This window comes from Stenella coeruleoalba, assembly GCF_951394435.1.
Source record: "Stenella coeruleoalba genome assembly, chromosome: 13".
NCBI lineage: Eukaryota > Metazoa > Chordata > Mammalia > Artiodactyla > Delphinidae > Stenella > Stenella coeruleoalba.
The window spans coordinates 88,632,290-88,869,358 of record NC_137159.1 but is presented as its reverse complement, the minus strand read 5'-3'; the positions used below and the strand labels follow the sequence as shown (position 1 = coordinate 88,869,358).

The window sequence follows — 237,069 nt, the reverse complement described above, 5'->3', positions numbered from 1 at the left end:
CTCCCTCCCTCTCTCTCTCTCTCTCTCTCTCTCTCTCTCTCTCTCTCTCTCTCTCTCTCTCTCTCTCTCGCCCACCCCCCCCCCCCCCCCCCCCCGTCTCTCTCTCTCTGACTTGTACAAACACCCGCTGTAGCAGGATCGGAGCCAGGGGTCTGAGCCCGTGAGGCCCGTTAAGCACCCATGTCTTGGGCACTGCTGCCGCCAGGCCACTGTTGGGAGCGCAGAAGAAGTTTGCGTAGAGGCCTGGGCGCAGGGCTTGGCCAGGTGGACACTCAGTGTCCTTTAGTTTCCTCTTTTGTGGCCACACCCGGAAGAACCCCACCGGGCCTCCCCCAAGGGGGCCTTGCCTAGGGCCACCAGAAGACGCAGGGGTCGGTGGGAAGGAGGGGAGGCAGTCCCACGTTCTTCTGTCTGTCTGCAGCCCCATTCTGACACTTCACTCTCCAGGATCCAGGCTCTGCGTGTTACAGTTGAGGAAGTCCAGGCTGTCCTGTGTCCAAAGACACATGATCACAAAGTCCCAGCGTCAGAGAGAAGCCTGGGTCTGTCCTGACCTCCACACTGTCGTGTGACCAGTGGGGCGTTCTACCTCAGGTATGCTGCCGCAGGACTGGGGTGACAGGGCGCTTTCCTGCTGCTGTGTCAGTAAACTCCTGTACCTACACGGTGCCCCGCGTCTGCATCTGCGGGCAGCTGAGCTGGGGTCTGGCTCAGGCCCCTCCAGCGTCACGGACGCTGTCATCCCTGTTACCATAGGGAGAAGCCTTCCCAGTCCTCCAGCGACCCGGACCACGCCAGCCAGGGGTCCCGTGCTAACCAGTGACAAATCCCCCCAGGCCTCCACACTCCGTTACGAGTGCTGCCTGCTCGCCCCACAAGAATTTCAAACTTAAATGCACAAACCCAAAACCTTACTTTCCCTGAGAGATGTCAGGTTTCTTCTGGATCGCTGATGTGATCCTCCAAACTGCTTTCTCAGACCCTCCAGCCCAGAAGCGGCCTGTTTGGTGCTCACCCACATGTAGGGAGTTGAGAAACCCTGTGGATTCCAGTTGTTCCTTGGGGCTCAGTCGATTTCTGTTCCTCCATTTTCCCTCTTATAACTGCAGACGGTTCTGGCCCTGCCCATCGCCCTGGAACACCGCCAAGACGCCACCCCACACCGGTCTACCAGGTCCATGCTCCCTGCAGCAGGCAGAGAAGGTGCCACTGCTTTGACCCTGCCCACCCCCCATCCGAATGTCTCTGGACCTCTCCTGTATAAGTGGGTAAATATCAAATTTCACCCACCACCTCGACCTCCGCCACCCCAGGTGCAGGCGTCCTGAGCAGCACACAGTCTTAGCCTCTCTTTTCAGTTCAGCACCAGCTGCGGCTAATTTGATGTGTCCAGTCTGCTGGGCTGTCACACCTTGTGATTTTCAACCACTAATCCAGGTGTTGTGCTGAAGGTATTTTGTAGATGAGATTGACATTGGTGAACTTGGACAAAGAGGAGTTCCCTCGTGAACCTCATCCCCTCAGTTGAAGTTCTTTAGAGTAGAAACTGAGGCTTCCTGGAGAAGAAGTTCTATTGCAAGATCTCAGCATCCACTCCTGCCTGAGTTTCTCATCTCCTGACCTGCCTGTAAAATGTAGGACCTGCCAGTGCCCACAAGTGCGTGAGCCACTTCCTTAAAATCTGTCTATCCCGCCCTCCTCCCACCTTTCCTCCTTCCATCCTTCCCACCTTCCCTCCCTCCCTCCCTCCCTTCCTTCCTTCCATCTTTCCTTCCATCCCTCCATCCCTCCATCCCTCTATCCACCCATCCATCCACCCACCACCCTTCCATCCATCCCTCCATCCATCCGTGGTGCTGTCTCCCTGAACACGTGTGTCGGGTGCACAGCCCTCTGCAGAACTCCGGATGGAGGTGTGGCGGCAGCGGCCAGCGCAATGACTGATGCTCAGGCCTGAAGGAATTCATGTTTCAGGAACGAAGCTCTTACGTGGAGCTGAGTGTGCTTCCCGCACCCTTTGTGCAGCATCTCCTGCATCTGCCCTCTAGAGGCCCACGGAGGCCTCACACCTCCGGGAACGCAACCTTCCTGGGGAATCACGTGCAGACGTCAAAGCCACTCGAGTTTTCTGTTGCCCAGGGCCCTGATGACTCTTCCCATTTCTCTCCGATGACCACCCTCCATACCTCATTGTCTGCCCACAATCCTGTTATCTGTCCTACAGCAAACAGCCCTTTCAGGTGTGATTGTGCTGGTTGACAAGCTCTAGTTGTTCAGATGTGCAGACAAAGGAGCCAAGATTACCGTGATCCTCTGTTTTCTGTGAACAGTATCGCTGCGCTCTCCAGTGGATCAGGCAGACGTGGGGACATGAGATCCATCCTCCCGGTGTCTGAACACAGGCTCCGAGGCAGGGCCTGCTCACACCAAGGTGCACAGACACCTGAGCCTCGAGACGTTCCTGAGGAGGTGTTACTATCCTCATTTTGCAAATGAAAGCACCGATGCTCAGCAGAGAGAGTAACATGTCCCAGGACCTGTCACTCATCCAGGGAGGGAGGGAGGGAGGGGAGGGGACAGGAAGCTGACTGACCTGCGAGCCTCACCTGCTGCACTGGACGGGGCTGGGGACCCCCCCCAGATGTCACTGGGCCCCTGCATGCCCCCCACCCCCCAGTGGCTGCCGACCTTCTCCGGAGACCTGCTAGGGCTGCGAGGGCTACGGGGCCGCGCTCCTGGAGATGCCGGGCACTCCGCCCCTCCTGAAGCCGCCTGCAGCTGCAGACACAAGTCAGCCCTCAGACTGCAGGGCTTCCTGGGCCTCAGGCGATCGATGGCCAGTGTCTCCCCTGCTCGGTAGCTGTCCTCACCCCGAGAGCCCCTTGTGCATCAGGCTCTGCTGAGAGGACACCTGCGTCTCCTCCGTAGTGCCACGGGGTCCCCCAAGGACAGGACGGTCGGCATTTTCTGCCGCTTCTTCTAGAGTGACGTTGCTCCTGTCTACCGGTCTGTCTCCCCATCTGCCTCTTCGAGGATTTATGAGGAAAAGAACGTGGGGTTTGGAACAAGGCAAGCTGGGAGGCAGCCTCCCCAGCTCTGTGACTCCTGGCGACTTTCTCGCCCTCTCTGGGCCTCGGTTTCCCGTCTGTAACAGGAGAAGACCAGTTCCTACTCGAAACGTAGGCTGTCGTGAGGACTGAGTGAGGGCTGTCGGATGTGCCTGCCTGGGAGCCGTCAGCCGCGCCAGGGTGAGCGTTCTCCTTGCTGGGAAGGCTTTCCGGGTCTGGGTGGCCCCCAGTCTGGAGGCCTAGGGGCCATTCCCAGACGGTGAGTCACCCCTGAGAACCTGGCTGTGCCTGAGGCAGCCCCCCTCCCCCCAGTCCCAAGGGCCTCTTCCTGCATCTCCCTGCCCTACGCCCGCCCTCTCGCTGGCAGCCCAGGGGAGCAGGGCCCCCGGCTGACCTGGGTGTAACTCCAAGAGCCCGTTTTGGGGCTGCTGCCACAAAGCATCACACTCGGGGGCCGTTGACCCGCAGAAACCTGTCCTCCCACAGTTCCAGAGGCCAAGGTTCCTTCTGGAGGCTCAGAGGGAACATCCGTCCCAGCCTCTCTCCGGCTTTGCCAGGAGGGCTGCAGACTGCCAGCCCGGCCCCGGTCCCATCGCCACAAGACCTTCCCCCAAGCTTGTCCTCAGCCGGTGTTTCCCTCTCCTTATGAGGACGTGCTGGCTCAGGGCCACCTTAGTAATGCCGTCCTCCTGACTCTGGCTACGTCTGCAGCAGCCGCATTTCCAGAGACGTTCACATCCCGAGCTCGGGGCGGGACTTGGGTTCAGGGGGACAGAGACAGCAGGCAGCGGTGGTGATGAGCCCTGACCCTGTGGCCTGGGGTCCTGCTCACCTAGGCTGCTCCTGGCTGGCGGAAGGGAAGGGCCCGGACCTCTATTCAGCCAGATAAACTTGAAACTCTAGAATGCAGAGCTGGCTGTAAGGACCACAGGCAGACGCAGTGGCCCTCACACTCGTGCTCCGAGCCCTACCTCCAGATAAGCACGTCGGTGATGCTGGGTCCCCCTTCCTCCTTTCGCGACTGTCTGAAACCTCCATCCCAGGGATGAAAGCACAGCCGTGAGGACATGGTTTCATTTTATTGTCATGAACTCGGAGACAACTGCTCAGCCAAATGGGTCTGAGATCAGCTTTTCCCAAGTTAAAGCCGTTCCTGTTGACAAACGCCCCGTGTTTACTTGTAACCCCACATGCACCCTTTCCTGCCCCCACTTTATCTGCAGCTTCGATCAGCGGTTATACTGCTTCCCGTTAGATCAGCTAGAGCCTCTTTTTTTACATCTAAATTTTGAAAAGAAGGCAGATGACTAAATACACCCACTTAGAGCTGTTTTAGCCTGAAATCAACACAGCCGCGAGTGAGCTCAGCCCTGGTTCTCTGACCAGCCCTTTGGGTGCTGAAGTGGATGGAGGTACCATCCGGTAGGGCTGGGGCTCAGCCCTGAGCAGGCCACAGGGTGGCCTCTGTGGGTCCCGGCGCCACGAGGCCCCGCCCACCGCAGCCCAGCCGGCCCCAGGCCCAGGTGAGCACCTGCCTGGCGGCGCATCCCCACTGCCCAGGGCTGAGCCAGGGCTGCTCAGAAGTGGGCCGAGGTCGGCTGCAGGTGAGCCTGCTGGGTCCTGGCTGCCTCCAGCCCAAAATAACCCACATGCCAAGGCGGCGCATTTTGGGGTGTCACGGTCTGCCCCCCTTCACTTGCTTAGGCAGGTCCTCCGACAGGAGCCACAGTATCCTGGGTCCCCTCCCCAAGGGTTTCAACGCCCAGGATGGCTCCTGTCACAGGACTGGAGACGGGGCAGTGACCCCACACACAGACGAACAGTCACAAGCCATCACCCCCCATCCCACCTCCTAAGATCATCTTTTCTTAAAGCTCTGCCCTCGGAGGCCTGCATCCTCTCCCCTCCTCAACGAAGACGTGCATAAACTCTCACGTCTCATTCGTGCTTATCCTGTGATGCCCCGTTCACGTTATATTAAAAGTTAACCGACGTCTGTGCCTCTCCTCCTGCTATAACCCGCCTGCGGTCCGTTCACTTCACAGACTGGCCATCAAAGCCAGAAGGGCAGAGGGCCTGGCTTTACTCCCTCCCCGGCTTTGAGCCAGGAAGCGATGGCATCACAGGCAACCTGCTCAGAGGCCCCAAAGCCGGGGAAACCTCAGCTCTGTGTGGCTGGCTGCGTACAACCCACTGCAGTCTGGAGTCTGGAGACCATAGGCCCATCTCCTCCCAAGGGTCTGGACAGCAGGCCTGGGCCCAGAGGCTCACAGTCAGAGAGACGCTCTCAGGACCTGGGGGAGCTGCCAGGGGGGCAGAGGCTTACTTTAGCCATTAGGAAGATGTACACACATCTGAAAAGGCCCGAGAAAGATTTCCGAAAGAAAAGGGAAGCGGGAAGTCGCTGTCTTCCACAAGGAGAATTTAGCCTCTGGTTCTGCCTCGGGTCCCCCTGACCCTGGAGCTATCACAGCACAGACTCCAGAGGGCTCAGCCCAGCGTCACTGGCACATCCAGGGGGGCAAGTGCAGCCTCCACCCCCTCGCCTACACTGAGTGGAAGCCCGATCTCTGGGTGGAAAGCATCATACTCCACCCTGCTGGTCACCTGAGGAATGTTCCAGAAGGAATGCCAGTGTGGCTGCACGGGGAAGGGTGGACGGAGAGCTCCCGCTGGAGAGCTGGTGGCAAGGGGACCAGGCCCAGGCCCGCGCAGAGCCCTGAGTGGGGCTGGAAGCCAGCCTGTCAGTCGGCCTTCGGGTCCTTCTGAGAAAACTCTGAACAGGGCTCAGCAGGGTCATCACCTGCTGCGAGGAGCCAGGGCTGGAGCAGAATTCCTCCGGCTTCGCCTTAGGTATCGCTTTCCCAGGCTCCCCTTCAGACTGCTGTTGACCCTGACTATTTCAAGGTCCCAAGCCACGGCTGTTCTTAGGACAATTCTCCCTCTGCCCTTCCGTTGCAGGTTCGCGTGCCTGACACACAGTGAGGCCAAACAAACTGAAATGTCGGAGTTCGGAGCCGAGAAAAAGGTTTCTGGCAGGACCACGCGAGGGGAACGGGTGGCTTGTGCTCGAAAACCCCAGACTCCCCAGTGGTTTTCGGGAAAGCGTTTTTATAGGCAGAATTCGGGGTGAGGACTGCAGGCTGTGTGACTTTCTTCTGACTCGCTGGTGGTGAGGTAGCAGGTGGGCCTCCAGGAATCTTGCGCTCAGCCTGAAGTTACCCTCCTCCACCTGGGTGGAGGCCTTAGTTCCTGCAGAAGAACTCAGAGGTACTGTTATGTATATTCCTTGCGGAGGGACCAGGACACTGCCCCAAGGCTGCACTATTGTTTGTTGACTGCCTTTCCGGTGTTTCTGCATCCCCTCCCTTCCTGGATTAGTAACTGTTGGAATCTACACTTTGGAACAAAGGGAAGGTCTGGGAGGCTGAAACCTTTTTCCTATTGTTACCGAGTCCAGGCTCGCTCTGCTGGCCACACAACAGGCCAATAAATCAGGGGATGAGGTGTTGAGGCAAGGAATAGTGACTTTATTCAGAACGCTGGGCGTTGGAGAAGATGACAGATTAATGTCTTAGAGTACCATCTTATGGGGGGGGGCTGGATGCCAGTTTCTTTGATAGAACAGAGAGGGGGAGGAGGTGAGAATGTAAAGTAAAAAGGCCTAAGTCTTGTAAAATATCTCCTGGCTTGGCCAGCCTCAGGGAGGGGATGTGTTAATTTCTTCTTTTCTGCAGCCATTCACAGGTGGGCAGGGTCAGGGTGTTTCCCTGTGAGCTGAACAAAGGCACTTTAGTTTAACATTCAGGCAGAGCGTCAGGGTTCTCCAAGGGAGGTCATTATGTGTGATTATAATAACAAAAGCAACGAGAAGCAAAGGTTAAAGTCAAAGAAACAGATCCAACATGGAGTCAGATTTTGTTCTTCCCTGTTACACTACAAAGAACTGGGGCACGCGGAAAGGCTTTTGTACCCGGCGGGGCCCCACAGGGTCCTGCTTGGTTTTACTCCTGTGTTCTTGGCTGGGGGCCTAGTAATAAAAGACTAATGAACAAGAGAAAAAAAAATCAAAAGTTTATCCAAGGGTGTGCCTACTGTACTCAGGGGCGACACCCAGGGAAGTGAGCATCTCCAAGAGGTGGTTTAGAACTCAGGTTTAATCACCATCTTCAGCTACATCTGAGGAAGAAGCCCGTGGAGGCCAGTTACGGGAAGGGGACCCAGAGCGGCAAACAGATAAGGCGGTCATGCAGATTTCAGTCAGGACTTCCCGGTGGATGAGGGTCTCTGGGGATATGGGGTCATCCTTCTCCCCAAGCTCAGAGAGGAGACCCCCTTACAAATGGAGACTTCCCTTGTCAGTGAAAAACGTCACGCCATATTAGTGAACAAAGGATGCTACAGCCATCCAGCCGCTAAAGCTACCCCTGTGCCCTTACGGTGGACCTTGCGGGAACTCAGGATGGAGACAAACGGACTAGGGATTATGGTGTATTGGGTGGACTTGCTGAGGACTTAAGCCCAGGACGCAGCCTCTCAGAGAGCGCTGAGGGACCGCTCACAAGAGGTCGGGGGGAGCCAGGATCTACAGGGGTTTTTGCCACAAAGTCCAGGCAGTCGGAACATCAAAGATGACTGTTCATTAAAGAAAACCAGACATCGCAAGTTAAGGAACTTAGCACTTTTCTATGTATGGGAAGATGCAAGAGTCCAGGCTCATTGAAATCGTCCCTTCGATCTGCACGTCCGCTACCTGGGGCCAGTGTCCTGTGCTTTCCCAACCTGAGGCCCCGCAGGGGCACCGCAAGGGTGGCTGCAGCCCGTTTTGCCTCCATCCTGAGTCCTCTCAGGTCTCACCTTCAGGGCAGCCTGAGTGGCAGGATGGCTGCAGCGTCCTTTATTTACTGATACGGCAGCAACGTTTTTCATTCACAGCGCCACGAACATAGTTTTGTACCGGGGAGGTGAGATGCTGAGAACAAGAGCTGTGCTTCTGGAGCTGCTCCAGACCATTGCTCAAAGCCCGTCAACCCCCACCTTTAGATGGGGTGAACGTAAATCTTTAAGTTAAAGGGTCCAGAGACAAGAAAGGAAGCTACAAACAATTGAGAGAGAGAGAGAAAAAAAGCAGATGGAACTGTTGCAGAAAAGAGTGGGGTGTGAGAGGATGGTCATGTTCCAGGTCACGTCCTGGGTCTCCCGGGCACGGCCGCCAGGTGAGGGTCCTTGGCTCTGCGCAGGAAAGAATTCAAGAGCAGCCATGGTAAAGGGAAAGCAGGCTTCCTTAGAGAGACACACATTCCATGATAGAATGCAGCCCATCTCAGAAAGCCAGAGGCCCCCAAATATGGGGTGGCTAGTTTTTATGGGCTGGGTCATTTCATAGGCTAATGAGGAAGGAATATTCCAGCTATTTTGGAGAAGGGGCGGGGATTTCCAGGAACTGGGCCACCGCCCACTTTTTGGCCTTTTATGGTCAGTCTCAGAACTGTCATGGCACGTGGGGGGTGTCATTTAGCTGATATGCTGCAGTGAGCCTGTACTGAGGCTCGAGGTCCACGTCTTGGACTTGGTCGTTTCTAATCAGTTCATGTCGTGTCCTCAGTGGCTGTCATTCTTTTAAAGGTTGTGCCCTGCCCCCTTCCTGTCTCAGAACAAGGGCCCAGATGGCGAGGAGTCTGACCTCCAACAGAGCCCCGTCTCCTTATACACTGATTTTACTACATTCGCATATAAATGACACACCTACAGGGTGGGACATGATCAGACAGAAAGGACCAGAAAAGGATAAAAAAGGGATGACGCCCCGCTCCCTTGTGTGTGGGGGAAGCCCCACCTCTTCCCCCGGTAGACTAATGCATGCACCTCCCCATCACCAGCCTCACTCCGCTTCCCTTTGTCTTTATTGGTTAAAGTGAATTCTCTGGCCAGGTGGGTGAGAAGCTTATCTGTGAATTTAGTTCCTCTTCTCCATATAGAGCTTGTGCTGTGTTGATCTCAACTTTGGTTTTGCCTCTCCATCCTGAAGGGAAAGAGAACCCTGTCCTGCTAAGGCAGGGAGCCCGGCTGTGGCCTGAGCAGGGTCCATGCAGATCAATTTGGTAACACATGGAGGACAGCTGCCAGAGGAAGGACCAGAGATTGGAGGAGAGGCAGCTTCCGGTGGGGCTAAGACACCAAACCCTTTCACGTATCAGAGAATGAGACAGATAAGATTCAAATCGAGACATCCAGAAAAGCTTTCTCATTCTGGAAAGCGAAAGGGATCCTCCCCTTATTCTGCAGGAATAAAAGAACTTTAAAAATGTGACCATGAGCTAATCTTTCATGCTTTGCATCAGATAAGCCTAAAGTATTTAGGAACATTTTCGAGTCAACACTTCATTGGGTTCCGGGAAAAATTTTTGGCAATACAGCAAATGATAAGATGTTAATTCACAAAGCAAGTGAACTGCAGAGAATTCCAGCTCTCCTAACACTCAAGATGGGAACGAGGAAGCCGGAGGTCTGGCTGCTTCTAGTGTAATCAACCAATCCGGTCACAGCAACGGGGAACCGGATGGAAAGCAGAGAGAGTCCAAAAGGGAGCTTTCAGGGAGGTGCTCTGGGGGTCAGTACCGGCAGATACAGCTCCAAGGGAGCAGTAACACCTGCGGATATTAATGTGGAATAAAATTCGTATTTTATGGCAAGACAAGAAAAATTTAAACCTAACAAATGTTCTCTGCCTTTTGGCCTCCTCTCTCCCCTGCCTGTGCACTGTGTATCTGCATTAGGCGTTGACCAGACCTCCCCATCGGGAGCAGTTCCTGCTCAGCCATAAAGAGCAGTGCTCTCCCAGCGTCACCTAGAGAATTCCTTAAAGATGGCATTTTTTCTTGATTTTATAAAGGGTCACATGACCCTCCTCGATGATGATGCTTAGATCTGATTATGTCGATCACACCTCAAGAAAACTGGGGAAAACAGAACCCTATAGAGAAGGAAATGAGCAAGGCTGGTAATCTGATCACATGGAGAGAATCTGTGTGATGGTTTTGGTGAATAAACTTCTGGATCTGGTGTAAATGCAAAAGAAAAAAGACAATGAATAAAGTTCGTTTTTCTTGATGTATATTTTAAATTGCTTAAGGCCCAAGGCTCTCCTGCTTCGCTCTGCATTGCTGAGGAGTCCACAGGGACTGGAGCTCAGGCTGTTGAAGGAGAGCTCTACTCATGGGAGCCCTGAGTGCAGCCAGGTCTCCCGCAGCAGAAATGGCCCCGGATTAACGGTGCAGGGACTTAGGACTTCGGGGAGCTGAGATGCTCTGGCCGTCAGTAAGGGCTTCTCCTGTTCCTGGAGAGGCGACCTCCCGAGGAAGAGGGGCATCACTTTCCTTCCTGGAGACGGGGCTTCCCGGAGGAGACCGAGGACGGAACTGGACAGATCCCCCTTCCACAGGCTTGGGGGATGGCTGGACAGCGAGAATCGTGGGTCTCTCAGTCACTAACACAGGTGGACCTGGCCCAACCTTGCTGCCACTCAGCTGCTCCTTAGCGTGTTTTCTGTGCTGTTCACTGGCTTTATCACAAGCATCTTATCACTGAGTCTTCATAACCAGCATTTCTAGGAACACCATAGTGTTCCGTAAGGTCCATTTGTCATCAGCTGCTCAAACCTTCCTCGGAAATAGAACTTTATTTCAATGCATTTACAGTTGCTTTGGTGTTTTTAGGGGGACTTCTGGAATTACTGGGTCAAAAATATGAATTTTATAAGATCTTTGATACTACTGTTCAGCTGCTTTCCAAGATGTTTATCCCAATTCTCAGGCAAGGGCAAAACGGCTTTCGACAATCGAGTTGAAAGATTTCAGTCACTGCCAGCAGCTCCTTGACGCACCACCACCTGCTTTAACTGCGTTTGATCCTGAAGGCGGGGCTTTTCACAGAGGTGCACCCCAAGGTATGGAGAGACAGTTGGCAGGGTCCTAAAAGCATCCCTCCACCCTCCCCCTCCGTCAGCTCTGATGCAGCTGACCAAGCTGTTAGGTATAAAATAACAACAATGCTCGCTGGGAAGAGGGGCTCAGATGGCCTTGAATCAGCAGGAGACGTCACTGGGACTCTGTTTTGGATTTAACAAAGAGTATGGCGGGTCTCTTCCTCAAATTTTATATTTTGCAGGACCGTGTCTAGTACAGGTGAGTGTTTTTGGAGTTTTAGAGGGTTACTTTTACTAACGAAGGTGACTTTTACTAACGAAGGTGTGTAACTCATCGTTGTTAAATCATATTTGGAGGCTAATTTAAGGGTTGTGGGGGATCCTTGCTCATGGTGTGGAAGGAACAATGGTGACGATGCTCCCAGGGGACCAATCACAGGGCGAGTGGCCCCCGGAACCCCAGATGGGAGGTGCTGAGAAAGACACAGCGTCTTCCTTGGAACTGAACCATCAGACAAAGCTGACCACCTGGACACGTCTCAAACTTCTGTGTCCTGCAGACCCGGGAGAGCAGGGGAGTGAAGGGACCAGGGGTGGGAACGTGGTAACCGGAAGCAGCCTGTGAGCCCTCGTGACGCCAGATCTGGAAAAACCCGTAAAGGACGTTCTTGGCTCAAGTGGGAACTTGGGGACGCGGACGCGTGTTACGTAATGACGATGTCATATCTAGAGGGATAACTGTGGCAGTGAGGATGTCCCTGTTCTGGGGAGACGCCTGCGTGTGACGTGACCTTGGGGGAGAGAGTGGGGTGACGGCAGATGTGGCAGAGTGGCTTCCAGACAAGCTCCACGCAGGCACCTCCTGAGCTGCTCACATCTGCTCTCAGGGGCCTCGGAGTAGAGAACGAAACCTCCGGAAACGTTACAGTGAAAGCATCCGGCGTTGGGGAGAAACGTTCCCGGGGGTCCCGCTGGGGGCCCCAGACAGCAAGCACTTCCGGACTCCGGTGAAGATGCATACCCGGTTAGAGACCCATCGTGCTACAAATGTGGTAACACCTTTTTTATTTAGAGTAAGATGTGTTAACATCCAGCATGACAAAATTTGTACAAAGTTCACAATTTAAAAATGAATATCACTGCAACTTGTGATTCCACACATTTACAGCAAAATTAAAGTGTCAACAAACCCATGCCGTGTAGTACAAAAATAAATCAAACTTCAGTTCCACAGAGAGCACGATAAATATTTATACAAAATTCTGTCTTAATAAATGATTACTTAAATTAACTTAGAAATGAATATGAACAATAAGTTATAATAAATAAACTCTGATGACTCACAATAGTTCCATGTGAAAGGTCAGCATTCTAATATGTGACACTGTTGTGGTCCTTATATAATAGTCACGGGTAACTTTTGATCTGATAATTATGTACCAACGTTAGATGAGCAGCAGACTTGTGCTTAAAACCCCTTTCCATTGTACATAGGTGAGAACAATTAGAATCCCAAACTGATACTACCTATTACTCTACCAAAAGCATCACTATATTGGCCAAGAAGCTGCAGACACGACGGGGCGGGGAGATGCATGTGCCGATATGAACAACGGGGGCCCCCCCGCAAGGAGGCCGGGGCCCTGGATGGGACATATGGCCGCAGGTGACGCAGAGCACCTGGCTTCAGTTCTCAAAAAGGCAATTCTGAGCAGGGCAGCTACAACTAATCACACAACAGAAAAAGGGCTCTCCAGAGAAGGGGCTGCAGAGCCCAAGTCATGACGTAATCTTTTCCCAGCTAATTATTAAAGTCCTCCTGGAAAACTGTAAGCTTTTGTACAGTGAGCAGTCTAAAGTGCCGCTGGGATGTACATATATTTATACACATATATATATACCGAGGTTGAGTATTGTATCAGAGTATTTGCTGTGAGGTCCCTGTAATCTCCCTTAGCATCATCGGGTCAGCCGGGAGGCCTCCTCAGATTCCTCCAGGGTCAGTGTCACGAGGCTACTGACACGGGAATTGCACACCTCCGTACGGATATATAGGACAAGGTAAGTGCAAATAGTCGACTGGCACGTGTGGGGGCAATGACCCTGTAAGTCCTGTTCTGCTAAAAATATTTTTTTTTATTTTTACAAAACCCATCTTTTTTTTTTCATAACAAAATTTTAAGTACTTTTGTACTTCCTGCATAACATCAAGACATGGAAGGAAGAATGCTATTACATGTAAATCAAGTCAACGGCAATCGGAAAACACGACACACGTCGTCCCAGGGACGAGCGAGCAGGGGAGAGCGCAGCCGTGGAAAGTGGTCTTATGCATCACGCAGTGCAGTCGTCGGGTAAAACAATCAATCTCCAGGGTGCAAATGAGTCTAAGATGATCTAGTGTAAAGCAAAAAAGTGCTGAAGTATATTTAGTTACTCTCAACATCTGATTGCATTCATTCTTAGAGAAGGTCATGACAGATCAAACAAGGCTACGCAAACGTTCTATGGTCAACTGGTCTCCAGCGGACGGGACGGGACAGTGGAGCACACTCGTCCTGACTCTGAATAGGACCCGGGCTTATTCAAAGTCAGCGTGGGGTGAGGACACTTCTCGGAGCTGCTGGCCCGCGCAGGCCAGCAGACAGATCAGCCCAGTCGCTCGAGGACTCACAAATCATGGGCCTTCAACCCCGTACGTGACATCATAACAGCAACAACAACTGCAAGAATAATTCTGTTTAAGGTGGAGGGGGAAGTAAATAGTCTTAAGTGATCTTTTGAGCGTAAATGAAAACACACAGATTCTGTTAGACAGTTCAGAGGGGCACGGAACTCTCGGGGAGGTAAAAGAAGTTTGTTCCAAAGGGTACTGAGAATGGAAGAGGAAGTCTTCGGGTCATCCACCTCTAATAGGCCCCTGTCTTAACTGAAGGTCCCAGAGTCACACCATGTAATTAATGCTCAGGAGTTAGTTTAAAAAGTGCTGTTTAAGCTGCTTTGAATCTTCTGCCAAGTTTCCATGGCTTGGTGCTGTCTTACAATAAATTACTTATCTCATTTCTTACAGTTAATCCATATGCCATTTCCTTGGAATGCAAAAAACCTCATTTATTGCCCCACCATACACCATCCTCCTAAAACAAACAAACAAAAAAATCACATAATATTTCCAAGCATTGTTCAAAAATAAAGCATTTGTTTTTCACAACCAATTCTTGCTATGAAACAATATGCACACGAAATGTTTTTCTTAAATTCCGTAAGATCCTCCGACGTGAGGCGAAATGCTAACACCTAAAGAGTGGCGGCAGGACCACCAAATGTCATTCAAAGCTGTTGTTGTTTTTTGTCCATTTCGGTTCAAAATACTAAAACATTTAATCACTAAAGCATTAGAAAGAATTTACACTCTATTTATTTTGATCGGCTTACCTCTTCAGAAATATATATACCCTCCAATGTGCATACATGAGCAGCTATAAACATTACATGGCATATCACACTATGTCAGCTTATATGAAAACGTACAAAAATGTGAATGTATTCCAAAACTATTCTGTAGGTACTATCTTTAAAGCAAGACATGAAATCGTTATGAAGTCTTGTAAGCATAACACTGTTTCAAACAGAAATAAATATATAACACTTTCTGGTAAATTACAGCAGCAAAAAACAAGAGGCATCCTTTTTTTAAGCAAGATTCCATCACTACAGCAGCTGTTCAGACCTGAATTCCTCTCACAGCCTGCTTTATATTTTCCAGTAGAGCTTTATTTTCTGGGCTCTGATAACGATCTTGATTTGTATACATGTCCGTCAAAGTAGTCACGTATGCATCAAAATTTTGTTCATTGATTGGATCCTACGAGATATTAAATAGTAGTTCATATGCAACTTTTAGTTTCTTAATAGGATATTCACATCAGCATAAAATAGTATCATAGCATAACGCCACTGTCCTTATCATAGTTAAAAGGCCTTTTCAGAGAGACTTAATCTTAGGGGATCTACTGGTTCAGCCCCACCAGAGTCTCTAGCAATTAACGTTATGGTTTGGGGGAGGTAACCGCCAATATCCGAAGTTCGAAGAACGGTGAAAATAGAAAAGAAAAGCCATCTACTCTAGGATGCGCACCGCACGCGGCCTCCGGGGGCTGCTCCGCGCGGTCAGTCACTTACCATGTGCGGGAGCTGGATGTTGGCGAGACTGTGGATCAGGGACTGGCTCAGGTTGGCGAGTTCGTGGAGGAGGGACTCGTTCTGCTGCTCGATCACTTTGTTCTCCTCCTCGATGGTCTTCAGGCTGCTCTCCATGGTGGTGATCTGAAACGCACAGATGCGTGGGACATGTAACACGAGCCGGCCTGGGGAGCACGCGCCCGCTCCCACAGGGAGAGGCCTTAGCTCCCGAGGCAGAGGAAGAACCTCTCTGCTTAAATCAAGAGGCTTCCACGTGAAGCACAGGTCATTTTCAGGGTCATGGTCTTGTGTGCGTTGAGTCATCACACTTGAGCACGTGGCAACTGGACTCTAAGGGCTTGTCTTTCTGAAAAGGGATTCATGCCTTAGGGTGGGCTAGGCTCCTGGGCTGTGTCGACTTTCACTCAAGTTTTTAAAAAGTTCTGCTTGTCCTTGTGCATAGAGGATCACAGGAGGACTGTGTCCTTGTCCCGCCCTGGCCTTTCCGCTGGTGTGACGGGATTCTTTATCTGGATTACTATCTCATGCACTGTGGCGACTAATACGTCTTCCTTTTAGCCCGAGCTTAATTCTGCACAGATAAGTCTTGAAATATTGGTTTATCTGTGAGGCACGTCACTGCCTCTCCTTAGGGTCGAGGCAGGTGTCTCTACCGGCATGTATGACATCTCTGCCTCCCTCCATTGGATAAAGGTCTACCGTGGCTTCCTGGGCAGCTCCTCCTTCCTCTAATATTCCAGAGAGAATTTAACAGTTGCCGTGGCACCTTCTGGCCTCCACCTGCCACCAGACAACCAGCACTTACTACACGGCCAGGCAGGAGAGCTGCCCCCATCTGCGTGGGCTGCAGGGACACAGTCGTGGAAGCGAATAGGCAGCTTGGATGCTGTAGTCAAGGCTGGTTACACGGGTACGGGGGCTCCTGGCAGCCACAGAGCGTGTGCCAGGCTCTGTGGGTCCCCCGCACCTGTGTAGCTTGGCAGCCGCAGGCCAGCATCACAGGGGATGCGTAGAAACAAGACAGAGTTGCCGGACGTGCACCGAGCTCACAGCCTTAGCGCCTTCACGCTGTAACCCCGGCTGCCCCCAGTCACCTGAATCTCTGCTTCATAAGCTCTAAACTCCGGTGTCTCAGGTAGGGTTTCCCCGCTCACAGCCAGGGGGAGGGTGGGGCACGCGGCTGGTTCTGTGCCCCCGGCCCTGGCTCAGCGTCCTCCGCCTGGGGATGGGGACCTTCCTCCCCTCCCTGCCACTGGCAGCGTGTCCTCCGACTACGTGTCTGAGGGACATCTCGTTTCCTGCAGTGCAGGGAGGAGGCCGCTAGGATGGTGTGTGCGTGTTTATAGGAAAGCTAGACCTGGCTCAGGATAAAGGTAAGATTTATAAGAGACAAACATGGAGCTTAGCAACCACTGATTTGATGATATGAAAAAACTATATAATCCTTCATACGGTTCTGAGCGTTTTGTTTTATTTTTTTATTGTTTTGGCCATGCTGTGCGCCTTGTGGGATCTTAGCTCCCCAATCAGGTATCGAACCCCTGCCCCCTGCCATGGAAGCGCAGAGTTCTAACTACTGGACCACCAGCGAAGGGCCCAGTTCTGAGCATTTTCAATGGAGAGACCGTGAACTCTGTCCAGGCTCTGGACCTGGGACCCTGCGAGGACCCTGGTCTCCCTCAGTTTCTGCAGTTGTAAAATGAGAGAGGTGCGGGTCAGACTGACCATTCAGTGCCTTTGAAGCAGCAGAATCAGAAGCTATTCTCACACTGAAGGCTCACTGGAGCCCTCAGGTAACACAGGTAAGAGTGGGGCTCTGACAGCTGGGGCTTGGGCTCCGGGGCTATCAGGCGCGGTGACCGTCGCTCCCTAACTATCCCAGCGGCCGTGCCACGGGGCTTCTGGGGGCCGTGCGTGTGCCCTGTGTGGCCAGGGTGTGCGGCCTGGAGAGCTCTGTCTTCACCTCCAGTCGCTGGACAAAACGCAGCAGCACGGTCCTCTCCCTCCCGGTGTCACTGACCCGGCTGGAGGTGAGGGGTACCAGAAAGCCCAGCGGCACGGCCTCCACCCCTCCCGCTTTGGTTTTGGATTAAAGGTAAGGAAAACCCTTGCCTGTCTCAGGCACGCCTTGGGCTGCAGCACAGCCGGAGGTGAGGCCATGGTCAGCAGGTGGGCTGGTGTCCGAACAAGTGGACACAACGGCCAGGCAGAGAACCTCAGCCTCACATCCGCCCGAGGGCACGAAAGGGTAGCCCTGGAGTCCCTGTTGTGACCCTGGTGGGGGCATAGCTGGAGGGCTCCCCTCCCTGGAGAGGCTGTGCCCGTGGGGACGGGGACCAGCAGGGACCTGTCCTTGCCCCCTAAGCCCGTGGGCAAGAATCCCAGTAAGGCTGTGATGCCCCGAGGGGATGGCTGGGGAGGGGCAGGTCCAGGCCACAGAGGGCGTGGGTTCGAACAGGACAGGAATCCCTGGCCTCGCCTGTGAGTGGCTGCAGTGCTTCCCCATTCCCAGAGCCGCGGCGGGGAAGGCCTGTGGAGAGGCAAACTGGGCGCGCTGGGCCCACGGCTCTGCGGCCCTGGCTGAGCAGTCAGGGGCAGCGGGAGTTGTGGACACTCACCATGTGGACCGCTGTGGGCACCTGGGCTATAGGACCAAAGCCCCTGGGATGGGGCATCTAGTAGGTGCTCAATAAAGGCTCCACCCCTCCCCTCCCAGCAGGCTCGTGAGGCCACGGATAGCAGCGGCCCCGGGGAACCCAAGCAACAAGCTCCCTGTTCCTGTTTACCGCGTGATGACCTTAGGGCCTTTGCATCCCGGGGCGGGGGGGGGGGGGGGGGGTGGGGGGGGAAGAGCTCACCCGCTGCAGGAGCCGCGCTCCTCGGGACCGTCTACTCATAACCACGTGTCGTTAAAAATACCAACACAAGAGGGAAAACTAGCCGGCCGGCGGCCCCTCTGTCACAGCAAGTTTTGCCACTGAAATGATCTCAGCAGGACACTGAGAAGAAAGGTGAATAAGTAAAGGGAAAACCGGGCAAGGAAACAGGCAATGGCGGCAGCCCTCGGCTCCGCGGCGTCAGCGCAGGCGGCGGCTCGATTGAGGCGTCAGAAACTGTTACCTGAGTCCGGAGCTTGATCATGTCGGCTTCCATCTGGGAGTTGGATTCGTTCAGCTCCTTGATTTCCTCATCCAGCTGCTTGATCTCCTCATCGTTCTCTACGCCTGAAAGGGCGGAGGGGAGGGGCTTAGAGACGCTGCGCCTGGGAACACTACAGGTAGAACCTGGCGGCGTCGCTCTTTCTAGATTTGGAACCGAACTTGCTGGGGGAGGGTACTCTTCAATTAAAAACTATAGTCACAGTTTGTGTGTCTTCTATCCCCACTGCCACCCTCCTTACAATTAAGGCACCTAAAAACAGAAAAAAATCAGCTGGGGGGACACAGGCCCCCCAAACTGAAAGGCTCCGTCTCCCTGGGACGATTAACCAGAGCCTCAGGGTGTGACCCCCCCGACTCCAGCCGAAACCATCTCGTCCTGGACGTGGATTTACGCGGTGCAGCCCCTGAATTGTCTCCTCTGTTTATTCCCTGTCTCTGTCTGCATCTCTGTCTCGCTCCCTCTTTCTCCCCATCACTCTGGGAAGGAGCCTGCTGACATATCTGAAAATGAGGCCAACAGGGTCCCTGCCCTCCACAAGCCTAGGTTTTGGGTAGGAAAACTGATAACAGACCGGGAACCAAAAACCCGACTCGGTGGGTGCTGAGGTAGCTGTCCCCCGTGGGAGGATGAGGCAGCAGTGACAGCCTTCAGGCGGGTGGTCACAGAGGCTCTCTGAATATTGACAGCTAACCAATAAACACGTCCCCCCATCTGAATGGCCAGGGCGTGAAGCTTGGCTGGGCCGCGTCCTGGGGGAGCGGGGCTGTGCAGCCGCCAGCGGGGCCCTGGCTGGGCTGCAGGGGCAATTGTCAGGGTTTACAAGGGGCGTTTTCGAGGCCAGCTCGCCTGGCTGGCTGCTGGCCACCGGGCCTCGCCAGTGTCAGAAAGATCCCGATACTTCTGGCGTTTGATGCTGGTGTCACACGGCTGAGCGTCCCTAGGGGACGAGCAGGAACCCGGCAAGTGAAGCTACGGGACGACCACATCTGTCCCTCGCATGTCACCTGGGGGAGCTTGGGGGGGCGCTGTCCAGCTCTGTAGAGAGAGGGGTCCAGTTCGCCTGGGACGGAAGGCCCCAGACCACCTGGAATGCTGCAGACCTCCACGGAGGGTTCCTCGCCTCCCAGGGGTCGAGAAGGCAAAGCAAAGGGAGACTGGGGGTCTGAGTCTCAGCTGCTGTTTTTAGCGAAATGAAAAAAAAAAAAAAAGATCGGCAAGAGTAAAGCATCTTCCTGCGAAGAACCACATTTCTCCCACGGCGTTATGTTTCCTCATAAAAGCAGTCAGGACGAACGCGTCATCGTGTTCAATTTAATTTCCCCTTTAATAATCCCTCCTTCTGAATCGTTTCTCCCCATGGACCTGTCTTAGGTGTGAAGTGAGGCTCACGGACGAGCTGGTCTTGAGCACCTGCCCAAGTCTTCCCTCTTCCCCCTGCTGTGCTCCCACCATCACCCAGGGGGACGGGGGGTGACCTTAACCAGAGTGATGGCTCTCTCGTCCACGACCCCTGATCAGCGTCTTAGGTCCTCAAGGTGCTTCTCTGCCAGCGTCTTACAAGGTCCAGAACATCAACAACAAAGTCTTCCTTTTTATCAAATGCACCCGGAAAGCATGTCCTAAAGGATATAATAACAAATACTGCCAGGAATGAAACGAGGTTCACCCTTTCTCAGGTGGAGGCCGCTATTCCCCCACGTTTTATATGTGACCAAGTCTTTATGGCAATCTCTCAAAATTAGGGCTTAGGATTGACTGAGTTAGGGTATATAAAAACCTGGCACACAGGAGGTCTCCGCCAAGGCTGTGGCCAACGTAATTATTCTTCCGTAGTTGAAGTTCAGGTATAGCTCAAGATAAGAATGCATAAAAATAATCACGATAAATGCATAAAAATCCTGACTTGTAAAACAACTAAATCATGAGGCAGTTCATCATTTAACGAGGATTCGCCACACATTCCTCTAAATTGCTGGTCTTCCAACCGCACGGAGAACATCTCTCGTGAAAACTGAATCCTCGGGCTGTGATGGTCGTCAGATTTTCCAAGTGAATTTCTGTTATGATTTCTGGACAAGCTCTTCATGTCATATTTCTTCAGCTTTTCAGATTTGAACAGTTTAAAACCTTCTCTTTTCCCGGGTGTGTTTTGCAGTTGGTGTTGAGGACCAGCCGTGTGAAGAGAGGGTTATCGCATTTTCCTAAGAGGCCCAGAGGATGTCCCTCTGCTCTCGGACCCTGAGGTGCAGCTGCCTTTTAAGATTTCCCGAGCATTGCTTGCATTCAGGCTCTTTCTGAAGCCACTGTTACCGGTTCTAAAGTTCTGCCCCGCGAGCACTTGCTGAGACAGGGGGCGCGTCTCCACAAGGCCCCTCAGGCAATGGCTCTGAGCCTCTCTGTAGTGTGAGAATACATTGTGCAAAGGAAACGCGTCGGTTAATACAGGAGCAGTCTTCTCTCACATATTAAATAAAATGTCTCATTTTTACTCGCATATGACACTGAAAGTGTCAGAGAGCAGACATGACCGCGTGTCATGAAGGTACCTCCTGCCAGAGTCTGTATGTGAGGCTGGGGCAGCTCTTCCTGGGGAGCTACCCCCTGTGCACCCCAGAGCTATTTGATCGAGAGATTTGATTCTGGATAATCGTGATAGGAAGCGTGAAAGATGTGCTACGCAGCTGCCTGTTTCCAACACCGAGATTTCATGTTTCCCTTGAGAAGTGAGTGGAGCTGTAAGCAAAGCAATACATGTCAGGGCTGGCGGTTTGCAGATCGCTCCCCTATTATAAAGCCCAGAGAACGGTGGGAGAGAATAGCACGCCTCGAATTTCCTATTAAACCCCCTTAATTCGCTTGTCAGGAGCACCCCATCAGCGGTACCTAATATACAGCGAAGTATATAAAATACACCATCATGTCAGCATCTTTGTCTTGAGGCTAGATTCCAGCAAACTTAGAAGAATTTTGATAAAATTATGAGACAAGAATGTGGTCTTTCTGGAATATAGGTGAAATCTTGGGAGCCCATTTCACTGGTTTGAATTTTCATGAAAGAGTTTCCAACAATTATTATGTTCTGTTTAATTTTTGTGGAAAACCAACGTCTAAGCAGGGGACAGAGATCACGGTGCTGGGAGATTTCCTGAAGTCTGGTGGCATTGCTTTCGTTTCCTTTCTTTTCTTTTTTTTGTTTTAACATCTTTACTGGATTATAATTGCTTTACAATGTTGTGTTAGTTTCTGCTGTACAACAAAGCGAATCAGCTATACGTATACATATATCCCCATATCTCCTCCCTCTTGCGTCTCCCTCCCACCCTCCCTATCCCACCCCTCTAGGTGGTCACAAAGCACCGAGCTGGAAGCATTTCTGAACTGCCTTGATGAGGGGTTTTAGAGGTCTGGGGTTTAGAGCCGGGTTTTGAAACATGACAGACCTGGAATCTGAATCCATATCTTGCTACTTAAGAATCCTGTGGTGAGTACTTTCCTTAATCCCTAGACACCTCAAATCCCTCCATTTAAAAAGTCCCTATCTGTCACAGTGGCTGTAAGAAATAAGCTCACTATATAAGATACCTGAGCTATAGCGAGACTCGCCAAACAGGGGCCAAAGGAAAATGTTAAATGCTGTGTTGTCTGAGCAGCCCCACAGCACCAGGGTGTCTGCAGGCTCGTCTCTGCTCTGACCAGAAAGTAGCACAGATTGGTTTTGTCCTGCTGACCCCGTCGATGTGACTGACAAACAGTTAAAAGAAAAGAAAAAATACCGTATGTGGTCTAGTGCAGCGGGCTTCGATACTTGCTGAATTAAAGAATTTAAAGAGACACACCTCTCCCTCACAAGTCCTAAAACTGCCAGCTGATGGTTTTTCCTGTGACTTTAGTTGCCAAAAATGTATATATTTCTAGAACATTGTATGTTGCAGAGTGCTTTCAGTATATTTTCATCAAAGCCTTGGACTGAGTGTTTAATTTATTAAAAAAAAATCTACTGTGTAAACTAAGTGGCAAATCAGGCTTCATTATCAAAACAATCTGCAGATCAGATCAACCGTCCAACAGAGGTCACCGTAAATCCAATAAAGCACTAGCCAGGGCCCCCACGGTGACCTTTCCGTCTCTAAATTTTATTCTAGGAGATGGACGGATGGACGGATGGATGGAGGGATGAAGATGTGATGAACTAAGGAGCACCGGCTGCAGCACTGTTTCCTCCTGAAGCTCTTGGACCTGCCCTCCTGCCCGCTGGGGGGCGCCCTCAGGAGCCCAGCATTCGTGAGTGGTTCCTCGTTCAGTGTCTGCACGTGTGTGAGCCCAGGACTCGGGAGCAGCCTTTCTTCCGTGACGGTGGGGAAGCTGGGGAAGACCCGGCAGGTGACAGATGGATTCTCAGACTGTCGGATTCTAGTGAGTCACGTGGAATTCGAGGGCCTGGAATTAAAGCCATCCATGTGGACGTGCCCCCAGGTCACCCTCGAGAGCCCCAGGGCACAAGTGCCTGGCTGTGAAGCCCGCTTCTGGAGAGGGGAGCACGCCAGGTGGGCTCACTGGCCCGTCGGCGGCACTGGGGCAAGGCGGGCAGGTAGGCTCACTGGCCCGTCGGCGGCACTGGGGCACGGCGGCGCCCTGGCTGCGGGTGTGCCCTCACAGGTCTCCTGGTACCGCTTTCACCTCTTCACCGCTTTGAGTTTCCTCTTCCTTCTTGGTAAAGGGGAGCGTCAGTACCCACGCTTGGGGCTGCTGGGAATATAAATGAATAAGTGCATGAAATCCCCGGACAGAGCTGCAGGCAGGGGAGGGGGCCTTCCCTCAGCTCACCATCCCAGACAGTAGATGAGAAGGGCAGAAAAACGTTATTTCTTTTCCTTCTCTCCTGAAGGCTTGGCCAAAAACTAAAACCAAAAAAGCAAAACCCCAAAGCCGCCTGCAGCCCAACTCCGGAGAGATGCTCACAGGCCCGGAGTGACCTGTGCAGAGGGTCCCGGAGGAGACCCCTGGTAACTCCGCAGAGCCCCAGCTGCTCGGAGAGCTGACCGACGACGTGGGAGAGACACAGAGCAGTGAGAGTCTTTGCGGGGAAGAGATGGGAACAGACTCTTCTCTAAGCTTCAGAAAGAAAAAGAAAGAGCCTTGGATTTTAGAGCCGGAAGGAAACCTCAGAGACTTTTAGATGCACTCCTCCCTCTTCAGATAGACACTCGGGAGAAAAAGCCGGAACCCAGGACGGGAGTGGCCCGGCCCGAGTCAGCCCTAGGGCTCGAGGTGGTCCCTTGGCCGCGGTGCTCAGTCACCGCTTAGAGGACACATTGCACGTGGAGGGTGAGTGACCTCGGGTAAGGTCTGCACTCAGCATGTTCAAGAGATGAGAGGGCGAGAGATGGGCTCTCCCTCACACGGAGTGAGGGCCACGCCTTTGACCGTGAAGGTCGGGCACAGCTGCAGGGTCAGTGACCGCTGAGCTCCCGTCCCCCAAAGAGCAGAAGTGAACTTCCCACAGTCCTGCCCTTTGGTCAGACACACACAGGGATGAGGCCATTTATCCACGGGATGACGTGTGCTCTGGGTTTACTAGGAAGTGCCCTGTTCTTGGCAGAAAAGGTGCCCCGACAGGTGAGAAGCGAGGGGACCGCCAGCCCTGGGCTCCAGCATGGACTGGGCTTGGGAAGACCTGGGTTTGCCCCTCTTCTGCTGCTTCATCTCCAGGTGACCTGGGCTTCCCCGGGTCCTCGTCTGTGGAGAAGCAAGTGACCGAACCTACAGCAGGAAGAAACATTCCGAAGACTAAAATCAGGAAGCTGAGCTCAGGTGCAGAGAGGTGGGTGGATGGCGACCCCGCGGGCGACCCCACTGACCAGGGTGGAGCCGGGGGCCGGGTGCCCAGCCTGGATGAAGGCTGGGGTTGGTTCCTCTCCCAGATGCCATGAGTCCTTTCTGGTTAACAGCTGTGACTAGCAGTCACAGAAGGAGGACTCTGAGTGTCGGATGCCCCCATGAGAGGTGCCGGCCCGGGGGACTCCCCGCTCTCCCCGGCCGTCCCGCCCGCTGGGAAGCCTCCTCCTCTGGGTGTGCAGACCTGCCCTCTCCACCTCTCTCCCCGCTGGGTCTGCACTGCGCTCGGTCTATCCGGAGGCATGAGCTGGCGCAGACTCACATCGGTTTGCAGAAGGAGTTTTGCTTTAGCCCCGGGGATGTTGTGCGGGTGAAATGTCGGCTAAATATTTTGCAAAGAGCTCAGTGGATGTTGTTTTCTCTCTGGCAACGCGCCCTGCCCTCGATGGCTGAGTGAGAAGGGACATTGGTGACCCTGGCGTCTCGGGATGGGCTCCTCACGCTGGCAGGTGAGTCTGAGAACTTCCGTCTAACTGGTGCCCGTCCCCCATCTCCAGCCCCCGAGCCGCCTTGAGCAGAGGTGGGGCTCACGGGGCTTGAACCTTCAGGTGGAAGCGTCGTGGCCCTGACTGTCTTCCTGGTAAGTGACGGGGAGCAGGATGAGGCATGTTTCCTGCTGAACCCCTCGTGCTGTCCTCAGGACCGAGAATAGTGCCTGGTGAGCCATGGAGGCCTCAGGACCGCGGCCGGGCCCCAGGCGTCTCCAGGCTAGGAGCGCATCAAGGCTGGTCCTTGTCTGCGTGGATCCTGGGTGCGGGGCAGCCCGGGAAGCGGAGGGGGAGGGTCGGCCCCTCCGCCACCCAGTCCTGGGGCCCGAGCTACCTGCGGCGGGTCCAGGCGTCCAGCACGGGGGTGACCCGCGTTCCTCGGCACTTGATTCCTTTGGGGAGCACGGAGCTCAGGAGGCGCCTTGCCAGGCTTCAGCACGTTCACCGTAGGCCCCGCTCCGCCCGAGCCCCGTCCCTCACAAAGTCCCCTGAGGGGCTGGGAGGGGGAGCTTCTCGCAGGCCACTCTGCTGAGGGATTACAATTGCACTGGTCTCCCGGTCGCTGCAAACACTGCACTAGTGACCGCTGGACCTCAGCTCCCAGGGACACACGCGGTCACGCCCCCGCGAGCCTCTGGTGGCAGTACAGGCATTAGCGCATCAGCGTGTGTGTTTCTGTGAAAGACACGTCCTCATGTAATGTGTGCACTGATTCACTGACACTGGAGTCTCGGCCAGCAGCCCGTCTGACGCGGGTTTCCTCCCTAAGGCGTGTCACGGCCTCCTTACGCCCAGGACACCAGACGGCACCCCTGTCCTGCTCTGGGGGCCTTTTCAACAGTGGCGTCTCCAACGGGAAAACACAAAAATTCAGCAAACGCAGCGCCCCACAGACTGTGAAGAGGACCCTTATTTATGGCTGAGCCACGAGGAGAAGGCGGAAAGGACGGGCCTCGCGGGAAAGTGGCCGAGATTCAGGCTCTCCGCCCCTCCCCGTGGCCCTGAAAGCACTGCGAGCGCTGCTCTGGGGTCACAAATTGACGGTAGCGTGGACCCGGGGCCCCGAGGCCGGGCTGGGACGGGCTCCGAGGCCCGAGCCCCCCGCGTGCGCTCCGCCCGCATCTTTGCGCGCCTCCTGCGGCGGGCCAGGGAGCGTCTGGAAGGAGGGCTGCGCAGACAGACAGACGCCAGCTCCTGCCCCAGAGTGAGGGTGAGAAAGACAGCCGTGGGCTGCGTGTGGCCCGAGGGCCCCTGACTCAGCGCCCGGCGCAGAAGGCCGTGGGGAGGCCGCCTCCCCCCGCGTGGACCGGCTTTGTCCGGGCGGGAGTGACCGCTGCCCCCTCCCGAAGGGACGAGGCTATGCTGGGGCTCCGCTGGGGCCGCGAGGACGGCCGGGCTGTGGCCGTGGCCCCGACGCGCTGGGCGCACGCGGTTACCGTTGCTGGCCCGCTGCCGGATGGTCAGCATCTGCTCTCCCGACAGCTTCGCCTTCTTCATGGCCGACGTGGCCCGCGGGCATCCCGACAAGCTGGGGATGAGACGGGAGGTGGAGTTAGTCGCAGGTTCCGGGTGTGGGGGGGGGACGGCCCGGGCTTGCAGGGAAAACTGCCTCGAGCTGCAGGTCCCCACATCGCCCGACTGGGCTGGTTGCCGGCAAAGGGCCACCTGCACATGGGGAACCAGAGCGGAAGGTGGGCAGGGCCGGCTGTGCCCACAGGCTGGTGTCTGTGGATGGCGGACTTCGGGGCGGACACGCAGCACAGGGCCACAGTGTGGCCTGGGGCGAGGTCTGACCGCTGGGGCTCGGGCGGGAGGGAGATGAGCCCTCTGAGGGCCCCTGGGACTTTTAGGAAGCGCCCATCTCACTTTAACAAACTTCCTTATTGGGACTGCCCTGGCGGTCCAGTGGATAGGGCTCCTCCGTTCCACTGCAGGGGGCTCAGGTGCGATCCCTGGTCGGGGAACTAAGATCCCACACGCCGCGCTGCGCGGCCAAAAGTAAATAAAAATATAAAAAACTTCCTTATTGTGGAAAGTCTCAAACTCACAGAAGGGTTGGATTCAAAACTTAACGTCAAACGTGCCAAAGTAGAAGGGGCAGAGTGATGGGCTACCACCCGGTCTCCATCCTGGCTCGCCAGGGCCCCTTCCCCACAGTTACTTGGGAGAAACCCCCAAACACAGCCTCAGCATCAGTGTCTCACCTGAGGGTCTGAAACGTGTGCCAACACCCTCACCTGTCGGGGTCCACACGCCCCCATCTGCCTCCTAACCTCGTGAACGGCCGTCCGCCCGGGTCCGCGTGTGCTCTGCGCCCTGAGCTGGGACCTGGTCTGGGCGGCGTCTCTGCAGGACGCCTCCCTCCCTCTTACTTTCTTTCTGGGTCTGTGTTGAGGACAGCGATCTGAGCACCTTCTGCGGGGGCCAAGCCTGGGCCTCCGCACCCCTCGCCCCTCGCCTGGCTACACCTCCAGGGGCCGCACAGGAGGACCCACTGCACCGCTGTCAGGGCCCCTCTAGGCACTTCATACGCAGGTGGAATGTGAGCCAGTGTATATTATAGTATTTTACATATATGCAAACCACGTGTATCATTTTGTATTTCGTCTGCATTTTCAGGGCTAGATGGACCCTGTCCTCAGAGAGTGACACTTACACGGTCACTAGGCAACATCCGTGGGACATCTGCGTTTATACAGGGAGGCCTTCAGAATGTCTCGTCAGACACATTTCCTAATACTTTTTCTGATGGGGATTTTAGCAGGTGTTTTGGGGGAGGACACCTTCGTACAACAAATGTTCTTACGAGGAAGCTCTGAGGTGCTGGTTCGAGGAGACGTTCGCGTCTGACAACTGTGCAGGACTCTCCCCGAGAGGCCGAGTGACCGCCGTGCCCACTGCTCTTCCCAGAACCTCACCGGGCCGTGCGCTCGCTCACGGAGCTTCTAGATTTACAGGGGAAGGGGCAGTGGGACGTCACCCCAGAGGGTGACACAGCGTCCTGTTAGTGGTCGTTGGGGCCATCATCCCTGGGGCCTGTTGCTCGGAGGCAGCACGTCGCCAGGCGTGCCCGGGGCTCCCGGTTGCTTGTGGATTGGAAGCCGTGCACAGCGGGTGGCTGCCCACCCCGATTCTCCTACCTGAACAGAAGTGGGAGCGGGGGCTACAGGACAGAGTGAGGGCGGAAAGTAACGAGAAGGAAGCCCAGCGCGCGGAAGCCAGCGGAGTGAGGGACTCGGGTGTCTCCACGCGTCCATCCCCAGCTGGCGGGGCCCAAACCCAGATGTGCAGCGGCCGGATGGCCTGGAAACGGTTTCACACACAGACTCCTGGACCCACGTTGAGGGTCGGAACCAGATTTCAGTCTCCAGTTGCTTCTCCTAGCTTCCAGTTAGCTGAACTGCCAGCCGGGAACGACAAATAACGGTGTCCTTCAGCCAGAGCTGGGAACTAAATTAGGAGACACAGACAGGCCCGCAGAAGGATGTGTTCTGTGCAAACACGCCTGCACCGTGTTCCTCCCATTCCGATCCAGTGACTGCATCCCAGCCTGGGTCAAATTTGGAAGTGTCCGGAGCAGGCCGGGCGCCGGTGCCGGGTGGCGGGTGCCAGGCGAGGGCGCAGTGCCATCTAGTGGCGGCCCGAGCCAACTGCACCGGGTGCCCTGGGTCTGCGCTGGGCCAGGATCTCAGGGCAAAGGCCCCTGCCCGAGTCCTGCCAGGGAGCGACCCCGGGGGGATCTCGGTGTGGTGAGAGGAGAGTCCTGAAGCGGAGACCCAGCGGCCTTTATGGAGACGCTTCTAATTAAAACCAGGCTCCAGGCTCCAGGCAGCAAAGAGTTAACGCGTGTCTGCACCAGCACCCACCTCTGGGGCCCCAGACGTCTGGCCCAGGCTCCACCAGGAATTCCTGGGAGGCTCCGGGCAGACACTGCCCAGGGCTTCAGAAAGGGACAGGGAGACGGAGGCCCAGCGTTTTATGAGGGCATCCCCCCGAGTGGAACTTCCTTCAGGAGAACGTCACCCCTGAAAACAGCTCAATAAGTAGAACTTTCTGGGAGGGGGGTGGTTAGAAGGACTCGGGAGTCCACGGGAGGAAAGTAAGAAATTCGAGAGCGCGTGGGGTGTGTTGCTCACGGCCCAGAGTGGCTCGGGAACCGAGAATACGGGACCCCGACGTGAAAGGCCCCTGTGACTCAGGCTGTCCCCCACGACGTGCAGGTGGGCTGTTATGTACCTTGTTTTTTCACTGTTTACGATTTCACCATTGATGTTAAAATCCTCTAGTAAGGACGTGATACCTCCCTGTACAGCACAGATTCCCATGCTAATGCCACCCTCTGTATCGTAGCACTGTGGACGTGTCTCCAGCTGATTCCTGGTGACGGGCACTGCACTACTGTTACCCTCTGCGTCGTAACATTGGGGACTCTCGGGGGCGGGCCGTGCAGGCAGGCGCGGAGCGAGGGAACCGGCGCTAACCCCGAGGGCGCACGTCGCGCTCACCGGAGCTGCCACTTTTGAATGTGCTTCCTGAGACCACAGGGGATGTGTTGGGGGCACAGGGTGTCCTCTGACTCCCATGGAATCTCTGCCCCAGATTACTTGTCTGAACTGCTCCCATCTCAGCGTGAAGGGGTGTCCTTGTGGTTCCTTCTCAGCCCAAGATGTGGATTTGGAGTTTACCCCCAGCAACGTTCTGAGTTTCTCCGAAAACGTATTTGGTGTCGAGAGCATGCCCTGAGCCGTGGAGGGAGGCAAGCGTTAGGGCAGGAGCCTCTGCGCCCACCTGGGCCTTAGGACAGACGGGGTCTCCCAGTCGCAGGCGTTCATTTGCAGGGGCTGTGGGTCAGACGGGAGAGTAGCAGGCTTTGCAATCGCTTTAGTTCTCCTGCTCGATCCCCCTCCACCCATGCATTTTGATGGCATCACGGGGGAATTAGGCTTTTGCGAGCACCCGGGTCCCAGCTGGCAGGTATCACAGGATCGCTGGGGTCTCCCCGCCGAGGCTGGGGGGCTGAGTGGCTCCTACTCTTCTGACTCCCTTTCTTGCCTGGAATTACTGCTGAGCCCGAGGGCGCTCAGCACCATTGGGGGCAGGTGAAAGCAGGTGTGGAGTCGGACGACCTAGAGGGACGGCCCTTAGGAGGCTCTTTCCTCAGGTGTTCTTTTCCTGACAGTGTTGCGACCGACACTGCTGGATCGAGGGGGCTCCAAAGTTCATCTCTGGGGCGAGTGTCCCCCTGGTGTGGCTGAGAAGGACGTTTGTTTATACAGCAAGGCTGGTACTTCGGGCGGGGAGGCCTGGGTGCGGGGGAGGGGTGGTCCTGCACTGCCCAGGGAGCCCCCAGGCTTCTCCTGTGGCCGTTCCTCTGGGGGCAGCTCGGCCGATGGGGCGCCTTCCCTTCACTGCACTGGTTACTCGCGAGGTCTTTCTCAAAACTCAAAAACCCAAGATCTTCTCAAAACTCAAAACTCTCAAGCTCTCAAAAACTCAAGACTCTGGGTCCTGGACGTTTTTCTGGTTTCCTTCTTTGATCGTTTTCTTTCTTCCATTTTCTCTCGTCTCTCTACTTTTTCAGAAACTCCTATAGCTGTCGGTTATTAAATCACATGAATTGTTTCTCTATTTTTAAAATACTGTCTTCTTTTCTCACCTCTTTATCATTTAAGGGAGCGTTCCTCAGCTTTGTATTCTAACTTTCTATGTGGAGTTTTAAGTCTTACTCGCCTTTTTTATTTTAGAAGATCTTTCTTGTTCTCTGAATGTTTTTTGAGTTATGAATATCATAACTTATAATATCCTTTCTATCCTTTTCTGTCTGATGACAAATTACAGTTGTTTTTGTTTTAAAGTCTTCTTCTTCCAGAAATGTCTGTTTTCTCTGAGCTTTTTTTCCTTTTCTGTCTTCTTCCAAGTGTGTTTATTTTGTTTTCTGTCCTGTTACCTGGCGCATCCCTTAAATAGCTGGAAACCCTAGGCTGCTCATTCCCGTTCTCCAGACATCACACATTTCTCTGGGACCCACTGGTTTCGGGGGTGGAACACCGTCCCGTCTGGATGGGCTCGAGTGGCCCCAGCGGCTCTGAGACAAGCTGGGGGGTGGCGGGGCCTCCACATTTCACTTAATGTTCCTGAGTCCAGCACAAGGGCCACCCCTGTGTCCAGCCGCTCCTGGGGTCCCAGGCCAGAGCTTCCCACTCCACTGGGGTGACGGGGGCTGGGCTGGACATCTAGGGGTCAGGCTGCTTCTTATGGAGACTTTGAACTAGTCCTCTGTTTTCAAGCCTTCTCTGAACCCCCCACAAGGGGCCCACTGGTCTGTGGGTTCTGCGGGATCTGCAGCCCCCTGAGCTCCCCCTTCACCCATGTCCCCCGCCACCCCTTCCTCTCCCGGAGATGCAGGTCTGAGTCATTTGTCCGTCAGCTTTGCAGCTCCCAGGACTTGGTGGATGAGATAGAATTCACTTCTCTTTTAACAATATTTTACCGTTTAAAAGCTTTCTGGGTTTATAACCTGAGAGTAGGTCACTTCAGTGGAGGTTTGAGACTGAGCGGAGATGACTGTGTTCTCAGCCTGTGGCGTCTGACAGGACTTTCTGTAGAGATGCCCACCGAGGTCTGGGGTCCATGGGCACTTGGCTGTAATGTGCGTGCTCTTTCCGCCCCTCTCCTGGGGGCCAGTGTGGCGGTCTCTCTCTCCTGGAGTGACGGTGGTCCTGGTGGCCAGATCCTAGGCACACCTGGTCCAGGGGACGGAAGCTTAAGTGTTGCCATGACACCCAGGGGAGCATCCTCAAAGACAGACCCGTCCTCCATCCAGCGACAGAAACAGCCTAGAGACGAAGCTTCCAGGGTGGGCGGGGTGGGGGTGGGGGTCAGAGGGCAGAGCCACGGGGGATGGAGCCGGCAGCCGGGTCGGCCCTGCTGGCCCGGGCCTAGTGACGCGGGATCACACCTAGCGACCTAGTGTCCCCACCGCCCTGAGCCCCACTCGTTCTCCTGCCGCATCCTAGCAGACGGCGGGGAACCTGCTTCTCTCTGTGTTTCTCCTTTTGCTTGTCTCTAGGAAGCCCGGGGCTCACATTCCTGTAAATCATTGCTGGGGGCTGATCGTGTCCCCAAAGGAATGCTGACACCTTAACATCCAGAACCTGTGACAGGACCTCATGGGAAATGGGGCCTTTGCAGAGTCAAGATGAAGTCGTGCTGGGGTGGAGGCCTTGTCCCGTGACTGGGTCCTTGCGAGAGAGACACAGAGGAAGGCCGGGGACGACGGCGCACAGACTTCGGGTGACACCCAGGATTGCCGTCCCCTCACACCCCTGCCCGTGTCGTGACCTCTGTCTTCCGACGTCAAGAGGATAAATTCTGTTGTTTTAAGCCGCCAGTTTGTGGTGTGTGTCAGGCAGCCTAGGAAACTGATCCCATCAGACTTGTTAATTAACTTTGAACTCCTAATCCAGGTGTTTCCCCATCTCCTATGATATTTCTATCAGTTTTTGGATATGCGGACATAACTGTTCTGTAAATATGAGTTTTTGCCATGAGCTCAGGCGGCATTGACGCGTTGGGGGGTGACAGATGATAACAGAGGAGACACCCCCGGCATTAAGAGCTCAGGGTAAAGGCGCCGCAGGAGGGGGGACGCAGGGCCCGGTCCCCTGGCCAGCGGTGAGAAGTGTGGCCGGGCGTGTCCCCACCCAGCTGGGCCCCTGGCTGCACAGGGGGACTGCTCGGGGCACGTTCTGGGAGGGGGGACCCAGTGTGAAGACGGCAGAGGGGGACCCCAAGGGACACGGAGCCATGGAGCTTTGGGAGGGGAACCGGGTGCAGTGGGTCTGGACCTTGCAGGGCATCCAGGGTGGGAGCACCCAGCCCGTGTGGGTCACATTTCAGCTTGTATTAACTGAAATCAAACAACGTTAAGTGTCATGGGGACTGGACGTCAGCCGTGGGCCCGGCAGCCTCGCACGTCTGGTGATGACAGAGCCGCTGGCGGGACACGGCGGCCGGTCACGCGTTCTGTGCCCGGGGCGGCATCGACCTTCAGAGGGGCTGGCGGGAGAGCCCGGAGTGTGTCATCGGTCCTTCAGCGGAAGAGAGCCTCCTCTGGGGGCTCAGGCAGATTTTTGGAGACAGAGTCTTCTTGCAAAGGGAATTTGAGGAGAAGCGGGTGACCGTGGGCAGACGTGTTAAACTCACCTTACGTCTAAGACTCTGTAGCTCGTGCAGCAAGGACTGGAGTGGCCCCGCTGACTCTCTCAGGCATGTGAGGTCACGGGGGCATTTTCTCCCCATTTCTCTAGAGTCACGGAGGCTCATGACCTGCCAGCGACACCACCCGCGGGGCCAGTGCCCAGGGCTCTGGCCTCTTGTGCTATTTGGTTCCCAGGACGTTTCTTCCAACTCCACGCTGCTCAGGGGGACGAACAGAGGACCAAAGGTGTGGGGTCCACGCAGGCCTGGACAGAGCGCCTGGGCGGCCGGGGCAGCTCGCAGGGAGGATGCTGCCTTTAGAGGGAGGAAGACGTGATGGGCTCGGGGCCAGCGCTGCCTCCCAGCAAACCTCGGCAGGAACACACCAGCGAAGACGGTCTTAGTGTGAGCGTTTCTCAAACCGTCGTGAGGACCAGAGCACGGGGGTCACAAGATGCGTCCAGGGGAACGGGGCCAGGAAGGAGGTGGGGAGCTCGGGGGGGTCCGGCCCAGCTGCCTGGCCCTCCTGCCATCAGGACGTGGAGGGGACGCTCCCTCTGCCGGGTGTGGGCCTGGTGACTCATCCCAGCCTCATCTTTGTGCCCTCATGGCCCTGTGGCCCTAGTGTCTGGACCTCAGGGGTGCGGGGAGGCCCCCGAACGCTACCCTGCTGACCGGGTGGGGCTGCACGGCACCCACAGGCTGGGGGCTGGGGTCAGTGCGGGGAGCCGTAGGTGGGAACCAGCGTTCCTTAGCTGATGCGTTTTTTCGTTCTTCCTCTTTATTTCACCACCGGCTTTGCTAGAAGGAGAAGCATGTGCTGCCTTAGAGCTGGAAGCAGAGAAAGGGCTTGTGAATTTCAAAGTCTCAGTGTTTTGGAGATGCCGGATCCCAGAGTCAGAAAGAAGTCAGCACACAGGCTGTGGTTCTGGAAGAATTCATCCTGGCGAGATAAAGATTCCTAGAGAAGGGGAAGGAGAAGAGATGGAGGTGCGAAGAGAGCTGAGATGCTGCTGGTCCGGAGAGGAGACCCACGCCCGGCAAGAGACGGGGCTGCAGCAGAGACCCGGCTGCCGGCGACAGACTCCCCGCCCCCTCCCCCGAGAGCAGCCTGGCTGGGAGAGCCCCCAGAGGCCCCACCGCCTCTGCCCTTCAGAGGCCTGGGAGGCAGATGCTGGGGGGAGGCTGGCTGGAGAGGCCTGGCGGTGCCAGGAACACCGAGGGCCAGCCACGGGGGCTGACGGCCAGACGAGACGACCTGGGAGGCCCCAGGCTGCCCACTGATCGGGAGGGACACCCTTGGTGGATGCAGGGGGCACAGGTGCTGGAGGCCCCAGGCTAGGCTCTCGTCCCACAGTGAGGACAGGATGGAGAAAGTCACAGAAAATGGGTGGACATGTGGACTTCGGATTTCTTACAACACGATCACAGTTTAGAAGCTGCTGAGTTCCTGAAAACCTACTTCAGGTTCGCTTAAGAGTTGAGGGCGATGTTGTCCTGATCGGAAATGATCGGAAGAGTCAAACGTCCCACGTGTGTGTGTGTGTAACTGAGATTGAATCACATTCTGGACCTGAAAGCTTTGAAGACTTCAGTTTCTCCATCTGTTTGTTGGAGAGAAAAATGACCTTGTGTGTTCATGTTGTTAATTTTTTGTTTGTACATTGCTTTTCCCTATAAAATTGTGACAGGCCAAGCTTCTTGGGGCAGGACTGTATTAAGAGATTTATTTCTCCACAGACCCCTGCACTGTGGCCAAAGCAACAAGCCTATGGGAGGCCGAGTTCTAAACCAGTCCTTGGGTCCCTGCGAGGTGCCCAGGCCAGGTTAGCCCCATCCTGGAGACAGAGGTGCTGGCGGTGGGGCGGCCCCTCCTATGATCAGGTGATGGGGCGGCCCCTCCCGTGGCCCGGCGATGGTGCATACATAGCCCTGGGCGGCTGGAGGGGCCTGTGCCCCTGCCGTATTGAGGGCCACGTGGCCAGCACCCGAGGGAGCCTGCGGCACTGACAGCCACCCTGGTCAGGAGCCAGCAGGAGGATGGGGCCTCGGTCCTGGAGCCTCGAGGAGCTGAATTCTGCCAAGACCCGGATGAGCTCTGGGGTGGGCCCTGGGCTGTGGGCTGGGTGGGGACGCACCTGCAGGCACTTTGGTTCCAGCTGGTGAGGCCCGAGCCGGGGCCCACGGAGGCCAGGCTGGACTCCACCCTGCAGAATCCGACGGAGCGGCCGCAGGGTGTGGCTTTGAGCCCCTGCGTTTGTGGTTCTCTAGAGAACTGGTGAGAAAACGTCCAGAAATCTGTGGGGGAAGCAGCCTGGGCGCATGTGCCACGGCGAGCCCAGATCCAGGTGAGGTGGATGCTTGCGTGTGTTCGTCCAGTCTTTGTTGGATGCGTCCCAGGCCCGGGAGAGACAGGCGAGTGGACGTGGATGCACTCTGGGAGGAGGAGTCTGAGAACATCGAACGAGGTGGTGCTTCCCCAGCAAAGTCCCTGCCCCAGGGCCGCCTGTGGTCTCGGGCCCAGGACGCTGGCAGCTGTGACCCCGGCTCCTAACTTTCATGGGCCCTTTGGGATTCACGGTTTGGAACAGATGTTGGACCTGAGCTCTCCCCTCCTTGGTGCTTTCCGTCAAATATTGGAATGCGGAGATTATGCAGTCGGGACGCCTGAGCTGCTTTCGGGGCCAGTGGTCGGCGCAGGGTGGTGCCCAGGGGACGGGCTGAGCTGCCTGATGTGGGGCCTTTCCCAGGGGGGCACCTGGACCAGGGACCCGGCGGGAAGCTGGGCTTTTAAGGGCAGTGGATTCAAATCCCCCGAAGACTTTCCCATGCAGTTGTGGGACCAGTAAGGCCAGTGGTCCAAGGAGCAGCTCCAAGGAAGCGGGTGAAACGGGGGCAGTGAGGCACGTGGCCGTGACGACCGTGGTTTCTTGCTGCCGGCGGCTCATCATCGTGGCGCCCGTGAACCCTGCGTCCCTCCTCTGGGGGCGCTGGCTCCGTCAGGGCAGGAGGCCCGCAGCCCCGGGAGCCTCCCCACGGAAAGCACTAGTCCCTCTGCGGGGCCTCACTGCACCCCTCCGCTTGGGGGCCCCACCCCCGCGCAGAGCAGAGGGCAGCCCGCCGCGGGGTGCAGGTTGCCACGTGCCCGGCCTCTTCCCGCATCCGAAGCAAAGCAGAGAACAGTGCTGCCCAGCATCCCTCTGTCCTCCTGATGGGCAGCCTGGTCGGACGACTCAGGCTTGCGGAGTGAAATGGGGGCCCAGCTGGCTGAGTCCTGCAAACGCGCCAGAGCAGCACGAGGTCTGCTCTGCATGCAAACGTTCTCCACCTCCGACAGCATCTACTCCTCGGGAGGGGCCACCTCGACCCTCCACCCTCCTCACCTACTGCAGCTCACAGAGAAATCCAAAATGGAGACGTTTCCTCTCGTCACAGAGTGAAGTATGATGTTTCCAATATGCTTTTGTCAAACAGAAGACCACCCGCGGTTCCGGGGGGCCCTGGCCATGCCTCCTGTCCCCCCGGCTCCGGCCAGGAGTCAGTAGGAGCAGGAGGTTGGGGTTCAGAGAGGGCGGGAAAGGGTGCATGACAGCCCCGGGGGCTGGACGAGAGCCCAGGAGGCAGCAGGGGCAGGGCTGGTCTGCAGCCGGATCGCAGCTCCTGGGCTGCGACGCTGTGGAATCTGGATTTACCATCAGCGGGTCTTGAGTGAGGAACTCTGGGGCTGCTTCAGTGTCCTCCATCCCCACGTGTGTCTTGGGCGAGCATGGCCCTGGTCTCAGCCTGAGAGGGAACAGAAGGCCCACCTCCGTGCTCCTGGGCAGACAGGGACCCGTCCTCAGAGGCCAAAGGCAGTGGGCTTTCCTCCTGGCGGGATGGCTGGGCGGAACGGAGAGGTCAGCCCTCTTCACTCCCTCTCCCTGGGCTCCAGCCCACGAGACCTGGTTTCTTCAGTACCTGCCCTGCGGCAGCCCTGTGTTTGGTCTTGCAGATGCACAGACAGACAGACAGACAGGGATACAGATGGTCCACGGATGAAGCCCCCAGACAGTCCTTGGCTGGGTCCAGCTTTCTCCTTCCTGGCAGTAGTGTTCTCATGTCTAAAATGGGAACTATGCAGACCTCAGGGCGCTGCGGTTGCCTGCTTACGTAGGTTTTGGTAAAAGCTATGGCTTCTCCGCATTACAGAGAGGCAGGTGCCTAAAGGCTCGCTCTTCTCCTTGGGCTCACAAGGACTACGTTCCCCAGCATCCCATGCAGCCTACATTTCCCAGCATCCCAGGTAGACTACATTTCCCAGCATCCCTTGCACTAGGTGATTCTATGGACCTGGTTCCACCTGTGGGATGTAAAGGAAGTGATCCGTGCTCCCACATCTCCCGGGCGGATCCTGCATGTTCTTTCCCTCTCTGGCTGTGGAATGAAGACCACCCTTGGAGAATGTGCTGAAGGTGGCTGAGCCCTTTTCTCCTGTTCCCTCATCCAGTTCTGTCATGTGGGCAAGAGGTAAACTTCCACTCTTTGGAGCCAGTTTGGGTGTATCTGTTAAGGCAGGTAGCCTATCCCGCTCATACTTACATTAAACAGGATGGTTGGTTGCAAAAAACCCTCACAGTAAGTACACAATATGGTGACTCGTTTTTATCACAATTCTCTTGGAAAGTGTCAAGCACAATAAACATCCTAAAGAAGCCTATCTACTCATTTATAAGAACCGTAGAGGAACTGAAAATGAACAAACCACGTCATGTGGTTCAGGTGGAAGAGGTTTAAGGGGGTCTGGGAGGGAATTAAAAAAAATAATTTGGTCAAGCTCAGTGAGAGATGACTTGCTTCTAAGATTATTTATTTGTTTGTTAGGGTTAGAATTGTGGCTTTAATTTTGGAGAATCTTCCGAATCTACACAAAGTGGTAAGATTGGGGTGATAGCACGGTATGAGCAGCACACCCGCACACAGAGAGGCGGGTCCACAGGTAGACCCCCTGCCCCCGCCCTCCCTCCTGCCCAGCCCCTCCCTCCAGCCTGCCTCCCTCCTGCATCACCGGCCCCATAGTGCACACAGTCCTGACACCCGCACCCAGGCTTGGGGGGTCTTCCCGGCCAGCTGAGCCATTGCCCCCCAAGCCAGCTGAGACCCTGGAAGAGCATCCTCTCTCCTGCCCTTGCTCCTGACAGCTCTAACCCTGACCCTGGAATCCCGAGGTACCCTTTCAGGCCCCTCATCGTGCCTCTGATGAGATCCCAGTGCCTCCGTCTGCCTCTCAAGATCTGGCCCCGTCAAGTCCCCATGACTGCTCTGTGCCTTTAATTCTTTTCACCCGTTGGTTTCATTCCTTCAGGTAAATCTCGTATCCAGATTCACCCCTCCTAGAAAACCCTCCCTTGCTCCCGAGCCCCTACGAGCTACTCCCAGGTGTTGTCTCCCATCCCACCCGCCGTTTTTGATGCAGCCAATCCTAACCATACAGTAAGCCAATCCTTAGTCCTTTAGAGCAGCTCTGCCCGGGAAACAGGGACCGGGAGGAGGTCCTCCCACCCATCCTTACACGGAAGAAATGAGTGGAAATGATTTTGCAGCCAACAGGGACTGTGGGAGCTCAGGGCACGTGTCACCTGTCAATGTCCTTTCCCCAGAATATCCATGTGGTCACCTCCCAAAGAGGAAAGCGGGGCGAGTGGGCTTCCTGGGACCCGGAAGCCAGGGCGGGTGCTCCCCCTTCATCCACGCACCTTAGGAAGTGATCCTTTATCATCTTGCTGGGTGGTCACAACTTGGAGGGAAAAGAGCAATAAAACAGGAATTTCTGTTTCTTTCTACTCTTTTTCTGATTCTAAAAGCTGCTTTGCTTTCATGGCACATGGGTTGTACAAGGAACCCTGCATCTCAGGGTACCACCCATGTCTTTCTGGGAGGCCCCTCCTCACTGAGGCCTTAAAGGTCTGGGGAACCAGACAGCCGACGGGCCCCGGGCCTCTGGGGGAAGAGGCGTATGGAAACCCTACCAAGCCTGTGTTTGTGCCCAAGCCATGTTTCTGCCCAGGATTTCGGTTCTTACACCTCCAGGGAACAACGTTTCATCTAAAATAAATGAAAACTTGTTCAACAGTTGAAAACTGCAGGCTGACGTGCGACAGGACACGATTCAGCCTTAAAAGCCGGGTGATTCTGACACAGGCCACAATGTGCAGGGACCCCAGGACGCTATGCTGTGCGAGATAAGCGATCACGGGTCAGACACCATGTGATTCCACTTAGGTGAGGACCAGAGAGTCAGATCCGCTGGAGAGTGGGTGCCAGGGGCCGGGGCGGGGGCTGGGAGTGCGTGTCTAGCGGGGGCAGGGTTTTCCTGGGAAGGTGAAGGGCTCCAGAGGCGACAGTGGCAGTGGCTGCGCAGCAGTGAGACTGTGCTTACAGCCCCTGAACTGGACACTTAAAAATGGGTGAGACGGTAAATTTTGTGTTATGTGCTTCACAGCACAATTTGCAAAATGCGGGTCAGCTCTCGCAGGGTCCTGATCGTCTCTCTAACCACTCCACCCCACGCCCGCGCCCTGCCAGACAGATTCACACCCGGAGGGAGGGCGCCCGCCTATCACCCGACACCCCTGGGTTCCCAACCCTTTCCACGCAGCATCTACATAACCTTCGTCCTCAGAGGTGACAGGTAGCAGGTCGGACTGTTCTGATTAAGCTTCACAGTGAAATAAAGTATCAAAGTCTCTGCGCGGCTCTGCCCACCACAAGCAGGGCCCCACGGAGCTGCTTCTGAGATGCTCTGAGGGTCCACCCTCCAGCTCCATCTCACGGTGGAGCCGCGGTGCCCTGGACCAGAGGCTCGGCTCCCAGCGTAGGCTGGGCAGACCAGGCTGGTTGCTTGTTCCCTGGATTCGGGGAGCTCCTCCCGGGACCCTCCTTGGGGCTCTGGGTGAGCTGTCTGCAGACCCCAGGGCGCGTCACGGGGAATTCTAGGTGAGAGACATTCTGCCCAAGTCACAGGAGTCACCGGCTGTGCCCGTCTTCACTAGACCTGTCCAGAGATTCCCTCCATCTGCTCAAGGCAAAGGCACCTTTGAATCAACACCCCCCTCCTGGCCAGAGGCCCTGGGGAGATGTGTCTCTTGGCGGAAAAGAAACAGGGAAGGCCAGGAACCAGGAGAGCCTGGGCATCTTTACGAGGTCACCTCCGTCCTGGCACCTGGGTGTGAATCTGGAGGGTGATCAGGTGTGTGGGGTGAGCCCAGCAGCATGTGGGGAGGGGTGAGCCCCGAGGGTCCTGCCTGGTGGTAGCGACTCGGGGTCTGGGGCCCTCGAGTCGTTCTCCCTGCGAGCCCTGAGGACGCGCTGAGTAACCAGCCTGCGAAGGCGAGTAGGATCTGCTGGGTGGCTCTGAACAAAGGGTTATTCTTCCGACTCTAAGGCAACTATCCTACCAAAGGTTTGGAAACGAGCAAACGCCACACAGGTAGCAGTTACGCCTACGCCCCCCTCTTCTGCTGTAGTTTCTGGAAACTGAGTGCTTACATTTAATCAGAGAAGTGGAGCTTGTCGTCATTTGTGTCAGATTAGCCGACCACGTATACCCTCATTCACAGGTCATGTGGGCAGGATTCTTAAATTTTTAAAATTTATTGATTGCCCAGAACTTAAGGAAGTAGAGGCAGTTTTTGGAGGGCATTTCGGCACTTCCTATCAACATGTAAAAACCAGCATTTTTGCTTCTAGGACGGTACCCTGAAGACACTCTGGCACAGGGATGTACAGAAGTCAGCAGAAGGGAGTTCCCTGCCGGGTAACATCCCGTCTAGAGTGGAGACTGGGGCCCGCAGGCCGAGCCCTCCCTCTGGAAAGGAGGGGGCCGCTCTGAGCAGGAGTGAGATGTTCGCCGGCCAAGGACACGCCTGCTACCAGCTGGGCCCGGGGGCTGTTCTGGTGAAAGGCCAGCCCTCGTTCCATGCAGACGCCCAGGAAACACTGTGATCTATTTCTATCAAAAAGAAGAAGGCGGTGTGCCATGGGGGTCAGGGGTCTCTGTGCCCCTGGGCACGTTAAGCCGGGCTGCGTGCCTCTTTGCTCAAGGGTGCTTTCTGAAGGGGGACGCGGGGACTTCCCACCTTGGGGAGAGTCAGGGAAAGACACTCGTGTCTCTCTTTAGGCCCCTTCGTCCCGTCTGAGTCTCTACCTGAGCAGGAATTTCTTTTACAATAAAATCACTTCCTAAAACCGTTCAGGCGCATCGTCACGCATCACTCCATTTGGCTCATTGCGTGTTCCATGCAGTGCTGCAGATGGAGGCAAGGCGCACGGGGCTTGTGGTCGGAGAGGCCGGGGGAGCCCCGTGGCTTTATGTCGTATGTGTGATGCCGTGTCCCCCCACCTGGATCCTGGGAAGCTGGGGCACGCCTGGGATTTGCCCACGTCAGTCATTCCTCCTGACTTCTACAGGGAGCCACTTGCTTCAACAGAGCAAGCCTCTTCTTCTAAGGCAACGTAATCGCATATATAGATATTTCACCATTAAGCAAATAACAATCAATGGTGATGATCGGCCCTTCTGTAGGTTTCCTGATGTATCTGATGAGGCCTTTGTAACCAGGTGCCACCCACTTTCCTCGAGTGGGACCTGCCTGCAATATTCAGCCAAAACGAATAAGTAAATCCACGGATACTCCTGTGAGTGTGCGCGCGCGTGTAAAATGACAGCCTATTTCTTTCTGTGGATACTGATCGAAGACATCTGGAAACCTCTACGTACATGCGGACGCGGTAGGACGAGTCTGTGCTTTTCAAAACAAATTTGTTTGTTTCTTCCTCTCCCGAGCCTCAGAATGTCATGAGTTGGTAGCATAGTGTTCGGGGTCTCCTCTCAGCCTGAGGGGTGGGCGTGGCACCATCGCGGGCCAAGCGGCGCCCCCGGCCTCCCCGCTGCCCGCGGCACAGAGCCTGGGCGGGTGCACTCACCTGCGGTGCGTGAGGAAGCTGCCACTGACGTGCCCGGAGCCGTCACAGCCCGGCGTGGGGCAGGACATGCCCTCCGTCTTCACGGACTTCCAGGAGAACTGGGAGCCATTGAGGTACCCGTCCTTCTGCCTCTTGGCCGCCAAGGGGCACCCGGACGCACTTCGGTGGGAGGCGTACTTGCCGGTGATGTGGCCCTGGCCATCGCACCCGGGCACGGGGCACCTGGGGGACAGAGGGGCAAGCTTGGCTGTCTCGCCACCCTACGCCTGGTGGCCCCCCAGCAAGGTCAAGTTAACCTGACGCGAGAGACAAACCAGCATCCTCTACTGCAGCAGAAGGAAAGAAAAAGGAAAGTCACGAAAAGACACCACCTAGCGGAGCCGTGAAGTAGTTCACCCTCCTGGAAACTGGTCCAGGCCAGGTGGGAAGAAGGTTTACCTGGAACAACAGAAAGTCCAGGCTTAGTGAGGGATGCAGATGCCGTGGGTGAAAAGGAAGAACAAGTTTGTTGGAGCAAGTGAGATGCGGGCATCTGTTCGAGAGGCGAGTCACAGCTTTTATGGTGGAGATGTGCAAAGTCAATGGGAAACTGCAGGATAATTTTTAAGATTGTCGTATAAACCTGTGTTCTTCTCAGGAGCTAGAGAATATTCATTTGTTTGGCTATGTTTTCTGAGATCACAGGATGCCCTTCCAGCTAGATAGGTTTTGAGCAGCAGAGGTGGTATTTAGTTAAGTTTCCTGGCATAGCTTTGGCACGAGGTACCCAGGAGCACTTTTTTTTTTTTTAATAAACAGGAAAATCATTGGTTGGAGCTAAGGTTCAGCAACAGGGTAATTAAATCGTGCTTCTGAAACTTCTCTATTGCAGGTTATGGCAAAGGGCTGAGGACTCACAGCCAAACCGCAAACACATTTTAATTTTAATCAAAACTTTTCTCTAAAGACACTGAATGAATGAGATTAAAATTTCAGGGAGATGGCAACAGGTTTATCTCACAGACTTTTGAGACCCAGGCTCACCGGGCAGCAGTTCGGGGCAAATGCCTGTGGGGAGGGGTAGGGGGCTAGCCTTCTACCCACCGTGCTCTCCATCCCGCCTTAGTGAGAAGCAGAGTACAGACAGCTAAGCGACCTTCCTAAGCTGGAAGTCAGCCAAATGTTCTCTTTGGCTGCTGTAGTTAATAACCTCCTGTACTCTCATGGACCTGCCTTTCCCAGTAAATTACACTGCTTTTCCCATCCAAGGTAGAGGGGCTTTCTTATGCTTAGGTTACTCAGAGCGTCGGATGGGTGGGTGTTTGGTTATCACCTCACCTGTCATTTAGAGGATGTTTTTGGTCAGTTAGCAGGTGTGCATGGTCTGGTTTCAATGCTGTGACCTCACACTTGACCGACCTCTCCAAGCCTGGCCTCCCCGCCAGCCCCCAGCTTCCACTGACCTGCCCCCCGGCCCCCAGCTCCCCCCACCCCGCCCCACGGCCCCCAGCTCCCCCTGACCCCGCCCCACGGCCCCCAGCTTCCCCTGACCCCGCCCCACGGCCCCCTGACCCCACCCCCCAGCCCCCTGACCGGCTCCCCGGCCCACACACCTGATGGGCTCCTGGTCTTCCTTGTCCTCTTTGCTCTGTGCTATCCTGATGCCGCTCTTCTTGGCTCTCGGGCAACCTGAAAGGCTAAGGAAGAAGCGAGACTTCAGGAAGCGCCTAAGCTGTTCACCCCGCAAGCCCCTTTCACTGTCGATGGGGCTTTGACGCAGTTTCCTCCAGCAGTTGGTGCTTCTTGGCACGAAAACGATATCCTGGGGGCAGCTCCTCTGTGCTCCCCCTAGGCCTTCAGACACTGTCAGGCCCCCGCGAGGGCGCCCAGAGCCTGGGTGGGAGAAGCTGGTGTCAGGAGTCGCCAGGAGAGGCCGGACTGACTTGCCAGAGGGGGACGAGCCTTCTGCACAGAAGAGGCCACAGGGAAGAAGAAACACACGCCTCCCCATTCCTTTCTGGTGGCGTCCCTGTGGCCGGATTCCAGAGCCCTTCGTCTTGGGAGGGGGCGTGTCCTGGGCATCCGTCCCCATTTACCTGATTAGGCTGGCTTCCCATGGCATCTGCAGAAGATGCAGTGCAAGTTGACCAAGCTTATTCTATTTAATGTTGGAATTTTGGAAATAGCGGCTCACGTTGTCTAAAGGAACTAAAGGAATGTCTATATATGGGTTTTTTTCTGTTCACCGACAGCTAACTGTAGGCTATTAGGCTATTAGATGTGAGATTATATAGAGAACTGGAGAAGCAGGCACTGGGCCGTTTCTGGAGCCCCGGGGGAGTGTGGAGGCAGAGGCCCCAGGGCTGAGCCAGGGCGGGATGTGCCGTGCACTGGATCGTCCTGACCTCAGTACATGCTTTTCTGCCGGCTCTGGCTTCTGTCTGAGCACGCTGGCCCTCAGGCAAGGGCCCGGCTGTCTTGGGGGGCACCCCCATCACCCCGTCACCCCATCACGGCCGTCTCCTTGGTTCTGTTCCACGTTTATGCAGGCGCCTGGCTCCTCTCTGTAAAGTTGCAGCTCCGGAGCCCCCCGCCCCTCGCGTCCCCATTTTCAAGCGCTCCAACTCCCCTGGCACGCGGCCTCCCTCCCTCCGTCGTTTCACCTGTCACCCTCTACAGGACAGCAAAAGAGACAGGGTGCGTGCGCCTTGATTCACTCTCTCTCGCTCCCTCCATCTCTCTCCTCCTTTTTTGGATAAAAATTTAGAAAGTGGGGGCTGTGTTTTCACGCCTCTGGCCCCCCCCGGGGTCTTCTGTGAGAACTGCTCTTATCCTGGTGGGTCACGGTGGCCTGCGGGAACCGGGACGCCGCCTTCGCACTGCAGGACCGGCTGCAGCTCCTGCCGCCCTGCTGGGGCCCGCGTCCGGCCTCGGCTCTGCGGCTCCGCGATCTGCAAACTCCGTGGTCCGCTTGGCTTGCTCTGCCTGTGCTGAGCCGGTCCCCCCGCCAGGCCCTCCTCTGTCCTCATGCTGCCACGGCTCCTTGGTCTCCAGGTACCAGGCGGCGATGACTCCCAGCTGCCCCTCTGCAAACCGTGCTGCCCGCGGGGACTGGGACACCTTCGCTGCTGCTGCTGCCGGAAAACTCACCGTCCTCCCTGGCCGAGCCCACACCACTCCCGTCTGCTCCTGTCAGGGGCCAGAGGCCGGGTCACCCGTGGCCATTCCCGGGTTTTCTCTCCCACAAGTCCTGTGGCTCTTCCGTCCTGAATGCCTTCCGAGTCGATGTCACTCCTGCCTGTAGGATGGGGTGTCAGAGCCGCAGGGCTCAGCTGCACGCGTGTGTGGTCTGCTTAGCCTCTGCCCGCTTCCGACTCACCTCAGGATGGACCCACACCCCTGCACGCAGCACCCAAGGCTCCTGGTTTGGGCGCCGCCAGCCCTGCTGTCCCTGCCCCACGCGGTCCTCTTGGAGGCTTCCGGCACGTCCTGGTCCCGGACAAGCCATCCTCGGGCCTCACATCCCTCCCCATCTGCTTGGCCTCAGCCTGGACGGTCTTCCTCCAGGCAGTCTTCTCTGCCCACCTGCCATCCTGACAGCAGCCCTGGGGCTCTCACGGCCCTCGGTCCCGGTGGTGTTTCTCACTCCATCCTGGTGACTGTCCATTCGCTCGTCCACACGAGTGTCAGTTCCCTGTGTGTTTATTCTCCCTTCTTCCTCTGATTCCCAGGCCAATGCCTTGCACAGAGTAGGTCATAGTTAGATGTTTGTCGTGAGTTAATCAGTGAATGACGAGGAGGGGTGGGTGGGACTCGCGGATCCTGCCTGGGAGCCCGTCTTTCCTGCCTGTCTCCACACGGGGACCTTAGTGGTGAAGGGAAGCCACAGGCCAGGACGCTGGCCAGGGAGCCTGGCTCTGTCCGGCCCCCGCCTCCTTCACTCTGAACTTGGGAGAGAGGTGAGGCTCTGCGTCCTCGCCGACACGGGGCTGGGAGTGAAAATAAACTGGAACAGAACCAAAACAGAACAAATAGCGCAGCAGGGAACTTAGTCTGGACCCGACCCTGACTCCGAGGAAACCCTGGCTCTGACACGGGCTGGCCTGGAATCCCGGCATCCTTGTCTAGGTGAGGGAGTCCACAGCCAGCTCTTGCAGGCCGGTCTGGGGTCACTGTCACCTCTGAGCGTGGGTCCCGTGCGCTGGCCCCTCACACGCCCTTAGGAGAAGAGCCACGCTCGGAGAGTGAGATGATACACGCACGTGTTCTTGGCACGTAGCGAGTGCTCAGTACAGCTCGTCTTTCGCTGTCAGAGAACATTCTGGAGCCCGAGGGGTGCCACTGCTCTACGAGAGGGGGAGGGGTCCCGGGGGAGTCAGATTCGTGCCGCATCACCGCTTGTGAAAAACCTGGGCGCCACCTCTGCCTCGGAGCACCTGCTCCAGGCCGTGGGACCTGCTGCTACTTGCAGGTGGGAGGATGGCGTCGGAGGAGGCCTGGGGAGGCCACGGGGAGGATCTGGCCAAGAGGTTGCTGTGCCAGCCTGTCTGGAAGCTGCAGAAACAAGCCAGCCTGGAGAAGGGTCAGGAGAAGGGAAAGAGGCCTGGGAATAGGACCTTTGAGGGAGAGAGCTGAAGCAATGGATTTTTCTATCGTGGTCTGAAGACAAAAAGACCGAGACACAGCCTGAGCCCCACCGTGTGCGATGCTGAGCGAGGTTTCTCCGCTCAGGACAGACAAAGCTTCTGATGATGGGGATTTTTTGATAGAACATCAGAGATAGTCAACAATATTGATTAAAATGGACTTTAAAAAGCTTCAGAGGAGGGCTTCCCTGGTGGCGCAGTGGTTGAGAGTCCGCCTGCCGATGCAGGGGACACGGGTTCGTGCCCCGGTCCAGGAAGATCCCACATGCCGCGGAGCGGCTGGGCCCGTGAGCCATGGCCGCTGAGCCTGCACGTCTGGAGCCTGTGCTCCGCAGCGGGAGAGGCCGCGACGGTGAGAGGCCCGCGTACCGCAAAAAAAAAAAAAAAAAAAAAAAAAGCTTCAGAGGTGACGTTGAGACAGAAAACACATCACCGTTACAACCCAAACAAGAGCAAGACAAAGCAGACCCCACCTGGGGTCGGGGGTGACCCTCCTTTCCCTGTGTGAACTTCGCAGGCTGTCCCAGGTGCAGAGGCCCATCCTCGACCAGATGTGTGACACTGGCGGTGGCCACTAGGCTGAGTTCTGTCTCCGACACATAATCGCTCAGAGCCTGTTTCCTCCAGTGCAGAGAGAAATGAAATCACCTGCTGCTCAGGGTGGCTCTGAGGCTGGCGGGGCCGAGTAGACTTTCCTAGTTCCCGGGACAGTGCCTGGGACACACAGTCCTTCGTGGCAGCTACAGCAGGGAGAAGCGACCTCCTGTAACGTAGACAGCGTCTGCATGTGTGCATTCGGCCCGGGGGCCGGGGGCGGGGGAGTCCCAGCCACAGCGGCTCAGGGGCACCTGAGGGTCCTCGTGCTGTGACTGCTCTTCCCCCTGGAGCCCGAGGACGGGCGTGCACACCCCTTTTCGTTGCGCTTCGCAGACCTTGCATTTTTCACCAGCTGAGGGTTGTGGCCACTCCGAGTCAAGCAAGTTCTTTTGGCTCCGTTTTTCCAACAGCACTTGCTCACTTTGTGTCTCTGTGTCACATTTCACTGGTTCTCGCACTTTTCAAGCTTTTCTGTTATTGTTATATCTGTTATGGTGACCTGTGATCAATGATCTTTGATGTTACTATTACAAAAAGACTACAGCTTGCTGAAGGCTCAGATGATAGCTAGCATTTTTTTAGCAGTACAGCATTTTAAAAACTAAGGTAATTACGTCATTTTAGACATAATGCTATTGTGCACTTAATAGACTACAGTGTAGTGTAAACATAACTTTTATATGTGGTGGGAAACCAAAGACGTGTGTGACCCGCTTTGTCGTGGCCTTCGCTGTATTGCCGCGAGCGGCCCGGAACCGAGCCTGCGGTGCCTCTGAGGTGTCTGTGGCTGCCTGGTAGCCTGGCACAACTTAGCGGAAGGCTGAGGAATCGGTCCCTGAGCGGAGTTTCCCTGTGGTTTGCATGTAGGTAACATCGCCTCATGTTCCTGGGAATGGATCAAGTAAGAGTAACCCCAAAAGGCGTGTATCTATGTGTACTTACGACCTTCAAGGGTCGTCGGGCCTGGGGGGCTGCTTCTGTCTTTCCGCAGCATCCAGTGTGCACAGGACTGTTACCCTGGCCCCACGTCTGCTCCGCCAGCAGCTCAGGCCCACTCTAACTTCTACGCCTGGAAGGTGTCCTCGGATAAACGATACTGAGGAATGTGCTCTGCTTTTAATCGGCCCCCCCTGTAGGGCTGGATGTAGCCCTGAAATGTGCTGGAAGCCACATCAAATTGACTTTCCAGATGTACAGAGCAAGCCTGGTGCTACTTAGTCCAGGCACAGAGGGGAGCTTAAATCCAAGCTTGAATTACGTTTCATTCACGAGTTTACGCTCTACGGACATACCCACCATTCTAAAGTATACGTTAAATGCATGCGCGTGTTCAAATTATGAATAAATTTACATGATGTCAAACCAAAAAAAGTAGTAAAATAGACGCTTGGATATGAAATGACCAGTAAATGTTCACTTTTAGTTTGCAGGCATTATTCAGTGCTGGGAATTCTGGCCTTGTGAGGACTGAGGTAAATTCTAAGATAAATTAACATAAAGAGTAGCATAGAGTTTGCTTGACTTAGAAACTTAACTAGAGCTTTATTTTATTTTATTTCATTTTCTCTAAACCGGTGATCCTACGCTGGGGATCCCTTTTGGAATGTATTCACCCTTGTTCTACATTCACAATACAGCAGCTGGCTCTGGGCCGCCAGGTAAAACCAGCAAGACAACCTGGCAAGGCTCCTCTCGACCCTGTGGCGCATGGCAGTGGCCCTGGGAGCATTCGGACATGTCTGCAGACACCTAGTTGTCACGAATGGGGATGACGGTGCCACCGGCATCTAGTGGGTGGAGCCAGGGATGCTCCCAACATCCTCCAATGCATGGGACGGCCCCCAGAGCAAAGAACAATCTCACCCCGAGTGCCCACACTGCCCAGGTGGACAGCCCTGGTCTAGAGAATGAGGTGTTCTTATCAAGTCAGTGTGAAGAGTCCACCCATAAATTGAGGAATTCAGTTCTCCTTGTTGGTCATCATAATTCCTACTTTTCCCAGACCTGAGCCATAGAAACGATGCTCCCAAACGGCTGGAAAGTGAACACAGAAGCCTGTGGCCTTAAGGAGGAAACAGCCCACCCTGCCAGCTCCATCTCTAAGCCACGCTGAGCCAGCCAGCCCGGGAGCGCCCCCTGCTCTGAACGCCGGGATCTGGTCACTCGGGCGGCCACACGGTGTGGACCCCCGTGACCCACACAGTCCGCTCTGCTTGTGGACGGTGCACGGGCTGTGGGGTGACCCACACCAACTGTCCTGACTCCCTCCCTCCCTCTCTCCTCCCCCCTCCTTTCTCTTTTCTCTTCATTTTTGTTGCTGTTTTTGTCGGGGAAGCATTTAAAGCTGAAGGGCTCGTCCACATTCCGACTGCCCGCTTTATGATCTGATTTTAGAGGGTGGCAAGGCGGCGGCTACGTCGTAACATGGTTTGTTTATCTGTCAGACGCAGCTCCCCTTCCTGCATTGGAGACTTCGGGTTACGAGGGTCTCCGTTCAGAAAGGCTCTTGTCCTGACCTTGGCTTGTCGATCCTGACTGAACACGACAAGGAATTCTTGCTCCTGCCCACGGGGTCTAGACCCACCTTTGTGCAGGTGTTGTACCAACAGGCTCTTTCAATCCACTTCTAACATAGGGCCTGGTGTAAGACAGAGGTTTGTAAACTATTCAGCGACCGTGGGCCTCTTGCTGCCTCATACGACTGACTCTTCACGCTGTACTTAGATGCTCCCTGCTCTCTGGGACCGGCGGGGCCTGGGATTTGTAAGGTCAAGCCTTTCTGTGTGTTCAGCTCTGCTGATCCCTGCTTATAATAACCGCACAGCTTCGGGGCTCAAATCTCAATATTTAAGAGATCCGCTCTCAGGGGAATTAGCATGCTTGTCTCTCAATGGCTGTTCTCTGGCATCTTATAACCTCCTGGCTCTTTTTCTCGTCCCTTTTCGATTTAGAAAGACGCTCCTGGGTGACTTGAGAAACGTTTCTTGCGGATGGAGCCAGCGGCACCATGAGGGGGACGTCAGAGGGGGGCCGTGGTCCCGAGAGCTGGTGTTCTAAGTGAGGCCCCTGGGGGCAGCCCCGTTTTGTGGGCGAGGGTCTCTAGACCCTTAATTCACCAGTGGAGGCAACCCGAGCCCCCGTTAGGGGTCCCGCGCATGGAGGGGGTGTTTGTGGGAGCGAGCCGTGCATACCTCCGATGGGAAGCGTAGTTGCCGGTGATGTGCCCGGAGCCGTCGCAGCCAGGGGTGGGGCACCTGCAATTACAAAGGCACACGGAAAGGCATCAAACCCCTGAGCAAGTCACCTTCTTACTTATACTGTTCCAAAGTCTCTTTAATGCTGAGCCTCCCTGGGTGAGGAGGTGAGACCCCGCCGGGCTCGTGGGGCGTCCCCATCCTCGTCCACCACCAGGTGCGGCTCGGACCCCTTCTTCCCTCCGCGCACAGCGGTGCCGTCCAGGGACCAGCGATCTCGGGGCGGCAGCTGCCCCTCCTCCACAGCCGCGCGGCACCTTGGTCCCCAGGCGTTCGCCCCGTGTTCCCACCCCTTCCATCATTACTTCGAGTCCAGTGGACCCAGTCACAGCAGGACCTGTTGCTGCACCATCCGAACACGATGCGTGACTGTTCACCAAAAGGCACACACGGCGGCCCAAGACCGCTCCGCGTCTAAACTCGAAACGGCGGCGTTGCAACAGGCCCGTCACAGCGGCCCCTCCCAGCCCTGCCCCTGGTTGGCCCCAGAGGCTGGTGCGGGCAGCCTCCTGTGCCAGCCCTGGGAGTTAGACTAGCTGTCCTTCAGACCGTCATCGGGCACTCAGGTAGCTTTGATTTACCTTAAAACACTTCTTACTTTTAACTGACGTGAGTAGGGAGCAGGGCACAGATCTGTCTCGGTCAGCAAGCCAAGTCAGCTGAGACGCTGAGATTAGTTTGGGCACCTATGCTGCCTGTGTTTAAACATTTCCGGGAAACTCCGTGCAGTCTCTTAACTACCACATTGCCACTGTGCTAATGGGAGGGGATGTTTTTAAAGAGAGTTCTACGGTCATTGCCCTCCGTGGAACTTCTCAGATACGCCATCTCAGGAATAAGCAGTCCTACAAAGACACTTTCACTTCAGCCTACATCAGCTGCATTTGCGCCCACCAGGAATGTAAGAATTAAGGACAAAAATTAAGAAAAAAATGTTTTTCTTTTCACTAAATTTTAACTCTCAAGAGACAAGGATGAGATGATTTAGTAACAATATTACCACCCAGTAGTAACCCTCAGATCATGCCCTGTGCTCCCCCCACCCCCCTACTCAATGAGCATCTGAATTCCTGGCAGGGACAAAAATCACAAATTAAAAATGGTTCATAAAGGTAAATGCTTCTAAGAGATTTCAATTTGCTTTCCACTCAGAAAGCCACCCTGGATGTTGGATGTTGGGTTAAGGCCAGCAGATTACTTGCTTACAGACAGACTTTCTCAAAATCAGTGAGAGTGTCAGGGAGTGTGGTGGGCCTTCATGCAGCTGGGCTGAGTTCAAGGGTGTGAATGTCCCAGTTTACAGCTAGATGCACAATCAATTGTTGGTATTTAGAATCTGCCAGTTCCCCTTTAGTCCTGAGAAAAGGAACGTGATTACAGATCTCAGGTGTACAGCTGATACCTGGCATAGCCTATAAAGGGTTAAAGTTTAGAGACTGCTGTGGGAGAAGAAAAAGGCACTGAGGGAAAAGGGGTCGAGAAATTGTCGGTGTGTGTAAGTGGAATCAGGGTTTAAAAATAGGAGTTTGGGGCAGAAGGAGTTTAACGCTGTCCTTCCACCAAAACAATACCCTGAATCAGATTGTTGGCCTGACTGTCATTAAAGTAACAGCTGTTCATGAACTGAACGTTTGATCTCAAGACTATTCCGTCAATAATGACCTGAATGACTGAATCTAACTGATTTCCCAACTGGCAGCTCATGTGGAGACACCCCCAACCCCAGAGGGAGGAGATTCTCAAAGCAATAAAAATCATTCGAAGAGAAGCTAATCTGCTGCACATTTCGTTTCGAAAATGTATCAAGAAACAGTAATGTTTCCTACCAGCCAATAATAGACATGTGGCCTTGCTTTTTGGTCAAAAGAAAAAAATCCTTAAAGTCTTCCTAATTCAAGCGCCTAGTGCAAATTTATTTAAAATTTTTTCATTTAAACATGAGTAGAAATTTTTTAATGTCTCTTTTTTGATAGAGGCAGGAGGAGGTTGACATTCTGTTCAAATTTAAGTAGGCATTTTAATCAAAATCATGCAAATGAAAACGAGAATTTACTAATTATAAAAAAAAAAAGAGAAAAGGATTTTGGAGTAGTTTTTGTGTGTTTAAGCCATTTACAAATGCATCATCTGATAAAAAAGAGGCATGTAAACTGTCCTTTGTCACCATGAAAGCAAAGAAAATGTTACTGGCTCATTTTCAGACCTTTCACAGTGTCAAGAAAGAATAAACATTCCCAGAAAGAGGCCTGGCTTTCTTGAAAGGTTTGTTATTATTTTCAGGGTTTCAAGTTCGGCCGCTGGAGTCCAATCCCTGGCCTTCCACTTGCTGGCTGTGAGAATGTGGGGAAATTAAACCTCCAAGGTCACGCCCCTCAACGGGGGAAGAGGACGGAGGAGGGGGCTTGTCTATGCGTGTTGGGAGCCTGCCGTCCCCTGGAGCTGCAGGACCACAGGGCTCCATGCAGGCTGTGAACGCACGCTCACAGCACCCACCCATGAAAGAGCCAGCTCTGGTTTCTCGAGGGTGCTAAGTCGGCCTTGTCCTCTTTAGGTGGTGCTCCTGGAGCACACGAGGCAGCCCTGGATGGGCCCTCAAATATTCTTTCTTCTGCCAGCTCTATGGCACTCATTTTCATGTTCCTGTTCAAGACTTTAAGGCTTTTGGAAACTCTGAGATGTACATACAAATTTTCTCGTTTTAATAAATCTCATCATTCAAAAACACACAGCTTTCTGAAGGCGGTGGATGTGACAATTCATGCATCAAAAGGGGTCTTTGCTCCAGGACGCTTGGTAACAGGTGCTGTAGAATCGATGTGCAGAAATTCGATTCGCATCTCCTCAGCTAAGAGCATCTCCCCATCTAAGAGCATCTCCCCATCTAAGGGGACCTCCCCATCTAAGAGCACCTCCTCATCTAAGAGCACCTCCTCATCTAAGAGCACCTCCCCATCTAAGAGCACCTCCCCATCTAAGGGCACCTCCTCATCTAAGGGCACCTCCCCATCTAAGAGCACCTCCCCATCCAAGAGCACCTCCCCATCCAAGAGCATCTCCCCATCTAAGGGCACCTCCTCATCTAAGAGCACCTCCTCATCTAAGAGCACCTCCCCATCTAAGAGCACCTCCCCATCTAAGAGCACCTCCCCATCTAAGGGCATCTCCCCATCTAAGAACATCTCCTCATCTAAGAGCACCTCCTCATCTAAGGGCACCTCCTCATCTAAGAGCACCTCCTCATCTAAGAGCATCTCCCCATCTAAGAGCACCTCCCCATCTAAGAGCACCTCCCCATCCAAGAGCACGTCTTTTCCACGAAAGGAGGCCCCTGTGGCATCATGCAGATCCCCCGTGGATAAAATCAGAGAGCAGCATGTGCTGCACAGCTTGGGTTTAGAAATGGCAGCAGAGATTGACTGGGTTTCCATGGAAACTCCCGACAAGGCAGGCGCTGTGCTTGGCGCTCGGCGCCTGGCGCCTCGGGGAGGCCACCCAAGCCGATGGTCCACCCTGCTCCCTGCCAGTTGTCACCGATACTCGCACTGGGTCTATTTTAAGTTCCTATGGTTAGAGATGTAAAGTTGTGATAAATAAAACCCTTGCTTCTTCATTTTTTCCTCTCCACTCCAAAGGTAGTATTGGTAAAAACACTCTGAGACAGGGAATGATGAATACATAGTCTTAGAATCTCTGTAAATTCCGGACAAAAATACTGGTGATCCTTTGCCTTGTCTGTGATCTTGCATTTGCCTTGGAATTTAAGCAATATCGAGAGAAAGTAATTTGGGCGTAGTTCATGTTACTATCTGGCTGAAAAAAATGGTCTTGTATAGACGTTTAAGAATATCGATGGAAAAATCATAATAAAATGCTTTAAGCCATTTTTGCAGAATCCAGGCAAAAATCTACAAAAAAGAAATCAGGACCACTCACAAACTTCTGGATTTCTGATTTCCTGGAACTAGCCCTTCTCAGTAGGAACGGACTAGATTTCTGTGGCTTTTGTAGGTCTAGGACGTCAGAAACATCTCTGAGCCCGAACATCCTGGAGGCCCTTTGTGCTCATGACTTACTTAACCACCTACCCCCAAGAGAATCATTGCGGCTCACACCTCCACGGGGTCTGAGACACATCATCAAAGGAGAACTGACTATCTGTGCATTACAGCACGTATCGTGGAAATCCTCTGATTTGCACAGGTGCACGTCACAAAATGTGGCCACAGACCAGCTTCTCCCCTGTGCCTCTGATTCGTCCTCCTGCAAGACAGATAACCCCTTCTTGTGATTTTTTCTCCCGTTTACAAAACCACGACCCTGACACAGGGTAGCAGAAATGGAAACAGTTCAATCTACTGACTGAAGTCGTGTGATCACCTAATTATCATGTTCCATCATCCTCTCTCTCTTTTGAAATGAAATGAGGATTTGATAAGTAGTTGTATTAAGGCATTTAAAGTGCAGCTTTTTCTTTGCAAGAGGAGGGCCTCTCCTTAAACGATGCACACACTGTGCCCTTGCCGCTGCCTGTCCTGGGCTGAGACAGGTGGGCTGTCACATCGGCCTGTCGACAGGGAGGCAGCGGACTCCCCAGGAAGGCGTCCAGGGCAGCCTCAGATGCACGTCCGTTTGTTCTCAGCAATCAGGGCTGCCGGACATGACGTGGGCAAGGACCCAGAGCCGGGCAGTCTCTCTCCATCCACCTGGAGGCCAGCGTCGCCGGCCACGCAGCAGGACCCCTGAGGGTGTTCGGGCCTGGGAATGGTTGTGGTCCGGTGTAGTCCCGTCTGCCCCGGCGCCTGCTACACCGGCAGGACGGGGCAAGGGCGGCCGGTCTCCCCCAGAGCCGGTTTGCAGGGAAAAATGTTTTGAGGAGACTCATCGTCTTTCATCTTGATAAAGTCAATTGCATATTTTTAAAAATCTTACAAATAAAGGCTGAAAGCACTGCCGCAGGTTTGAACTCTCCCTGGGGCTCACCTCGCACGTTTGAACCCACCCTACGAGGTCGGCCTGCAAACGTGCCCCGATTCTGAGTGTAGTAGCTGAAACAGACAGAACAATGCTCACTGAACATGTGGGATAATAATTTAAAAGGTGAGACTGAGATTCTGGGAGTTCTTTGAAGAATTTCATGGTGTGCTGCTTTAATAGCCTTTTTTGTCCCTTTCTTTCATGACCACTCTCACAGGAGAACTCGTTAAATAAAACACAAAATACTCTCAATTTTAAAAGAAACCATGAAAATGTAAGATTAGGCCTCGTCTAGAGCAGGAAAATATATTTGTAATATGATTCAGGTCACCTACGTAAAAGACTTGCCCCGTTTATATAAAAAGTTCAATTCAAAAACATTGTTTTGGCTTAAAGAGATGTGGTTCTAAAAATTTATATCTTTATTTTGAATTTTTTGTCATATAAACGGGAAACAGTAAAGAAATGCAGAGGATTGCAAAATAAAGTATTTTAAAATAGAAAACTGATATATACTGATTCTAACGCTGCCCCTCTGCAATTTCCTCTCCAAGCAGAAGGGAACCGGGTCACTTAAAAGCAATATACATCACTTCCGTCCAATCTCCTAGGTATATTACCAGAAACTCTGAGGAAAGCCAAGATCTCCTAATCCCTTTTCACTTTGTGCAACATGCAGTTAGCGTCTCTTTTTTTGGAATCCGGTATTGAATATGCAAATTGTGGCCTTTCTCCCCCTCTGACCCCTGCCAAGCACATCTCACCGGGAGCCTCCCGCTGTCCCCACCCCCCCAGGACCCATGTTTCACCCGGTCCCTTTTCCCACCTCCCGTTAAAAGTAGCAGGTGACACAGGAGCACCGAAGACACGCACTGAGGGCGTGGGCGCAAACCCACGACGCCACTGCGGGTTTCTGGGATGGGGGCTTGGAGGGGGCAGGGGTCCTGGCCACTGTTACGCCACCTGCACGGCCACCGCTCGCCTGCAGAGGGGGCTGGCGGGCGCCCCTCCCTCCCCGGCCCTTGGGAGAGGTCTGGGGGAGGCTTCTGCAGACTGGCCTCCCACCTTCCTCCCCAAGACGCACCCCAAAGTTTCTCCTGTTCCCAAGAGTCACGTGAGGGCCTTTACCCGGGATGCTTGCCACCTCCCAGGATTTTGAATTTCTACACATTTCAAGCAAGTTCTGACATTCGTAGACTTTGGGTGAAAGCCTTGATTTCAATAGGACATGTAAACCAAAACCACCTTTTTCTTTTGGTTCCAAGCACTTTTCTTTTTAAGCAACACTCAAATACAAACAAATAAATGAAAAGGAATTATAAAAGTACCCTTGATAATTTGTTTTTAAATTTCATTTTGGTGACTCAGATTCCATTTGGGATGGGTTGGGCCTCAGGTTACTAAGGGAACGGAGCGTCCTCCTGCAGATAAAGTTCAAAGTTGTGGTTATAGGAGACCCAGGGCTGCTAGAATGCCCACGGAGCCGTGGGGTGGGCATGGGTGGTGGCTTGGTGGGTGCAGGGGTTTCACCAGAGCCACGATGCCCGCTGCCTGCACCCACCGGAGCACAGGCTCCGTTCTGCAAAGACCGTTTGGGTGATACGCTTACCATACAAGCCGCTGATAAACGGTGTTTACTAGTAGGTTTAAGTTCTGACTTAGAGGCTCACACGCCTGCCATCAGCCTTGGGTCACCTCTAACGAGAGCCGTGAGTGCCCTCTTCTGCCCATCCCCCCACTCAGGCCCCCAGGATGCCCTTGGAGGTGGATGCCGCCCAGGCCCTGGCTGTCAAAGCTGGACCGTAAGGGCTCTGGGGTGCTGGCCCCGGCCAGAGCGGGGGCTGGGCCTGGCCCTCTCCTGGGTCCATTCCCGGGGGACACTCGAGGTGCAGGTTTGCCTGTTTGGGCAGCAGGCGGGGAGCTGCGACGCCGGTTCTGTTGTCCATGCTGCATGCAGGTCTGCACTTTCCGTTCATGCACCAGTGTGGCTCATGCCTCCGTGTCGGGGCGGGAGCTAACTCGGACCCGGGGGCACCACACTGAACCACTCGCTGCCCGCTGCCCGGCGTCCCAGGTACATCCAGGGACAGGCTCCTGTCCAGGGCGGCCAACGTACCTAGCAGTCCTGACGTCCCTCTCAATAACGGGATGCGTCCATGGGGCACTGCTGCCGGAGCACATGCACGCCCAGCAGCAGGGGAGCGGCTAGACCGGAGCTGGGCAGCCGCGGTCAGAATTGGAATTGGACGCGGAGGACCCATGCAAAAAAGAACATACAAAAGGTGACTGTTGGAGAAACCGCCGCTCCACCCCGCCAGCCGTCCACGCACCTCGGGGCCGCCGCGCTCGCCGTGACTGTGCCGCGGCTGGGGCTTCGCGTCGGGCATGCAGGGGCCTGGGGGGCCGGGCGCGGGCTGGGCCGCCAGGGGTTACTCACCTTCCTCGGTTACACTGAGCGCTAGGGCAGTCACACCGTTTACATGGGGTGGAAACCGGGCGTTTAGAGACTCGTGTGCCCTCGGGACAGGGGCTCCTTCTGGCCCCAGAGCGGCATGGGGATGTGTGAGGGTCCCCTCCGCTGCCCTCACAGCGTCCTCACCCACGTCCCCCACCTCTCGGGCGAGAAAGTCTGTGACCATATCCAACTGGTCTTTAGTGGTAAGAAGTCGACCCTGGACTGGTGAGCGGCCGGTGGTGAAGCCCACCGACCAGGATGGGGTCAGGGGGAGCTGCTGGCTCATCCAGGATAATCTTCTCAGCACCACGGACCAATGGGATGGCACCTGAGACGGAGACGGACGGCCACTGCACCCGGGGAGGCTCCAGGCTTCATGCACGGGCCACGCCCCACTGCCCGAGGCCACGGGGACAGGGGGGGCGGCTCAGGACGCCAAGGCCACGTGTGGGGCCCAGCGTCGCTGGCCAGGTGGACACGGACTTCAGTGGGAGCATGCCACAGGGCCACGTGGCTGTTACTTCCGGACGGTCAGAGCCACGGTGACTCTGTGGCCTCCGTCAGCTCACTTCCCTGTCCACAGACGGTTTAGAACTCCTCTCAAGGTATTGGAGGAAGCAGGCTGATGTAATTTAAAAGCAGGCCCGTTTCCTAAGCTGTTGGTGGCAGCAAGCATTTGGGAGGCAGGTCGTGCGGGGCAGAAGAAAGGACAGATTCCGGGGCCACGGAGCCACGTGGCCCGGCCACGTGGTCCCTTGAAACTGCAATCTTGTGCCTACTTTCTGTGTTCTCACTTTTTTATGTTTGTCATGGTTATAGATCTTTTGCTTTTTGAAGCCTCTATCTCATCTCATAGAGGAAGTGTTTTTATTCTAAGCAGGAGAGATTTAAAAAGATTCCATGCTCCATCTGCTACCTGAGTAATCCTGGGATTCTCCGTAATTTCTCACGTTTTATGTTTTCTCTTTTCCTGTCTGTGAGCCTCGCCTCCTGACCTGTCCTCTTGCTTACAGCTATCTGGTTTTAAACCCTTTTCAGTTTATTTTCTCCTCTCTTGGTCTCTCTGGCATGTCCTCCCTTCCTCTGTGGAATCTGCCTTTTCTCCTGTCTCACATCTTATTTTTGGTCAAATTTTAAATGATTTAATAGACGCTTAGTTTCGCATAAGTTTTTAGAAATAGATTCATCAGACATCCTTGCTCTAAAGGTAAGAAGACAAATCCAAACAGGTGAATTATATGTTTAAGGTCACGCGAAGAGGGACACAGCTGAGATTAGAACAGAAATCTCTCCTCATATGGTGCTTTGTACTCAAATAGACTCTTTTTAAATGTCCTGTTTGTATCAATAATTCCCAGCCTACAACTGTAGCGTATGGTATAGTGCTTATTTGGGGGGAAGTTCATTTGACTGTAAAGACACAGGAGTTCACTTGTTCCCCTGTCTGCAGTTCACTGACCCACATGGACCTCTCAGTGTCTCATAAACGGGGCAGAGTGGAGAGTGGAAGCACATTTCTATGATTTCCGTATCAAGGGCACAGTCACAAGTGGGATCTAAAAGTCACCGATTGTCCTGATTTCCCTCCGATTACGAGGAGGGACAAGAGAGCAGAAGGGGCCTCAGAACACCGACAACCCGTGTGGTCCCGACGTGGTGACCCCGTGTGCAGGTCTGGAATCGGAAAGGTTTGTCCCTCTGAGGAAGAGCCCAGAATAAGTCAGAATGTTCCTGGGAAAGTCCAGAAGGAGAGGCCTGACACGGTGGGGATGGGCAGACAGAGGAAGAGAGAGGAGGGCGGAGGTGGGGAGGAGATGCTATGCAGGGTACGAACGGCCCGGGATCCCGGACACGCCTGTGTCCAGCCCAGGGCTGCCGTGGGTGGTCAGGTAGGGGGCCCGGGGGGCCAGGCGGACACTGTCCTCTCTCTGACCTCCGCACGTCTGGGCGCGGCGCACTGTTCGCGGGGGGGAGCACGGAAGGGAGCCTCTGCTTCCTTAGGGCCACTGAGCCCATGAGCAGGTGTCCGCACCGGGCACCTGCTAGAAAAGGTGTCTGAAGGGCAAGTAGGGAGAAGCGGCCGGAGTGAAGGGAGAGAGAGATGCCGAGAAGGACTGAGCGAGAAGCGGACTGAGGTGAGCCGATGGCGTGAGTGAGACGCGGCCGCCCCGTGACCCGCCACGCTGATGGGCCGCCTCCCCTGAGGCCAGGCTGTGGGCCCAGCCATGGACCCCTGCGTCCCGAAGACGCTGGCACTGCACAGCCTCCTGGAGGGAAGGTCCTCCAAGTGTTCTGAGGGCGACGAGGTCATGAGGCCTCGAGCCTGGTCACCTGGGAAAAAGGACGAGCACTCGGAAACATCTAGCTTGGAGAAGACTCTAGGAAAACAGTCCTGCACTAGAAAACCCAAGAGGCTTTCTTGAGAAGCATGGACCTCTGGCTCCGAACTTGCAAGAAGAGCTTTCTCAGGGGGCTGCTGTAAGCACAGGCGCTCCTGGGGGCCGGAGTGGCCACGGGGAGCAGAGGGACCCCCTGGGCGGGCTAGGCTGGGCCTGCCCGCGACCGTCCTGAAGGCCCCAGGGCCGAGGTCCCAGGCTTCCTCCACGGCCTGGGACGGCCCAGGGGGGCTGCGAGTGTCCACCCCGCAGGGAGGCCAGGGCCCCTCTGCAGGGGTTTCCGGGGGGCCAGCCTCTCTCCAGGTGATTGCACACTCAGGGGAGCTCTTCTCCAAGCCCCTGGCAGGAGGACACAGGTCTGGGTCTCCTGGAACCCCTGCCCCGGGCTGCCCGTCTCCACCCACTCCTCTACACCATCTCCTCTGTCTGCCTGAGCCACGGTCTCGCCCCCGTGGGAGCCTGCGCTCCCTAGCACACCCCCCAGGTGCGGACCCTTCAGTCCTCCCGGGCGTCACGGGGTCTTCCCGGGGTCTGCCAGGGGTCTTCCCGGCCACCCCTCCCGAGAGCTGCCCCCTCCTCTGCCCCCGGGTGCCCTCAGCACGCGGAAGCAGGGCGCTGTCCTCTGTGCTCCTGTCTCTTGCCGGTCTAAGGGCCCAGCAGCCGGTGCCCGCCCTCTTGGGCTCCGCGTGCGTGGCTCAGGTGGACGTGGCGAGGGGGCCCTCGGCGGCCGGTCCGTGCGGCGCTGCTGTCCTGCTCGAGTTTCTGATTAGCAGACCAGGTGCTGGGCGTCCCGGCGCTGGTGTGGATGCTTCGGGGTGCGGGCGTGTGGGCTCGCGGGGCCTGTCCCAAAGGCCCTTCCTGGTCTCAGCGGGTCTCAGTAGCCAGGGGGCCATTCAGCCGTGGCTCAGGAAGCGAGCCCGTCCTCCGCCTAAGCGCCGGCTTTCCTTCCAGCCAGAGCTGGCGAGCTGCCTGATCCTGTCCTCGGCCTGGGGCCCTGGCACTGCCCACCCGGCTACTCTCGTGGGGGAGGAGGGCTGAGGATGCTTTCTGGGGGGCGTCAGCCTGCTGACCAGTGAGGCTGTGGCACCGACCAGGTCACAGGTCGTGAGCATCTTTGTGTGCGGTGCTGGGTGGGGGACTCTGTGCCGAGGAGAGGTGAGCCCAGCACCCGGCACCCGGTCCCTCCCTGACCCCGGCCCTGAGGTCCAGCTCTGAGGCAGAGGAGGGACAGATGGACGGTGCCCAGCAGCACTCAGGACCCTCGTCAGGAGGAAAGAACCGAAGTAGCACAACTTAGCTGGTGTTTTTAAAGGTGGGCTGGGCCACAGAGACCCTGCGTCTCTGGGGGGCTGCTGGCCTTTTGCCCTGGCGCGGAGGGCAGGCCCGGAAGCCACTTAAGCTTCAGTGCAGTGTGGTTGGTAAGAATGGCCACTCTCGCTGACCCCCATAGTCCCAGGCCATTGCAGGGCGAGTGCCAGCGGCCACTGAGGCCTGCATGGAGCAGCGGATGGTCCAGCTGCTCGCCTAGGCGCCCCAGCAGCCCTGGGTGCTGGGTTCTGCTACCTGCACCCAGTCTCACAGACGACGCAGGCACAGGGTGCCAGGATCGGCCCCAGGCTGGGCTTGGGTGCCAGCTGCTGGCTCGAGGGCCAGGGGGTTTAACCTGCAGCTGGGCTGATGGGATGGGCTTATGGGACCGTGGCAGCAGGCGCCGACGGAAAGGTAAGAAAGGACACACTTGAGGGATGCTTGGAGTGAGCCTGGGAGGGCAGCCTGGGGTCATGTGGGGATGAGCACCCATGGGGCCACAGGAGGGGGAGGGGAAGCAGGGAGGGTTGGGACCTGGTGGGCGACGGGGAGGGACCCCTCACAGCAGGCACAGTCATGTCCCCTGGACCAGGCACTGGGTGAGAGAAACGGAGGTGCAGGTACAAGCCCCGCCCCCCAGGCCTGGGCAGGCTCATGGGAGGTGTGGGCAGCAGCCCCGGAGAGTCCACACGCACGGCCACCAGTGCGAGCTCGGTCCGGACGCCCCTCTGCTCGGCTTACAATCTCTGGGCCTGTTTCCTCCTATCACAGGGTCTGGTTCAGACGCGTCGGGTCCTCCTGAGCGCTGATCACAGCGGGGACAGGGGTCCTTGTCCTGGGGTGTGGCATTCTGCCCGGGGCGCGTCCCAGGTGGCGCCTGGCTGTCCTGGCAGCGGGCCGCAGGCTGCAGGGGGCTCCGTGGACAGTTCCGCTCTCACACCCAGGACGCCGCACGGAGCTGTGGGCAGGGAGCTGAGCTCAGAGGCACAGGTGCTCGTGAGGGAGATGAACAGACCCCAGATCCGGGTCACTGTGGACGCATCGCCACTGCAGATTCTCCATTATTACGTGCACGGAAAACTCTTCCAAATGAAACCATGTTGTGCCGTCTGCCGATTGTGGAAAAAGTAAATGTCAACAATATCGATGTGTGTGTAACGGAAGGCAACCTGGATCTGATTTTTAAGAAAATCATTTAAAAATATGGATGTTCCAGAGCATATTTTAATGGAAACGTCACTTGCCCAAAACCAAAAATGTGTTTCATAGGAAATGAATCACATTTAAAAATGATTTTTGTTATGTAAGCTGTAAAGAAAGAATCAGAATTATTTTTTGGAAAAAGGAAGGAAGGAAAAAGAGAAAGAAGGAAAGGAGAGGACATTTTTAACTGGGAACATTTAGAGGACCAGAGGACTGCAGTAATTTTTAATTTTCCCATTTCATCAGCAATTGCGTGGGGAGATCTCTCGGGGGCGGGGGGGGGGGCATCCTTCAGCACAGAAGTCAGGGCGAGTGTCACCAAGCTGGGAAGAAGGCTCTCTGGAGGACATTCCGTCCCCCCTGCAGCACTGCCCTTCCCCACGCCGCGGCACTACAGGGCTGCCCGACACTGGGAGGGACCACAGGATGAGGGAGGGAGTTGCTATGGCAACTCCCTCCCTCAGCCATCCGCATGGTGCCACAGGTTCTCTGTGTGCAGGAGAATTGGGAAAACCTGGTTCTGAGCAGAGAGAGCCGAGGGGGGGCTGCCCCAGTGGCTGGGGAGAGGTGGGGATGCCGGGGAGGCAGGGAAGGCCTTTCACTGGGTAGGGCTCAGCTCAGCCAGCCTCTCGCCCGGATGCCCACATGACCAGAGCCAGGACTGCTGGGACCCACACACTGGCCTTCAGAGCTTCAGGACCCAGGGCTCTGAGGGCCTGGAGGGCCGGGGGCCTCCCTGCAGCCGGCACCCCTCGGGGCCACCTGAGTGACAGTGACTCAGAGCTCGGTTAGCGCTTCTGTGTCCCAGGACATAGATCAGAGTCCTGTGCTGCTACCATCCCTTCCCTTCAGGCTACGAAGGACGACACATTGGGCTGGGTGCGCACGAGTGTGTGCGCCACACCCACAGGCTCATGGAGGACCAGCTCGCGTGGGGCTGAGGGGAAGCGTCTTCTCCGCAGATGGGAGGACCACGGCGTCCCCGGGCTCTGCGGCCTCTGTGCTCCACAGCGGGGACCTGCGCCTACCAGGCTCTGACAGGTCCCTCCTCTTGTCAGCCCTCCCCAGACTTACCCCATGGCTGCTGTCTACCCGGGTCTAGAGATAAAAGATCTAGGGTCAAAAAAAGCCACGTGACTAGTCCAGGATGCCCGGCTAGTAAGTGGCCAAAGAGGGCTGTGACTCTAATTTCCATGGACCCGGAGCCTGTGTTTGCCTCGTTATGTGGCAAGGACACTCATTTCTTATACCAGGAAAAGAGCTCTCGACCTAATAAGCTGTTTAAATTTAAAGGACATGAAAAATAAACGAACGTCATCCTTTGCTTGTCGAAGTAAAAATAAACGAGCTTCATCCTTTGCTTGTGGAAGAGGCCGTGGGGGGCCTGGCACATTCTCGCCTCACATGCTTCCAGGCCGAGGTGTCAAGCACGGGGGTTGTTTCCTCCACCTGCAGGACGCCAGTTCTTACAGAGGCTCCCGGACATACTGAAGCCCAGTCATAAGACTTTGTTCATTGAGGTGATTCACTGAAATTATTTCCTGGCCCAGAGAAGGCTGGCTCCCTTGCCAGAAAAGCGCCGTGAATTCCAGGAAGTCCTCTCCCTCTGTCACCATTGGCTGCCTGGGGACTGGCCTTTCTCGGGCTGTTCTCAGCTCCACTCCCCTCTGTTGGACGAGGGACATGGAGAGGTCATGGCCTTTCCACCTCCTGGGGGTCCCCAGAGAGAAGCAGCCTCCCAGCTCCACGGGGCCCCTCCCGGGCTGCGCCAGGAGCCTGCTGTCCGCTTGGCGGTGGGGGTGGGGGGGGGGAGGGCTCTACCTCCGCAGAGGGTTGCCGAAGCATCCCAGCCCTCACCTCTGCCGCCCGCAGCGCTCCAGCTGTCTTTGGACCAGACCAGCCACGGGTAGGAGACAATGAAAGCAGTTTTCTTCTCCTGGACCTGGGCGCCAGCCTTGCCTCGGACGCAAGTCCACCGTCAACTCTGAATCACCTGCTCTGGTGGGATTCTGACAGGGGCACTTTCCATGACTTTTATCTTTCATCTGTGCAATTTGTCAGCGCCTACCACACACCAGAGACGCCAGTCACGTCGTTTTCTCCTCTAGTTTATGGGCGATTGGGCTGAAATCCTGTGTGTGCCCAGAGCGGCTTGGACATTTCAGCTGAAGCGCGATGCTCCAAGTCGCGCAGTCTTGGAACTGTTTCCTGTTGGTGGAATAGTTTCCAGCGTGTGGAAACCCATTCCCCCAAGCTATCCCTGGGTTTCAGATGGTCGTTTCTCCTCCTCTGGTCTTACCATTTTATTCACCGTGCCCTCTGCTAGAGCTGTTTGTTGGTGAAATGGATACATTTGGCATTTTGAGTCTGCACTGAAGGGCAAGGAAAGGGCAGCAAATGGCTATTAGAGGAAACCAGCAGGTGAGGAGGTACCAGGTACAAGGTGGCCCCTCGTTAATCCTGCAGCCCTTCTGGTTTCTGGAGTCAGTGAACCTGCTTCCCAAAGAGTGTAATTTAGCCTCACCCAAACTCGTTATTTTGATGAACTGAAAACCACATGCCTTGGAGTCTCAATGGGACTCTCCTCTATTAGGCGACTTCCTTAACCCCGAAGGCCGACCCCTTAAAGCGATTTGGAAATCTGGACGTGCCCCGATGGAGGGGCTGCTGGGGGGCTGCTGGAGGGGACACCGGCTGGGCCGACGGGTCCTGGTCCGATAGCTGAGTCTCTTTGTGATGCTGGGAAGGTCGCTCAGCCTCCCTGCCCCCACGCCCTGCCCTGTAGGAGGGTCGTGAGCACCCCTCCTCTGCTGAGCTCAGCACCCCCCAGCCTTGCACCAGGCCCAGACGCAGCATGACCTCGGGGGGCCCACGCACACCTCCTGTGAGGTCGGCGGAAGACGTCACCCTCACTTTTTCTAGATAAGAGAACTGAATGTCAGAAGTCTAATCAACTCACTGAAGACCACGCAGCCAGACAGAATAAAGGATCTGAACCGACGTTCTGTGGCCCCAAGTCCTGCTCCCCCCGCCTCCATCTCACCTGGCCCAGACGCACCGCCGGCCTTGCACCCTGGAAGCAGCTGCCTTCCCTGTCTGTCTTCAGCTTCCCAGGGCCGCCATGGATGCCGAGATCATCGGTTGTGCAGATCAAACGACAGCAGAGCATTTGGAGAGAACTCAAGGGCCAGAAAGTATAAGACGCCATGAAGTATATGAGGACTTGAGATTTAAAGCAAGGCCATCACTTCTGATACCAGGAATTAACATCAAAGGCTCCCTGAAGATCACGCCCGAGACAGAAGTTCAGGAAGAGTCAAAATGGGTTTGCATGAGGCGAGGTATTTGTGGAAAAGCTACAGCACGGTCCGTGATACACTGGCTGATAACTAGTCCAGGGGACGTGGGTGCGGCCTCACCCCGGTGGCGCCGGCACGTAACTAGGAAAGTGGAAATGCTATCTGTTGTAGACTAGACTGCCTAGGACAGCGGGATCTAGTCTGCTTCAGATCTACGAAACGGGGAGAGAAAAAAGAGAGGGTTTCTCAATATCTCTGGCACTGTTCTGACCCACAACGATGCCCAGGGAATAACAATGCCTCTGTTTCCACCACGTGCTCATCTTAAAACACATGTCATCCAAAAAAGGCAAGGGAACTGCAGCAAGTATTCAAGGCACATTGGAAAGTAAAGAAATGACAGAGAAAAAGATGATCAAAATATGCCAGTTGGGAAAATGTTTTAGAATTCAGAAAGTGGGGAGAAGAGAGCGAAATTAGTAAGGGGGTGAGATCTGATGTGAGTTTGATGGGCTGATGGACATTTTTATTTGATGATTTTAAACCTGATTTGCAAGTCTGATATGAGCATTTTAAAATAACACCATATTAGACAAGAGAGAGAAAAAGACATATTAGGAAAATGCAATCCTTTTATCTTTGAAATATTTTGATCTTGGTTGTTGGAGTTTCAAACATAAGAGGCTGCGTTTCATTCATTTGTTGCTGGAATTGGGTCAGACCTTGGGGGTTGATTATCTTTGTCTTTCTTCCCCTGACCTCCCTCACCCCCAACCCAGCTGGTCTCACGTCTGCGGAGGCACCTTGGCCTGGCCCACCAGGCCCCCATGGGCCGCTCCTGCTTTCCTGTTTCCTCTCAGGCCTCAGTCCTTCATGAAGAAACTCTTCTCTGGGAGCCGGCGCTGTCCTGAGACCTCTGCAGACAGAAGCCCGTCTCGTCCTCACCGTGAACCATCAGGTGGCTGTCCGCATTGCCCGGCTCTGGACGTAGACGGGAGAGGGCGGCCGGGCTGGGCCCTGGAGCCAGGAGGCCGGCTGGGGGTCCTCATCACTAAGCCCTGGCCCTGCTCCTGAGTCCCCGGAAGGGTGCCCGGGACCACCCAGAGGTGGGAGGAGGTCACCTCTTGACGCTTACTGCCCTTCCTAGGTCGCACTTGTGCAAACCCGAAGGTGTGAGAATGTCTCCTGGTATCTGAGGGGCCTTTATCAGTGCAACTCGAATGTCCCGCCTGGACTTTTAAAAGGGTTTTTACAAAGAAAGCAGTTAATCGACAGACCTCAAATACTCACAATGAAGCAATAAACAGGATTTTAAATTACTTCCACTTAACTTAAAAACTGGCTCCATTTGATAGCCCCGAGGAACTTAAAGCCAGAGACAGGCAAGTACACGGCGTACACGGCGACCCCAAGTACACGGCGACAGCGTGACCGAGTCACTGCGGGATGATTCCGGCAGGAAGGTGTGGCTCAGACCTCCCTTTGGAAAGAGGCCAGAAGTAGCAACAATGATTGGAGTCCACTTCACTTCACCAGGAACGTGTCCAGTGCCGAGCGTGACGCAGGCCCCGGGCCAGGTGCTGCGCGTGCCCCCAGCCCAGCCCTTCTGAGCCCACCTGCCCGTGGCCCCCAGGGAGCCCTGACCCCATGCGGCGAGAGGGCTAATCTGAAAACACAGCCCATTCCACTTTAAAACAAACAAACCTAAACGGAAAGTCCAACGAATAGGTACACATCCCTTGGGAGTCAAAAACTTTGGAGAAGAGAGCACACGCAAAGTTAGATGGCCGAAAAACGTACGAGCTGAAAGTCTCGGAAAGGACACATCTCTTCAATCTAACACACGTCACAGGTGCTGGAGAGAGACTGCCAGGGACGGCCAGAGATGGCACAGGGGGTGGGGTCTATGGGGGGGCTTTGCAGGAAGAGAGAAGCTACAGTCAGGAGGGAGGGGGTGGGGGGGACCACGGGAGGCGCCCCGATTCCCCCGGCGAGAGGAGAAGCATCTCACTGCCTTCCACAAGCAGCCATGTCTTGAAAACAGGTAAAACTCACTTTCTTTTTTTAGACAAGTTTTAAACGTGGGGTGGGTAGACGTGGAACGATGCAAGCTGTCCCTTCCCATAAATCTTAGGTCCCCAGCTGTAAAGGGGTTGTCTGTGACCCTCCGCGCTGCAGACTAAGTGGCCTGGCGGTCGGGAGAGAGAAGTGCTTCTTCTTCCCCTTTTCAGAGTTGTGCTCAGGCCCTCCAGCTCCACTGACCTGTGGCAGTGCTGGCCGGGCCTGGCTTTCATCCTCCGCACCCACCCCTGCCCCCCGCCCAGCAAGGATGCTGCGAGTCTGCGCAGGGCTCAGGGCACAGCTGACGGGCAGCTTGGCCTCCCACTGGACGGTGATGCTGTTTCCTCCCCGGCTTCCCATCCAGCGACCAAGAAGGTATGTCTTTCCTCCATTACTCACTCGGAAGTCACCGTCCTGGTGCAGGAGACGCCGCGTGCGTCCGGCAGAACGCGTCCAGGGCCGCACCATGCATGCGCCACCAGGCTTTCACCTCCACACGGCCCTGTCACTGATGCCGCCCACGTGCAGCTCTGTCGTCTGTACAGAGGTGACGTCATAGAGTCACCACTCCTCTATGAGTCTCCTCATAGAGCTCGCCCGCCACCACTGCCTCCTTTGCACCCAGGGCAACAGTGTTTCCGAATTCACCGGAACCTTCCAGGTCATCTGGCCGAGTCCCCTCCCTCCACAGTGGAGGCCTGGGGCTCAGAGACGTGGCCGCATCTGCCCAAGGTCACCTGGCTGACCTGTCTGCAGACCCCACTGCTTTCCCTCCGCAGTTCTCCCTGCAGAATTCCTGGGCTCTTTACCAGGCTGTGTTGTACAAGTCATCTTGTTCTGATTCGTTGACTGATTTACTCAACGGCTTGGGGTCCCAGTGCAGTGCGAAGTGCTGTTGAGAAGGAGCTGGACGCTGAAGGCCCGAGGGGTGCCCTCAGGAACCTCTGCTCTGTGTCCGGTCCAGGTGACCACACAGCCACAGCGTAAGATGGGACATGATGTCTGCAGAAAGAAGCCAGGGCGCTGGCATCGTGGCTGTGGGATCTAAGCCCAGGTGAGGGGATTAGCCAGCTCAGCGAAGGGCTGACCTGGCTCCATGGCTGGGCTCCTGTAGACGGTGGATTTGGATCAAGAGGAGGGTCAAGGAAGGTCACCTCAAGGGGATGTGTCTGCTTTGCAAAGGGCCAAGAGGGGGAGGGCACCAGAAAGTTCTCGCACCATGAAGTATGCATACATTGTAGACAGTTACCTGAAGAATTAAGAAATATGCATCGCAGGATCTCTCAAGCCATCTTTAAGCCTCAAGGTGACACAGTCTCTGCAAATCTACGTTCAAGGTGAAACCAAAGCTAGTCTCCCATGAAAGTACATCCAGCTTCACCGTCCTCCCTCCCTGCCCGACGCAGAGCTGGGGGTCACCCGCCTTAAGTGTGGATGTGATCCTCACGGCCAGAGTGGAAGCAGCACCATTTGATAATCAGATCATTGCCGGAAACAGCTGCTCCGAAAGGCCCTCGTTTTCACACTTCCCCAACATTTTCCCAGTGCGTCCTTTCAGCCTCAGCCTGACTTATCCAAGGAGCCCGGCAAGAAGAGTGAGCGTCGGGGAAAGTGGGCAGGTGAGGCCCTACCCCGATGGATGGAGGTCCTGTCGCTCTGACAATGTGTTAAGGAAAAAACGCCTCACCACAGTCACATTTAAATGGTCCCCAGTGGTTACACTATCTTCACAAGTCAGATATTCTATTTCCTTTTTGAAACGTCGTCCCGTCCAAGCACAGCCCATGGTGCGATCTGTGGGCTGGCTGCCACGGTCAGTGAGCAGGAAATCCTAGGTGCTGCCCCATTCTGCTGGGAGGAAAGGGGCCTGCCAGACGTCGGAGGGAACGTATTTGTGACGGACTTGGAAGTTTTGTGATCATTTCCGTTTCCAGGAAGTGATCAGGTTACCCCGGGGCTCCTCCCACTGGAGACCCGGAGGCTGGGCTGTGGCCTCGGTCCCTGTCTTCTCCGCCAACACGCACTCCCAGGGATTCATTCTGCTAGTCGAGCAGCTTTCATCGCCGTGTGTATGTTGGCGACCTCCACATCCAGGGTGCCAGCCCCCGTCTCTCGCGAACTCTGCGGGTGCTCACACGACCCTCTCCTGACCGCCTAGGACATTCGACCCTCCACAGCCTGGCCCACTCCCCCCCCACCAACCCCCGACTCCCCCGCAGGCTCCTCCTGTTTTCGGAAACTGCAGGTGCTGGGGGCACCTTTGGGTGGCGCGGATGCTCTCACACTCACGCCACATCGCGTTCCTCGGGCAGAGCCCCCAGGTTCTGACCGCTCCTGCAGCTGCTGTGCTCCTGACCTCGCCTGTGGGATCATCTCCAACCCGGAGGGTCGCCATGGCCTCCCAATGGGCCTTCCTGACCTCCTCTTGGCAGGAACTGGAGCGATGAGTGGAAGACGTCAGGTGATGTCTCTGCTGTGCCGAAACCCAGCCCCCTCAGAGTGGAGATCAGAGTCCTGCCAGGTCCTGCAGGCCTGATGGGATCTGATCCCTGACGCTCTGCTTCACGTTCTGGAACCTTCCCCTGGCTGTCCCTCCTCGGACCCCCAGGCGTCCCTGCCAGCATGCGGGGGCCGTGTTCCTGCTGTTTCCCCACACACGGGGTTTTACACGCGGACCCCAGGAAGAACACACGCCCTTAGCCTGTGGTCCTTGTTTCAGGCTCAGCTGTGGGAGCTGTCGGGTCTGTAAAGTGAGCTGTATACGCGCAGAGCTCGTCACCTCACTTCACAGGGTACCGTCCCGTCCCGTCTGTGATCCACTTGAGATCCTAACGGGGCGGAGACGCCCTTGTCGGCTCACGGGGCCGAGGCCCCGGGGGACCGTGCATGCGCCAGCCGCCCGCGTTCCCGGGGCTTGGGTCTGTGTCTGCTTGTCATTCCAGGCCAAGAGGGAAGCTACAGAAACATCCCCTCCCACCCCAGGAATATTATGCAGCTATTAAAGATTCCATAACCTACACAGTACACAAAGAAGCAAGCTTCAAGATCCTCAAGGGATATGATTAATAATATAATTAATAATAATTAATTAATATTTATCAGAGAGATGAGATTATACATAATTTTTCTTCCCCCACTTTCTCAAGTTTTGGAGCATATAGTAGCTTTGTTTCCAAAAATGTCATTTAAAAATGCCCTGGTCTTGTTAAAATCACACTCTCCCCCTCTGCTCCAAGAGCCCCCTTACACGTGCCAGTGACGGGCGATTGCACATCACAGTGCAATTCACCTCAACAGAGGGCAGGCGCGTAGAAAGGCACCGTCACTACCTGACCACAGGAGGACAAGAGCGGAGGGGATGCGAAGCCGCCATCCACGCGCCCGTGGCGGGGGCGTGGAGCAGGGAGGTGCGTGGCCCTGTCCCGCCAAGGCCAAAACGGAGCTGCTCTCTGTGGCCCTGGGGTTGAAAGCGAGCTAAAAGAAGCCACCAATTTGAGCCCCGGACTGTGCGCCGTACGCTGTGGTGGCTTCGTCAGGATCCGGCCGCTAACGCTACCTGGGATGGGGAGGGCCTGAAGGTCACTTCCGTGGGGCGGCGTTCCCCACAGGTAGAGGATAATTAAGGGCAGAAGCCAGCCTGAAAGAGAAGTATTCCAGCTCCTAGTGGAGAGCAGGCTTCTAACAACCTCGTTGCCCCAAGTATTAATAACGCATATGCTAATTATAAGCCAGGATTACTTAGTCCCTAGGGGGCTAAGCAGCTCTCTTTGGTGACACCTGCTTAACTAGACTGGAATCTCTGTACAAGTTGGAAAGTAATAAAGTCAAACATATTTTTAAAATAACATAACAGAGGCTCTCCACTACCTTGTATTGAATACTGCCCGAATGGTCCGAAACAATGAGGTTTTGGTGTAACATGCAAATATTCTATTCTGAAAACACACTGTGAAGCTTATATAATATTTAGTTTTAATCTGTCTATAAATGGCATTAAATTAAAAAGAGGACAGCATGTAAATATACAAGGGCTAACCTCTCCGTCAATGGCTTAATAATATAGCAAAAATGTTGAGGACACAGACGCTAAACAAATCATAAACTTTTCAGTTGTAGGACTAAGATATTCCTGAATGTGTATTAAAATGTAGTAAGACTACATATGACGAACAGTGTCCGTGAAGTCTAAGGTTCCATGTGGCACCGTCCACTAAGGATGTCCGCTTGACAGTGTGGCTACTTAAATCTGAGTTCAGAAACGAAGTGCAATTAGAAATGCACTCCTCAGCCCCAGTGGCCTCGCGCGCTCCGCAGCCACGTGGGGCTGAGGCTGTCCTCCGGGCATCCCCATCCCCCCACAAAGTGCTGCTGGACAGTCGTGTACGTTAGAAACTCATTTGGTAAAGCCAGATCACATTTTCATTTTGATTATTAAGAAAGTATTTGCACTTAAGTTTTTGTTTCCTTAAAAAGGTCAGGTGAGAGTGGGAGTTCTCGTCTCTCTCTACTATCCCAATATTCTCCAATTCTCTTTGAAGGTAGCAGGATTATTGTGGACAGAGAACAGGATTAAGCACACGGACCACCTGTAGACAGCTAAGCAGAATCCACAGGTGTCTAGAACACGTCTCTCTTTGTACAAATGCAAAAAAGAGAGAATGGAATAGAAGGGCTGTGATTTTCCTTGAATTGTGGCTCCTGGAAGATCAGGGATCACGTTTAGGGACAAGTACACAGGTACGTCACATACACAGACGGGTCAAACGCGCAGACAGGTGGGATCACTCCCTGCAAGCATCCAGGCTCCCCGGCCGGCCTCGGCCCATCAAACGCCCCCTTCACCCGCTCAGAGCCGGTCTTTCCAATCGAGAAAGAAACCCAGAGAGGATGGTTCTCTTTCTTGAAATCGCTAGCAAAAAATGCCCTCCGAAATCCTCGCTGGTAACTTCCCAACGGGAACGTCTACTTTATTTCCAGATTCGCTCATTTTGCTCGAGGAAACTATAAATTAGTGAAGTGTTTACGGGAATAAAACCTCAAATTTACAATTAAAGGCCAACGTAACTTGCTCCTGGCTGGTCAGACCCTCATTTCCTTCCCAGAAGCAGCTTCTCCGGTAGCTCAGGGCTGGGGTGGTGACCAGCCGCTGAGCTTGAAGGAAGACCGTTTGTCAGAACTGCCCCAGAGGAGCCCAGAATGAAGTGAAAACGGGACCAGATTCCCAATAATCAGGAGAGGCCAAATTTAACTGGATGTAATGCATGGAGAGGACTCAGCCAATCCAACACGTTTTATGAAGGGCCAGGTGTCTGGCTTTGAATCCTGGCCTGACAACACAGGCAGCAAAATCCATGTATTCACATAAGTGTGTGTTTACACATTGACACACAGCATATCTAAATACATATGTACATACATTTAAAGTACCTTTAAAATGGCATATTTAAAATCGTCAGGAAAACATTTTTTCCTTCTGTTCACGTGCAGCAAATATGCTGTATGGTTTAGATTCTCAACTGTATAAAGAAAGGAATTCTGCAGTTAAACAATAAACTAATTCAAAGAGTCATTTTCAAATAGTTTGTAGTAGGTGGATTATTTTAGTTTGGATTAGATGACAAATTGGGTTCTATTTATTTAGAAATAGTATCATTCAGTACTGTCTGGTATCTATTAAAATTTCACCATTTCAAAACGGAGGAATGGAATGCTAAGAAATATTTTGTAAGGAAGGCCTTTTTTGTGGCCTTGTTCTGGATTTAAAACCTTCCCCAAGTTTTTCACAGTAAAAAACATGAAAATCTCAAGGCCAGCTTTAAGTTAGAAATCCAGCCCCATCCCCGGGAGGGCTTCCTCTCAGGTCAGACACAGTGGCCACTGCCAGCTGGTCTTTAAATGGCCAGTGTATGGACTGTTCAGGTGACAGGACAGATTGGTTTAGCCCAGAAGACAGCAAGTAAGGCAGGTTGAAGGTGAAATGAAACACGGATGCCAGCTGAATCCACACTTGAGGTAACAAAAAAGGACGCTGCCCCTCCAGGGCCGGGGAGCAGGGGTTGCCGCAGTGAAAGCCCTCGACCAGGAGCCCCAGGAGGATGGTTCAGACCGACAGAGTTTTCACACAAGACTTCAGTCAGTTTGTGACTTGGCTGATCGGGGATCTGGTCCACATTCATCGTGTTTCATTTAGTTTCAATGAAAATGGGTGACGAGGCACCAACGAACGACTTAAAAATTCAGTTTCTACGAGCCGACGAAGCCCAGATTTTCCGGCAGCCTTTCGGCCCACCCAGCAAATCCCTCATTTCGAGGAGAGAAGGGATCCCTGAGAGCGCAGGGGCCAAGTCAAGGTGCCTTCCCGTGGGGCGGTGCTCAGTACGACAGACCGCCTGCAATGAGCCTTGCTTCGGCCTGGACGGCTGACCCCCCTCTGCTTCCACCCCCAACCGGGCTGAGCGGCGCTCGGGGCTCCAGTCCCCTGCCCGGACCATGCTCCCCGCAGCCGGCTCTGCCCGGCCCCTCGCTGGCCCCTCCGCGGCCCCGACAGCACGGCCTCCTCCCGGCCTCAGTGTGTCCGTCTGCTGCCCGCGCCTGGACCAGCTGAGCTCAGGCACTGGCCCACGACCTCTGCTCCCCAGCCCCCCCCCCCAACCCCGATGGTCGCCTCCCAGGATGCCCTGCACGGGACTGGCCATGGTGCCTTGAGGGCAGAAATGGTGTCTTATCTCTGGGTGCGAATTACAAGTTTTTAAAACGAAAGAATGAAACAGCTCTGTCTATGGTTTTCCGGGAGATGCCCTCTCCCGGTTTTTGCTTCCGACTCGAGGCTCAGGGACTTTGCAGAACATCCCTCTTTACTGAGGGGATGTGAGCACAGAGGGGCGGAAATGATTCCCGGGGCAGCAGAATGCCGCCCACACGCTGATGGCGACAACCAGATGTGAGAACACCTGTGCTGGCCCGCAGATGAACACGTGCACACCTGCATACACTCACACATACGTGCACACACGCACACACATACACACAGGCACTGCAGAAACATGGCAGGGAGAGCCCAGCACACAGGCACCCCTTTCTGCAATCATCGCCCACCCCCAGGGTTCCAACGGATGTAACTGCCGCAGTGTCTTTCTTCTCTTATTTTTCTTTCTAAATTAAAGGACTTGCTGTAAAGTCCTCCAAAGCCAGAGGCTCAGAAGATTTTGGAGTGAATTAAAGTTCTCCTTATTTCAGGGAGGTCACAGAAGTCATTAAGTAAACGTTAAACTAACGCTTACATTTTCCTCCTTTGAATTCTGCTTAATGTTGTCACAAAACCCAGCAGTTTAACACGAGCTGTGGGACTTGCGTGTGTTGCCGTGGTGACGGTGACAATAACTGAACGTCTACAGTGAGCCGGGTACCAGGATTCTCCCATTTCACAGATGAGGACTTGACGCCCCTCTGACGGGAGAGGCCGGTTTCTGTGTTTTGTTTTGCACAAAGAGTTTATTGGTACAAAGCTGTGTCTTGATTAGTCAACTTCCCTCCTACACCTGTGCCTTTCTTTGACGACTGAAGTCTGGTTTTTCCCTCTGCAGACTTCCTCATAACCTGCACCCAAACCTGGAAGATGTGGAGAATAAACAAGCCAAAGACAAACACACCTGGACTGCATGCAAATACTGCCAGAGAACTCTGCAGATGCTTTCGTAAAGCACAGGGCCCTTTATAAAATAAATTAAATATCAACGTTTTTTTGTGTTTTTTGCTTTGTTTTGTTTTTCGTTGATTTGCATGTGAAAATGGTTAAAGGTGATTAAAACATAACCCCAAACTCAAACCCCTGGAACTCTCCCTTAATAACCTGGGTCTAGGGACTTCCCTGGTGGCGCAGTGGTTAAGACTCCATGCTCCCAATGCAGGGGGTCCGGGTTTGATCCCTGGTCAGGGAACTAGATCCCATGTGCCACAACTAAGAGTTCACACGCCACAACTAAGGAGCCCGCAAGCCGCAGCGAAGGAGCCCTGGAGTCGCAACTAAGGAGCATGCCTGTGGCAACTAAGACCCAGCACGACCAAATAAATAAATAAATACATATTAAAAGAAGGGATTTAAATAATGTGAGTCTAATGTCGGCTGTTAGAAAGAGAAGTAGCAGGAAGGGAGATTCCTGGCGGATCCAGTCACAACAGCAAACTACCCAATGACACTTGGCAGCTGGGCCAGCATCCAGGGAGGGGGCCCTATGACGCTACATGGCTAAGTCCGCCTGTTCCAGAAACAGAGAGAAGAGCCCAGGCTTTCCCCCAGAACCCTCCCTTAATAAGAAACTCAGTGAACCCAGGCCTGAGCCACACTGCATTGCTTTATTTACTATATGTTTGTGTGTTCATTCGTGGGAGTGGGAGTGTGTGTGAGTGTGAGAGCTTGTGCGTGTGTGTTCATGAGTGTGAGTGCGCGTGCATGTGTGAGAGTGTATGTGAGTGTGAGAATGTACACACGTGTAAGAGTGTGTCAGCATGTGTGTGAGTGGGTGTGTATGTGATTGTGTGTGCGTGAGTGTGTGTCCGTGTGAGAGTGTGTCAGTGTGCCTGTGTTTGTGCGAGCATGTGTGTATTTGTGTGTGTGAGTGCGTGAGCATGTGTGTGTGCACTGTGTGTGTGTGTGTCTGTGGGTGAGTGTGTGTGTGTGTGTGTGTGTGTGTGTGTGTAACTGGAGTCATCCTCAAACATCCTTATTGTAGAAGTTTTCCTATATTGTGCTCCCCTGAATTTCCTATATGGGACTTATTTTAAATTGACCTTACTTATGGTTAAATAAAAATCTATCTGCCGCAAGCTGTATTTCTTAGGGTATTTTTAGAAAAATGCTGCAGCACAAACTTTATCAACATTTTACAGATGTTGAAATAGAAATTGTGGGACGAGGTTCTTCCTGGGGATGACAAAACCCCTGTGAACAGTTTTCCACGACTGCTGGTCACGTCCCACCTGGAAGTTTATCTTCACAGGACCCAATCCCCTGTTTAGTCCCCCGTGTGGGTTATGAGAAAACACTGCATGAGACCTAAAGCTAAAAGCTTCAGAGAAAGAAACTCAGAATTTGTATTTTTATGTAGTTAAGTATAAACCTTTAATTCTCCATCGAAAACCAACACCCCTAAAGGGATACTAATTTTGAAACGGTAGCATGAAGTGTGGAAAAGGCGCTTGGGCCAAGTCTGGTGACGGCCACTTACTGACTGAGCTGCCCAACTGCCCGGACTCAGTTTCCACATCTGAGAGGTGGGTCCAAGCCCCCCACCTTCCCAAGGGCCAGGCGCGCAGAGAAGGCCCCGAGCCTCGTCTAAATCTCAGGCGTGCGTTGCTCACCGGGTCCCAGCAGGTCGTGTCTATGGTGTCACATGAGCCCCAGATGCCCGAGGCTGGCGCCCTCCTCCCCCACAGACACTCACACGTATGCACCAGGTGTGCTCAGGTGGCCCTGCTGCTGCAGAAGAAAATGATTTTCTAACTGAAAGGAGGGCATCTGAGGGGCACTCCTTGAAGTGAAAGATCACGTATCACACGCCTCCCCCAACGTGAGGGCCAGAACCTCAGCGTAACTTCTACTGTAAGGAGTTAACTGTACAGAGGGGCCCACACATCCTTCCACGCAGAGACGTGTCCTCTGTGAAGGCCACAGTCCTCAGTCCACGGCAGTTGTAATTCACAAAGTCCCCTGGATTTACCACTGTGAACCGGGAAGGCGGAAGATGATAGAAATGAGAATTAGTCCTCAGAACCTGGTATGCACTGAAAGTGGGTGAACTTCCTGCACCCGAAAGAGTGGAAGCTGTGGGCGGAGCGAGGCTCTATTAGACCCTGGTAAATAATCCTCCCGACGCCGGCACGACGTGCATCGCTGAAGAAATAAGCCCTCGGAAATTCTAGAAATAAGGAGCCCTCAGAGAAAAGTCATGTCTTGGCCTAAGTTCAAAATTTTAATTCTTTTATTTAAATATAGGTAACCAGGTTTTAAACAAGGTGTTTTTTTTTTTTTTTGAGTATGTGGTTAAAATTCCTCTATGTCTAATGTGAAAATACCTGGGAGACATGCCTTGGAAAGACAGAACACACAAGAACGATTTAAATGTCAGAGAACCCAAAGGAGGACCCCACCCACCCCACGAGGATTAAATCAAAGTTCAAAGGTGAAGAAGTAAAGAGAAGCAGGGACGGACAATTCCTTCTCCTGCAAGGACCCTCATTAACCACAGGGATTCTGGTTCTATGACAAAGACAGGAATAACAAGGGAGAATCTAAATGTGGCCAACTGAGCATGAATGGAAGCCAATTTGGGGGCCTGTTTTTAGAGCTAATTGCCTCTGATTTAAGTCAGTTTTTAACCGGTTTAAACCGGTCATGGAGGTGGCTAAAACACCTACATCACGCCCGTGTCTGTGCTGATCTCGCATCTGGAAGTAGGAAAAAGGATTTCTGGCTGGGAGGGTGTGGTTTCTTAAAAAAAATATAGGCTGAGGATGATGTGATGTGATTTGCAAGTTCTTTCAGGTTGCTACTTCCAGGGGATCTTAGCCAAGGAAACTTTTAGAGAAGAAACTTCCCTCTTGTTGGGCAGAGTCCTCACCAAAAAAATCACATTCATTTGGACAATTTCATTCTTTTGTTTTCTTCCTGGCCTGGGGTCTCAGTGAACGTCACAGTCAGGAGTCCTCTGGGGGGGTGGCTGTTCATGGGCGTCTGTGTAGCAGAGACCTCAGCCTGAGAGTCTCTGCTAGTCTCGGGGCCCTGGGTCGCGGTCATCTCGGGTCCCCTCGCCTGCCTCTGGGGCTCCCTCCCCCCCCCGCCAGTGCTGTCACCTGCCTCTGACCCAGCCACCAACCTGTTTTCTACGCCAGACGGACCAGGGACAAGAAAGCAATAGTTGCAGAGACTGAATGATATTCACGAACACATTACATTTTAATACAGGTTCAGTTTACATATTGTACATAATTCGACAACACGCTCGGCTTCTTTTTAAGACTATCCCACATGTGCTGTTCTAGATGAGAATGGAGCAAGGTCTTATCTCAGGAAGTTTAAGAGGATGGAGGACCCAAGACCCAGAGTGTATCTGGCAAAACTCGTGTGTCTGAGATCAAGAATGTCCTGTTAACGGCCAACTAACAAAATTCAACCTCAGAAGTGACAAGGGGAACATTCCCAGGAGGTTCTATTTCTTAGCTGATGCAGAAGCGAGAAACATTTTTGAGGCAATTGGGACCCACTTCCTAAGGTGTCTCTATGAAGAAGTGGAGATCACTGCATCACACAAGGACTCTCAATCAGGCAAGAGGCTGTGCAGCGGAAATTGACCAAAGCTTTTAAAATACATATGTAAAGAATAAGCTATTGAGAAGAGCACATGCATGAATTATTCGAGAGAAAGCAGTTGCAAATCCTAAAGGGATTCATCTCTGCTCCTGCGCACAGGAAAGGCTTTGTGACTCGCATGAAAAAGCCATGGATGGAGGGCTGTCATCAGTTAAAAGATTAAAGGAAAAAAACCACATTAAAATATATGGTTCCCTCAGCTGAGAAAGACTTATCATCAAGTAAAAGATGGTCATTTAAACATCAGACTATTTATAGTAGACACGTAAGTGAAACCCCTAGTTTTGAAGATCCAGTCTTAAAAACAAATCATTTCAGAAAATTGGTCAAGTTTGGATTTTCCAGAAAAAGGGTCAATTGAAGTGGGATTCACTTGCTGCAAAGACAAGTTACAGGTGACTGTGGCCTTTAGATCAGCGTAAATCAGGAGAAGCCATCGCCCTCTGGAAGATACTCACCTCCCACCCCGGCCCCCAGGCAGAGGGAGGGAGGGAGGAGGGAACAGACAGCCCGACACCGCCCCGGAGGATGTGAAGAGAACGCGGACACCACTCTGAAGATGCAGATGGTGCGGACCATCACGCCATCTTCCAAGAAGACAGGACAGGAAGAAAGAGTCAGCAGCGGAGGAGAAGCAGGTCTGCCTGGGACTTCATATCAACACAACCTTCCAAGCCCAAAGTCAGAGGATGCAAAGCCATGAAAACCAGACCCATCAGAAGCCTACTCTGGTCTCTGGGGTCTGGAGACCACCAAGGAGAAGCCACACCAGATGCAAGTCGTCCACAGGCTGTTTCCCTGTTTACAGCAGGCCTGTTGGAACTGGAGATGGCAAAGCATTCCTCAGCAAGAGAGTCAAAGGGAAGTTGCCACGTTCTGATGTTAGCCAAGTTCCAAGTGCAGTTAACCACGTTTTGATCGTTAGGGGAATATGGTTTCAAGCCGTGGAAAAAGGAGGTCTTAACACAGCGGCCTGGGAGGTTCTTGCTAATTCTGTCCATTTGAGGTTCTAAAAGCTATTTGTCCGTCAGGCACCGCGAGGACGGCTACAGACTTTACAGCTGTTAAGTAAGAGGACGACCTCCTGGTGTTTACACGCCATGAAGAGAACTCCCAGAGTCTCGTGCCGGAAGGGCTAGTTCAGTAGGTCACTGAACATGAGCAGGTGATCTATGGCGCTAGGGCCCTGGGCAGGGATCCTGCAAAAAACGACACGGTGTGAAACAGAACCCGCACTCTGCGGATGCCCTGGTCCGTCTCGAGGGAGTGGGAGCACGGGGTGGGGTCCTTGGGAAAGGAATCCAACAGGGTCTGAAAACAGAATCTTCTCTGCGTTGGAAATAAAGCCATTTCCAAACAAAATGGAAGCTGAGCAATTTGACGTGATGATTTTTATAACAGGCCAGGTGATTAAAAACAATGATTTGGGAATCTCGATTCTCATTATGTTGCGGAATGTTCAAGTCTTGCCCTTCTTTCCTTATAGACACCTGAATATCCCTTCTAACTAGATGACCAAAGGTCTTAATCTGCTGTCAATGGCTTGGACTGACTTCTTCCAAAACCTGTCTAGTAACTGAATATGGACGTATATATGTGCATATGCATGTGTGTGTGTGTGTGTGTGTGTGTGTGTGTACACACACACACACACACACACACACACACACACACAGAAGAAAACCCTTAGTCTGGTGGTGTAAATGTAGCTGACCAGATTCATGATGAAAAGATAGAGACAATTACAGGCTCAGAGGAGCGAGAGGCCGTGCTGTCTGTGCACGGGTAAAAGCCTTAGTTAACTGAGTTATCACTGCCCTAAGGAGTCTCGATAGCCACAACCACAGTGTACTCTGAAGGAATTAGCTACGGTCATGGTGGGCTTTTGTCATTCGTGCTATTTAAATGTCCGTTTTTAAAGCGATCGTATTAACTACTGGCTTTTAAGAACTCAATTTTTGACTTTCTACATTACAATCAATCACTCCCTAAAAGTTTGAGTAACTGTAAAACTTCCCTTCCACGTGCATGCACATCTGGAGAGAAAATATCTATACTTTAGAAAATTCAAGATAGAAGAAGGATACGATATGGAAAAGCTGGAGGTAAATGAGAGGGAAAAGGCAGATGGATTGTCCAGAGAAGTGACTGACATCCTGAAGCCCAGTCATGTGTGCCGAACTGAGGCGCTGACGCACACAGGTGGCTTTTTAAAGACATTTGTTTCTTTTCAAACGACACGTCCTTTTTGTTACCACCAAGTGAATAGATTTTAGAAAGAGAAGGATTTTCGTTAAATCTTACTTGAGTTCTTGTGAGCTGGTGGCCAGCATACTTCGAATGCTTTTGTCAGCCAGCGGGCAGCCCGACAGACTGTAAGACAGGGCGGAAGAGTCAGGTGAGTAGCCCCGAGGCCCAGCTTACGTTCCCGAACAAACACAACATAAAACTGAAATTAAAAAGTTGGATGCAGAAAAGCGATGGGGCAAGTGCTGTATATTGAATTTTGTTGGTATAATTAACTAATTCATGTTTACATAGAAATTGAAGGAAACACGTCTTTCCAGAAACTTGAAAAAATAAGACTCAAATATTTGTGCCCTTTGGTCTCAATGTTTGTAAGTCATTTTCCAAATTTAGGTAGTTTGTTTCAAAATAAAAGACATTATACAACACGTCAATTAGCATGCTTTTGAGGGTCAACATATAGCACTTAAAGGGGTGACACAGAATTCAACGTTTGTACTTGGACAGCATTGTTGAGGTAAGCTGAAAACAATAAATTGAAAAGACAGAATCCACCATGAGAAAAATGAAGGCACACCTTCTATGTGAGGCGTAATTACCAGTCACATGACCACTCCCATCACACCTTGGTGTTGGACATCTGCCACCAAACAAAAACAAAACAGCCAAAATAGTGAGTATGTTTGAAAAAAAAGCTTGGAAAAGTTTCATTGTTTCCAGTTTAGCTGCAATGTCTGCACAGGGATTTAAGCGCCCTGAAGAAAAGCTGCAAAACGCACAGGATTACATGGAAATGGTGTCTCCAGAGCACAGAGCATCGCTCAGAACAAGCGCGTCCACGGCTGGCCTCTCGCTCCACCCGACTGGCAGTTGGGGACATTTGTACGCTGCGCATGTCGCATGCTCAAACGGCAAGGCATATACAGACCCGGTTTAGAGATAAGCCAAAGAAAGGGAAGGTTCAGAAGAGTGATAATTTCACCTCCCGTCATGCTTACGTTATCAAGTCCTTCTTGCTCTCCTTGCACTGGGGGTACTTGGGCTTGGGGCTCGGGATGGTCACCTCCCCCGGGTACCTTCTTTCTTCTAGAGCCTCCTGGAAGGGGTCCAAGTCTTCCGGCTGCGGGCAGAACACAGCTTCAGGGCCACACCCATGACGCTGGACACACAGACCAGAGGCTGCGTCCCCCCAGGGGATGGCTGCCCCGCATTGCCCACCTGTCCCCACCCTACCCTCAAAGTCACGATGCACCCTCACCCTGAGCATGCAAACCCAACTTCGCTGAAAGAGTATCTCTCTCCTTGGGCGACTTTAATTTCTCATCACTTGCTCTAAATTACAAAACTTAGGGTAACCTGTCAGTGGGCAAATTCAAATTCTTTATTCAAATTCCTGAAGCTGTACCGACAGGAGGGGCAGATGAGCGGCCTGGCAGGCAGAGAGGCTGCGCGGTGGACCTTGCCCACCCGGGTTTAAGACCTACGGCACTTTATCCAACATCACGGGGCGGAGCTTAAGCATTTTTACCCAAAGATATTTTAGACTCTGGGGCTTCCAACAACCTCTGGTGAGTATCCTACACTACAGAAGTATTGTATGTGCTTTAAGTCCCAAGGCAAGGGAAGCCCAGTTTAGACTGACGCTGTGATTTCACAATACTCTTAGGCAACATTTTTTTTCTTTTTCTTTTTCTTTTTTTTTTTTTTAATAGAATGTACCTACTTTGGCTAACTGGGGCCTTTGCAGTAACCTCGAAGTTCCTACAGGTGGCGATGTTCAGCAAACGTGTTTCTGGAGTGCAAGGGTTTTCACTTGTGTCACACCTTATGATGGAAATACTGCTGTCCTTTTATGGGGGCTTAATTTTAATTAAAATAAATTCGAAGATTCAACTACCATGCCTTATTTGGTAGTAACGATTTAACACTGTAGGAGAAAAAAAATACTTTGGAATTTAGCTTGCCACTCAGATTCTATTCTCCTTTAAGATGCCTGGATACTTAAATCAGTTTGAAATAAGCGTAATAAGCTTTTGATGTAATGCCTTATAAACAGGCGCCTTCCCTGCCATTTCCTACAAATAGCTAATGTTTCCCTTTTCTCCACCTCCCTCCTGCTTCTGTAAAGACGCTACTGCTCGGATGGCGGTCTCCCTATTGTGTTCAAAAAGAATTTTCATTTTTCAGAGAATAAAGATGTCATAATTTTCAGAGTTGAACACTGGAGGAAAAGTCAGTCTAATAAAGAACATTTATTTTCATTTATTTTCTCAGCCTAAAGGATAGCTATTTTAATGATCTGAATTTGAAAATTGTAACTACCTCAAAAATATGTTCTTGACATAGGTGTTTTGGTAATATTATAGTCAACAAAGATTTAGGTGACGGTACTAAAATGGTTTGTTCTAGGCTGGGGTAGGTAGGCTCTTCTGCGTATTCTAGGTTTCTTAGAGAACAGACCCTGTCCTGTGCTTCGATGAGGCAGCTAATTAACCGCACAGAACTCATCATTTTCAGTATTTAAGAGTCTCATTATAATTCCCTCCCTGCAAGGAGAACCCTGCATTCTATCAATTTATCACCCAGAAAAAATGAACTAGTAAGCTGTTTACACATTTTCCTACAGAAATCGTCTGCAACAAAACACACTTGTTAGAAAATAAAATTCATCATTTAAAGGAGGCAATGGTTTGTTCCACTCTGATCAGTGTTAGTGCCAAATCTCTGCTGGGTCAACCGAAAATGTCTTCTAAGCCCTAGTCAGCTAAAGGTCATTTTTCAAGAGGAAAGACATTTTCTGTTAAGGCGTGTGCCAAGGGCATTTTCCCTCAGTCGTGCCAACTTTACATGCTGAGTGGACGGGGTAGGGGGACAGTCAGTGAAAAGGACATACAGTAATCTCTTTGGGCTCGTCCTCGTCTATCCTCCGGGGCTTCATTTTGGTGTAGTCCACGGGCAAGTCCCAGCAGTCTCCCTCGCTCAGCTGGAAACACCGGCTGTTCATCACCGCCTGCTGCTGGGGGGACATGGGCTCCAGGGGTGTCAGGATGGGGCAGCAGCCCTCTCGCGGCCGCTGCTTGTTCATGCTCAGGTCCAGGGTCCCGTTCTCATCCACCTCCATGTCAGGGTTCTGCGGAACAGGAGGACACAGGGACTGTGAGAATCCATCCCCCAGACCACAGCCCTGCCTTCCGCCAGGACGCAGTTCAAACTGGAAACTGCTCACTGCAGTCTCACGTGTATAAGAGCCCAAGGCGAGAGCACGTGGCCCCCCATATGCCTTGCTCCGCACGCGCGGCTGGGAAATTGGCTGCCAGAGGCACGCACGCATCCGCCTCTCTCTTATCTACTAATCACCCATCAGTCTCTCGCCCTCTTGTCTCTTATCGACTATCTATCATCTCTCTATCACTTACCTATCAGAGATCTATATGTTTTCTTCCTAATACATTTTTGCCTTTAGAAATAAGCCGGGCCAGAAGAAAAACAAGCGCCTAATTTCAATTCTATTCCAGTTCAAAGACCTCTTAAGAGCTCAGAAATGTACGTGTGTGTACAGATTACACATAAATACCTAAAAATGTATATATGCTTAAAATTCTCCTTTAGTTTCACTGAGGCTAATACTCCAAGACTTGGAGTGGAGGAAAACACAAGAATTTAGAAGAATGGAGGAGAGGAACTAGAATTTACTTTTTTTTTTTTCTTCCATTTTTTGGACAGATATTTATTGAGTCCTATCAGGCACAGGCTCTGGGTATATAGTAGGAAACCAAAGAAACAAAACAAAAATCCCCACATAAAATGTACTTTCTAATACAAAACCTATGGTGGAGAGAGACTTTTGCATTTTGAGCAGGGAGATGGGCAATCTCAGTTCAACACGGCACCGCTGCAGCGATCACGGGCTGACCTGCTCTACGGCTCAGCAAACCTGCAGTTTAGTCAACCAGCTTAGAAAAACGAAGAGGTACAGGGTGTTTTTTTTTTTTTTAATTTTTTTTATTTTATGGTGCTTTAAACAGATCAAGAATTCCTCAGAGCCTGCCTCTCAGGAGGAGGGAGAGAAGGAAGGGCAGATGGAGGACAGAGAAGAAAAATCAAGATACCCCTGACGATCCTCCATTTTTTTTTTTTTTTTCCCCAGAGAGTTACACTCCCTTGAGCAATTTGATTTCAGAGCTGGCGTGAAACGTGCTGCCTACTCAGATGTCTAGCAGCTCTTTCCCCTGAATGTAATAGCTGAGGGGAGATGCTTGGAATGAAAACCCCATCCTTTGGGCTGTTACCTTGATAGATTATAGCATATTATTCTGCCTGAACTCTTCTTGTCAAAGTGCACTCCTGGTTTCCAGCTCTCATACTAACTTAGCCTTCATCGTGTTGGATTATAATTCTGTCTGTCTTAGTTTAAATTTAACAAAGAGAAAAAAACTGGAAGGGGTTACTGTCTTTTTTCCCCCTTAAACAGAATCTCCTCCATGCCAGCCTCGCATTTTAGCAGCCCTGATCTCCACGGAAACTGCATGCCCCGACACTCCTCCAAAATCTAGGAATAAAAATACTAATAGAGAAGAAAGCATTTGCAAAACATAAAATTACTGACCTCTCTCCATTCATACAAATTACACTTATTTCTAACAACTACGGTCAGCGTTGTGCGCTCAGGCGCACGCCCAGCGCACTTGGCGATGGAGGGACCCCTTTGTTCTGGAGAGGAGGTGCGGGCCGGCGTGCCGGCTCACCGGCCGGGAGCACGAGGCGCCCGCGCCGCCTGCGTCCCCGGCCCCCTAGTGGTCTCGCCAGACAGCCCTGCGCGCTGCGGCGGCCGCACGGCTTCCTCCCAATGCCGGGAGCCCATCGACGAGGAGCCGCCCTAAGTATCGCTCACCGATTTGGCATCTATGCTGTTTTGAACTAATGGAAGCCGGCTGTAATTGCCTGGCTGGGAACCCGTGGGGAAACGGGATTTCTGCACTGTCTTTGTTCCCCAGGGCTGGGCGGGAGGGAGCAGTCCTGCGTTTCTCCTGACCGCGGCGCTGCCCACCCTCCTCTGCTTAAGGTCCAGGGCGCACGTCTCCTGGAGCTTCCTATTCTCTGTGCAGCTCTCGGAACCGTCAGGAGTGCGCGTGGTGTCCTTCTGTTTCCAGAAGTGACTCTGGGTCCTAAAGAGGAGGGTCCCAAATGGACACGTTCATCTAAAAGACCTGACGATTTCTCCTGGTCTGGAAAGCGCGTCCCCAGGACCCCACGCTGTCAGGCCTCCTCCGAGCAGAGCCCGGCGGGCGCACGGTCTGCGCCGGCCTCTGGGAGGGAGGCGCCTGCGGGACCGCTGGGCCGAGACCGCCGGGGCGGGAAGGTGGAGGTGGGGATGCGCCGCGGCCCCGCCCCCGCCCGCGGCCCCGCCTCCGGCCCCCGCCAGGTGCGCCGCCGGGCCCGTACCCGCGCGGCGCACAGGTCCTGCGGCTTGGTGGACAGGTTCTGCGGCATCTCGCGGCAGCGCGTGGACAGGTTGAGGATGGCCGTGGCCGCCATGTGCGCCGCCTCCATGTCGTGCGTGTAGTCGAAGCTGCTCTTGCTGCACGTGCTGCTGGCGCTGCTGCCGCCGCCGCAGCTCAGGTTGCTGCTGCTGGGCGCGTAGGTGCTGGCGGCACTGCTGCTGGGGCTGGCGTCCTTGCAGTACCGCTTCGCTGGGGAGACAGGGGACAGGGATGACTCGGGGCCCCCGCCCGGGGCCACGGCAACAGAAGAGCCGCCCGCGCCGCCCGCCCGCCCTGGGCGCCCACGCCAGAGCGCAGGTACCCAGGGGGACGCGGCACCCGCCGACCCGCTGATTCCCGAACGAAAAAGTCTGGCTTTTCCCCCTTTTTTCCTTTTTTCACATGGTGTATATTTGGACGGGCAGAGCTGGGGACCAGCGGGAAGAGCGCGTATGGCTCTCAAGCGGGAGGCAGGGGGCCCACTGAGTAACCATTAAGGGCGCGCTCCCGGTCAGGGAGCGGCCACCAAGATGCGGGGAGCGACTGGCCGCAGCAGCCTGATCACCGCCGGAGGGAGGTTCCCCTTATGACCGCTCATCTGCTCGCCGGGGTGACAGGGACCCTGTAGACCCCTCATCCCGCTAGAGACCGGATGAGCCGTCTGGCCACGAGGGGCCACAGTGGCCATTTGGGGCTCACTGTCCTGTGCAGGTGACCCAGCTGAACAGGTAGGGCCTCTGCGGGCCTGCGGGAACCTGCGCTTTGGGGAGTGGCATTCCAGTCAGGGTGCAGGCGAGACCCCGACAGAAACCCCTTCCCTCTGTGATTCTAAAAAGAGCCACCGGGGGGGACGGCCAGTGACGGGGAGAGAACCGCACACACGTGCGGACTCACATAAGCAAGGCAAGTGCTCAGGCGTTCGGGGCTTCGGGGACGGGCAGACGCCCGTGTGCGCCCGCAGCCCCGCCCTTCGTGCGGGAACGACCGTCCTCCACACGCCCCAGCTGCGCTTCCCGGGTCCTTTTGAACAGCCAGCCTCCCCAGCAGTCCAACAGGTCCTCAAGAGCAAGTGTGGTTGCTAGAGCTGTTCACAACCTCCTTTGACGCAAGGACGGGAAGATGATTGCTGGATGATAGATTAGGATGGGCCCTGGTCGTTAAAGGCACAGGATGCCCTTTGCTTAGGGGTCAGCAGCTCACCTGACCCTGCAGAGGGAGGAATTGCTCTGAGGGGAGAGCCTGCAGGGAGCCAGGAGACCCTTCTGCAGCACCGGGACCCCTCCGGCAAGCCACCCTTTCGTGCGGCACAGGCGTCTCAGCACCTCCTTCCTGCCCACTCAGGTATGGTCTGGAAGTGACCACAACCTCACAGACATCACGGGTGGTCATCACAGCACCACCAAGAACTGCCCCAAAGCACCCTATTCCTATACAAGTGAGAGAAGAGCTAAGCTTTCACTATTGGTACCTTTTGACCTTGGACGGAAGACTGAGCTTTCCTGACATCAAGGACGTGGCTTGGCAATGTCTGGGCGCATGGCAGCCTCAGGGAAGCTGTCGCCTTGTCGCTGCCACTCGCGCGGACCCGGAGGTCACTTCCCCACCGTCAAACCCGCCCAACGCGGAGATTAACTCGTCAGGGAGTTACTTCTGTTCTGCTAATCAGAGTCAGCTGAGCCCTGAGGGCCAGTCCTCACACTGTCCGTGTGTCTGTCCTTCCCTCCTCTCTCCTCCGTGAAAGCATCACGTCGAAGCAGCAGCCAGGGCAGTGGGGGGACGGGGGTCTCACGTCTGAGCAGAGACCGGGGGCCGGGGGCGGCGTGCAGGGGGACCTGCCCACTGGGTTCTGTAAACCGACCGGGGCAGCGAGGCCGCTCCACAGCTCACAAGACTCCAAACTGACTGAAGTCTGTGGCCTTACAGCGTTTACGATTCTGTTATAAAAATAGGAAAATAAAAACCGGGAGAAATGATCTAACACTTATGAGGGATTTTGTCCCCTAGTGAGGGCCAGACACTGGGTCGGTAAAAGAAATGTGGTCCACGTAAATGAGGAAAAAGTTTTGTTCTGAAATGAAGGAATTTCAGTTCCTAAAGCAAAGTAAACAGGACACGTGTGTCTACGCAGCAAATTGCAGCAAAGTTCTGGAAAGTGCCTCGACTTTACCAGACATTTAAATCAAAAGATTCTACTTCTCCTGGATTACGCTGAGTTGATGGGACTCGTCCAGAATTTTAGCAGGTGACGGAGCCGTGGACAATTTATTGATGGGCCTGTCAGCTCACGCGACCCAGGAGGAAAGTGAGGACAGCATTCATTTCACAAGCATCCTTTCACTAAGGGCCATCAATCATGTACTACTTTGTTCCAAAAGAAAATGAGTCTCTATACTTCAACTCTCTCGGGCAATGAAGGTCTTTGGTTTTAATAATTATCGCCTGTTGGTAAGATATTTACGAAACCGTTAGTGTCAGTAATTTTTAGGACCAGTCACAGTTTCTGGGGCTCGTTGCATGGACACCATGGGGCGCCGCAGAGCAGGGGGGCACTGGAAGGCCGTCACGGCTCTTGCCGTCTCCTGCCCAGAACTGAGGAAGCCCCCCACCCTTTAACAAAGTCAAAACGCACATTCTTTTTCTTTCCACACACAGAGCTATTTTCAATCAAAACTTTTCCCAATGAATCCGCAGACAAAATGTGTTACTGTCCCTCTAGGCACCAGCACATCACTGAGCTCATGCGATGGAACTGCCTTCCTTTAGAATGACACCCTTGCATCTACAGCATCAGAGGTCCTCCCGACCTTACACCGTACTGACAGATACCTCTTCAGGTACCCTGCCCTCTCGTGCAGGAAAACGAAAAACGACATGGGATTCATAGTGATGAAATATGACAAATGAGAAAAACAGAACGACCACCTTCCACCTTATTAATCTACTCTGCCTGTAAGAGTCTTACTAAGTGGGGGCGTCTCACTTTCTTCTGAAATAACATTTCCTGTAGGGAATAGATAATTGTGTCCTTCCAATCTGAATTTCCACGAAAAGCAGACAAAACCGAATACGGCCCAGAGGCGCGCCTCCTGAGTATCTGCGCTGCCGGAAGGGGCCTGGCCCCGTCAGGTCTGGCTGGACTCAGGGGTCCACGCCGCGTAACTTGTAGCAGCGACTCCTAGTCTTTACATGGGTCCATGGCTGTGCTTTCCCGTAAGTAAACTGAGATACAGATGCAGAGTCCTAAGGGGCATAAAAGCCGCTTCTTCGCGAGGACGTCCTGTTCGGTGGCCTCTGAAGGCAGTTTGCGCACGCGGTTTATCGCGTCTAATCAGAGTCGGATCCTTGGCTGGGCTCGCGCGCGCTCGCTGGCTGCGTGTTCTCTGCGCTCGCCTGTCTGCCCTGCTGGCGCCGGCCGGTGGGGTTCGGCGCTGAGCCTCAGAAGCGTGCGCATGCGCCCCTCATTCTGCACAAGCAGCTCTAAGGAGGTTGGGAGGAGGCCGCTGAGTGCAGGTGGGCGTCTGTCCGAGAGATCTGGCTGCGGGAGAAGCTTCTGGAAGCAGAGGTGAATGTGGGAGAGCATGGGGGCAGGAGAACGGGGTGGGAAGGCAGGTATTCCCAGGAGAAGCTGGCCTGGTGGCAGGAGGTGGGGAGGGCAGGAGGCCCAGCCCAGAGGATGGGTCCTGGGGCCCCGGAGGGCCAGCCCGGGCCACCTGGTGTTGAGGCCTGGACCGGGGGAGGGCCGACAACGGTGGGCACGGTGGGCATATCAGAGACAAGGTTTGGAGGAGCAGAGGGGGCTTCAAAGATGATCAAGGAGTGTTGAGCTCAGGAGAATTTAGAAGCTGGGAATAACCAAGAGGGGGCTCGTGAGAGGGGCCCATTCAGGGCTTGGAAACAAAGCCTGAGAGTGGTGATAAATTGCCCAGAGACACAGCGGAGATGGCTTAGACCAGCTCGGAAAATTCTTCTGTGAAGGGCCTGGCAGTGGTCGAGCCTTGGCGGCCACGGGGTCTCTGCTGGGACCGCACACCCGGCTGTTGTCCTGGGAAACAGCCACCGGCCTTACGGGTGATGTGGCCTTCAGCCAGTAAAACTGCTCTGAACGCTGAGATTCTAATTCTCCTTCTTTTGTTGTTTTCCATCTGTTTTAAAATGGAACGGCCATTCTTAGCTCACCATAAAACACAGGCATGGGGGGAGAGGCGGGGGAGATGCCGGCTTGGGGCTCCCGGGGGCAGGGTCTCCCGGCTTCCCTTGGACGTCACCTCCTGCACACGGTGTCTGTGTCTTCCTCCCCGAGGCAGGCGACCCAAAGCTGTCTCCACAGCGCCTCAGGGTCAACCTGTCCCTCCTCTCATGCATCTGAAGTTCAGCCTCACCAGCCTGCTGGCAGCTCCCACTCACCTGTGGGTTTCCTGCCCTCTAGTAATTTCCACTCAAGCTTCATGACCAAGTTTAAAATGTGCCACTTTGGTAAAGCTCACGCTAATTCCTCCAGGCAGAATGGACGCCTTGCTTCACTGTGCCTGAGTACGTGTTTCACTGTCTTCTCTTTATCCACAATCTCTTCCTTGAAACTTGTTATAGAGAAAGAAAGAATAGAGAGAGATGATGGATAGATGGATGATGGATAGATAAGTGGGCCCATGGATGGATGGATGGAGGGAGGGAGGGATGGAGGGATGGGTAGTGGATGGATGGAGAGAGGGATGGTGGATGGAGGGATGGAGGGATGGAGGGATGGAGGGATGGATGGGGGATGGAGGGATGGAGGGATGGATAGGTGGGCGGGTGGAAGGATGAAGGGATAGATCTATAGACAGGTGGATAGACAGGTAGATGAGCCAGACAGATAGCAACTATTGAGTGTCTGGAAGAATGCAGGTGGATAAATCAATGTTTGCTGAGTGTTTCTGATCACAGTTGGTGGAAGCCGAGGGATGACGTGCAGAGCCTGAGGCAAGGGTCCTGCTTCTCTATCCCACTGTGCACGTCCAGGCCCTGCTCCTTGCTCCCAGGCATTATGCTCCCCTGCCCCACAGGAGGCTCACTTCACTGTTTTTCTTTGGGAGCAATGGCCCAGTTCACTGTGTACCTGAGGCAAACCTTGGGGACAGCCCTCTGGGGGGTGACTGCAGACGCTGGTCACTCTGCGGTGTACACTGCCTGTCGCCCGGGCACAGGGATGGCCCTCCTCAGCTCACACCCCTCAAGAACCCTAAGCCTACCCATCTCATCCTCAGTGGGCACCTCCCTTGTTGTTTTGACTGTGGATCTTGTGGAAGAGGAATGGAGTTGTCTGCTTTCTTCTCAGTAGATTGTTGTAAAGGCCAACTTCGCCTTTTTCTTAGCTTCTCGAAGATCTAGCATTGAAGTTTCTGTTCTGTGTTCTTGTTTATCTGTGGGTCACCTGAAGAGCAGGGCTCTGCCCATTTCCAACAACAGGTGTTTTTTCCGGGGGTGAGAATAGATGCCAGTGATACTAACAGGCGTGAGTTCCCCTCTCTAGCCTCGTCTGCTGAACTTTGCTGCAGCCGCACGTGGCCAGCAGGCGGGGAGCGATCGCTACCTCTGCTCTTGAGGAAACTGCCACACAGGAAGATTAATGTATCTAATACCACATGGCTCCTAAATGGAAGAGCTGAGGAAGCCGCTGTGACCAGACATGTGCCTCCTGGTCACGACTTCGCCCAGATCCAGCCACAACAATGGGCTGAAGGAAATCAGGTCTCACAGGACAACAGCAACAAGACGTATGTAGCAATGACCACCTGGCGCAAGTGCCCATCAGATCGCTACAAAATGTCAGTGAACTGGGAATCCTACAAGCAACCCTTAATTACGTGCATTCAGATTCTTTTGGTCCCTCATTTGCAATCAGATGAATGAAGTTGTAACAAAGCCTGAAACTGGCAAATCGTTATTACAAAAAACCCAGATTGTTTTCTGTTATACCCTAAGCCACTCCCTTTTCCCACTGCCATCTTTGTCCCTATATATTTAGAATTGATACATGCAAGGGTAATCAATCTGAGATACATCAAAGAAATATTACATTTCATTCACCATACAAATTAATTGTTATTAAGGCAAAGAATGACTAAAATAATGTAGAATTGTAAAAAGGTTTTGGAACTCCCCAAGCATTCAATTTAAATGTTTTTTTTTTTTTGAGTGTTGTGATTTTCATTAAATATCTTTTTCAGAGAGCAGCTCTGAGATCTTTCAAACCCTCTCTCCTCACCTCTGCTGGTGAACACCAAGAGACTCCTGAATCACCCAGCTCATGCAACCCACATCCCCACTGGTAAACTCTGCCAACTAAGTCCACACATCCTAGAATTTGAAGTAGAAGCGAGGTTAGATAAGTAAAGTCACAGAAATGCAGCCTTCCCCTCTGTGCTTCAACTACTTACCAAGTTAGCTCTGTGATGAAACGAGAACTAGTCTGTTTAGAGTTTACACCCCAGTAGTGGGTTCACATATGCATGAGTTAAAATAAACGATCTTGTCCTGTGAAGCACGCAGTGTTTATCTGTTTCATGGGTTCTATTTTCGTAGTGGCAGCTACAAGTGAGGCCAGTGACAAAGTTACAAAGCCAGGACAGGGGGCTCCCCAGGGCCCACACCTGGGTCCGAGCCCGCTGGAAGGGGGCCGGCGGGACCCGCAGGAGTTGTGCGCCCCTGGCTGCGTGTTAGAATCACTGGCTGACTTTTTAAAAATGCTGCACACAGGGAATACCTCCAGGGAGTCTGATTTACTTGGTCTGGGGTGCAGCCCTGGGCATGAGAATTTAAAAAGTCTCCCCAGATGAATGCGACGTGCATCCCAGCTTGAGAACAGGGAGGGAACACAGAGCTTCTCACGAGATCCAAGAGCTCTGGGCAGCTGTCCCCGGCTCTCCTGGTTTTGTCTGTTGGGGCATCTATTAAAGGAAGTCAGTAAAGATGAGGACACCGTCTCAGCAGCAGCATGAAGCAGACGAGCCCACGGCTGTCTGCCTCTACGTCCTGCCAGCAGCCGGTTGCTCTGCTCTGGGGATAACGGGGGAAGGGCATCGCCCTCCCTCCCCCGGGGCCTGCTCTCCCACACCTGGGGCTGAAGGAACCCGCCTAGGCTGCCCGCGTGCTTTCCTTGCTGCCCCTCGAGTGACCCCATGCTCCAGCAGTTTGTAGGAAATGGATATACACAATAACAACATTAGCAACGGCAAGCGTGACTCTCATGTATAAGAGGGTGCACCTCCTACCATCATATCCTTTGGGGGATATATCCCTGGTTTGCACCTTGGGAGCTATGGCCCGCTTGCCATAAGTATGGCTGTCGTAACTGTTGTATTCAAACGAGGTCTTGGAATATTTCTCCAGCTCTTTGGCCAAGTTGGAGCGAGGCGTGGTGGTGGGGACGCTGTTTCTGTAGCCGTAGTGAGGGATCTCGAGCTGCTTTACGAAGCACATGGGCCTGGAAGCAAAAAGAGACAGTGCACAGCTGGCTTTCTCACGGCTGCGCATGAGACGTGGCTGGTCTTAAAATTAGAGCACCTTTGCTTAGCTGTGCTAAGGAACCAGACCTCTCACTAAAATCCCAATTCCACTTTCCTGAGCAGAAGCCCAGCGTGCTGTAATGATATAACCTCGAATCAGCAATCTGCCTAGATGCCAACTTTGGAAATAAAAAGAACAGAAAATGAAATACTTAACCTTTTGCCCTTTTTTCTTTTTCTTTTCAGAGTCTGGGGAGGTACGATGAAGATATGAGATGTGAACGTGGGAAAGAATCTCACATCCGTGCGTTTTCTTTTGCAGGGTTTGCAGAGAGTAAGCGTTACACACGGTGAAGTGAGCTAATAAGAAACTCCCTTAACGAAATACGAGGAAATGAAAGAAATGCTCTTAAGGACGTGGAGATGAAGCTAGATAAAAACATATCCTGCTGGACGATAAAATGGAGCACGTAGTGATGTATTTTGACAAATATTAACATGCACTCTCAAGATTGCCTAGTAGTCTTTCATTTTTCTATACTTTGGAATTAAATATTTAAATGAAAGAACTCTCAATTACATATGCATTAATATCCTATCTTGTTTCTTCTGTGTGTCCATCTATCTATCCCATAGGCAGAATTTTTTAACTTTTTTTGAAATAATTTTAGATTTACAGAAAGTAGTGCAGAGATTCCTTTAGAGTTTTTACCTAAAACTTCCCCTTACGTTAACAACTTTATCAAGTTACCAACACGTTTACTTTGATTTCGTTAATTTAGCCTATTTACTTCTCAAATCAACCAAATGATGTAACGATCAGTTAAACGTCTATTACTTGAGGCATTTTGCCAGGCAATGGGCAGGGCGGTGGGGGGGCTCATAAATGAATGAAGCTGTAGGCCTTGCCTTCAAAGGTCACCTGGAATGTGATCTTGTTTTAGGAGCCCGAGCTTCTGAGAATCCTGGCGAGTGGAGGACACTCCCGGCCGTGAGATTCCATTCAGTTTTAAGGGAGAAGGTGGCATTTGTCAAGGTTAAGATCCAGGGTGGTGTAGGAAACACGCCAGGAAAGTCAAACAATGGGGAACGTCTCTGGGGGAACAGCAGGGACGGGCTGGGTGGGACCAGATTGGGACTCTGTCCATTTGTCCAGCAGGCAAGGCCAAGGGACTTGGGCCGGGGAAGGCCCGACCCCTGAGCCTCCAGGAGGTCGGGACCGGCTCCAATGGAGGCTGCGCTGGAGCAGAGGCATCGGGAAGGGACACTTGATGACAAAACGGAGCAGGTGATGGAGGCCGGGAGCTGGGAGGCTGCAGAGCGGGTGCGGCCTTGGGCAGGCCCGTAGCCCTCACCTAAGTCTCAGCGTCCCGTTAGACAATCTGCCTAAAGACTCTTAAAATCTTAAGTAATTGAACTGTTGGTTGAAATTATTTTTTTCTTCCTTCCTTCCTGTCTTACCGCCTTGAATGAGCGTCCCCTGCGTGGAGACATCCCGGGGAATGTGAAGGTGACGGGGATGGACACCAGGTCCTCCAGACCTGGCTTACGGCCGGGACGTCAGTGCCTGAGCTGAGCCCTCGGAGGCTGCAGAGCCCAGCCCCACGCCTCCCCTGCGGTGGGAGGGGTCCTTCTCTCCCTCCGGGCCTGTCCCCATGCTGCTTCCCCACCACGCAGCCGGAGGCTCGGGAAGAAAACTGTTTGCAGCTGCGCAAATCCTGGCCCACGATCTTCTGTTCTGTTGTCACTTGGCAGAAGGTTTCCCACTGCGTGACACGAAGAAAGGGTTCCAGGCTGTGAAGCACAGGCTCGGGATCAGAGCGGAGGCTCCGTCTGAACAAGGTGATGTTTGCCACTTCAGATGTATCTTGTCCGTGTCAAGCGGCCAGCGGAGCTCCTCAGTGGAAAGTAAGCTTGACACTGATCCCAGGACAGGCGTTAGTCACTTCGCGGCCACCCGACATCAGAAGGATGTGGGCACGGGGAGCCTTCCAGCTCTCGGGGGTCTGGCCCCAGTGGGGGAGGGAAATTAACAGAAGTCCTTAACTCTCTCTCCCTTTGCTCAAACTTTCCTTTGGTTAATAACTATTCCTTCTCACATGCACACAGCCCCGGGGGCCTGGCAGGGAGGTTGTCATGCTCCCAGTAACCAAGAGTGGCCTGAGGGGCCCTCGGGGAGAGCCTGTCAGGTATCTGGTGTCAGCGCACCTGTAAGATAAGCGAGTTACAGGCACCCTGGGGGCAGGTGAGGTCGGCAACGCCCACGCATAAAAATAGCTAGAGGAGCGCACCCCCGACTTTATCGGGGGTTTAGGCTCCTAGGGGGCTTTTATTTTTGTCTAGGGAAATATTTCTCATTTTCTATAAAGATTTGAACTTTTCTGTTGCGAGATAAAAAGGAGTTTAATGACAGTGGTGAATTCCTTTCAGAAAGATGGGAAATAATACAGGAAAAAACCAAAGAAGTGTTCGTATCGTTTGCCTAGTGGTTTTTTCCAAGTGATTTATGCCAAAGAAATCACAGGAGCAAAGTTGTGCGTGCGTGTGTGCGTGTGCGTGTGCGTGTGCGTGTTTACTGCTCTCCTTTTAATAGTAAAGTTGGAATCACACTAAGTGCCTCAGGGCCAGAACCCAGTCCCAGCACAGGTGCTGCCTCCCCCAGTGGGTACCAGCAGCTATGAGGATGACAGGTACGATTCTTACACAGACGAGGAAGCGGCTGGTGTGACACTGACTAAACAGGCAGGATGCACAGAGGTCGTCACGGTTTGCACGTGGATGAGGGTTTGAAGGGGACACGCGAAATGAGCGCTGAGGGAAGAGAGCTCCTCTCCCACCTGCGCTCCTGATGTCATCACCCTAACTGTCCAGGGGGCGAGCAGGCAGCGTCTGCGGCGTCCCCGGCTGCGCCACTGGGGACCGAGAGGTTTCCGGGAAGGCCTCTCACCCCTCTGCGCCCTGGTCTCCTCGCTCGTCAAGAGGGGGTAATGACACCATGCCGCCCGCCTGCCGGGAGCATCTGAGGACGAGGTTTCTCTGCGCGCAGGGGACGGGATGCTGTTACCCCGACGTCCTCGAGAACACGAAGCCCACCCCGCGCCTCCAAACTGAGGTGAAACTACTGGGGGCACCTCGTGAACTCTCTAAGCCTCCCTTTCAGCCAGCCTTTACAGAATCGTGAAGCGTCAGGGCCAGAAAGAAAGCCAGACACAGCTCTGTCTGCTTCTCTTGTGCGAACGGCCACACGGGGTCAGGGAGACCCGGGGGTGACGAGCCCTGCCCCCGCACAGCCCCCAGGATGGAGCCGCAGGGGAGGGTCGTGACCCCGGCGAGGTCTTCCAGCTGCACCAGCTCCCCTCCACTCCCACTGAGGACGGCCGCCCCTCATGAAGCAACCGGGTGCCTGGCCCGTGGGGACGGCCGTGGACGGACCCCGAATGTGTGTCTGGTACCTTAGCACTCGGTCCGAGGCCTGGTTGGACTTGGACACGTCACAGCTCTGGTGCTTTTCTTGGGCCTTTGCCAATTTCTCCGCTGCGGCAATAGGGCATCCGGAGAGGCTGCAATGACAGGAGGGATCTGAGTGTGTCCCCCGAGGCACTCCGGCAGCAACCCCATCGCCGCCCCCCTCCTCTGCCTCGGGCGGCACCAGGCTCCCAAGCCTGTCAGGGGACATCACGGTGTTTGCCCCTGGCCTCCGGCAGACCATGCCGATGGCCGTGCCGTGTGTGCAGGACACGTGGTCCTTTCCGATGACAGCAACACAAAGGCTGTATCGTTAAAGGGAACATGAGATGTTAGACACCACTGCCGTTCTGGGACGCCTGCGGTTTCTGGAGCTGGGGAATTAGCCGCTTGGGTAGGATGGTTTCTAAAACGCCCGAGAACAGGGCTCTCTGGCGGCTGCTGACCACAGCACGTGGGATGCAGCGTGACCAGCCGGTCTACATCCTCCCCAGGAAGAGACACAGAAGGGAAGGAAAGCAGAGGAATCTCGAGGCTGCAGGAAAATGCTTTTCTGCCACTAAATATTTACGGGAAGAGACAACAGATGTGCTCCTTGGTGTTTAAGCTGACTCTTCATGAAACCCTGGTGTCTGCTCTTTGTGTATCCGTGTGGGTGTCTGCTCTTTGTGTATCCGTGTGTGTCTCTGCACACAGTGCAGAGACTTAATCCGCATACACACAGCGTCTGGAAGCTGCGATTCTGCGGAGGTGTGATGGATGAGCTGACGCTGTGAACCCCCTGAACAGGGCTCAGGAGGCACCCCGCCAACCCATCCGTCATGCCCCCTTCTCCAGAGGACGCCCAGGAGCACCTCTGAAGGGCGCAGGTTGGCGACCTCATTCATTATAAACTTAACACAAGCAACCAAATTTACCGGAGAAGCAAAAATTACGGTGAAACTTATAAGAGTTTCCTCCGTTTAGATATATTTTTATGCCACTTTGTGAAGCTGAAACTATAGGCAGTTAAAGACAAATCTGACAGAATCACTTTCAGGCCACTGGAAAAAAAAGGGAACTGATAGGAACTGAGTATTAGAAGGAACTTAGCGAAACTCAGAATAAGATAGGAAAAGGGAACTGGAATTTGTCCAGAGCAAAAGTGTGACTGCAGCCGCAGCCCAGGAGGGACGGGTCTGCCTCCTTAGCCCCCTCTCCTGCGGTGTGCTCTCCCACCAGCACCTTTGCACCCCTGCCCGCACTTTGGTGATGCCCACGCTGATGACCAGTGTTTCAGCGGGGATCACGGGGGCGGCCGGCTGGGGTCACACACGGCCCAGCCTCATGGGCTCTAGTCGCCGACCTGTCTGAGGCAGACAGGAAGGGCCCCTCGATCCCTGGAAGGTAACGGAGCTCTTACTGCCTTCCTTGGAGTCGCTGCAGACGGTTATGGTTCCGCCTGGGATCTGACCTCAAGGAGGACACCTGCCGGGGGACTGTCACCCCATCACAGCAAGGTGGGGGGAGACAGCTGAGAAATTCCAGTCTGCAAACGAGGGATCTAAGCGTCGGGCTTCGCCGCGCGCCCCGGGCCGGCTCAGCTCGGCTCTCCCCGCCCCCTGGCTCCCTGAGAGAAGTGCCCAGGTCTCCTGTCCCCTGGGGCAGGTCGTGCAGGGGCCGCGCCCCTCCGGAGGGCGCGGGAACATGGCCGCCGGGGATCTGCCCCCCTGCAGCCCAGGACGCAGGAGCTCTGCTTACCTTCTGTGCGAGTTCCTGTTGCTATTTACATGCCCTCGCCCTGTGCAGCCCGGAGTAGGACACTTGAGAACATTTTCATGCATGGCAAGAACTTGACAAGGAGAGGCAGAGAAAACAGCCCAGCGTTAAAACACAGAAATGGTCCCAACACAAGAATATGCAATCATTTTAACAAAGGCTGGGTTAGTTCACAACAGACAGTCCTACACACGTCTGTGATGGGCATGGGCAGGGAAACACATGTAGGAAGAAAAAGAAGGTTGTCTCCACCTGACTCTGACTGGCATGCAAAGCGGGGTGTGCTGGGCGGGAGCTGTGGACCGGGGAAGCGGGAGCACGAACTGCTCCCAGTGGGCTAGGAAAGCAAGGGCCTCCCCGCGGAACTCCCAGCCGTGAGCGCGGAACAGTGATTAGCCGTGTAACAGCACGTCGACCGGTGGTTTTAAAGACATGCCTCTGCTTTGGAAGCACGCGGTGTTAGGAAGGTGTGGTGGTCATGGGCAAACAGACAGCCCGAACCTGATTTTTAGATGAAGATAATTAGATGATGACTCTCCGTCTAGGAACTGGGTACCTTCTGATTTATTCTATGAGGGAGGGAGGGAGGAAGTGCTCTGCGGGCCCCCACGTAAGACCCGGTGGGAGACGGAAGGCGTGGTCCGTAGGGCAGGGAAGCTACTGCCCACTGCCCAGAGACCGCATTCAAATTTCCCCGCCATGGTCATGGGCCTGGACTGTCTCCTGTCTTTCCCTTTCTGGTCCTCAGAGACCACTCGCTGCTCTGGACTGTGGGGACAGCTGGGGGGTGAGCAGTGCTGCTGGGTCAAGAGAGCCGACCCCCAGCACGGGCCCCAGCCCAGCGGTCTCCGAGCTCCACAGCACAAGCTGTAGCGAGGCTGCTGGACCTTCCCTGCGGCGAGGGTCACCTGGCAGCAGGTGACCACGATCTGCCCGAGCTCATTATGTAATTGTTATTTCCTACAGTTTCTCTCATCTCCAGAACAACCTCCCTCTTTCCCCTGAAACCTCCCTCCTATTTCCTCCCCATGTGGCCCTTACACCTGCTCTCCTCAGCCCTGGCCAGGTTCATTTTGGTTTCATCTTTTCAGCGGTCACAGCTGCATCGTCCGTGCAGGTGGTCGATGCCCCATCTGTGGAGAGCTGATCCGGGGCTCGCTCTGTGCTGGGACCCGGCTGGAGTGGGCTTGGGGTCTCCTCTCCGGGGGACCCTCCCTCCCCTCCTCAGTCTGCGCTCTGACCTGCCCACCCTCTTCCTTCAGGGAATGACCCTTCCTTCCCCATCCTTTCCTGACACGCTATCATCTTCTTATCACACCACACAGGCCTCCCCTCAAATTAACATACATCGTTCCTTTCCTTTTATGCTAAACTCGTCAACTATTAAGACTCCCCCGGGGATGGCACGCGGCTTCCGTGCTCGCCTGCGGCGTGGACCGCCCTGTCCTGCCGACTCCCACTCGGTCCTCACCCTGGCCGGCCCTGGGACGGGATCTGTGCTGCTCTGTGCCTACACGCTTCCAGCTTCCTCTGCGGCTCACGCCTCTCTCTCAGGTGTCAGCTGTCAGCTTTTCCCAGCAAACCCGCCGCCCTCTGCACCTCCCCCAGTCTGGGCTGCTGCTCAGCCTCCGTCGAGGTCTCCCCTCCAGGCAGTTTCATCCCGTTTCTACGAACGCTGCGGAGGACACACAGGGCCACCTGTATGCCTGGCCTCCTCCAGGTGTCCAGGCCGGCCCTCCAGCACCCTGCGGGAATCTCACACACAACTTCCAGCTTCAGTCGGAAAAATCCAAGTGTTCGTTCCCCTATTGGACGTGGCCCTGGCTTGATGCCCGGTTTATCGCCCTTGCCATGGACCAGGGAGACACCTAGACGTCTTCTCAATCTCCCTCCCTTTCTCCTTCTCATGGCCTGTCCTGCCAACCTGTCTCTGTCCCTCTGCCACTGCCTCCTTTCTGCCCTGGTCTCCCGCGTGGACCGTTACGACGGCTTTTAGAAAATGCCGTGGGTTTTCTCTCTCACGCAGGACCGGCACAAGCGTCGCCCCAGTGAAGTCTGCGGGAGACCACGGTCCCTGATGCCCACAGCAGGGGCTGGAGCTCGGTTACGCTGTGGCCGTGCTGTCTCACGCCCCCTCCTCGGCTGGGTCGGGAGTTCCGGGGGGAGGCCAGAGCTGTGTCTCATCTGTGGTGTGTCCTCTGTGTGTCTAACACAGTATGTTTCAAACTGGGTGCAGGCTACTTTGTGGAATTCAAGTGAACGGAAATGTGAGTAGGGGACAGTAGCCCAGAAAAAGCTAAAAAATAAAAAGTAGAAAAAGAGAGACGTATCTTCTATGGAGTCCTTTAATTCTTTTACATGTTTATGGTCCTATAAAAAATTGCGTATGAGTAAATCTTTAGAAGCGATTTTCTGTGGGTGCTCTGGGAGGTGTCTGTAACTCTGGTGTCAGAGCTGAGTCCCCACGTCACGTGAGCAAAGGTGAGGCGAGGTGTGATCTGACCGGGTCTGCGTGAGCAGGTTCGGGTGCAGCTGGTCAGGACACAGGCCTCGTCTGACTGCATTTAGACGCTTCTTGTGAAAATATGGAGTCAGGAGGATTGCTCAGATGAGAAGGCACTGATGTTCTACTTTGATGTCTCAGAGAGACAGTGCACAAAGAAGCCCTCTCTTCTTCAAACATTACTGCTTGGTCCTAATGCCCTCTTTGTAGATGAGGACAAGAAGTACAGAGCGTGTCACCCGCCCCGCGACACACAGCTTGTTAAGACTGAACTCGAAACGTCAAACCCAGGTCTCCGTGGAGACAGAGGAGCTCAGGGTTGGGACAGAGGTGGGTTTAGGTCTGAGCTCAGTTCTCTGCTCGGACCAGCTCAGAAAGCTCTGAGCATCTTCAGGGCGCTGGGTGCTGTGCTGCTTCCCGGGAGAGGCGGTGACCCTCTGGCCTTCATGTCCCTCATCTGACAACAGGGCCAATACCCCCTGCAGGGTTTATTGGGATTAGATGGGTGCCAGCCAGCGGGGTGCCCGGCCGCAGGGGGTGCTGGGGCAGAAGCTGCTGTGGGTGAAGCGAGCTACCCCTGCTCATGTAACACACGGGCGCGGCCCCTCTCCAATCCGCTGTGGCCGCAACGCTGCGCCTTTGCCCACAAGGCGGTTCTGAGAAACATGGCTTTACTGTGGCCAGGGGCCACTTGCAAACCTGGAGCCACAGTAGCTTCTACAAATACGTCACCTGAAAGCACTCTGCTAAAGCTGTTTCCTAAGCTACGAGCTTTTCTCTGTACTTCCAAGGCTGACCGTTGTGATGGGGAAGCAACGTCACCACTCAGCTGGTCACTGTCACAAACAAGCCGAGCTATGACATATCCCCCCCATAGAAACCGTGTCTCACGGAATGAGGAAAATCCCTACCGCCTTAGACTTGAAGTCAGGATCCGACACAGAGCCATTTCTGAAAATGTGCCTTTCTTCTGAGCCATCCATCCTAACTCTACCTAAATAGTTGGCATACCTTATATGCCGAGAGAAAGATAAACAAGAAAAAGGGCTCATCATTTCAGTTCTGAAAGAAATTTAGTTGTCTCCATAGGTCAAGTGCATATTCTCAGAACTTAACTAATTAAAACGGGTGTGTAAGGTCCGAACCCACCCAAGTTAAACCCTCTTACTTAAGATCTTATTGTGTAGAAATGTCGGGACAACATGAAATAGATTTTATGAGTAAAATGCAGTAACACGTAAGTACTGGTTCGCGGAAGTGGAGAAATTCAGATAACTGTGGGCAAGAGACGTCTCGAGGCCATTTGCCTCAGGGATTCAAAGCCGTGTAGTGCTGCATGGATGGCTCAGAGACTATCTAAATTCAGTTCTACAATTTGAGAGGAGAAAAGGAGAGAAGTGACTGGCTTGGGGGTCACAGAGCAAGTTAGAAATGAAGTAAGGACCAGAGCCCCGGCCGGCTGCTCGGGGCCCGAGCTGCAGAAAGCAACACTGGATGGTGAGCCTGGGTCCTGGGGCAGGTCTACGGGGACCACGCCGAGGAAATGCTGGAGGCTGCGGGGTGGGTAGAGCCCTGGTCCTGGCTGAGCTGCCCTCCCGGACAAGGAGGGGACACCTAAGTCAGGTTGCACTGACCAGAGATGGAAATGACAGAGGCGAGGATGCAGAAACGAGTCACAGGTGTGCGCGCTCCAGGGCGCTGGTGAAACACGGACTTACTTTCTGGAGGGACCCTATCTTTGTGCGGGCATCCGGACAGACTGCGGTGATGTGGATAAAGCCCGGTTACGTGGCCCGTTCCATCGCACCCGGGGGTGGGGCACTTGCTCTCTTTCTTTTCTGCTCTCGAGGGATCTAAAAGCGACAACAGGTGTCAATAGAATGAATTTTTTACCAGCTGAAGACAAATGTGAAAATTTAACAACCGAAGAGACCTCGATCAATAAAGAAACAAAGCAGGTGTCGGGGACAGACTGTGACATCCGTGGGTAGTTCTTTGGTTTGGGGTGAATTTTTAACCTTAAACGATGTAATCATGAATCATAACATATTTTACTTTCGACACTAAAGAGAAAAAGGCTCTCCCTACCTGAACTCTTGATTAATTGTTTCCCGTGTGTTACATGATAAGCCGTTGCTCAAAGAAATCAACATAAATAATGATGAGACAGTGACCTTCTCAGAGAACAAAATGTTTCCGTGATCCTTCAGCAACTGCTTCGTGACATCCAACCAGGAAACGTAATGCCATTTAAGCTCTTGAGCAGAGCTTCTTTCTTCCTGAGCGCTCTGATTGCATGTGCCACTAGTCGCACAGTTTTACCTGTGCTGACACTTCTCCTGCAACACTGTCCTTAGCACGCCAATTCAGCGCTTTTCTCAAGACCAGCTGAACTCTCAGAAGGCACTGCAAGCAAATGACCGAAATGGTGGAAGTCCCACCTGACAGAGGTGATGGGCAATCAAAAATGTTTCAGAAGCTGCTGGAGCAATAATTTGTTTTGATCTCCTCGTCTGTACTTGGAACCAGAGGCAGGCTCTGACAGCTGTGCATGCATGCACAAAACTAAGAGGCGATGCTTCTAGGCAGCCCGTGGGCTCTGCAGTGCCAGTCGGGGAGGAGCAGAGCAGACGTCTGGTCAAAACTCGAATGGCACATGCCAGAAATGCAATGGCCTTGCTAACAAAATTATTTCTACATCCAGAACTGACCACAGTTCATAAATGTGCAGAAAATAACTCCCCAAACCCAGACCAAATAGTCCCAGGAGAGTGTGCAACACTAGTTTTGAGCCCGTTTTCAAAGCCAGGTGCACAGATGATCGATAGATGGCAGTTCCTAGGAGTTTGGCCCAGGGATGCTATGGTTAAAATTTCTTTAAGGCTTTAATATTTTTATAGTGATATCTCATTAATCAGGCCAATCATGATCACTGGAAAATAGATGTTTTCCTTTTGGCGAAGAATTCATTTTATATCAAGAAAAAAGATTGGTTTAAAAATTTTGGAACTTTTATGGGCTTTTTTCTCAAGTCATTCATGTGAACTTGAAACAGACAAAGGACTCACAGGCATATATAAAGACTTTTATGTTTATATAAAAACCCCTCCTTTTATTTTTAGCTAACATTCTATTCTCTGAAATGTGTCTTTAAGGTCCTGGAACCTCTTAAACCGGTGATGGCGTTGAGGGTAGTGTCCTAGATATAACAATGGGCTGCTTCCCACCATTATTTATAGATAATCATCTCTGAAGACAAATCTAAACCTATGCTGTGGTGACTTCATTTCTAAATATCTTATTGGAGCTTCTCTTACACGTGCAACCGAAAAGCTCAGCATCTTATTGCCTTTTGAGTAATTTCATAATAATAGCGGTACAACTGAATGAAGGCAAATGTAAAGTAGTAAGTGCGCAGTAACAGTTCCAAGGAAAATATTAGTTAAGGTCATAAACTAGAGATATAATTTAAAACCACAGACTAGATATAAAGGACTTTTAAAGGATAAACGTAAGCTCTACTAGTGACCATTAAGCGACTCTTTTTCACGAGTATGTTTACAGTTTCCTAACAAATTATATTATTTCACGATTTCGAAAGTGTTCTGAAGTTAAGCGCAGATTTGTGCAAACGCCGTGTGGCTCCGTCTACTGCAGTTTTGGAAACACCAAGTGTGTACTCTCCTCTCGATGCCTGCGTCCTGGTGGAGGCGTGTCTCCTCTGCCTTCACCAACACCCCCAACCCCCTTGCTTTCTCCCTTCTTGCAATCCCAGTTCATCTTGAAAGCAAATCTTGGAACAAACGTTAAACAACCAAGCAAGCAAACAGGCCAATGATTCAACCAAAAACCCTGCAACGATGTCTAGAGAAAACTGTGTGCTGTGTTTAGGCTGCACCCTTCCTCCCTTTCCGTCAGCTGCTTGAGGAGAAGAAAGACAGAGGACGTTGTGTGATGAACTTGTTTTTTTTAAATATCTTTGGGTCGCTCCACGCAGCATGTGGGATCTTTGTTCCCTGACCAGGGATTGAACCTGCACCCTCTGCACTGGAAGCTCAGATTCTTAACCACTGGACCGCCAGGGAAGTCCCTGTGATGAACTTCTTTTGTTTCAGCTCAAGCTTTTGGAAAGGTTACTCATTTATAATTTAAATCAGTTTGAGAAGATTGTGTATGAATGAGAATTGGTGTGAGTGTTCTCTCCACGTTTAATAAAATACCAGAGAAGCTGACAATAGATTGGTGATGTGCTATGTGCCTGTGTTGGTAAGAGAGCACATAGCTTTTTTTTTTTTTTTTTTTTAATAAGGAGGGCATTCAGCTCTTTGCCCCATTTTGCTGTCCTTGCTTGGCTTTATTTATTTGGTTTTGAATATAACTACGGACGTCTTCAAAAGAAATTTGGAAGTGATGTGGACCACACTGATAAGACATGGTGACTCACTTTGATCAGAGGAGGAAGATCTGGAAAAACTGGGGAGAGGCAGAAATCAGTGCTTTCCGACTCATCTGGAAAGTCCAAATCCCCAACCCTTCCCCCATTTCGGGGGAAAGAAGCACATCCTGGTTTGGGGCTTTTACTGTTTGTTGCTATGCTGTCCCCATTTATTCAGGGGAAGCAAGTGATTTGAATTCCACTTCTTGCCAAAAACAGAATAAAAGAAAATAACAAGAATAACAAAACAAAATGGGTCAAAATCTACAGCAAGCTGGTGGGTTGAAAGGAACCACAGAGACCAAAGAAGGCACGGCAGCGTCGGGTCCACGTGAGCCCGCATGTTTCCTCAGTAAGTAAAGCGCTGCTTTCTCATGCCCAGACTCAGTCCTGAAATGCACCCTGCAGAATCCCAAACAGAACGCTACCACATTTGTCCACCTGAGCCAGCCCATGAGAAAGGACACTATTTCTTCCGAAAAGTGTCTAGTTCCTATGTGAGTCTCCAATATCCAGCTAAAGATATCCAATATCCAGCTAAAGATGTGAGTCTCCAATATCCAGCTAAAGATTTCTAAGAGATTGCACTCTAGTTATAGACACACAAGCTGCGTCTCCTGGTCTCGGCAACACCCAAAGCAAGCTTGATGCCTCACTCCGTGGCCTTTCACACATGAGCCTTCCTCAGTCTGGCCTGCACCTGCTTTACTGAAACGATGGCCAGCACCCACGCACCGGCCACATCCAGAACCCGACGGGCCTCTGGCTAAGGTTCATCTCCACCTGGGGTTTGGTTAGAGCGAAGCCCAAGGTGCCCCTGGAGGCACGTGCACACATGGAGAGGAGAATACACACCTGTGTAACCGCAGAAGAAGGAGGTTCTGATCCTTTGATGTTTCCGTAGCAACGGATTCTCAAACCAGATTCTTGAACCTCATTCTAAGGAAACTCAATATTAATCAGAAATGGAACAATATACAAAACAGAAAAACATTTTGGTACTAATATGGAAGAATTTAGGGAATCACCAATTTCACCCTTGAAGGTGCTTCTCACTTAGTTCTGAGAGTCTCGTAATTGAAATATTCACAAGGTCCTACACGAGGTCAAATGATCATCCACCTCGTATTGAAAGAGGATGCAGCCGTTACTGGAAGCATGAAGTCAATCATTCAGGGTGGAAACATACGTATTAGGTGTAGGGGCTCCGTATGCATGTGGTTGAATTTACAGATCTATGCAAACACGTGCCCACAAAGTTCACAGGTGGAAACCTGGTTGGAACTATCACAGTGCCTGGTTTCGAGTGTCTCCCGATAAAGCAAGCACCATAACTGTTTCCATGATGGAATGGAACAGTGAGGGGGTGAATACACTAAAGGGATGGTGACTGATCTGCGCCTGGGACACACCAGGCCGTGCGTAGCAAACGGTTCCCATCCTCACTACCTTAAGATAACGAACATGCCGTCACTGCCCTTGTCTTACGCTATCAGTCATCCTGTTACTGTTCAATTTCTGTCAGGGGTGTTTTCTGTGGGGGAGGTTTCATCGATAACTGACATTTGATGATCATTTTATAAATCACGATGCCACCTATTCAATGCAATTTACCCAATACGTGCTTCATCCCTGATGGACTTTTTGTCACATAAACCCCCGCCACTCCACACGGATTGCAGGTCATCTGTAAGAACACAGGCTCACCCTAATGTTTTCCCTCACGTGATGGGCTTGTGCTCTGACCCTATCTTTCCAAGGCATGCGTTTTCCACTGAAACGTCATGTTATCCAGCTGCTTTGTGTATTTCTCAGACAGATATTTCATTTGCTCTTCAGAGACGTAATCACAAAATATAACTCTGGAATCAACTCCAAGAAACATGCGTGCGTGATGTAATGGAGTGGGATGCGCCCCCTGCATTGTAGCCCCTAATATCCCTGACAGCTTTACCCTAGCGCACGCTTTCATGAGGCAACTTACGTTAGGTAGAAATATTACCTTTACCATAGTATGGCTTTTTGACATGGCTGTCACCGGACTTAGGCTTCCTCTCCTCCCCGGGGAGCGGTCGCGGTGACTGGTCCTCGTAGGACCTCAGACTGTCCCTCCTTCCCGCCTCCACCGCCATCTTCTCCCTCATGGCCTTGGCCCGCTCGGTTTCCAGGGCAATGGCTTTCTCCAGGAGGGTCAGGTTGCCCTTGGTCATGTCGAACACCTCCTCCGACCTGTCCGAGTTCACAGAGGTGGCGTCGTCCTCCCTCTCGCGGTACCCATCCTCCTTGACGCAGCTGGAGAAAGTTCTGGGTCTGGGGCTCAGCTGCTCCTCCAGCCTCATCAGATTCATCATGTCCGAGTAGCTGCGGTCGGGCGTCCTTCCTGGGAAGTCGTCGTCCTGGCGGCCGTGTGGGCGGGGGCCGGCACCGGGCTGCGGAGGCCGCTCCTGGGGGCTGCCCTCGCTCAGCTTGCGCGCCAGGTCGAAGCACTGGTTGCGCAGGCACTCCAGGCTGCTCAGACACACCTCCTCGTCGCTCTCCTCCACCAGCTTCTCCGCCAGCCCGTTGTTGGCGGCCTTGCCCAGCGTCGTGTAGTTCAGGCTCCTGCTCTCGGGCGGCGCCAGCGCATCTGCGTAGCCGCGCTCGCCCGCGTGGTCCCCCAGCACCGCGCCGTGGCCCTGGGCCAGCAGCTTCAGCGAGTCCACCGTCTCCCTGACCACGTCGCTGTCCAGGTCCAGGCTGAGCTCGCCCTTCCGGCCGGGGGTCTCGTTCTTGTCGCTGTCGTCCTCCAGGCTGTGGGACGTGTTGCTGTTCATCTCTGACTCGGTCCGCGCCCGGTACGCCGCGTCCTCGGCGATCTTGCCCAGGTTCAGCAGGGACTTGGCCACCAGCTCATCGTAGTTGTCGTACTCGTCGTTATTGTTGTCATCCTTCTCCGCGTCCTGCATTATGCGAGCGCTGTGACAGTTCAGCTGATGGCCTTCTGCAAAGAAAATGAAAAAAAAAAAAAAGGACAAAGAAGAAAAGAAGAGGAAAAAGTGGCTAGAACTTGTAGCTGCAACAGTGCGGACGGCGAGCTCAGGGCACGTGTTACGCCCGGCCCGTCACGTCACAGGACCCGGAGGCCCACCTGCAGGTCCAAGGACAGTGGCAGCAGAAAGAAAACGCGGTGCGCTCACAGCACGGTAGGCCATTAAAACACCTGCTGCAAATGACGAATTTCCTGAATTAATATTCAAAGCAACCACTCTATAGGATAAGTATAATTTTAAAATATTACTTTTCCATTACTTCTAAATGTTCAGCATCACTTCTTTTATTGGCCTTCTTTACCGACAGCCCAACCAGACGCATAATAATTATGCTCATCGTATGACTAGGCTTTCTAAGAGTTCGTGAACTCGTCGCCGACTTGGAAGCAGATGTGCACACCGATAGCTTTTAAACTGTTTTCATGGTGATGCTCTGGTTCTGGAGGGTCCTGCAGGGATGCGCCGACACTGACTCTGGGCGGTCAGTATCAGGAACACACGTTGGGGCTGGGAGTGGTTTTGAATTTTCTACCTTAGTGACAACTTATCGAGATACACTGTGAAGCAAGAGGAATGCCCCAGCCAAAGCTTAGAAGGGAACTCTGATGCGCTGAGGTATCTCAGCAGGTTGGAGAGGGTGGGTGGGGAAAGCACGCAGTGACCAGATGCCCACGAACAGCAGGACTCTGATGACTCGGTGCCGCTGTGACACACTACCCAGCACCCACCCCACAGCCTCGGGAAAACTGTGGTGAGCTGGCGGAAACAACCTGTGAACAAGTGTCATATCCAATCTCAAAAAAGATTTAGGAAAACTCAGTAAAAAAAAGGCCAAGTTAAAAATGACAGGAAACCCCCGTGTTTCATCTGAAATGTATTCCGTTCAACACTAAAGGCATAGCTGGGACGATCTCTCTCCCTTACGTTACGTGACCGCTACCACGTATATTGCAAAATATAGACAATACTAAATGGAGTCTCAGATGGACCCCTCCCCTACTTTAGTTTGCATTTGGTTAACTGCCTGCCATTTTCAAATATACTCTTTGTTTCTATGATTAAATCAACCAGAGTAAGAAGAACTTTTAAAGCTTATTAATGAGGAAATGAGCGTATTGATTCGTAGAAGGTGCCAGCTGGCTCAGAGCTGACTCAGAGCTGACTCAGAGCTGGCTCAGGGCTGACTCAGGGCTGGCTCAGGGCTGACTCAGGGCTGGCTCAGGGCTGGCTCAGGGCTGACTCAGGGCTGGCTCAGGGCTGGCTCAGGGCTTGCTCAGGGCTCCCTCAGGGCTGGCTCAGGGCTGGCTCAGGGCTGGCTCAGGGCTGACTCAGGGCTGGCTCAGGGCTGACTCAGGGCTGGCTCAGGGCTGGCTCAGGGCTGGCTCAGGACTGACTCAGGGATGGCTCAGGGCTGGCTCAGGGCTGACTCAGGGCTGGCTCAGGGCTGGCTCAGGGCTGACTCAGGGCTGGCTCAGGGCTGACTCAGGGCTGGCTCAGGGCTGGCTCAGGGCTGGCTCAGGGCTGACTCAGGGCTGGCTCAGGGCTGGCTCAGGGCTGACTCAGGGCTGGCTCAGGGCTGGCTCAGGGCTGACTCAGGGCTGGCTCAGGGCTGGCTCAGGGCTGACTCAGGGCTGGCTCAGGGCTGACTCAGGGCTGACTCAGGGCTGACTCAGGGCTGGCTCAGGGCTGACTCAGGGCTGGCTCAGGGCTGGCTCAGGGCTGACTCAGGGCTGGCTCAGGGCTGGCTCAGGGCTGACTCAGGGCTGGCTCAGGGCTGGCTCAGAGCTGGCTCAGGGCTGGCTCAGGGCTGACTCAGGGCTGACTCAGGGCTGGCTCAGGGCTGACTCAGGGCTGACTCAGGGCTGGCTCAGGGCTGACTCAGGGCTGACTCAGGGCTGGCTCAGGGCTGGCTCAGGGCTGGCTCAGGGCTGACTCAGGGCTGGCTCAGGGCTGGCTCAGGGCTGACTCAGGGCTGGCTCAGGGCTGGCTCAGGGCTGGCTCAGGGCTGACTCAGGGACCCCGAGTGTTTTCTTCATGGATTTTGTGCTGTCTCCTTGAACAGGCTTTTGTTGGTGAACCGGGTTTGGACATCGGCACATCAATAACAGAGAACAGCGTCCTTGCAACCCACACACAGAACCAGCACAGTTTTGAAATCTAACACATCTCTCCAAACCTCAGCAAGTCAAATGTGCCGTGTATAAGTCAGAGAGCACCACTAATTGCACCAAACAAATATTGTATCTCTTCTGGATAATTCCTAGGAATCAATCTCCTTAGAATAAGGATACGCGTTTTCCCAAAGACCGTCAAGAGGGAGGAAAACAAAACCAGCGAACGCATCAGAAATCCCAGGGAAGTGTTCACCCAACATGCACACCCGACACAGCTCAGGGCTAAGCTCTCAAGACTCAAAGGCACCCCTGCCTTCAGGGGCCCTTGAAAGTGTGACTTGTATTCTCCTCTCAATTTATGCACTTTTGTCTTTACATTCGTGGGCTGATCAGAGAAGCGGCCTCTAGATAACCAGGCTGCGTCACCTCTGCACGAAACTGGCGTTTTGGGGGAACCAGCGCCACTGCACCCACCAAGAACCCACCACCAGATGAACCTACATGTTGTGGTTGAAAACAAGGCACCACGTGCAACCGCTGGAAGCATTTTGCAAGTTGATTCTAGGCAGAAGCCGAGTCAGGTAAGAGGTGGCATTGTCCTGGTTTCCTCCTCGCTCTCTCCCATCACGTGAAGAGCTTGGAGTAGGAGCGGGTCAGGGCAGAGAGGCTATGCCCTGCACCCCGGCATCTAAACCACCGTGAAGGCTGCACGGGAGCCTGATGCTGACGGGGCCCACAGTTTCTGAAGCTCCCCACCTTCTACCACACTTGTCATGTGCATGATTTTCATTAATTCTCCAAATTCAGAATCTCAGGATGAGCTTCCACTCATTTGCCCCAAAGAGGAAGTGGTTTCCCCTCAGCGTCACACAGAACAGGGACGTGGCTCAGCTTTCCAATCATACACTGTTCATGTCTCCACTCCTTGCCAGGTGACCTTATTGCTTTACAAGGAGATTAAAGGAAGGTGGACACGCTTCTTCACACGGCCTCCCGGCCACACAGGCGAGGGAGCCTGTGAACAAGCTGGGGGGTCCTTTCCCTTCTGAAGACCTGGACCCTGCAGGCCGCCCCTTGCTGCGTAGCCACATCAGGGTGACAGTCACGGGGGAACTTATACCTCCTGGTCCAGGCCGGGCCTTTGCTGTTACTGGCTGGGTGACGCTGGCGGCCCGAGCCAGGCCTGAGCCCTCACTGGAACCACGAGAATTCTGTGCCGCATAAAGACCCGCACAGTGAACGAGCCCTGCACGCCTGGTGGCAGGTCTCCGGGGAGGCCGGGCCCACACAGCAGACGTGGAGGACTTTGCGTACTTGTAGGAGAGATCTGGGGACAAGGGACACTGGGTTAGCGTCGGCGGAGCAAGGCTCAGCTCTCCCTCCTGGTCACCAGCTTCCATGCCCCCCGAGGCTGCCGGATGGGGATGTCTGGGGAGACTGCACGAGAGGCTGAAAATCCTGGCAGGTTAATGGACGTTTTCAAGTTATTGGTATTTAACTCTTCCAAAACGCATGTGAGATAAAGTCCAGCCTTAATGATGTGGGCGGATGGAAGGGATCCACCAGGCAGCCTGTCAGCAAGAAGCGTCTAAGCTGCGGCCTCCCGAATTCAAGTCATTCACCGCGAGCTTCTGGAATCCCTCTCCGGTCTTGCGCCTTCAGGCAGTTTACGCCTCTAGCTGTGCCTTTCCTGCGGCTCAGAATGAAATGGCCCGCGTGTGGAAGTTGGCTGCGGGAAACAGGCCAGAGTGTTCTGGGCCAGCCAGGCATTAACAACATAGAACCGACAGTCCACGAACTCAATTGCCAACCCAAAGAGATTCAGGAGTCAGTGGAGGAGTTCTTCCTGTGATCGGTGATCCAGGAAACAGGGAGACTGCACTTGTGATGAGAAAAGGCATTTTACCAGGAAGTTATTTTAAAGTTCAGGCCCACATTCTAAATAAAAGAACACGGCTACTCAGACAGAGGTTTAAGGAGAAGGCCAAGGTGTCTCAGTGTCCTTTTGTTGGTTTTCTATCTCGAGCCTCTTCTCTGGCAAAGCTGTGCGGTAACAGGAGGGAAAGGCACCTGCCGGTGGGGGCCGGCCCAGGGGTCTGCCTTTGGGAGGGGCTCATAGGATGGCTGCACCTGGGTGGAACTTGGAGGAGACCCGGCCCGCCCCTCCGAGGGGAGGAACCTGTGCCCAGAAGCGCAGGCGGTTCAGTGGCTCAGGGTCTCCCTAGTGTTTCCTCATCAAACAAGAACCTTGTTTTTACTGTAATTACATGCATTTTTGGATTCCTGTGTGAGTGCTGTAAAACGTCGTAGGTCTGAATTTTATCTCCTTTGAATCAGATTGTTATAAACAATTTAGGCTCAGTAGCTACAATTAGAAAACCAAAAGCATTTCTTTCAAAAAATGGAGCCGTGTATGGTATTTTGTCTCCATCTTCACGACCGGAATTTGCTGTGGTCAGAACTCTGTGGATTATAACTTTATAAATACAAGCACTGGCTTCATTTAGTATTTTGTCTCTAAAAAATATGTCTGACGCACCTTTTAATTCTTTCAGTGTCTAGTCCTAAACCTGATTGTGTTACTACTGTTCTTTCTAGCCATTAAAATAGGCCGTAGGCTAGCAAATAGAAAACTGACTAAAAAAAAATAAATAAATAAAATACAAGCATACAAATACAGAAAGAAGAGACACTTCTTCAAAGCAGAAACTGCTCTAGGTTTACCAGGTCAGAGAAGACGTGGTCTAAGAGTCCACCCTCGTGGGTTTCAAATCACCAAAGGCCACAGTTTCTTACGGCATTAATAGGTGTTTCCTTTTTGATTACAGAAATAAATATCAACATTCACTTTTGACTTGTAACTACAGAAATGTGATGATATATTAGATCCTAATGAGAAGATGATGGTGTTTTAATAGCCGCAGCAACTGCAGGAGAGAAGCAAAAGTGGTGGTCACTGCACACACCCCATCGAGTGAACACAGAATAACAGCCCCGGTGGCCAGTCTCGTGGCCTGCGGCTGTCAGTCCTCATTTCATGCCCACAGGGGCCCTGTGAGAAGGAGGTGTCACCTACTGTCCTTCCGAAGGTGACACCACGGAGCCCCAGAGAGGCTGGTGTTTCCTCCACATCATCTTGTTGCTAGGTGACAGGGCGGGACGCCATCCCAGGACGCTGGGCCAGCACGGCCTCCTTCCGCAGCAGCCAGACCTGCCCGTCCTCGCCGCCACGGCCCGTTCTAGACCAGCCCCAGCCGGGCGTCCAGCTCTGCACCCACCACGGTTGCTGCCTGACAGCCACTTGGAGCTGCTGTTGCTGTTCGGAGCCTCCCTCCTCTGCGCTGGTTTGCTGAGGCTTGAGGGCTCGTTACAGCACCAGGTGTTGAAATGTCTGCCGGAATTGCCAGCTTCGTTGGCCTGTCACCTACGAGGGTCCTGAATGGCGGAGTTGAAGTCCATTCTGATGCGGAGAAAAGGTTTGGAAATTAGGAACATCTTGGACTGGGTTCATAGGACCAGCGTCCTGGGCAGCGTGAGGGGACCGAGTGGGTAGGAAGGTGGGAGGGTCAGGGACACCCAGGCATGAGGTTGTGCAGAGACGGGGGAGGGAAGGACCAGAGGACAGACCGACCCCCTCAGTGATCCATGGACTTGGACCCTCTGAAGACACGTAACTCCTGCAGCCCTGTCCCCAAGACCAGACGGAGCAAATTCTGCAAATACCCCCGACCCTCTTTGAGACGTTGTGGACCCTTTCCCTCTGTGGTAGGAGGGGCCGTCCCACTTGCCCAGGCACTGCTCGCACTACAGCTTCTGCCGGGGGGGCGCCAGCCTCGGCCGCCTGAGGGGGTGAATCCTGGTCACAGCCCTTCTCCCGTGGCCAGCACCGGGGCCCTGGCAGCCCTTCCTCCTCAAGCTCCCTGTCCCCATCTGAGCAGCGGGGAGCGGAGCTGGAGACCCCCAGGACCCCTTCACACTAACCCCCCAGGTTCAGTGTGGACGAGAGGGGAATCTCGAAGGTGAGGGTGGAACAGACGGGTGACCTGGCTGGAAGATTCAAGGTTTGTCACCTCTCTAGACTTACCTGTCACATTTGCTAGTTCCAACTTACTTAACAGTGTTGTTGTTTGTCTTGTTTTCACTTTGGCGGGGAATTTCAGACTACCCCCCTCTATTTTCACAGTTTTAACAGTGGTTTCTGGGTGATTAGAGGTAGTTGCTTTGCTCTCAACGGTGCGCGTCGTGGGGGGAGATGATGTGGGTGAAGTGTATGCAGTCCCCAGACCTTTTTTCTGAGCTGTGCCTGTTTCCAGGCTGCGGCCTCATCCCCACGCCTGCCCGCACTTGGAGCGGCTGGACCTACCTCTCCCCAGAGGAGCGGGCTTACTAGGCAGGGATTTGCTCCTGTCTGTGTAAATCAGCTGATCCCGTGCAGCAGAACACAGGGTCCCCTCCAGCCCCTGCTGTCCCCGGGCCCGGGAAGGATGCGCCCCAGCACAGGGTCGCTTCAGGAACCCGCCGGCTCCCCTCTGAGCCGTGCGCTTCTAACGTGTTCCCGATCTCAGCTCCCGGCCTGGCCTGAAAGCCTTCCTTAGCCCGAGATGAGCCACGTGGGAGAGACCCGTGCATCACGTCCGGCGTCTGAGGCAGAGCAACCCTCGGGGGCAGGCCGGGGCCGGGGAAGGGGCGGCCGATTCACTGCGGCCGCGTGGCTCTCACGCGGTACACGGAGGCCTGGGGACGTAGGCCTGAGGAGCTCCATCCGTCGGCATTTACTGGGTCAAGTATCGGCTTTTCGAGATATCTTCCTCCAGCTTCAAGATGCCAGAACTTCAGAGAGGACGACATAGGACAAGTCTTTACCAGATCACGGACAGACGTTCTAATGGTCACAGTGTTGCTTAGGCCACTTCTGACAGGCCTGTGGGACACGAACAAATGCAGCTTCTTTATTCACTTCACCGCTGTTCGGACCAGAAGGATGAGCCCAGGAGGCGGGGACGCCACCGCCTAGGGGCCGGAAGAGAAACACACGGCAAATAGCTGTAATCAGTGATGTCAGCTGGTGGCCAGTGCTGTGAGGGGCCAGGCGGTCAGGACAGGGGTCACTTCAGGTGCAGCTGGGCCAGGCTTGCCAAGAAGGTGGCCTCTGGGCAGAGACCTGAGAGATGAGGGGACCACATGCCGGGAGGAGGGGCTGCGGTGCAAAGGCTGCTGGGCCTGAGGGTGTGGAGTTTCAACACTATGTGATTTTAATTAATTTAAGTTAAATTCAAACTCAACAAATATATATTTAAACAACCCCGTGTGGCCAGGGGCTACCATGTTGGCCCACGCAGGGCCAGCACATGGAAATTCAGTGGGAGCTGAGCTCTGATTTTGACTTTTATAAATATATATATATATGTAATTTATATGTGGACTTAAGTAACACAGATTTGATATAAACCACCCCCCACCAGATCACTGTGCGGTCGAGGAACAGCTCTGTGGCGTCTGGGGCCCCACGGCGGTGCCTGGCTTGGAAGGTGACAGTCTGGTCCCGACCCGACTCCCGAGAGCTGCGTCTGCAGTGCAGGAAGGATGCCGCAAGCACAGAAGGTGGTCCCAGCACATCTGTTGCATCGTCTCCAGGGGAAAGCCCGCTGTCTGGGCTTGTGGTGGAGGAGGGTGGCCCGTGTCCACACGCAGCCCCTGTGCATCTCTAGTCCAACCCTTCCTGTCACCTGCCCTGTCAGCACAGCTGAAGGTCACGGCCATGCATCCCCTTTCACGCCCCGAGTCAGACCTCACGCGTGTACAGTCAGCTTCCCGGGCCCAGAGCGAGGCATGGGGGCCCGGGCAGAATTCTGCCAGCTCGACGGCATCCAAAGCACAGGCTAACATCACTACAACAGCTCAGAAGAGGATCGTTGGCTTCTTTGTTTTATTTATTTATTTATTTTTGCAGTACGCGGGCCTCTCACTGTTGTGGCCTCTCCCGTTGCGGAGCACAGGCTCCGGACGCGCAGGCTCAGCGGCCGTGGCTCACGGGCCCAGCCGCTCCGCGGCATTGTGGGATCCTCCCGGACCGGGGCACGAACCCGTGTCCCCTGCATCGGCAGGCGGACTCTCAACCACTGTGCCACCAGGGAAGCCCAACTGTTGGCTTCTTGATTCTAGAAGTTGTCCATTTCATAAGCTGAAACATGATGTAAAAATGTCCTTTGAGCTAAATGAGATAAACTGAAGGAAAAAATAATGGTTTTCACAAGGGATCCAAGTTGCATAATAATTTTTAATGTAGAATGTGTAAGTTATGCTTCTTGAAGTTTTTATTCATTAGGGATCTTAATTAACGGAATGCGAGTGAATAAAGTTTTATTTGTTCACTAAGTTTTGAGGACCTTTCTACTTGATGACATTTTAGGTATGTGGTTTATCTAAGTTTGGAGACTAAGAAATAGGATAGTCATACCCCCCAATCCAGACAAGAGCTATTTGAAATCAGTAGTTTTCAGACTGAGACGGACTGAAACACACTAACCAACTGCATCCCTCTCTCTCTCTCTCTCTGTCTGTCTCTCTCTCTCTCTAATCACACACGCACACATGCGCGTGCACGCACACACAGCTCGGAGACTTTCCAAATGAACTGGACGACCTTGAACATCCCTGGCCCAGCAGAACAAGGTTGCTTTTGCTACTGCTGTTGCTGTAAACCAGGGAGTAGAAATGAGTCTGCGCAAACTTTGGTCCTCCTGTTTTACATACTGGTGTGATGTGGTCATTCCAATGAGTATGTTTGATTGGGAGGAACTTGGGAGGCGCGGGGCCCCCGTTCTCCTCTTCGACCGTATTCAATCCCCATCAGACAGAAAAGGCCTTTCAGAAACACTACCACATTCTTTGGTAACCTAATCTAAAGCTCAACAATCTTCAAATCTGAAAACTTTTGTTCTTGTTTTCAACTCAAACCTTTAAAGCCTCCATCTCGGCTTATGGCTTCTAATTCTGCCCTTTGTGAGGCACGATTGCGTATGTGTTTTCATGTACACACTCCTCGTTCGTGCTATGTTATCTGTGTTTCTTTTTGGCAAAGCGTGGTATCTGTTTAGCTTTTGTGTCCCCGTGGAACCCAGTGCACTTCTGTGTACACAGAAAACACATTCCGTTGTTTTGAAGTGAGCTTTCACCAGGCCCTGAGTCTTTTAAATTAACGCAGCTTTGATGTACATAATATATTTGCTTGGTATCGCCATGGACCTTGGGTTCCATGAATTACAGACAAGCTTGAGTTTGTGCCTGAGAGAGGAGAACCGTGCAAAAACCACCTGAGTTACGGTTGCCACTTTGCAGCTCTGGATGGCTCGCCTCTCCCCAGCATCTCTCTGGACCACACCTGCTTTAAAGCTTAGTAACCAAGCAGTGAGGTGAGCGAAAGGCAAGAGTTGTCATCCTAATCTCTGGATGCCAAACTGAAATCCAGGGAGAGTGAGGGAAGCAGGGCTACGAGACATGCCTTCCCACCTTTATCCCACCCTCTGCCACGCTAGCATTTGGAATAAAAATCAAATTAAGGGGCTTCCCTGGTGGCACAGTGGTTGAGAGTCCGCCTGCTGATGCAGGGGACACGGGTTTGTGCCCCGGTCCGGGAAGATCCCACATGCCGCGGAGCGGCTGGGCCCGTGAGCCATGGCCGCTGAGCCTGCGCGTCCGGGGCCTGTGCTCCGCAACGGGAGAGGCCGCAACAGTGAGAGGCCCGCGTACCGCAAAAAAAAAAAAAAAAAAAAGAAATCAAATTAACACAAAGAAATAAGCTGGTCATCCCTTCAAGTGGACCTTAAAAACAAATGGAATAAAGAGCATTTACTGGACAAAGTCCTGTTACCGTAGTGGTTGCCTGCTTGTGCGTTGCCACACTGTGTTATAATTTGCTCCATTGCCTTGCTATTTGAGACACAGTGTGCATTTCTCTGTCACTGTAATGGTTGTGATGACAATTTTCATCTTACTGCACAATCAAAATGGCATTGATAGGCATGAACTCCAGAGGCCGGGCCTGAGCAGGGAGGTGGTCACCCAGGCCCGGTGCTCAGTCGTGTGACCTGTGCCTCTCGACTTGTGCCCTATCTGTTAAGTATATGTGATGTCATTAGAAGCTTTTAAATAAAAAAAAAAAAATTGAATAAAAATGTGTTAGATCTACTCTCTTACATCTATTCCTTATGATTATGTGAAAAGAGACTCTTCCCCGTACTTTATGCACGTTGCTTGCGTCTCAAATGTACATGAAGTCACCTCGTTAGCAAGTTTTCTGGTTTGTATTGAAGAGTCTGAAAATTTACGAAACATAACATATAATTATATTTTCTAATTACGCAAAATTAGTTTGCAAGAAGAAAGTTTAATTTTTATCATAAACTGATACCTAGAAACGCCTCGTTCTGCCTTTACTCATTTCTGAGTAGCAGAAGCATCCACTCAATGTATTCGCCTACCAAACTGCCTAAAATAACGCTTTCATGGATGGAGGGAGAGATTAATTTTTAGGATGATAAAAAGTCATCATATTCTTTCTCCCGACGGTGCACAGTTGAGACCTTGCCTACTAAACACACCTTGGTTTCTCTGCTGGTCACAGAACTCACTGCGTTTTCTGCTGACTGCAGGAGAAAGCTGGGGGGCTAATTTTGATGCACAGTCTGTCCGTGTCTCAACTTGCTTCCTGCATCAGGGCCGTTTCCTGAGAATGAGGTAAGAGGTAACTGGCTGATCAGTGCGAGTGCCTCATCGAAAGGGAGTCTGGGGAGCTAGGAGGCCACAGTGAGAGACCCTCACCCTCCTCATTCTGTCCTGGCTTATGGAAGTTCAAGCCCATTGCTTGCAAGTTGTCATGATGCTTTAATAACATGGCACCCAGGGCATCATCCTGTGTGGAATAAAAAACACCCTGGAAACGTGGTAATTAAAACAAGAGTTGTGTCTGTGAGGGCGGGTTTTGTCTTGAGTTCCCTTCAAAGACAGGTGAGTTTCTGCAGAGAAGCTGGATTACGTATGGATTTGCTCGCTGGGGAGGCAGTGCAAACAGAGCCCATAGTCAGAATGTGACAGGCACTGACCACACCATTGTGAAGGTATCCACGGATGGGAGGAGAGGCGAGCTGCAGTGACCTGACCAGAGTCTGCTGGGCTCCACGTCTCACAGGCCACTCAGCCTCTGGTCAGCTCACTAAACCCTGCCCAGAGCAGCTTTGCCGTACACTGTACATTCTCAACGTAAGTATTCACATTGCCCTTCAAACCCCCCAGTTCCTTCTTAGATGTGACCTTCCAAGGAGGCCACCACACATCTGTGGCTAATTCACACACAGAACAGCATGAAGCCAGAAAACCTCTAGAAAAGGAAGGTGTTTGCATTTCTACCTAATTTAACCCAATGGCCAAGTCAATTGTCTTCAAAGTTGAATTGTCCAGAAAGTCCCAAGATTCAATAAAGAGTAAGCAAAGAAAGGACCTTACTTATTTACAAATGTATTTCAGAAACAGAATATATTAATAAACAGTTATGCAAACTTATGGTTACTGGGGGTAAGGGGGGATAAACTGGGAGATTGGGATGGACATATACACACTACTATATATAAAATAGATAACTAATAAGGACCTGCTGTAGAGCACGGGGAATTCTACTCAATACTCTGCAATGGCCTATATGGGAAAAGAATTTTAAAAAGAGTGGATATATGTATATGTATAACTGACTCACTTTGCTGTACACCTGAAACTAACACAACATTGTAAATCGACTATACTCCAATGAACATTAAAAAAAAATAAAGTTATAACCAGAGCAAATCACACAAAAAAGAAACAGTTATGTGTTAATAAAGGCAGTGGACATGAACATTTCTGTCATCTGGACAGCAAATTGCTATGCTCTTCCTCACAGAATTTTCTTTCCTGTCAGTGGGCAGATACAATATATACTCATAAGGAGATTTAAATACATACACTTACTTTATACACACATATGTGAGTCTATCTATTATTTAAAGATGTATTCTTTTTAGTGGGCTGTAGTATGAAAATAAGTGTAACTTACTAGGCATTAAATAACCATTGAATCTATATTTCTCAAATTATAAGACTCTGAAAAGGTACTTCCTATATACCATGTAAAAAATCTGCTATTAGAAAAAGCTATGACCCCTGAATAATAACTTTCTCAACTTTAGGATAACGAGGGAACTTTAAGCTCATAATTACACCTTAGACCATCACATGCATTTTGAAAATAAAATTCTTCATGCAAAAGACCAGCCTATGATAGGTCAACTGGACAAAATATAATTCTGATTAATTAGTGATGCATTTAATGTAATCTGAAATGAGTTACTCAGATAGCAATTCCTGTTCTTCAGATGAGCAGAGAGTGATAAAGAGAACATGAGCTCTGAGGTAAGAGAAACCACCGACAGAGCTCGACCATATATCTGTCACCTGCTGAAAATAACCTTATCTTTCTGAGCCTCAGTTTCTAATTAGCACAATGAGAGTGAAGTAATTTCTACCCTGCCGTGTCTTACACAATCACCGTGAAGATCAAACACAGTGTGTACATGACTATACTGACTGGAAATGTACATTATTAGTAATATTTTGGTTCACGTGTAACTACAACGCCAGAGGGCTCTTGGAATTGGAATAAACACCTAATTTGCAAGTTATCAATAATAGTCCTTCTGTACTCCGTGGGCTCCTGTGTAATAATTTGGTGGTTTATAAGCATTTGTTTTCTCTGTAACAAGACCTCTCAATAAACTTCACATTCCAGTTTATAACAGAGGTGGAGGATGGTAGAAGTAGTCTGAGACTTTACAGCGACTAGGGAGGCTGAGGGCAGCTTAAGCTTCGTCCGTGCGACTCCATCTGCCGCCCTGGTTTCCCCGGGTGGCCATCAGCTGCGGTGACAGGCCCTACGAGCCGGCCCTCGGCGCCCGAGGTGCCTCCGCGCGCCGAGTCCTGCCTGCCTCGCTTCTCACTCTGTTAACTGTCAGTCACAGTCTGTGCTTCAGTTTACTAAGAAAGAGGCACAGTCCCCCTTGGAGAGGATCTGCTGCTGGCTCAGCAACGCGACAACCGCCAAGAGTGTCAACAAGGGACACGCAAGACCGACTTCGAGATGCTGACCCAGAACTCTGGTCACCAGACACAGAAAGTACCTTCCCCAGTTTTTCAGAAACAGTTTCTGCCAATACAAGGAGGGGACAAAGACATACAACGTGGGGTTTCTCATGTTACAGACACGGCTATGGGGCAGACACTCACACAGACTGATAGTGATTTTGGCACTAAACGTAGCCGTCAGGTAAAATAAAACGCATTTGGGAGGACGTGAACATGGGAGATGGATGGATAATCGAAGCCTGATTGTCGTAAGTCACACACAGCCAGGAGTTTGATCATGTAAAATGAGCACTTCATCAGCAGATGTGTCTCCTTGATCTAGAACCTTCCTGAAGATTCCTGACCCTGGGGGTTATGAAGTAACCCACTGGATAAGCCACCTGGCATCTCTTTGTGTGATATTGGCTACATGGGGTCTTGGAACACCTGTCCGTGGGCTCCTCCAGGGGAGATTTCTCCTTGTAACAGAAGAACTCGGTGAAACCTTCTCCGGGAATCAGGCCTCGGAAATGGTTTCTGCTTAGGGGGGATGCTTCTGTTTGACTTGGAAATCAAGCAAGGCTTTGGGCCTTCCTGCACAGAACTTAGAGCGATCAGAGCCACAGTTCAGGGTCCATCACATGGGCTACCTTTGGTCCAACGACTCCTTGGGACTTAGGACTTGATGAGAGGCTGTCTGCGAGGGAGTAGCTTATTACACCTTACTGCCCAAGTATTTGGTAAAATGGACATATCTGCCTTGCAGCAGAAGAGGTAGCCTGATGATCCATAAATGGCCACCACGGCGGAACCTCTCTTTAGTAGTTTTAGTTGATTCCTTTAAAGTTCACAGAATAGATGATTCTAGAAGGTGCTTAGCTGGAGAATCCAGAGCTGAATATGAATTCTGCCACCAGGGACCAAGGGTTGATCATTCATCCTCCTACTGGGCACTTTCTTTCTGGAACCAACTTCCTTACATGCCTCCGACTTGGGCTTCATGTTTGCAGAACACTGAGTGCTGGTCACCAGGCAGGGTGGGTCACATAGTCAGACATTCTGGGGCCGATGTTGTAATTATGCAATTGTTTCATGGCTCTATCATGCCCCCTTGATTACGCCCACTTGCATGAATTTTCCTAGAAAAATGTCTTTATCTTTGGTTTGCTTTCTCACTTTTTTTTTTTTTTTTACGGTATGTGGGTCTCTCCCTGTTGTGGCCTCTCCCTTTGCGGAGCACAGGCTCCGGATGCGCAGGCTCAGCGTCCATGGAAATGGAAAGTTTAATTCTAGCAAATGGAGAGCAGAGCCTAGACTCTGGTTAAGGCACTTGGTTAAATGATGCATATGTGCAAATATCTCCGACCCTAATTCCCCACAAACATCCATAACTTCAAATATTAATGTCTGCCGCTCTCTAAACATAGAACGAGAATGTGAAGGATCAGTATTTCATACTATCTTCATAAGAAGCCATGGTTAAGGTACAAATCATGAGTCAGCCTCAGCAACGAACGATCTCACCCAGAGCTACGCACATGAAATACAGGGTCCAGAAACAATTTGCCAAATTGGTCGATTCTCCAACTTTCCACATATTTTATTACCCAGAGCTGCTGTTTTTAATACTCAGCATGAAAGAGCCATCGTCTCATTAATGACACCACGGTCTGCTTAGCAGAGCGAACGGTGTGTCTGTGGGTGTGTGCTATTGCTACTCCTTAGGCTGTCTCTGCGCCACGGCCTATAATAACAAGACAAGAAAAGTAACCTGGGGAGACCAGATTTTAATGCATGAAGTTTATGCATGTGTGTGTGCGTGCGTGCGTGTGTATGCATTTATATACAGATACGTTTGTATTATCCATGTAAGTTAAGCAGTCAGTTGTTTTCATAAGGACCCTAAACTACAGTAACAATCGAGTATTCTTTCATAAAAGCCAGGTTTCCTGGAACAAACTAGTGTAACCCCTGAAGGAGGAAAGTTGATTCATGCCCACTCCACGGGATTAGCAACAACCAATTCACACCCGCCTAATCTAAAAACTCTCTCTCCATCGGCTGAAACCATTGTCCTTTGTGTTGAGGAATTAGCCTTTCTCAGAATTCAGATTCTTGGAGAGCTTTGAGACCAAGGAAGAAGTGTAAGGGAAAAATATTCCCTCCACTTTTTCAACCTGCTTTGCCATTTCTCTGGGGCAAGCTCTACACCAGAGAAGCCTAGAACTAGGCTCTTCAGCGACCTGCCACGTCCTTCTAGAAAAGAAAGGACTCCTGTGAAGGGACTGGCTTTGAAGTCCTATTTCTGAGTCTGGCACTAACAGTAAGCTGGATGTAAACGCACAGCCACCTGAAATTTTTGCCCAAAGATGCCACTACCCTGCGCAACGTGCCCTTCGTGTGTCTGTCTCCCCGGATCGGAAAACACAGCTCTTGAGCATGGAAGCAGATGACGGGTTGATTCATTGCTTCCTTACAGCCGGCTTCCTCCTCGGACCCATACCTGACGGCCCCTAAAGGAAAGCCTTGGCTACTGACGGACAGACCTACTTCAGCAGCTCCTGCAGCAGGGCTCACACAGGCTCCCGGCTACCGGGAGGCACGTGGGCTGCCCGTGCCAACACCACAGCCACCGGAGCGGCTCATGACGGGGGTCTCTCGGGTGGAGCCTCCGAGAACAGGCAAACTGAACTCTCTGGATAAAAGTTGCCGAGCTAAGCAGACGTGCACACCACAGATATTTCAGCAGACTCTGGGGATGACCAGTCTGAGTGACAACGTGACCGAAGCAACATCTAATGTCTGATGGATGATTTAAAGAATTTCTCTAAAAGGAAAGGGAAAGACACTCGCACAGCCGCGCCTCCCAGCGCTGCCCCGGCCGCCTAATCCCGTGGGCATCAAGCACGCATGCGCCACGGCCGCCGGCCCGGACCATCCTCCCGGAAGCGGCCCCGCCCACCGCTCGGTCCCCGCCACCGCGCTGCAGATTACCGTTCTCCTCGTCGTCGTCCTCGTCGTCGTCGTCATCCTCGTCGTCCTCCTCGTCGTCTTCGTCCTCGTCGTCCTCGCCGTCCTCGCCGTCCTCATCCTCGTCCTCGATGTCCTCGTCCCGGCCCCCCTCGTCGTCGTCGTCGTCGTCGTCCCGCGGCTCGTCGTCCTCGTCTGAGCCGTCCTCCTCCTCGGCCTCGTCCTTCTCGTCCCCATCCTCCGTGCCGTCGCTGTCGTAACACTCATCCACCGACGAGCTGTCCGCTTTCACCGCAAACGGTTTTCGCTTGGGAGCCGGTTCTTGGGGCTGTTTGTCTTGTGTTTTTCTTTTTTTAGCCAAGGGGCAGCCATACACGCTGTTAGAAAAGAGAGAGAAGATCTGAGTTACTGTCTTTGAGGATCAGGGCGACGGGAGCCCCGGATGACGAGGCAGAGGTTCGGCACGAACGCAGAAAGGATGTGAGCACACGGACTCCCACGAGTGCGCCGGCACCTGTGCACAGAGCGACATTCCACAGAGACACAGCTGGCTGGTGTCTGGGGCTGCTAAACTTTTCTCTCCTCTCCTCGTCCCTTATCACTGCCGTCCACGTGATCACACAGGGATCTTCACAGCACCCCCGGGGATGGTTTACGAAGCACGTGCACAGCAACATCATGTAATCGACAGCACAAGTTCACTAAACATCTTACCGAACGCACATGGTGTGCAACGCACATTTAAAAAAAAGAATTAGTTCATTCATACTATATTAACATATATACATTTTTGTGAAATATGAAAATATAGAAGTTGCAAAAAAGCTTTGGATATATTTGGATTTTTGTACATTCTCTAGATACAATTATATCTGTAGACAGAATGACCACTCAAAGGAGGTGGACCGTCCATGCCTTTGATGGGAGCAAGGTGCAGGCTCCGTAGAAGGTGTCAGTCCTGCCCTGGCGTCACAGAAAGCAGACTTGGTGTATTTGGCAGTCAGCGCTAATCTTGCTAAAACTGGCCCAAGCTTGGGTGAGACCCTTACAGCAAGAGCTCATAACCTTTCCTTGAAAAGGGGCAATTTTCCAAAGCATTGTTGCTAATTGGAGTCTTTTTCTTCCTGGAAACTCTATATGTATATATACTGCAAGGAATGGGGAGAAAAGACATCCGGGAAAATGCTGTTGGCAATTGTTCTGTGTGTCTAAAATGAGATGTGTGATCTTCATCACTAAGTGAACACTTCGATAGGGGATTCCTGCAGACTATGGCTGGCTCACTTTGGGACCTAGGAATGGCAAAATGTTCATTCAGTCATGAACCCACCCAGTGTGTATTTATTTCGGGAGCCTCCTCTTTGCTGGGCCCCGTGCTGTGCAGGAGACTCAGAGGTGAAAGGCACAGATCCACCCTTCAAGTCACTTATGGCCCAGTAGGGACTCAGACATGGCAGTAATTCTGCTTTAGAACCTCTGGCCACTGTTTACCACCGTGCACCAAATGCCCGGGGAGTCATGGGCACTCATCCAATAGTTGTTGAGTGAATAGAGTGTGTGACAGACACTATGATAAAAGTATAGAGAGGGCACTACATCATAAAATAGAGGGGCAGCCAGCGAAGGGAGCTGGGGCGTCCCCAGGAAGAGGCTACGCTGGAGACAGGCCTCAGATGTCTGGGAGGAGGTGTGAGGATGGTGCGAAGCCCTGAGAGCCCTTCGGGGTCAGACCATCCTTGTAGGCTAATGATGGGAGTTATTTGAGTTCCTTCACGCAATCGATGATGCGATCACAGTTGCATGTTGGGAAGCTGACAGCAGGTGCAGTGAGGACAGATTGAGAGCGTGAGAGACGAGATAGGGTCGGGGGGGAAGCAGGCAGAGCTCCCACCCGTGAAACACAGAGTGATTAGTCTTCTGCCTTTTGACTGTTCTCATATTGTAAAAATACAATAATCAAAACAGATAATGCTTATTATAATCAGAAAAAACTGAAGGAAACAAATTTTGGTCTAGAGAGTGTTTCTCATAGGAAATAAACAGGTATCTGAGATTTCTTTTATGTGAACATTTACATGGATTTGGGGAGAATCTGAGTCAACGATCTCAGCCAAACATTCCGTAGCCCCTCCCTGCCTCCATCCATGACGACGGGTCAAGTCCAACTTCCATTCCAGCGAATCTTCTCGAGACGTGGTCCTGGATCTGTGGACTTGTTAGTGTATTCACTCTGCGTTTATCCGAATAAATTAGTAAGTGTAACAATAAGTTTCTTTTTCTTCGGGCTCTGTCTGTGAACCGGCAGCTCATGAGGACTATTGTTACCTTCCCCAAACTCTTCTCTCTTGTCTTAGTTCATCAACAAGTTGTTGGATGTGTCTGCTTGGCATCAAGGCTACCTGCACACCAGGTGTTCACGGAGACAGACAGGCCTGCTTTCACTATCAGATTCATTCAGATGCTGGGAAATGATGGGAAAACAGTTGACCTTGTGCTATTCAGTCATGTTACTCAAAACGGCCCCACCTCCACTTGGCAATGGAATGTCTGTGGATGGCGTAAACCCAGCACTGCGGTGGGCTTCTTGTTGATTCTGTCCCCTCTCAGCAGCCCCACATCGCAAGATGCTAACGGGAGCTCAGACCTTACACGGTAGGGTTGCAAAATTCAGAGTAGGAGAATGGAGACTGCCCTTCTATCGTTACCTGAATTGGTTTTACTTCCTTATCCTACATTTTGTAAACCATTTGGATTCATTTTTTCCAACTTTCTGGAATTAGCTGGCCTCGAGCTTCCAGCGTCTTCTGCCGGTTCCCATGGTTTGATGCTCACGCTTTTTTCTACAGCTACTGATGTAAACTGGAACTAAAATTGCGCTCTTCCTACAAACAGATTCATTTTGTCCCGTCTCTATTTGACCCACTCACACTGTGAGTTCCTGGTATCTACCTTAAACACGACAACCGAATTCAAGCCCACAGGACAGACTTCACTTTACGTGTGCCAAACAGCTCCCGGATGAAGAACCCACTCCCATAGACAGACGCTTCCTGGTCTATGAAACCCAGTGGTTTGGAATGTTGCAAAGTGAAGCCTTGGGAAGTGACTCTGGGACCCGTGTTGGGGAGTGTGGAGCCTCCCAAAGCCATATGTGGACCTCACATCTGCTGATGGGGTGGCCAGCGGGACAGAATTTGCACAGCTGAGGAAGAGCGGGTGTTGCTCTTCTCCCACCTAGCAGGTGCCGCTGGTCCAAGTGCTGGAAAAGCCAGACTGCTTTCCAGCTGCAACCTCCTTCAGATTCATCCAGGCTCATGTCTATCGACGCACACGAGTCTTTCTAAAAATCCAACAACCCTCCACAGTTCTGGAATGTCCCTAGCATGACAGAACAAATGGCAGAGTCTTAGGAAAAATTGGGAATCTGGTGCCAACATGAAACCCCAGGTAGAGAACTTGGCAGGCGCCATGGCTGGCCCTTCACCTGCGCAGGAGGGTCCAAGCTTCACTTAGGGCTTGGAATCCATGGTCGGTGTTGCACGCCTCCGTTCTGCTTCTCAGCACTGTCGCCAGGCCTCCACCATGGGAACAGCCGCCTGTTTCCCACAGCAGCGAATGGAACCTTGTGTTTGACGGCTACTCCATGAATATTGTTGAATGAACAAACCATAGTTTTCTCCACTTATTAGTAATGAAAGCACTTATCACATCCTAGTGTGATTATCGGTTGACATACTGTCTTTCTCCTTCATGAGACAGAGAAAATGGCCCGTGTTTAAGGGATTGTTCTATCTTTAGAGCTGCAGTACCCAATACAGTAGCCACTAGTCATGTGTAGCCAATTAAAAAAATTAAAGGAGATTTTTAAATGAATTCCTCAGATGCACTAGTCACGTTTCAAGAGTCCAATAGCCACACGTGGCTAGTGGCTACCGTACTGGACATAGTAGGTTCTCAGTAAATATCTGCTGAGTGAGAAACCGATGGGAAGGCCTCTCACTGGACACGCGGGAAGCTGAGTAGGGGACAGGGAGGGAGGGGCCGAGCTTCGGGAGGCAGCTCACAGAACTGTGATGCAAGAAAGCCCAGCCCCTCGAGGGAATGCATGCTGTATACTTACAGCAGACTCAGACCCAGCCACCTCTGAAGGACAAGGGTGCCGCTGGGGTGAATGTCTCTGCTGATCCCTGTAGCTGAGCCGCTTCCGGCGTGAGTAGCTGTGGTACCTGTCGGGCCTACCCGCCTCCGAGCTGAGAGGTGAGCCCGGAGGCCAGGTCGGCGTACTGACAACTCCTTCACACACCCTCTCCTGTATCCTTATCACCCTATATAATACGCAGCATTCGAAGATGACAATAAACGCATTTATATGTGTCTCACACGGTGGAAACTTCACAGTGTCAGTATGATGACTCATAAGATCGCGACAGCGCAGGCTTTAACCTCCTTGAGTTACTTAAAGCTGCGAATCAGCCTCCAGGCTTTGCTGTTCTGCAGCTACTCTGCTCGTTTGGGTGTCTTGGTAGGTCATCTAGTTGCTGTAGCTTTTACAGTCCTTTTGATGTTAACTTGATTTAAACAACGTTTAGTCTTTTGTGTCAGGTTGTTCTAGAAAATTGGTTACTGCCACGGAGTTTCCGGAGTTTCTGCAGCAAACGCATATATAAAATATTGTGTATTACATGCTCTCGAGGCCAATTTCCATGTTTCTTTTAATGGTCTTTTGCTTGACATTTTCACGTCTCCGATTTTAATACAAACAGGGGACAGGGTCTCAGGAACTGAAAAACACGTGTGGCCGAGTGTGCCCTGCTCAGAGCCCTCTCGTTACAGCTGCTGACAGGAGACAAGGATGTAGGATGAGATGGTCTTGGCGCTGGCCTCTCCCCGCTGAGGACGATGCTCGTGCAGCCTAGAAAGGCCGCGGTCGCTTCCGAGGCCCATGAGGGTTCTTTGTGGCCTCTGCCCTTACGGGTGATCATCTTCTTGTGTTGCTTGGAGAGCCTCAATGTGCCAAGGATAAATAATTAGTTTGGAATAATAGAAATCCTATGTGAACATGATCCTGGAGTCCTGGCTTCTCCTGGCAGCTCAGCTAATGCCAACACCACTCACAGATCACTTATTATGTGCCTGGTGTTTCCTAAAATCTCTACATATATGGATCCATTAAACTCTACGATGACCCTGTGAGACACGTGCTATTATAATTCCCATGTTGAGGGGCAGATCCTGAGCTCCTTGCTGAGAATCTCAAGGCTGAGTAACACTAAGCAGGTGTTGACACCCACGCCGCGCCCCCCGTCTTCGCTTCTGATCTCTAAAGAGGGAGAGACGCTGTGCTCCTCCCTCATTGGGCTCTACTGAGGATCCATTGACACATTTGCTTCTCTGACATCCGTCGTGTGGTAGGTAGGCTCGCCATAAATGCTGCTGAATGGATACATTGATTCTTTTGTTCAGGAAACGTTCCCTTGAGCAGTGCAGACGCAGCCCTCACCTCACAGGACAGGAGCAGAGAGAGTCACCCTCGTGGACAGGACGGAGGGTCAGGAAAGCTTCACAGAGGAACCGATACGGATGGGGCAGGACAGAAAGACACAGAGAGAGACAGAGACAGAGAGTGGTGTGACTGCATCCGTGGGATGGCGAGGGACAGCCCTGGAGACGGAGGTGCCCATCACAAGGTGGTCAGTGGGAGGAGTCCTACAGGGCGTCGTTTGCGCACTGTCAACACCCTTCCTGTGGCTGCAGTGTGGTGAAGAGGCTGGAGGAGCCCGGCTCACGCCCACTGATTGGAGGGTGCGGAAGGCTCCGGGTCTTGTTGGGATTTTTGGTGGCAGAGGGGCAGGAAGGTCAGGCTGACTCGGGTGGGCTAAACGTGCGCGGTCCCAGTTCCCACAGCAGCAAGAGGGGTGGACTCAGGAGAGAAGTCTGGCTGGCAACACTGGTTTGGGGCCATCAGTGCACAGTGGGATGGGGCTGGCTTCCTGGGGAAGAGTGGAGACCCCTAGGAAGACGGGCATTTGAGGAAAGGGAGGGGGGCTGACGGAAGGAGATGCAGAGGACAGAGGACTGTCCAAGTGCCCCGAGGGCTCCGAAGAGGCCTGAGCTGCTCTGCTCCCCCGGGGCTCCCTGTCTGGCTGGAGGGGGTGGGAGCAGAGAAACCTGCAACCCCGGGACAGCACTCGGAGCCCCTGGGAGGCCACAGGAGCGGGAGAAGAGTGACCTGGGCCAGGATGGATGTCACAGCAGGAGGTGGGTTTTGAACCTGCCCTGGAAGGCTGGGCCGTATCTACGCAGACGTTAGAGGGTCCAGGTCATCACACATGCGGAGAGTCTGTGAACAGCATCAGAGCTACATAAACACAAAAGCAACTCTGCTGAGAACATATACTTAAGTAACTTGCTCAAGATTACACAACTGTTCAACCTTGGGCAGCTTATTTAATCCCTACCAGCCTCAATTTCTCCATCTGTAAGATGGGCACAGTAATACCTAATTCAGACTCTTAGCAGCAAATGAAAAACATAAAAAAATACATGAAACACCTTCTGACTCTGTGGAAGGAGCTCCGGAAATCTGAGCTCTCTTTCTGTTATTTTCTCCCTCCTCTTGTCTTGTGTACAGTTGACATCCCTCTTTACCACTGAACTTTTAAAGGGGTATTCCTACATGTCTTTACAATATATAAGGGTATTTAAAAATACTGCAGAAGTAACTTAATTCACTGAATTATTCAATTAAATGGCTGGCATTCCAGACATCCTCCTGATATCTTTTCAACAACATATACATTAATAAAACCAATTCAGTTTTGACTACATATTGACATATTTCCTTAATTTTGTTCTTTTATTCTCTGTATAGTATTGTAAACGAGAGACAGACTGATTTGAATAGTACATATTTTTAAGTTAAATGTGACATAAATGTTCTAGGCATTGTAAGACATTCAATGAATAAATTTTCAAAATATTTACTTGACGTTATGGCTTTAGAGAATTAAAAAAATTCTGTTTCTGCAAGGCAGAGACTCGCTTTATGGGTTTTCCTTTTATCATTTTAAATGATGTAGCCTGTTATGAAATACTTATTGCCTTGAATGGCAGTTTAAAGATTCAAATAAAACAAAAAAATCACGGTATAATTTATTTTGACTCAAGAAGAACACTTCCCCAGGGGAAGGCAGCAGCCTGGTGGGTCCGTGGTCCACAGGGCTGAAGTCCACCAGGGAGGATGGGTGGAGACATAGAGAAACCAGCACCCTTTCCCCAAACCCGCTTTCCGGGAGATTTGGTTAAGTGGCTGCTGGGACTGTTTCTTGTATTTTAAAAGAAATCTTGAAATCCTTACAGGATCCCCCTCCCGTTTTTCTTTTCACCTGAAATAACCTGTGTTTCTCTGTTCTTCCAAAGTCGAAAGAATTCAACTAAAGCAGCCGTGGTGTGAGCATAGCGCCTGCAGCACCTGCTTCCCCCTCCTCCCTCTCCCCCTTCCTCCCCTCCTTCCTTCCAGCCCTACTTCTCTATTTCCTCTCACGCTGACCCTCCCAGACCATGTCAAGTTCTGCTTTTTCCATAAAGTCACCACTGGTCAGTCTGGAATTCAGGGTCCTCTGTCTTGAAAAACTCTGCACCATCAGATACTTAGCATCCTTTTTGAAACTATATTGTTACTGACTTTTTCACGTGTGTTCATTTTATCCTCCTTGGCATTAGGGTGTGCTATAGAATTAAATATTCTAAGCTGCCGCTGTGCCAGTGAAGGAGTGGGTGTTCAATACATTGCTTTCTGTTGACTGATGTTTGACTGATGATTTTGCTATGAGTCTCCTGGTCTTCAGGTTGGTTCCACCAGCACCGGGCTTTCAATGACATGCTTGCCCTCGCCTTTCCATCTGCAAAACAACATTTACTACACCTGCCACTTATAAGACTGCAAGGGGGAGAATGTTGAGAATGTCGGATAAAATCACCCCAACAGCCAGTGTACTCCTTGGCAGTGGGATCGACAAATTAAACTGCTCTGTAAATTCACTTTGACTCTTCCTATTTGAGCTAAAAATCTCGGATGGTTAAAAGGGTTCCTGAAGTGGCCAGTTCATGATGGCCTGGGGAGCCACATGCTGGGATACTCCTAAGACAACACGCTCAGAACAGCAGAGTCTGGAGGAGAGAGGACCCCAGCAATCACTCCATCTACCCCTTCACCTAGAAAAGGAAGAAGCTAAGGCCAGAGAGAGTCAGTGACAGGCACTAGGTCAGAATATGACCGGACTTTCCACCTGCTATGTGAGCACAACTCTGCCAGGTCAGGAGAGAAGCCTCTTAAGCATCCTACTTACATCAGCTTAGAGAACACGTCCAGGGAGGAAACTGCTGCAAATGAACACCGTGCGCACTTAGGCTGTCAGCTGCATACACTGCTTTCAACTTTATCGGTCTTGATATTTACAAGTTGACAAGAGTGCTCTAGGTCACATTTAACAACAGCACAGCAACACGGACGTTTCGGTCTGCATTTAGTCCAGACGAATTGAACACTGGAGGCAGCAACTGTGACATCATTAGCAAGTGATTGTTCCACTTTGTGCTAGCGCAGGTCCTAGACGCTGCAGCAGTACTTAATACCAGAGCAACAGCTGATGCTGCAGGTATACTTAGTACTGCAGTCCCGCTTAATACTACTGTGATACTCCTCAACACTGCTGGGATGCTCAATATTACAGGGATATTCAATGCTGCTGTGACACTCAGTACTGAAGGGATACTGTGGAGCTCCTGAAGTTGCACCAGTGCGGATACCTTGAATTACAGTAGTTAAGACTGATGGGGAGAACTGAAAAGACAAACCCAGAATGGGAGAAAATATTTGCAAATGATGCAACCGACAAGGGATTAATCTCCAAAAGATACAAACAGCTCACAGAACTCAATATCAAAAAAACAAACAACCCAATCAGAAAACGGGCAGAAGACCTAAATAGACACTTCTCCAAAGAAGACATCCAGATGGCCAAGAGGCACATGAAAAGACGCTCAACATCACTAATCACTAGAGAAATGCAAATCACAACTACAACGAGGTGTCACCTCACACCGGTCAGAATGGCCATCATCAAAAAATCTACAAGTAATAAATGCTGAAGAGGGTGTAGAGAAAGGGAGCCCTTCTACACTGTTGGTGGGAACGTAAATTGGTGTGTAGCCACTATGGAGAGCAGTATGGAGGTTCCTTAAAAAACTAAAAATAGAGTTGTCATATGATCCAGCAATCCCACTCCTAGGCAAATATCCTGAAAAAACTATAACTCAAAAAGATACATGCCCCCCTTCGGGGCTTCCCTGGTGGCACAGTGGTTGAGAGTCTGCCTGCCGGTGCAGGGGACATGGGTTCAAGCCCTGGTCTGGGTGGATCCCACATGCTGTGGAGCAACTGGGCCTGTGAGCCACAACTACTGAGCCTGCGCATCTGGAGCCTGTGCTCCGCAACAAGAGGCCATGATAGTGAGAGGCCTGCGCACCGCGATGAAGAGTGGCCCCCGCTTGCCGCAACTAGAGAAAGCCCTCGTGCAGAAATGGGGACCCAACACAGCCAAAAATAAATAAATAAATAAATAAATAAATAAATTTAAATTAAAGATACATGCACCCCAATATTCAGCACTATTTACAATAGCCAGGACATGGAAGCAACCTACATGTCCATTGACAGATGAATGGATAAAGGAGATGTGGTACATATATACAATGGAATATTACTCAGCCATGAAAAAGAATGGAATACTGCCAGTTGCAGCAACATGGATGGACCTCGAGGTTATCATACTCTTTCCGGTTCTCATAAGTGAAGTAAGCCAAAGACAAATATCATATGATATCTCGCTCATATGTGGAATCTTAAAAAAAAGAGACAAAATGAACTTATTTCCAAAACAGAAAGAGATTCACAGACATAGAAAACAAACTCCTGGTTACCAAAGGGGAAAGATGGGGGAGAGGGATAAATTGGGAGTGTGGGATTAACATATATACACTACTGTATACAAAACGGGTAACCAACAAGGACCTACTGTATAGCACAGGGAACCACACTCAATGTCTCGTAATAACCTATAATGGAAAAGAATATGAAAAAGAATATATATGTATAACTGAATCACTTTGCTGTACAGCAGAAATTAACACAACATTGTAAGAAAGCTATACTTCAATAAAAAAAGATTGATGGGAAGAACTGAGAATCAAACTACATAAGAATTTATGATTTTGCCATTTACATCTTTGCCTCAGGGACCAATATATAAGAAAATACATGCAAATGAAAAATTAAAGATTTCTTACTCTTCCTCAGGTACTAGAGTCCTCATTTTCGGATGCTCTAGGACAGAGTACTTTGTCTTTCTATGGCTGGTAAGAAATTATTCAATTGTGGAATATTTAAAATACAGGCAGTTGAAGCATTGAGATGTTTATATGTACGGCTCGGTTCAGGTCGCGCAGGAGGTCCACGAGGGGCCTGGGAAAAAGAGCCAGCCGTGCTCGTCCAGCCTCAGCGAGGGCTTCCCAGCTTAGGGGTTAAACCACTGCCTTCAGCTCAGCCATTGGTCGGATGTAAATGATGCTGCTGTTTTATTTGTCTCCATATCTAATAACACTAAATAGATGAGAACTTTTCTTCTTTTCTCTCAGTTTTCTCAGGCAGTGCCCACCTCCCCTCCCTGTGAGTAGACAGATAATTCTCAGTCCTGCAGGTGCAAAGGTTCTCAGACATCCTGGTTGGGAACTGAATACGGGTCTGGACTAGAAGAGCTGGATTTGACGCCTCCTATTAATTGTGTGACCTTGTGGGGGTCACTCCATCCCTGTGCGTCACAGGTCCTCGTCTGTAGGAGGAAGGGGTTGGTCAGATCCCCAGGGGTCTTTAAGGGCGTGTTCTGGAACCTGGGCTAGAGACCAGGTGTCTCGGGCCTCTGTTGTCTGGGGCCTCCCTGTCCGAGGAAGGCTTCTGTGGGCGGGGCCGGGGGCGCTCAGCTGCTCGCCTAATTGCTAAGGGCTCTCGATCCAGGATTCCGCGCTGTTTCCATTCATGGTTCCTATTGCAATTGGGTTCCTCACATCTTTCTTTTTTTTTTTTTTGCGGTACGCGGGCCTCTCACTGTTGTGGCCTCTCCCGTTGCGGAGCACAGGCTCCGGACGTGCAGGCTCAATGGCCATGGCTCACGGGCCCAGCTGCCCCGCGGCATGTGGGATCCTCCCAGACCGGGGCACGAACCCGTGTCCCCTGCATCGACAGGCGGACTCTCAACCACTGCGCCACCAGGGAAGCCCCCTCACATCTTTTTTAATAGGTCATTCTCATTAATTAAAAGCTATCGGGTACCACAAAGACGTGAGTGAGGATCTGTGTACAGAGCGTGGAGCCGCTTGAGAGCATTAGCTTCTCAGGGTTTGAAGGATGCTGACATGACAATCGATGACAAGAAAAGTCAGAGGTTGTCAAATGGCCCCATTGCTGGAAAAACAGCAACAACAACAGAACCTGAAACAAAAGGCTGCATACAGGTCCCTTCAAATGAATGCACGGTGCTTCCCAGGACCACATGCCCTGCGATGCGGCTGGAACTAACGTCAGCCCCCTTCGGCAATGACCACCTTGCTCAGACCACCCCGTTCCTGCCCCCTCTCTGTCTGAATCTGGGCTGCACGTCCCTCACTGAAGTGAACTCCAGCACAGAGGGCTTATCTCAGCTTGGGATGCGGTCCAAAGGCCGGCGGCATCGTGGAAAGTGGGCAGGGCTGGGGATGGGAGGCCTGGCTTGCTGGCCAGTGACCAGCCCATCACCTGGACCCCAACAGGTCACTCGGCCTCTGGGGTCCGGTTCTCACCACACAGCATGGGGCTGACAGAATGTTCTCGCACGCAGTAAGGTACACGCAAGCTGCTCGCGCGTGGAGTCCGCCTCAGACCACAGGGGACTGGAGATGAGCGTGAAATTGTCGGGTGCAACGTAAACCGCATGGAGCACGTCCTAACGTGTTGTCCGCTCCCGGCTCCTCTTTGTCTGAACCTTGGGCCCGAGGACGCGGGACCAGAGTCTCCCGGACCCTCTTCCTCCTGGTTCAGCGCCCCCGGCGGCTCTGAGTCCTGCTGTGTCCACGCCCTGAATGTCTCCAGTGTGTCCTCCTCTCCCTCCACTCTGCCCCCGCCTCAGGCCAGGCTGGCTTCTGGCCCCCTGGTCACCAAGAGCTTTCACTCCTATCTCCTCCAATGCACTGACTTCCTGCCTTCCCCCCTCCATCCCTCCCTCCCACCCTGTCTCTCTCTCTCTCCCTCCTGAGGACAAAACCTGACCCTGCCCGTGCACATACGGTCCTCTGTGGCCACTGGGCCACATCCTGAGGCCACGGCTTCCACATCTCCTTGTCCTCATGGGGCACCTTCTATGACCGGGATCTTCTTATGGCCACAGCCTCCTTCCTGGCTGTGCTTTTCTCCCCCCGCCCCCGCTGGGGGCGGCCACAGTCCCACTGAGGACCCTGCCTCCTCTTCTGGCCTCCCTGGGCCCCCTCCACCACCCGGCCTCCTCAGGCTGGCGCCCCGAGGCCTGAGCCTCCCACGGGCTGGAGCTCCATGTCTGGGTCTGGTGCTTCTTTGTTCAGGCTCCGAGCCCATCCGATGCCGGGGACCCGGTCTGTTACTGTGGGACTCGGTCTGTTACTGCGGGGACCCGGTCTGTTCCTACGCGGATCTGGGCACTTGGCACAGTGCTGCTTAACAAAGAGCTCAGACTCACCAAGTGAAAGGGTGACTGAACACGTGAGCCCTCCCGCCGTGCCCTCCCCTGAGCGCCCCCTTTCCCCCACTGGCCAGGTGGAGAATCTCCCCCTTGGGAAGGCTGGCCAGCCTGGGGGGATGGAGCTCCTTCCTTCTCTGTTCCCTGGTCCCCAAACAGGACTCCGAGGGCCCTTGGGACATTCTGTCATATATGTGTATCCACGGGACAGCTGGCCTCCTCAGGGGAGGAGTCGCTTCCTTCCCGTGATGCCTCCGTGTCCGACCATGGTCCTGACTCACGGTGTGGAGGTGACAGATGTCAGATGATAATCAAGGAGACTTCCTCCAAGGAGAAGACAGTAAGATCCTACTGGCTACAAATTTAGGTAGAACTGAGCGTAACCCCATCTCTTTACTTGTAGAAATTGTTCTTCTATCTTTCCAATCATTTTCCATCTTCAGCATCCTTCCATTACGTCAGTAGCAACATCTTCCAGCAGGCACTACATGAACGGCCACCGTGAGCCGAAGAAAGGATGCCTTGGGGAGAGAAAGAGAGAAGTTTCCTCTGTCTTCTGAGGAGCTGATGACAATCCATTTAGGAAGAAAATTTTACATCTGGGCAGAAACTGCGGTGGTGACAAGTGTCTGAGAAAGTTTGTGCGGATCGAAGATCCTGCTTCAGATGTTGTGTTTCGACTGTGGGAAAGAGATCTACTCTTTAAAGGAAGGTTGTGATGAATCCTTGTGTAAATAACACAGGATGTAGACGAAACACGGGTGAAATCTGAGGTCCTGCCCGGCTGGAGCCAAAGCTGGGACTCAGCAAAACTCTTCCAACTTCCATTTTCCAAGATGTTGCAAATTGGGAACGTTTGTGTCCGTGCCGTTCCTTGGATAAAGGTGGGCATGCATAGTGCCCAGGAAGGCAGTGAGGTGATTTGTCCCTCTGGCCCCGTCTCCTGCTCGGTGTTTGGGGGCACAGGGCAGAGGGCTCAGAGGAGGAAGCCCCTCATGGGCGTCGTGTATCCAGTGCTTCTCCCAGGACCCTTCCTTCTGTCTCCCTGGTCATACCCTCCCCTGCATCCTGCATGTCTGGACGCGTCGCTGGCATGGGCCACACATCTTAGGTCAAAGGGCAGGGTGTCCCTTTGTCCCCCAATATTCCTTCTGCTCAACGGCTGTGTGTGCAGCGAACACTCAGTAATTAGCCAAACAGAGCATCTTTGAAGCAGTCTGTAGGGTCCTGTTCTACCTGGCCACAGAGGCGACCACTTCTCTCTTGCCTCTGCGTATTTCCCTAAACAGCACTGTACTTTCTGAAAAAAGGCAACTGGGCGAGTTTCCCCAGCGGGGTGAAATCCAGCCCCTCCACCTGCTTGCTCCTTCCTGGTCTCGGGGCACTGTCTACACGCCTACGGTTCCCCTGTGTACGGTAAATGGTAACCGTCCGACCGTCCGTTTGCCTTTTGTGCCGTCGGCGTGTGTGTCTAGGGGTGGTTGCTAAGGGCAGGGCTGTGCCAGACGCCACCCTCGGTTGGACTCCAGGGCCTTTGCGCGGCGGCAGCCCCGGAAATGTGTGCTCGCCCACTCCCGGCTTGGGGCACCCACACTCAGGTGGAGCTCTCGGCGGCCACAGCCGAAGCCCCTGGCTGGGCTGGAGGAGCGCAGGGCAGTGAAGACCCTCAGGCCCTGCTGCAGAACCGCTGCTGCTCTTTGCTGGCCTAGATTTTTATCGTTCTAAAATCTAAAGACACTTTTATATAACGTTCAGGCACAGTTTCCTCCTCAGGGGCTCTGTCCCCGCCCTGACGCACTTGGCTGTGGCTCTGGTGACCGGACACTGGCTTCTCTTCTGCTCCTGGGCTTGGAATGTTGAGGCTGGTGGGTGGCGAGAGGAGGGACCAGGTGACCGAGACAGAGAAAGAGAGCCTTTCGCCTTCCACCTGGCACGAAGCGTCGCCCCTCTGCCCGGAAGCCTCTTCCTTACTCAGCTCTGGAGGGTCTCACCCCAGGGTTAGTCTTGGGGGGTGGCAGCTGGGGTCCAGCTCACCTGAACACTGACAAGTGAGACCATTTAAGAAGGAAAAAGTGTGGCTTAAATTTCAAACCATGTCTTTTTCTAGAATTTTCTGGCATTAGCATTGTTTGAAAAATGACCAATCCTTTAAAAGTTTATCCTTTCACAAAAACATTTTTTTTTTTAGTAAGAAGGAAGTGTTTTAAAAACAATTATTCCATATTATTTGCAGAAGGAAACAGGGACACCTTCCCTTCTGCTGCTGGGAATGCAAACAGGTCCCGTCTTCCTGGAAAGAAACTCTTAAAACCATTCCTGTCCTCACGTCCTTCAAGCCAAGGCTCCTCCTTGTGACAAACTGCCCCAAAGAAGGAGCCAAAAGCCACAAAAGCTGTCTGCAAAGACACTTATCACACATGATCTGTAACATGGAAAAGTTAAAAAAAACCTAAATAAATAATTTCCAATAATAAGAGTTGCATAAGTTACAATATCACCATAGGATGGAAGTTAGCCGTGAAAATTAAAATATTTAGTGACATCAGAAAAGGTTCATGTTATAAAGTTAAATAAAAATTTAAAAAATACAAATTTACACCTATAACATGAGACTAAGTAAAATGCATTAAAAATCCAGGGGAAAAGTCTGATGTTCTGGGCGAAGGTCACCTTCCCTGAACGGAGCACAGTGACAAGAACGAGACAGATGTTCATGAAAATCTGCCCCCACTTCCGCTATGCTTTCGTTTGTATCCCATTTTTAGTCCTTATTTGAGAAAATGAGCATTTCCCACCTTTACTGCTAAGTCACCTTTGTGCGCATGCAGTGTTTCTTCTGGTTTCTGTTGTCAATAAAAACTCCCTGGGAGGATCCGTTAAGACAATTTGAAAAGCAAACTCCTTTTCATCTTTTCAAGTCCTGAAGTTTCAAAGCTGCAAGTCCCAGGCCTTCTCGCCCCGTTTCAGGGAGAGGCCGCGGCCGGGCTGTGCGTGGGCTCCGGGGCAGCATGCACGGGCAGCCCAGCCCAGGGTCATGCGGGCTGGGTGGTGCTGACGCCTGGCAGACGGGGCTCCAGTGAGAGCCTCGGCCCCCGACCGCCCCCCCCTTTGCCTACACCATCACTTATTAGAAATCTCTTTGCGTTAATTTAAGAAGCATCTCTGGCAAAACCGTGCTGCCTCAGGGAAAGCTCAGTCCATTAGTCACTCAAGGCGGTGACTTTGTCGTAAGCATCTGATTAGTGTCTCCTGAGATGGGGGCAGGCGAGGGGCTGTGGTCCAGAGAGTCTGTTACTACAGGAGCGGTGGGGAGGCCCTCTGCCCCCTCCTGAGGGGGGGTCTGCTCCTGTATGCAGCACCAAGAAGCCACTCCGTAGTTCGCTCCCTGACACGTGGGTTAACCACGGTGAGGCCACCCGGTCGCCTGCACCAGAGACCCCGGCTCCAGGATCTGGGTCTGCACGATCCTCCCGGTGGCCCTGCTGCCTCCCTGCCCTCCTGGCTGTCAGGCCCGCCCTGGCGCGGGGAGCCAGAGGGTTCTCAGGGGGCGCAGACAGCTCATTCAGAAGCACAACCGCTATGGGATGGGCTGGGGGCTGGCGGAGCGAGTCGGGAACGTCACTGCGGAATCGAATTTTTTCCGAGCTGCTCACGGCCTACTCTCCTCCCCAGAGTTTTAGGAGATGCGTCCACTCCTGTGGGAAGCGTATCTCTGGCCACGGCAGATACAGCATTAGGTCGTATTCACGGCCCGCTCAGCGGCCACTAAATTACAATGAGTGGAGCTTTTAAAATCTGCTGAATTATACAGGGGGAGCTCGGAGCTTTCCCTTAACAGGAAAGGGAAGGTGTGTTTATCTTCCTGCTCCCAGGTCCACAGGGCCTCGCGGAGGCTCACGGGGCCCAGGTAGCCCAGTCTGAACGAGGGAAGTAAGCCCTCCACGGGTCGTGCACCATCTCCAGGGCGCGTCCAGCTGAGGCACTCTGGACTTTTACTGCCCGTGTGCTCCTGGCCACCAGGCTCTGCTCAGGCCGACATGCAGGGCAGAAACGGCCGGTGACCACAGAGCCTCGCTGGCCCAAGGGACAGGGAGAGCAGCTGAGGTTCTGAGCAGCCAGGAACCTCTGCCCCCACCACCTCGCACACGTGACCTGAAGTCCGTGTTGGGTCTGGGAGGGGGTCTCCTCACGGGACAAGGCTGAGCCTCTGCAGCCCTGACCTGTCCACACCAGGCCATCCAGTCCTTCCCCAGACAGACGGCCACTAAGTATTTCCTCGACTGCCAGCTTCACACACTCTGGATTTGTTTGCTGGTTGCTCGCCCAGGACACAGCCTCTCTTTGCATTACCTGAAAACCCCGCTAGAGCAGGTGGCTGCCCTCGGCACACACAGGCCTGTGCCTTGGGAGCCGTGACCTCACACTCGGGGGGCATCTGAATCCCCTGGGAGGGGGAGGGAAACAGACAGCGGGGCCCCTGCCACATCCTCTGAGTTGGCAGGTTTGGGGTGGGGCGTGTAGCCAGGATGCTTCCTTTCCAAGAAGTTCTCAGGTGATACTGACGTTCCGGGCTGCGGGGAGGACGCCCTGCCTGAGTGGAGCTGATTCGGCCTTCAGCCCAGGGATGGCTTGGCGGTCAGAGGGCTCAGGCCCGGCTGTGGACCCACTGCAGCACCAGAACTATGAGGACGGTGTCGGTGGCTCATCCAGAGCCCCTCTTCACTGGACCTGACCCCTCCGGCCTCCTCTGGACTTTGGGGCCCCGGCAGGCAGCCCTGGGATGAGGTGAGAGCCAGGCGTGGGGGTGATTGCCGGGAGATGCCGGACGATGGGGCAGAAGTGAATTGACCTCAATTCCCAGTTTACGTGGACAATTCATTCTGCACTGTTTAAGCCAGTTTGCAGTGGGGTTTCCATTTTTTTGTAGCTGGAAATGGTCTAAGTCACACAGAAACTTTTTCAGACGAAAACACTGCAATCTCATCAAATTAACTTTACAGCTAAGAGGGCAGAGCTTCCTTCCTCTAACTCTGTCACCAGTTTTAGCAGGAAGAAGGTTCTGGAGTTTGGGGGTTCAGTCATTTCTTGGTGTCTCATCTTGGAAGCCCTGTTTTCTCTTCAGGACAGAAGATCCAAGAAGGAGGAGAAGCAACCACTTTGCAGAAGGACAAAGGTCATCCTCGTGACTCCTTGGGCTTCTCAAAGCGTGGGTATAAGTAATGATACTAACGACGTGATTGCTCTCAAGTATGGGTTTGAAGAGCTGGTCGCAAGGCTGACTTCTCCGGAATCGCTGGTTCTGACTGCAGACTCCAGGTACCTGGAGCTGCGGCCTGGACTTGTCATCTGGACACACTGGACTCAGCGTGAGGGGCTCACACGTCCGTCCCGTCCACCCTCCCCCACCATTCACACCTCTCTGAGGACCATCCAGCAGCCACTGACTCTGGGCGTCGCCTCTCCTGTCCCTGGTGGTGCGGACGCGCAGGGAGCCCGCACACAGGACGCGGAAGACCAGCTCGGGGCTGCGCAGCCAGCCGTCGGCAGGTGCGCGGGGCTCCCGGTTCACGATCGCCCAGCGGGCCAGCGCCCCCCCCCACGTCAGGACCCCCTCTCCGCCCACTAGTTCTTAAACGTGGTGGCTGCGTACCTGCTAGAATCCCAGCACAGACGGTGGACGTCGGAACCGGTAAACCCTGACGGTAGCCGTACCACACACCGATTTCTGCTGTGTGTTCTGGAGATGTTTCAAAGCCATGTTTATGTATCTTTAATCACTAGTTAATAAATCACACCGAGATTATAATTCCTGTGTTTAGTTCTTAACCAATACAGATTGTAATGTTAGAGACCCTCTAAGTAGACTTATGTTTTAGTTCCTACCTGAAAATACCTATATTCCTCCTCCATGAATGTGGAGTTATTTTCAAAGTATCCTGAATTTTATAAAATGTCAAAAATCCACCCTGAAATGCATGACCTGTTTTATTTGCAGCTTTAAATACACTGAATCAGTCACACTGTCTTCTGAAATATGTAACAGACTCGGCCGGGGCCAGAGATCTGTCCGTCTGGGCGGACGTGCTCGAGAAGAGCAGCAGGCGCACTGTTTTCTTGGGATAATGGCCAGGAAGCTTTTTTTTTTTTTTTAAATAGAGGATTTACTGTGACAATGAAGGTTAACTGCCACCACAGTCTGGAAAGACCAATGCCTGAATTTTGTGTTTGCACACATACAATTCACAATAAGGCAATGGTGAGTCTGGGAAACCCACTCGCTTTGAATCTCCACTTCAGACACATAAGTCCCGAGATCACAACATTTTTGCTCTCTCTGCAACCGGGCAAGCTATCAAATTAACGTTAAAATAGGTGTGCGCTAACTTCTGATTCATAATGTTAGTGACAAATAGTAAAAAGGACAGGCACGCTATAAAGTTTATGCACGGGGTGATGCACAGCGATGTCTCATAAAGGATGAAGGGGGAGTTGTTGACGCTCGTGGCTCCTGGCTGGGTGGCTGCGTGCTCAGAATTCTTCATAAACGCCCCAGAGTGTGCCCTGCTGCACGGCAGCCGTACATTAATTAGAGCATAAAGCCGACACCGCAGTGTTTCCATGCACCCAAGTGGATCTTCATTTTTCACATGCGGGACCCTGCTAATTAAAATCAGCTTTGCAATTAAATGTGGAAAATTGTGTTAAACTTTCAAGCGTGGTTAGAAAAAAATGCAATTATTTTTAGGGTTTTTTATTGTAATGCAAATGGAAATTCTACCCATGTGAAACCAGTAAAAGGGAAGTAGAGGGATCCCTATTTCTCTTTCTTCCTCTCTGTCTCTTTCTTTCTTTCCTTTTTGATTATCGATTCTCCTCTCAGTTGCACGTTGAAATGCTCCACCATCGCTCCCAGTGCCTGGCTCTCTTCCAAGGCTTTTAGTGAGAGCTCTTTGTCAAGGCATGAATAATACAGCCCCCAGGCTGCTGGCAGCATCCAAATGAGGCGTGCATACATCAGGAAGCAAGCCCTCAGCTCCAGGTCCAGAACAAGCTCCCGGGAAGACAAGCAATTATTCACCCGTGGCTGCCGCCATGGCAATCACACTGGTAGGTGCAAAGGTATATGAGATGGAAAAAAATCTGAAGAAGGAACGTGCACCATAAGCCAGAGAGAATTTAATGATTTCCTAAAAAAAAATAAATCTACCATTTGGAGCTTTTAATTTTAAAGTTTCAAGATAAATTGATTTGACTCTGAATTTTCTAAACAGGGAAGGATTTAAATATAATACCAAAGCCATCCCCTGGCTTTTGGGGCATCGTTGCTTGTACGAGTCTCTCAAGCTAGATTTTGGATCAAATATCTCACCAGAACCCTATGCTCAACAAAGAGTAACTTAAAAACAGCTGTGAGGGGCAAACGTAAATAAAATCTATTAAGTTTCAGAAGTAAATTCAGAGGGTTCACAAAACCAATGACGTGAAGAATGAATTCACATTAAGGGTTCTCTTTCCCTCTCCCTCTCTCTCTCTCCCTCTCTCATTGGAGGCTTATACAAAAATCACCATTCAGAAAGAAAGAAGTAAATCCAATTAATTCCAAATGGTCCAGGATGTATATAACTATTATAAGGAAGGCTAAAATTCAAATTCCTCTGCAGTGTTTAATGTTTATTAATCTGAAATAGAAACTAATATTTTTTATGATTCCCATTTCTAAGTTTTATTGGGACTTTGATGATGAATTTAGTGTCTATATATTCATCCCTTTGTAACATCAAGTTGCACCGTATCTTTAACACAAGCGGTATTTTATATCAACGTGGGGAGGAAACGTTGCGAATATATGGCATAGAATGTTCACTCTTACTCAAATGCTTAGGAGTAGATTTTTGCAGAAATGTTTTGACGTTCCATATTTTGGCTCCTATCTTAATATCCGTTCATCTAATTCTCTGGATTAATAACCAATCTCTTTTTCAGGTCCTTGAACCAAACAAAAACAATTATAGATAGAGTGACTTGTGGTCTCCTGTCCATCTGTCTCCATCCCTAAGACGTTCATCTTCAGTAGAGGGGGGCATCACCAGGACATGCAGAGGGCCCAGTCCCCCAAGACGCCCCTTCAGCTCGGGGTCTGGTGTCGTCGGGAAGCTCTTCCTGCCCTCGGAGCCCCAGGCCAAGGGTTGGGTCTGCATCCTTCACACCTTGCCTGCCTGCAGCCTCTAGCCAACCAACCAACAGCCCAGCAACTACCTAAACTCCAAGTGCATGGCCTCCACGTATTCCATTTTTTTTCTGCTGCCCAGGCTGCAGGCATGTGGAAAAACGCTCTTTTTTTCACCCATAGGTGTTTTAAATGCTTACAGGTCACGAGTCTGCCTGAACACTGGGAAGGAGGTGGCCCAGGGAGGAGAGTGGGGCATCCAGGACGCTCCCTTCCCTGAATTTAGGCGTCTAAGAACCAAACCCTGGAAAACTCACTTAGGATGGCAGAGGGGTAGTTCTGCACCTGCACAGAAAGACTGGGATGGGCCCCTGCGTTTGAGATGCGAACTTCAGCTACTCATAAATACCAGTTTAGAAAAGACGTGTGCACTGGACTGTGTGCGGTCAGGTGCGCGAAAGATGTGAGATGTGAGTGGGAAAGCAGAGGTCGGATTTGCTGTGTACAGAAAAGACTGTGTCGGTATTTTGCTTCACGACAGGAGACTTACTTCTGGCCCTGACTGCAAATCCATGATGGTTTGTCATACTTATGTGCTAATAATATAAAACCTAAAAAAGTCAGAGTCATGTGTCTAGATACTAATGATGTTTCTGAAGATAACGGCTGGTAATCTTGTCCTCTGCCTGGAGGCCTGGCCCTGTTCACACGCATCAGGGCAAAAAATATTGACTGAGCTCGGATCCCTGCTGGTCAGTGTGCAGGGATTCAAAGAAATGGACCTTCAGTGCCAGGCGTAACCCCTCTGAGGAACTGCTGGGCTGCCTGCATCAGATAACGAGGCTCTGTCATTCGTCTTCCTCTTTTTTGCCCGGACTGCCCGGAGACTCAGCACTGAATGGAATACTGTATCAGAACCCCTGATACACCCTGGGTTTCTGGTAAAATTATGTTTTCATTTCCCTTATGTTTTTCCTAATTTATCTCTTTGATTCAACCTTTAACTGTGCAGTTGTGCATGTGTTTATCAGGCACCTCAAATTGATGGTGAACTATTAACACAAATAAACACCCATGAATAGATTATCTTTAGTTCAAGGACATAATTTTTGAATAAGGCAGACCAACGAATAAAGTAAGTGTTATAACTTTAATTCCTACCTCTCCATTTTTAACCAGGATCTTAAATTGTGAATGCCTCGTGAATTCAGATTACTGTTTAATTTCACAGGTCCTATCTGATGACTGATCCTCCTCTATCACCTATTCCCCATTTCTTACAAATCCACAACCCTACCTCTACCACGCAGGAGAAAAGCCATCAGTCTTAGAAGCTGTCACGAAAAGCCAAACCCCCGTTGAAGCAGCAAAGGCCACCCCCGACGTGCATGCCCTCCAAAGCGATAAGAAGGCACGCTGAGACTGTGATCAATACTTGACTTCCTTAGAAATTTTCTTGTGTTCAAAATAAAGATGAACTGAGCGGCATCATTTTACCACTCGATACCAAATTTCCTAAAAATAAAGATGAACTGAGCGGCATCATTTTACCACTCGATACCAAATTTCCTAAAAATAAAGATGAACTGAGCGGCATCATTTTACCACTCGATACCAAATTTCCTAAAAATTGTATGTTTTATTTTTTACACTGTTGATTCCCCTCACCTGCCTCCAATTAATTTTTGCGTGTTCAAATAAATAGATACTTCAATATACTAAAAGAATGCCTTTTTATTTGGCTATGAACTGGTGTGATATGTGGGTAAAATGAAATTGTAGCCTTAACGGGAATATATTCATTGGAAAATGTATCTTTAAAAGACTGAAGTAACGGGCAGTTTCATCAAGACCAGAACTGAGGCTGCTGCCCTTGTCCTATTTGCAGGGGCCTCATGTGCTCCGAGCATCAGCGGGGACAGGGCAGCGGGCAAGGTGACACCTGTGTCGGTGGGTGGGTAGTGCAGGTGTTCACGTGCATGAGCACAGCTGTCAGGGGGGAGAAACTTGCATTTAGGAAATCTTTTAAAAATAGAAAAAAGCAAAGCCAGATATAATTGAAGAGTCTCACAAATTTGAAATAGCACCAGTCAAAAGATGTTGATGTATACGCGGATCTTGTCCACTACAAGGAGCCCCTTTTCAGTCTGAGCAATTCAAGCGTCGCCCCTTAGCTGAGAACTGCTGATATGCAGACATGGAAAACTAAAATTTAGAAAAAGCCCCACTCGATAACCCAGCGAGATTCCTCGGAGAGAAGTCTTACCTGTGACGTAAGTTTTGAATGGTAATTAGTTTTACATAACAAAGTCTGCAACTTTCTCATTATAAAACCGAGGAAATTTGAAGTCAATACATGTTAAATAATTCACCCAAAGCCCCTTGGGTAATCAGTGGCAGAGGGGAAACGGGGCCCAGTGTCTGTGTACTGGGTTCCCACAGTATGCCTCCTCACTCACTATTTCTATTAAAACAGTGGGAATTCCAATAATTGCAAACACTATGACTCATGGTGAAAAATAACATTTTAAATTTAAAAAATTGAGATTATTTTTGCTGTAAAATTGTCCAATTTGGCTGTTCCTGTGACTCCTCTCTAAAATTCCGCCTACTTCGCTCCTGAAAAATTCAGGGTGTTCTGAGCTCTCAGCAGCATCGGGTCTCAGAGGAGGGTGGAGCCCAGCTGTCTTCGCATTGTTCCCAGCCTAAGGCTGAGCATCATTTCTGAGCAGTGGAGGAGATCCCAGGGAGAGCTGTGCACACACACTGCATCCCACAGGGCCCATCAGCCCACAGCTCTAGGGGATGCACCTTGGGTAGGAACACAAACGCTTGAAACAATTCTTTGGGAGCTTCATGACTTTTCCAGCAAAAGTGTGGTTATGACGCCCAATTAAAACTAGCTGACACCTAATTAAAACTTTTTAGTCAAATTTAACCATTCTTTCTAATAGCAAAACTATTGTCTAGCGAAGAGATGATTAGGCGAAAAAATCCACTCATGCTTGGCTCACTTGTTTTCCATCGTAAGCACAAACAATCCAGTTTTTAAACACTGGATTTTTAAAAAGGAATTTACATGTATACTCCTTCATAAAATAACATGTAGTTAAAAAACCACATATTTAAATTACGAATTTACATGTATACTCCTTCATAAAATAACATGTAGTTAAAAAACCACATATTTAAATTACATAGTTCAATAAGTTTTCACAATCAAATAATAATATAATAAATTAAATATAATAATTTAAGTCACAAAATTCTCTTAACCATGGCCTGTCGTTCCTTTGGGATGAATCCATTTCATCAGGGATGCCCACTGAAAATTCCCGGCCTCCTTAAACGCTAGCATGGGTGTTTTGGAGTAATTTGAAATTTTCCCCTTGTTGTTGCTAAAGGACAATCATAATAATTGCTTGACTTCATCCGTAAATTAGTGTTCGGCTGAAAAGGAAATAAAGTGGACAGCAGCGAAGGACGGCCACCCTGGGGCGCTCAGGGCACCTGCTCTAGCTCCCGAGCTTTGGGTGCCTGGGCCCGGCCCCTGATGGCCGCTTGGGCTGAATGGCCTCAGAAGGGACTCTCAAGACTGAGCAAGCTGCACGTGACTCGCAGTCTTGGTGTGAAGGATGCGATTCCGCTGTGGCGCATTTTAGCAGCCGTCACCTGCCTATCCCGTGCTCCAGGTGCTGCCACCTCTGTCACGGACATGAAATCCCGGTGTCTACGAGCATCATCTCTAAGCCCCAAAGCCTCCGAGCGTGATCTGTCCGGACTTTCCCCTCCTGCTCTGCATTTCCCCTGCAGCTGCCCGGCGCCAGGCCTGGACCCCCTTTCCCAGGACGAGCCGAGCGCCCACAGGAAGGAAGTTCACGCTTTACTTTACCACCGGATGTTTACCATCCTGAGCTACGGAAGGAGAAAACGGGGAGGAGAGATATGGCTCCCAGTGACTTGGGGGAGGATCCCAGGGAGCAAGTGGGGAGAGGTGCAAGGCTGGTCCTCAGTCGCCACCCCTGGTGTGGGGTAAACGCTGCCCCAGAAGGTGGTCAGAACATCTCACAAGAGCCCCACGTCCGAGGAGGACAGGAAAGCTTCCCCAAGATGGTCCCCATTCATTGTGCCCACAAGTCACTCAGCGTGGCGTGAAAAACCGAGGCCTTACCTTCTGTGTCTCGCATATTTTCCGCTGACGTGGCCACTGCCGTCACAGCCAGGGGTGGGACAGCTGCAAGAGGAAAGGATGGGTCACTCAGGTGCCACCTGGACGGGAGGGAAGCGGGGGACGCAGACAGACAGGGAGGCATGGAAACTGGGAGGAGGGCTGGGGTGCAGGCCCTGGGTCCCCCGGGCACGCAAAAGCCCTGTCTGCTACGACGCACAGTCTCTGACCGCCGCTGGGGTGCATCCTGCCCGCTATCTGAACAGGATACCTGCCCGTCCTGTTCACTGACCTGAACAGCTCCTGTATGGCCGGCTCCACAGGAACTGCAGAGAGAGGAAAAGACACAAATTGACGATCGATCCCAAGAAGCCCCTTCCACAGACAGCTACCGAGAGGGTGGTGTCCAGGCCGGGTCTGAGGGCTTCGGCAGGACAAAGGGGACCCCAGCAGGGCCCCCAGGGACCTGGAAGCAGGGACGTACCTCGGAGCCCTTTGGACCGCGTGCGGTGCCGCCTTTCCTCGGTATCCACCTCCATCTGGGGAGAGAGGAAGGCAGTCAGCGTGCTTTCCTGCTGGCAACTCAGGGACAGGTTCCCTCTGGAAGGGGTGCTGCTGGGGAAGGACCAGGCAATCTAAACGTGTTGTTTAAAGGTAACAAAGCAGACCTCGTCTTGCAGGGCCCCCGCAGTGGAAGACTTTGATTAGGACACACCTGGGTCGGTCAGTCTGAGTTGTACTTTGTGCCAAGAATATAATGGATAGGGCTGAAGTTTGCAGGAAGGAAAAAAGTGCATATATTAATGTCTAGATTCTCCCTGTAGCTGAAGTGGAGTCGTGGTGGGGAGGAGGTGGGTGTCACAGAAGGACACGTTTTAGCGTGCCGGCTACTCTCGCCATGGTCTAGTCCTGGGGGACAATTGCATCTACCTTGATCTAAATCGTCAGGACGCTTTCCAGGGTCACAGCAAGGCTCACACTTGGAGATGACAGTGTTTCCATCTATTACCTTGCAGGGTCCTCACACGATTCTGTAAGGAGGTATCTTTCTTATACTTCCTTTACAGCTGTGATTTGCCCAAAATCATTCAAGGGGCAGCTTTGGTGCAGGGTCCTGAAACCAGCCACTGTCTACACGTCCTCTTTAAGCCACGGGAACATACTGCCAGCTGGGTGAATGTGAGTAATTTATACACAGCAAAACCGCATCATGGGAGAATTCCACTCAACGCATCAGAGGGGCTGACAAGAGATGAGCAGTAAAGACGACAGCTCCTCTGACCAGATTCCAACCTGGACTGTGTCATTTTTCACCCCGCCCATTGTGGCCAGAACTGCATTCTGGGCAGAAGATGGGGACGTCGTAAAATGTCAGGTACTGGGGTGTGTGTGTGGGAGAGATGGATTGGGAGTTTGGGGTCAGCAGATGCAAACTAGTACATATAGGATGGATAGACAACAAGGTCCTACTGTAGAGCACAGGGAACTATATTCAATATACTGGGACGAACCGTAATGGAAAACAATATGAAAAAGAATATATATATATATATATATATATATATATATATATATATATATATATAACTGACGACAGCAGAAATTAATACAACATTGTAAATCAACTATAACTGTACTCAAACAGCAACAAAAAGTCACGTATGCACAGTTCACCTCCTTCATAGTTTATGACAAGAAACATCAGAATTTGGGAAAGAAGACTCTAGTTGGACACTTGCGGCTGTGCCAGGTGACAGTATAGAAGAGACCTGGGTGGATCCTCTATTGAAATAAACCATCAGCAAGGCGAGATCCTGCACAGGATCTGATTAATGTTCATGCCAGCTGACCAACAAATAGGTATTTATTACTCTTGTGTGTGGGATAATAAAAATACCTATAATAAAAAATGTAAGTTCATTTAATGAGCTTAATATCTTAATGGGAGAGGCATCTGCACAGACATAAGATTTGGCAGATTTAATAAAATAAGAAGAATTTCAGGAAAGGAGGAGCCCATGCGAGGTGAATCACGGAGGGGGAATTTCTCAGGGAAAGCTGAGATACTTCAGGACGATTAGTTTAGGTGTAGAAGGAAGAAAGGACTTACACGCCCATCGTGTGTATAGACACCTGCAGAGGCTCAGCTGACATGCAGATGCTAGAAACGCGTACTTGGATGGACGCGCCAGTGAATGAGCTGGCGAGTCCGTTTGCTGGGGAGATGGTGGGTCAAGGAGACGGCGGGAACAAGGTGGAACCTCGGGGTGATGGGCGTGGCGGAGCAGGAAGCGCTCAGCCACAGGGAGAGTGGGAAGGGCACCCTGGGGGCCTGGACAGACCTGGCGGGTCACTAGTGACCCAGCGGACAGACAGCTGTTGTTGGTTCTTGAGCGCAGGAGGAATCCCTCACCAGCATATTTATAAAGAAATGAATTTAGCAGCAGTTCGAGAGAGCGCAGAGGGGACCAGAGTGGGCCAAGAGGAGACGACCTGCCCGGGGGGGAAGGGCCTCCACCACGTCGGCCTGCGTCCTGAGATGCAGCTGACCCTGCAGGGAGGACAGGCGCAGGGAGACGGAGAGGAGCTGGGAAACGTTTCAAGGAGGGTCGACGTGGCGCGCGGTGCCGAGCCTCCTTGGGTGGCCGCCCTTCCTCTGCTGCATCAGCCCCGCTCAGGGTGTGGAAGCCTGGAAGGCAGACGCAGTCTGGGTCAGCGGTACCCCGGGTGGCACGTCACAGCTCTGAGGCGGCTACTGCACCTGGAAATCCTCTCCAACGCTCACAGTTTAGCAAAACGCGCAAACAGGGCCCACGCGCCCTGGGGCGACGGGTGACAGAGGAAATGCTGGGTCCTGTTCTGTGCAAGTGGAGCATCTCCTAACACTGCACACCTGTCGTAGGACCAGGGACGTAGAGATGACGGGATGGAAGCCTGTTCTTTAAGGAACTCAAAACCGAGGGGAGACGTTGTGTCAGGGCCCTGAGAACATAACAGAACACAGACGAGCTGAAGGTCACCCTTCGGGAGGTGGACAGAGGCTCCCAGGGGGAATCAAAATATGCGCCGTTTTCAAGGAAAATTGCAGGTTTCAGGTTAAAAAAGGGTTGGGGCAGATGTTCCAGGCAGAGGGAACTGGACGCACAAAGGCCCTGGGGCACAGGCACGTGGGGAGTTCCGGGGGCCTGGGGGTGCTTCGGGTTCACTGGGGGGCCTCCTTCAGCTGGCACGGGCTCCTCAGAGCTTCAGAGGGACATGGCCAGTCACGCTCGGGAAGCCCGTACCCGTGTCACGGACGCTTGTGCAGCATCTGAAATGAACTCCAGCCGTCGCCCAGGAGAGGGCTTGTCACCAAAAGGGCACTGAGGCCATCGCTCTGTGGGTATGAAGTCGAAAACTTGGCTTACTAGCTAATCGCTCATATGGTTGCCTAAGAATTGTTTGATTTTTTACATTTAAGTTTTAATCCATTTTTTTTACATATGGGGACAAACTTATTTTCTTCTAGATGGACAGTTATTTCTGCCACTAATCCTTCAATTAATAAATACTAGCTCCACCCCCGCCCCAGCTAAAATACACGCTCTTGCTGTGCTAATTTCCCACCGCAGCTGGGCCCCTCTGTGGACCATTCTGTGCCACTGCTCTGTTTATAGCAGGGCCAATCCTGTTTGAATTCCAGGCTCCGTAGTGGGTTTTGCTCTCTTGTAAATAAGCCTTTAAGGGTGGGATTAACATACGCACACTACTGTATATAAAACAGATAACCAACAAGGACCTACTGTACAGCACAGGGAACTATACTCAGCATTTTGTAAGAACCCATAAGGGAAAAGAATCTGAAAAGGCAAAGTAGCAAAACGGATTCAAACTTCCTTTTCACACTCACGTATCAATGTCCGGAAACGGCCGGCGAGGTTCGGATTAGGCCGAAAGCGTACAGTTCACAGTGGGAGATACGTGAGGAGGTTCTTTCATTTTCCAAGCCTACACCTGCGAGTGTCCTGCAGGGCCCCCTGCCTGCGTCCCCACTCCTGCCTGTTTTCACCCACCCTTTCCCACCTGACGGCGTCTTCATCAGAAGCATCAGGGGAGCTGTGTGTTTGAATTTGCTCTTCCAAGGGGTCTGAGACCTGAGTTGCAGAAGCTTCACTGGTGATGCCTGAGCAGGTCGTCAGCAGCGCTTTCTAACCTACGGGCTCTGGTCCTGCCTGGGCCTGGACAGAAGCAACCTGGTTACCTCTGCCCGGGTTTGGGTTTCTGATTCCCACTCTAGTGATTCACAGTTAGAAAAATTACCCTTAAGGAACTACTACAGCACTAATTCTTTTATTTTTAAGCCCACTGCTTATTTTAAAAATGAAGAGAGGTTTTCTTAGGAGCTTAAAATGGTTTTATACTTAAAGTCTAGAATTTAAAAGTTTACTTTTGAACCAACAGAAGCCATCAGAAGGACTCACTGAAGAGAGGGCAGTGAATTATGCTGTAACATGTAAACTTGAATCTGGAAGCAGGAGTTGTTTTGCTATTTGATTTCCCCCATCCTCCCCACCAGTAAAATGCACACTCTGGTCAGGTTGAGCCTTAGTGAAGATAACAGAGTATCAACTATACCAAAAACCGCACATTCGTAGATTCCTTCAAGCCTTTGGAGGCCGAACAGGCTCCAGGCCACAGCAATGCCCCTGGGAGGGGCTGGAAGTGGAGTCCTGGGACCGCGAGGGCCATCGGTGTCCTAACCCATGTCTCCACGCACCGTCACCGGCGCTCCCTCTGCAGGGATGGGGCAGGGGGGCCTCGGGCCGCGGTCTCCGCGGTGGGCGCAGCTGGGGCTCCACGCAGAGCCGGAGCTCCCTCCTCCTCCCCAGCCGCTCCCCAGTCACTGGGGAAGTAGCAGTCACTTTGTCATCAGCCCGGCCCTACCTTTCACCTGCTGCCACCCAACCTGCGGTCGCTCACTGTTCATTAGCATCACCGAGGAGGGAGGGCTGCAGGCAGGCGGCAGCCCGAGTGGTGTGACAGTGAGAAAGTCGGGGAAGGTATAATGAAGGGAAAACTAGAAGCTCTGGCAAAACCAAGGGTGCAGATCAAACTGCCTGCAGCTGTTTCCCGAGAGCTTTCATGCCCGGGGTCACCGTCTCCTAGGTAACCGAGGTCTCCCAGGTAAACGAGACCGGCTCCACGCAGCTCCACGTGATGGAAGCTGCTTCCTCGTCTCAGTTCAGACGCAGGGAAGTTTTGGTTCATAAAGAAATCCACCGGGAAAGATCAGCGAGAATCGGAGATTACGTATCGTGTCATCCTTGAGTAGAGTTAAAAAAATACTGTAACAATTTAAAGTGTTTTCCAAAATATGACATTTTCTGTGAATTTAACGTAGTGCAAATATGTTGATTGAGGATTCCTATCCAGTATTTATATTAAGACAAAGGATAGCGTTATTGTCCAAAGGTTACAAAATTAGAAGAAATAAAGGGGTTTATGGTCCACGGTTTATAATTTTTCAGTTTAGTTATCCCACCTCTTAGGATAGAAATAAGGAAAAATTAGACAAATAAAACACAGGCAAAGCCTTGGGTTTTCCGCTCCTAACTTTTCCTTTGCTCCCTCCTCTCCTTTTCCCGGTCATGGAGGAGGGGTTACCCAGTCAACTCCCCTCAAAGGACAGAGACCGTGGCTCCCACCACTTCACCCCAGACGCCCCTGTTTGCAGAGGCATGGTTGGTGCCAACAGAGGCAAGAGAGACTGAGACGAGAAACCAGGAATTCTCTGGGCAAACACGAGAAGGAAGCCGCTGGCCGCTGGCTGCCTCCTGGCCCTGACTGCGGTGTGAGCGGGGCCTTGCCCACCTGACCCCCACGTGAGCTGCTGCCTCCGTGCTCGGGGACCAGAGGGAAAGCCGCATACGCTCCTCGCTCTTGGACGATTCTGTGAGTAGCAGTTTTGGGGGAAATCTAGGATAACAGAGGAAGTAGCATATCTGAAGTTCATTGGAATGAGGAGGTTTGGAGGCTGATTAGTTTATGAACTGGTCAATAAGTACTTAGTAAACGGCAAGCAACTCTTTGTGGTCTACAGAGAATTCCTAAAGTCATTGTAAAACACGGCATTAGACAGTGACCCGCACTGGAGCAGGAAGCAACGCCCCTTCCTTGAGGCTGTTCATACGTAACCCATCGGACCCACACCTAAAACTCTGGAGATTTCATATCCAAATCTGAATTCCTGACTTTTTTTCTGGAAAAACCAGGGGATCTGGAAGCATTACTCTCTTGGCAACAGTTGGCTGGCGTGGCTGCGTTCCACGTGGCAGCCCCATGTCCATCCCATACCTTGTGTGTGACCCCCGCCCAGCCCTGGGGTGTTTGACTGTGTTGCTCTTGATCTGGTTCCAGTTGTCTCAGAAGAGGGGCTCCGACAATGCTGACAGCTGTGTCCAGGCTGCCCGGGGCTGGGTCTCCCTGGGGGTCCCTGCTCCCGCCCAGGTCTCTCTGCCCTTGAGGATAACTGCGATATCCTCAGAACAGAGCAGACGTCTAAGTTCCAGGGCCTCTCAGGAGTCAAGGAGAAGCCAGACCTAAAACACATGAACGTTGTGGGATTTTGTGTAATTTTATAGGAATAGTATCCCATCGTAGCTCCAGACCCCGTATCTGTCATCAGGACTTCCGTGGGCAGTGGGGGCCTGAGGTGTAGGTCTCAGAGGGCTGGATGGATTTGCTGAAGGTTCAGAACATGGCAGCCTCTCCAAAAGCCACCTGAGTCTCTGGCCAGGAGCTTTGGCTCAGTGTTTAATGATGTATTTAAATTCCTCTCCATCCTTCTTCTTGGAGTAGTTGTTCTTTAATTTCCCAGAAAGTTCCTGCAGATAAGTTTGCAGGGACTTTGTACTTGTCTCAAAGGAATTACACTCTTGTCTTAAGGTGCTTGTTTAGGCTTCCATCTTCCCCAGAGACACCTGCACCTCCTGCCCCTCCCAGGGTGCCGGCACTCAGCAGGGACCCACCAAGAGGGTGGATGTGGGCTGGGCGCAAGGTCCTGTGCGGCTCCTGAACACCTCTGGGCCCTGCAGACAGTGGGGTCATCTTCTAACTGTTGGCTCTCCTGACGGAGGGGCTGGCATCCTGGGGCTCCTCTGCGTCAGCAGCGATCCGCCCCCATCTCTGTGGATGCCCATCCACCTGTGTGTACGGTGAGGCAGGTGCAGCTCAGAAGCAGGTGGCCCGGGGGTGACTGTGGCTCCACGTTTCCTAACAAAGTGAATCTCAGTTCCGTCATGTGTAAAATCCCTACTTATCCCACTGGGTGGTCAAGAGACGTGGATGGAATGATTTTATGGGAGAGCCTGGCCTGGCGCCTGGTACTCGAGAGATGCTTAAGATGTCTGTGCATCCTTCCCAGCCTGGTTTTCTAGGTGTTGTGTTTTCCCAAAGGCACGGAAACAGAAATGCTCATAATACCCAAGTTAAGGACATACACAGCTCTTGTGATGTAGGGTAAGGTGATGCCATCTGTGCATTTTTAACTAGCTTTTCCTAATACCAAACATTTTACTGGCCGTTGAGTATCTGAACCAGCACCACGGTGCACAGCTTCAGAGTTCAGTCTCCATAATGACTTCTAGAGCCCCCAATTTGGCTATATTTACAAAACTTAAAACGTGTGTGGGTGTGTGTGAAGAGGTGGGGAACACAACTTTCTTTTCTAGTTGCAAGTATTTCTCTTGCCCTTTTGACAATCTTCCTTAATCCAAGTATTTTAATAGTTTCTAGACTCCTACGTTCCCTGGATCAGGCTGGAGAACTGCTATAGTCCTGGCACCTGGGGACATGGGGGCATCTCAGACCCACCTGTGCTCGGGTGGACCTGGCCCCAGTGAGCGGTGCTAGGCAGGCTGGGACAGAGCAGGTGTGTCGGTCTCTGGCATGGTGCCTGGCACAGAGCAGTTGCTCGGTGATAAATATTTGCTGAGTTGTACTCAATAAAAATACATGAGCTCCCTTAAAGATTGTGTGGACATTGGGCAAACCTTCTTGGCAACGTAGGGATGGAGGGAAGTTATTTAAGGGGCTTGGATGTTCTACACAGTTAAGGAAAAGAGGGAAAAAAAGTGAATCATTTCCCAGAACTCAATATCCCTCCATAGGAAGGGGAGGCTTCAAAAAAGTGTAGAATGAATATTCAAACAAGGCTGCAGATGGTTTCAGGGACGCCTCACAGGGTCCCCACGGGGACTCTGGCTTCTGCCTGGAAGCAGCATCACGTGGTGGGTCAAGATTACAAAGTACAGCACTTTCAGAGGGTCAGTCAGTGACTTGGGCCAAGGTCAGGCAACTAGAAAAGACAGCGGAGCTGGAGGTCACGGCCGAGTCCGATGCTCAGGCGCTTGACCACCGCCACCTGCCCCCACCTTCAGGGCTGCGAGGCCCCTTCCCGGGGGTCCTGGACCTCTCCCTGCCCACCGCCGCCCCAGCGTTCCTCTCACGGGCCCTCCTGCTTCCCTTCGGCTCAGGACCCCCACCCGGCCTGCTGACTTTGGTGACGGTCCCATCTCTCCTTCGCTGTGAAACTTCTTCAGCAGTGGCCTTTCTCCCAGCCACCGGAGGATGTCACTTCTGGAACCCGCTTCTGAGGTCACTGGGGCCTGTTCCCTGACTCCCCAAAGCCGATCTGTCTCATCCCTCAGCAGACACTCACGCTACGGTCCCCCTTCCCCAGATCACTGGCTTCTGTCCGGTCCCTCAGGTCCACACGCGCCCAGGGCGGAGGTGTCCACTGCCCAGCTGCCACAGCTCAAGCCAGCATCTCTAGTCCTGACCTCTCGTTTCAACCTCGAGTCCACGCTCTGGCTGCTTCCAGGGTATGGTCAGCTCACAGCGGATTCATCTGAAAAGCAGCCTCATGCACCCTCAGCATCGTGTACGTGTCCTCATTGGAGGTTTGTTTCTCTGCACCATGGTCAGAAGGCGTTCCTGCCTGTCTTGTAAGGTCTTGGGAGGAGGGAGCCTGCGAAAGCCTAGAATCGGTCCACGTTCTCAGTGGTTGTTTACGGACCAAAGGAAGGGGTCATTCTTTCAGTCTGAAACCTTAAGATCATATTCGGCCTTTTCCTCGTCTTCGTTTCTCCATCAATCGTTTATCACGTTCCACTCTTTGCCATTGTATTTTTTTCCCACTTCTTTCCATCTCCCTGGATACCGCACCTGTTTAAGTCCTTACCTTTTAAGACCGACTCACTGCCATCCTCTCCTAGAGGCCTGTCCCCTTGTCAACCTGTTACATGCACAGCTGTGATGCTACCCTATTTCCATCATGGAATTCTCTGGCTTAGGAACGCAGAAAAGTTCCCGTTGGCTTCCTTAAGTCTGAGCAACAATGCCTGCCTTCCTTTTCTTCCCTTCTTCCACATTACTGGGTTGAAAAAAATCAAAAGAAGTACAGCGACACATCAGCTCTGCGGTGGGGATACAGCAACAGCTATAGTCCCTTCATTCAACTTCCTCATCCCAAGATTACGAACCTTCTCTCTACTCTGGAAACATAATGAATGAATAGAGCAGCTTTCCCTTCGTGTGCTTATCGTTTATAAAAGGCGGCTCCATTTGCACACACTTTTCTGTGCGTTGCTATTCTTCACTTATTAAAAATCACAGCTATCTCACCAGGTCAATGCCTGTGGCTTACACTCAATATTTTTTTAACTGAAATATAGTTGATTTACAATGTTGTGTTAATTTCTGCTGTATAGCAAAGTGATTCAGTTATGCAGATATATATTTACAGTCTTTTCTTTTTTTAATAGTCTTTTCTTTTATGGTTTATCATAGGATACTGAATATAGTTCCCTGTGCTATGCAGTAGGACCTTGGTGTTTATCTATAGTATATATAATAACTTACCTCTGCTCACCCCAACCTCCCACTCCATCCCTCCCCCAACTCCCCACACTACCCTTGGCAACCACAAGTCTGTTCTCTATGTCCGTGATTTTGTTTCTGTTTTATAGATAGGTTCATTTGTGTCATATTTAAGATTTCACTTGTAAGTGATAGCATGTGATATTTGTCTTTCTCTGTCTGGCTTACTTCACTTAGTATGATAATCTCGAGGTCCATCCATGTTGCTGCAAATGGCATTATTTCATTCATTTTTATGGCTGAGTAATATTCCATTGTATATATGTACCTCATCTTTTTTATCCATTCCTCTGTTGATGGACATTTAGGTTGTTTCCATGTCTTGGCTATTGTGAATAGTGCTGCAATGAACACAGGGGTGAATGTACCTTTTTAATTATAGTTTTGTCCAGACATAAGCCCAGGAGTGGGATTGTGGGATCATGTGGTGACTCTATTTTTAGTTTTCTGAGGAACCTCCATACCGTTTTCCACAGTGGCTACACCAACTTACGTTCCCACCAACAGTGTAGGAGGGTTCCCTGTTCTCCACACCCTGTCCAGCATCTGTTATTTGTAGACTGTTGAATGATGGCCATTCTGACTGGTGTGAGGTGATACCTCATTGTAGTTTTGATCTGCATCTCTCTAGTAATTAGCAATGTCGAGCATCTTTTCATATGCCTATTGACTTCTTTGTAGAAATGTCTGTTTAGGTCTTCTGCCTATTTTTGGATTGGGTTGTTTGTTTTTTGGTTGTTGAGTTGTATGAGATGTTCTGTTTGTATATTTTGGAAATTAAGCCCTTGTCAGTTACATTGTTTGCAAATATTTTCTCCCATTCTGTAGGTTGTCTTTTCCTTTTTTTTTTTTTTATGGTTTCCTTTGCTGTGCAAAACCTTGTAAGTTTGATTGGGTCCCATTTATTTATTTTTGTTTTTATCTCTATTGCCTTGGGAAACTGACCTAAGAAAACATCGGTACAATTTATGTCAGAGAATGTTTTGCCTATGATCTCTTCTAGGAATTTTATGGTGTCATGTCTTATGTTTGTCTTTAAGCCATTCTGAGTTTATTTTTGTTACACTCATTTTTTGAATGGCTACATAATATTCTGCAGCCAAAAGTGTACCCAACCATCTCTGTAAATTCCCCTACCAACGGATAGTTAGGTTGTTGTATTTCATTTATTTGTTTTATTCCACTATAAAAAGGTGCAATAAATATCACACACATCTCTGTACGCATTTCCACAATATGGTTTTCTTAAAAGATATTGTCAGTACTGTTAGAAAATGTAAAACTCCGTGCACTCGTTAGTAAAGTATGATTATGCCCATTATCTAAGCGCTTATCTCCAATGGGTCCCACCAGTCTGTTATTTTTACTGAGTGAAGTTACCTGTCACGTGGTTGCTTACATTTTTCCTTCTCCAACCAAGAATGAGGGTCAGTATTAGCCAGATTTAGCCTCCTAAGTTTCCCCTGCTAGGAAGTTCTTATTCTCACCCTTTGCCTATTTTTCTTCTTTTAAAAATTTTCACATCAATTCATAATAGCTCTTTGTATGTTTAAGGTGTTAACCCCTTTGCCCATCTTATCTGTTGCAAGTATTTTCTTTTTTTTCCTTGCTGGTGGTGTTTTTCCCAAACAGAAGCACACAACGCAGGCCATCCCACGGTCATGTGGACAGAGTCCCAGCGCTCTATGGCCGGCGTGCCTTCCCCACTCAGCCCCGTCTCCTGGATGTCCTCAGCCTGCCCACCAGTGGACCCCGGTCCCCTGGGCCTTCTCCGGGCTCAGCCCCTCATGACGTCGATGGGCACAGGCTGCTCCCGCCTGGCATGTCTGGCCCACTTCTGGGTTCTGTTCTATACCCTGGGCTCTGTGTTTGTGAACTGGCCAAGAAGGATGCTCCTTTGTCTAATTAACGCCTGCCTCAGCCAGACAGGCCCCTTGGGTGGGAGCAAAAAAGGAGAGACGACACATCCCTTTCTGACAGTGACAAAACCACCAATGTGATGAGAAAACTGCCTTGAACAAATAGTCAATAATGTTCTGTATTCACAAGCAGATCTAAGTCTGCTTCTGAGACTATGTATCTGGTCTATATTCAGCATTTCCCAACTTTCTTCCCAATTTAAATTTTGATGAAGTGGCACAAAAAATAAAATTCAAAGATTCAAACATGTTATGACATCATAACAATTAATAAAAATGTTCATTTATATAAAGATTTGAAACTACCTGAGTGATTTTTTAGTTTATAAATTTTTTAAAAATCCAGTTTTTATAAAATTATTTTACTCTTTTTTTGGGGGGAACACTACTAAATGGATAAAGAACAGAAAAATTAGAGAAGCTTACATCTACAAGTGAGAGAAGGTGTAATCTGTGAACCAAGTTTGTGTTCAGGGGAGACGAAATACACAATTCATTGAAAATTTCCAGAAATTAAAATACCTTGGAAATTATTGAATAGGCAAGATAGTATGAATTTTAGAGAGAAAGGGCTGGGCTTGGCACTTAGTTTCTCCCACTTACTGCACAGTTTCACCCTTCAAGACTCAGCTGGTCGTCTGTACAAACTGCGCAGTGAGAGGAGTGTCTTCCTGCGAGCTCAGTGCAGGGTCGGATGGGTGTGAAAACTCAGGATCGCCTGGGGCTCTTTAAACTGTGGAGTGCTGTGCCCACGTGCCCACGTAAGGAGGGACGTTGTGTCCTGACTGGTCCTGCGACCTCATGCGTCCATCTCAGCGGGAGGAAAACACCAGACGAGACGCACCCCTCACCTCAAGGAGCTTTCAGAGATCGAAGTAAATGTACCCGCAAAAGAAAAGTCACCCAAATGGTAGGAAGAGAAGCTAAAGAAACAGCACATAACAGAAAGTGAGAGAAAGCTCTAGAAGGATGTTGGGGGGAAGGAGTATTGAGTTGGGACCCCGGGGTGCGAGGGGGCACTGCGTGCAGTCCGCTCTCCTGACACTGCCCACACTGGGAAGTAGTCAGGTGGCCGCGGGTCAGTGTGGGGAAGTTTCATCCCTGGGACGGTGGGATGCCGGGCTGGTGACCCCTCTGACCCCTGATGTGGCCTGGGCTTGGTCTTAGGAGACGGGTGGTGGATTTCTGAGACAAGTCCCAGGAGAAGGGTGGGACCACAGGCCGGAGGCCCACAGACGTGCAGTGGACAGGCCACGAAGGGGGCCCCTCCAGGCCTGGCCTCACGGGCCCAGGGGTGAGACAAGAGCTCGGGGAGGGTTGAAGGGAGCTTCTCTCTCTTTTCTAAACCCCTGGGATAGGGCTGGTCAGCCCATGGGGGGCGGGGGTGGTAGATACGTAAAGAGGAGAAGACGAGGATGAAACAAAGGCCTTGAAGAGGAGGCCGTGGAGACACTTCGGGGCGGGACGAGGGCACCTGGGGGGACGGGGCCGCGGAGGTCGGGGAGCGGGCAGCCGTAGCGACCACGGAAGGATGCAGTTTGCCGACAACGGCCTAGGGCAGACATCCGCGCTGTCAGCGGTCTACGCACGCGCAGTGCACAGCCTCCTCATGGACCACTCGCAGCTGGTGGGGCGGGGTCAGGGGGTTACCTTGCAGGAAGTCTTCTCTCCTAGGAACGGAGGCAGCGTGACTCTGTGGGCAGGACACAGGCCCAGAGTCAAGTTCTCTCTAAGTTCTAATCCGGGTCCTCCCCAGCCTGTGACTGCGGCAAAGTCACTTAATTTCTCGGTGCCTCGATTTCTCCATCTGCAAAACAGGGACCACAGGGTAAACCCCCTATTGATTTCACGACGACACCAGGAAGCAGCGTGAATAGAGAACATGCCCTCGGCAGTGACCATGGACCCTCCTGCTTTCTCCAGGGACCACATCTTCTGTCCTCCCCACATACAACGGTGCCCTTGAGAATTTCTCTCCTGGACTTGGGGCCGCTGCTTTGTCTCCGAGAAAGGGTCTTCCCTGGGTTCCATCTGGGAAGACTTGTTCCCTGCCAGCCAAGTCAGCTGCGCAGACTGTGGAACACTCTGCCCTACCTGAGGAAATTAGATAGTCGAGTCAAATAAGAAGGAGCGGGAGGCATTGAGCGGGAGTCCATTGTCCTTGGAACTCAGCCATCCGTCCTGTTACCTGGGAACCAGCTGCCCTGTGTGCTCCCATCCACACTTAGGGCTGAGCTGTAAATCCTTTCCTTGAACACTTAATCTTCCCAAGGCCTGATTTGCTCCCCACAGACAAGGACTAAGAGTTTGCTCATGTGTGTCTTGCTAGGAACACAAGGACGTAAACCACAGAAGATTCAAACTCATAAATTCCCAGAAAGAGAAAGGAATTAGACCAGATTTGTCTTTCTGCTTTTCACGTTTGCCATTTAGAACAAAGAATGTCTCCCCACCTCCTCCTTGGGATTTAATAACTTCCCCTAAATTTTCCCAGTTCATCTGTCTCCGGGCTCAGCCCTCGAGTCCTCGTGACTCTGGAGCAGCCAGACCACCTGCTTTGTCTTAGGTGCTGCAGCCAGGGGCTGGTTAATACAGCTTTGTTGATAGGAAGACAAAGAAAAGAAAAAAGAAAAAGAAACGAAGGGAGAGACAGAGAGAGAAAAGAAGACAGCGCTCCTGTGGACCCGCACAGGAGGAATTTTTGATCTAATTGAGCGGCTTGTTACACAAGTGACCCAACCAGCCAGTAAAATGTTTAATGGTTAAAAGATTTGGAATCAGATGGACTTGGGTCACAAAGGCACTACCACTTACTACCTCATAACCTGAGCTGGTTGTTCATAAGCATTTATTTCCTAGAATTTTTCAATATCTAAAGTAGATAATATACAAGAAGGATCTAGCTAACCGTAAATGCTCAGCAAATGGTAGTATGTTTGTATATTATTATCACTGTATATCTATTTATTAATATACCTCCATAATATCTCTGAGTTTCAGTTTCTCATTTATAACCATGATGATGTAGACAGCTCCCTAAATAGGGACGCCTTTAATTAACTCAACCACTATTTACTGAGGGCTCGCCTGCCTGCACTCAGCTAGACTTGCGTGACTCGGTATGAAACAAGATAGGTAAGACATTCCTGCATAAGTTCAAAGGAAGAATAAAAGAAAGAATAGCGCAGAGTTAGGATCAACACAGTTGCAACCTTAAATATGCAAAAACTAATTTTGAGGGGGTGTCAAGAAAAAGAGAAAGGATGAAAGAGCAGAAGGAAAAAACACAAAAAGCAGTACGTTTGGGTAAAATAGAAATTCCATACCCATCTCTGAATTTATCAAAGAAACCCCAGTAATTGAGATAATACAACATAATGTACTAAAACGCAAATGAAAACAGGTTAATACACTGACAACACGCTCAGTTTTGATACGGTGACATATGTAGATGCTGGCCTTTTAAAATAAATTATTTTATAAAACTATAGCTATAAAAAGCACGTTTTAAACAGCAAATATTCAACTCAGTGTGAGTAATATTATCCAGAAATATACATATAAATAGCTCATACTATTTAAAAATTAAACAATTAAATTATATATGAACGAATGACAAGCAAACTGTTAATTATGGTTCAACTCCTGATCTCGGCATAAATTAAATTAGATTTGAGATTCCTATTGACTACAGTTGTCACATAAACCTGCGGCGCACTCGCCTGTGGGTTTCGTGTTCTGGTGACAACAAAGTTGTTAGACCACGTCCCTTACAGAGCCCGTGGGAGATGCCACAGAGCCAAGTGTCCCCTGAAAGCTGCACATCGACGTTATTTAATCCGAGGACGGCTTCCGGTGGCTCCGAGCAGAGTACTTATTGCACAAAGACAGAGGTTCCCTCCCTGGGCAGCACAGGGATCAGGCAAGTCCCACCCACAGCCCAGCAGCCGAGGGGGGTCAGGCACCCTGACAGGTGGTTCCAGGGTTCACAACCGATCTGAACCCCTCTTCTTTGGGACCCAGTCCGTTTCTTTTTCAATGGCAGAAATTCCCTCTGGGAAATTTATTTCAGGAAATCAAGGTCTCAGACCTATTATTTTTTTTTATTTGCTTTTGAAAAACGTGCATTACAAGTATCTGTATTGAGAGGCTGAAGGCAAGAGAGACTGCTGGGTGTTGAAGGAGCCCAGCAGGCCTCACACAGCTCTGTCTGCCCTTCCTCCCTCTAGATGCAGGGCACAGGAGCTGTTTATTTTCCAGACCCCCTGACAGTCTCCTCCCTGGGCTTCTCCTCTGCCTTGTTGACACTCAGCCCAGGCATTTTTCCCAGAATGAGAACCTGCAGGAAAGTTTCCCTCTGAGATCTTGCATGTCAGGAAATGTCTTTATTTCGCTCTCAGGCAGGACTTCCTAAGTGTAAATTGCTTCCACGAGACTAGAAGGCCAGGCCTCCAGCGTGGCCTCTGCCGCTGAGGCCAGTCTGATGCCACCTCTCATCAGAAGCAGTTCTCCCTCCCCCTGGGCTCATGTGTCGCTGTGGGAATCCGTTCTCCACTCTTACTGCTCAGCACTCAGTGCACACACGACCTGAAGCGTGCCGGTCGCTGACAAGTTGCTTCTCCTTTCTTTGATAACTTCTCCCTTTTTATTTTCTTTACTGTGTGTTTTTTAAAAAAATGTCCACCAACTGGATTTGTGTTGTCTAATGTGTCCTACTGATAAGTTGATCCTAGTGAGCTTGGCTTTTGTTTTTGTTTTCATTCTTTCTGTTTCCTCTCTATCTTCTGGAAGGTTTTTTCAAATTTATCTTTGAGTTCTTCAATTGTATTTTAAAATTTCAAGAATCCTATTTTATACGCCCAAATTGTTTTTTATCACAGTTATACATTTGCATTTATTTTGGTGATTATTTGTCTTTACAAGAGGTTTAAGACCAGGCCTCTGGTGGACCATTTCTCTCCCTTTGACTCAGTCCCTGTCATCCTCTGGGAGAAGCTGAGGGGCACCCCAACCCCCAGGCTGGCTCAGGTGCCCTCTTCGTGCTCCTATGACATCTTGTGTTTCTTTTTATCACAAAATTTATTTATTCACCCAGCCCATTCATGTCTTCTCTTTTGTACCTTTTCTTATTTCAGACAGAAACTGCATTATTACATGGTACTGTAACAGTTCGCTTCCTCTTCTATTTGAAGTGGTGCAAAACCCCTCCTTTCATATTTTGGGTATTTACAGCATAAAACAGAGAATGTGCCACGGTCAGGCCCATTCCGGCAGGAGTCCTGACTGGATTCTCCCATCCCTCCCACCGCTGTGGCTGCTTCTCTGTGTGGAAGGTGCCAGCAGGGAGGACGTAGAGGCAGCAGGAAATCACGAAACCCCATTTCCCTGTCCAGCTCTTCAGATCTAGGTGAAGACATTCAGAATGGAACGGGGGGGCTCAAGGTGACCCCAGAAGTTATGAGTCAGGTAGGCTGGAGGCTGGCTTTCTCTTGGGAGGTTCTGCCCAGCTGTGTGGAAGCCGTGTTGGGTGGCTTGGAGGTGTTGGGTGTTGTCTTCTAGACCAGGACCTAATGCTGCTCAGGGTGAAAGGCATGGTGGTGCCACAGGCCTGTCTTGCCTCTCTACGTGCAGGTTCATTACCCTGGGTCAAGTCCTGGTACCTCTTGGAGTCTTCAGGAAGGTCAGGATGGAGTTGCTCCTGCAGTGAACCTTCCCCATCACTGGAGATACCCAACCATGGCTCAGGTGTCCCTTCTAGGCATGAGGTACCATGGAAAGAACACGGATCGAATCCCAGCTCTGGTATCTATGAGCTTTGTAACCTTTAATACTCAGAAGATATACCCACAGCTAACATCACACAAAACAAAGCAGAACGCACACTTTCCAATTTCAAAATGTACTACAAACAATAGTAATCAACATAGTGTGGTAGTAGCATCAGGATAGACACATAGACAAGTTGAATGGAATCGTGAGTCCAGAAATAAACGCATGCATCTTTGTCGGCCGAGTTTCACAAGGGCGCCAAGACCATTCAAAGGGGAAGGACAGCCTCTCCAACAAATGGTGCTGGACATCCCCACACAAAACAATGAATTGGAGTCCCTGTCTCACACCATGTAACAGAATGAACTCAACTTGGATCAAAGGCCCAAATGTAAGAGATAAAACTATAAAGAACTTAGAAGAAAACCTAAGAGTAAATCTTCACGACCTTGGATTTGGCAAATGATTCTCAGATATAACACCAAAAACACAAGCAACTACAGCATGAACTCAACTTGGATCAAAGGCCCAAATGTAAGAGATAAAACTATAAAGAACTTAGAAGAAAACCTAAGAGTAAATCTTCACGACCTTGGATTTGGCAAATGATTCTCAGATATAACACCAAAAACACAAGCAACTACGGCAACAACAAAATAGGTAGATTGGACTTCATCCAAATTAAAAAAAAAATCTTTTGCGTTAAAAATACACCATGAAAAAAGTGAAAAGGACAACCCACAGAATGGGAAAACATATCTGCAAATCATAAATCTGATAAGGGACTTGTATCCAGAATATATAAAGCACTCTTATAACTCTGTAATAAAAAAAGACAATTCAATTAAAAATGGGCAAAGAATCTGAATAAACATTTCTCCAAAGAAGATATACAGATAGCAATAAGCACATGACAAGACACTCCTTGACATCATCAATCATCAGAGAATTGCAAATCAGTACCACGATGACATACCACTCGATACCCACGAGGATGGGTAGACTCCGAAAGTCAGGTAATAACAAGTGTCGGGGAAACGCGGAGAAATCAGAACCCTCACGCACAGGTGGTGGAAATGCAAATGGCGCAGCCACGTCAGCAAACAATCAGGCAGGTCCTCAGATGACGAGTCAAAAAGGTACTGCATGACCCAATAATCCCACTCTTAGGTAAGAAATGAACAAGTGCACACAGAAGCTTGTACAAGTATGTACTCAGCAGCAGTGTTCATGATATTCAAAAATATGGAATCAATTTAAATTTCCATCAGCTGATGAATGGAAACTAAAATGTGGTCTCTTCATATATGGAATATTGATCCGTCATAAACAGGAACAGCACCCGCTGCAACATCGATGAGCCTCGAGCACGTTGCGCTGAGTGTAAGAATCAGGTCGATAAAGATCACATATTACGTGATCCCATTTGTATGCTGTGTCCCGAATCGGAAGTTTATGGAGACAGAACGCAGATTAGTAGTTTTCTAGGACTAAGGACTAAGAGGGTAGGGTGGGAAGTGGGGTAGGAAAGCTGAAGTCCATGGGGTCACTTTTCAAAGTGATGGAAATGTTCTAAAGTTGACTGTGGTGACAATTGCACTTATCTGTGAATACACGAACACCCACTGAATTGTGCACTGTAAATGGGTGAAATGTGTGGTAGGCGAATTATATCTTAATAAAGCTGTTAAAAATATTCATAAGACACCCCGGGGCGACACTCAGGAGTTATCAGTGAACCAGCCGGACCTTCTGAGCCACCAGGGAGCACACCCCATTCCTGCCTCCATGCCTGGGGCCGGATGCTCTCGGGCCCAGGGGCGTTTTCTCCCTGGGTTTAAGGTGTGAGGCTTCCCTGGTATGATTCTGGGGTCTCCCCTTTCCCAGCCCTGTCCTCCCAGTTCACTGCTTCTCAGATAGCACCTGATAGTGTACCTGACTGTTGCCAGCCAACACGTTGGATTCTGACTGTGCCAGCCCTGCTAGGGAGTAAGCCAGTCGGACTCCCCCTGAGGCCCGGGGAAGGGCTGTGTTGGGCCCAGCTCACAGCTGGTTGTGGCGAAGCCGGCCGGACCTCGGTCTCAGGGCCGCCAGCCCGCACACGTGCCGAGCGGGGAGGTGCGCAGGTGACGCTGCCTTCCGAGACCTGGCGTGCCTGTGGCTTGGGCAGACCAGCTGGCCACCTGCAGGGCGCCCAGCGCCAGCGCCTGGCAGTGCCCTGCAGCACTTTGGAAGCAGGCTACCCTCCCACTCGGCTTGATCGTTCTCACAAAGGAGAGAGGACGCTCACGAGAAAGGTGAGATCCTAGTTCCCAGCGAGGCTCCGGGTGGGTGACCGAATTGTGGCAACATGAAATGTCCCTGCAGTGTCTGCAGTGTCCTCACGGCCCCTCCCTGGTGTGCGGTGGTGTAGCGCCCCCCACGTAGACCGTCTGGTTGACCAGTATTAGCTGAAGGCATCACCATGGAAGCATCTGACCAAGATACTGGACGCTACATCTCTTCTCTATGCACCAGATTTACCTGGTAAATAACTAACTGTTGAAGCAGGCCCGGATCCCTACCAGACGGCCGCCCTGTTCTTCGACAGCAAGTACAGTGCCTCCTAACTGATGCTATTTCATTCTTCACCTGGGGGCGGGATGTGCAGGAATCCTGTTTTCCGCCCGAGCAGTTGGGAGAGTTGAGTTGCTTCTATCTAGCGGCAAAGTGGGCATTTAATACTTTAATAATCAGCCCATGTCCTCCTGAGCCACCTTTTGTGGGAGACCTCCAAGTTCATTCCTTACCCACAGTCACTTAATTAATCCCCACAGAGCTCTTCACAGCTGAAGGGGCCCCGGGAAGGTGAGTCATCCTGGAGGGTGTGCAGCTCTGCAGGACCCAGGGGACCCTGGCTGGGGCGGGGGAGGCGGGAGGCTGTGGCTGGTCCTGTGGAGGTTCCGTCCCTCCTGCCCTGGGGGAGCGGGGCCTCGCGTCCCTCCTGCACTGGGGGAGCCGCTGCATCCCGGGCCCCTCCTTCCTGACATTTAACCGCCCCTTCCTCTCCACAGTCCTGTGAAGTAGCCCTTAGTCCTTAGCCTCTCCTACAGATGACACCTCACCCAGACGAGGGTGGAGCAGCCCCGCTGGGGTACCAGCACCCGTGTGGTCACCGCAGTCAGATGATGCCAGAATGAGAGAAAGAATTACAACAGTGGACGAAAGGCTGGTGACGTGGAGAGACACGCACCACATCCTCCGATGAGAGGCCGACTCAGAAAGCAGCACTTACACTGGTTGTGGTTCAGATGAAGCCTGGGAAGGATTAAGTGACTTTGCTCCCTCAGCAATTAGGGGTGGAGACTGCGTCCGAGTCAGGTGTCTGTCGGGCGCTGGGGACACAGCAGGGACATTGCTCAGGGGACCTAGAGCCAAGACAGGAGAGAGAGTCCGATCCTGGGTGTGCGGGATGTCAGGGGGAGGGGCTGGGGAGGGCAGGGGCGGCCCCTGGGGTAGGCTGGCCAGGAGGGCTCTCCGAGAGCTTGGACAGACAAGCAGGGAACTTCTTCCTCCTGCCTCTTAAGCCCTGACACAAGCCTGTTGGGAATTTAGGACCAGGACAAGCAGGACACCCACTGCAGGGCCCCACAGCTGCAGGGGCTGTCTGCGTCCTGCAGGGCACCCAGCGGGGCCATTCCTTGGGGGCACAGGAGAGAAATAAGGGAAATCCAGCGCCTCCCCTAGTGCGGCTATTTCAGCTGCTGATGGGCAAGGCAGCTTCCAGGGGAGGTGGGGGACATGCGTGAAGGCAGAGTTTAAAAGGCAATAAAAGAAAGTAATGCTTCGAATCAGGAGAGAGAAGCTGGCCTGCTGGATGAGAAGAGCAAAATGATAATGTGGAATGCACACGTGTATACATACGTACACACACCTGTATTTATTTACGTGATATGAGACCATGGAGCCGCATAGAACCAACCATTCTACGTGGCCAAAGTGTCTGATTCCCTGGCCTGTCAGTCTCAGCTCTGCCGTTCTACGCTTATCAGCCAGGTTACGTCCAATTAAAGCAGACCCTCGTTGTCTTGGTATGGATTTCACTACACAGACGGCAATTAAAAAGCATCTCCCTGCTTAAATGACGATTTAAAGGAGGTGGTGATAATTGAGTCCACAGGCCCCCAGCAGCTGTGCCGCCCTCCATTTCGAGCAGCCGGAGCGCTGCGGGGGGGCACCTGGGGCTTCGAGCTGAGCCGGTGTCTCAGGAGGGAGACGAGCGGGTTATTGTTCAGTTCCGAGGCCTCCAGGACTCAGCTCTGAGTCACCTTGGGGAGCAGGCCTCAGCCTTCGCATCGACCAGGTGAGGCCCGGCTCCCCGAGCACACCTGGCACAGGCGGTCCTCTTCCTCCTACTCACTGCCCACCTTCTTGGCACCGCACACGTCATGCAGGAGAGTGGAAAATGGAAAGGAGCCTCATTCCCAGCAACACGGATGGTGACGGGGTTCCTCATTCATCGCTTCCCAGAGTGAGGGGGGAGACTGCAGAGTGAGGGGGGCGACTGCAGAGTGAGGGGGGAGACTGCAGAGTGAGGGGGCGACTGCAGAGTGAGGGGGGAGACTGCAGAGTGAGGGGGGAGACTGCGGAGTGAGGGGGGAGACTGCAGAGTGAGGGGGGAGACTGCAGAGTGAGGGGGGAGACTGCAGAGTGAGGGGGGAGACTGCAGAGTGAGGGGGGCGACTGCGGAGTGAGGGGGCGACTGCAGAGTGAGGGAGGGAGACTGCAGAGTGAGGGGGCGACTGCAGAGTGAGGGGGCGACTGCAGAGTGAGGGGGGAGACTGCAGAGTGAGGGGGCGACTGCAGAGTGAGGGGGCGACTGCAGAGTGAGGGGGCGACTGCAGAGTGAGGGGGGAGACTGCAGAGTGAGGGGGCGACTGCGGAGTGAGGGGGGAGACTGCAGAGTGAGGGGGCGACTGCAGAGTGAGGGGGGAGACTGCAGAGTGAGGGGGAGACTGCAGAGTGAGGGGGGAGACTGCAGAGTGAGGGGGGAGACTGCAGAGTGAGGGAGGAGACTGCAGAGTGAGGGGGGAGACTGCAGAGTGAGGGGGGAGACTGCAGAGTGAGGGGGAGACTGCAGAGTGAGGGGGGAGACTGCAGAGTGAGGGGGGAGACTGCAGAGTGAGGGGGCGACTGCAGAGTGAGGGGGGAGACTGCAGAGTGAGGGGGGAGACTGCAGAGTGAGGGGGCGACTGCAGAGTGAGGGGGGAGACTGCAGAGTGAGGGGGCGACTGCGGAGTGAGGGGGGAGACTGCAGAGTGAGGGGGCGACTGCAGAGTGAGGGGGGAGACTGCAGAGTGAGGGGGAGACTGCAGAGTGAGGGGGGAGACTGCAGAGTGAGGGGGGAGACTGCAGAGTGAGGGAGGAGACTGCAGAGTGAGGGGGGAGACTGCAGAGTGAGGGGGGAGACTGCAGAGTGAGGGGGAGACTGCAGAGTGAGGGGGGAGACTGCAGAGTGAGGGGGGAGACTGCAGAGTGAGGGGGCGACTGCAGAGTGAGGGGGGAGACTGCAGAGTGAGGGGGGAGACTGCAGAGTGAGGGGGCGACTGCAGAGTGAGGGGGGAGACTGCAGAGTGAGGGGGGAGACTGCAGAGTGAGGGGGCGACTGCAGAGTGAGGGGGGAGACTGCAGAGTGAGGGGGGAGACTGCAGAGTGAGGGGGGAGACTGCAGAGTGAGGGGGGCGACTGCAGAGTGAGGGGGAGACTGCAGAGTGAGGGGGGCGACTGCAGAGTGAGGGGGAGACTGTCGATTGTTGTCAAACAGCCCTGGTCTCTGCCCTGATCCAGCTGCCGGCCAGTTCTTCGGTCTGTTCACCCAACTGCTCTGAGTCCCAGGCTCCCTTCATGATGTGGGCTAATTCCTGCCCGTTAGGTGGTGGGAAACTTAAATGAGGTAATGGCTAAGATGCCCAGCACAGAACCAGTGCCCGATCACTGCAAGCCTTTCTCCCCACGGAAAAAGAATTGTAGCACTGTTTGAAGTGCTTACGATGCAATTTGGAAATAAATATTAGGTTGCAAAAGGACAGGTATACTATGCTCCTAACCAGAAACACCATGGAAACGAAAAATACTGGCAAGAAATAAGTACAGATGTTGATAATACCTGTGATGGCGGGGGTGGATTTTGGAACACGTCCTTTTTAGCCACCAGACTTTCCCTCCCGTCTCAGGCCCTTCCAGGGAGACAAACATGTTTATAGCTTTGCTTGTGTCTGCTGTAACACGCTCATCTAAACACAGACACACAAACACACAATTTACCTAGACATGGTCAGCCCACCAAATATGTAAATGCATAGGACTACTCATCTTTAAACATAAATTCGATCACATCTTACACATTCTTCTACAAAGTTTTTTTTTTCAGTTACCGTTGGAAACATTTCCACGTGGGTGTAATAAGCTATACGTCAAATTTCATGATGAGTGGTAATTATTCCATAATATGGCTACACACGATTCATGAAACGATCAAACGTCTTGATATACGTTCGGATTGCTTCCTGTTTTTCACTAACAGATACTGATGCTCTGCTAAACCTTGTCTGGTCTCCTCCTCAGGCACGTGGACTGATACTTCTCAACATTTAAAAATTCAGCAGATACCAGCAAGCTGCCCTTCGAAGCGGTCAGATCCATTCACAACCAGTAAAAGTACGGATGCGACATTTCCAGCACGTCGGCAGTAGCTGCGTCACCGAACTTCGCTTGTTTCCCAGGTGGCTGAGCCCGAGCTGACGGCCTTCCTCGCTCCTCTTCTGCGATTAGTGGTTTCCTGTACCTTTCTGGTTATGCTTCTGTGTGTTCCGAATACTCATTTTTTTGTGTTATTCACGCAGCACATACTTCTCCCCAGGTTATCACTGGCCTTTTGCTCGGTTTGTGGCTGTTTTAGACGTTGACAGGGTGACACCCAGTCTTTCCTCGTGTAACTTCTACTTTTCATTAAGACGGCCCTTCCGACTCTGAGTGAAAGACTTACCCCAGGATGTTTTCCTAAATCCTCCCCAAACACAAACAGCTCAAGTCTGTTTGAGGATGTGCCTGGTTCCAGGGACCACCATGGCCTGGAGCAGCCGCCCTGGGACCGTGACCCCCCTGCTTGGGAGCCCGTGAGCTGTCTGCCCGGTGCGGCAGTAACGCTGCGCGTTCTGAGTGGAGGTGGGAAACGGGCAAAGGGGTGACACCCGGGAGGGAAGTGGCCGGGGTCTCGGGCAGCAAGAGGGCTCTTTGCAGGTCGGGAACCCTGCTTCTCTAGGGGGTGTGTGCGGTCAAACCCGAGGGAAGAGGTAGCTGGTTGAGGATGGAGGGGGAGGGGGCACAGGCCCAGGGAGAGAAAGAGTTTGGGGTTAAAGGGACAAAACAGGCAGGGCAGGTCCTCACGGCTCCTGATGCCACAGAACGGGTCTCGTTTCTGTGCTGAGCATGACAGGAGGTTGGAATTCAAAGAGGGGGCACGTGATCCAGTTAAGTTCTGAACAGGCCCCTCGTGCCTGGCCCTCAGTGCCCCATCTGGGAATCAGAGTGCGGCCCAGAGCAGCCCGGGTCCCTCCTCTTGGGAAACAGGCCGTTCCCCACAGGTCTGCCACCTGCTGACACTTAGACCATGGAGGGACCGGCGATATGGCTTGTACTTGTGTCTTTGATGGTGTCAATATCCTGAGACCCTGCCACGAACAAGCTCCGTCTTCGTGCAGTAGAACGCCAGCCACCAAACTGTACTTCCAGAAACTTCTGAGAGTCAGCAGATGCGGGCTGGGCTCCCCACCTCAGGACTTTGGGTCGTAGGGCAGACAGCCCCGCAGGTGTCCCAACTTCACTCACGCACTCTGCACAGTGCTTTGGTCGTAAACGGAGCAACCTCTGAATACTGGCTTAACAGGGCTTGCCTCTGCCACGAAACTCCACAACACAGCTCTACTGAGAACACACAGGGCCCCTCCAAGTCGGGGGAGGCCTTTGCAGGGTATGAGCTGGGATTCTTCTATCTCCAAACAGGTAAGAGCCCCTGTCCCACCCCACGAGCTCTGACACCCACCTCCAGGTGGTCTGAAACGACAGCGTAAGCTCTAGGTTGGTTAATAGCCTCTCTATTTGATGCAAAAGTAGTTTTCCTTTGTCACACTCAGAGTTCCATAGCATTACTTTAAAATAACTTTTTATAAGAAGAAATGCAAATTCAACCAGGTGAAAGGTGACAGAACTTATAGTAGGAGACACATCAATCTTTCCTTTCCCTCTGGAGAATCTCTGGGGAATCAGAGCTTCTGTGGGGTCAGAACCAGACGCAATGTGTTGATGAATAAGGTCAAACTTCATCCTTACTTATCCATCCAAAAGTACCATTTTTCAGCCCACAAGCTGACATGGCCACATCGGTCAAATGTGATAGAAGATGGGTCATCCACCCATGTGTGACCAGATCACGCCAGGCATGTTTCATCTTAAAGCGCGACTGCTGCTGAGACCTGGCAGCTCGTCTGAGGGGCGGAGCAGCCCGCGTGGCCCACGGCCAGGGCTCACTGTCGCAGCCGAGGACTGGGCAGACTTCCCCACCGTCTGGAGGAGAAAACAGCCTCCGCGGCTGTGTAGGACCAGCTTCCTGTGCTGTGAAGCAATGCTACCGTCGTTCCTGTAAATGTTGTTTCACTCCACCTAATTGTTAGGGTTGAGTTGTGTCTGGAAAAGTCATAGGTTGAAATCCTAACCCCCGGACCTCAGAATGTGACCTTATTTGTAACCCGAGCCGTTGCAGATTAAATAAAGGAGGATGAGGTCATACAGAATAGGGTGGGCCCTCATCCAGTATCGCTGGGGCTCTTATAAAACGGGGAACTGGGGATGCAGAGACACACGCAGGGAGAGTGCCTTGTGACCGGTATTCAGGGGTCGGTTGATGCTTCTCCAACCAAGGATGTGGAAGATCTCCAGCAAACCCCCAGGAGCTGGGGAGGGGCCCAGGACACAAACTCCCCGGGGCTCGAAAGGAGCCACCCCTGCCCGCAGCGGGGTCTCGGCGTGAGTCCGTCCTCCAGACTGTGAGACAGTGATCTTGTTCTTTAAGCCCAGTACTGTCAAAGCCGCTGAGCAAATGCACACGTCTCGTTGCTCTGCCCCCTCAGAGGCTCTGCCCCGGCCAGCCTGGCGGATAAAGGGTTTACAACATTGAGAGCCAGGGAAGAAGGCGCTGACCCTCCTCACTCCACTCCTAGCTCTTACTTCAAAGACACTGCTGACAATCCCTTTGGGGGCTGTTTATTTGGAGGGAGCTGAAGGTCGAGGGTCATAGCCACATCCAACCTTGAGGCCCGTCACCCTGGTTCCACCTTCCAGGATGAGGGGCATTTTGGGAAAATTTCAAATTGCCCTTTTCCCTTCAGATCAGGGCCCAGAAACTGTCCAGTTGTCTCTGTGGAAAAGCGGGATGTGGCAAGTGAATAGTAAATCTTGGAATATCATTTTTCACCTTTGTTTTCCACATTTCCCTGTATGTCAGTCTGAGCCTTCCCCATGGCTGGAAGGGGTGTTAAGATCTCTGCAGCTGGAACCCCAAATTACGATAAATCAGTCAGTGCTCAGGTATTGTGACGTCTGCAGTAAATCCCTGAGTGTCGGAAGGAAGGACGGAGGAAGAAGGGGTCGTGGCGTGGAGAGAGAAGCGGGGCACGGGTGCAGGTCACCGGAGGTTGGGGGGAGAAGGGCAGCAGCGGGGCCTTGCAGGGAAGCACAGGGCAGGGGCCGAGGCACTTCTGTGGCCCCGGCCGTGCTCTGCGGAGCTGCCCGACCTGGGACCCCAGCTGCTTTCGTGAGAGGGGCTGAACCACACCCGAGCACCCTGGGCAGCCCATCAGGTTCTCAGCTGTGCACGGGCTGCCAGTAAAAAGAGGGGCGTTTCACCCAGGGCTGCGGGGGACTGCCTAAGTGTTTTCCATGCCCTGAGGTCTGTTTGTGCTCCCATGCAAAACTATGGGACAATTTACCTGTTTTTCACCAGTTCTGGCACTTGTATAAAGCCCTCTCCAGTGGAGGGTGGTACTTAGCACCCTCAGGGTGTGGGAGGGGGTTCCCACACCTGCTCAGGGACCTGGTGGAGGCGAGACACTTACCCCTTCACCATCTGGTAAAGGGCCGGGCAGAGTGGGGTCTCCGGCCCCGAAGACACAGGTTTTCTTTTGTTCTTTTTCTGGACAGCAGAGCAGCGAGTAGTTGGGTGGAGTGGAAGCTGAGAAAGTTCCTAGTGAGTCTTCCCTCCTTCTCGGAGGTTCTAGGACCGTCTGGTCTCTGACACAGAGGAGCGTCCAGACTCACGGTAACTGACGCTTTCAACCACAAACATCAGAATCAACATGGAATGTATTTCCTGAGGTGAGACCTTCCTTTGAAGAGAATTGTAAAGCCCTGATAAGATTAAACGTGATCTGCTGCCTTAGGTGTCAGGGCAAACCGCCAGCTTGCTGTCCTCATGTCTGGAAAACTTGGACTCTCTTCTGAGAAGATATTTTACATCGATTTAAAAATATTTGCCCCAAAACAAAAGCCAATTTCAAATAATTCTGAAATTCTTGATCTTGACCGTAATCTCAGCATTAACATACTGCATCTCCTGTCTGCTCTTCCTGAGGTGATCTTCTTAAACCCACCAGATCCAGGGGTCTTTCTCAGGCATCACTGGACACGATGGGTCCTCCTACTGGTCTAGAAACCCCTTCTTTCTGTGTCTGATGCAACTCACTTCTTAATTTTCAAGCTGCTCTTCCTACCCCCACGTTAAGACCTTCCCAAGGTTCTGTTCCTGAGCCTCTAGTCTCATTCTTGGCGGTTTCGTTCACGGCAGGAATTTAACCTTTACCTCTAATCAAACAACTCGGGAAGGTTTACCTCCGAGCCTGTTTTTCTACCACATTTCGCCCGAATTTCAAGCGTCTGCCCCATTCCCCCACCCAGACATCCAGGGGCTCCTCAGACTTAGTTTCTTTCTCTGCCAACCAGCCATTCTGACTCCCAGGTCCTTCTACGCCATCCGGACCTTCTCAGTCACCTTTCTTTGAGCAGAAAACCACCATTTACTCGCTCCTTGCTCCCATGCGAATTTTCAATCGGTTGCAAGGCTTTGAAGTCTGTCTTAGCTCTGAGATGACTCTGACGTTCCCCCTTTGGCTTCTACCTGTTGCCACTGCAGCCCCCTGAGCGTGGTCTGCACCGTCTCGGTGCTGGGCTACCTCATCAGCTTCTAGAGTCTAAACCATCCCGTGTGCCTTGTTGGGTTTCACATAGGAAAATGTTTCTTTTTTAAATCTTATGCAAAAACCCCACGTATAAGATGCGTGGAAGGTCCGACACTCTGGATGACGTGGGGTGAGGGGCACAGGGTTTTACTGGCTCTCTAAGTGGGGCTCAGCAGAGCACAGCTGAGCAGCCCCTTCTGCTTAGAATCCTGGGGTGTTTCCCCCAACCCGACAGTTACGTGGAACATTCCCCCTCTGGAGATCCGAGTTCCAGCTCCATTGCAGTGCTGCCTACTGAGCTGCGAGGTCCTGGAACTTGAGAGCTGTATTGCATTTACCCAGCACGGTGTTTCACAGCGAAAAGCGCCCAGTGGTATTTACTGACTTGAAACCAACTTAAAAACCAGCAAATGTAAGAAACATGTAGGCTGATTTCTATATAAAAGAAAGCACAGATAACTTGGAAGATCACCAGTGTGATTTTTCTCATCAACAGGAATAGTCTGGGGGAATTGTGAGATCTTTTGAGAAAAGCTATTGGACTGTTTTCAACGGGGACATAAATATGCTGCAGTCGTCCTGAGCTGGCAGTGCTCGGGGCTCCCTGGTGACCTAACCTGTGAGGATGTGACAGCCACTTCACTCACCCACGGGCTGCAATGGGGCATTAGCATACATTTCCATAAATTTACATATAACATTCATGTCACCCCCAGCTCCCAAACCTGCATACTGGATGCATTTTTTAAAAAGGTAGCGTGGCCTATGGCAATTATATTCAAACCTGATATTCAGAACAAGACACATGAAGCAAAACAAAAATCTAAACCGATCAGTTACATGCCTGATTAGGACAAAGACAGGCAGAGCTTCAGGGAGAAACGGAGGGGCTGGCAGCTGGGGGGCGGTGTCTTCTCACACCCTGGCTGTTAAAGCAGGGGCAGCACACAGGCCCTCGTGCTCAGACACCTACCGGGCACCACGGTGAGCTACGCTGTGCATCAGGCTTTAGTGCTTGAGTTCCAGTTTCACGGATAGAACAAAGCCACGCAGGGGTCTCGTCCCTACCTTCCCTACCACGCACACCCTTGGTCACTCGGAGTTGGCATTTCTCCAGGCTCCCTGCAGGGGACAGTTAGATCACCTCTGTTCCCTCTGTTGTTCTCCTGACCAGGTCTGAGGAGGGTTGGGTGGGTTTCTGGGGGCCTGCTGATCAGGGACTCCCCCTGCCTGTGCTGCGGAAGGGGGTGTCAGGAGGGGCTGGACAGGGCCTGACCGGAAGCATCGGGAGGGCTGGGGTGAGAGCAGGTACGGGTGAGCCTGTCCAGGGGGATCCCAACGTCGAGTTCTCTCAGGCCCAGGGCCTTAGTGGAAAGCAGCATCTCCCTGGCCTCCTGGGTCTGCTTCTGGTGGTCTGCCTTCCATCCCCGGGCCAAGTCCCATGGCTGGGGCGCTGCTACATCATGGATGTCAGCCTCTCCTGACCCGAGGCCGGTCGGTGTGGGGACCTCTGGGTCCCCCTGTGGCCTCTGTACCGCCCCTGCCGCTGGGGCAGGTGTGGTGCTGGCTGTCCCCTGCTCACCCACGCACCCGGTGCCCTCATTCCCCCGAGCTCTGCTGCTGGCTGAGCCCCGTGGGTGGGCGCTGAGGAAGCCCACTCCCTGCGCCCTTAGAAAGGGCAGGGTCAGCCCTTGTGAGTTTACACTGGGATGGTGAGTGCTTTTCACGAGCAGGAATGGCCCAGCCATGACCAGCCGAGCAAAGAGGACGAAGGCCCTGGAGGGAGGGACGGGGCGACGCACAGCCACACGTATATGCAGACTTCTCCTGTCATCGCCGGAGGAAGGTCAAAAATTTGGTTGGTAGAAAGTGCAGAAGTTATTGTACGTGACAGCCAGCAGAACATTTTTACATTTATATGGAGGATGTACTAAGTAGACTCCTGTGAACTGAGTCAACTTGTAAAATAGTGTCGTTAAGATTATATAACAAAAAGTAGCTGTCAGATATGAGTTGACTGTGTTAGTATCTTAGGAATACATGGTAAGAAAGAATGCGATGTACAGGAGAGGTTTGAAATAATCACCAGCGACGCTGTTTAGAAACTTAATGTGGCAAAACCAGCAAAGCGTCCAAACTCGCCAGCCCAGCGATCCCATTAGCTGTGACGACGGCAAAGTAGAAAGTAGGTGACATTGCTGACTGTCACTGCGGAGCTGAAACGGTCGGGCTGAGAAGGGGTGTCCGTGCCCAGGGAGCTCCTGAAGGAGGCTCGCACGAATGGCGGCTGAGCGGATGGTTAGTCTAGAGCTCAGGGCCACGGCAAACGTGGAGCTGAAGACGGTAATAGTGGCATGATGGCTTTTGCTTGCTTTCCTCGCAGCCAGTCTCATCATCTGATAGAACTGAGTTTCTATCATATCTGGGGTCATAACACTGGGTTAGTTAAGAAGACCCTTTCGTAATAATCTATTGCGACGCTCAGCCCATAACAGAGCGTCCTCTCGGAGAATAAGAAGAACGAGACCTTTGGTCTGGCGGGGAGGTGAGCCCGGTGTGTGAGCCCATCCAGATGCCCCATAGGGGGCGTGGGCTTCACACCTGGGTGGCCACTGGCGGCTGATAATTTATGGGGCAGAATCGAAGGGACTGAGTGACAGGGCCAGTAGCTCCAATCACTGTGAAGGTCAGAAAGTGATGAACAGAAAGGGAGGCTGTAAATCTGTGATGAAAGGGAGGCCATGTGAAGAGCAGGAAGAGAGACGGAAGGTCAGGAAGGACCACGGAAATGGCAGATTCTATCCAAGGTCTACACTTTAGGGAACTTTTTTAACGGAAGGAATGTTTTGTGTGTAGTTTAGGAAAGCTAGCATCATGACTCCAAAACACGCTCTTGGAAGGCAGGTGGTGTAACACGAAGACAAGGCCTTGTCTGGAGACACAGCTGCTAACCTTGCGTTTGCTACGAAACCTGCTTTCTTTCCTTCCTCAGCTCTTCCCAGAGCCCAGGCCAGCTACCAGGGACACAGGGCAAAGCACCTAAGCCTTCAAGGATCCTGCAGTCTAATGGGAGGTGAAACCCAGACCGTTAATTAACCCAGAAGAGGAGCACCTGAGCCAGAGTGATGGGGCGTGTGTGTAAGGACGCCCCTGAGAGGAGGGTGATTAAATGGGTTCCTTCTGAGTAAGTCCCTCTGAGCCTCAGTTTCCTTATCTGTAAAATGGGACCCTAGAACGGATGTTTTTTAAAGTCTTTTTCAACACTAGCATTCTAGAATTTTTGAAAAAGCTTCTAGGTGTTCAATAACTCAGAGCGAAGGACCCTGTTCTAAACGTACCAAAAGGAGAAAGGTGATTTTTTACAGACCTGTAATTACCCAAGTCAGCCGTTTCCACTTTAGACTAAAGTGACAGTAAATTACATGAATGCCTAGCTGACACATGCATGTCCACGCCCATGTCACATGCATGTGCACAGATGCACAGATGTGCTCGTGGGTACACACACGCAAATGTGTCACAGATCCACTTAACCGGTTCTCCACGCTTCGTATGATTTGGAGTTGGAATTACCTTCATGTACATAAAATAATCTAGGTTCTATTTCATTACAAAGAAATCTAATAAATTATCTTCAAAACTGACAACTGGAGAAACTGCATCTAATTTAGAAAATTATTGGCCTCTGACAATTTTTCGTGTGTCAATATATATTGGCCAAACACATGTTTCTGGGTGTAAGACTAGAGAAAAGTAAATACACGCAATCTCACTAACTGCTTATCGAACACTTAACCATGCTTATTTGCATATTTCATAAGGTTTTTGAATTACTCACTTCTTCCCTTCTAAGGAAGGGTACCAAGAACAAATTATCTTCTGGTGGAGTACCAGTTACAGCAACAATTAGCTCACGAACACCTCAGCATGTCTTAAAGTATCCAGATGCATATTCTGTTTCTAACACCTTTGACCCTTACCTATCGTGTTCACCTGCTCATCCGCGTGTCTTTTACTCTAAACACAAAAGGAATGCCCGCTATTTGCCAGGCTTTGCTCTCGATGCTAAGATTCATGAAAATGAATAAGAGGAAGCAATTGGCTTAACTATAATTTCAACAAACATGCCAGTTTAAGATATTTTCTTCTCAGCTTTATTAGAAAGTTATTTGTGAGCTGAATGTATATCCTTAGACATTATGCAGGAGTTACAAATGTAGGTTTCCTCCAAAGTATATTGAGGTAAAAGTTCATGAACTTGTGATAATGTCCCTGAAAGGATCCTGTAAGTTGATGGGGACCATGGCACAGTCTGAACCGGGATGATTTATGTATCATTTTAGTTAGATATTTGGCCGGCCTTAAGCTACGTCTCTGTTTCAACTTCCAACCAGAGGGACTACACGGTTTGGTGCTTATGGCCCCAATGTTTTCACTTTTCGAAGCTGAATCGGATTTATAGCGTCTTTATTGAATTCTGACAAAAGCATTAGTTTCTAGTGTCTCACGTTGCGAGGATGTAGCTATTTCTCGAATACTTTGGTTTTGTATTAAGTATTTGTAGGACTGACTTCGAAATGATGGACCTTTCATCGCCAGCTCCAATAAACAGTGTGGCTACTAATTTCCAACAAACAAGCCCCGAGCTTTACAGGTTAATCTTATGTTTCCGTGGCTTCTAGAGACGGGGCCTGTCGGCATCACTGAGCTCCGGGGCACCGCGGGCCTGTGGGGTTACCGTCATGATGCCTTCGCAGCTGTGATGCTCATGTTGAAGAGATGCAGCAGCAGACGCGGGGGGGTGGGGGGAGGCCCTGGGGGGGGACGCTCAAGACTGAGTCAAGTCGGATCCAATTAATCACCTTTTTAAAAACCGCTAGGAACAGGTGGGGGACTCAGATTCGGCGAATCTTCCAGGGTGCAGTGGCCGGTACAGAAAGAAGGGCCGTGCATCCCTTCATCCCTCTGTCCCAGGGCAGCGAGACAGGACTCTGCCCCGGACGCCGAGGCCTCGAGGCCAATCTCAGTGCGGAGGTGCTGAGTGAAAAGCACTTTGATATCGAGAGAAAAATAGCCTCGTTTTTCAATATGTGAAGGAGACACCAGGAATCAGCATTTTAAAATATTCTAGGTTTCACCTGGCTACAGAAATGCGGTTTTAAGCCACTAAATTCTAACAGAGATGGCAGGTAGTGGGGGGATCTATGGGATGAAGATGATTCACCGTCCTGGCTGCTTTGTCCCCCATTCGGAATGTCTGGAAAGACTCAGTGACTTGACCAGCTTGGCGGCCCATGGTGGGCGGTGCGCTGTGCGCCCTGGACTCAGTGTCGCATCTGCAGTTCCATTCACAGTCACATCGTGGAAGTGAGGAGGGTTACGCAGAGTGTGGGTTTAGTCCCGACAGACGAATGCACCTGTGTTTTCAGTGCCTGAGTGGGAAGCACACAGGGTGGGAGACACGAGCCTGGGCTGGTCCTGGCTCTCCTTATGTACCTGGATAACCGCAGATAAGCCGCTCAATTCCCCTCATTTTAAAAATGTGATAGAAAGATTAAAGCTTATTAAGTTCTCTATGATTTCTAAAAGTCCTACAAGCACTGAGGGGCATTTAGCTCAGAAAAGAACGTTAGTTTCAACACAATACCAACACTCAGACACTTAGATGTATACCCTGAACGTGATGTCTGATCCAAAACTTCTCGGGCCCGGAATGGAGCTCCTCATTCCTACCCCAGCTTCTCTCCCTGACGCCGTCTGTATCCAGGTAACAGAATCTGTCCACATGCCTGTTCACATCAGCAACAGGGTCACTGTTCATTCCTCCGTTCCTCTCAAAGCCCCATATCTACAAGTTTTTACGATTCTATCTCCAAAACACATCTTCAATCATTTTCTCTGCATCAACACACTTAGTCCAAGTTACATAATCTCTCACCTGACCAATGAAATAATCTAATTGTCTTCTCCTCTCCCTTCCTGCCCCTTGGCAATCAAACCTCCAGTCTGTTTAAGTACCAAATTTGAGATATAAATACATTCTGGGCTTTGCCTTGTTTGGAACCCACCAGTGGTTTTCCATTGCCTTAAGACGTCAGACCCCTTCTGACTGTGACAAGGCAGCATGGAAAGGCTCCTCTGCAGCCCCTGACCTGCTTTACCCCACGCTGCCCCGCGTCCACTGGGCTCCAGCATCTTCTCTGTGTTCCCCAAACGAGCTGGTACAGTCCTGACCCGTCTCTGTGGTACCCTCTGCCTGAAAGTCTCCCCACTTTTCTCAGTCTCTCCTCTACTATCTGCCCAGCCTCACCGCCGTCTTCCCAGCAGAGGAGTTTCCAAACCACCCTGTGAGAGTGGACGGGGCAGTGCTTCATCTTCTCCACCCACTACCTGTCCCCTGCTCAGTAGACTTACTGCAACTTGCAGTCACCTTCTGTGTGTTTGCTTGTTTTCTGTGGGCCCCGTCCCTCGACTGCACGCTCCACGGGAACTGGAGCTGCCCCATCCTGTCCCCAGTGGCTCTCCCCGTCCTGGCACAGAACGTCGTTGGCAGGCCTGCGGGACCGTCACTGCAGCTATGAGACCCGAAAGTACCTCTTTCTCCAACTACAAGGAGGGGGTCACCTGTCCGGGACAAGTAATAGTGGGGTTCAGGTGATGAAAAATGCTGGTGTGGTCGAGTCCCTAAATCCCTGTGCATCTCCTCACCCCGGCACTGATTCTCAACAGCCCTGAAAAGCGATTATTCTGCCCATTTGTCTTGTTTCCCTTATGAGATGATAAGTCCTTGGGAGTTGGGTTAGGCCTCAGTGACCTCGCCACTCCGCGTGGGTTTAGTGAAATCAAACACTGAACATCTGCTGAGCAACAGACCTAGGGGTTCAACATGTTTGCGGAATTAAATGGCATTATTTCATGACATGCGCGTCTCTTACGGGAATGTTAGAAGGGCCGGCGCTGTTTAAGACTCACTTGATCAGAGAATGTGCCCCTTTTTATCATGCTATTATTTTATTGCACTTGAACTCCGTGTATACAATTTTGAGATGCTTTTCAACCTAAGGTTAAACTTTGTAACCTTGAAGTGTGACCTTGGCTGAGCGGGGTCTTCCTGCCCACGTGTGACCAGCCGGCCTTCCGCCCAGCCCCGTGAGTGGCTCCCCCACCTGAGCTGCGGTCCCAGCCTGGGACGTGGACCCCTGCCTGCTCCCCCTCTTCCATCCCCCCTCTGTCCCCGGTTCCCCAGTGGCCTGTCCAGGCTGGTTTGGCTCCCTGCATCTCTCCAGCCGCCCATCCTGTCCCTCGCGCCTGCTGTCTTGGTCGGGGGCCGTATTTATCGCCTGTGTTCCTGCGTGTAGCCTAGTGGTTGGCCTTGCCGCCAGATGCATCTCTTACTTGCCGATTACCTGCGTGGCATCAGTCACAAGGATGACCACGTGTATGGTCCCGCAGCCTTCAGAACAAAGTCCAACCCCCGACATGTCCCGCAGGGTCATTTGTGACGAGGCCAACCTCCCCCTCAGACAGACCTCCTCCGCAGGAAACGCCAGGTTTCCAATGGCCGCACACTTTCCCCCGCCCTCTCTTCCCTGATTCCTTCTTATTCAGGGCTGATGCTTAAGCGTCACTGTCTCCACCTTTCTGCTGGGTCCAATCTCCTCCACTAGACGCACCTTTTGTGATGCCCCGACCCACAGTGCTGTGTGCCGAGCCAACCACCCCGCACCCCGCCCGGTGACCTGCGCTCAGTATGTGAGTTTCTGCTTCGTGAGACCCCTTCATCCTTATAGCCCCGGTACCTGCTCGCGGCCGGTGGCCAGTGAATACCTGTTGAAAGGACAATGTTTCACTGGGCGCATTTGTCCTAATGTTAATAAGTAATCATCGGGGAACGTTCTGTGGTTCACGGCTCTCTCTCTCACAAATATTGTAGCATTTTATCCTCACGGTACCACAGTGATATTTGACGAAAATCTATACATGATCTTTACATGCTTATCCACAAACTCTTGGTTCCATACACGTCAGTTAGTTGGAATCTCCATTTCCTACTGTTACAAAATGGGAAGTTTACCACCTGAAGGAAGGTTCAAAGTTGAATTTACGAATGGAGGGAAATACGAATTGTTAAGGATGAACATGGTTATCGCTGAGGAATAGATAGGACTTTGGACCCACAGGAGCTCCAAAGACAGAAAACTCCCAACAGGAAGCTAATGGGCTTTGGTGAAAAGGAAGACGCCTTTGGGCTCAGAGTGGAGCATCTGCAGGGCCAGGGTGACCTGCTTATTCTCCGGAAGCATAGGACCTACTCAGTGGATGACGGGCAGAGCCTGGAGACGCGAGAAGGAACCAGGAGGTCTGTTCCGAGGGAGGTCGTAGGGGAGGGAGCACGAAGACGGCTAAACCTGGCTGTTGTTACTACTGTGAGTCTGAAAGCGTGTGAGTGATTGTGTGTGTGAAATGCAGCCTTGGGTGAACTTTGCTGGGTGCCCTGTCTGCAGTATGAGCTGATCACAGCTGGTGACCTGTACAGGTGTTGCCATTTCAGTCTCACTGCATTTGCCCTGGTTTCTGGGTTGATCCGGCCTCAGCGGCCTGTGTGTTCAGGGACCAGGGGTCCATCGGCAGTGTAATCATCGCCCTTAGCACTTCATCTGCGTCCGCTGGACGCGTGGGGAGTGAATGAATGCCCACGTACGCCCAGCACATACACCTACACACACCTTGTACATCCAGCAAATCCTTGTGAACAAATGTTCCATGGAGGTGCAGGGTGACGTCCCCATGGCATCCTTGTGGGCTGTCTGGGAGGAGGGGAGGGGCTGCGAATACCTGCATCTCGCAGCCGAAGCAGACGGTTTCAAGTGCGTCATCGGCAGCTGTGTCCAGCCAAGATCCTTCTTAACAACCATCTTCGCACTTGAACCATCACATGTGGTAACTGAGAACCTGAAGATTCTCCGGCTGAAGGAAAGTTCTTCCTTTTTGGTGAGATTGCATGGTACACGGATTTTATTTTTTTAAGTCCTTGCAAGGAAACGTTTCATGCAGCCCCTCTCCATCCCTCTAGCTCTGTTGCCAAATAAACTTTCCTTATGTCAACCTTATTTGTGGATTTTGTTTTCAAGGGGGTTGTAATGTATCTGTGTCAACTCTGAAGGACACTTAAAGGGCAAACAATGTAAATGACATGTGTGATACACATGGTGTTTTCCTGAGCCATTAAACAATTTCTGTGCCCAGAGTCACAATGTTACACATCGTGTGCTTAGTCGCACGGATCCCTTAATACCCTTAGGAGCCCCGCTCTAACATATTAGCTATGATTCGTGCTAAATCACAAAGGACATCCCATGAACGTTCCCCCGGCCTCACCTGCCAGCCTCACCCACCAGCGGCAGATGCTGGGGATGCTGAGGTCGGCACCTCCTGTCAGGCTCCCAGGTGACCCTTACTCAGGTTCTAAGCCTCATGTGCCGGGCATTGTCCCCTTCCTGACCCCACCTCTCATGCCTCATTCTTGAAATCATTCCAAGGCAGCCTCTGGAACTCGAGGCGGGCAGCAGAGCATCCTGTGTATTGCCCCGCCCCGGGCCTCTGCACCCCGGGCCGGCCCCTCACCTGGCAGCCCCCTTCTATCCTCCCTAAATCCCTCCAGCCTTGAGTCTCAGGTCACCCTAGACTCAGAGAGACTCCCTGACATCATTAAAACACGGGGACCTCACCCCACTCCTTGAGGATCACGGGATGATCTCCAACCAGCCCGCAAGATCCTTGATAACTTCTCCATCCACATCACCCATCCTTCCAAAATCCTGGCCTCTTGACTCCTGGACCGTTTTTTCCTGCTTCAGCCTCTGCTCCACGGCCCCCCCTCTGTTTTCTCACTCAGACGCTCCCCCCTCTGGCTGCCACCTGGTGCCTTTCCAGCTCCTTCCCTCCAGCTCCCAGTCTCCAACCAGCCTTTGGACAACTGTACAAGGACCAGCAAATCGCCCACTGACCCCACCATCTCCTCATTGACCCCCCGTCTTCCGTCCTCCCCTCCTCGGCACTCACACTGGATGGATCACGATTCGCTGCTCTTCCTGCGCTCCTTAATCTGCCCGCCTGTCTCTCATCTAAATTTCCTCCCTTGGGAAGGTTGGCTTCGCCGTCTGCTTTGTGCCAGCCCTCCTCCAGAGACTGGCTGGAAGGAAGGATGCAGTCCTGGCTGTCTGGTCTCACCTCAAAGCATGACGTGGCCTCAGGTGGGTATTCAGTTCCTGCTGGCAATACAAGGTCCCCGTCCCCTCCTTCCTTCCCTCCATCACATCTCCTCCTCCATACCTGGTCCCTTCCTCCCCTCAAGCCCGTGGAGGACCTGGCTTCCCACCTCATCCAGAAGCCAGAAACAGTTCAAGACAGCGACCCCAGCTCCCCAACATCTACACCCTGTCTTTGCCTCCTTGGAGCTGTGACTGGACCACGTCTGCTTCTTGGAGGTCACCCTCTCTCTGGAACAGAGCCTTGCTCCCTCCCCAGAAAGGCTCCTTTCCTGCCCTGCGTCACCTGCGTCCGTCTTCCTGAAAGGCAAGCTCAGTGAGGGCAGGGGCTCTGCTCTCTGAAGCATCCCCAGCATCTGGAACAATGCCTGGCATTTCATGGGTGCTCAGTCGTATATGTTGAATAAGTGAGTGCATGAATGTGGACACACAAAAAACTATCCAGTTATCCACACTGTGATCAAAATGAACATCAATTTACAAATAATCTCTAATAAAGATGAGGCCAAAATTTGACTGAAGGAGAATTTGATTAGAGAGGAAGACATAATTTTTATCATTTTGGTTAACAGAGAATGACTCCACCAGGCAGATATTTTTTCTAGAAAATGGATTAATGAAGAAAAAGCTCAGAAAGTTACTTTTCTTCTGTTGTTAATTTAACCAACTGAAGTATTGGTTTCCTGGAAAATTTTAAAGTTATTCTTTTTATCTCTTTTTCCTACTAATCCACTAAAATCTTCTATGAATCTGTCTGTCTCACTCACACACACATTGCTTTTATGCATTAGCATGTTATATCCATTTACATATACATGGGCATATACTAGAGACAATGTCTGCTGTTAGTATCGAGCTGTAAATCATACGCAATTTAAATTACAAAGAAAAGGTTTTTCTATCACAAGTCACCACACTCGTGACTTGTCCTCCGAACTAGATGTACCTGAAGTCATCGTGGCCACCTTCTGTCAGCAGCTACATATGCAAACGTTTAAATACAAATGAAGTGAACCTATATAATGTCAAAGTCCTCCACAACCACCTCCCAACAAGCGACACGCCACAGCTCTGAGTGTGAACATGATGGGAAATTGGCATACGTTCAAAATAATAACGGGGAGTATTCAACGGGCTTTGAAAAACGCCAGTCTCCCACTCAGACGCAGGGTGAAATGAAGCCTGTGTTCGTTAGTTCAGATGTCCTCTTGGAAACAGCTCTAACTCCATACGTTTGCCTTGACATTATAAACGGACCCACAGCTTAATAGACATAAGGGAAGGGATGGCAAGTGAGCGGCAGGGGCCGGTCTAGCCTTTCTCCCTCCAAACCCAATCCTAGCTTCAGAGATAGGCTGGCACTTAAAACAGGGCAGGGATCTGTAGTCACTTTAAAAATAATTCAGTTCACAGCAAGGGCTCAGTGTGGCTTTCCCTCTCCCCCCACCTCCATTTTGGGTGCAGGCCCTGTTATCACCAAACAGAATGACATTCACAGCAGGTACAACTGACACATGGAAATTTGTTGGATCAGTGGCACTGATTGGGCATCTGTACTTGCAAAGATGATGGCGCAAGTAGGAGGTGTTTAAACATGTGAGTTCAGAACCCTGTTTAGGGTCCATTTCCATGTAAATGAAGACCACCAGCGGCTTCCATGCAAGGCACGTGGCAAGACACCCAAGCCAGCCCCCAGACTGCAGGAACGAAGCCTTAAGCAAGAAAACCGATAAAGAAGAAAAGAAAACCGGCTTTTTCCCTACCTTCCCGCATGTCAGATTTATGCAAGAAACTCCCATTAGCACTAATGAGACTCGTGCATGTAAATCTCCCATGAAACGACGGGGGATTAACCTCATCCATCACCCCGCAGACACGGTTTCTGGGGAGGCTTCCAACAGGCGGGCTGCCTGGCTGCCATGGGCTCTGCCCGCCTCTCCTTAAGGTGCTGAAGTAGCAGGCCCTGGAGAGGCCTTGGGAGGAGGGCACTCCTGCAGAGCCACACGGGGTGGAGGGGGCAAAGCAGCAGATCTGCAAGAGTGTGAAGAACTCGGAGCTCACGGGCTGTACCACCCACCTTCTCACGATGTACAGTATTAGCCAAATGAAACCAATAACCCGCATCACGTGGATGGATTCTCTGCCCCTCAGAGTTCGGCATTTTTTCTTAGGAGAGCGGGCAACGTGTTTAAAGGATGTTCCCAGAACCAGCGTTCCCCATTTTCCTGTCCTCTGCTCACGTGGTTGCGCCCTGTACACACCAGAATTTAGACTCATTGCCTCTTTTCCAGGCGGAACCTGGGATTCCTGCCGCGGTGCCTCTGCTGGTGCTGGCGGAGGATCCCATCTCCACCAGCCTCTCAGGTCTGAGGAGTTGTCTGATCTCCAGGACACCTCTCTTCTCCCCTGAGTTTGGCACTGGTATTGCCCTGTCCACTCCTTTCCCACGAATCCGCCCCAGATCCATTCTGCCAACTTCTCCGGGGACATCTGACTGGTAGTGTCAGCTCCCCCAGAGTCACAGCCTCTGTCGGCTCCTCTCAAGTCTCTCCACGAATATTCAGTGAATATAAACATCGATCACAAATTTCAAAGGGGAATAGACGTATAGATAGGGCAGCATGCTTCAGGTACCCACAGGCATACGAGGAGAAGAAACTCCTCTCCTGCCCAATCAGCTAACTCCTAACCCTGAGGCAACCTTGACTGTCCTTGATGTTCCAGCACTGACAAGCATCTGTGTGCAAACACACTTTCAAAGTATACAAACGGTAACCCTCAACGTGGCTTTGCACCCTGCGAGTTTTCATCTCACGACATAGGCTGGGCTAGGTTCGTACAAGCTCCCGCCTTCAAAAAATAATTCATAGTGTTCTCTTGCATGAACACAACGTAATTCATTGAACGAGTCTTTTATGGATGAATAGTTGTTTCCAAATTCCTGCTCTTACAAACAAGTCTGTAACGTGTAACAAAAGTATCCAAGTCTTCTGAAATGCTCGCTGTGTGACAAACGCCATTCAATCCATCAAGTCCTTCTCACAGCACTCAAGGTAAACATGCTGTGATCATGCCTGACATACACAGAAGGAAACAGACTGCAGAGATCGCAGATTGTCCAGAGTCATGCTTGGATACGGTCCCTGCAGAGGCCATGCTCCCTGGGCACTACCTCGCTGCAGCTCCATACGTACAACATATATGCAGCTCCTGAGTGTAAGTGTCTGTGCACTACGTGGACGTGCTCGTGTGAAGGCAACATCCTCTCTAAGCTTCACTGATGTTTCCGGTAACTGTGTCTGTACAGCCACAGTCCTCAGTACGGTTTGAACGTGGTTGGTCGGTAAACGATGCTGTGACGTTGTCAGTCTGTGGGTCACACGGATGATGCTGATGAGGTTGAACGCTTTTTCTAACGTAAAAGCCACTTGCATCTCCTCTGAAATATCTTTCCATATTCTTTCTCCATGTTTAGTTAATATTTGTTGTCAAATTGAATATGCTAGTCAGTCACTATCTACCTTTTTTCTGCTCTGTTCTAATGGGGTTATTCCTTGTTTGTTTGTTTGTTTGTTTATTAATGCAACCCTCAAACAAGGCAGGCACTAAAATTTCCATATTTTGAAAGTGATTTTGATTAGGGAAGATTTATTCATTTAACTGCTATATCATCTGTGTTTAAATTTAACACCCCTTTCAAGACTGTAATACGTTATTCATTATGCTTTGGCAAGTGTCTATTAATTTCCACCCATGAATTTTACATTGGATTTAAATTGTGCATGAAAGCTGCCCATGAGGTAAGGGCTAACATGATTTTTATTCTGGTCAAATGAGAACACATCCACAAGGCAAATGAAAACGATACCTCTGAGGATAGTTGTATTTCCTCCCCCAAAGTAAAGATACATATACCTCCAATGACCGTTCTAGAACCTTCTATGGAACGTGGGCTACTTGAAAGTTCTCTTCTAGGAGTGAGGAGAAGGCTTGTACGTCACTAAACGTCACGACTTTGTACATATTACACAAGGCTCAGGCTGTCGAATCAAGTGGCAAGTTTCCATTGTTTGGAAGGAAATTTAAAAGCTCAACATGCTACTTTTCCATGATAACAAAAATTCCACTAACTCCATCTAGAAGGAACTGTTGACATTAGCAGACTAAGAGGTTTAATTATAAAAGCTTCAGTGGAAGATGCTACCAGTTATTTAAGCAGAATGTTCTTCTCTAAACATATTAGTAATGGTAGATCTTTATAAATAAAATGGTGCACAATCTCTTTGTCAAACAAACGTTAAGACCCAAGGAAAGGATGTAAACTATGATTAAAGAGGAAATATAATTAAAGAGGAAATATGAAAATGTGAATAACGTCAGCATTGGGCTTCGACCAGCACCACAAAATCTCCCAGCAAGACCTCAGGGCACAGATTTCTCACGCATCACAGACTTTCAGGCGATAATTGCACTGTTAGTCTCCCCAGGGATTTTTGCAGGGCTCCGCCATGAGTGTGGGGCTGTCCAGAGCACATCGTGGAGTGTGGGGGACCTCAGGCTGTGAGTGCATGGAAGGCACGGACACGCCCGACACACAGCACCTGCCCTATAGGTGTTTCTGCCTTTTGGGTTTTTTGAGAAATTTATGATATACTGTCTGATGTTCAAATCTCCTGGTGCCAGTGACCTCAGGGGTCACTTTAGCACCCTGCACTGCTCTATTCTCCCCGAGAAATAACTTAGAAAGCGGTTGGGGCTGAACGAGCTGGAGGTTCACTGAACTGAACGTGCAGCTACAGCAAAGCCCTGGGCTCTCTTGGCATCTTTGGCTTTTCTCGTTTTCCTAGTTCTGCTCCAGGGGAACAGGAGGGACGGGCATTCCGACTCTGAAACTCATGTGTGGAAAACGCACGTCGCTCGGAAGCTTTCATAAACCCGCGGGGCGTCCAGGGACCTCCCAGTCTCAAGTCACCCAGGATGCCGGAGGAGCATGGGGTCACAGAGGAAGGGTCCCAGGCTGACCTCGATCGCGGTGGCAGCACCTCCACTGAGCCAAGAGGAGCTCCTCTCTGGTGAGCTCCCCGCCCGCAGGTGGACTCTGGCTGGCAGAAGCCCCTGGATCTGATGCCCCTTGTCATCCACACCCACACACGACCCGCCTATTCCCCAACTCGGCTTCAATCAAAACGCCCACGGATGGAGGCAATCGTTCTCAGCTGGGGGGAGAGAAGTGTCATCACCTGCAGTCCCTGTCACACTCCAGGGGAGGGGGAGGGATTAGTCATTTGCATCCTACTTCCCAAGAGAGTGGTGGTCTAAGACTGAGACAAGTCATGTAAAATGCACATTTCCACTATCTCCTAAATTCCAGAAAAAACAAAGCTCAAACGCTTTTACTTATTTTTCACCATCTGTACTATTTTATAACATTACATTTTATAAACATTGTTATAACGGCAGGTAACAAAGGTCATAAAGAAGATTTAAGCAATACTGATGAATCACTATGAAAACGATCGAAAAGCATTAGGGATGATCTTGAGAAAACATGACTCGAAATTATTGGGCTGTTTTCTGAGCAGGGGGCCACGAGAGTGGTGAACTCGGAATCATATTAACAGCGTTGCTCCTTTTAGGCAAAACAGTGTGATTTAGTGGCAACCTAGCAGTTTTACAAATTCTTGGTGTGTAAGCATATATATACACGCAATACTTTACATGCACACACAAATAATATCTATTGTAAATATGTGTGGAATAGACACACGGAGAGCAATGTGTGAGATTTGCATAGGGCTTTGGGAACATGGCAGGGGCAGGTCCCAGCAGTTAAGAACGTTGGCCAGGAGCTGAGACACCCACCTAAGTTTGAATTCCATCCGTGCCATTTACTGTGTAACGTGGGGCATTTTATTTAACTTCTTTATATATTAGTTTCCTCTGATATAAATTATGGATAAAAATCTGGACAAGAAGAGTAACACAGGGTGTTTCGAGGACTAAATGGGATATAGTGAGTGGTACTTTGAGAACGGAGCTTGGTACATTGTGGATACTTAATGAATACTTAGCTACAATCACCATCATTAGTAGTTTACAGTATTTTCATGTAATCCATCACACTTGATCTAGCCCTTTATCCCTGTTTTACAGAAAAAGAAAGTAAGACTTTGAAGGGATTTGCCCAAAGGGACACAAATGGTAACTGGCAGTGCTAGGACGAAACTAATAGTATTTGTCAGCTGTTTTAAATAAATCCGATTCAAAGGGTCAAAGACCACAGATTTATAAAGTTGGAGCTATTTCGGCAGATTCCTCCTTCTGGACACACGATACACTTTTCTTTAAAATAGTCGCCATTCAGAACACAATCCATGAAGCTTTTTGGGAAACAGATATTGATTTTATTTTAAGTAAAGTCTTTAGCATAGAAATTGGATGGGAGTGTGATTTTCTCTTTGGGCTCTGGTTCAGAGGAAATTGGATTTCCTAGAGCACCAGCTGTGGGGAAGCCACAGGTGCTCAGCTCGGCAATCATGGTGGCTAATTGGGACACATGGACAGAAAATGCCCTAAATCTAAATCTTTCACCACAGCACTTTCATCTCTCCCATAAGAGGAAGCCCCAAAGTCCTTCTTGACTGGGGTTGCTAAGGGAAGCCAGGGCTGAGGACAGGAAGTATGGCCCACGGGGGGCCGGTGGTGGCCACAGGGTGGGGAGGGGCTGGGAGTGCGAGGGCTGCAGGACCGGGGCCGTCTGTACTCAACCGCTGCTGGCTTAGCAATGGCAACGGGACCATGGGCCCTTCCACCTGCATCCTTCGATTCTGGGTTGCAATCTAAGGAGTAGAAGCAGCAAAAGAACAATTCTGGGAATCCATAGTTCAAACAACCACACGGCAGCAGGTAACAAGACTCTGGATGGTTGAATACGATAACGCTGGGCATTGCAAGAAGAAAGGATGGTGGGCAAATGAGTGAGAGCAGCTAGTAAGCAGTTTCTGGGATTGAGAGCCCTGGAGTGGACAGTTCTATACCCTCCATCTGAAAAGACAGGGAGATGGAGCCACACCACGTTCTCTCTCCTGTGGACGACAGAAATCACAACTGTTTTACCAACACCAAACCCAAGCCGGGAGGAATTAAGTCCTTTGTCCTAACAAGCAGCTGTGTGTGCCAAGTTACTGGTATCTATGTCTATGCCCTGAGTTCATCTCTGGGTTTTATATTTTTCTCCTACATGGGAAGTCACTCCCAATTCATCCATCTAATGAACTAATCTTTCGAGGCCCAGCTCTGGGGTCATTTCCTCTGCAAAGACATCTTTGGCCCCTCTAATCAGAGCTAAGACCTCTTCTCCATCCTCCCAAGTCATCTTACCCAGACCTCTGTTGATACCATGAGAAGCGACCGAACTCCTTACAGGGCCGGGAAACATGCTCGGCTCTGGAAGGCGGAGGGACCAAGCAGGTGTTCTGCCCTGAAGGAAGGACCTTCAGGCCTGTTTACTCTTGGTCCTCACCACGTCGTTGTGATGCTTTGAGGACAGTGCCCATGCCTCACCCGTTTTATACCTCCAGAGTCTAGAAGGGCTCATGGAACAAAATAGGCACTCAACAGTGTAGAAAAAATGGGAAACAGATGAACATAATGATTAATACACAATTATCCCTTTGTATCTGGGACAGAAAGGGTAGTTGTGAAAGAAACCTTTCCTTTGAGTCCTTTTTTTGCTGTATCTATTCTACTGCTAACTTCTGAACATTTTCATTTGGTTTAGAAATAGACTTGGATTGAAGATTGAAATTTGAAGGCTTCTTGGAATTAGTGATTTGCGTTAAATGTAGATCTCTAAACAAAATTCCGTTGTCAGCCACCTGAGTCTGGTGCAGTTACTGTCTTGGCTACTTATTAATTATGTCATCTTAACATAGTCACTTACGTTCTCTAATCTTCCCTTTACTGAGCTCTGAAGTGGGAAGGATAATCTCTCAGTCTAGGAGAATTGGAGAGGAATTTAGTGCTTGCCTGGTGCTGGCGTGTGTGCTGGAGCTCGATCGTTGGTAGGTTTTGTTATTTCAAAAATGACACAGAAATGTGATTAATCACTCATTCAAATATACTGTGTCTCTCCACATTGTTAATATTGACCATGGTCTTGAGTGATGCCTCATCATACCTAAGTTTTGTATTAGGCTCTTATTATAAATAAAGAACTTCTGAATGCCAGATAAGCTTACCTTTGATGGCAAAGTCTATGTGAAACATTCCATGAAATTGGTAATTTTCTACTAAGGAATTACTGATTTCAAAATTCTGAGTTTTAAGAAATTCAACAGAAACTGTCTCTTCATTCTCAGTGCAGATTTGTGTAAAACTGTATAGTTAACATTCCCTACAATCACTTATTGTTCTCCATACCAGGATCAGAAAAAATAAAATAAAATCTTAATATTTTTCACACTGAAAAAAAATTTATTTAAGGTAATGGTACATGCTCAAATTGGGTAGGAAAATTCACTACCATAAAACATTGAAACCTCTATTTCTGTCTGATTAAGAAACTTAGCCATGCAACTTATAGTTTTAAAGCGATCCCCATCAAAATCCCAATGTTGTTGTTTTGCAGAAATAGAAAGATCCATGCTAAAATCCATATGGACCCTAAAGGAACCCCCAAAATAGCCAAAACAATCTTGAAAAAGAAGAACAAATTTGAAAGATTCATACTTCTTGATTTCAAAACTTACACAAAGCTACAGTAAACAAAACAGTGTGGTACTGGCATAAAGACAGACACACAGACCAAAGGAATAGAATAGAAAGCCTACAAATAAACCCTTGTGCATATGGTCAAATGATTCTTGTCAAGGGTGCCAAGACCATTCAATGGAGCAAGGGCAGTCTTTTCAACAAATGGTGTTGGGAAAACTGGATACTTACATGCAAAAGAATGATGCTGGACCCTTAACTTACACTATATACAACTAACTTGAAATGGATCAAAACCCAAAACTAAACATAAGAGTTAGAACTATACAACTCTTAAAAGAAAATATATAGGAAAATCTTCATGATGTTAGATTTGGCAATGGTTTCTTGGTTATGATACCAAAAACACAGGCAACAAAAGAAAATAGATAAATTGGACTACAACAAAAGTAAAATTTTCTGTGCATCAAAGAACACGACCAACCAAATGAAAAGGCAAACCACAGAATGCGGGAAAACATTTGCAAAACATTTATCTAATAAGGGCTTAATATCCAGAATACATAAACAGCTCCTACACTCAACAACAACAGCAACAACAAAACTACTTGATTAAGGCAAAAAACTTGAATAGACATTTACCCAAAGAAGATATATAAATGGTCAATAAGTACATGAAAAGACCCTCAACATTACTATCATTAGGGAAATCAAGTCAAAACCACAATAAATACCACTTCACATCCATTTGAATGGCTATTATTAAAAACAAAACAGAACAAAACAACACAAAAAACAAGAAGCGTTGGTGAGGATGTAGAGAAATTGGAACTCCTGTGTACCGTTGGTGGGAATGCAAAATGGTGCAGCTGTGATTGAAAACAGTATGGAAGTTCCTTACTGTTAAAAATTAACATAGGATCAAACAACTTCACATCTGGGTATATACACAGCAGAACTGAAAGCAGGGATTCAAACAAATATTTGCACACTCATGTTCATAGCAGCATTATTCACAATAGCCAAAATGTAGACGCAACCCAAGTGTCCATTGACAGAGAGGGAATAAACTAAATGTGGTCTCTACATACGACAGAATCTTCTTGAGTCTTAAAGAGGTAAGGGATTCTGACACCCGCCACAACATAATGCTGGTAAAATCAGCCAGCCACTAAAGGACAGATACTGTATGATTCCCTCAATGAGGTCCCCGCAGCAGTCAAATTCACGGAGACGGAAAGTAGATGGTGGTTTCCAGAAGCTGGGAGGAGGGGGAAATGGAGAGTGAGTGCCTAATGGGGACAGAGTTTTAATTTTGGAAGATGAAAAACGTTCTGGAGATGGGTGGCGATGGTAGTCGCACAGCTACATAGTAAATGTACTTCACGCTCCTGAACTGTACACTTAAAAAAGGTCAGGAGGTAAATTTTATGTTCTATATATTTTACCACAATTTTTAAAATTCTTAAAAAAGAACATTAGCCATATATAACTGGAAGTTTGCAAGGAGTGTGGTTCTGGAGGTTCACAGCAACGCTGAGAGAGGCTTACCAACAGTAATTGACAGCAACCTATGAGGACCTTGGGCTATGCAAATGGGCCCTAATTAAAGAAGTGCTTAATTCCTTAAAGATAAAGGGTCCCTAATAGACTAATAGTGGAAAGAGAGATCTGATTTTAAAGGGACTCTGCACGAGGCAGCCTCTGTACAACTGCCAAGGGGTGAACAGACCTATTAACATGGCTATGAAATTATTTTGGGGGTAATGTTGTAACTGGATAAAAGAAGACTACTTGAGTCTATGTTTAGTAATAGATGATAAATTCTGACTGTACTGAGTTTGTTTATTAAGATTAGGAACGTTGAACTCTTGATCAAATACAAAATCCTCTATTCGCAAACCTGTCTTTGTGCTTTTTGGAATTCTTGTTAAGGTAATAGACAAACATCTGTTTGCACGTAGAGCCTGAAGTAGGACATGGGGTCATTACCTTTATGTGGCTGCTTGGATCGCCATACGTCTGTGGACCAACAGAACCTTTCCTGACGGGGTGTTGCTGATAATTTCAGAGACACAAACACTCGATTGGATCCAATAACTACATTTTTCCTCTTCCACGAGATGCAGTCACTCTAGGGAAGAATAAAAAGGCAGAGGAATGCAGTTGATTATCATAATGCGACAAGGATCCTACCTGCCGGGTCTAATCACCAGGGAGGTTTGTGCTTGAGGATAGACGGGGGATGACAGCCAGGCTGGGTGCACAAACACACGGAGACACTACGGGGGGACCTGGAGATCGTATCACAATGCACTGATTTGTGATAAATGATTCCTTATAGAAAAATCTCTTTAGATAACTAAATTGCTGTTTGCGATGTAAAGATTACACAAACTGTTAACACGTTCTCAATAAAACTAAGTGTAAGTTATCTTTGATTGAGTCTGAAAAGTATTAAGACAGTATGAAATATTTAGAAGTTAATTAGGGAAGCATAGTGATGTATCTGCATGTCGATACAGAGCTTTTATCATCATAGTTTGTCAGATGTGTTTTTATTTTTATCCTTGTCCATTCAAAAGGCAGTAAATAAGCTATGGTCCTTTCCATATAAAAGGTTTTCCAAGGACATCTTATTTGCTAATGAAAAAGGAAAACAAAATTCAACCTCTTAAGTATTCATTTAAAATTTTCATTTGTTACAACTATAAAGCAACAACAAAATGCAGTGTTTAAAATGGCCTTTGTGCATAATCTTCTATGGTGAATATGTACTTAGTGGGCACAGTTATTCTGAAGATGTTCTGAGATGTTACTAAATTGGCTAAGAATGGTTTGAATGGTATTCAGTGCAGAGGTTTTATGAAAAAGCATCTTAATTCTCATCATATGAAGAACATCAAGTAGACAAATTTAAATAAATCTTATAAACAAACCAACACAAAGCAAAACAATTAAGTGATTAGAAAATATATGAAAAGGATTGGATATTAATGATCAAAGCCACTCTATCTGATATAGTGCCAACACTGTTAAAAAATCACATTTTAGTGAAATATTGTTATATTAATTTACATGTTTTACTTTTCTGGTAATCCTAGAAATTCACCTCTATCGTTTTAAGCATTTCATAATGTGTTGTACATTCATCACATGGATTCCCATCATTCTGGGGGCTCCGTGGGGTTCTGGGAAGACAGCAAAGACAAAGACCACCGGGCTCACCCGCGAGGGGCAAATGACAGGCTTTTCATTAAAGTCATTAGGGTCTATAACATCGAATTTTGTGGACAAAGTTGTATTTGACACATCCTTTGTTCTCCATGCCCACGTTCACGGATAAGTCAGGGAGTTGAAAATGTCTTTCTCATTCCCCACATGGACAATGCCCTCCTCTCAGCCTTCATGGAGCTTCCTCCAAATATTGCTGTGTCTGGTTCCTTGCGACAGTGACCTTGATCCTTTCCTTGTTCCCTTGAGCTCACGGGGAGCTGGGGCTCACCCACAAATACAAGACACTCTGCCCCACTTTTGGAAGAAGGGAACTTATGGTGACTGGCAGCAGGAGACACCACCTCTTCTCCAAGGGGTATTTTCACCCCGGAGTCATTTGTCAGATGTAGATTAAAAACGGATGGATTACAGGTTAAATGCCCTTGAAAGACAGTTGATGCTTCTTAGTAAATGTATATATATTTTGATTTAAGACAACTGAGATGTAAAATAGAAATTTCTTCTTTAAGGCAGAATTTAAAAAAATGAATGAAAAACTGAGCTGATGATTCTTTGAACAAAACACCTCGCATTATGTAAGAATCCACAGAACCATCTACTAATGACTGAGTCCCTTAGTGACGTGGTCTTATAAGACATCACCTTTTCTCAATTACTCAGGTACAAGATGAAGGGTTATGCTCCTGTGGTTCTGGCTGTTTACAGTTCTCTGTCACATATGCTGCTTGTGATCGTTTGTAATGGGATTTCCAAGATGAGCTCTCATATGAAGTGTTTAGCAGGTAGCTTAGTTGCAAAACACAAATGACGCAAATAACACTAGCAGGCGGGGGTGGCTTCGGATGTTCAGCCCCACTGTGTCCTCGGGTACAGCTTTACTGCACCTTCCTCTCATCCACCATCACTCAGGTGAGGATCATGGGGCTTTCTTTATAGCATTGGCCATTATGTGAAATTATCGTACATGTTTTACTTGGTTTTAAACTATTTGTTTTGAGATAATTGCAGATCACGTGCAGCTGGAAGAAATGATACAGAGATCCCATGTGCCCTTGACCCACTGCCCCTGGTAATATCATCTCCCCAGACTCTAAGATATCGTCACAACTGGGATATCAACACCCATTCACTCCACTGATCTTGCTTTACTTGTGCTCCCGTGCATGTCTGTGTTTAATTGTATGCGAATTGATCACTTGTGTGTGTCCACTGTACACCCGCACAGCCAAGGCACAGAACGCCGTCACCACAAGTGTGGCCACCCTCTTCTAAGCTCACCCACTTCCCTTCCCGCAACCTCGAATCTGCCTTCCATTTCTATAGTTTTGACAATGTTCTATAATGCAGAGAACAGACTGGTCGTTTCCAGAGGCAGGGGAGAGGGGTGTGGGTGGGGCTAGGCCAGACCAGTGAATGGGGTCAAAAGCACAAACGTCTATTTGTAAAATCAATAAGTCCTGGGAATGTAACGTACAGCATTACATCTGTGTACAATTATGTCGTATATGTGAAAGTCGCTAAGCGAGTAGATCTTAAAAGTTCTCATGACACACAAAAAACTTTGTAGCTCTGTGTGTTGATGATGTTGACTCTTTTTTCTGGCTGCACTGGGTCTCTGTTGCTGCGCGCGGGCTTTCTCTAGTTGCAGCAAGCGGGGGCTACTCTTCGTTGCGGTGCGTGGGCTTCTCATTGTGGTGGCTTCTCTTGTTGAGGAGCACAGGTTCTAGGTGCACAGGCTTCAGTAGTTGTGGCACACGAGTTCAGTAGCTGTGACTTGCGGGCTCCATAGTTGTAGCTTCTGGGCTCAGGAGTTGTGGTTCACGGGCTCTAGAGCTCAGGCTCAGTAGTTGTGGCTCGTAGCCCACGACGCAACCATGGAGACACGAACAGTTGCTGAGCAGATTCTGCCAGACTGAACAACTGAGCCAACGATGAGCAAAACCATCAAACACACCTCTGCCCAGCATCTCGTGGTGTCGACCAGCGCTCGGCACGTGGGGAGTCGGGGGTGAGGGACTGCTTGGGGAATGCCCACACCGGGTGGGATGAGGGACTGCTTGGGGAATGCCCACACCGGGTCTCAGTTTGGGGCTGTTGGGGTCCCTTCTCAGGAACCCAACTCGTTTCTTCATTTTAACATAGTATGTAGTAGCATGTAGTAAAGAAGTGGTTTTAAGTAAAAACTCGGTTTTAGATCAGTGCATTTTAAACGGCCGCATTATAAACTTCATTTTAACTTCACCTTTATTAATGTTCATGATATAAGGCCAACTTTGAATTTCCCCATTTAACAAGAGTGTGTCTTGCTTAATGTTCAGATTCGTTATGTAGTGAATAAAAAGCATTGTTTGTCCCCGATTCAAGAATGATTGATTACATCATATTTGGTTTTTAGACTGATTATGTATTAAGAGATAGATTGAAATTTAGTAATTTATCTTGTCATGGAAAATAGACATAAATGACCTCCTGTTTGAGAGGTTTGCATTTGGGGCTAAAGGGAAACCAGATTTCTTTGTTTCTTCCCTTCCTTCCTTCCATCTTCCTTTTGTTCTTTTTAAAATTTGTTTCCAAATAGTGAGGCAGGAGAGAATATTCTAGGCTGATATTTGTAAGTACTTCTCCAAATATAACATAGTATAAATGGGGTTATCTTTATGTTTTTCCATTTACCATTTTTAAACAAGTATCAGAGAAATTGTGACTGGCAATATGAGAAATCTGATCTATGAACGTAACTTTCGGAGCTGGTGTAGACCATTTTGAGGTAGGTTTGCTCCTTGCTAATTTGTATGTTATTATTAGAACTCCTTCTGCGTCTTGCTTTACTAACGGCTCATTGTGGATCTATGGCTTACATAGGACGTGGCTGCACATTAAAGAAACATCAGCAGTGCACCCAGGCCCCACAAGCCACGTGGCTGAGGAGGGACAGCTGAGAGGTGGCCCTGGGCACACCCGGGGGCATCCAGGAACCGCCAGGATCTCCAGCAACCCAGGGCCCGTTTGGAGCCCCACAGAACCGTTCTGCTGGGAGCCAAGAGTATCTTTATTTGACGGGTTTTAAATATAGACAATGAAACAGCTGTGTTTAGTGTCTTTGTGAACACGGACCGCGCTCGCTCAACAGCGTTGAAACCCCCGGGAATCCAGCAGCTATTGAGGGAACACGCTGTTATCAAGGGGTGAGTGTTTGTCAGTCACCAAATGTGCTGTCACCAGAGAAGTGCGGGGAGGAGTGGCTGGAGGACTGACCTGCGCCCTCCTCCTGGGAGAAACAGGCCACCCCCTCGCCCAGCGCAGCTGAGTCCCGGGTTCCGGGAACTGCTCTTCCGATTCCAGGAGCTGAGAGCCTCCAGCCTCCACTCCAGACTGTCTGTGCTCCGAAGACTGCAATTCCCAGCCATCATGACGAACAACAGCATGTAAGATGACATATCAAAAAATGTATTATGTGTTCTCACCGAAGTTATGCACATACGTAGTTAAGGGGTCAGGTAGCTGTACATGGCTTGTTATGGAAAACTGTTCCCCAAATACCACGCGCATTCTACTCCCAGCTCCCCAGAGGGCAGGGTTTTCAACTCTTTCACCCTTTCTTTTGACATTGACCTCCATCCACATCCCTAACAAAAGCTCTCCCTCCTCTAGGGCACTATTTCCCACCCAGAAGCGTTCATCTGTCAACTTCCCAGCTTGGAGAAGAAGACGCTTTCCAACACACACACCTGCCGTCCTGTCTCAGACACTTCTGTCCCAATGCAGTCACGGGGGACACTACGTCAGACCATTAACAACGTCACGTTGTCATGACTATGAAAACGCTGTGGAAGGCGGAGCGTAGGCTTTACCACATCCCTCACCCGCAGTCAGCAGCTGTGCTCGTGCACTTGTATCCGTCCTGTGTGCTTCCCAAGAGTTTATCCTCAAAGTCTCCCAATTAAGTAGCCTCTTTTCACTGCAAGCAAGCACTGGGTGTCCATTTGGGGCCGTGGATGACATCTCAGGGAGCTGTCCGTGCGCTCCCATCCGGCCGTTTTACGTCAGGCCGCCTGAAGGGCTGGATGGTCCCTTCTCCTCCAGCCCAGCCAGTCCACTCCTCCATCTCCTGTTTACTGCAACCCCTGCCTTCCTCTTTCTTGGACGGATCATCACCCATTGCTTCCCAAAGAAAGGAGGTTCTTGGGAGATCTTTTTTTTTTTTTTTTTTACTATTTCCATAATATTTGAGTACAAGAATCTAGATCGGAATAATTCCTCCTCAGGTGTTGGAAGGCTTCATTCCGTTATCTTCTACCTCTTGAAGGTTCTTTGTAGAATCCTTTCCACTAGCTGCGCATTCCCAGAATTATTAGGACTGTCCCTTGTTCCACGTGTGCTGTGATGTTCCCGTAATGGGTGGGTGTGTGGATCTGTTTGCCTGATCATGGTGGGCGCCCTGCAGAGCACCCAGGGATCTTCTCTTCCCTTCTTCTCTTTCCGGAACTGCTACAGCTCATACAGGACAACCTCTGAGTCTCTCTCTCTCTTGGTTTCCATCTCTTTGTCCTTTTGTTCTTTTTTTTTTTTGAATTTTATTTTATTTATTTTTTTATAGAGCAGGTTCTTATTAGTTATCCATTTAATACATGTTAGTGTATGTATGTCAATCCCAGTCTCCCAATTCATCCCACTACCACCCCCTGCCACTTCCCCCCCTTGGTGTCCATACGTTTGTTCCCTACATCTGTGTCTCTATTTCTGCCCTGCAAACCAGTTCATCTGTAGCATTTTTCTAGGTTCCACATATATGCATTAATATACGATATTTGTTTTTCTCTTTCTGACTTACTTCACTCTGTCTGACAGTCTCTAGGTCCACCCACATCTCTACAGATGACCCAACTTCACTCCTTTTTATGGCTGAGTAATATTCCATCACGTATATGTACCACATCTTTATCCATGCGTCTGTGTCCTTTTGTTCTAATCACGTTGCCTCATTTTACCTTCTCACCCTTCTAGTGAAACTTCTTAAAATGTAAATTTCAACACTCACATTTTTACTTTCAAAGTGAGCGCTCTTGTTTATTTGAATCACCTTCTCCCTCTTCCAATTAGGAAATATTTTGTTCTCATTTAGTAAATGCAATAGTTGTCTCCCATAATCTGAGAAAGTTAATGGGAGTTTCTTTTTTCCTCTTGCATACTTTCTATTTCCTCCAATTTGCTTCGATCCCTCTTCTGTTCTGTTTGTTGGCTTGTTCTGGTCTCTGTCATATTACGGGATTTTCTCAGGCATCCGGGGTCCTTGTCTGTTGCTCAGACTTCCCGGGGCAGCATCAGAAATTCTCCTAGAGGCCCTGCTCGTATGGACGATGCATCTGGATCTCGGGCTTCTGTGTAGGATGTTTGACAGGCTCTTCCCGGGGCCTATCAGTTGTGTGTGGTGGGTGAGAGTCGGACTCTGCAACCAGACGGCATGTGCTTCGATTCCAACCCTTCCATTTATTACCTGTGTGCTCTTGGTAGGTTACCGAATCTTTTCTCTGTATCAGTTTCCTCATTTGTAAAGTGGTTACCACTGAGGAGTTTATAAAACTATTTTTTAAAAGTGTAATGTCATCGGGATTGTGTCTGATACACGGTAAGTGCTGTACAGGTTAGAGGAGGGACCTTGAGGGGCTCAGTCTCAATATCTGAACTTCCTTTAGCTCCAGCTTTCTGCGTAGCAACCAGCCCTCAGCTGTTTCTATCATCTCCCCAAAGAGACTCTCTGATTTATTCCATCAAAGAGTAAACCTGGAGTTTTCTGCTGAAAAGAGATTATCCCTGCTGTCTACTTGGCTTTTAACCTTTCAACCAATCTGCCAGTTTCTAGTCCAGCTTCACCTTGCCTCCCATGGGGCCTGAGTCTGCCAATCCTGGAGGGACCGAGGGTCCTGAGAGTGGTTCTGAGCCCATCTGCCTCCTTGGGCTCTGCTACGTCACTTCTTCCTATCTCTGCTCTCCAGCTCTAAATGGGGCCGCCATTATCCCCTCTCTGTTCTTCTTCTTTTTTTTTTTTTTTTTTTTTTTGATAAACATGACTCTTCTGTCATTTTAGTGGGATTTCAGGAGAGAGAAGAAGCTAATGTGCTTGGATCTGCCATCTTTAACTGAACACCCAAAGTCTAACATCTGTTCATCTCTTTTACAGAAAAACTGCATTCCAAGAAAAGTACAGAGACAACACAGTACGTTTCTTTAAAAACTTTTTCCTCCTAAAGAATAGTCATCTAAAACCCCATCTTTATTTTGACTTGACTCTAAATAAGATTTGTGTGTTGAATACTAACATTTATGCCTAAAACCAATGAGGAAAATGAATTTTCTCATTTTTGTCTCAATTGTCTGTTTCCTGGGTGATTAGCCCACAATGATTTCCACTCGATTACTTCTCTTTTTCACCACATACCACATTTTTCCAATCCCATCTTTCTTCCCTTTGACACAAATTCTGCCTTTTGATGTTACAGCCTCTTCTTTCTCTTCTGTGACCCTCCCCTTGGGGGTATGATTCTTACAGGAGTAAACAGGAGGCTTTCTCATGGGTAAACCATGCTTTACTTACATTTGTATCTTTAGAACGCAATGCAACAAAAAATAATTTGGCAAAAATTACGCCTCTGTAAAATAGACAACTGGTAAATAAAGTGCGAGCCTTGTGTCTCTCGTGGCCCCTCACTCTTCTGTCCTGGGTTCTTCTCTGTGGTGCCTTAGATGTCAGTGCCCAGCACATTCCTCTCTTCACCTGTTAACAGTATAATTGCTTATTGGATTCCTGAGCCCAAACTCCTAGCCACAATTTTGTGTTCCCCTCCATTGCTTCCCAAAGAAAGATGCTTGGGAGGTCTTCTTTCTTTTTTCCTATTTCCATAATGTTATCTGAGTGAAAAAATCTAGATCGGAGTAATCCTCCCTCGATGTTGGAGGGTTTCACCCCACTGCCTTCAACCTCTTGAGGATTCCTACTGAGGTCCACCCCGGGCATTCTTACTGCCTCCTCGACTTTACCAGCGTTTAGGGGTGCTGCCCAGGTGCCCCCACCTTGCTCAATGTTGGGGTTCAGGGAAAGCACAGGCTTCCCTCAACGACTCACCCCATCGGCCTTGCTGAGATTCACATATAAAATATGTGACCATTGGCTGTAATAAAATAAAAATTATGAAATGGATAAACTTCTAAAAACTCATCAAATTACAGATAGTTACAAGGTTCAAATAAAAGGTTAACAAAAACCTCTTATGGTGTTCAGAATTCAGAGTTACATATGTACAAAGTCACAAATATAGTCAAAGTTAAAATGTATATCATTATTAAACCTTAACAGTCTAATCATATCTCCCACCTTCCTAAGTGTATCTTTTTAGGCAAACATTTGATTAATTAAGTAATTTATGTGTATAAGTCCTTAAATTTTTTTAAAAAAATTAGACACTTTTTAAAGGTTACACCACATTTTCAGTTATTACAAAATATTGGCTATATTCCCCGTGTTGTAAATACATCCCTGAGCCTGTCTTACACCCCATAGTTCATATCTCCCACTCCCCCTCCCCTAGATTGCCTGTCCCCACTGGTAACTAGTAATTTGTTCTCTATATCTGTGTGTCTACTCCTTTTTTGTTGTAGTCACTAGTTTGTTGTATTTTTTACATTTCACATACAAGTGAGATCATACAGTGTTTGTCTTTCTCTGTCTGACTTACTTCACTTCCCCTCTGCCTGGATCAATCCTTTCAAAGAGGCAGCCCTTCCTAAAGCAACTGCCGTTTTATAGCATTGATAACTTGCCTCAAACTGTCTTGACATTTCGAACTATGCATCCAGGTGGCCTCGGTTTTACTCCCCCTCCCCCAGCTTGAATTTACCGACCTCCGTAACGTTGTGCGATTCTCTGCACTTGTCCGTAAAGGAAGAGAAAGGTCCACCCTGGCTTAGCAGCAGGCGTCTTGTTTCCTCCCTAATAATTATCTGCTGCGTTCTATGCCGATGTGATCCTGTATTTACTTACGTAATTGGATCAGTTGACACTGTTTTTTAATGAACTTATAAAAATGCTGCTTCTTTTAGACCTTAATAATTTGCTAAGGTTTATCAAACTCTTTTACACATACACACACACACACACATACACACACACACACAATTTAGAACCTTAGCTGGAAGTTATAACAGAAAGAAGATACTAGGCACAAAAGAACAGCAAGAAAACTCATATTCTGATGCATTGAAGGAATGCTTCACTCTTTGCAAAAATGTATGTTTTCCTGGCTTCTTGCTTCATGTTATTTTCCAGACCAGCCCTCTCCCGTAAATTCATCTACTTTCCATTAAATCCACTAGTTTAAATTCTACTCACTTAATTAGGCCCAGCTCAATTGTCACTTTCTCCCACAGACCTTCTTTCAATTCCCCAAAATGTAATCTACAGTTTTTAAAAACCAAAACCCTTTTTAAACTTTTCATGTAACACCAAAATTATACCTTGCACTAAGGTTAGATCCATATCCTATTTATCTCATTAAACTGGATATATGTGGTCAAATTTAGTATAGAGTAATAGGACGATAATGATAACAGAAAAGCTCCCAGAGCACGTACTAAGTCCCAGGTATTTTCTCAGTAATTTATAAATATTAATTCATGCAAGCCCTGGGGCAGGGCTGTTGGAATCCCGTCCTACAGAACAGACTCTGAAGAAGGCCCTGACCCTGACCCGCTGTGCGGTGACAGGCATATCCCTTGCCCTCTGTAGATCTCTTTCTTCATTGTCGAAGATGCTATTGTCCATACACCTTCTCTACATTTACTGCGAAGTTAACTAATGTTCTGTTCTCATTTTTAGCAAAGCGCTGAACTGGGAAGACCACTGAGCCTACAGCAAGAGCAATTCCAAAAGGCACTGTAGGAACAACACCCACACGTGAAGACAGTAGGGTGGGGTGCTGTTCAGAAGTGGCTTGTGTGTGGTGGTTTTGTCTGGGGTGGGGGCAGGGCGGCCCTCCCAAGTGTGGGAGGATGAGTAGAGGGGGACCACCGGAGGCCTGATCTCGCTTCCACTGCCACCGTCCTCAGAAGGACTGACAGACATGGACCAGGGTGTAGTTAGGTGGCTGCATACGTACTGTGTAACTTACAGGAGTATCATTCAAGAAAACAGTTATGTTAGTAAGAGAGAACATAAAGTAACTGATAAATTTAACGAAAGATGTGCAACACCTGTCCAGGGAGAATGATAAAGCTTTATTAAGAGATGCTAAAGAAGATGTAAATCAATGGAGAGACAAACCACATATTGTGATGACATCCGTTCTCCTCAAATTCATGGGTCACGCAATTTCAACCAAAATACCAAATGAGTTGTGTAAGAAACTTGATATTTTTATATGGAACAGTAATGGGTAAAACACCTGTGAAGAAGAAATCAGAGAGGGACAGATTGCTAACCAGACATCAGGACTTGTTCTGAAGGTGTAATAATTAAGCCTGGATGGCATTGATGAGTGTTAGCAAATTACCTATGAACTAGGACAAAATCTGTGAACAGGCCGGTGCCTGTTACGTGGTGGGAATTTGGGATGGAGAAGCCTTGTCAAAAGAGGAAAAAAGGAGACACACTCCTATGAACGGAATAGAAAAAAATGGTTATCTGATGGTAAAAGATAAAGTTGGATTCTTACATCTTCTACAAAGTAAACTCATGGTGGATTGAGGAGTTAAATATTAAAAACAAAACCTCGAAACTCTACTTAAAAATATAGATGAATATATTCTTAGGTCTCAGGGTAAGAAAAAAAGTAAGACACCAAAATCATTGACAATAAAAGAAAAGATGGATGAATTTGACAATATTAAATTAAGAACTTGTTATCAAAAGACACCTTAAAAAAGGAGAAAGTCAAATTATAAACTAGGGGAAGACATATTCTTGATTTGCATAAAGAATATATAGAGACATAAAAATAAATAAGAAAAACATACTCAGTATGATGAGAGACTGGGCAGGAAGCATTAACAAGCATTTTGCCAAAGAGGAAACACATCCATCATAAATACATGAAGGGGTTGTTAACAATTATTTATCAAAGATATGCAAAGATGAGATACTATTTTACCACCACTTGACAGCAATTTTTTAAAAGTCTGACGATGCGAGGTGTTGGAGAGATGACGACCACCAACTTCTTAGAGGTTTAATTTCATATCAAGAGAATAGCTTCAGAGAAGGCTAACGGTTGAAAACGTCTGAGAAGTCACCTAGTCCGGTGCATTTTACCCTGTGATCTCTGATGCCCCCATGGTTTGGAGGGGGTAGGGTGGCGAGTGGGGATCCAGTGGCGATGCCTAAGCCCGACCACAGGAACCCCACATATCATACTATATACATATAAACGTGTCTATCATACATATTTATCATAATTTATAAATATCTGTATATCAGTATACCTTCCTGTGTTAGAAAGAAGAGACCCATGGCTAAAAAGTCTGAAAGCTCATCTACGAAAGCAACACACTGCACAGATGAGCAAATAAAGACTGGAACTGGGCCGGAGTCACAGAGCAGGATAGCACAGCAGGGTGGGAACCTGGTACCGTGCTGCTGTCGCTCCCATCACCTCCCAGTGCAGTGATGGGAAGCGTTCCAGGAAAGAGTTCACCGGAAGGGAAGAAGCAGTGGATCTTCAAATCCACTAAAATTCTGAAGGGCGTGCATTGTGTCTTCAACAAATATAAATGTAAGGCAGTACTTGCTCTGTACGTAAACATGTTCCTGAACAATTTACCTTAAAGTACGTGTCTGAAAGACAACAGTATTTCCTGTAACACCACCAACATGAAAATAATCTCACATGAAAATTATATTCTCATCTTCAAAATTATTTGGTTAAAAGGAACCCAGGTTTTTGGATAAAACAGGAATGCCACCTAATAAAGTACTTGACAAAACAATGAGTCAGAGCAGACAAGATTATTTCCATGTGTGACAAGTTATTTATAAAGTACAGACATTCCTGAGGGGAGCACAGTGACTTAGAGCCACACGAATGGAATGAGCACTAGATATATTGGTTTCATCTACACGATTATTTATTTGGGTGTCCTTGGAAAAGTCATTTAACACCTATTTGGATATCTGTGTGTGGTAATGTCTATAATTATACTTTATCTGCAGTCCTAATGAATTATTTGGAAGATCAAAATGAGACAAAAATTATCAAAACACTTCAGAAAGTATGAAATGATACTAATACAACGTAGGAAGGATTAATACTAGTAGTGGTGTTAATAATAATACCAGTGCAAAAAGAAGATACGGGCTAAAGTTTGAAAAAATAAAAAGTGGTACTTTAGAATGAAACACACAGATAAATCCCGATCCTCTGGTGGCTTTCTGATTTATGCCATGGAAATAAAAATGTTAATATTTAGTAAAACCTCACAAATCCTGGCTAATTGGGGGAAAGCCAATCTGAATTTCTGAAAGGTTTTAAAAGAAATGTCGTCCTACTACTTTAAAATGCATAGAGTCATAGGAGCCAATGGTTAATAAAACCACTGTGAGAGCTCCACTCATAATTAGATTAGGATAATGTTTAATCATCATTGATTCATGACTTCAATCAAGTATTCACCCAATGCTCATGTGCTGTATTACAAGCCAGGCCCTGGGGAAAAACACAGAAGCAAAGGACTGACCCTGTCCTCAATGAGTTCACTGTCTACTGGGTGACACTGACAAATAAAAGTGTCGTTAGCACACAATATCACAAATACTGCTGCAGTATTGGGACCACAGGCTGCTATGGGCTCAACCTGGAAAGACAGACTTCTCAGTTTTGGAGGGGAGGGAAGGCTTCCCATATTGAGACCTATGGGGTAAGTTGGAATAAGCTGAAAAAGAGGGTGGGGAAGGTGCTGGGTCTTTGTCCTAATGCAAAGCAGACTGACCGTGAAAGATTTTCAAGTATGTAGATCATAGACTTCGCATTGTCTGAAGTTCCCTTTGGCTGACATGTGAAGAATTGATTGGGAGGTGGGTCTGGAAGAAGGCAGACTCGTTCAGAGGCCATGGCAACAACCCAGGCATGGGGTCCAGGCCCAGGGCCTCGAGGGCACTGCGCACGGGCAGTGAGGATGGAGATTCACAGGGGCCAGAAGCACTGGAGAGCCGCAGGTTAGGAGAGGAAGATGAGTTCAGTTTTGTTTGGTTTTGACGTAAATCTGGGACTTCCAGATGGAGACGTGCAGTCAGAAGATGGATGTACAGAGTTGAAAACACAGGTTTTAACAAGCTGGTTCCCTGTCACATCGTCGGTTACTACACGCCTTAAAAAGAGTTTGTGTCAAGCTTCCCTTGGAAGGTTTGCACAATTACCCAAAGGACACATTCTGTGAAATCCGCCCTATGCTGGCTCCCGTGGTAGCCTTTGGCCAGCCCCCTTCCATGTCCTCCACGGCCCCTTGGAAGCATTGTTCTCCCAGGTCTGTTGCCTTGGTCAACTCTTCTCATCTCCCCTTGGTGATCCCCCTCTACGTCCTCCACGGCCCCTTGGAAGCACTGTTCCCCCAGGTCTGTTGCTTCGGTCAACTCTTCTCATCTTCCCTTGGCATTGGCATCACCTCTCAGAGTTTTGCTGCCAACTAAGCACTGATAATTCTCAAGTGTGTCCTGAACACTTCAGTGAATTTCATATTTCTGGATCCAAATATCTGAAATGACCTACCTGGATGTTTCCCGGGGTCCTCAGGTCCACCATGTTCCAAGCTGAGCTAATCACGACCCTACCACCCTCCCCACGGAGGGTCCTCTTCCTGCCGTCAGTTCTGCAAAGGACCAACCTCCCCACCAACCTGAGACATGACGGATCTTTCTTCTCCTTCACACTCTTGGTCTAATTGATGTTCTCCAACCAGCCCATCTTCTCTGGTCCCATTACTCCTGCCTGAGTCCAGGGCCTCACTTTCTCTCAACTAGAGGAGCAAAGGCCACTGCACTGCTCACCTACCTTGTGTGTCCCCCTTCTCAATGCTCTCCTCCACAGAGCACCACAGTTACTATCAGCTTTGTCCTCTTTTAAACTCCCTCAGTGGGTTCATAGAAATCAATCAGTCCACGCTCCTTGGCTCACTGCCCAGCCTCTCCATACAGGACCAGAAGCCCCTTCTCAGCCTTGCCCTCCAGTCCCCTCTGCTCTGGACAACACATCTCAGTGACTCTCGCCCGCACACGCTGTGTGGTTAAGCATCTTTGCCAAGCTTACGTTTTTCTTCTGCTGGAATGTCCCTTCTTTCACCCTGACTCATCCTCCAGGGTGTAGCTGAGGTGTCACCTCCATTTCCAGGACAGCCTTCCTTCATGCTCTCCCTGTTCCTCGGGGGCTGGGGGCAGGGCTGCTTTCTGCTCTCCTGCAGCTCTGTCCTCGTGATTTACCATCTGCACAACTTCCACTGAAATTACTTGTCTCACCCACAGGGGTCTTAAGGTCCTGACTATATGGTAGCTTCACATGCTCCAAGCAAGGCACAGGCTTAATGAAAAGAAATCACTCAGTGAATGTGGATTAAATTATACTCTGTTTGCAAAGCTGAAGGGCAATAGAAATAGAAGTAGAATAAGCCAATTTTAAAATGATTTCACTTATCTTGTGGGTGATTGGAAAACTTCTATGAACCATGACAGGAATCTCTCCTACTTCTATCACCTGGGCCAGTTAACAATCCTTGCTCTTACTCCATTTATTTAAAAAGCATGCCAACTATTTTATTTTTTGCTGCACACAAAAGTTATATTCTTTTCTTTGAATTGGCCTATTCAGTCTCGGTCAATAGAAATGATAAATACTCACTAAAGTCTCCTATTAGCTGCCCTAAATGTCACGGCCGCTGTGAGTTTGAGTTTATTGCAACATACATGGGATGTGCTCACATCTTCATTAAATAATTGCTTTACAAATGAATGGTAAAGTCGGTGTTATAGATAAATCCAGAGAAAGAGATATCAACCCGCAAATGAAGATTTCAGTTAAGGCTTGGAGAAACCCATAGGTTAGTTGGAATATGGTTAGAAGTAAAAGAGAAATTTTCTCTCAATCCAGTTAAAAGGAATATGTTAAACAAAGATAGAGAGTCACAGATATAGAAATTATGATTACAAGGGGGTAAGAGAGGTTAGGGATACATTGGGAGATTGGGATTGACATATACACACTACTATATATAAAATAGGTAACTAATAAGGACCGGCTGTATAGCACAAGGAACTCTGCTCAATACTCTGTAATGGGCTATATGGGAAAGGAATCTAAAAAAGAGTGGCCATATGTATATGTATAACTGATTCACTTTGCTGTACAGCAGAGACTAACACAACATTGTAAATCGACCACACGCCAATAAAAATTTTTTAAAAAGAATAAAACAACAAAAACAACAAACAAAAAAGGGACAGAGATGGATGTGAGCCTAAAAGACCACGAGATGAAACAGCTGAACTGGAGCCCATAAAAATACTAGAAAAAGTTGTTCAGATGGAAAAGCCACATTCAGTTAATGAAGAAATCAGGAATCAGCCTGATTAATTTCCATCTTGTGCAGGAGGCCGTGAGGGGCATTTGGAAACCTGAACTGCAAAGTGGCATAACAATCAGAGATAACGTTTACTGAGAGTCCGTTTTGTGACAGGCACGATCTCATTTAATCTTTACAACAGTGCCATTGAGGTCTCCCAAACTTACAGATGAATAAATGAAAGCACTGTGAGGTTAAGAAACATGTCCAGGACCACATGGGCTGTAAGTGGCGGAGCTTGGTTTCAAACCTGGACAGTTGGGCCCTGGAGGCCACATGCATAACCCCTGTCCTGCACAGGTGTGTTTTATGGTAGAAACATGTATTACTGTGCAGGAGGGAATGGAAGGAACAGAGGAAGTAGGTACCAGGGGAGGGAGTACTGTCTTTAAGATGAAAAAGTTATTGGCCACTCTGGTGAATCAGAAATACAAGGAAAGGAAAAATACGTTTCTAATGCAGAAGTTCTATTGGAGGATTTTAAGCTTTTTGGGGGTCAGTCATCCTTCTGACTTTGATGAAACTCTAGTGTTTCTTGATGGTGGGAATATAGTATCCACATGCCAGACACTCAGTGTTTGTCGCTGGTTCCAGTAAAGTCACAGTCACCTGGGGGCCACTCTTCTCTCAGGTTAAGAATCTCCAGCCAAAGCTGTAGAAGTGGGAGGAAAGTGTAATATGGGAACCAGTTCTTGAGGAACGTTCCATCTGGTAGGAAAGACTGAAGCCTATCACAATGGGAGAGAAAGACAAGGCCAAGGTATCCTCAGGTACGGAGTCCTGAGATTCAAACTGTAAGATCCATGGCAGAAGAAGCAAAGCTTTGCTCGGGACCTCTGTTGTATTATTTAATCACATATGATTCAAATGGCAGCTAGAACTATATGACAAATTACACTGATGAAAATCACGAAAACCTGGAGAATTAAAAACCTATGGGTTGGCAAGAAAATAAAATCGATCATTGAGAACTGGGATAATTAACCAAAGCCATGGAATAAACCGAAGATTGTCCAACCAAGAGAAACCACTGAATTTTGGTAAGATCGTGAAAGTCAGTGACATTTTAACCCGGGTCTGTTCCCACCCCTCCTCCCAGCTCATTGGCACAGTAGCCAAATGCAGGCAAGAATGAAGATAGAGAGTTGATTGGTTTGGGGGTCGTTGAAAAGCACCCCCTCAGGGCACAGTCAGTATTTTGTCTGGACTTGCTCTTCCCTGAGGAAGCTCTATTCCTACCTGGCAGTAGTGGGGAAGGCCTTCCTTCAGGGTGTCACCAAAACAATGGCAAATGCTGGGAAGAGCTCAGCTGCCCGAGGCTGTGATCCAGACCAGAAAAGAGAAACCCGGCTTGGAGTTTAAAAGGCCGTCTGGTAAACCGTAATGGAAAAGGATATATGTAAGAAAAGAAAGTGTATGCATGTATCGCTGAACCACTTTGCTGTACAGCAGTAATTAACACAATATTGTAAATCAACTATACTTCAATAAAAAAAAATTTAATTAACAAAAAAAAGGCCATTTGAGAGAAACCCTCGAGAACTGGTTAGTAACAGGGAAACTTTGGAAAAGCCCTGGGGCCTAAAATGCTGCCTGCGCATCTGGGAAAGACTAGACAAAGGAAAGACATCACCTGCTGGTCTCTGGGTGGCCCTGAGGCTTCACACAGCAGGGGCAAGAACTGAGGAGGCCAAGGGCTGGCCGCGCCCCGCCCCCCACCAAGAATGCCAACAGGGTATAGTGGTTATTTTGAATTAAACTTACCTAATGGCCAACACAAGAGGGACACTCTGACCCTCTTGTCTGTCTCCCTGCAGCAGGAACTAAATCTCTCCTGTGCATCTGAAGGTAGAAGGAACCCTTACCACCAGAGAGGGGGAATTCAGCCCAGAAGCTTGTATAAAACAAACTTCGTCACCTCTTTAATTTACCTCCCCGAAGCCCAAACTCGTTTAGATTCTTCCCTAACTAGCACCCAAACGTAACTTTCTGTCCTGTCAATTCCTCATAAATGTATTGTTTCTTGTATAAGAAGTATAAACGCTGTTTGCTTTGGCCACTTCTCAGGTCCCAATTTCTATGAGACCTCCTTGTACACGAATTTCTTTTTCTCCTGTTAATCTGCCCCGTGTCAATTTTGTTAGTCCAGCCACAAGAACTCAGGAGGGCTAGAGGGTGGAATTTCCCCCTGCCCGCAGAGTCAAAGGCCTGGAGGTCGCTGGCAGCCTCCTCACATGGAGTCCTCGGCAGAGGTCAAAAGATAGCCACACCATGCATTTAGGAAAATCTTGGCCTGACCAGTAATTTATACCGACCGGGCTTGACACCTAGGAATTCAGGCATAAAAATAAACATAGGAGTAAAGAAATAAATAAAAAATTCCAAGAACGTAATAAAAAAAAGATAGCAGAGAATCCAGTGGCCACACAATGCAGGGTATACAAAATGTTCAGAATTTAACAAAAGAGGGCAAGATATATACACTAAAAACTACAAAATACTGTTTCAAGAAATTAAAGATCTGAGTAAATGGAAAGCCATCCCATGTTCATGGATCAGAAGATATAACATTATGAAGAGCACAATACTCCCAAAATTGATCTACAGATTCCGTGTAGACTCTATCAAAAGCCCAGCTGTTTTTTTTTTTAATGAAATTATTAAGTTGATCCTAAAATTCATATGGAAATGCAAGGATCCAGAATAAACAAATCAGTCTTGAAAAGGAAGAACAGAGTTGGAGGAATCAAATTCCTTAACTTCAAAAACTACTACCAAAAACACTAACGAAGTAACTGAGACAGTGTGATGCTGGTTTAAGGATAGACCTGTAGATCAGTGGAAGAGAATTGAGAAGCTAGAAGTAAACCATAATATTTATGGTCAATTTATTTATTTATTAAAAAAATTATTTATTTAGGCTGCACTGGGTCTTAGTTGAGGCACACGGGATTTTCATGCAGCACGTGGGATCTTTTAGCTGCGGCACGCAGACTCTTAGTTGCAGCATGCATGCGGGATCTAGTTCCCAGACCAGGGATCGAACCCAGACCCCCTTCATTGAGAGCACGGAGTCTTACCCACTGGATCACCAGGGAAGTCCCAAATGTCAACTTATTTTTGACAAAGGTGCCCAAACTATTTAATGGGGAAGAACAGCCTTTTCAATGAATGGTGCTGGAACAATTGGACATCTACACACAAAAGAATAAAGTTGGATGCTAACATCACACCATAGGTAAAAATGAACTCAAAATGGGTCACAGGTCTAAATGCAACAGTGAAAACTTTAAACCTCCTCGGAGAAAACTTATAAGTAAATCTTTATGACCTTGGGTTAGGCAATGGTATTTTAAACACTACGTCAAAAGCACAAGCAAAACAAAAATGTAAGTTGAACTACATCCAAATTAAACACCTTTGTGTGACAAAGGACACCGTCAAGGAAGTGAAAAAACAAGACAAAGAGAGGAAGAAGTATTTGCAAATCATCCTTCAGACAAGGGACTTGCATCCAGAGTATAAAATAATCCTTTTATGCAAAAATAAAAAGACAGCCATTTTGAAAATGAGCAAAGACTTTGAATTGACATTCCTCTGAAGAAGATAGAAACACGGCTGATAATCACACAAAGAGATGCTGTACAAAATTTGTCATCAGAGAGAAAATGCAAATCAGATCCATGTGAGATAATACTGCACACCCATTAGGATGGCTACTATATATATTTTTTTTTTAAAGGAAAAAAAAAGGAACTGAACAAATGGTGGCAAGGGTGTGAAGCAATTGGAAACCTCATACACTGGGGGTGAGAATGTACAATACTGTAGCTACTTTCGTCAGAACCTTGGCAGTTTCTAAAAATGCTAAACGTAGAATTAACATCTGACAGCAATGTCACTTCTATCCAAGAGAAATGAAAACACACCCCCACAAAAACCTGTACATATATGTTCATTGAAAAAGCATTTGTAATAGCCAAAATGTGTGGGAAATTCCAATTTTCCTCAACTAGTGATGGCATACATGAATCGTGATATATGCAGCCGATGGAATACTACTCACTCATAAAAAGGAAAGAAGTTCTGATACATGTTAGACCAGGGATGAACCTTGGAAACGATGCTGAATGAAAAAAGTAAGTCACAAAAAACCCTTGTATTCTTTGATTCCATTTATGCGGAATGTCCAAAAGAGGCAAATCTGTAGAAACAGAAAGTACATTAGTGGTTACTGAGGGCTGGGGGGAGGGAAGGGGGTGGGGCTAAGAGTAAGGGGCTTCTCTTTGGAGTGTTGAAAAAGTTCTAACCTTCGATTACTGTGAGAGCTGCACAGCTCTGTGGGCATACTAAAAATCACTGAGTTATATACTTTTAATGGGTGCATTTTATAACATGTGGAATAATTCTCAATAAAGGCATAAAAAATATGGGTTTCCACTGTGGAGAGAGCAGGGATAAAGGGGGCTCTTTCTCCAGTCAGTGGCATTTTCGATTTTCGTTTCTAAACTTCATCGATGGCCATGAAAATGCTCCCCGATTAGGCAGTGGTCCTGACTTGCACTCCTACTGTGCCAGCTGTCCCTCAAAAAAATCTGGGCCTGATCCCAGGTGGCCTGAATGTGCCACCTCGGTGGCATTGCTGTCACCATCAATGGATTCAACATGGGACCCAACCTTTGGGCTGAGTGGCTCTTATGTGTGTGTGTTTTTTTTTAATGTCATTTTTTTAAACAGTTTTTATTTTATGTCGGAGTCTAGTTGATTAACAACGTTGTGTTAGTTTCAGGTGTACAGCAAAGTGATTCAGTTATATATATATACATGTATCTATTCTTTTTCAAACTATTTTCCCATTTAGGTTATTACAGAGTGTTGAGTAGAGTTCCCTGTGCTGTACAGTAGGTCTTTGTTGGTTACCGATTTTAAAAATAGCAGTTTGTGCATGTCCGTCCCAAACAAGATGGTGGAGTAGAAGGACGTGAGCTCACCCCTTCTTAAGAGAACACCAAAATCACAACTAACTACTGAACAACGATTGACAAAAAAATACTGGAACCTACCAAAAAAGATACCCTACATCCAAAGACAAGGAAGCCACAACAAGATGGTAGGAGGGCCGCAATCGCGATAAAATCAATTCCCATACCCACCGGGTGGGTGACCCACAAACAATTATACCACAGAAGTTCTCCCACAGGAGTGAAAGCGCTGAGCCCCACGTCAGGCTCCCCAGCTTGGGGGTCCAGCCAGCGGAGGAGGCTCTTATGCATTTTGAATAAAGTTAACATATATGGTTCCATCGCTTCCTGCTGGTTGTTTTTTTGTACATTCACTCATTTTCTTCAAGTTTTACTTCAGCAAACGATTCTGCAGGTAACTATGTCAGTCGTCAGCATCTCTTGTGAACGCAAGACCACACATCAGAAACTCTGACTGGGGCAGAAATTCTGCCATTAGTCGAGAATGTTTCTTTTTAGAAATAGCTCAGAAATTATTTTAGAATTAATCACAGCAAAAGAACAACTTCCCCCCCGCCAATGTGGTGTGTAACATTCTAACACTCAATGATCATAAAAGGATCACATGGAAACGCTTTATTGGAACTTAACAACCAACAGTCACGCTTGTGAGGGGACAGAGTTCCAGAAACAATGCTCCGTGATTTTATCAAAATGCCATTCACGCAGCCCAAGTTCACGCTGGGGTCAGATGGTCTTACAACCATTCAGAAAACCAGGCGGCATCTCCAGGAGTTTCCCGTAGAAAAGGAGGGTCATTTCGTGATTAGCAATAAAGCCAGTGGCTCCCAGACGTGCTGAACAGCACACGCTCCAGAGCTCTGCCCCCTGAGCAGGTTTGTCCTCGCGCAAGACCCCCAGCCCAGCCTGTGGCAAAGGGGCATTGGGAGGAAGTGGTTGCTGGCGCCTTGAGAGCCTCCCCTGCCACCCCTCCCATAAGGACGTCTCGGCAGTCTGACCCTGAGCTGCCTCCGGGACACTGGCCCCTGAAAGTGAGTCCTCAGGAGAATCCAGCGGCCTTGCTGGCTCAGGCACTGTGAGCCTCCCCCCTGGGAAGCCCCCATCATTACTTCAGAGACAGTGCGGACGGTATCTCCTTGAGTTTTCACACAACACCCTCTAAGCCAGTCGGGCTGCAGCTTTGCAGAAATACCTGCCGTCCCCACCTGCTGCCGTAAGGCTATGATGCTCCCGGGTGCCGGGCTCTCCCAGCTCTGCCCGGGCAGCAGCCGGTTAATTGATGGGCACTGCCCACCGGTTAGACTCCTGACCCGCGGTCTGATTGGCTGCAGGATGCCCTGTGTGTGGGGCGTGGGCTGCGGGATAGGCAGTGAGCTGACACCTCTGGCGTCCCCGCTCTCCAGGAGGGACAGACACAGGCAGCCCAGGCAGAGAGCCTCGTCAGCGACGCTGCCCGAAGTCGCTGAATTAACATCAAACTGGGTATCGTTCTGCCCATTTCCAGCAGCTGCCAGCCACCTACCCAGAAATCTAGAATCCTGAAATGTCGCAGAGTTCAGCCCCAAGGAGGAGGAAAGGGACCTGGATACTTTCCAGGAGAACAGGATTGATCAGAAAAGAGAAACCCAGCCTTGGTGCCTGAGAAGCAAGAGCGTGTGTGTCAGGGAGGATGTGTGTAGATCAGCAAAGAAGCCGACGTGATGATCACCGATATGCACTCTGCTGGGCACTGTGTCGGAGGGAGACAGAAGACCTAACTCCTGCCCTCGAAAAAGGTGGTTCTCCTCCTGCCGTGACCCTCCATCCCAGGTGTTCCCATGGAGACAGATGCCCTTCTCTCGGTGTGATGGGCCCAGGGGACTTGCTTTATCAGAGCAGAACACAGCAAGAGAGGATATGGGATGTCCCTTCCAGGCTAGGCCACAGGGCACCAGCGTCTCACCTGCTGCTGGTCTTCAACTCTTGTCATCTGTGAGCTCTGATGGGACCACGTGGCTGGGAACAGAGGGCTGCATTTAGCCAACCACAGCATGGAGCTGAGGCCTCAGTCCAGCCCGCCAGGGACTGACCCTCACCAGCACCTCCCGAGGGAGCTGGGGTGTGGGTCCTGCCCCAGGTGAGCCTTGAGGTACCTGCAGTCCCAACCGACACCTTGCCCACTGCCTGTGAGAGACCCTGAAACAGGGTCCAGCTTAGCTGTGTCCTCAACCCGCAGACACTGAGACCATCAAGGGGCAGGTCCCTGAAATCACTAAATATTGTTGTGATTTGTTACACGGCAGCAGACAATGGATACAGAGATGTAATTGTGAAAGAAAATAATTGGCAAAAGAATAATCTACCTTCTAACCCAGTCCAGACGCTGGAGGAGCAAAGGTTGTTCTTGACAGACACCCAGGCACCTTCTGGAGCAGTGCCCACACCACTGCCCATCCCGGAGCTCCACCCGAGCTGTGGTCACCAGGCCTCTGGGGTCAGGGGCTCCTCGTGAGAGCCTGTTAATGTGGAAACCACAGCAGTATGAAGAGCAGGTCTGCTCTGCCCCCATGACCTGTCCTTGGCCACGTGCCAGCTTTGTGGTCATGGTCAACGTGGTGGACCTCCCTGAGCCTTCTGATGGAATCTCAGACAATCTCATTTCTACATGCAGGTATACGTATCCAACTTTCAGGACAGTTATGAAGAGTAAACAGGAAATAATGAACTTAGATGCACCCAGCAGAATGGCTGGCACGTGGTGAGCTGTAAGTAAACGTTACTTATTGCAGTGGTAGAGCTGAGCCGTGTGCAGCATGAGAGGGGAAGCCCAGAGGGGAAAAGGCCCTTTGTGGAGAAGCCTTGCTTGTATCAGCAGGGGCACCCCACCCACCAAGGTAAAGTGATGAACGACCAATTTCTCTAGAAGGCAGGAAAAAGTGCACCAGAAAATCAGTCCAGGAGCCAATGGGAAAGTGGTTGAACGTCATATAAGATTTTGTCCTCTTGAGCAAGTTCACCAGATAAAACCAAGAAAAACAAATTCACAGCAAAGAATTCTATTTTAAAAAACACTCAGTCCTGTGATTTACAGCTCTGTGTTCAGGACACTAAACTCACAGCGGGCTGTGGCCTGGGTGTCGCTGGGGAGCAGTCAGCCCAACCTATTCAACTGGCACCTGATCTGAGAGCATCCTGGGTACCGGATGGGGAGGAAGTAGACGCAGTCGGGTGGCGGCACTGCCACCTGTGTCCAATCTGCACTAGGAGGGGGGTCTGATTAGAAGTGGGCTGACTGATGGGACGAGCGACAGTGAGCTGTAGAAGGGCTGTCAGGGGAGGTACGACGGATTTCTGCATCATTAGAGCTGCAGCACAGGTCACCATCCCTAGTGATGCGTGCACTGACCTGAAGTCCATCACCAGCCATTTGAACTTATTAATCACAACCAGTTCTGTGGGGTTTGTGCCCTATTAAAAGCGGTGGCAGAGGGCCTATCTCATTGATCTGTCGCACAACAAGAAAAGAATCCTTTCAACTATCATCCCAATATACAGTCAATTCCACCTAGAAATATTCTCTAGTTTTTTTTCCAAAATAAATTTGTCAAAAGAAGTATTTTTGTTATTTCTGTTAAACGTGAGCAGACGTTTACTTAATGACGAGGATGATCAAGAGTGGGGTGGTGATACTATCAGTGCCTCAGCAGAGACCAAATATACAAAAAATGACTTCACAAAAAGAGAGGAGTCCTCCGGCTTCACGCACGTGGGGAATTAGGAAATGTACTGTTATTTGGAATTTACAGTAAAGGAGTCAGGTTAAAGGGTTTAACTCTGAACAATTCCTGGGCTCTATTTGCACTATTGTTTTTTTAATTAGTTTTTATTGGGGTGCAGTAGCTTTACAATGTTGTGTTAGCTGCTACTGCACAGCGAAGTGGATCAGCCATACGTATACATATATCCCCTCCCTTTCGGGTTCCCCTCCCATTTAGGACACCACAGTACATTATATTTGCTCTATTGTTAAAGCAGTGGGATCTCACTCAAAACCCTGGTTGGTTAGGAGCAGGTTAGGTCTGCAGTGAAGCCTGAGGAGGTCTCCCGGGTGGTGCTACGGGGGTACCGTGTGCGCCCTGGTCGCTGTGCCCGAAACCACTGTCAACACTGCTTATGGGGGGCGTGTGCTGGGCGGCCTCCCTCTGCTCGTTTCCAGAAACACCGCTCTTGGCAACGCCTCCCCTGTCCCGTTCCTTGTGGTTGGCTTATATCCGGCATTAATTCATTCTTTCAAAGTTATCTGCGTCCTGTATCCACACCAGCCAATCGCAAATTTTCCAGACACACTTGACCCCTGAGCAGCTGGGTTTGAACTGCATGGTCACTTACACATTGATGCTCTCACATGGTACACACCCCAGTACCACGTGATGTGCGGGTGGCTGAATCCCGACACGTGGACCGTGGATACAGAGGCCTGATATATACACAGATTTTTGACCACATGGAGGGTCACCTGTACCCGCAATGCTTCTGTGTTTGTGGGCTGTGACTTAAGTCTTGCCCCTGACAGAAAGCAGCTGACACTTGCTGGCCTTTCATGGGGGTGATGATGACCAGGATGGAACTCTCCGAGGGCGGCCAGGACCAGGGCGGGGATGCTGGCCTTCATTCTCAGCTACAGCTGGGTCTCAGCTGCAAATGTGGAAGCAGTTTGGAATGATTTTGTCCACTAGCTCATGCATCAGGAGGACCTGCTGGGTGCCGGACAGGGACCTCGGGGCAGAGACCTCTGTCCTCCACAGAGGGGCTGGGATTCGCTTTTGAACACAAGTCTCCATTGTGCATTTTCTTGGGGGTTTTCTCCTTTCTGTGCCTCGGGGCCCCTGGGAGGAACGCAGGAGCCCCGGGATGAAGGGCCGGCTTTCCGGCAGCGTGATGGAGATGGCCCTGGAGAGGGCTCCAACCTGCTCCCCTTTCCTTTAGTTGTGTCCTTGACACACCAAAGCAAGCCTGCTGTAAACTGGGCGTGGTCTTTCTAACTGACTGCATCTTGGCTCACTCGGAAGTCCTCCCTGACCTGCCAGTGTCTTCCGCTTTTCCCCGCACCTTCCCCGTCGCCCCGGTGTCACTGCTGCCCCTGCTGGCGTTGGACGCTTCTTCTCGGGGGTTGGGGGAACTCGGCGTATGCGTTGTCTCTGCAACATCAGGTGAAGAGTCAGCCTTTCACGGTCGATGGAAAATTTGCGCCGGGCAGTGGGATCCTCCCTGGAGGCCCTGAGGTAGGGGTCAGGCTGCCTCCGGGAAGGGGTTCCCTTCGGAAGACCACGCCTGCGACCAGCCACCACCAGCATCCGTGGCACCTCGGTAGGAAGGAAGGCCTTTCTGTTCTTCCAAAGCAGAGGTCGGAAGGGGGCCTCTGCCGCAGTAACTCCCACAGGTGGACCGCACTGGCTGTGCAACTCTGATTTAAATACGCCCCCCAAGCCTGCAGTGTCTGTGTCTCCAGACAGACTTCTGCAGTCTCGGAGCCCACACCCCGCCCAGCCCTCACCCCGGCCAGCCCTCACCTCGCCCAGCCCTCACCTCTGCCCGGCAGCGTCTGTCCCGCAGGATCTGCCCAGCAGCGTCTGTCCCGCAGGACCTGCCCGGCAGCATCTGTCCCACAGGACCCATCCGGCAGGATCTGTCCTGGCCATGGAGCATCTCGCTCCTATCTCTCACTCTTCACATTTCATCTTCTCAACTAGAGGACAGACTTCTTGAGCCCGGATGCTGTGCTTATGTATCTTCTTATCTCATCAGGACCACTCGCAGGATTACTAAGAGATCCAAACACACGTTGCTATTCACATAGAGCTCTAGGGTTGACAGAGGACTTTTCCACAGTGACCCAAAGCGGTGGATGGAGGCTGCACGTGACTGTCCACGTTTGCAGGCTGGTGTGACTCATCTGCCTCCACGGACACAAGAGAGCGGACGCAGGTGTCCTGACCACTCCCTAACGCTCTCTGGGCACATAATATTCTGATAAACAAGCACATGGATCAAGGACACCCCTGTGCCTCTTTTTCTCATGGCCTTTAGAAATTATTTCTCTTTCTTTCCGGAGACAAACATTGTCTTTATAACCACACCGATATTTTCTGCTTTTTCAAGAGTCTGAACGTAAAAGAATGTGATACGGAGATGCGGCCCCCTCAGTCAGTGCCAAGTCACACGATCAAGGCAGAGTTGAAGGAAATTATTGCATCAGACCATCCCGAGCCCTGATTCTGCCATATTCCTGACCCGTAGGCAACGGTGCCCCCAGGGAACACTGGCCATATCTAGAGATATTTACGGTGTTACAGCCCGGGAGGAGGCGTAGTGTTGCTGGGGTCTGCTGGGTAGAGGCCAAGATTTCTGCTAAACATACTGCAAAGCCCAAGACAGCTTCCACAGCAGAGAATTATCGGGTCCATCACCCTCCACAGAGTAACACGTGACGGCCTTTGTAAAAATAAACAAAGCAAAAACAACCAAACCAAAGCCTTGATCTGACCTCCTAGTTCGTCGAGGCCAAGAGGTCAGTCGTGTCAGAAGCACAGGCAGCGGGAAAGTCAGGTTTGTGCTTGTCTTCCATGGTGCCAGTACCTTCCAAAGGGGGGTGGCAGGGTCCAGAGCGAGGGCACCAGGAGCTGGGCCACCCGCTGGAAACGTCCTCCGCAGCAGCCCCGAGGGCTCCAGACCTGCAGAGAGCAAAGCAGCCCAGCAGGGACCACGGGATTCAGCGCAAGCTCTGCTAGGCAGCAGATTAAAGGCTTTACTGGAAACGAGACAGGGTCGGCCCACCTTGCTCTTCCCAAAGGTCTAAAACCTACTTCCTTTGTTCACTTTTTTTCCCCCAACAACATGGCTCTTTGGCTGAAATGATCACTCCTGTAGTTTAAGTTACTGTTGCCACATGACTGACACCCCTGCCCATGTCATCTTCTCAGGCCCTTATGACCTTCGTTGTGTGCTGGGCCTGTTGAGCAGGGAATCAGGTCTGCTTATATCAAAATAAAACTGAACATTTTGCTTGCAGTCCTGACAGAGGATTCTATATTTCAATTTTGGACCCCCCCTTTTTTTTTTCCTCATTTAAAAAAATGTAGGGATGATAAAAAAATTAGGAAACGATTGTCTAATAATACATAAAAGCCTGTAAAAGATTCATAGCAAACAGATCTCAAACTGGAACATTCTTTAGAGAATTAATGCAAAGAAAAACAAGCTTCTCATATGGGATGTCCAGCACCTGCTTCAAGCAAAATGTTATTACGCCACTTACATCCAGGCATAAGAGCTAGTTGTTATTTAATGTGGTGAGAAGGTAGAGTACAGACATTTACTCAGTAAAATCCATTTTGTTTCACTTCAAGCGCTGATTAAAATATCCTAAAAAGGGTGAAAATAGTACAGCCTTTGTCAGCAACTAACCCGAGATCGCCAGACAGCCTGCCAAGGTCAAGGATACGTCCTTACAAGGCAACCACGTGCAGCCCTGCAGCTGCCGTTAGGAGCTTCATAACCTACACAGGACCTCAGGAAGACGAGGGTCTTCACGTACCTATTTCAATTATTACATTTTATTCCCTTCCAGAAACTCTAAGTAGGCAAATTGCCCATTAACATAGACAGGAAATCCAGGAGCCTAAGGAAACTGGAAAGACCTCAGATCAATAAGAAACAGCAGTATCTGTTGAGTGGATCTAGGCTCCAAAGACCCCTTGCTCCTAACCTGGCCCAGCTCTCACCATCTCCCGGGAGGCTGGGCTTCTCCACGCCTTTATCTCAGGGAAGAGATGGGTCAGCAGAAGGTAGGGAAAATCTCTTCTAGTCTTTGAACTGAAAATTGTAGTAGAACAGGGAAGGATTCACTGCAGAGACAAGTCTGGGAGAAATCACCCCAAAACTGGGACCCTCCCAGGAGGCCAGCCTCAGCAGATGGCGGTGGACCACCGTCCGTGGATGACACAGCTCAGGGATCGCAGGGCGCTCTGGCCGATGACATCAGGGAAACCAGGGTCTCCCCTTCCTCCTCAGCCTCTGCCCCCACGCACGTCAGTGATACTCGAGCCCCTGAGACCTGAGGTAAACATCTTGAGGAAAAAGGAGGGACCCAGTAGCGTGGGAGGTTGAAATAACAATTTAAAGATAAATAATATAAAATATTTTATATTTTAAAGTATAAATTTAAAGAAAATATAAAATATTTTATATTTTAAAATAAAATTTAAAGATAAATTTTAGAAAAAATGTTTGCACACATACAGAAGAGCCGACTGAATTCACATTCAATGGAACCAGTTTAGTTCTCTGGTGCCAGATGTGACTATTTCTGGTTATCTCACGTCTGCTGGCCCCATTTCTGTCCCTGACATTTAGTCTTATTTCTTCTCAACCTATCCCTACTCATTACTCTCTTTATTAAGTCCTGCTCAAAACTCATACGAGGGAAGTACGAATAGAATATCACCTTGTGTCTCCACGTTGAACCTAAGACTAAATTAAACGCTGACCCAATTTAATAACATTTCGCCATATTTTTTATAATAAAGACAAGAAATATAAGTACATGAACACATAGACTTAACATAAAACAATATTCTCCATCCAGGCCCACCTGGAGCACAAGTCCTTGCTGCCCACATAGGCCGTGTGTAGATGGACCAGGTGAGGCAAGGAAATCACTTCTGCAAACCGGCTGCCCGGCAGCATTATCCACCACCCTTCAACGAGCTGGACATTCAGCCATCGCTATCTTAAAATAATTTCTGAGTAAATTTGATTGATATTTTATACATTATGTGCATGTCTCTGGATAGGCCTTGAGAGAAAGTGAGTTCCATATCAAAGGTTTTAGAAAACCGGGCTTCCCTGGGGGCGCAGTGGTTAAGAATCTGCCTGCCACTGCAGGGGGCACGGGTTCCAGCCCTGGTCCAGGAAGACCCCCCAGGCCACGGAGCAACTAAACCCACGTGCCACAACTACTGAGCCTGCACTCTAGAACCCGTGCTCCGCAACAAGAGAAGCCACGGTAATGAGAAGCCTGTGCACTGCAACGAAGAGTAGCCCCTGCTCACAGCAACTAGAGAAAACCCGTGCACAGCAATGAAGACACAACGCAGCCCAAAATAAAATTAATTAATTAAAAAAAAAAAGAAAGCCACTTATATGTGGGAGATATCTCTCACCCATTGGCAGGGCGAGAGGCTAACATGCAGTTTCCAAGTGGTCAGGCATGAAAGCTTTGTGTCAAGGACCCAATCCTTCTGCACTGTGTGCTTTTCACAGACCATATGTTGGTTGCTTTACCCCTCTAAGCCCCAGTTTTAATATAGGTAAAATGAAATTTTAACAGTAAAACAAAGTGAGTTCTCCCAAACATTAAATCTATTCATCCATCCATACCTCCACCTTCCCGTCCACCCATCCATCCATCCACTGACAGGGTTTAAAGATTAAAAGAGGTAATGCACTTAAAGTCCTTCATACTGAATCTGTTCTATCAATTGTAAAACAGCAACGATTACTGTATTCCTGCATCTGACAGCTTCACCATCATAACCTTTTCGAAAAGCAGGATCTGGGGTTAAGCTTCTCCATTCCAAATACTTGGGGGGTTCCTGATTCCAGACAGACTGAGCGTGCTTTCTTCACCCTCAGGTGTGTCCTTTCCTGGATCACGTACCTAAGAAACCTTCCTCATGCCCCACCGTGGCTGTCATCTTAGTTCCTCTGGATCCCCACAGGCTGATACACCACCAGCGTATGAACCTGTTATTTTTATGCCTCCTAGACCTCCCGGGCAGGAAACCTGACTTGTTTGTGTGCGCTCCTGGCAAAAAGCCATGTGCAGACTTGGTGGGGCCGTAAATGCTCGAACGACACCTCAGAACTGCTGTGAGAATTATCATCTACTGATTGGTTTGGGCCGCTGATGAAACGTATCTATATTTTCTTTTTGAATTAAACTTTCATAGGTAAGTAGTTTACATGGTTTAAAACGAGACAGCAGTTGGGATCTACTGTGAAAAATCTTTCCTTTCTCATCTCTCATCGTCTGCCCGATTCTCAGCCCTCCAACGTATGTAAACGTTGTTCTCGGTTTCTTAGGGACCGTCAGACAGCCTCTGCGTATCCAGACAAAAAAGGCTCCCATCCTCTCCTTTTTATGACAAACGGTAGTCTGTCTGCTCTGCACTGCTCTGCTGTTTGCACTCTTCACTTGACAATACCTCTTGGAATATAACAATCTAATTAACTGAACCCTCAAGCGTTGAGTCCAGGGTAGGTGAAGCCAATTGTCCAGGGTCAGATGGAGCCCAGATTTCTTTCATCTCAGTAGATGCCCTTGTCCTTTTACTGCATCTAACTGCGTCCAGACCTCAGACCTGATATGTAAGATAGTTCTCCAGTTGAGTATACATCAGTATGAAAGTCCTGTACATAATAAATATAGTGTAAAAATAGATTATATTTATTTCATGTAATGTCATAAAGTATAAAATATCTTAAAATCCCTGTAAAAATGGTTACTTTGTGCATGGAAATGTGATACCAGCATCGTGTATTTAGTGCTAATTGAGAATTCCTTCACAGCAGAGCCTACTGTTGCTATGGACACCATCCCCGAGAGGAGGTTTAGAAAATTCCTCCGCACGTTCACAAGTCTGCATATTTCCCTTTAATTCTCAAAGAAATCTCTGCATGGGGTGACTTACGTGTGAGGATTTTGATGTTTGCGGTGAAAAAACACTCACCCACCACTGCAACAGAGCAGCCACAAGACAAACATATTTACAACGTCCTCCACACGGACCCACATCGAAAAAATTAATCCCCCCTCGCCAGCCACAACGAGCCTCTCCGTGCCTGCGTCAGGGGCCCTCTGCAGGGCTTCATCCTTGCTGTCCTCGAAGGCGGGCAGTGGGTCCTGTGACCTGGTGAGGCCGCGGCGTGTCACCCCAGGGCGTCGCCTCCAGCTCCCTAGATAAGATTAGCCCAGAGCTCCGAGTCCACGGTGTGGCCGGATGAGAGGAGACAGCCTCGAGTGACGGCTTGGCCACTGCCGCGAGATCACAGGGGCATCGTCCGACGCTCTGAAAGCCGTCACGTCAGGGGACCTGGACCGATTATGAGTGGCCTCCCATCTTCACTGCGGCCCTCCCCGGCCTCCCCGTGTGCCCGCGCGTGTGTGTGTGCGCGTGTGCACAAGCGTGTCCCCAGCAGCCAGTCAGGAGCGCGTCAGCCCAGGCCCACTTGCCCCCTCTCTCCCCTCCCTGCTCCTGGGGGCACCCGTCCTGCAGACACTGGGCTGCCTCCTTCCAGAGGAATAGAAGCGACCCTCACACTGGTTTCCAGCAGAAGTAAAAGGGGTGCCTCCCAGCGGTGGACATGAAGTTTGTACACAACGGATGGTGTGAATACAGACCTGGTTTCCCCACTCCTCAGGCAACGGCGGAAACTGACACGACGGGATCACCTCTGGCCAATCTTTTTCAGTTAGGTGTGAGAATCGTTTTAAGAGAGGTTCGAATTTCTCATCCCCCTGTGAGTCACTGAGGGACTTTTTAAAAACTATTATCAACATGAAAACAAATGGTCTGTTCAAGTTGCCCTAAAACCGCACAGACAGGCTCAGTGCAGAGTGGGCAAATCATAAGCTCAAAATGGATGAAATCACAAGAAAAAAGCAGTCAACCAGCAAACAACGAATCAGAGCAGCCCGTAGTGCAGTAACACGCTCCGCAGAGGCGAGGTCCTCTGGTAGCCGTCACGACAATCTTTGAAGGTGGAAGGAACTCCACTCCAAGTAATATCAAGGTACTGGACCCAAACGCCATATTAGGGATAGAATCGGAAAGTTAAAATTTCAAATGAGAATTAAGTAATACTCTCAAGAGGGGAAAGCTGGAAGGGAAAATTCAAACACCAGCATCTTCCTGAGTGAGTGGCCACTGCGCACACTTTAAGTGGACAAGATGTCCCAGAGGACGGTCCAGCAGTGGCCATTCTTCATCCACGACAACACTGGCACTGGGACTGGCTGCCTGGGGCCTAAGCGGACATCACAGACATTGAAGGTCTTTGCTCTCAGTTACGCATCTGACACCTGCTGCTTCTTATGGTTTGTCCAGTTTTTAGGTCATCCTTCTGCAGTCACAACAGTAACGCCTTTGAGTGTAACTTAGGAAGGACCCACCCCAGCCTCTTCCACTGGGCACCATTATCCGCAATACAGGGGCCAGCCTGGAAGGAGACTTTGGGGTCCAGGGTGGGCGGGCAGTGAGAGGTTTTTGATACCGTGCCTGGAGAATTCTTAAGTCTACTTATTCTTATCCAAAGTTCTCAATCCACAGCAATCGTCACTCTGCTTAAAGGAGAAATCTTACCCCTCCAGAGGAGGTTCACAGGTCGTTCAGCCCAGTTATAAAATCCTCAGTGTCAGACGTTGAAAACAATACATTAGGTCATATCTGTAACCCTTTTTATTACTGGAAATTACCTACTTCTTTTCTCATATTCTGTAATGTCATCTCCTTCTGTTTATTGATGATTACATTTTATACCTAAGGCAAGAATGACTCAATCTTCAGAAAATGTGATTTGATGGTGTCATTTTGCAAAAGCTCCCGTGTGGTATCAGTGGAAGGAAATAAGTATGTCGCCATGGACCGTGGCAGATCTGAAGTTTCGTGCTCTGCGGTCCACTCAGAACCCGCTCGAAGGAGACAGAACAGGGCATCAGAGACACTAGGCAGAACAGGGCATCAGAGACACTAGGAGGAGGGTTTATTTTCCACACCAGGAACGGGTGTTGCCGCAACATGACTGAGAAGAGAGCGATAAATAAACCCTCAGGCTGCTCCCGGATGGATGGCCTCTCTTCCTCCCTCTTTCGTTATCCTGAACTTTGGAGGAATAATAGAACTTTGTTAATGCTCTGTTTTTCCTCCTCTGCATCTCTGCCGGTGGCATATGAGCAATTGCTTTCTGTTTGTGTTCACTGTCCTCTTATTTTTGGATTTTTTTTCCTTATGACAAGGGGCTATTTTTTTAAAAAGCAAGACTTACCAGTGGGGACAGAGTTAATAGGGATTAGACAACGTGTTTCTCATAGAGCTTTCAAATCTTTTAACAGGAAGGTGTGAGATACTCTCAAGAATTCCTTATTCATCCTTTTGTACTTTTGCATGTTTGCAGGATGAATAGATGTTTGGGGAGGTGAACGGTTCCGAGACTCCGGCCAGATCTGAGGCCCCAGCAAATCACCTTATGAAATAACATGGAATAAAGATGGAGTTTTGTGTGTGCCTTCTGCGGTTCATTTCAGGGAAAACAAACAAACAGCTTAATGAATTTCAATAAAAAGATTAGGCTAAATACGTGTGATGCAGTTTTATACCAAGGCAGGAGGAATCATTGAAAATAACGAGGGATGCACATTTCTTTAAAGCAATTGTTGGTTGAAACCAAAGTTAAATACTTGCAAGTTGCAAGTGAGCTCTGTGGCTTGTGTCCGTTTGACTGGCTAGAGGAAGCCCGTGTCCCTGGGTGACCCCATGTGGCTGTCTCACTGGGGGGACCCGTCTAAGCCCTCTCAGTGCTGGTCTGAGGCCATGAGCGAGCACCCTGTGTGCACCTGCTTCCTTGGGAAAACTCACGTTTCCTTTTTTAGGGGAATATGCTAGAGAGAGCTAGATAAAGAGTTTATGGTAATTGGTTGCTTTTTTTTCCTTTACACTGGGTGGTGCACTCAGTATAGCTTCTATATATAAGACCCTGATTAAAATAAGATCCGTCCCCATGAGTGAAGTCTCCCTGACTTAGACAGCTACGCTCAAGTACTCAGGACACGCCCTCCTAGCTTCTGGAAAAAATTAAAATATATAAGCAATTGAAGAGTCACATATTTTCCGACACCGTGACTTCAATAGGTCCAGGGTTGGGTTTATTATGTGCTCCTCAGCCTGCCCTACATCCTGCAGCCAGTGGTTTTCCTGGGGACAGAAGGGCCTTCCACTGCCCAGAGGCCAGCGTGGCGGCTGAGAGGGTGGCCGTGGGGCCAGAGGGAGCAGCCGTGGGTCAGCCCAGCGTGGTCTTTGCCCATTAGCTGACCTCAGGGGGCCTGAGGCTCCTCGTCTAGACAGCAGAGTCCACGACGCCTACTTCCCACAGCTGTGCTGAGAACTACAGTCCACTAAACAATGCTTAGGAAGCACCAGCCCAGGACCTGCACATGCGTCAGGGAGAGTCAGCGCTGGCAAACAAGGATACACATTGTGGATACGATTTGGAGGTCTAAGATGACGGTGCAGGCTTTGGCGGGGGGTCGAATCCCCAGGGAGCCCCAGTGATGTCAAACACCATCTACCTCATGCAGTCATGCAGGGTTCTGCATCAGTGGTCCAGGGGCCACGTCTGGACTTCAGTCTCCTTTTGTAAATAAAGTTTTATTGACACACGGCCACCCACTCGCTGCTGTGCTGACTGTGGCTGTTTGGTGCCACCAGGCAGAGCTGAGGGGCTGCATCAGAGACCATCTGCCTGGTGAAGCCTCAGATAGTTACTGTCTGACCCACTAGAGAAAAGTTCACCAGCTCTGTGAAGAGCTGAGCATCGAAAACCCCCAGAGTAGCTTGCCGGCGCCGCTGGTCTCAGGAGGCAGAGCTGAGCTCCAGCCCCAGGACAGAGGACCTTCCGAAGAGCTTTAATCTTCTTTACTCTGCAGGGTCTTCGCAGCATCTCTTAATTTTTTGACGCCGTTGTAAATGACAGCAACTACAGTGACTGGGAGCTAGTTTTCTGAGAATAAAGGATTGTATTGAATTGATTTCTAGTTCTGGGAGGGGAGAGGGCCCTCAGAGCTGACGGGGTGTCATGGGGGTGGCAGTGGAGGGGGTGGAAGGGCGGCCGCACCCCCAGCACGTGGACGAACAGGAAACGCCCTGTTCGCGATGACCGGGCCTCTCCCTAGGCTCCCCAAAGGCGCCACCACTGATGCTGATGAATCAGCCCGTCCAGAACCTTCTCAGAGTCTGTTCCTTCCCGAAGACTGTGGCGGGATGTCTGTGGAGGATGCAGGCGTCGCCGGCCGGTGGCCAAGCTTCACTCCTGCCAACGTGGCCCGCAGGCTGGCCTGTCCTCTGCGTGCTCTGGATACGGGTGAGCGGAGAGCTCCACTCCCGGCT

General features: G+C 50.7%; 1 protein-coding gene across 5 annotated transcripts; it reads right to left on the bottom strand.

The window, feature by feature from the left end:
* Positions 1 to 14,443: 14,443 nt before the first annotated feature.
* On the bottom strand, positions 14,444 to 151,744 carry MYT1L (myelin transcription factor 1 like; the record flags this gene model as incomplete). 5 transcript variants are annotated; one of them, XM_079941413.1, is made up of 20 exons in its annotated part: positions 14,444 to 14,857; positions 15,175 to 15,318; positions 18,310 to 18,419; positions 26,177 to 26,268; positions 41,901 to 42,122; positions 43,493 to 43,576; positions 50,314 to 50,376; positions 81,742 to 81,810; positions 82,683 to 82,804; positions 84,578 to 84,814; positions 87,127 to 87,374; positions 94,415 to 94,626; positions 98,101 to 98,208; positions 99,854 to 99,944; positions 104,093 to 104,227; positions 108,812 to 109,789; positions 126,095 to 126,447; positions 151,209 to 151,271; positions 151,498 to 151,531; positions 151,690 to 151,744. In XM_079941413.1, the coding sequence occupies 20 exons, from the start codon at positions 151,742 to 151,744 to the stop codon at positions 14,717 to 14,719; spliced, it is 3,561 nt and encodes a 1,186-aa protein (XP_079797539.1). In that variant the 3' UTR covers positions 14,444 to 14,716. The 5 variants fall into 5 exon arrangements, with proteins under 5 accessions (XP_079797539.1, XP_079797540.1, XP_079797541.1 ...); XM_079941414.1 differs by having other exon boundaries at positions 18,316 to 18,419; XM_079941415.1 differs by having other exon boundaries at positions 18,316 to 18,419; positions 108,818 to 109,789.
* Between the last annotated feature and the right edge of the window lie 85,325 nt (positions 151,745 to 237,069).